This window comes from Petromyzon marinus, chromosome 35, assembly GCF_048934315.1.
Source record: "Petromyzon marinus isolate PM22_M1 ecotype Great Lakes invasive population chromosome 35, UKy_Petmar_22M1.pri1.0, whole genome shotgun sequence".
Classification (NCBI taxonomy): domain Eukaryota; kingdom Metazoa; phylum Chordata; class Hyperoartia; order Petromyzontiformes; family Petromyzontidae; genus Petromyzon; species Petromyzon marinus.
The window spans coordinates 261,314-496,285 of NC_133701.1; the positions used below are offsets into that span (position 1 = coordinate 261,314).

A 234,972-nucleotide genomic window follows, 5' to 3' on the forward strand; every position below is an offset into this window, starting at 1 on the left:
TACAGATCAATTCCTGCCACCCGAACACAAATAATGCAATTCCCGGACTATGCGGTTCAAACCTGGACAGGCGGCATCCCGATTCTCAGTCTAGGTCCGTTTGTAAACATGTTAACCAAAATACGTACGATTTCAATATATTACCACATTTCTAGTCTTTAGTAGTTACACTTAGCATCACGCCATCCCTCTACAAGTGTTTTTAAACATCCAAAATGCACACCCCGAAGACCGTGTGGCCGATGGAATGTGTAACAGTGATTTTGTTTATATGTGCAGGGACAGATAAGTGGAGGCGTATTGTATGCTCATTGTTACTACGGCGTTCTCCACAGCAACGCTGATAATTATAGATCCTGAAGCAGATTAGTGCTTTTTTTGTAAATGTGATTTGTAATTTTGATCCTTACCCGTGTATCAATAGATCAGTTTTAATGAGCGACTGTGTTGACTTGATGTGGTCTGGGACTGTTTTTGTTGTTTTTCTGCCCTTGCCCAAGCTTGCATTTAGTGTCGAAAAACCCGCAGGAATTTATGTACAATTTGTTCTTGTATATTTTTCGTGACTTGCTTACCTCGACTCTACTTTACACTGGTATAATATTTTGGATTGTTTGGTGTTGTAACATGCTTATCCGCCCCTACTGGACATTTGTAAAAAAAGAGTTTCGTAGCTCATGGGATTCCTCCAGGATAAATGTTCCGATTGATTACTTTCTGAAGATGAGGACACATCGCCCCCTGCTGATAGCATTGTGCAACAAATCTGCAATCAACGGATTAGTGTCAATGGACGTGCAGATATATATTTAGATATATTTGCTGGGCGTAGAAATTAATCCCCCACCCTGGCGGTTCAATTGTCGTGATTAAAGTTTTATATAAAATTATGGTGAGTGTAGCGGCCTCTAGTGGCTGCAGGAATCACGTGAACTTATTACATTTTGAAAGCCATTCATTACGACACACGCAATTCAGTTCGAATATTGCGTGATGAAGAAACCTACACTGCAATTGTATTTATGAATCGATGCATCATGAACTCCCTCAACGGAAACGTGTATTTTTTTACACATCCCATCAATCCCACAGCCTTCTGGGAGTGCATTTGAGGCGTATAAAATAATTGTACTTGTATGTGCAGGCAGAGGTATGCTCATATTTCGCTATTTTATTTTCCACAGAGACGCCGATAATGTGCGATTCTTTTATGTAGTTTTTGGTTGAATCAGAACCGATTATAACAAATATGGGCCTTGCTTATAAACATCTGGCAGTTCACAAGCATTGATTCAAGGAGGCCTGCTGATGAGACACAATGTCGAAACTGGTCAAGTTAAATTTAAGGCGTTCAAACTATTTCACATGGTTAAGGCATAGATATCCATTGCAGGAGGTAACGACATCGACACTGATACAAATAGCAATTCTTCTATACACGACCCGAGGCAGTATTGTTAGTGGAAGCGTTTAATTGACACATCGATTGTAATGTTGCACTCCTACGAAGAAACATGGCTCTGTTCAACATTACTTGGGTTTTCTCCGGATTTTAAGACGCTCCAAAACGTAAGATTCACCGCAAACTTTGTAAAAAAAATTCGAAGGTAAACGTAGAATAACGTGACACGGACAAGAGAATTACTCATTTGCACATGCGTAACACCAAGACTGTAACACTGATCTCTCCTACCTCAGCTGTGCTATGCACACCCAATGCCTTCGGTACAGCGAGCAGCTCGCAATCACGGCCGGATTATAACATTGCTGGAGCCATAATCTATGTTAAACTTAAGATGCCCCATTCAGGAATGGCTGTATATGTCATATCGGATTGAAAATAACCATTTGAGTATTTTTTCCCACATCTCCTTTACTTTTTAATAGATAATGTAATACAGTACATGAAACTTAAATTTGTTTCGTATTTAGAGGCCCCTCAATGCGATGCCCTAAGCTGTAGCTTACTTAGTAAAGACCTAAAGCCGGCCCTGCTCACAATCAAAAAGTTGCGAGTAAATTTCTGGTTGGGGGGTTGACTGAACCCATCATTCCTCCCTCGGGAGTCAATAAAATATATACCACGTTGTGGAAAAGTCAACAGTGCTTGTCCGATAGACAGGGTGATATCCAGCATAGACTCTACAGAGATGTGTATAGGCGATTGAGCAGCAATGCCCCGATGCCCAATTGAGCAGGAAACAACTTATCATTTTCTTACACATGATGCACAAATGCCGTCTCAACAGCAGCTGCCTCAGCACGGGCACCTCTATCGGTTACACGCGAGGCCCAGGGTAAAATAAAATATAAGCAGACCTCGTTATTGTCGCTCACATATAAATACATAGCAAGTAAAGTCCATAGGCCTTTTGGCTTTCCATGCCAATATCATCCTGCAGGATTTGCTTAAGCACGCAAACACGCAACCGGTTTTGACCTTCTAGGCCTCAGTCACAATAAATGTGATGAGACACTGAATGTGGAAGCCAGTCCTGAGTTTGCCTGTGTTAAACCAATATTGCTGAAATCATGCACCCCCAGAAGACCGTGTGGCTAATGGGATGTGTAAACGAATGTATGTTGTATGCACAGGAATTGTCTGTTTCGTTAATCTACGGAGCGTCTTGCTTTCTTTCACCCATCCACATCGGAGTGAGTGGGCGCGGGGTCTCCGTCTCTGTGCAGAAGCCGTCGCACTCCTCCTCGCCGCTGCTGTCCTCGTCGTTCCAGCTGGAGTCGTCCCCGTCCCCGGGCTCGCTGAACAGCTCTTCGTCCTGGGATCCGTCCAGCGCGTTGCTGATGCCCGCTTTGAGGAATCCCTTGACGATGACCTCGGACGAGATTTCGTCCCAGGCCTCCTTGACGAAGGCGCACACCTCGGGGACGCCGGCGCGCTTCACCTTCCCCGACGCGGTGACCGCCGGGTTCTCGCGCCTCATCCAGGCGGCCCACTTGTCCCTGACGCTCTCCTTGAAGGGCCCGTTGACGGCGATCTCCACCGGCTGGAGCACCCTGCCGAGACCTCCCGGTATGATGGCCACGCTCACGCGCTCTTCCTCCAGCCACTCTCTCACCGACTCGTGCACGTGGGCGCTGAACATGTCCATCACGAGCAGCGAGCGGCGCCGGAGCAGCCCACCACCGTTGGGGCGCCGCATCAGACACCGCGAGATCCACTCTTTCATGACCTGCTCGTCGCAGTATCCCTGCTGCTGGACCGTCACGGCCACCCCCCCGCACGGAGCGTCCTTGGGCACGGTCTTGCGCTTGAAGATGCACATGGGTTCGAGCTTGCGGCCATCCGCGCAGCAGGAGAGCATCACGCTGAAGCGCAGCTTCTCGCCGCCCGTGCCCACGGTGGACACGCTCTGCACGCCGAACGCGTCGACGGCCGCGTCGCCGCAGGGCATCTCCAGCCACACGGGCGTCTCGTCCATGCCGACGATGTCGGCGAGCGCGTAGTCCTCCTTCTTGCGCATCTTGTAGATGCGGCGGTGGAACTCGTAGATCTTCTCGTCGTAGGCGTCGGGCAGGCGCCGCGCCGTCGCGGCACCTGCCCGGCGCCCGACGGCGAGGCCCTTGCGGCGCATGAAGCGGTGCACCCAGGAGGGCCGCCCCGTGAACCCCACCAGGCCCTTCCTCTGCGCCAGCTCGCGGCCCTTGGCGGCGATGGCGCCCGTGGTGAGCGCCCCGCCGCCGGCTTTGTGGCCGGCCACCACCCACTCGAAGAGGGCGTTCTCCAGCTCGGGGAAGAAGGCCTTCCTGCCGGAGCCCAGCTTCTTTGCCGTCCGGGGAGTCGCCTTGAAGGAGCCCATGCGCTTCTGCTCACGCCAGCGGCGCACGTTCGCCTCGCTCACGGCGAAGTGGCGCGCGGCCGCCCTGTTCCCGTGGCCCTCGGCGAACTTGGCGACCTCCAGCTTGAAGCCCACGGCGTAGGCGCAGCGACTGGACGGGGACGGCGAAGCCATCGCGAGCCCACGCCAGCAGGGCCGACGCCTCCGAGTCGACCTTCTGCAGCAACTTTACACTTGGACGTCACTGGGGACGCGGAGGCGCGAGGGTTGGGAAGTACAAAGCGAATATACTGTAAACATTGTGCAGTTTGTCAAAACTTCTTTAATGCGTGCTGTTGGTTGCTCGCCGCTTGACGTTTCGGGCCTTTGGGTGCTCGTTTCGTTCAGCAGCGCGCCAGGCGCACACCACATCGAGTATCCCCCTGCCTCGCCGTCGCCGGCTCCAGCTCACCCCCGGGTAGGCGCCATGTTCCGAACCACGTACCGGATTATAAGACGCACCTCCCACTTTACTACACAGGAACACAAGTGCGTCTTATAATCCGGATAATACGGTAGCTGGGTGGGGGCGTGGTCACGGGACGTGAGAAGGAAAAAGGGGCGGGGCGGCTTGGAGGGGGCGGGGCGGCTTGGAGGGGGGCGGGGCGGATTGGAGGGGGCGGGGCGGATTGGAGGGGGCGGGGCGGATTGGAGGGGGCGGGGCGGATTGGAGGGGGCGGGGCGGATTGGAGGGGGCGGGGCGGATTGGAGGGGGCGGGGCGGATTGGAGGGGGCGGGGCGGATTGGAGGGGGCGGGGCGGCTTGCCCCTCGGCTCGCTTCCTGCTCGCGATCACGCGGAGGTGGTGGAGAGTGACCGAGCGGAATGAGAGAGGCGATGGTTGTTGTTGAGAGTGGATGAGATGGTTGTTGTTGAGAGTGGTTGAGATGGTTGTTGTTGAGAGTGGTTGCGATGGTTGTTGTTGAGAGTGGTTGCGGTGGCCGTGATGGTCAAGCTTTGGTGGTTGCGGTTCGTTGCTGAGAATTGTGCTTGATTGTTGCGGCGGTTTAGTGTGCGTTTGTGTATTGTGATCGATCGTTGTAGTAAGGGTGTTGTGGTTGGGTTTGGTAGTGGTCGAGTGTTGTGGCCGCGTGTGGCGGTGGATTGAGTGTTGCGGCCTGGTGGTGGTGGTAGTGGTGGTTAAGTGTGGTGGTGGTTGAGTGTGGTGGTGGTTGAGTGTGGTGGTGGTTGAGTGTGGTGGTGGTTGAGTGTGGTGGTGGTTGAGAAGATGGGGGACTCTGGTGAGCGAGCCCCGCTGCTCCACTACCGCCTGCTCAGCGTCGCGGAAGCCGCGCCGCCCCGCGCCGAGCCCAGCGGGAAGCTGAACACCTTCTTCGGGGTCGTGGTGCCCACGCTGCTGTCCATGTTCAGCGTGGTGCTCTACCTGCGCATCGGTGAGCGAGCCACTCACCCAGCCACTCACTCACTCAGCCACTCACCCAGTCACTCACTCCCGCAGTCACTCAGCCAGCCACTCAGCCAGCCACTCACCCAGCCACTCACTCACCCAGCTACTAATCCACCCCGCCACTCACTCATCCACACACTTACCCAGCCACTCACCCAGCCACTCACTCACCCAGCCACTCACCCAGCCACTCATTCACCCAGCTACTAATCCACCCCGCCACTCACTCATCCACACACCCAGCCACTCACCCAGCCACTCACTCACCCAGTCACTCACCCAGCCACTCACCCAGCCACTCACCCAGCCACTCACTCACCCAGCCACTCACTCACGCAGCCACTCAGCCAGCCACTCATCCAGTCACTCACTCACGCAGCCACTCACTCACCCAGCCACTCACTCACCCAGCTACTAATCCACCCCGCCACTCACTCATCCACACACTTACCCAGCCACTTTCTCGCCCACCCAGAATGACAAAAGCAAAACAAACACAACTAAGTAGAGCAATCGAGAACATAGAAATCAGCACAAAAACAAACATGACATGGGAAATCGAAAACATTGCACAAACAAATACATGTAAAATAATATTTTCCCTTTATAACGCAAGTTGGGCCTAGCAGACCACTTAGGCTGAGCATTAACTGATACAGGTTGATGAGACATTTTAGCTGTCATTAAAATAAAAATATGGACCGTTTTGGCGGAATGGAATTTCTCAGATGTTCATAGTGAGAGTCTTCGATGCACTGGAGATTGAGGGAGGCGCTGCGGGTGATTCCAGGTCGTTTGGAGGTGATGGATGATTTACTGAAGTACATTGAACAAAACTCTGGACCAGTTTCGACATTCAGTGTCTCATCAGCAGAGTCGGACTTGCTTAAACCAATGCTGGTGAACTGCCCGATGTTTATAGGAAATGACTCTCTTAAATGTGGTTCCAGAAGAGTGAGGAATTGCAAAGTGATGTACAGTCTGTGTTGTCCCTCCCCCGCACCTCCGGTTAGCTACGTACGGCGTTAAAGAAGTTTAAAATACACACATTACATGAGTTGTCAGCATGTGCGAAAATGCGTTCATTGCCTAGCAGCTGGTGAAATGATGGCATAATTACACGTGTTGTAGTGAGTAGTACTGAATGGAAGAGCCGTTTGTGCAGACAGGGAACAAAGGCGTCAATCAGAGGTGTACCCCGCATGCCGGGATAGTGACTAAGGCTGCGGAAGGGTTTTTGTTAAACACAGTTTTGTGTTTGCGTTTTTGAGACAACTGGCCAGGGATTGGGCAAGGACGTCGCCAACTCCACCCAGACAACCGGAGATCACTGGCCGAGATATTTATCGATCTATCGCATTTGCCGAGCACAGGCCCAAAGCCCCAAAACGTCAATCGGCCAGCCACAAACGGTACCATCAGAGTTGACACGTTTCTTGAATTTGATGAGGTCGTAAAAGCTGTGGGAAAGGTTCTATGGGAGGGAATTCCACAAGGTATCAGTGCGAGGGAATAAGCAGAAATAGAAGTGCAGAGAAGTTCAACATATATACTTGTGTGGAAGTGTAGCGTACATGTATACAAGTGATTGACCTGCAGTGTGAGTGAGTTGAGACCTGTAGAGTATGACGATATAACTCGCTGTGATTGTTAAGACTACAAATTTCTGTTTGAACCGAGTCTTCAACATGTTGTTTGGAGGAATCAACAAATCAGCTTCACGGAAACAGTAACCATGGTAGTAGCGAAAGAAGAGTGATAATGAAGCGATTGACTGCTGATGAGCGAGTGACTGGAGTGAATCAATGAGTGCTGGACTCCAATTCTGAACTCCAGAGTTCACTGATGCTCTGCTCATTCCTATGGAATGCGTTTTTTCAGTCATGTTCACAGTTGCCGAGCATCGATTCACTCTTGTAGAACTATTTTTGTTCGAGAATAAGGAACTGATTGAAAATAGAAACATAAATACCTTCAGACTACATAAGGCGATGCCTAAATTAAATAATACTGAGCAGCACCCGCCCCCCAACAAAAAAATAAATTTCCTCTCATCACGAGACCTGGGTGCGTGGTGTTTCCACGGGAAGTCCCCCGACCCTGCCCCCTGGCTTAAATTATTATGCCCTGACAGAGTGCGCAGAGATCCCATCTGCCCTGCCAAGTGGAAGCTCAGCTTGGCTCAGTCGCAGTTTCCGAATTTTCTGTAAATACGGAGTAAATGGTTTAATTAGCGCGGTCACCGCCATGAATAGAACTATTTATCCGGGAAAGCCCCGCCGAGTGTCAAAACTCTTTTTAAAGAACCTCCTCCGTTGAGATGTTGAACCGATTCCATGAACGAGTGTTTGGATGACGAGAGGAATCGGGAGAACCCGGAGAGATCCCACGCATGCAAGGGGGTGATACGCAAAGCTCTTTACAAAAACTATCTAAACAAATCCGTGTATTTCTATTGTAATCTTGAATAAAAGCTACAATAACTTTAGGGATTAATTATGGCTTGCCTAAATGACGCATCTTTTATGTTGCAAATGCTGTGGAAACACTTAAGAGTCCGCCTGTGCATTGTGAAGCTGATAAAGTTCAGCTCTTGTGGTGTTCAGTTAGGTTGTGATGTTAGTCAGCCGCAAAGGAGTTACCTGGCCTCAGCCTTGGCCGCTTAAATCTGCGTTAGAGATATACAGAATCATAATCTTTATGCTGGAGAAATCCGATGTCCAGTAGGAGTGGGTCAGAAAGTTCACCTGCAGGGTCACGTGAGCGCTGCAGGATGTGTGGGGGGCGCGTCACGTGTGTGGTCAGCTGACCGTTAGGAGGGTTCAGGGAAACGGGCCGCGCCGCAATCTGGCAGCCTCTCATGCAGCTCGGTTACATCACATGGCGTCATATGACCACCTGAGTTTTAGTTATAACCGGACAAACTGGTGCGCAGTCGTTTAGTAACCTTATATAATCCTCAACATTGTGGTTGAGACGGTGTTTTATGATGCGACAGCGTTTTGTGAAGGGGAAGTGCAGACGGTCACGCGTAATAAAGTCTGAAGCTTGTGTGCTGTGAAATGAAAAAGCCAATTAAACGTGACCTGCATCAGCCAGTGAGCTTTCTGAACGAATGTCCGATAACAGCGATTGTTTAAGCAGGCATGTCGGCAGCATTGGTTCAACACAAGAAAGCTCTGGACCAGTTATGACCTTAAGCGTCTCATCAGTAGTCGGCTTGCTTGAACAAAAGCTGGTGAATCGCTTGCGTTGAACCAATGCTGTCTGTTGAGGTTATACAGGTGATCTTTGCCTTAATTTATCTTTGTTGCACAGGGTTCGTGGTGGGCCAGGCCGGGCTGCTGGAGAGCCTGCTCATGTTCGTGGTTGCGTACGTCATCATTGGCCTCACCGTGCTGTCCGTCTGCGCCATCTCCACCAACGGCGCCGTGCAGGGTGGAGGCGTCTATTGTATCCTTGTGCCGTACGCCGACCGTTAATGGAACTGGTCACGCATCCCAACACAGAACCCCCTTTAAAAAGAGTCTTGGCACTCGGTGAGTCTTCCTCTGGGTAAATAATTAGCCCTTGCTCAACGGGCAGTCAGCAGACAATGGCGAGCTTGAACAAAGTCCTCTAATTTAACACGTAGGCTTTCGCGACCAATATTCATAATAAAGATCGCGTAAATATAGAAAATACTTGTTTGTAGGAAAGAGATCAGATTTGGACTGAGTGTGTGAGCGTGCGAGTCTGTAGTTAGCGCGGTTGTACTACGAACCTGGAAACAAAAGTTCGATTCCCGCTCACGGCCACCAACACCAGTGACGATAATTATCTACACCAGTCCTGGGCCTCCCCTAAATCGACACAGCTTCAAATGAGTACTTGGTGCGATATGTAAATATTTCCACTAGGGAGGCAAAGGTGGCCGGTCGTAGTGTTACCCACTGACTCCCTCGCGTGACCTGCAGGCCTTCATCGGAGCTCGCTAACACCACTTGCGCCAACAGTCTGTAAAGGCTAGGTGGGGGCTCTTTTACTGTGCGAGTGTGCGAAACCCTGTGTTGCTCACGAGCCTCGCCGCGTCTGTCAAATCTTTAAAGCAGATTCTCATTGCCAATGATAACTGCGCGGCCCTCACTTCCTGTATGGGTGAGCGGATGTCATTGTGAAATTAGTCCGTTTCGTGCTCGCTGGGGGCGTTGGCAGGAAGAGCACGGCCCGCATGGGTTACTGCCGCTACTGTATGACGGCGCCGCGTGCCCCCACGTCTCAGGGCTGTCACTGTCCTTTGTGGTTTGTGTCAGCTGCGCGCGTTGGGGGAGTGAATGTTCACATTGTGCCACGGCGGAGCGTGAACTGACAACATAAATTAAACTTTCAGACAGGATATCGAGTCATTTTAATATTTATTTTTTTACTCACACATAAAACTCGTTTGCAAAGTGTCCCCTATAAATCCCTCTATCCCCCTTACAAGGTTCAGAAATATAAGAAAGTTGCAAGACCCTTTAATCTCTCTGTCCATTACATTTCTGGAGAGCTTCTCGCTTCCTATTGAAATGAGAATTGGGACCAGGAAACGCATCACTAAGTGGTTAAGCATTGACCTCACTTCAACAGTTTTATCCATAATGCAATGTGCCAGCAATATTTTATAATTTTACTTTTAATACAAATGAGTTTAGTCCTACTACTTTGTGATTATTGACAGGTTTGTCTGTTACTCAATAGCTACTTAATGGTTACTATTCTTATACCAATTCAAAAACTGGTTGAACACGGTATGGATGAGAGGAAACAGTCAGTCTAGTACGCCGAGTCCTTAACATGGGTGGTGGTGGTGAGTGGGTGGGTGAGTGAGTTGGTGAGTGAGTTGATGAGATAGTGGGTGATTTAGTGAGCGAGTGGGTGAGCATGTTGTCATTCATTTTAATGGGGAGCGGTAGTATAGCGGTTAACGCGTTCCGCTACAAACCCAGCGAACCAAGTTCGATTCCTACTCAGGGCCACCAGTAATTATCCGAACCGGTTCTGGGCCTCCCCTAGGTCGATTCATCCTCAAATAAGTACCTGTGGCTATGTGTAAACATCACCACTGGGGAGACAAAGACGTGGTGCTTGTCACCCATCCCCTCGTATGCTGTTCCCGCTGTCATGAATGCTACTCGCTAACAGCACTTGCCAAAACAGTACTGAAGGCTATATGGGGCATGTTTTTCCGTCTCTTTGTCATTACCTGAAGTATGGTGGTGGAACACTGGAAGAAGACCAAGTTAGTCATCAACATGGGTGGAGGAATTGACGGAAGCAGCGCCCATGGTGGTCACAGAATAGTGATGAGAAATTGACAAAGTCACAAGGTCTTCTACAGTGGCACAAGACTCAGTGCCAAATGTACCAATCAGAGCTGCGACACTCACCCATTGTTGATGCTATCTGCCCCGCTTAGCACAATGCGAAGTTTGTTTTGGTAAAGGCATAGCAAAGTACAGTGTACCGCAATGTCACCATTTATCTGGCGTTCATGCAGCGTGGCTTGGCGATAGGTTGAACGGCTCCCAATCCGAAACTTGGGCTTGACGCATCATCCCACTGGGGTAGATAAAATAGGTACCACTGTTTGGGGAAAATCAGCAGTGGATGCCCTGTGGGAAGACCTGGCCCACGCCATAGAAATGAGGAATTCCCGCCATTGGCGCAGGGCGGTAAACAGGAGATGGGCACCACCTCAGTGCTCACTGGCGCAGTAAATCGCTTTTCAGAATCAGAAGTTTATTTCCCACTGAGTAAAGCCCATCGAGCTAAGAAGCTTCTTTTTCAAGGTCGACTTGGCCGGCAGACAACAAGCTTGTTTTGGTCCGACTCGGGTAATGACAATTGAACCAACGATTGCAGTTCAGGAGTGGAGTTGTATCTCATTTGTAACGCCTCGTTGGAATTGTCTCATATGTTTCTGTCTTGTTTCTGCAAGTTTGCTCCTTTAGACTAAATCTACCATCGGCACATAAGTTGTGTATCATTGCACTATGTAACACAATTTTTGTTCCTGGGTAATAAGTGTTATTTCCTAATTGCTTATGCCTAAAAAGTATAGAGAATGGCTATTATTCCCCACAAACTTTGCTGGTGTGACCAGGACAGTGATATTTTGAAATTTACCTATTTTCAATGAGAAAACGGGCGAATTTGTGTCTTTTCGTTCGCATAAAGTCAGAAAAAAACAACATGAATCAAAATTTACATGTATTTATACTAAAGTAATAAAAAAATGACTCCAAAAGATTTAGAAGTGAGTAGTTTTTCGAGATTTACGATTAGACTGTAAATCACTTTCACGAATCAGCCCCCCAATGTAGTCTCCCATCATGTTCTCATTATGTCCTTGGTAATGGCGTTCAAAGTCCACTATATCCTGGTGGAAGCGCTCACCTTGCTCCTCCGAGTACGCTCCCATGTTCTCCTTGAATTGATCAAGATGAGCATCAAGGATATGGACTTTGAGGGACATCCTACAGCTCATTGTGCCGTAGTTCTTCACCAGAGTCTCAACCAGCTCCACATAGTTTTCGACCTTGTGATTTCCCAGGAAGCCATGAACCACTGTGACAAAGCTGTTCCAAGCCGCTTTATCCTTACTAGTGAGCTTCTTGGGGAATTCATTGCACTCCAGGATATTCTTGACCTGTGGTCCGACGAAGACACCGGCTTTGACCTTTGCCTCAGACAGCTTAGGGATGAACTCTTGAAGGTTCTTTTGAAGGCTGCCGACTCCTTATCTACAGCTCTGACAAATTGTTTCATAAGGCCCAATTTGATGCGGTGAGACCAAGATCTCTGATCAAGTCGTTGAGTTCTTTTTGGTTGGGATAGTATGGGTTTCTCTTCTCAGCTCCACCTCTGAAATTGTCATCTGGATCTACAACGTCTTCCTCGCTCTCTGACTTGCTGCTCTCTTCTAAAGACGGCTGCTCTCTCTCCGGAGGAGTGGTTACGGGGAGCTCATGGCAGTGTGGCACCGGGACGATGGATGAAGGAAGGTCCGGATATGTGATAGCAGGTGCATTCTTGTCAGTCCGACATTTGGAAGGGTCCACGATGCAGAAGTAGCAGTTGCTTGAGTCCCGCCAAAAATCTTAAGATAGCGAACTTCATGGCTCTCTTTTCCCCTCTGTACCATCCTACAAAAATACATTTATTTCACCCATGACTAATTTGTAAGAGAAAATTGTAAACATTTTCAACTTAAAAAACTTTTACAATGAAACATTTTTTTACAAAATTTTTAACATAAAATTCCGAACAACAATTGTCCATCTTACCTTCCAGAGTTTTTTTGCATTGCTCGCAGGTGAGATGAGGTGCCCAGGGTTTGTCTTGTGGGGAATAATAGCCATTTTTTGTACTTTTGAGGCATAGGCAATTAGGAAATAACACTACCCAGGAAGAAAGAATACAAAAAAATTGTTACAGTGTTGTCATTCGCAATGAGTCGATTCGCGCTTGGGGGATTCGAGGCGCAGCGTCTTGCGCCGTAATCGCCATGGCGACCGCTGCGAGTGGTCCTTGACTCGGCTGCTGCTGCAACGTCATTGCAGTCATGATCAGCAGGGCACTGGGCCCGGAGTTTGGAGGCAGCATCGGGGTGATGTTCTTCCTGGCCAACGTGTGCTCCAGCGCCGTCTTCTTGCTCGGCCTCACTGAGGCCATCATGGACTCGTTTCGGAAAAGGCGTACGTGCTGCTTCTGCGTGTGAGCGCGTGTGTGTGTACGTAGGGCAGTGGCGCAGTGGTTAGCGCACTCTGCTACGAGCCTGGTGATTCGAGTTCGATTCCTGCTCATGACCAATAATGGTGGTGAATATCTTAACCGGTCCGCGGCCTCTCCTTAAGGTTTACTCGGCCTTTAATTAGTACCTCGTGCGATGTGTAAACATCAGCATTGGGGAGACAAAGGCATCCGGGCATGGTGCTGGCCACCCACCCCCTCGTGTGCCGTGCCACCCTTGATAGGTGCTCGCTAACAGCACTTTCCCAAACAATTTGTTTAGCCTGTACGGCGGATCTTTGTCTTTGCGTGTGCAGAAATGGGAAAAATCCTCTCGCAAACATGTTTGTAACGCTCGGTGACCGTGGTTTTGGTTGCGTTGGTGGCGGTGAGCAGCTGACTTCCCGCACGGCCTGCCGGACGCGTACATCTGGGTCGTGCTCTACGCCTCGTGCCTCCTGCTCATCTGCCTCGTCGTGGTGTTGGTCGGTGCCGACATCTATTCCAAAGCAGCGTTCATCATCTTCCTGTGCGTCATACTCGTGCTGCTCACCGTCTTCATCTCCTTCTTCGCCGTGCGGAACCGGCACATCGTCATCAAGCATGGCAACATCACCATGAACCTCAACTACAGCGGCCCCAGCCTCGGCACGCTCCACGACAACCTCAAGGGTGAGTGCCGGTTCGGTGGCGGCAGCCAAAGGTCCCCCGTGTGACCATGACAGGTGCTGTTAGGGCAAGTGTTGTCGAGGCCGTAATTGCACATGAGTGAGCGGCGAGGCCAGCACCACGCCGAGCCTCCTTTGTTTTGCCAGTCGTGATGCTTATACACTGCGCCGTATGCTCAGTTGAGGCCGAATCTACCTAGGGGGGAGGCCGAGGACCGGTTCAGATAGAGTATTTGTTGTTGACATTGCCCGTTAGCGGGAATGAACTCAGGTCGCCGGGTTCTGTTGCGCAGTGCACTAACCGTTTCGTCACCACCATCGCTCAACACCTCCACAACAATCATCACCATAACCACCGCCAGCACTACACAGCTACCGACTCTGTCACTCATGTTTGCGTCTAAGCATCGCCGCAGCAGAACTCTGCTTGTCGGTTGTGCCCGGTGTCCGTGACGCTGTATCCAACCATGGGTCTTACATCGCTCTCTCCGGGAAGTGGCAGCAAATACTGCACACTGAGACAGGTGCGAGGGCTGGGTGTGTGCCTGACACAAATCTGACAGTAACTTTTAACTCTGTTGTCTCTTTTCGTGTGTGAACAGAACATTACACTCAAGATTACACAACGGGTGTTACAATGACTTTTGCTTCCGTCTTTGCCATCATGTTCAACGGCTGCACGGGCATAATGGCTGGCTCCAACATGTCCGGTACGAATACGTGCACACACGCACACAGACACGCGCACCACACTCGTCACGAGCGCAACAGATGCAGGTCCTCCCTCCTGTTGAGGCTGACACGGCGCACGAGGTGGTCCTGTGAGCAGCATCAAGCTACCTTTGTCTCTCCAACTCAAATGATTACACATTACACACGGTACTAATTCGAGTGTCGCATAGTAACACTCGCCACTGATGTCAGCCATGGCCGAGAATCGAGCCCCTGACGTTTGTGCAGCTTGTGAACTACTGCCCCCTCCACTCCGAACACTCCCCATGACAAGATCCCCTGCATAACAGCTTTGCCATTGCTCCCCTCCCATGCTATACACACACACACGCGCACATTTACAGGTATCGTCATGGACACTAACGTGCGTGTTTGCCGGTACGTGTGTGTGCGTGCGTGTGTTTGTAGGGAAGTGGTAGTATAGCAGTTGGTGCATTGCTCTAAGAACCTGGTGACGCTCACGGCCAACACCAGTTACGAATATCTGAATTGGTCCTCAGCCTCCCCGAGGTCGACTCAGCCTCAAATGAGTACCTGGTGCGATGTGTAAACATCACCACTGGGGAGACAAAAGCGGCCGGGCGTGGTGTTGGCCACTCACCCCCCCGTGCCGGCGTTGATAAGTGCTCGTTAACAGCACTTGCCCCAACAGTCTGTTAATAGGCTATGCGGGGGATCTTTGTTGTGCGTGTGCCTGTGTGCGACCGTGCGTGTGCTAGGGGACCTAAAGGACCCGAGCTACGCAATCCCACGCGGCACCATCGCTGCCGTGGTGTTCACGTTCTGTGTGTACGTGCTGCTCTGCTTCATGGTCAGCTGCTCCTGCCCCAGGTGACCGCGCCACGCGCCCCATTACTCTGCACAGATGGGACGGGTCGCATGACACGATGCCGTCCACCAACAGTGTCCTCCGCATCTCCAGGGATAGTAATCAGAACGATTCAATTGGGTATCCCTCGATTTACGAACGTTCGGTTTACAAAATTTCTCATTCACGCAATTGACATTATGGACACTTTTCTATTAACAAAATAAAATTTTCACGTTAACAAAATGTCACGCAGTATGCGCCATGAGATCAAAGAAGAGCCACCCAGGAGGCTGCGTCATACACGACAGTGTCACGGTGTCCCTACAGTAGCAAAGTAACACCTCCACATCACCTTTTCAGTAATTCCAAAATGCAGATCTTTTGGCGGGTTCCCAGAAAAGGTTAATTATCTTTGTTTTACATGACTTATTAGTGAGTCGTTTTAATCATGTAAGTTTTTCATTATTATTTTTGTATTGTGAAAGTGATTATGGTGTATATTTTTAGGTTAGGAGTAGAATTGGAATGGCTGTCTGAAATACGTCTCATTTTTTCTTATTAAATCAATAGAAAAGCCATTCCGATTTACAAACTTCCATTCTATGCGTGTTTTTTGAAGAACGCCTCCCTTTCGTGAGTCGAGGGATACCTGGAATTATTTTTTGAGTCAGATCGTGAAAGTAAAATGTGTGTCGTACACCCTCCTCCACCCGATACAGCCAATCAGTAAAGTTCTCGCGTGATGAACAAACCTGCCGGATTGTCACTGCTTTAAGGGCTGCCTGCCAGACGCGAACCACGAACCTCTGCAACAAAGATCGTAGTTCTTCTGCGCTGGTCTGCTCGGTGTCGTTGTCGGTGGTATCAGTCGGTAACCTTCCACTGCCCGGCACAGACCTCTGCCGTTTGGTTCCGAGGACACGAGGGGTTCACACTTGCCGTGCTCGGAAGCAGCTGCTGTGTTGGGAATGAGAGCGATGAGATCGCAGGTCAAGCGAGCGAGTGAGTGGACGGTGTGGGCCCCGGTGTCTGCAGGGATTTGCTGCTGTACAACTACGTCTTCATGAGAGACATCAACGTGTGGGGCCCCTTCGTCACCATCGGCATTTACGCCGCGTCGCTCTCCGCCGCCATGAGCTGCCTCATCGGTGCCTCGCGAGTGCTGCACGCCGTCGCACTTGACGATATCTTCGGTGCGCCATTCCTCCTCACTCCTCCTGGCTCTACATGTGGGGTGGTTGTGGTGATGGTGGTAGTGTCTGTGGCGATAGTGGTGGTGGTGGTGATGATGAGGGTTGTGGTGATAATGCTTCTGGTAATGACGGTGTTTGTGGTGGTGGTGATGATGGTTGTGGTGGTGGAGTGACGCGGTTGTGCTGCGCTCTGCCCAGGCGTTCTGCTGAAGGTGGTGAAGCGGACGTCACGCTCTGGGAACCCCTGGGTGGCCGTGCTTGTCTCCTGGTTCCTCGTGCAGGTGCCGCGCACTCACTCACGTGCTCACTCGCCCACTTGCTCACGCTCTCAATCGCCCGCTCGCTTGCCCACTCACGCACCCACTCACCCATTCACCCGCTCACTCGCCCGCTCGCTCGCCCACTCACTCACTTGCCCACTCAGTCACGTGCTCACTCGCCCACTCGCTAACTTGCATATCTGAACCAGTCCTGACTTCCCTAGGTTAACTTAGCATTAAATGAATTACCGGCATTGTACGTAAACATCACCACTGGGAAGCTAAAGGCGGCCGAGTGTGTTTTGATAGCCACACCAACCCCCTTGTGCGCTATGCCGGCCTTCATAGGTACTCGCTCACAGCACTTGCCTCAACTACGTGTAGGCTAAACGGGGGACCTTTGTCTTTGTGTGAATCAGCTGGTGCTGTTTGCGGGGCAGCTGAACACCATCGCAGGCATCGTGACCGTATTCTTCCTGATCGCGTACGCCACCGTGGACCTCGCGTGCCTGGCCATGGAGTGGGCCTCCGCCCCCAACTTCAGGTATGAAATTCCTTACGCTGCACTCCGACACTCTGCACTCCCGCACTCTACACTCTGTCTGCACTCCGCGACGCTGTTGCTGCTGTCGCTCTGCTCACAGACCGACGTTCCAGTTCTTCTCATGGCACACCTGCCTGCTGGGCATGGTGGGCTGCCTCATCATGATGTTCATCATCAGCCCCATCTACGCGTCGGCCAGCATCGCCGTTATGCTGCTGCTGCTCGTCTTCATCCACTACCGTTCGCCCTCCAGCAGCTGGGGATACATCAGCCAGGCACTCATCTTCCACCAGGTACCGCCCCACTCCATACCACTCCACACCAGGACAGAAGGCTGCCTCATAGAGGCTGCTCCACGCTCATGCATGGGGTACTCCACACTCTCGCTCGGTGATTAAAGACTCGACATGCGTATGATGCTGGCTCTGCACGTGCCGCTGCGTGTGGCCATGTGTGCTTCACGACATCTGCCGTCATTTGTCCCTGCGCTCCACACAGGTTCGCAAGTACCTCCTGCTGCTCGACATCCGTAAAGACCACGTCAAGTTCTGGAGGCCACAGATCCTGCTCATGGTCGCCAATCCCCGCTCCAGCTGCCACCTCATCCACTTTGTCAACGATATCAAGAAAGGCGGCCTCTACATCCTGGGGCACGTGGAGGTCGGGGACCTGGGTGGGTGCCGTGGCCCCATGACCCCATTTCCCAGTGACCCATGTCCTCTTGACCCTGCGTCCCCATCAACCCTGGCGAGAACGCGCCATGGATTTAAGGGGCCATGGAAGATGGCCAAGAGAGAAAGAATAACGGAGTGGTAGTTGAGTAATGGAATGTGTCAGAGAGGATGTCCGTCTAGGAGATGGAGCGATGAAATCAGAGTGTGTCCAGGTTCTGGGTAGATTATTGCATTGCAGGATTGTGGGAGGTGAAGTTGACTTGGGGATGCCTTCATTGAGCAGTCGATTGACCATGGCTGATTGCCAAACTAAATAATTTGTGTTCAGTCCTGAGCAGTGATGAGCTTGTTATTTCTCGTGGTGGCGTTGTTCAGACTCGATCCCGTACGACCCCCTGGAGAGCCAGGTGAACTACTGGCTCAGCCTGGTGGACAAGCTGAACGTGAAGGCGTTCGTGGACATCACGCTGTCACCCACCGTGCGCCAGGGCGTGCAAAACCTGCTGCGCATCGCCGGCCTGGGTCCGCTGCCACGCTCGCATCGCCCGAAACGCTCACGCCGCTCACACTACCCGCATCGCTCACGCTCGCGCCGCTCACACTGCCCGCATCGCTCACGCTCTCGTCACCCATGCTCGCACTGCCAACACCCGCATTGCACTCGCGCTGCAATCGCTCACGCTGGCCGTGTGTGTGCGTGGCTGCTCCCTGCAGGGGGAATGAAACCCAACACGCTCTTCCTGGGCTTCTACGACGACTGCGTCCCCGACGACTACTTCCTGAGCGAGCCGGCATTTGCAGCACCGCACGGCCCAAGCTGCGAGCGCGACGACCCCGATCACTTTGGGGTGGACACCTCCTCGCTGCTGGTGCGATGCCAGCGCCTCTCAGCCTTGTCTAGACCACCACCTCTACAGAGCTGAACGTGTGGACATTTTGTTTAGGCAGCAGTTTTTCGGCAGCTCAATGCCAATGTTCAGGTTTGCTGCTCGCCACGACGAGAGGGCTTCAGGAGAGAGTTCTTGTAGTTTTGTTATTCCTTCGTTGAAGGGGCGCAGACTGCAGTGGTTTCCTATATGGGTCCATAGTTTAGGTTGCATGGCCACAATCGCATTACTGTGGCTTGTCTTTCGTGTAGCTATGTATCTTTGTGTGTCTGTATCTATGGATCTCTATGCATCTCTTTTTGTCTATGGATTTACTATATAATCTAAAGTTTGGGTTGCATGGACAGATTTGTACAATTGTGGCTTGTTTTTAATTTCCCACTCATGAATGAGATGTGTTCATTGGCCTGGTGATGTTCTGATTGTGGTTGATGGTTCCACCAGTGTCTTCTCAGCAGGGGTGGCTACACTTATGCCTGTTTTGTGTCACTTTCACAAAGCTACTACCATCATCTAGGCAAATTGGATGTCGTTAACTCGAATCCAGACATTGTCGAAAGAGCATACAGCAGGGAAACCGAGATGACTGTAGACTACTGGCTTTGTCCTCGTTAGGTCTCAGAATCCGAATATTTTATTTATTTATCCTGGAAAAATCCGATTAGCTATGAAGCTCTTTTTCACATTTCCAGTAGTAGCAGGTCAGCAAGTTACAACAACAAACAATACACAAAAAACGATTGGAGTGCAAAGTAGAGAAAAGGTAAGCAAGTCATTCGAAATAAATAAAAATAAATAAAGTATATGAGTGAAAATTGCATAGTATATACATTCCTGCCAATTTTTAAACACTAAAGATAAGTTGGGGCAAGGCTGCAAAACAACAAAAGAGTCGCAGATCACACCCAAGACAACACCACACAGTAGTAGTCAGTCCCTCATTACATATCGATACACGGTTAAGGATAAAAGTTACAAATCACATTTGCAAATTTGGTTGTAGCCACCACTAATCTGCTTCAGGATATTTTTTAAAGGAAGTTTTACGCTGTTAAAGGAGGAAACAAGTTTGTCCCAAAACGTTGGTACAGTACAGTCATCGATGTTCACTACTGGCTTGTACCCACGGGATTCTCTACATGGAGAGACGACTTACCTCTAGAGGGACCCGTCGTCAATTGCTGAAAACAACTAAACTCTGTCAAATCCAACATTCTATACACGACAAAAAAACGCATCCTAACAGGAAATTGTGTGCTCTCTGGAAACAAATAATTCTCTAAATATTAGATTGGATAAATAAAGGCATAGAGGTAAATGGTAAAGTCGCCTTTTGTACACGTTTGAGAGATGAGAGCTCCCTCAGAAATCCTCTTGGGCACTTTACGAGACATTGCCGTGTCATCAAGTTAAGCCACAGCCAACACGAAGTACTGCCTTGTGTTGGTTACGGCGATGTGACCAGTCTTATGTTGACTCTTCTGTTCAAGTGCAGGCTCGAGGCCTCTTCTCCTTTGCGTATGACTGACTCGTCTTTTTTCTTTAGAACATATTGATATCTATGCCTTGCGCATCCCCTGTCATGCGCACATCCCACTGTTTCGTGCAGCGTCTTGAGACGGTCACACTGATTGTGCCGCCCCCGTCGTAGGCTCACTTCCCTCCCGTGCACGCCCTGGAGTCACCGAAGGCGCTTTCGGTACGGGAGTACGTGGCCGTGGTGTCGGACGCCATCAAGATGAAGAAGAATGTCTGCCTCTCGCGCTACTTCCACGAGCTGGACATGGCGCTGGTGCGCGGCAAGCGCAGAGGGGCGCCCTCCGTCTCCATCGATGTGTGGCCCCTCAACCTGCTGCGGCCCGACTCGGCCTACTACGTGGACGTCTGCAGCCTCTTCCTGCTGCAGATGGCCTGCATCCTCAACATGGTGTCCTCGTGGCGCCACGCCAAGCTGCGTATCTTCCTGTGCGTCGAGTCGTCCCTGTCCGGAGGTGAGAGGCCGGGCGGTATCACCGACAATATAATAATAATACAGCAAGAGCTTTGTTATCCAGCATCCACGGGGAATGGAGGGTGCCGGTTTATGAAATACTGTATGCCGGTTATTTGAGAGTTAGACTTGTGGTTCACTAAATTTTCCAAGTAAATTGAACTTTTCAAGGAATAACCTAAGCCTACATTTTAACTGATATTTTACAGAGGTACGCGTGAGTCAGTTATAGAGTATTCTAAGTTGATTGTAGAGAAGCAGTGGGACAGTATACAGTAGTACAGTACTGTATGTACAGACTTCGCTAGCACCACCACTCGGCAGTGTCCTGAAGCTCCCGTAAACAACAGATCTATGCTAAGTGCATGGCAAGATGCCGGATGGCTGTCAGAATGTTTCTGGATACGTGAAGGAAGATTTGTATTGTCGTTAATGGGTGAAATCAAAGCTCAAAGCAAGGAAAGTTTTCCCACTCCTGCTCTTTGCTAATTTCCATCACTTATGACACATAGCATCAAAGTTATTTTGGGCCCTGCCCGTGCAACATGGCACCTTCTGTGTTATTTTCAATGCCAGTCATTCAGGTAAGCCTCACTGAGTCTCAAGACTCTTTAATTATAATAATAATAATAACAATGTAATAATCATAATATTGAATTTGTTACGTGCACTTTGCATTCTCAGAGGAACAGAAGGAATCAGAGGCTTGGGAATCCACAGACGAACAGGAAGGCAGCCAGAATTGGCACAAATAATTGCCCAAACTCTGTGGCCCTGTATTGGGATGTTTCCCTAACTCCATTAAGGAGTGTTGTAAATGTGAGAGGGAACCGGTGTACCTGGAGAAAACCCATGCTTGCGAGGTGGGTAACACTCAATCCCTATACCGATGGAAACATATGGAATTGAATCCACTTGCTGTACTGCCATCATACTCTGCCAAGCTGGGAGATGGCAACCTCGACACCGATGGTAGGGAGGCAGTTTCACGAACGTGTGGTGATCCACCAACCCTCACTGCCTCGACAGTCCTGGGTTCCAGGCCACGTGCAGCGTAGCCACTAGGGCCTGGCTGACGATTATTGGCAGTGCTGTTCATGTCCTTTCATTCCTGATGGCACTCTCCTCGTAAAAAATTCCACTGCACACGCCCCTGCTGCCCGTGCTGCGCAGGTCCCTTCTGCCAATGCCCTTTGTACGCCCTGATGCGCGTGTGCCTGCTGAGGCTGCTGTGCTGACTTGGCCGTGTTGTTGCTGCTGCCCAGGTGTGTGCGAGTCGAGCGACGAGGCGCGCTGGAGGAACAAGGAGGAAAAGCTGCGGGAGCTACTGTCCCAGCTGCGCATCAAGGCCTCCATCCACACCGTGCACTGGGATCAGGTGGTGGCGTTGCACTGGAGCCGCCAGCCGGGAGGGGGGGGCTCGTACGACCACCTGGATGACGACGACGTCGCGATGAGCGACATTGGAGGCCTCCATGGTGCCGACGGATTCCCAGCGAGGGAGCGAGAGGGCGCCGATCGGGTGAGGAAACGGCCTCTGAAGAGGGACGAGAGACTGGAAGAGGAAGAGGACGACGGTAGTGGCGGCGGTTCGAGTGAGGAGGATCATTCCAGGAGCTCGTTGAAGGCGACGCTTAACTGGATGGCGATGTCCGATGAGTATCTGCGCGCGGTGAACCGCCTGGTGCTGGGCCAGGAGCTCGTCGAGCAGACGGGCACAGCCGATGGGCGGCAGTGCGCCGTCCGTTTCCTCTACCTGCCCAGGCCGCCCGCTGACCCGGCCGGCTACGAGCGCTACCTGCACCAGCTCGAAACCATCACCGACGGGCTGGGGCCCACGCTGCTCATCCACGGCGTGTCGCAGGTCACCAGCCTCGACATGTAAGTTGTCGGGGCCCGCGGCGCCCGGGGTCTTGGCCATTTCGAGTCGCCAGGTCCGCCGTGGAACGGAGACTCGCGAGTCTCTCCATGAACGTCACACGTGAGATTGCGCGGACCCTAGCGTACGGGAGACCTGCGTGCCGGTGCCTGTGTGCCGGTGCCTGTGTGCCGGCAGCTCGATGCCTGGCATGCGATGTGGGCGTTAAGCACGGGCAGCGGGGCCTGAGTGGCAGGCACGCCTGGTTCACCTGTGGTTTTCTGTATGTGCCGTCTCCCCTGGTTTGTCTTTTAAATATATTTCTTTTGCGTCGCTCTGCATTGTATTGCTTGAGTCCGTTGATCACTAATAAGGGTGTAACTGACCACTAATAATCCCCCCTTTTGTTAAAATTGCGTTGTGATATGTAGCGTGCGGTCGCTAAAATATTAAATAAAGCGTTGGCTTTACGAATAGAGAACCCTCCTCCATTACGGCACCCCCTCCATAGTCAAGTTTACTTATCCTCAGCCTCTTTGAAATTGTATTTGCTTAAAAGTGCCGGGTGAAATCATAGCTGAAAGTGTCACAGTCCTCAAATAAACATTGGGCAGCCCTCAGCTCTACTAAAGTGTCACCCACGTGTCACTTGAGTGTCACCCACGTGTCACTTGAGTGTCACTTGAGTGTCACCCGCGTGTCACCCGCGTGTCACCCGCGTGTCACTAGTGTCACCCGCGTGTCACTTGAGTGTCACCCGCGTGTCACTAGTGTTATCCCCTAATTGCCACTACAGTGTCGCTCAAGTGTCGCCCGAGTGTCACTAGAGTGTCACCTGCCCTAAGCATCACTCATAAATTATCGATCCCAATTTTCCCGAGGACCAAATCTTCTTGAGTGGGTTGGATGGGGTTGAGCCTGGTTAGTTCATGAATGGCTGAACAGGGCTTGTCAGATGTTGTAGGCAATTGGTTGCGAGGTGGCCTCTTTTAATTTAATCAGTGAGGTTTGCGAGGAGCGCTGCGTGTGTTAATTTAGACCTTTGCTTTGCACACTAAATTAATATCACTTGTGTCTTTGTATCCATGCAATAGGAATGCTTTGACCTATGTAAGGAGCACGATGCACTTGATGATTTTTGTAAGGAACTGAAACCACTGGGTACTTTAGCAGAGAAACGAATTGGGAAGAGTGGGGGGCGGGGGTGGAGCAATGCCCCCTGTGCGTTGAATATTGTGGTGGCGCTGTGCTTGTGAGGTCGTGTAGTCCCTATGCCTTTGTTTAATATAACATGACCAGTGGTTTCCGTGTTTACATTGGCCTTCTGCCTAAAAAGTGCAAATTGTACTGTTGGTACTTCGTCAAGAATACTGCTGGTGGTGGTTTAGCTGGCAATGTGTGTCTAGCACAGCTTTGTGCCTTACCTGCAGAAGGACGAGGAGTGCGGTTTGAACACGGCTTGCTGTAAGGTGCCACATGGTGGCTGAAGAAATGTCAACGTGTGTGTGCCTCTCAGAGCATCTGCGTGTGTGTGTGTTAATCTTGTGCGGCGTTGTCGTCGAGTTTTAAAAATGATACTAAATGTCGCATTCCACCTAACGCTCGCTTCTAACAATGCAAAGTGCTTATAACAGTGGTGACAATGATACCTGCTTTGATATGTTTAAACATCCACTTAAATACATCACAACTTTATTATCGTTTTACAAGGTGCTACGTGAATAACTAAGAGCTCCGGCTTGGTGGTTTCAGGCTGTAAAACCACTCATGTCACCGGCACTGGTGCTGTGCAGGTGCTGTCCCCATAGCGCGGTGGGGATGATATCACAGAAAAACCCAAAATGACCAAAATGTCAAGCTGCCAGCAACAATGAGCACGATGAAAGTTACAATTGATATTAGTGAACACATTTTGTCAATCGTGCAAAGTTATTATTGTAAGAGCTTGGGGAAAAAAGATGAAAGAATTCCAAAATGGAGCAGGGTGAGGAAAGAAGCATTCATTGAAGTATTTGTGGCCTTGTGGTGGGTGGGTGAGTTGAGTTGTTGAACACAGCATAGATGAGATGAGAGAGTCAGTGTCTGGTTGACCAAGTCCTCAACTTGTGACACCATGTGTACAAAACGCAAAAGGGACCTTCACAGCAAGGGTCAGAGCAGTCCACGGACTACTGCTACGATCCGAGGAGAACGCCTCTATCCGTGAATTCTTATCAGCGGGAGAGACGTTGCTGTTTGTGTGGGAGGTGATGGCAGCCCTCGTCTCCGTGGACAAGTTCTTGTGCCGCACGCAGCGCACGCAACGAGTATCTGCACCGAGTGTGCCCTGCTATTTGTGATCAATTACAGATGCTCAACGTCACTCCTGATGGAATGGCCACATTTTTGATGCGTGCTTCAAAACTGTTAAGACAGAGCCTCATACGATCACAAGATGTATTGGAGGTAAATTGCTGAGAAATAAATGTTCAAACTTTATGTTAAAATTTTAGGAAAGATAAGACAGTTTATAGTGTCACAGTGTTTATGATTTAAGCTAAATGATTGTATATGTTAAGGTGGAATAATTTACATTTCTAAATTAAATGTATTACCTTCATTTGTGAATATTCAACGACATAAGATGCTGTAACTTGTAAAAATGTTAAACCAACATTAAAAAACGTACCTCTTTGTCCATGCTATGTAGGGTAATTTAGTGTGACGGTTCAAATTTTAATTTCTTCCTGTGGATTACCAAATGTTGATTGCTTTACGAATAAACAACACTGCGATCGTCACGGGCGAGATGCGTGGGTTCAGCAGCCGGAGGAGACACCACCACTGCATGTCCAGCAGCACTGAGCGGCTCTCTCCGTGTTTCCTGGAGGTATTGCTGACATTGAGCACGGCGTCCAGCCTCTGCATTCATAAACAATAGAGATGAGGGTGAGAGGTGACGAGTGTACGATCATGACCGGGCAGAAAGCCCACTTGTCCACGTAAAATAACATTGACATGGGCCTACATTCGTCCATTAGTCTATGGGTCTTCCAAACCAGTGTTTTCTTTTGTCCTGGAAAGCACTGTGTTGTAGCAAGCTGATGGACAACAAGGTAATTAATGCAAGTTATTTTATGATGAAATGGCCTTTGTTGCATATTAATTATCTTTGGTACTCCACCACCATTGGGTTTATGTACTCAACACCTGTGTTTGTTTTTAAATATGCTTTGTGGATGGGTAATGCTGGACCCGATTGCGCAAGTGGCTGCTTAGAACCTCTTCTGTTTTTGTACTGAAATGTGCTTGGTTGCTTGCTTTTACGCGGGTACTGGTGGTAGTTTCCTCTCTTTAAGACCTGGTTTTATCCAAGCTGACAAACGAGTATGCAAGGCCGTGTTTATACATTGGGAATACAATGTATTGGTTGTTAATGTGGCCTTGGTGTCTTTTATGTGTGAGTGGGGCAGTGTGAGTGAGATGAGTGGGGTGCTGTCTGTAAGTAAGTTGCTGTGTGAGTGGGTTCATGTGTGAGTGGGGTGAGTGGGGTGCTGTGTGAGTGAGGTGCTGTGTAAGTGGGGTGCTGTGTGAGGTGAGTGGGGTGCTGTGTGAGTGGGTTCATGTGTGAGTGGGGTGCTGTGTGAGTGAGGTGATGTGTGTGTGAGGTGAGTGAGGTGCTGTGTGTGTGAGGTGCTGTGTGTGTGAGGTGAGTGAGGTGCTGTGTGAGTAAGGTACTGTGTATGTGGGGTGCTGTGTGTGTGAGGTGAGTGAGGTGCTGTGTGTGTGAGGTGAGTGGGGTGCTGTGTGTGTGAGGTGCTGTGTGTGTGAGGTGAGTGAGGTGCTGTGTGAGTGAGGTGCTGTGTGATTGGGGTGCTGTGTAAGTGGGGTGTGTGCTGTGCGAGTGAGGTGAGTGGGGTCCTGTGGAATATTGGATGTGGGCTTATGAAGTATTGGTCACCTGCATCTCAATTTCATCAAACATGACGTTGACAGGGGCGGTGTGGGCGCAGAGAGGATGTGGAACACATACATTTGTGAACAAATGCAAATAGCAGTTGTTCATTGTTAAGGACAGTACGTTCAAGTTAATTTTGTTTAGCCAGGTGAAAACGCAAGAGACCACGATGAAGTCTAATTTTCAAAGTGAAACAAACGATGGAGTGGCAAGCAATTGAACGTGCCCCGCTGGTGAGCGTGCAGGTGCTATGTGGATCACGACATTGAAACGTGTATCCATTTACAGGAACAACTGTGCCTGGGTTTAACCAGACTGGATTGTGTGAGGAGCTCTCAGATCCTCCAAAGTTCTGGGCACAGTCCCATCAGTAAGTGCCTCCGGTAGTCGAGGCAACGCTGGGTCATGTAGCTCGCATGCCCAAGCAGCTTCTGTTTGGCCATTCATCTCCATCAACCCATGGCATCTGGGTCTGTCCCGTGACATCCTGCAGAGAGCATTCTGCACTTCATGTGGCCTCGAGATGCACCTCGCCTGGCACAAGCTCCGTGGTGACGTCACCACCACGTGGCGAATGGCGGCTATTGCGACATCGAGAGACGGTGAGCGATGGGGACGGCTTGGTGGAAGGACGCCATCTAGCAGTGGATAGATCGTGCGTGGCTGGTGCTCGGTGAAGGGGTTTATAGTTGAAGGTTAGTATGGGGGGAGGGGGTAGTGGGAGTCTCCGCCTAGCGGCTCCGAGCCCCCGGCGAGGCTAGGAGGCGGCAGTGAGCCCTGCAAGCAGCGAGTTGATGCCGTGAGGTCACGGGGTCACCGCGCCACGTGTTTACAGTGCGGCAGCGTGGGTGAGTGGGCACTGTACGCGGAAGTGCAGCAGCGGAGCGAACACTGTTGCTGTACTGCGCCTCGAGAGCTCGCCTCGTCACGGAAACGGGGAATTGTCACCACCGGCTCTTGAGCGCTGCTCTAGCGCTGCGCTACGCTCCGAACCTCAGCGACCCGAGTTTGATTCCCGCTTCACTTTCAACATCGATGACGAGAATCTGAACCGATTTTGGGCCTTTCCTAGGTCGACTCAGCCTTCAATGAGTACCTGGCGCGCCGGTGTGTAAACATCACCATTGGGGAGACAAAGGCGGCCGGGCGTGGTGTTGGTTACCCACCCCCTCGTGTACCGTGCCGCCCTTCAGAGGTGCTCGCTAACAGCACTTGCCCCAACAGCATGTTAGGGCTATAGTGTGATCTTTGTATGTCTCTGTGTAAACAGTACGTGTCCATGCGCGCGTGTGTCATTGTGCATGAGTACAGTACGTGTCTCAATGTGTGTGTGTCTCGCTGTGTGTGTGTCTCGCTGTGTGTGTGTCTCGCTGTGTTAAGGCTATATGGGGGATCTTTGTCTTTATCTTTGTGGCTCGCTGTGTGTGTCTCGCTGTGTGTGTCTGTGTGTTTGTCTCGCTGTGTGTCTCACTGTGTGTGTGTCTCACTGTGTGTGTCACTGTGTGTGTCTCACTGTGTGTGTGTGTCTCGCTGTGTGTGTGTCTCACTGTGTATGGAGAGCGATAGTGTAGCGGTTAGCGCCACGCTGCGCTATGAACCTGGCCACCCGAGTTCGATTCCCGCTCACGGCCAACACCAGTGACGATTATCTGAACCGGTCCCGGGCTTCCCTTAGGTCGACTCAGCCTCAAATGAGTACCTGGTGCGGTGTGTAAACATCGCCACTAGGGAGACAAAGGCGGTCGGGCGTGGTGCTGGCCACCCACCCCCTCGTTTATCATGTCGGCCTTCATAGGTGCTCGCTAACAGCACTTGCCCCTACAGTCTGTTACAGGCTATATGGGGGATCTTTGTCTCACTGTGTGTGTGTGTCTCACTGTGTGTGTGTGTCTCACTGTGTGTGTGTCTCACTGTGTGTGTGTCTCACTGTGTGTGTGTGTCTCACTGTGTGTGTGTATCTCACTGTGTGTATCTCACTGTGTGTGTGTGTCTCACTGTGTGTGTGTGTCTCACTGTGTGTGTGTGTCTCACTGTGTGTGTGTGTCTCACTGTGTGTGTGTGTCTCACTGTGTGTGTGTGTCTCACTGTGTGTGTGTGTCTCACTGTGTGTGTGTGTCTCACTGTGTGTGTGTGTCTCACTGTGTGTGTGTGTCTCACTGTGTGTGTGTGTCTCACTGTGTGTGTGTGTCTCACTGTGTGTGTGTGTCTCACTGTGTGTGTGTGTGTCTCACTGTGTGTGTGTGTGTCTCACTGTGTGTGTGTGTCTCACTGTGTGTGTGTCTCACTGTGTGTGTGTGTGTGTCTCACTGTGTGTGTGTGTGTGTGTCTCACTGTGTGTGTGTCTCACTGTGTGTATTTCACTGTGTGTCTCTCACTGTGTGTATCTCACTGTGTGAGACAGGGCGGCTTGACGATGTGGAGCTGTCGCGGTCTCTCGGCTGTGGCGCCGTGCCGGTGGTCGTGGTGGGGCCTGGCCCCTAGCCGGGTGGCACCGGCCCGGGGCGAGCGGGCGAGCACCACCACCACCGCCACCACCGCCACCACCACCGCCCGCACGGCGCGACTCCCTGGCCAGCCCGCCAGACGGGACAAGGCCCGCGCTGCCAAAGGTCACAACGCCGGGGCTCGTTCATTCATTTCGTGTCCATCGCAACAAGTTATTCCGCTGCTCGGTGCGGTTCCATGGGTGCGTGTGTTAGAATTGGGATTTTAGTGAGATTCATATTTCCTACAAAACGAATTGTTTGTAGTTATTTAGGCGGAGCTACTATTGTTTTCTACAATGCATAAAAATTGGGGAATGGGCTAAACAACCTGCTGACAATGGTCTACACCTCTATGAGTATGTGATAGGGTCTGTGAACGGCAGCATTGCTGTGGCTTCTGTACTGCCTGTCATGGATGCGGAAGGATTTTACTAAACGATACACTTTTTTCATTTTACCAGGTAAGGCGCACTGAGCAATACATCTCTTTTTCAGAAGCGATCTGGCCACAAAGGATAGCTAAACGAAGTAGCTTATGTGGCAGTTAATAGCAGCCAAATACACTAAACGCATGTTTTTAAATATTATGTAACTTTCTGGTAACATTCAGAACACTGAAAATGTATATCAGGATTGATCATTCCCGCATTAATATATGCCTATTTTTTGTACATTCTGTAATAATTTGCCGACACATGAGAGCAGTCTGCTGCCGTACTGCGCATTCACGACCCATGGAGAGGGGAGGTGCAGGGTGGGGGGGTGGATCGACCACTGAACGGCACGGATGGAGCAGAGTTCATCTGTCCTAGCTTGAGAACAGTCAGGTTCTCTCCTGTAATTCAAAAAATATTTAAGCACTGAACAATGTTGCAAATTTCACAGGCGTGCCTGCTGGTGAAGAGGTGGCAAGAGGGGAAGGCGGGAGCTCGGTGGGAAACAGTGGTGGCAATGGGGAGTGGAGCACCAAGGAGGAGCAGCCGCTGGGCGAGTTCGTTGCCAGCGTCGCTCAGGAGGCGGTCACACACGGCGCGATGCGGGGCCGGCCCTCAGCTGCTGTGGCCTCCGCCGTGGAGATGGCTGCACAGGGCCTCCTGGACCTGGGATTCTCACAGCATCAAGTCCGCTGTCTGGTGCGGAGCAGCCCTGCCGCGATGCTGCCCTCCGCACCACATGATCAAGCTGGCGCACCGGTGCGTGACTCTGGGCCGTGCTCCCTCGACATGCTCAGGCGCCCAATCCTTTACTGTGCATTGAACAAAAACGCTGCCTATTCCCCCAAGAAACATGAAGCCTCCAGACTCAACTGGGAGCATTGTAATGTTTTGCCACGTCCATCTATTAATGTTTGCCATGCGGAAGGGAACCGTAACACCCGGAGGAAACCAGTGCATATGAGGGGATAACAATCAGCACCGTCATCTTCTGGCCACCCCACAGCCCCACACCTACAAGACCTCGCAGGTCTTGCCGATCACTCGTCAAAGCACAAAGCAGGTCTTGCCGATCACTCGTCAAAGCACAAAGCAGGCCCAAGACTGCTTAGCTTAAAAAATTTGAAAAGATCGAGTGTATTCGAGAGGATTTGGCCATTAACTCTGATCACATAAGACAGTTGAGTGACTTCATCAGGGATTGTATCGACAAGAAATGCTTGTGTGTGACTTCATCGCCTTCAGGTGACGAGGATCTGCATTTGGTTAAATTTCGATTTAAAGCTTTCGTGACTGCAGGGATTCATCTTCATGGTTATTTCGGTAAAGTCACGTAGAAGGGAAATAATAAAATAATAAAAATTGAACAGAAAATTCTCATGACGTTTCGGCCACAACACAAGTAGCCTTCCTCAGGTGAAGAAACAGAACTGTCGGAAAGACAGAGCTCCAATGAACACTGCTAAGCTTGGCAGCGTATTTTAAGCTGGGTGGGAGGAGCAGAGCGCCTTGACAAAGGAGTTTACATATCAACAGAAGAATTTAACATTGAAGTAGCTTTGTTAATGTGAGAGATTAGCATGATAGTGTGAGGAATTAGCATGTAACTGGTCACGGAAGTAGCTATGTTAAAGTCAAGAGTTTACATATCAACAGAGGCATTTAGTATATTGATGCTAAAGAACTGTAACTACCCAACTATCATACAATAAACCGATGTGAAAGAACTAAGTATAAACGACATCAATATAATCAATGTACTCAATATATTCTCCAATAAGCTGAGCTATTAACATAAAGTAACTGGGTATACACTACACTATATAATGAATACCATATAGTAAACTGATAAAAAACTAAAATATAAACTACATCAATATTTTCAATAAACTCAATATACTCTCCAATCAGCTGAGCTACTAACAATAAGTCATTATACATTACAATTCTGTTGAAAAAAGTGGCGGTTTCTTTTTTCCTCAACGTTAGCACCACGGAAAGCAGCGAGCATTGTTCAGATGGACGAGTCCATCTATGCTCGGAACGGAGGAGGGGGGAGAGAGAGAAACAACCACGATGCGCTGCTCTGTCCTGTGCTGCGTTACAACTATGCTATAAACTAGACTACTACACATTACAATATTATACCTTCCAATCTAAACTACATTGTATAATATCGTATACACAGCCCAATATAATGCATTATATTGATATGCCTCCAACTAATCTTTTTTTCTACATTACAAGACTATACACCGTAATATACACTGCCATAGACAAACCCCACTATTGAATTATACAATGCGTTACTATGCAGCACCCTATACTTTAGACTATACAAATATTAGACTTTTAATATTACACTGTATTAGTCTACCAACCCTACTGTATACCACACTGCTGTATATTCACTATACAATTACGATACTATATATTGCCTTATGAATTATGTGAAACATTACACTGTTATACTATTTATTATTATACAATATGCTATAAACCATACCATTGACCTTCTTTGGTTCTTTCGGTAAAGTCACGTAGAATGAGAATAAAATAATAAATTGATAAAATAAAATAACACAATAATATTCTCACGACGTTTCAGGTGAAGGGGGCGAGACTGTCTGGTAGGACAAGCGGCCTGATGAAGGCCGCTTGTGTTGTGGCCGAAACGTCGTGAGAATATTATTGTGTTATTTTATTTTATCAATTTATTATTTTATTCTCATTCTACGTGACTTTACTGAAAGAACCAAAGAAGATGAATCATTGCAGTCACGAAAGCTTTAAATCGAAATTCATACCATTGACCGTCGTGTGAAAGGTACTATGAGGCAGTGCCAGAGAATGGACTGCGGTCTGAAAGTCACCGTAAAATACAATCAATCAAGAACCGAAATGGTTTATCATGTCTTTCCAATGATTACTAAGCCAGAATCCATCTTCTCGGTTGAAATTGTCTCTGTTTGTATATGTGGATGGCCACATGAACGAATCTCTCATGGTAGCCGGATGGCTTGCAGAGAACCTCCGTCTTGGAGAAGTCAATGTCATGTGAGCCCACTGAATTATATCAGTGATCTGCCACGGCTGAGGTGTTCGTCCTATCATGTTTCAAGTCTGCTTTATGTTTACGGATGCGGTCCGAGATATGTCGTTTGGTTTCTCCAATGTAACTGCTACCACTGAGGCAATTTAGTTTGTAGACGCCCGGGTATTGTATGTCTGGAACCACATCTTTTACAGATGGGACCAGATCACGGATTTTATGTACTGTGTTGAATCGGACCTGGATATTGTGTTTATTCAGGATTTTGGAGATTTCTTTTGTGACCCCCGCAATGTAGGGTAAGGTGATGGTTTTGAATAGCTCCTCAAGAGGATGCTTCTTCATGGTTGGAGTGATGGCTTTGCGGATTGTGTAGTCGGAGTAACCATTAGCCTTGAGAGCTTGGTGTACGTGCTTCAGTTCACTGGCAATGTGTTCCTGGTCAGAGATGCATTGGGCTCTATGGTATAGAGTCTTGATGAGGGAATTCTTCTGGGATGGATGGTGGTGGGAATCCGGTTTTAAGTAAGCATCCGTATGGGTAGCTTTCCTGTAAACAGAGTGGCTCATTGAACCATCAGGTCTCCTTTTAATTAGGACATCCAAAAAGGGTAGCTTGCCATCTTTTTCGACTTCCATGGTAAATCTGATGGCTGGGTGTATGGAATTGATGTGGTCGAGGAATTGGTCTAGAGCAGGCCGGCCATGTGGCCAGATGACAAAAGTGTCATCCATGTACCTCTTCCATAAAGTCGGGCTTAGAGTGGCAGCCTGAATGGCGTCAGTCTCAAATTTCTCCATGAAAACGTTGGCTACAACCGGAGATAGGGGGGAGCCCATTGGGGTGCCCTCAGTTTGTTTGTAGAAAGTTCCATTCCAGGTGAAGTATGTGTTGGTTAAGCAGTGTCTCACCAGGGGGGGTACATCAGTATGCAGTCCTTGATTAACCAAGTCTTCAATGATTGCGATGGTGTCAGGTACAGGAACTTTGGTGAATAAGGAAACCACATCAAAACTGACAAGCAGGTCGTCTGGGGACAGGGAAATACCCTTGATTGTCGATACCAAGTGAGTAAAGTTTAGTACCGCAGAGGTGGTTTTTCCAGTAAAAGCCCGCAGGATTTCAGACAAAAAACGAGCTAGTTTGTAGGTGGGGGATTTGATAGTAGAGACAATGGGACGAAGGGGTGTATCTTCTTTATGTATCTTTGGAAGGTCATATAATCTTGGAGGCCTGGCCGCAGAAGGTTTCAACGAGAACTGTTTGGTTTGATCAATTAATGCGGTTGAATCAGAAATGATTTTGTTGGTTTTAGTGACGAGGCTGTTGGTGGGGTCTCTTCTTATTTTTGTATAGCTGCCATCGTTGAGCAGTTCTTGAATTTTGTTATTATATTTTGTCCATGATGACAGTGGTATTGCCCTTGTCGGCTGAGAGGATGAAAATGTCATCCCTCTTTTTTAATTGAGATAATTCAAAACGCTCATCTTTGCTGATGTTGCTAGCTGGCATCTTAGCGTTTTTGAGGGTTGCAGCGATTTCAGATCTTGCTACGTCTGCAGTGATGTGACCCAGGCCCTTGAGAGCCACGTCGACATGGGCAATTATATCATTAACTGGTATGTGTCTAGATGTAACTGCAAAGTTTAGCCCTTTAGCTAAAACGGTTTTCAGACCATCAGAAATAGAAACTGTTACTGTGATTAATTACGACTTTGTTAACGTCTAGCTTTTCGGTGTGTGGGTCCGATTTCTTGTTGGAGAGGTGGTTGAATTTGGAAATCAAGTTGTCCTTACATTTGGTCGGCAAGGTGGCAGCTGAAGAGGCAGTCATATTGTCTACATGTTCCCAATCCGATGTGGACATTGTTGCCGTCAATGATAAGTGTGGTTGTTGAGCAAAACCAACAGTTTAATACTCTAGTGAATGTGTTGACCTCCATTAAGCAGCATTAACACACTGCACAAACGCACCTGTTTGGTTTTAACAATGATGAAGAAATGGGCCTTTACCAGCTCTGAGCAGCCTGTCTCCAGCTCCATTGTATCGAGATGAACTCCTGCTTGACTGGAGCAGTTTCGTAATAATTCCCGGGCTTGGGTTTTGCTGCGGGTGCTCGTTTGACGCTGCCGCTCGCTGCTCTGTTTGTGTCTCAGGCCGTGGTCTCGTCGCTGCGGGCACTGCTGGCACTGGGGCTCAGCCGGGCGACGTGCATGAGGGCCGTGACGCAGCAGCCTCAGCTCGCGCTTACGGACGCGCTCGTCATCCAGGGCAGGGGGCGGGCCCTGAGGCGGCATGGCCTCGGAGAAGGTAGTGGCATGGCACGCTGGCTTCACACGTTTCCATGGTACCAGCCTGGCTCTTGTCAACAGCTCCTCACTAGCAGTTATAGTTTTCGTTTAGCAGTAGAGCAGCTAAAGCAGCCAAGGTGGGTTTCTGCTGTATTTAATAACTTGTGGCAGTGTAAATTAATTTGTGCGGTCAGGCTGGGCTTGTGATGGTGATACCTACAAAATGGTGATTTTCAGGTGACACCATCACTGGATGCCATGTAATGTCGCGCGCGGGAAATTCTAACGCGGGAGAGTCACGCATGTGCTGTGTGCGCGTTTGTGCTCCAGGCTGGCTGGAGCATGCTGTCGCCTCCACCCCGGAGCTGCTTGCGCAGACTGAGCGAAGCATTTCTGAGCGCGTAAATATGCTGCGCTCCGACTGCCTCTTCAATGGCAAGCAGAGCCAGGAGATCGCTCGCACGACCCCGCGCGCCCTGCTGCACACGCCATACCACTTGCAGTTTACCTTCCAGGTATCGCCACACTTGCTACTGCACACGCCATACCACTTGCAGTTTACCTTCCAGGTATCGCCACACTTGCTACTGCACATGCCATACCACTTGCAGTTTACCTTCCAGGTATCGCCACACTTGCTACTGCACATGCCTTACCACTTGCAGTTTACCTTCCAGGTATCGCCACACTTGCTACTGCACATGCCTTACCACTTGCAGTTTACCTTCCAGGTATCGCCACACTTGCTACTGCACATGCCTTACCACTTGCAGTTTACCTTCCAGGTATCGCCACACTTGCTACTGCACACGCCATACCACTTGCAGTTTACCTTCCAGGTATCGCCACACTTGCTACTGCACATGCCTTACCACTTGCAGTTTACCTTCCAGGTATCGCCACACTTGCTACTGCACACGCCATACCACTTGCAGTTTACCTTCCAGGTATCGCCACACTTGCTACTGCACACGCCATACCACTTGCAGTTTACCTTCCAGGTATCGCCACACTTGCTACTGCACATGCCTTACCACTTGCAGTTTACCTTCCAGGTATCGCCACACTTGCTACTGCACATGCCATACCACTTGCAGTTTACCTTCCAGGTATCGCCACACTTGCTACTGCACATGCCATACCACTTGCAGTTTACCTTCCAGGTATCGCCACACTTGCTACTGCACATGCCATACCACTTGCAGTTTACCTTCCAGGTATCGCCACACTTGCTACTGCACATGCCTTACCACTTGCAGTTTACCTTCCAGGTATCGCCACACTTGCTACTGCACATGCCATACCACTTGCAGTTTACCTTCCAGGTATCGCCACACTTGCTACTGCACATGCCATACCACTTGCAGTTTACCTTCCAGGTATCGCCACACTTGCTACTGCACACGCCTTACCACTTGCAGTTTACCTTCCAGGTATCGCCACACTGGCTACTGCACATGCCTTACCACTTGCAGTTTACCTTCCAGGTATCGCCACACTTGCTACTGCACATGCCTTACCACTTGCAGTTTACCTTCCAGGTATCGCCACACTTGCTACTGCACACGCCATACCACTTGCAGTTTACCTTCCAGGTATCGCCACACTTGCTACTGCACAAGCCATACCACTTGCAGTTTACCTTCCAGGTATCGCCACACTTGCTACTGCACATGCCTTACCACTTGCAGTTTACCTTCCAGGTATCGCCACACTTGCTACTGCACATGCCATACCACTTGCAGTTTACCTTCCAGGTATCGCCACACTTGCTACTGCACATGCCATACCACTTGCAGTTTACCTTCCAGGTATCGCCACACTTGCTACTGCACACGCCTTACCACTTGCAGTTTACCTTCCAGGTATCGCCACACTTGCTACTGCACACGCCTTACCACTTGCAGTTTACCTTCCAGGTATCGCCACACTTGCTACTGCACATGCCTTACCACTTGCAGTTTACCTTCCAGGTATCGCCACACTTGCTACTGCACATGCCTTACCACTTGCAGTTTACCTTCCAGGTATCGCCACACTTGCTACTGCACACGCCATACCACTTGCAGTTTACCTTCCAGGTATCGCCACACTTGCTACTGCACATGCCATACCACTTGCAGTTTACCTTCCAGGTATCGCCACACTTGCTACTGCACATGCCTTACCACTTGCAGTTTACCTTCCAGGTATCGCCACACTTGCTACTGCACATGCCTTACCACTTGCAGTTTACCTTCCAGGTATCGCCACACTTGCTACTGCACATGCCTTACCACTTGCAGTTTACCTTCCAGGTATCGCCACACTTGCTACTGCACACGCCATACCACTTGCAGTTTACCTTCCAGGTATCGCCACACTTGCTACTGCACATGCCTTACCACTTGCAGTTTACCTTCCAGGTATCGCCACACTTGCTACTGCACACGCCATACCACTTGCAGTTTACCTTCCAGGTATCGCCACACTTGCTACTGCACACGCCATACCACTTGCAGTTTACCTTCCAGGTATCGCCACACTTGCTACTGCACATGCCTTACCACTTGCAGTTTACCTTCCAGGTATCGCCACACTTGCTACTGCACATGCCATACCACTTGCAGTTTACCTTCCAGGTATCGCCACACTTGCTACTGCACATGCCATACCACTTGCAGTTTACCTTCCAGGTATCGCCACACTTGCTACTGCACATGCCATACCACTTGCAGTTTACCTTCCAGGTATCGCCACACTTGCTACTGCACATGCCTTACCACTTGCAGTTTACCTTCCAGGTATCGCCACACTTGCTACTGCACATGCCATACCACTTGCAGTTTACCTTCCAGGTATCGCCACACTTGCTACTGCACATGCCATACCACTTGCAGTTTACCTTCCAGGTATCGCCACACTTGCTACTGCACACGCCTTACCACTTGCAGTTTACCTTCCAGGTATCGCCACACTGGCTACTGCACATGCCTTACCACTTGCAGTTTACCTTCCAGGTATCGCCACACTTGCTACTGCACATGCCTTACCACTTGCAGTTTACCTTCCAGGTATCGCCACACTTGCTACTGCACACGCCATACCACTTGCAGTTTACCTTCCAGGTATCGCCACACTTGCTACTGCACAAGCCATACCACTTGCAGTTTACCTTCCAGGTATCGCCACACTTGCTACTGCACATGCCTTACCACTTGCAGTTTACCTTCCAGGTATCGCCACACTTGCTACTGCACATGCCATACCACTTGCAGTTTACCTTCCAGGTATCGCCACACTTGCTACTGCACATGCCATACCACTTGCAGTTTACCTTCCAGGTATCGCCACACTTGCTACTGCACACGCCTTACCACTTGCAGTTTACCTTCCAGGTATCGCCACACTTGCTACTGCACACGCCTTACCACTTGCAGTTTACCTTCCAGGTATCGCCACACTTGCTACTGCACATGCCTTACCACTTGCAGTTTACCTTCCAGGTATCGCCACACTTGCTACTGCACATGCCTTACCACTTGCAGTTTACCTTCCAGGTATCGCCACACTTGCTACTGCACACGCCATACCACTTGCAGTTTACCTTCCAGGTATCGCCACACTTGCTACTGCACATGCCATACCACTTGCAGTTTACCTTCCAGGTATCGCCACACTTGCTACTGCACATGCCTTACCACTTGCAGTTTACCTTCCAGGTATCGCCACACTTGCTACTGCACATGCCATACCACTTGCAGTTTACCTTCCAGGTATCGCCACACTTGCTACTGCACATGCCATACCACTTGCAGTTTACCTTCCAGGTATCGCCACACTTGCTACTGCACACGCCTTACCACTTGCAGTTTACCTTCCAGGTATCGCCACACTTGCTACTGCACACGCCTTACCACTTGCAGTTTACCTTCCAGGTATCGCCACACTTGCTACTGCACATGCCATACCACTTGCAGTTTACCTTCCAGGTATCGCCACACTTGCTACTGCACATGCCTTACCACTTGCAGTTTACCTTCCAGGTATCGCCACACTTGCTACTGCACATGCCATACCACTTGCAGTTTACCTTCCAGGTATCGCCACACTTGCTACTGCACATGCCATACCACTTGCAGTTTACCTTCCAGGTATCGCCACACTTGCTACTGCACACGCCTTACCACTTGCAGTTTACCTTCCAGGTATCGCCACACTTGCTACTGCACACGCCTTACCACTTGCAGTTTACCTTCCAGGTATCGCCACACTTGCTACTGCACATGCCTTACCACTTGCAGTTTACCTTCCAGGTATCGCCACACTTGCTACTGCACATGCCTTACCACTTGCAGTTTACCTTCCAGGTATCGCCACACTTGCTACTGCACACGCCATACCACTTGCAGTTTACCTTCCAGGTATCGCCACACTTGCTACTGCACACGCCATACCACTTGCAGTTTACCTTCCAGGTATCGCCACACTTGCTACTGCACATGCCTTACCACTTGCAGTTTACCTTCCAGGTATCGCCACACTTGCTACTGCACATGCCATACCACTTGCAGTTTACCTTCCAGGTATCGCCACACTTGCTACTGCACATGCCATACCACTTGCAGTTTACCTTCCAGGTATCGCCACACTTGCTACTGCACACGCCTTACCACTTGCAGTTTACCTTCCAGGTATCGCCACACTTGCTACTGCACACGCCTTACCACTTGCAGTTTACCTTCCAGGTATCGCCACACTTGCTACTGCACATGCCATACCACTTGCAGTTTACCTTCCAGGTATCGCCACACTTGCTACTGCACATGCCATACCACTTGCAGTTTACCTTCCAGGTATCGCCACACTTGCTACTGCACACGCCTTACCACTTGCAGTTTACCTTCCAGGTATCGCCACACTTGCTACTGCACACGCCTTACCACTTGCAGTTTACCTTCCAGGTATCGCCACACTTGCTACTGCACATGCCTTACCACTTGCAGTTTACCTTCCAGGTATCGCCACACTTGCTACTGCACATGCCATACCACTTGCAGTTTACCTTCCAGGTATCGCCACACTTGCTACTGCACATGCCATACCACTTGCAGTTTACCTTCCAGGTATCGCCACACTTGCTACTGCACACGCCATACCACTTGCAGTTTACCTTCCAGGTATCGCCACACTTGCTACTGCACATGCCTTACCACTTGCAGTTTACCTTCCAGGTATCGCCACACTTGCTACTGCACATGCCTTACCACTTGCAGTTTACCTTCCAGGTATCGCCACACTTGCTACTGCACATGCCTTACCACTTGCAGTTTACCTTCCAGGTATCGCCACACTTGCTACTGCACATGCCTTACCACTCACAGTTTACCTTCCAGGTATCGCCACACTTGCTACTGCACATGCCTTACCACTTGCAGTTTACCTTCCAGGTATCGCCACACTTGCTACTGCACATGCCATACCACTTGCAGTTTACCTTCCAGGTATCGCCACACTTGCTACTGCACACGCCTTACCACTTGCAGTTTACCTTCCAGGTATCGCCACACTTGCTACTGCACACGCCTTACCACTTGCAGTTTACCTTCCAGGTATCGCCACACTTGCTACTGCACATGCCATACCACTTGCAGTTTACCTTCCAGGTATCGCCACACTTGCTACTGCACATGCCTTACCACTTGCAGTTTACCTTCCAGGTATCGCCACACTTGCTACTGCACACGCCTTACCACTTGCAGTTTACCTTCCAGGTATCGCCACACTTGCTACTGCACACGCCTTACCACTTGCAGTTTACCTTCCAGGTATCGCCACACTTGCTACTGCACATGCCATACCACTTGCAGTTTACCTTCCAGGTATCGCCACACTTGCTACTGCACATGCCTTACCACTTGCAGTTTACCTTCCAGGTATCGCCACACTTGCTACTGCACATGCCATACCACTTGCAGTTTACCTTCCAGGTATCGCCACACTTGCTACTGCACATGCCTTACCACTTGCAGTTTACCTTCCAGGTATCGCCACACTTGCTACTGCACATGCCTTACCACTTGCAGTTTACCTTCCAGGTATCGCCACACTTGCTACTGCACATGCCTTACCACTTGCAGTTTACCTTCCAGGTATCGCCACACTTGCTACTGCACATGCCTTACCACTTGCAGTTTACCTTCCAGGTATCGCCACACTTGCTACTGCACATGCCTTACCACTCACAGTTTACCTTCCAGGTATCGCCACACTTGCTACTGCACATGCCTTACCACTTGCAGTTTACCTTCCAGGTATCGCCACACTTGCTACTGCACATGCCTTACCACTTGCAGTTTACCTTCCAGGTATCGCCACACTTGCTACTGCACATGCCTTACCACTCACAGTTTACCTTCCAGGTATCGCCACACTTGCTACTGCACATGCCATACCACTTGCAGTTTACCTTCCAGGTATCGCCACACTTGCTACTGCACATGCCATACCACTTGCAGTTTACCTTCCAGGTATCGCCACACTTGCTACTGCACATGCCTTACCACTTGCAGTTTACCTTCCAGGTATCGCCACACTTGCTACTGCACATGCCATACCACTTGCAGTTTACCTTCCAGGTATCGCCACACTTGCTACTGCACTTGCCTTACCACTCACAGTTTACCTTCCAGGTATCGCCACACTTGCTACTGCACATGCCTTACCACTCACAGTTTACCTTCCAGGTATCGCCACACTTGCTACTGCACATGCCATACCACTTGCAGTTTACCTTCCAGGTATCGCCACACTTGCTACTGCACATGCCTTACCACTTGCAGTTTACCTTCCAGGTATCGCCACACTTGCTACTGCACACGCCATACCACTTGCAGTTTACCTTCCAGGTATCGCCACACTTGCTACTGCACATGCCATACCACTCACAGTTTACCTTCCAGGTATCGCCACACTTGCTACTGCACATGCCTTACCACTTGCAGTTTACCTTCCAGGTATCGCCACACTTGCTACTGCACATGCCATACCACTCACAGTTTACCTTCCAGGTATCGCCACACTTGCTACTGCACATGCCTTACCACTTGCAGTTTACCTTCCAGGTATCGCCACACTTGCTACTGCACACGCCTTACCACTCACAGTTTACCTTCCAGGTATCGCCACACTTGCTACTGCACATGCCTTACCACTTGCAGTTTACCTTCCAGGTATCGCCACACTTGCTACTGCACACGCCTTACCACTCACAGTTTACCTTCCAGGTATCGCCACACTTGCTACTGCACACGCCTTACCACTCACAGTTTACCTTCCAGGTATTGCCACACTTGCTACTGCACACGCCTTACCACTCACAGTTTACCTTCCAGGTATCGCCACACTTGCTACTGTACATGCCATACCACTCACAGTTTACCTTCCAGGTATCGCCACACTTGCTACTGCACATGCCATACCACTCACAGTTTACCTTCCAGGTATCGCCACACTTGCTACTGTACATGCCTTACCACTTGCAGTTTACCTTCCAGGTATCGCCACACTTGCTACTGCACATGCCTTACCACTCACAGTTTACCTTCCAGGTATCGCCACACTTGCTACTGTACATGCCTTACCACTCACAGTTTACCTTCCAGGTATCGCCACACTTGCTACTGCACATGCCTTACCACTCACAGTTTACCTTCCAGGTATCGCCACACTTGCTACTGCACACGCCTTACCACTTGCAGTTTACCTTCCAGGTATCGCCACACTTGCTACTGCACACGCCATACCACTCACAGTTTACCTTCCAGGTATCGCCACACTTGCTACTGCACATGCCTTACCACTCACAGTTTACCTTCCAGGTATCGCCACACTTGCTACTGTACATGCCTTACCACTCACAGTTTACCTTCCAGGTATCGCCACACTTGCTACTGTACACGCCTTACCACTCACAGTTTACCTTCCAGGTATCGCCACACTTGCTACTGCACACGCCATACCACTCGCAGTTTACCTTCCAGGTATCGCCACACTTGCTACTGCACACGCCATACCACTCACAGTTTACCGTCCAGGTATCGCCACACTTGCTACTGCACACGCCATACCACTCGCAGTTTACCTTCCAGGTATCGCCACACTTGCTACTGCACACGCCTTACCACTTGCAGTTTACCTTCCAGGTATCGCCACACTTGCTACTGCACACGCCTTACCACTTGCAGTTTACCTTCCAGGTATCGCCACACTTGCTACTGCACATGCCTTACCACTTGCAGTTTACCTTCCAGGTATCGCCACACTTGCTACTGCACACGCCATACCACTTGCAGTTTACCTTCCAGGTATCGCCACACTTGCTACTGCACATGCCTTACCACTTGCAGTTTACCTTCCAGGTATTGCCACACTTGCTACTGCACACGCCTTACCACTTGCAGTTTACCTTCCAGGTATCGCCACACTTGCTACTGCACATGCCTTACCACTCACAGTTTACCTTCCAGGTATCGCCACACTTGCTACTGCACACGCCATACCACTTGCAGTTTACCTTCCAGGTATCGCCACACTTGCTACTGCACATGCCTTACCACTTGCAGTTTACCTTCCAGGTATCGCCACACTTGCTACTGCACATGCCTTACCACTCACAGTTTACCTTCCAGGTATCGCCACACTTGCTACTGCACATGCCTTACCACTCACAGTTTACCTTCCAGGTATCGCCACACTTGCTACTGTACATGCCTTACCACTCACAGTTTACCTTCCAGGTATCGCCACACTTGCTACTGTACACGCCTTACCACTCACAGTTTACCTTCCAGGTATCGCCACACTTGCTACTGCACACGCCATACCACTCGCAGTTTACCTTCCAGGTATCGCCACACTTGCTACTGCACACGCCATACCACTCACAGTTTACCGTCCAGGTATCGCCACACTTGCTACTGCACATGCCTTACCACTTGCAGTTTACCTTCCAGGTATCGCCACACTTGCTACTGCACATGCCTTACCACTCACAGTTTACATTCCAGGTATCGCCACACTTGCTACTGCACATGCCTTACCACTCACAGTTTACCTTCCAGGTATCGCCACACTTGCTACTGTACATGCCTTACCACTCACAGTTTACCTTCCAGGTATCGCCACACTTGCTACTGTACACGCCTTACCACTCACAGTTTACCTTCCAGGTATCGCCACACTTGCTACTGCACACGCCATACCACTCGCAGTTTACCTTCCAGGTATCGCCACACTTGCTACTGCACATGCCTTACCACTTGCAGTTTACCTTCCAGGTATCGCCACACTTGCTACTGCACACGCCTTACCACTTGCAGTTTACCTTCCAGGTATCGCCACACTTGCTACTGCACATGCCTTACCACTCACAGTTTACCTTCCAGGTATCGCCACACTTGCTACTGCACACGCCATACCACTTGCAGTTTACCTTCCAGGTATCGCCACACTTGCTACTGCACATGCCTTACCACTTGCAGTTTACCTTCCAGGTATCGCCACACTTGCTACTGCACATGCCTTACCACTCACAGTTTACCTTCCAGGTATCGCCACACTTGCTACTGCACATGCCTTACCACTCACAGTTTACCTTCCAGGTATCGCCACACTTGCTACTGTACATGCCTTACCACTCACAGTAAAGTTGTACACTGCCAGAAGTCCGTGTGACTGATGGAACGAGAAAAAAATAGTTTACTTTAGTACATGCTGGGACAGCTATGTAAAGAAGCCATAGTGTCTGCAGGTTCATGACTGTAAGCGTAGAGTGGCCACAAAGCATCCTTATTCAGGCAATATTCAGGCAATGAACAAGACTGGATGCTAACGAGCGTCGTGTTGTCTTGCAGTACGCCTATTTCCGCATGGGCATGTCGCACGCCGAGATGGTAACCACGCGGATTTTTGGTGCGGATCAGCGCCGCGTCCGGACACGCCACCAGTTCCTGGAGCGGCGCGGCCTGTTCAGCGTGGAGCGGTCGGGCCCGCACGCGACGCCAGATCCTCGCGGTCCATCCCAGCCTGGACTCGGCTCGTCGCAGAATCCCAAAGCCGCGCATATCATCCGCCTCCCCGATGGCGTTTTCCTCACAAAGCTTGCCAACGGGGCTTCCAAAGAGGAACTGGAGGTGTTTAGCCGCCTGCTTGCCCGGGAAGAGTTGGACGAAGAGTCGCAGGAGGGAGAAGATTCTGAAAATGAGCTTGAGGTAGAGGAGGAGGTGGAGGAGGAGGCGATGGACAATTCCGGGTCGGACAGTGAAGAGGAGAGTGACAGAAGAACGAGAAGAAAACCATGATTTGACATGGAGCAAGAGGTGCAATGCTTTTTTTTTACTTAATAATGTTGATGATAAAAGCATCCCCATCATAGGAATGTGGAATGTCCACCACTGGCTCAGGGTTGTAAATAGAAGATGAGCACCGCCTCAATTCTCATTTGAGCAGGAAATCACTTAGATTTTGACTCGTACAAAAAATGATCATCTGAGTACACTTCCCAATCACAGCTCACATCAGTGGTCAGTGATAACCAGTCCTCATTTTATCAACCCACACTGTCCTGCACAGTGAAGTATGGTCAAACACTCCCTTCAACCAGCACAGTGTGGGGCAGTCTCCGATAAATCATTTTTACATTTTATAAATCACTTAGAACGCAGTTAAATGTTAAATTAATTGTTGATCACCACCATGAATCTCATTCAGCGGCGCGGTGCTGTTAGTGGAGTGTTTTTCTCACCGGAAGGTTCGTGAATTTGAATTCTGGTCGACACGTCCCGGTATGGGTAGGCCCCCACTGTGCAGCTCTAAATGCGTTCCCAAATAAAATCTATATGTGGCTGTACCTTGGTGGGTTTGAACAATATTAAAGGAACACCTAGGTTTATGTTTAATTATTATTTATGCTCTAAATCTATATTTTTTTGTCCCATCTGGTCAGCACATGAAAGTTGTATAGCCAAGTATTTTGCAGTGAGCTTCATAGGTTTGTCCTCTGTGGCAAAATCAGTTGCATACGACTGTATTTCTATCCCAATTCTTGCACTGTATGTAATGCCAGAATATTGTTTTACAGCAAAATAAAGACAATTGCAGTTGCACGATAAACTATATTACGACTCGTTTAACATACCACAGATGCCTGACTTATTGCATTGTTTTCATTCGGTGTCCTGAATAGTTTGGGAGTAAATCTCACCCAGGGTTGGTTGCAAGGTAACTCGGGGCATCTGCGCAAGGGCTTGGGTAGCGCACTGCAGGGCTGAGCCCCCGCAGTCCCGGGTGGGAACCCAGCCAACTCCAGGCGAGGACTCGGGCAGCACACTCCTCGGGTCAACTCCAGGTAGATTGTGAATGGTGAAGAGTGTGGTCAGTGGGGCTGAATGTGTTCATGCGTTCACGCGTTCACCCCGTGCTATAGTGAGGCGACTGGTGCCGCATCTCGCGCCCCGCGCTGCAATGCGCGTTCCGGGGCGCGGACACCGCGACTTCCACGGTGGGACTCGTGGCTTCTTCACACGTGGCCTTCACGTGGATCGCATGCAGGACACATGCATGACTCGCTGAGCTCACGCGGACTTCATGCGTGATACATCCTCGTGGCTCATGAATTGCATGACTTAACATGGCTCGCATGCATTGCCCTCTCGCGTGCACCACGAACATGGCACAGTGCATGTCTCGCTCGCTTCGCTCTTCGGCTGCCTGACGCTCTGTGCCGGAGGCTGCCTGGTGCTGCCGCTCCACACGAAGCTCCCTGGGTCTTCTCTGCCCCCGTGATTATAAATGCTGTCTCTTCTCTTAGCCCTGCAAAAGGCGGAACATCTGCACCGGCTTGGCTTGGCACAATCAGGCTGACAACTTTCGAGAGAAATCGCCCTATTTCCAACCAGGCTGGATTGGAGACGCGGGCTGATAGTATGGGATAGTGGGCAGCGGTAGTGGAGCGGTTAGCGCACTGCGCCACGAACCCCGAGTTCCATTCCCGCTCACAGTCAACCAGTTGCGGTCCCGAGCCTCCCCCAGATCAACTCCGCTTCAAATTAATGCCTGGTAACAACCGCTTGTGTTGCGATCGAAACGTCGTGATTTTTTTACTTTATTTCTAAACTACGTGACTTTACCGAAAGAACCAAAGAGTATGGATTCCTGCAGTCACGAAAGCTTCAAATTAACATATGAATATTCACGATGGAGACCATATTTTTACGTATCATTGTGTTCACAGTAACTGCCTTGCTTTCATATTGCATTGCACCTTGGGGATGTTCAGCTCCATGTTGGGCCCACATCACAGCTGACTTCTAATGTGCGTGCCATGTGCCTGCCATCTGCAGCCATGGGGGAGAGCCTAATTCAGAGAAATGGTCGCTTTATGAGCCGCGACGGGTCTCAGTGTCTCAAGCAGAATTCTACCAATCACCAGAGCTGGGCGGAGGTGGAGATTGAGGAAGACGGTGGGAATCTGAAACGGGTCCTCTCACCTTGCATCACAGTTCACGCGTCGCCTGCACATTCTGCACGATGTCATAAGAATATGTTCATGTTAATAAATACCGCTGCTCATATGACAATTATGTTCATACTATTTTTAAGTATTTTGCATTTGCACGTTTGCGAAGTAACGGGCAACATGAGGTAGCTATTGCTAAAATGTTGTTTGGATTGTTACAGGTTCATGTGGTACATGGATTGCTCTGTGTTGCTGTCTCATCAAACCTGAACTTGGGCATAAATTTAGTGGAGCATTCGTGATGATTGATTTTTGTAAATAAGTCAAAGTGATTTCCCGTTCAAGTGGTCATCGAGGCAGTGCTCATCTCCTTTTTACAACCCTGAGCCAGTGGTGGAAATTGCACATTCTTATAATGTGGCCGAGTCATATATATATCAGGACCATTGTTGTCATTCCACAAAGTGATACTAATTGTATTGATGCAGGAGGGACAATGGCAAAACAACCCCCTACCTCCTCGCGGTGCCGGACGGGCAACTCTGTCGTGGACAGTGCTGTGGGGGGAGTTCCAATTTTGATTGGCTCCTCCCCTCATGGCATATGTGTCCACCACAGGGGCTAAACGGGGGCTCTGGACGGGTGCGAGGGGCTGGTAACCCCTCCACCTTCAATTAATTACCACAAAACCACGAATTAAAGTGAAATATGTAACAACTAAGCTTGTGCCGGAGGCCCCGGGGGGCCAGGCGTCTATGACGTCTCCTGGCCAAACCCCAATTGGCGGAGCCAGGAGATTGAATACCTACCCTCGGGGCTACTCCAGAAACAACGAAAAGCCACTACGGGTGGCCACGTGGAATGTTCGAACGCTCACTGCAGAGGAGAGGCTGCCACTCCTCTGTCGGGAGCTGGACCGGTACCGCCTGGATCTATGCGGCATTCAGGAGGTCCGGTGGACCGGCTCTGGCTCCTGCCACCATGAGGGGTGGACAGTCCTCTACTCGGGGCAGCAGACTGCCAAACAACAGGGTGTGGGTCTTCTTTTGAACAAAAGAATGAAGGGGGCGTGGGAGCGTGGCGGTGAGGTGTGGGAAGCTGTAAGCCCCAGGCTACTTTGGGCTCGCCTTCCCATCAACCGGAGGCGAGGAATGGTGGTCGTGGTTACTTATGCCCCCACCGAAGATGAACATCCGTGGAGGGATGCAGGCAAAGCCGATGAGTCAGATGCCTTCTATGACCTCCTGTCACAGGTGCTGGCTAAAGTGGCCCCTCGGGATAGAGTCATCATGTTGGGTGACTTCAATGCCCGAGTTGGTCATGATACTGGCACCTGGTCTGGAGTGATTGGAGGGCATGGGCCAGATCAGCTCAATAACAACGGTAGGAGGCTGCTAGATTTTTGTGCAGCCCATGGGCTTGTAATTACCAACACGCTGTTCCGGCATCGGCGCATCCACACAACATCATGGATGCATGCCGGGTCCAAGCAAGAACATCTGCTGGACTACATAGTGACGGACCAGCGAATGCGAGCCCATGTCCTTGACACCAGGACCTACCGTGGAGCTGATCTGCCCTCTGACCATCGACTAGTCATCTGTAAGATGCGCCTGCCATTCTTCCACTCCGGTGGTGGGTGTACACCCAGGACCCCATTCCAACCTAAAGTGGCCTGGTCTCAGTTATCTGATGAAAGTTGCAAGCGAGAATTTCATCATCGCTTGCGGCTGGGATTGGCATCGTCCCCGACTCCTCCTGATGTCGAGGGTAAATGGGCGAGGTTTAGGACTGTGACTCATGCAGCTGCAATGGCTGCTTTGGGTACGCGGTCCAGACCTCCCCAGACACCCTGGATGACAGAGGAGTTGTTCAGGATGGTTGAGAAAAAGCGACAGGCCCACTGTCATCGGCTACAGAATCCCACGTCAGAGAATGAGGAGGCTTACCGCAGCCTTCGCTCGGAGGTTCGGAGAGCCGTGAGGCGCTGCAAGGATGGGTGGTGGTCGCGGGTTGCTGAGGAGATGGAGTCTGCCTCAGTGGCCCGTGATCACAAATCGCTATTTAACTCCATCAAAAAAGTAACCTGCAGCGCCACACCTATTACCATCATTAGGGGAAAAAACGGTGATCCAATTTCTGACCCCCAGGAACAGGTTCGCAGATTTGCTGAGCATTTCTGTGAGGTCCTGGGGGAGGGAAAATCCCACAGCCAGGAAAACATCGTGGCACAAAGTGAGGATGACCCTGCTGAGGCTGCGGTGCCTCAAATATTGGATGAAGTCACCCCCTGTGAGTGGCTGGCTGAGGTGCCATCTGCTGAGGAAGTATTGAAGGCGATCCGGAGTCTGAGACCAGGAAAGGCAGCGGGCAGAGATGATCTCCCAAGCGAAATGCTGAGGGAGGGTGGCGTTTGTGCACAGACTGCCCTATATGACATCATAACAACAGTCTGGACCACTGGACGGGTTCCGCAGGATTGGAAGGATGCCCTGGTGGTCCCCCTTTTTAAGAAGGGGGACCGCACAGACTGTAACAACTACAGGGGCATCTCACTCCTCAGTGTGCCGGGAAAGGTCCTGGCAAGGATTATTCAGCATCGCCTTGCCAGGCACGCTGAGGAGAGGCTTGCGGAGCCCCAATGCGGTTTCAGGAAAGGGCGGTCCTGCACAGATGCCATATTTTCTGTCCGTCTGCTACAGCAGAGGTGTAGGGAATTCCAACAAGACCTACATCTCTGCTTTATTGACCTGGTCAAGGCCTATGATACCATCAGTAGGCCTGGGCTCTGGGTCGTTCTTCGTGCTTTTGGAGTACCTGACCCTCTGCTCACGATCATTAAGGACCTTCATGATGGTGAGCGGGCCTGGGTAAAACTACGTGGCCGGGAGTCAGAGCCATTCCCTGTACACCTTGGGGTGCGACAGGGATGTCCTCTGGCTCCCACATTATTTAACATCTATTTTGACCACGTAGTTCGTGAAGCCTTCAATAGCTGTACCGGGGGAATCTCCATATGGTACAGATATAATGGGAGGCTAATCGATGCCCGGGTGCGGTCAAGGGATGGCTCCCTATTGCTCAACCACGTTATGTATGCTGATGACTTGGTAATAGCTGCTCAGTCAGAGGAGGAGTTGGAGACGCTGCTGCTGAGACTGGAGCGTGCCACTAAGAGGTGGGGCCTTACCATCAGCCCCACCAAAACTAAGCACCTGCCTGGGTATTTTGTACCATCGGACACTCCACCCCCACAACTCCCAATCGGTGATGGGGCAGTTGTGGAGAGAGTGGAGAGTTTCCCATACCTGGGCAGTGTGCTTATGACTGGCTCCAGTTTAACAGCAGAGGTCTCACTCCGAATCAGTCGAGCGGCAATATCTTTTCATCGGTTGCGTAACGCTGTGTGGAAGCTACCTGGTCTGTCGCTCCGCACTAAGCTTCAGGTCTTCTCGGCCACGGTCATTCCCTCCCTTCTCTACGCTTGCGAAACGTGGACCCCCCTAATGGAACATCTTCGCCGGTTAGAAACATTTAGGCTGACCTGCCTACGATCCATCCTGGGTTTAACCAGACTGGATTGTGTGAGGAGCTCACAAATCCTTGAAAGATCTGGGCAGGGTCCCATCGGTGAGCTCCTCCGGCAGGCAAGGCTGCGATGGCTGGGTCATGTAGCCCGCATGCCCAGCCACCGCATGCCGAAACAGCTTTTGTTTGGCCGGATTGAGGGGGCTAAGCGGGCGCGGCACGGGCTAGAGAAGAGATGGAGTGATGTGGTACAGGAGGACGTGGAGCTGAGTGGACTTGCCGATGACTGGTACCAGCGGTGTCAAGATCGGCCTCTGTGGAGGAGGCTCGTGAAGGATGCTACTGGGCAGTTGGAGGCAGTCGCCCTCCAACAACAACGGAGGGCGGAGGAGCGACGCTCACAACAGCGAGCGGAGCGCCGGGTGGCTAAAGCACAGCAGGTTGGCACAGTAGGGGGCACAGGTGGTGCATCAGCCAGTCATCTCAGTCAGTCGACCCGTGGCACCTGGGTCTGCCCCGTGACCTCCTGCCAGCGGGCGTTCGACACTTCACGTGGCCTCAGGGTGCACATAGCCTGGCACAAGCGTCGTGGTGACGTCACCGCCACTTAGTGGCGAATGGCGGTTGTTGTTGTTGATATACATAGAAAAATAAATAGTTTATTTGTACCAAGTGAGAACCCACTGAAACCAAAAAGTGTATTTTTCAGGCCAGGCTTGAGCCATGAAGCAGCCTTTATTAAAATTTGATTTCGTTATGACTGCATGCGTGGAAACGAGGGCGACTTAAGCAGCAACTGATTACGAAGTCGCATACCATGTCATCACCGAATAAACCTCGCCATCGATTCTGTGAGGGTTGTGTCTGCGCGTCGTCGAGACCATGTTAATTAAGAGTGTCTGTGTGTTTTAAAGAGCGTGTACAATTTGCCACTCGGCCACGACGGCCCATGTGTGCTCCGAATGCGAGAAGGGCTTCTTCTACTTCTCTGAGCTGAGCTGGCATCTGAACACGCACACGGGAGAGAGGCCCTATGCTTGTGATGACTGTGGAAAGGGATTTTCGCACAATTCAATCCTGCGGAAGCACCGCATGATTCGCAGCGGAGAGAGGCCGCATGAGTGTGACAAGTGTGGAAAAGCATTTTCTGACGCCTCGACGCAACGGAACCACCGCGCGATTCACACCGGGAAGAAACCGCACTCGTGCCTCGACTGTGGCAAGAGCTTCTCGCGGATGTCGCACTTGACCGCTCAGCGGAGGACGCACACGGCCGAGCGGCCCTACGTGTGTGAGGACTGTGGGAAGGGCTATTCCCAAATGTCCTCCATGAGAATGCATCGGATGATACACACAGGCGAGAGGCCCTATGTGTGCATGGTTTGCACGAAGGGCTTCCTGGACAATTCCACCCTGAGAAAGCACAACCTGACGCACACAGGAGAGAGGCCCTACTTGTGCAAGGATTGTGGGAAGAGGTTTCCCGACAACTCGACTCTGCGGAAGCACCTGATCATTCACACGGGAGAGCGACCGTACGGGTGCAGCGTCTGTGGCTGAGGGTTCTTGGACAATTCCAACCTCAGGAAACATCAGATGATTCACGCAGGAGGAAAACAACTCTCCAGGCCTAACTTAACTTGAAAGGCCCTACCAGAAACACTGGTGTCAAACCAGACGAGGAACTCAGCGTTGAGATGGCCGGTTACAGAGACGGACATTGGAGTGGTCTCCATGTGTCCATGACCAAGGGGAAGACTTAAGAGCAGAACTTAGAGGTCGCATGTTGACTGTGAGCAGCCACGAGCTCTGGCGAAGTTGGAATGGTTTGGCGAGGGCTTGAATGACTTTGGCCATGGTACCATCTTGAGCTTGATAGCTGTAGGGAAACATCGACGCAAATTTTCTTCTCAAGTAGAGGTTTAAGCCGGGTACATGGGACATCCTCCTCGCATCTCCGTGAAACACATTCCTGCGGAGGGAGCTGGTAGGAACGTTGGGTTGCTCGGTCAATGGCCAGGGTCAACAACGGCGGCACCACGTGGTGTATTCAGCAAATATGCCCGACTGTGAGGGCGGGCACAAGCCGGCGTGAGTAGGTTACACGTTGAGTTTTATAAGGGCACCACGGGGTGACCAGCCCCTCCCCACCCAGCCCCACCCAGCCCCTCCCCACCCTCCCCTCCCCACCCAGCCCCTCCCTCCCCACCCAGCCCCTCCCCACCACCCAGCCCCTCCCCACCCTCCCCTCCCCACCCTCCCCTCCCCACCCAGCCCCTCCCCACCCTCCCCTCCCCACCCTCCCCTCCACACCCAGCCCCTCCCAACCCTCCCCTCCCCACCCAGCCCCTCCCCACCCTCCCCTCCCCACCACCCAGCCCCTCCCCACCCTCCCCTCTCCACCCTCCCCTCCCCACCGAGCCCCACCCTCCCCACCCAGCCCCACCCTCCCCTCCCCACCCAGCCCCTCCCCACCCTCCCCACCCAGCACCTCCCCACCACCCTCCCCACCCTCCCCTCCCCACCCAGCCCCTCCCCTCTCCACCCAGGCCCTCCCCACCCTCCCATTTTTGGATGCACGACGGACAATAATCCCCTGTGGGCTGGTGGTGTAACCAGGAGGTTCCTGCCAGTATTATTTGGACAAATATACCCATGTCTCCATCGCCAACAGTGAAACGAATCGCCAAGCTGCTGTTTACTTCAAGGTTTCATCAGGATGTTAATCTGACATATAGACGAAATAATTACAGTTGTCTAAGTTGGGGGAATTTTTTTCATCTGATTTGAGCATCGTTTCATGAGTGTATTGGTTTAATAGATTTCAGCAGCAGCACTCGGATATGAACATGAGTAGACACTGGTGTTTTGCACGGTGAATTTCCATGCAATGAAGTGTCACGTGAACTGGTGATGGCCATGATGCTGTGGTAACTGTGATGAGTCATAAATACTTTCGCAACCCGTGGTAGTGTTTCTTGAGTCCTCTCCTCCCAACACCCAACACATTCACATTTCAAACGCAGCACCCTTGACGCTGAAGCGAATGCACGAAGCCAGTGGCGAAGTCTTCTTGATGTTCGAGAAGGCGAGTGGGGGGGCGGGGCTTGAGGAGGAGGGGCGGGGCTTGAGGAGGAGGGGCGGGGCTTGAGGAGGAGGGGCGGGGCTTAAGGAGGAGGGGCGGGGCTCGCATCGCGCAGGGGATGACGGGAGTCGCGGTCGCGTCTATGGAGACGGTGGCGAAGCGGGTGCGAGTGGTGAACGCAGCGGCTTTGACACTGACAGAGGGGTGTTTAGGGAGAGAGGGGATACATCAGGGATACACGGGGGAGAGAGGGGACACATCACGGTTATTCAGGGAGAGGAGGGATACATCATCGGTACGAAGTCATAGGAGCCAGGAGACGCGAGTAGTGACGCAGGTCATGGGTCAGAGGTGGTGGTGCCGCTGTGGTTCGGCGCAGTGCGCGGAGGAGTGAGGGGAGGGATGAGTGAGTGGAGGGATGAGTGAGTGGAGGGATGAGTGAGTGGAGGGTGGAGGAGTGGAGGGATGAGTGAGTGGAGGGATGAGTGAGTGGAGGGATGAGTGAGTGGTGGGATGAGTGGGTGGGGGATGGAGGAGTGGAGGGTGGAGGAGTGGAGTGATGAGTGAGTGGAGGAGTGGAGTGATGAGTGAGTGGAGGAGTGGAGGGATGAGTGAGTGGAGGAGTGGAGGGATGAGTGAGTGGTGGGTGGAGTGGAGGGATGAGTAAGTGGAGGGTGGAGGAGTGAAGGGTGGAGGGATGAGTGAGTGGAGGGTGGAGGAGTGGAGGGATGAGTGAGTGGAGGGAAGAGATGGTGGAGGGAATGGGTGGAGGAGTGCGTGGAGGGAAGAGTGGGTGGAGGAGTGCGTGGGTGGAGGAGTGTGTAGAGAAAAGAGTGAGGAGGAGGGATGAGTGGGTGGAGAGATGAGTGGGTGGAGGGAAGAGATGGTGGAGGGAATGGGTGAAGGAGTGCGTGGAGGGAATAGTGGTTGGAGGAGTGTGTGGAGAGAAGAGTGAGGGGGAGGGATAAGTGGGTGGAGAGATGAGTGGGTGGAGGGATGAGTGGGTAGAGGGAAGAGATGGTGGAGGGAATGGGTGAAGGAGTGCGTGGAGGGAAGAGTGAGGGGAGGGATGAGTGGGTGGAGGGGTGAGTGGGTGGAGGAGTGGAGGGATGAGTGGGTGGAGGGAAGAGTAGATGGAGGGAATACTGGTTGGAGGAGTGTGTGGAGAGAAGAGTGAGGGGGAGGGATGAGTGGGTGGAGAGATGAGTGAGTGGAGAGATGAGTGGGTGGAGGGATGAGTGGGTGGAGGGATGAGTGGGTGGAGGGAAGAGATGGTGGAGGGAATTGATGAAGGAGTGTGTGGAGGAAAGAGTGAGGGGAGGGATGAGTGGGTGGAGGAGTGGAGGGATGAGTGGGTGGAGGGAAGAGTAGATGGAGGGAATAGTGGGTGGAGGTGTGGAGGTATGAGTGGGTGGATGAGTGCGTGGAAGAGTGAGTGGGGGGATGAGTGGGTGGAGGGGTGGAGGGATGAGTGGGTAGAGAATGAGTGAGTGGAGGAGTGCACGGAGGGATGAAGTGAGTGGAGGGATGAGTGGTTGTCACGATGTCTCGTGTTCCCCCCTCTGCAGGGCTGCAGCACTGCGATCCCTGACAGCGCGCGCGTCATGGGGGACGCCCTGGCCTATGAGGCGGAGCTGAGCTCCATCATCAGAGAGGTGCACGCACGTGCGTGTCTGGTGCATGCCAATGGGGGTTTCGCCCGATTAATGTTCATTGCTCTCTCTTTGGAAGGTGGCTCTGTTGGGGGCTTGGGGCCAGGTAGGGTTGTCACTGGAGGGTGGAAGGTGCTCCACGCTTGGCGTGTGACCTCCGCGTTGCGTGGGTTGCAGTACCTGAACTTCATGGAGTACGAGGAGACGGTGAAGGCCCTGGATCGTGAGTGCAGCAGCAAGGGGAAGGCCGTGCCCAAGTCCGGTGGTGTCATGAAGGACTCGAACGTGCTGCTGGTGCAGGTAGCACCCTCCCCGGGTTAAATATTGGACGTCCAACGATGTGGCCACGGAAATTTAATGCAAATTGCAGACCAGTTCAGTTTAAATCTTAAACGTTTACGAACATTTACATAAAATCTCAATGTAACTCGCGTGTAAGGTTCACGGGCATCGTGTTCTCCAAGCGGGGCTTTCCGGGATGGGGTGCGCATTGGGTATACGCAAGCTCTCCCCACGCCATCCTGCGGAATCCCTCCCGCAGTAGAACTTAAGGAAGGATATTTGTTTATTTTATAGAGAGAAAGAGACGATCATAGGCAAATAGTTGAACTCGTGAAAATGCTCACAGCAGCGTGTGGCAAAAGCATCCCAGAGCCCAACCTGGAAAACCGCACTTGGACGACATTAAAACGGGCCAGCTTCTTCTACATAAGAGGGCAGCACAGCACAGTATGAATCTCCTTACATATGTTGATATACAAACTGCAGGAGCAGAGAAGTGAACGAGACATGTGCGCTGGGAAGGAGGTTGGCTCGGGAGGAAAAAAGAGATCTGTCTAGGAGGTGTAGATGCCGCGTACGGATGCAAAGTTTAGTCTCAAACGCATTATAAATGTAATGTACTGGTGGGGTTGAAATGTAACATTGTAATCTTGGATTGCATGAAATAACTAGATTTTCATGTGGATGCTATTGTGATCTGATGATCGCAATGGGGTTTAGGCATATACGGTGTTGCAGTTGTCTGTCGGGGAATTGCCTCGAGGCATTTTTTACGAGAAAGGCTTCATATAAATTGTGCTCGTCGATTGTCAATCAAACGCCAACGACTGCCGTGACGCTCGTGCGTGGTGCAGGGGGAGCTGCTGTCAGCGTTCGATCAGGGCGAGCGCACCGAATTCTTCGTGCTGTGGGGGGAGAACATCCCCGGGACACTGTGCGATTCAGACCCCACGGCCCAGAAGCTGGAGTTCTACCTGCAGATTCACTTTGCCATCTACCCCATCCAGCACGCCGTGGGAAAGCCGGTAACTATCCTTGGAGACTACACACACACAGCGGCCACCAAAAGAGAGTACAAGCAACAAGATAAGTAAGCAGACAATGCACCTCTTTCCCATAGCTGTTCTTTCATGTAAAGAAAATGACATATCTTATCAGCCACACACTGGGAATTCATGAAGACGCAAGATGGTAAGATATCTCAATGACTTGGGCTTCATCCAATAGTAGCAAGACAATGGCTGATGATGATATTAAAATAAACTTGAAGTTATCTGCAAAACGAAGCTTTATTTGGATGTTGCAGAAGTTTAAAGGACTCTTAGCATGGGTAGTTAACTTTGTGCTTTCGAGTGACTTCATGGTGACTCACCGCGGTGTGTGTGACGCTCACAGGACAGTGCAATGGTGGAAGCGAGCATGACGGAGTTTAAGACCTTCCTAGAGACGCGCGGCTCGGCCCTCAGCCAGACCACGGAGTTCCTGCCCTTCTATGCGCTGCCCTTTGTGCCCAAGCCTGCCGCTCACCCCTCCTTCCGCCAGCTCTTCTCGGTATGCGCTTCAGTCGGTCCTTTTCTCTCGGCCGGGGAGGGTGGGGAACCTATGGAAATTTGGCCCGTGACTTGAGTTCAGATGGCCCATGACCACACGAGGCCTACCACCTCCATACGCCCTGCGAATTATACTTATCCATCACTGTAAGCATCCTAGCCGCATGAAGAATCTTGCGTAATTGAGAATAATATATAATGTACTCACTGTTTTTTTCGGTAAAGTCACGTATGTAGAAATACAATAAAATTATATAAAAAAAAATCACGACGTTTTGACCGCAACACAAGCGATCTTCATCATGTGTAAAAAACAAATAGCGAGGGAGCACATAGGGTGACATCAACGCAACACATAGAGAGCGTTGAACTTACACGGAGGTAAATACAACAAGAAGATGAGAGACGAGAATTCAACAAACCTAAGAAAAAATTACGTGATGCAAAACCAGTCGGCCAACAACACAGTTAGACACTTGCCTGGTGGACCACGAATTTCAGAAGAGTGCTAAATTTCGTGTTCATCCTCTGGGTTGAGCACACCAGCATAGACAGAGTGAACAAATACGAGGTACAAGGTAGCAGAAATACATATACAGAGACACCAAGAGGCAAGAAGAGGAAAGACGGACAGAGAAGCAAGAAAAAGGGCCAGAGGGATGAACAGACAGAGGCTTAAATAAGTACCAGAGGTGGGGGGAGGGGCCGAAGAAAGCAAGGGGCGCAAGAGCGCGGGCGGAAACAGAGGGAAGTATAGAGACAAACACAAAACCACGGTAAACAAAAAACAAAAAACGAAGCACATTCAATAAATAACAAAAGACGAAGCACATTGAGGCACTTCGAAGAACAGACAACACAGGGCAATAAGTTTAGGACGGAATTGTAAAGGTAACTTCCCCGTAGAAGTGTGATAATAAAGAATTAAAGCTTTCGTGACTGCATAAATTACTCATTGTTTTTTTCGGTAAAGTCACGTATGTAGAAATACAATAAAATTATATTAAAATAAATCGCGACGTTTCGACCGCATTTAATTCTTTATCAATATATAATTAGTTACACGCACAGTTTTTGTTCACTCTTGACAGTTAATGCGAAGGAAACTACGGACAAGCAGGAAGGAAGCCAGAACCGGTGCCAACTATTGCCCAAGCTCTGTGGTCCTATAATGGGATGTTTTGCCAACTCCATTAATGAGTGTTTTATACATGTGGGAGGAAACTGGGGTATCCAAAGAAAGCTGACTCAGGATATAGGGTAATGCTAAATTCCTGAACAGGTGGAATACAGATTGAAATTAATCCACTTGCTGTGCTGCCATCATACCCTGGCGAGCCATTAAGAGAGGGTTACCTCGAAGCCCTCGGGTAGGAAGGGAGTTTCATGAACGTGTGATGATCCACCAGGCCCCGCTGCCTCCACAGTCCTGGGTTACAGGCCACGTGCGGCGTAGCCACCAGTGGGCTCCACGATTGGGACGTTTGTCCATTTGCATTGAGCAGTTGTTTTGCAGAACTCGTGGACCCCGGAGCTGAGGACGCAGCTCGAGAGGTTCCTGTCACTCACGCTGAAGGCGAACAGCTTTCCTCGCCTTCTCACGCTGTTTGTATCCTTCAGCTGTTACCGGTTCATAATTACTATGCTGGACTACCCAGGAACGCCTCAATAATCTTTTTCAGGAGGGTCCAACAAAGTTTTTGCTTTCGCGGACGACAATTGCTATGTGTAGGGTGACAGGGCAGCTCAGCGGTAATGCGTGTGCCTTACAGCAAGAGGAATCTAGATTTTATTTCTGAATTTGGGGCCTTTGTCTGTGGGCTTTGTTTATTTCCCCCACGTTCTGCACGGATTTTCTCCGGGTTCTCTGGTTTTCTCCCATTGCTAATTACTCAATGTAATTAGTATTGGCCAAACATATAATGCTGAAAACCTTCAAATTACTCAGTTGGGATCACACGGAAGCAACACCGACCACCTGTGAAAACGTGTCAGAACCCTCCTGAAAAAAGTGTTGAGTGAGGCTTTCATGGGTAAACAAGGACAATTCATAAAAAAGCAATCTCTCCTAATCGAGTAGTCTACAAGCAATCTTTCTAATTTGGCACATTTAGACCATGACACTGGCACAGATGACCTAGTCTGCATGAAATGGCATTGCTGGATCTTTAACGTCCACTGTGAAGCAGATGGCGCTTAGCATTTCATGGTGAATACGCATTGCAGGAAGAGGCAACATGCCAGAGTAGACAAAATCCACCACGGAGATGGTGCAATGAGATCGAATAACATACACGAGCTGGATGGATTGTGGCATTGCAGGACCGTGAGGGGTAATCTGGGGATGCCTTCATATAGCAGTGGATAGAACATGAATGATTTGATGATGGATGAGGGTTTTATGATCCTTTACAAGGTGGTAATGTACAGAAGGAAGGTGGCCACGCAAGTAGAGGTAAGTGCACATTTTTCAGTAAAAAAATGCTCATTGCTTAAATTAAATAAATAGTATGCTGCTGTTTTGATTTAAGAAATGTGTAGTTAGCAAGTAAATTGCACTTATATTTATATAGTTTCTGTAACATTCTCATTTGTGCTACACAGTTGGGCCAAAGGTTCTGAAGAATAATTTTCTTTTAATTAAAACATATTTCACTTGGACAATCAGTTCTAGTTACTGTGGCTGCGTGCTTGTGGCTGAGTGACTGTGGTTGTGTGCGCGGGGCGAACAGACTTGCATGAGCGTCTGCACGAGTGCGAGCGGCGTGCCGTGGATGCCGACCGGCGTGCCACGGGCTACACGCGGCGCTACAGCAAGCTGCAGGCCGACTACCACGGCCTCATCAGTGTGACTGCCGAGCTCGTCGACTCGCTCGAGGCCACCATTAGCGGGAAGATGGTGAGAGCGATGCCTACACGCAGTGATGTCTGATTCAATCCAGCTCCGGGGTGGTGCTTGCTTCCCATTTACAGCCCTGAGCCAGTGGTGGAAAGTCTGCATTCCTATGGCGGGTGCAAATCTTCTGCTGTTGACCTTCCCACATAGCGGTATCTATTTTATTGACCCTGCAGGGATGATGGGCTGAGTCAACCCCCAACCAGGATTTTAACTCACGGCCTTCTGATCGCGAGCTGCTCGCTCTACTCGCTGTCCTGCTGCACCACATGGCAATTCACTCTTTTATGTACCACCATTGGCTCAGGGCTGGAAACAAGGAGTTGAATGCCTCAATGTTTAATCGAGTAGGAAATCACTTGACTATTCAGTGTCAAGGTGTTGCTGATGGTGGCTGTGCTGTTTAATAGATGACTCGGCACAGTCCCTGCTTTTGTCTTGGCTGCTGTTGCCAGCAGATCACGGCGGAGTACCTGCAGAGCATCTGCACGCGCCTCTTCAGCAGCCAGCTGCGCCACAGTCTGGTGCACAGCGTGGACTTCACTCGCCCCGGCACGGTAACTCGCTACTCCGCACTCCCGGGCCTCACCACCCACACAGCACGAGCTGTGTGGGTGGTGAGGCACGAGCTGTGTCGCTCACTTAGCTGGGTCGGGGCTCATGAGCTGTGCCACTCTGGTATTCTACTTGGGTACGGATACTTGTTGGTACGATCTCCCTTTAATGTCACTGACAAGCAGATGCATCTATGTCCAGCATGGGTCTGTATATATTTTACAAAACAATCATTAGAATCATTGTGGAGAATATAGCAAAATAAATACAAATACAGTATGCCTCGTTCCAATATCTCTCCCTCTACATAAAAAAATATAGGATTTTGTGTGCATCCCATCAGCCACAGGGCCTTCTGGGGGTGCATTATGTAATCAGCATTGATTCAACACAAGCAGACTCTGGAGCAGTCTTCACATTCCCATTAGCAGAGTCAGTCTCACTTGAACACGAAATGTTGAAACCGGTCAAGTGTTCACGTGTGGTAAACCAATGCTGCTGAAAGTATCGCCCCCTATTGGAAAAACCCTGGCAGGACCTTCCTATAATCGTCTTTAGCAGGGGTCCCCAACCCCCGGGCTGTGGACCGGTACCGGGCTGTGGACCGGTACCGGGCTGTGGACCGGTACCGGGCTGTGGACCGGTACCGGGCTGTGGACCGGTACCGGGCTGTGGACCGGTACCGGGCTGTGGACCGGTACCGGGCTGTGGACCGGTACCGGGCTGTGGACCGGTACCGGGCTGTGGACCGGTACCGGGCTGTGGACCGGTACCGGGCTGTGGACCGGTACCGGGCTGTGGACCGGTACCGGGCTGTGGACCGGTACCGGTCCGTGGCCTGTTTGGAACCGGGCCGCACAGCAGGAGGTGAGCGGCGAGTCCGCGCGTGGCCTGCCCATTGTTTTATTGACCACTTCCGTTCGCGCCTCTTTCCCGCACTGCGCACTTGTCTCAGTCACAATGTTGGTAAGGCCACAAGCTAACCCCTAGTAGCCACAATGAGTAAAAAACAAACGTCGCTGGAGAGCTTCTTTGAAAAGGGGGAAAGACCAAATGATGAACACCCCCCCCCCCCCCCCGTCCGTGAAAAAATTGTCTTCCACAAAACCGGTCCCTGGTGCCAAAAAGGTTGGGGACCGCTGGTCTAGCGGGTTTTCTGGCTACACAGGTGTAATTATAATACTACTACTTAGGTGCTCCCGAGACTACGTTATATCTCATGTGCGTGTGCATCGTCGGTCATGGGGCAGGGAGTGCAGCAGTGTTCATGGCTGCAGTCGGATCCCTGCTCAGAGCACACGAGTGCCTTCTCAGACTTCATTCATTCTAGCATTTTCCTATTTAACTTCTGCCTGCTTTTTACAGGAGTAAAAAACATAATTTCTTATTCTCTCAAATTCTCTTTCAAGTACGACGACTATTGGTACGCAGAACAGGTAAGTATGCGTGATGGGGATGTCTGTGAGCATGTCTCAATGAGCACGCTCCCGTGTATGACCCTGCTTGTTCTTCCTTCTGCCTAATAACATTAACACCCTTTCCTTTCACTCATCCTTCTTTTCATGAGGTTTTGCTTTTTATAACATTGGGGCATGGGTTATTCATTGTTCATTACTTAAAACATTTGTACTACATATTATGAGTTAGCCACTTATTTTAATATAACCAACGTAACTGGTTCATGACGCATCTGTGCGCTAAGTTATTGTTCTAACAATAATTCAGATCTTCCCAACGCTCTAACCCACTGAGCCCCGAACTGAGCCCTGCACCTGCCTAACCAGCCTTCCGCAATGCTGCCCTGCCCAGCCTTTGCATGTCTCACCGTTGGTGGAAAACTGCCGATTGCAAAGCCAGGCCTGCATTCATAAGTTACACCTCTCACCGGAAAGAGAGTGGCATGGACCTAGGGAGCTGCCACGGTGTTTGTGTAATGGTGTGCACACTGCTGGACTTGCAATCCAGAGTTTCACGGGTTGATTCAATTTCCTGGCATAGCAGTTAAACTATGGTGTTAATGTCTTAAACCCCCCAACTGCCTCTCCATCCAGCAAAGTAAATATGTACACCACAGTATTTAGGTAGGTCGTGTGTGGTGAGGCTCATCTCTTCTAAGAAGTCTGGTTAGTGTAGAGGAGTAGCATTTAGCTTTATGTCAAACGAGGACCCCTATTTTACAGAGGGTCCTTACCTATAAGCATCTGGCAGGTAACCAGCATTGGTTTAAGCAAGCATGACTGCTGATGAAACACTGAATGTTTTAACTGGTTCAGAGTTTGCAGCTTGTATTAAACCAATGGCCGGCACGCTCACCACCGGACACGTTCACACACACTCGCCCATCGCATTCCCCTCCCGCGGTTCCCTCACAGCGGGTGGTATCAGTGCCGCAATGCGTATTTTAAATTCCCACTTACATCATCATATGCAGGAATAGGCCTTTGTGAGTCAGCATTCTAACCCATGCTCCTGAACGTGAACATTACAGACAGCTGCATTGTAAGAGTAACTATCCCCAAATCACTCTGGTGTCTAGGTATCCTGTACCAGACGCTGGAGCATAGTGGCCTCATGGTTAAATGGACTCCATCAAGAAATCAGCTCCTCATTCCCTTTGAAATATTTAATTCACAAGTTTTCAAATCAATCTTCAATCGCCACATTTGTGAGTTTACTTATTTGTGAAAGCCAGTTAATATTTCGATTTAAAGCTTTCGTGACTGCAATGATTCATCTTCTTTGGTTCTTTCGGTAAAGTCACGTAGAATGAGAATAAAATAATAAATTGATAAAATAAAATAACACAATAATATTCTCACGACGTTTCGGCCACAACACAAGCGGCCTTCATCAGGTGAAGGGGGGCGAGACTGTCTGGTAGGACAGCGCTGGAGTGAGAGAGCCACGTTCAGATCACGGCTTTTAAGCTGTGTGAGAGGAACAAAGAGCCTTGACACAGGAATTAGCATAAAATTTAGCATTGAAATGGCTGAATGATTAGCTTGTGACTGGTCACAGAAATAGCTATGTTAAAAGTTAAAGCATACACATCCGCAGAGGCACCCATTGTTAAAAGGAATTAGCATAGAATTTAGCATTGAAATAGCTAAGTTAAGGCATACACATCCGCAGAGGCACCCCTTGACAATGGGATTAGCATAGAATTTAGCATTGAAATGGCTGAGTGATTCGCTTGTAACTGCTACAGAAATAGCTACGTTGAAGTCAGAGCATACACATTCACCGAGGCACTTAGTACAAATCAAACAGGAGAATTTAGCATTGAAATAACTAGGCGAATTTAGCATTGAAATAACTGGGTGATTTGCTAGTGACTGGTCACAGAAATGACTACACATCTGAGCTATTCACAGTACTATATAGTGAACCAATAAAAACTAAAATATAAATTACCTTCATGTTATCAATAAACTCTATATTCTCCAATCAGCTAAGCCACCAACCATAAGTCGTTATATATCACAATGCTATATGGCGAAAAAATGGGTGGATTCTTACCCTCAAATTTCCGTACCACGGATAGCTATGGGCCCCGTTCAGACGGACGAGTTCGTCCATGGTCGGAACAGAGGAGGGGGAGAGAGACAGCTGCGAGGCCCTAGTATGCTCCATGTTGTAAACCATACCATTAACCGTGGTGTGAGAGGTATTAAGAGGCAATGCTGGCGAAAGAGCTGCGGTCTGAAGGACATCGTAAAATTACAATTAATTAAGAACAGAAATGATTTAACACATCTTTCCAGTGGTTACTAAGCCTGAATCCATCTTCTCGGTTGAAATTGTCTCTGTGCTTGTATATGTGAATGGCCTCATGAACGAATCTCTCATGGTAGCCGGTTGGTTTGCAAAGAACCTCCGTCTTGGAGAAGTCAATGTCATGTGAGCCCACTGAATTGTAACAGTGGTCTGCCACGGCAGAGGAGTTCGTCTTACCGTGTTTCAAGTCTGCTTTATGTTCGCGGATGCGGTCCGAGATATGTCTTTTGGTTTCTCCAATGTAGCTACTACCACAGAGGCACTTTAGTTTGTAAACGCCTGGGTACTGTATGTCTGGAAGAGCATCTTTTACAGATGGAACTAAATCACGGATTTTGTGTACTGTGTTGAATCGGACCTGGATCTTGTGTTTATTCAGGATTTTGGAGATCTTTTTAGTGACCCCTGCAATGTAGGGTAAGGTGATGGTTTTGAGTGGCTCCACAAGAGGATCCTTCTTCATGACTGGAGTGATGGCTTTGCGGATTGTGTAGTCGGAGTAGCCATTAGCCCTGAGAGCCTGGTGTACGTGCTTGAGTTCACTGGTAATGTGTTCCTGGTCGGAAATGCATTGGGCTCTATGGTATAGAGTCTTGATGAGGCAGTTCTTCTGGGATGGATGGTGGTGGGAATCCGGTTTCAAGTAAGCATCTGTATGGGTAGCTTTCCTGTAGACAGAGTGGCTCATTGAACCATCATGTCTCCTTTTAATTAAGACATCCAGAAAGGGTAGTTTGCCATCTTTTTCGACCTCCATGGTAAATCTGATGGCTGGGTGTATGGAATTGATGTGGTCGCGGAATTGGTCTAGAGCAGGCTGGCCATGTGGCCAGATGACAAAGGTGTCATCAACGTACCTCTTCCATAAGGTCGGGCGTAGAGTGGCAGTCTGGATGGCGTCAGTTTCAAATTTTTCCATGAATACGTTGGCTACAACCGGAGATAGGGGGGAGCCCATTGGGGTGCCCTCAGTTTGTTTGTAGAAAGTTCCATTCCAGGTGAAGTATGTGTTGGTTAAGCAATGTCTCACCAGGGGGGGTACATCAGTATGCAGTCCTTGATGAACCAGGTCTTCAATGATAGCGATGGTGTCAGGTACCGGGACTTTGGTGAACAAGGACACCACATCAAAACTGACAAGCAGGTCGTTTGGGGACAGGGAAATGTCTTTGATTGTCGATACCAGGTGAGTAGAATTTAGTACCGCAGAGGTGGTTTTTCCAGTGAAAGGTCGCAGTATATCAGCCAGAAAACGTGCCAGTTTGTAGGTGGGGGAGCTGATAGTAGAGACGATGGGACGAAGGGGTGTATCTTCTTTGTGTATCTTTGGAAGGCCATATAATCTTGGTGGTCTGGCAGCAGAGGGTTTCAACGAGAACTGTTTGATCTCATCAATTAATGCTGTTGAATCAGAGATAATTTTGTTCGTTTTGGTGACCAGGCTGTTGGTGGGATCTCTTTTTATTTTTGTATAGCTGCCATCGTTGAGTAGTTCTTGAATTTTGTTGTTATATTCTGTTTTGTCCATGATGACAGTGGCATTGCCTTTGTCAGCTGAGAGAACGACAATATCATCCCTCTTTTTTAATTGAGATAATTCAAAACGTTCGTCTTTGCTGATGTTGCTGGGTGGCAACTTAGCGTTTTTGAGGGTTGCAGCGATTTCAGATCTTGCTACGTCTGCAGAGATGTGACTCAAGCCCTTGAGTGCAACGTCAACATGGGCAATGATATCATTAACCGGTAAGTGTCTCGGTGTGACAGCAAAGTTAAGACCTTTAGCTAAAACGGATTTCAGACCATCAGAAATGGAACTGTTACTGCGATTAATTACGACTTTGTTGACGTCTATCTTTTCGGTGTGTGGATCCGATTTTTTGCTGGAGAGGTGATTGAATTTGGAAATCAAATTGTCCCTACATTTGTTCGACATAGTGGCAGCCGAAGAGGTAGTCATATTGTCTACATGTTCCCAATCCGATGTAGACATTGTTGCTGTCAATTTTAAGTGTGATTTGTAGAGTGTCTTGTCTAACTGATCGAGTTCGGTGCGTGTAAGTCTGATTTTTTCCGAGATAAGAGCGAAGCTAGTTCTAGCTAGAATTCGTTTTGCATTGAGAGAAGTTGCAACAGCAGAGGTTAGTGTAAATGCGGTTGGTATTACCTTAGAGTCGCGGCATCTCTTCAGAAAGGTGAGAGACTCGATTAGTTGAGCCTTCTTATCCCGAAGTCTGTTGAATGATCTTAAGGATGTGTGGAATCCCTCCCCGTAGAGGCGGTTAAATTTCGATTTAAAGCTTTCGTGACTGCAATGATTCATCTTCTTTGGTTCTTTCGGTAAAGTCACGTAGAATGAGAATAAAATAATAAATTGATAAAATAAAATAACACAATAATATTCTCACGACGTTTCGGCCACAACACAAGCGGCCTTCATCAGGTGAAGGGGGGCGAGACTGTCTGGTAGGACAGCGCTGGAGTGAGAGAGCCACGTTCAGATCACGGCTTTTAAGCTGTGTGAGAGGAACAAAGAGCCTTGACACAGGAATTAGCATAAAATTTAGCATTGAAATGGCTGAATGATTAGCTTGTGACTGGTCACAGAAATAGCTATGTTAAAAGTTAAAGCATACACATCCGCAGAGGCACCCATTGTTAAAAGGAATTAGCATAGAATTTAGCATTGAAATAGCTAAGTTAAGGCATACACATCCGCAGAGGCACCCCTTGACAATGGGATTAGCATAGAATTTAGCATTGAAATGGCTGAGTGATTCGCTTGTAACTGCTACAGAAATAGCTACGTTGAAGTCAGAGCATACACATTCACCGAGGCACTTAGTACAAATCAAACAGGAGAATTTAGCATTGAAATAACTAGGCGAATTTAGCATTGAAATAACTGGGTGATTTGCTAGTGACTGGTCACAGAAATGACTACACATCTGAGCTATTCACAGTACTATATAGTGAACCAATAAAAACTAAAATATAAATTACCTTCATGTTATCAATAAACTCTATATTCTCCAATCAGCTAAGCCACCAACCATAAGTCGTTATATATCACAATGCTATATGGCGAAAAAATGGGTGGATTCTTACCCTCAAATTTCCGTACCACGGATAGCTATGGGCCCCGTTCAGACGGACGAGTTCGTCCATGGTCGGAACAGAGGAGGGGGAGAGAGACAGCTGCGAGGCCCTAGTATGCTCCATGTTGTAAACCATACCATTAACCGTGGTGTGAGAGGTATTAAGAGGCAATGCTGGCGAAAGAGCTGCGGTCTGAAGGACATCGTAAAATTACAATTAATTAAGAACAGAAATGATTTAACACATCTTTCCAGTGGTTACTAAGCCTGAATCCATCTTCTCGGTTGAAATTGTCTCTGTGCTTGTATATGTGAATGGCCTCATGAACGAATCTCTCATGGTAGCCGGTTGGTTTGCAAAGAACCTCCGTCTTGGAGAAGTCAATGTCATGTGAGCCCACTGAATTGTAACAGTGGTCTGCCACGGCAGAGGAGTTCGTCTTACCGTGTTTCAAGTCTGCTTTATGTTCGCGGATGCGGTCCGAGATATGTCTTTTGGTTTCTCCAATGTAGCTACTACCACAGAGGCACTTTAGTTTGTAAACGCCTGGGTACTGTATGTCTGGAAGAGCATCTTTTACAGATGGAACTAAATCACGGATTTTGTGTACTGTGTTGAATCGGACCTGGATCTTGTGTTTATTCAGGATTTTGGAGATCTTTTTAGTGACCCCTGCAATGTAGGGTAAGGTGATGGTTTTGAGTGGCTCCACAAGAGGATCCTTCTTCATGACTGGAGTGATGGCTTTGCGGATTGTGTAGTCGGAGTAGCCATTAGCCCTGAGAGCCTGGTGTACGTGCTTGAGTTCACTGGTAATGTGTTCCTGGTCGGAAATGCATTGGGCTCTATGGTATAGAGTCTTGATGAGGCAGTTCTTCTGGGATGGATGGTGGTGGGAATCCGGTTTCAAGTAAGCATCTGTATGGGTAGCTTTCCTGTAGACAGAGTGGCTCATTGAACCATCATGTCTCCTTTTAATTAAGACATCCAGAAAGGGTAGTTTGCCATCTTTTTCGACCTCCATGGTAAATCTGATGGCTGGGTGTATGGAATTGATGTGGTCGCGGAATTGGTCTAGAGCAGGCTGGCCATGTGGCCAGATGACAAAGGTGTCATCAACGTACCTCTTCCATAAGGTCGGGCGTAGAGTGGCAGTCTGGATGGCGTCAGTTTCAAATTTTTCCAACCAAATGGAACCACAGATGATCTAATTTTGATCCTTACATGGCCTAACCCAAAATAAATAAATAAATCCGACATAATTAAATGGTTACTGTTGAGTGACTCATTTATTAGAAATCTGTGGGATTGCTCGAATCCTGGCGTGTTTTTGTTAATTCAATCTCTGCTCAATGTGCTTTCTCTATGTGTGTTCAGGCCTCCACAATCCTGAGAGCCTCTGTTGCCCCTATGTGAGTATTGTGCTCAATTCACAGGATACATCATCGTCAATATTGAACAGTTTTCGTACGTATTACATTGTTAAAAGATGTTTGCAATTTTTAGTTAACTTATGTTAATTAAATATTTACACAAATGCCTTTTTTTCTATAAATAAACATAATGTATTGGCTTTGTTAATACGGGACTCTTTTTCCAGTTTTATTTAAAGAGGTCGGGTCATTGTACTAATATATGTGCTAGGGCTGTTGTATGAGCAATGTTGTGTGATGGTGGTGTGGGAGTGTGGCGAGGAGCGGTAGTGTCGCAGTTAGTGCGCTGCACTACAAACCCAGCGACCCGAGATCGATCTGAACCGGTTCTGGGCTTCCCCTAGGTCGATTCAGCCTCAATTGAGTACCTGGTGCAGTGTTTAAACATCGCCACTGGGGAGACAAAAGCGACTGGGAATGGTGCTGGCCACCCACCCCCTCGTGTGCCGTGCCGCTCTTCACAGGTGCTCACTAGCAGCACTTGCCCCGAGAGTCTGTTAAGGCGGTGTGTCACGTTGAGCGACGTTGCCTTGCCCCTCTCACGCAGGCACCCCCGCGACATCCCTCTGCTGCCGTCGCTCGACTACGACAAGCTGAGGCACGATCTGCTCCACGGCACGGACCGCCTCAAGGCGCTGCTGCTGCAGGCTCTGCGCTGGGTCTGCCCCCACACTCACCCCGCAATCACGCCGGGTTCATGACGCGTTCACGTGTCGCTGCGTTGAGATGAAGTGCAGCGCGTGCATCGCCGGCTCTGGGGAGAGGAGGGGTTGTGATTTAAAGAAAGGAGAGAGATAAATATTTGTTTTGGAGTTAGGGTGGTTACCTTTTCTACTGTAGACCAAACTGGGACATATTTCTCAATCAGCCCGAGTCTTTCAAAACTCCAGTTTATTGTACTGTGATAAAATTAAATACAATATCGGAACCAGATCTCGGTACAAATTAATTACATCCACCCGAATACAGATGCCACATCCTGGGGACTCTCTGGGTCAATCCTCGGTCACACCCAGTAGGCGGAAACCCTTCAGGGCATTAAAGCTTGAAGGACGCTGCTTTGATTTTGCATTTCGGCTTAACGCTCATACACGAGGACAGTGGTGACGTTTGTGTACCAAAGAGTGTCATGTACGTTTCTTGCAGCGCTTGACAAAGTCCCAGCAGGGAGAGCAGAGGGACACGGTGCTGCAGGCCTTCATTGCCAACGACCTGCTGGGCTGTCACGCGCGCAGCCAGTACAACGTGAGTGAGAGCTGACAACTGGTAACACAGCAGTAGTAAGAGTAGTTCTCACGCTGCTTCCTGCCCACTCAGCGCCCTATGTTGTTCGTGTCTGTGTGAAACCAGGTTTAACAGTGTACCTTTGTGGGTTGTTCACAAACATGCATGCCATGTGACCACCACACTGCATGTACCGTGCTCTCAGTGTTGTCTTGACCACCAGCTCGACAGCTGAATGTGCGGCCGTGTTATGGTTTAGGTCACCAACTCGAGTAGAGTTGATTAATGTGGCCATCCCAACAGGCAGTAATGACACAGAGACAACTTTAGGCCGTTTATGTCTTCATTAGGACTCATCGGTATAGTATAGTCATCAAGTTGATGGCCTAAACAATAATATGGCCACACGTTGATTTAACAGGCTTGGTCTGGATTTATTTAACAGGCAGATGTGCTGGGTCTGCTGATGTCCAAGAGTGAGGTTGTGCGACAGTACATGGCCCGGCTCATCAATGCACTTGCATCTCTGGCTGACGGTAAGTGCAGGATGCAAATGAACATTGATTTATTTGAAGTGCCATGTGAAAAGGTACAGATGTGATTCTATTCACCACGCCATCCTGCTTTACCAATTCCTATGCTGTCTCAAAAATATCCAAAATGTGTAAATGAAAAAAAATGTTGGACTAATGGTGATGATGATGACAGTGGTTTGATGATGATTGGTGATGTTGGAGTGACGGTGGTGGTACGCTATTTTTGTCAATGTGTTGCAGGTCGCACTTACTTGTCGCAGAGTCCCGCGGTGCTGCGAGTGCTGCAGGAGAGCCTTCAAGCAGAAGACCGCGATTCACTGACTCGTGAAAATGTGTTGGGCGCACTTCAAAAGCTCAGTCTCAAGTAAGCCATTATTTCCCCAGTTTTATCCCGGTCGTGCTACTGGTGTCATGTTGTGAGACAAAGTGGAGGGATAGGTAAGGGACGGAGGCATTATTTTTTGTTGTCTGAAATCAGCCTCCTCTAATCAACTCTGTCCTTTGTTTTGGGCGTACCAGGCGGAGCCTGCAGACGGCCATGATCCAGGATGGGCTGGTGCTGTGGCTCATCTCTGAGCTCGGAGACACGGACGCCCTCTCTGATTATACGCTCGAGTACTCCGTGGCTCTGCTCATGAATCTGTGCCTGCGCTCAGCCGGTACGCTGCTGCTGCTGCACTCAGGCACCCTTCTAGCCCGGCACACAGGATATTCAAGTCGTACACGCGTCTGCTTGTACCTGTGCAGTTGTGACAACCCAGTTTAGACATGGGTGGCTGCCCAGATTCTAACCTCCTCTCTTTTGTCCTCTGCCCAATGGCAGCTCTGTGACTCAAACTCCCTGCATCTTGCTTGACCTTGAGCAACACTCGCCTTAATTTCTCTGTGAAGTTCACTTTACTTTAAATCGTCATGCAACATTTTAACCTTTCTGCAGAAACCAAATCTCCTGTCTTGAATGAGGTACAAAATGTGGTTTTACTATTAGTCTCATGGTGTGTTGCCCTGTATCGAGTTTCTCATCCCAGTGGTGACTGTCACACCCTTTGCCATGCGTTGTGGTGCTGCCCACCCTGCCACGTGCGCTCGCTGTCGGCAGGGAAGAGGAAGTGCGCGGAGGATGCGCGCAGTGTCTTCAAGGTGCTCACCGACCTCCTGGGCCATGAGAACCAGGAGGTGAGTCCCCCGAACACTCAGCACTCAGGCCTTGCTGCAGTCATTGTCTCAGAATATCCGTTGATAGAGATATTGTACGGCGCACTCGCTCTCCCAGCTCTCTACCTGATGCAGCTCAAAGCAGTTTGAGCAAAACCTCATTGTACGTTGATGTTACATTTATCCATGAAAGGTCTTAAATCAGAATCAGAATATTTATCCTGGAACAATCCGAATAGCTATGAAGCTCTTTTTCACAGAAGTCCAATAATGGCGGGTCAGCAAGTGTCAGCAACAAACAATACAGCAAGAAGATAAGAGTGCAAATTAGAGAAAAGGAAAGCAAGTCACAAATAAATAAGGCACCGGTGAGGAGCGATATTCATCAGAATTTGAGTAAACGTGACAATCTTGTCGGGTGGTGGAGAGTTAAAAACAAGAAATTTGGCATAAAACTACCACGTGGCATACCCTAAAAACAAACGTAGATGAATAGTATCTCTTATCGCCAACTGCTGGACATACTGCTTGAAAAGGGTTAATAGACAAGTCAGAAAGCTTGTCCAACTGGCACATCATAGTTATTTTTGTAAAAGACTAACACATCTGGAGATACGATTCATAATTGATGGGAGCGTTAAGCTACTTAATGATTTGACTAAATTTGTATTGAAAGACCTTACACCACTTGACACAGCCAAACAAATTAAATTGTCACGCAGTTAATGAGCGTTTAACAACGCTCCAATTGTTATTGTTTGCATCTCCCCTGGTGAGTTTAAGAACGATTCTCACAATCACATTTAGCAGTTGGCTATGACGAACTCATACTTAAGGGTCTTTCTCCACAAATTTGGTCAGATCAGTATGTGGCCTCACCCAATAAATCCATTACAAATTAGAAGCATTGGCTGTGAAAATGTGCATGTTAAATCTGGAGATACGATGCTACGAAATTTAATTCCAATTTAACGCAACCGCGTGCAGTTGTACTTAAAGCTTAGTGATTGCCAAGTAAGTTCTGTTCTTTTAACGTTGCTGGTTGAATTTGCTATGGGAATGGTGAGGCTGAGTGTGTGGTCATGGAATCGGGGGGTGTGTGTTCCAGATTCGTCCTTACGTGAACGGTGCCCTCTACAGCATCTTGGCCCTGTACTCTATACGCGAGGAAGCCAAGGCCATGGTAAGGAGCATCGTTGGTCAATAGGACGACTGAGCAAGGCCAGAGACATCACCCGTGCACATACAGAGGCCGAGGGCACAGTTTTGGTGGCTGGTAAAATAAGAAAATAGTTTCAGATAGAGTTGACACCTGTTCAGATGTGGCCTGCAGAGTCCGGGAATGGTATCTGTGTTCGTGTGGCAGGAATTAATTTGTACCCAGATCTGGTACCGGTATTGTGTTGAACTTTATCAGAGTAGATTGCAGTTTTGATTGTTCGAGTCTGACTGAGAAATATGTCCCAGATTAGTCTGCGGAAAAGGTGGCAACCCTAGTTAGAGAGGAAATGATTGGGCTGCTGTTGGTGTGGCAGTCACCTAACACGTACTCAACATAACAAAGTAGACAACACATGCATACGATTGCCAATATAGGTGGGAGAAGTGCTGGCTGGGTCAGTTTGTGTGTCTGAGTCTGTGTCAGTGTACGCTCCAAGCCAGTAGCTTCATATTCGATGCAGTATCCCCTGGTGTAGCGTGTCTGGCGTATGATGTATACCTCTCTGTGGACATGTTTATATCAGTGGTTGTCCATCAAGAGCTGTGTTGTGAATTACGCAGGATGCGTACGGTCGACGCTGCGTTATGGCTGTCTCCCTCAGGGCATGGAAGAGATCCTCAGCTGTTTCGTGAAGGAAGGCAACGTGGAGACAAACAGACAAATTGAGTTCATTATAAAGCAGCTCAACTCAGGTAAGCTCGCTCGAACACGAACACATGTTCTACCCATCTAGGAAACTGTTTTTTTAGATTTAGAACACACATGCGTTTTGTCATTCATTCTTAACACCACAATTGGCTGAGAAATTTTATATATGGACAACAGGAGTTGCCATTACTTGACAATAATGTTGCCAAATCTCGATTTAAAGCTTTCGTGACTGCAATGATTCATCTTCTTTGGTTCTTTCGGTAAAGTGACTTTACCGAAAGAACCAAAGAAGATTGCCAAATCTCGTCTATTTTTTGTTGATTTGCCAATATTTCTACCAAAAGGTCAATTCTCCAGGTGTGTGTGCTGTGGGGATGAGTGCGATGCTAGGATCTCTGCATGCTGCACAAGTCATGCTGCTGTGTGCGGCTGGGGAAGTGAGCCAAGCTGCCTCAAGGGCAGCGCAGCAGCAGTCGCAGCATATGTTGATGTGTTGCGCTTATCCTGCAGTGTTAATTTTCGCTTGCGACGTTTCGGATCCTGCTACAATCACAGCCTGCTGGACTTGTGACAAATCTCATGAGCATTTTCTGGACTTAGACCCCCAGTTAGTTCACAGCAAAGTGTGAGTTTCTGAAATGATACACTATAGTTGTGTCCTGTATTTTACACAGCTGAGTGTTTTTACAGATTCTCCGGATGAAGGAGTGGAGTCCGATGATGAAGAACAAGAGGAGGAGGATGAGGTGACCCTCTTGGCAACGCACCCTTCTGCCCTGCCACTCATGAGCCATTCCACTAGCTTTGCCACCTGTTTCGGAATTTCCACCTGTTTTCGAGTGGCAGGTATTGATTTGAAATCTGGTGATATTGTGCTTAACTCTTATCACAGTTTAATGTTTAATGTATAGTTCTCTTAGACCTAAGCGTAACTGAGGTCTAAGGGAACTGTGCAACGAACCTGGCGACCAGTTTTATTCCTGCTCCCGACCCACAGATACAAACATTTGAATAATTTGTGGGCCTCCACTAGGTCCACTTAGTCTTAAATTAGTACCTCGTGGGTTGTGAAGCATCAGCAATGGGGAGACAAAGATGGCTAGCTTGGTGTTGGCCGCACCACCCTCTTGTGCACCGCGCCGGCCTTTAAAGGTGCTGACAGCAACTGCCCCAACAGGCCGTGGAGACTACACGGGGGATTTTTGTCTTTGTGCCATGATGTCCAGGAGGAGCAGGATGGCATGGAGCTGGACTTGGACAAAGCGGAGGTGCTGAGGCCGCAGGCTGGAGAGCTCACCGGGGAGAAGCTGCTGAGTGCGGAGTACCTCGGGGTACGTGCTGTGCCATCTCTTCAATCGCTGCGTCCTGACCAAGCCCACTTTTCTTAAGTCAATACAAAGATGTCTCTAATTTGCATTGACACCCTCATCCATGCTTTCCTCTTTCTGTTTCAGTGTAATTCCCAGAATGCACCTCTCTGCTTCTCTACGAATGAATAAATGTTCACACACATTTAGTAACTTGTGTGTACAGATCATGACGAACACTCTACAGCATCGGCGCCGGAACCCGGCCATTGTGAGCCAGAGTATGAATGAGCCGCTCCAGAGACCCGTGACGCCCAGCACTCATCGCTCGGCACTCACCGTGTACGTACTCACCACGTGATACCCCCCTACTGCCATGCTGGCCATTATAGGTGCTCGCTAACAGTCCTTGCCTATTACAGTCTGTTAAGACTCTATGGGGGATATTTGTCTTTGTGTCATCAGGCCGGTTAATTTGTCGGAGGGTGGCGGTTCGGTAACCGCGCACTCTGACGTCAGCTCGCGCCCTCCCACCCGCTCGGGCAGCCGGCCCAGCTCTGCCTCTCCGGCCAGTAAGGCTCAAACTATGAATACATTCACACCTGGGTCACCTAACAAAGTGCGAATTTGAACCTTCCTGGTGGAATAACGCCAACGTTTTGGCTGGTGCTGTGTAACCTTGTGCCACACAGACACAGCTTTCATCAGGGGGTCCGCTAGGCTAAAAAGGGAAAATAACTACAGCTGGGCATTAGAATGATTGAGATGAGATCTGATATGCTGGGGCATGTAAGCAAGTGCCATATAAATCCTCATTCCTTAACCTTGCCTCAACCTCCCTGCCCAGTCTTGTCCTGTACAGTCTTGAAATGGAGTTGTAAAATGCTTCATATATTTTAATGACATTTTATATGAACTGGCCAGGTGGGTTTGTCGTAGAGCGACATGCTCTCAATGGAAAGGTTACTGGTTAAATTTCTGGTTGGGGGTTTGACTTGGCCCATCATCCCTTCGGCGTCGTATAATGAGTACCATTTTTGTGGGGAAGTAGTAGAGTTGTTGTCCTATGGATATACTTGCTGCCGCCATAGGAATGAGGAACTTTCACCACTGGCTCAGATACTGTAAACAGGCAATGAGCAGCTCTCATTTGAGCAGGAAATCTTCACCTTGACATGCTTCTTGTGTTTGGATGCAGTATATTGAGCCAGACTGCGCTCTTTTTTCCACACAGATGGAGGGGCAGAAGCATCTCCGCGCTCGCTGAGAGAGCCTCCTTCCCACACCGCTGACTCGGAGGTGCAGGTCGCATCAGGCAGGTGAGCTGTGCAGCCTCCTTCTTGCTAAGTGTTTGGTGCAGCTTGCTGGAACACATGCGTGTAATTACTTAGATGTATATTGAGAGCGAGGCGCTTGTCATCAGTCCTGAATTCTGTTTTCGTGTGCGCTATACCACGACCACCACCATGCACCGTACACTCATAGTCATCCTGCCCTCTGGTGGTGACGCAGTCTCAGAGCGTCAAGTGGGTAAACGTGGCTCGCGCTGGAGCCACTCATGCAGAACCGGCTGGGATGTGGAAGTTGAAAGAGACCCGATGAGAAATTTGGAGGCAGGGTTCGTGGATCATACAGAGATTGTGTGTGTGTAACACACTGGCAGTAGCAGTTCGGTACCTTATTGGGCTGTCCAGTAAGTAGGTTGGTAATATAACTAATGTCAGCAGTTCTTTCCGGGTGGTCTGGTTTCTTCCCATGTGCAATAATACGCAATGTCCCAATATTGCGAGCAGAAATGCTCCTGAAAGGGTCTTGAGGCTCGGGGAGGTTTTCTTGGGTAGGAGTTAAATAAATAAAACGTAACATCTTCATCTTGAATAGTCGTGAACAGAAATATTGTTTATTTATTTAACCAAATGCATGTGAAAAATGTACAATAGGTTGGTAATTTTTTGTGTTTATATTTTGAAAAATGTATGTTGTGTCATTTTCCACAGGGCCATTGTGGGGGGGGCCCTCTTTTGTATGAGGCCCCAGTTAAAATTCCCCAGTGATCGTATAGCACGTGGCAATGCCTTGTTCTCATTTACATGTTTAAGGACAATATTCCTCTACCGCGACACTGAAATTCATTGCTGTGTGAACGCCTCGTTGCCTGTGCCGCCGCGCCGGGCAGCGTGCGAGACGTGAAGGTGGCGTTCGGCAGCCGCCCGCGCATCCCTCGCACGCCTGAGTCGCCGGCCGCCCAGGCGCTCCGCCTCAAAACCCCACCCAGCCTCGCTCCGCGCTTCTCCCGGGCCGGACCCCAGCAGGGCCGGCCCAGCTCCGGCGGCAGCAGCAAGCACAGTGAGTGGAGGCGGCGAGCGCTCGGTCGGGCACGTGGCTCGTTGTGAATCTGGGCGGCCACTCACAGCAGGGTGGCGCGCAGTGGGAACGCTTGTCCCTCAGGAAGAAGGGCCTGGGTTTAATTCGTGACTCGTGCGCCTTGTGAAGTTTGTATGTTCTCCTCGTGTTCTGTATGGATTTCCTCGGGGTTCTCTGGTTTATTCCTTATCTAAAAAAATAACAATGAAGCTGGAATTGGCCAAACGTCCCATTGCTGAAAAATTACCTGGAAACTTAGTTGAGCTTTCAATTTGCAACTTTACCCCTTTCTGTGGAAACTTGCCAGGAACCCTCCTGAAAGGCTTGAAAGTAAACGAGTAATAAATATTGATTAAACTGGGTTCTGAAGTGTCGTGAGTGGTCAGCCTGGCAAACTGATTTATAAAAAATTAACATGAAATGGTATTTTCACTTAATTTGGCCAAATTTAGATTCTTAGAAATCAAAATATCTATTGGACTGCCACGCAACAGCATGCCTCTCGTACGACAACTTCTTGTGTGGCCGGGCCCGGCACTCTGCGTGTGCTCTCCGCACCAAGTGCCGTGTCACGTCCTTGTGCAGGAGTGGTGCGCTCAGTCTCTTGCTCACGTGTCATCTTCACTGGGATTTTGAAATGTTTCAATGTGTTTTATCGTTTATATGTTCCACAGGCAGCTGGTCATCCAATAAATAAGAAGGTTAAAAACAAGTCAAGACCTTGGGCATCTGTGTTCTTGCACCTAAACCTCCAGTTATTATTCCAGGGCTACCTCACCCAGCGCACTAACAGCAGACGCTTTTGTGGGTTTAACGCGTGGACTCTCCAAATTCGATACTTAACGCTCATGTTCCACACATTGAATCACGTGTGTAAGAATCAACCCTTTTCCTGTTCTGTAAATAGTGCGGTGTTACATTTTGCTTATTGGAGCAGACAAAACTGTATAACCGACAAACACGATTGTGCAATTGAGAATATATTCCTGAATTGAGTCGAGGCTCCGTTTTGTAACAGTTCATGGAATCTAAGGTGGGGGTGAATCATTACACCCCAACTTCTGTACACATCCTCCATGTAGAGACATCTCTAAATACCTGAGTATACCCTGTATGACACTAACAATGCAGTTACGATTCTCAATTGATTACCCCATGTAAATAATCTGGCCAAATTTGTCAAACCATTCACCACCTGACAGTCAAATTAAATTGCAACGTGTACTAGTGTCTTAATACGCCGATTGTTTTGACTCACCGGTGAGCTGAAGAATAATTCTCAACCAAATGTAGCGATTAGAGATGAGGTTTCAAGCATGTTCAGGATGGAATCCACCAAGTCAGAATAACCATACCACCGGACCTGGAATCTTAAATGTCGTGACATCACAGGAACAACCAATCAGATTTAAACTCGATGTTATTTACAGGTGTGTTGCTGTAATCAGAGGGAGGGAATGAAGTGTGTTTGAGCTCAACTAAACTGCTGCAAGAGAAGGAAGCTGCGACTTGGTCTGTCCTTTGCACCGTTTTGTGATTCCCAAGTGCTGTATTGTTATACGTTTGATATCGAATACATATTTATTTTTGGTTGCTTCAATAAAAGTTAACTCGATTACATTGAGAACTCTAATGTAGATAAGCAAGTTTATCGTTAATCCAATAGCTTACTGCAATGGGGACAGGCGATAGGGGAAGAGGTGGGGCCCGAGTGGGTGGGAGGTGAGCAGTGACCCAGGCATGGTCTCGCCAGCCACGCATCCTATCTTGACGTGGCCAAATTCTGTATTGGTTCCAACTTCCTCATGCATTGTGGTCAGCTTTGATCAATCCACTGCTAAATGAAGCATTCCCAAGCTATACTCATTGTTTTTTTCGGTAAAGTCACGTATGTAGAAAATTATATTAAAATAATAAATCACGACGTTTTGAACGCAACACAAGCGATCATCATCAGGTGTAAAACAAAGTGAGGGAGCACATAGGAAGACATCACGTACATAGCACATAGAAAACGTTAAACTGTACGGAGGCAAATACAACAAGAAGATGAGAGACGAGAACTCAACAAACTTAAGAAAAATAACGTGATGCAAAACCAGTCGGCCAACAACACAGTTACACACTGACCTGCTTAACCACGAATTTCAGAAGACTGCTAAATTTCGCGTTCATCCTCTGGGTTGAACAAACCAGCATACACAGAGTAGAGTGAACAGCTCGCAATTTGGTTTTCTGTATGAAGATAGATCCAAGTTTATTTTTGAACAATATATTTTCCAATGAAACACAAAACCTCATTTACACCCATTCAAGCCTTATTCGAGCATCCGCATACTTAAATTATGCACTTTAAAATACCCACCAACCAGTTTTATACATTTCAATTTTTTTTTACAATTTTACAAAACACGTGTTCGCAACCCAGTATTATGCTCAGTCATACAACAGAGGCTGCATGATTATAGCAATTCACCAGCAGCACTACACACCAGTGCTTCGCACAACCCCTGCTGACCCAGTGACTTACAGTTGGGATGGTCACATGGCAGAAGCCCTCTGCAAAGGATAAGAGCCCATGTGCCCAGGCCTGAGATGCACTAACGTGGTCACCACTAGTGGATCAGTGTGCTGTGGCCCATGGATCAACACGAGATGGTGGAGGTTTGTCTAAAGTTGCATCTCGCCTGTTTTACAAATTACTCGATAGTTTATTTTAGACTTGATTACATTGAGGCTTTTTAAATGTAAACAATATTCATCAAATTTGAAGCACTGATATAGATTGATAGCAATTGTCTTATGGAAACTTTATATTCGTAATGCAGCCGTGTGGCTCGGCATTAGAGCGGGCTCACGATCAAACGGTTTGGAGTTCAAATCCTGATTTGGGGGTTTTGGCCCATCATGCTGGGGTCAATCAAATAAAACCACTTAAGTCATCAGTGGTTGTAATATGCATGGACTCGCCCCCATCATAGGAAGGTGGAATGTATACCTTTGGCTCAGGGCTCTAAATTGGAGATGCATACTGTCCCAATGCTCATTTGAGTACGGAATCACTTTTACATTCATACAAGGCGTAGTCTGCCATGGGATGAGTAACGTTGAGCATGTGGTGTATGGTACTGCCGCATAAGATCACACAAGACCTCCCTTCTCAATTACACAAGCACTGAAACACAATTTAGATCAGACCCACGATTCAACACAACCCCTTTAAATGTAGCAAGGTTCAAAAGTAGCGTGTGTATAAAACTAATGTAAGGCACACTTCACAGGTCCTGCCCAGCCACACAAGACCCTCTTGTCCATCTCACCCACACAGGATGAGCATCAGTGGGTATCCATCAGCCCATAACGTCCACAACAGGCAGAGGGGCTGACAGGGGAATGCACCTTTAAACCACTGCCACTGTAAACAAATATTCCTGTTATGGCAATTCATGACAAAACCAGTGCACTGATCAGGATATTAAACTGTTGGAAAGATAATTCACAATGATTTCCATTGTTCATATATTAGCAGGCGTAAGTAGCATACGAGCCAGGGTGCCCAAACACTTAAATGAGCTCGGTTCACCAAAACTGAAGATATCCGAAACCTTTCCTGAGCAGGTGTTACTGACACGGGCAATCTGAACTTGCACTCTGGTTGTAACTTCCACTTTCACTACGTGGAGCATTAATATCGCACTCCAGACTCAGCGCCGCAAAGAATAGGAGTTCACCCCCCCCCCCCCCACCATGCTCACTGGGGTCAGCGCGGCGATGCGACCCCGGCTGCCCGCTGTGGCGTAATCTCCCCGAGGACCCCTCAGCGTCGCCTCGCGTCACCGCTCCCACAGCTCCCACAGCTCCAGCCGGCGGTCGCACAGCACGTGGTCACGGTTAACAGCTGGAGCGTTGCCCGCACACGGATATTAAAATTTTAGTTTTCACCAAACGCTGTGGGAAGACTCGGAAGCAAGTGCAATAAATGTGTAGAATCCAATCACCACTGGCTGGATGGAGGACACAGCTGGAAGCTGATTTACACTGCAATGTGCATTTACTGCATTAGTTCGGGGATGAGAAACACGTGTGACATGGGCCTCAAAACAAGATTAAGAAATTGCAAAAAAATATCTCCCAACCACCAAGTTCAAGGATGATAACGTATTCCTTCACAACACACCATGGGTTAAACACACGCACAGGAACAATGTCCAGTGGTCGAACTGTGCCGGTATTTTCCGGTAGGCCACACTTCTCACAATGCCCTGACGATGCTGGGAGAACACACATGCACACTATGTGTCAATCACACGTATGACCTAAACATGTTTGCACATACTGGTGCATTACCACGATTGTATAAAGCATCCGAAAATGTATATCACTGTGGCATAAACACGGGTACTGCGAACCCACTTCCGATAGACTGTATCCACTTCCTATCTCAACATTTATTCTTCTAGGCCCAAGTCCGTGGTCTCAACCCCCATCCCCATTGTTCATATCTTGTAATTTACTGTTTAATTATCGTTAACTCTGCCAGATCAACTCTGGCGGTAACAATGTGCCCATGTTCTTGCGATGTCACAGCTGTAACTTCCACTTGACACGGCTGTGGGACTCGTAGGCGCTTTTGGGTTTCGCTGAGAGCCACCAAGTTACTAAGCTGAGGTGCGGGGAGGAAGATCGCTATTGCACAAACGCACAGCCAGCTCCACAGCTGAAAAGCACCATTCTCCATCACACTGATCACGTGCAAGCAACACATTTTTTGGCTAAGCTGACTTAGGAGAGGCCCAGACTTGTACATCTTAGACACTAGGAGTCCACAAAAATTCGTCACTCTTGCATGGAAATTGGTGAACTGGCTTTGTAATGACAATTATTGTGAACTTTTCTTTTACAAGTTGTGCAAGTTCACACTTTGGATTTGGGGACGTCATCATAACACAATGGCATACTCTTGCTAAACTATGATCTCACATGGTCTTTAACATCGACTTTACAGCAGATACATTGCGCTTTGGTAATTCCCGGCATGGCTCGGTGTGCAGCTGTGGGAACGGAACATGTGGTCGGTGCGGACTGGGTCCTGGGCCTGGCCAAACGAGGCTCTCACTCTGCGTGTGTGCGTGCGTGCCAGTGCGTGTGTTTGTGGGGAGCGGTGTGCTCCAAACCCAGTGCGCTCCGAACCCGGCCTCAAACGAGTACCTGGTGCATTGTGTAAACATCGCCACTCGGGAGAAAAGGCTGATGGGTGTAGTGCTGGCCACCCTCCCCCTCGTGTGCCATGCTGGTCTGCATAGAGCTCACTATGTATATTTATTGAACTTCTTTCGCACCATATGGAGCCAACCGTGTTAATTGGAGGTGCAGAAGGACAACAAACTAAACACAAAAAGCAGTTCTAAAGAAATTAGTTTTCAATCAAGATTTGAAAGTGGATAGCTCCAGTGGCTTCCTAATATCGGAAGGAAGAGCGTTCCATACGGCCTCAGAAGCGCATCTGAAAGCGTGCGATGCGGTGACCGTCTTTGTTTGATGGCGAGCCAAAAGCCGCTACGAGGATGACCGGAGTCCACGTGATGGTTTTTGCTTCTTGACACGAACAACACTTGCCCCAAGAGTTTGTTAAAGGCTATATGGGGGATCTTTGTCTTTGTATGTCTGTAGAGGTGCATTAACTTATAGTATCGCTTATGATTGCACATACAAACACACAAGTACACAGGATGTATGCCAACACTTGGCATTGATAATATGTTGGGAATGGGATATTAAACACAATGAATGATTGGAAATAATTAAAATATAGTTTTACAGAACGATGCTCTGTTAAGATTTGGCTGTGAGATACTCCTGCTATTACAGTGGCGTGACATCTCAATGACCCCGGTCACCAAAAGTTTTGAACGCGAATCGTTTATAAATACACGCGCGCACACGCACGCACGCACACACAAATGTACACGACGAATACCAGCACCGCTCAGCCATCTACACTGCTTCACCACTTGATGGGCCGACGTCAGCAACACTGGCGCGCCACAGAATGATCAGCCGACGCGACGCGGCGGTCACCGATCACAAGGTCAGCTCTGGGCTGGGGACTGCGTGGCTCGGCAGGAGGAGACATCGGGCGCACGTCGCCACGTCACGATGGACCGTCCCGCGATGCCACGGCGCTGCCCCGTGCCCTGCCGCTGGGAGAGACGTTCGCCTCACCGAGGCCTTCCCGAACGCAAGGAGGAGGCAGTGGCGTCGTCAGATCTTCATGGGGACTGGCAGCGCCTTGGGCTCATACCCGTAGAGAAAGGTGGCCAGGATGACGAGCGTGGCTCCTACAAAAAACACGCTACAAAGACACACGCGCGTGGATACACACGGTCTCATTCCATTCCCAACTCAGAAGCCTTTCTGCGTGGAGTTTGTATACTCTCCCACAATTCTGCAGACAGTGACTGAGTGTGTGGAGTTTGTATGTTCTCCCCCTGTTCTTCATGAGTTTCCTCCGGGTTCTCTAGTTTCCTCCCACAGCTACAAAAACAGTGTAAATGGTACTGGCCAAACATCCCAATGTTAAAAAAATACCAACATATGACTCAATTGGGATGACACACAGCAACACTGATAAAGAGTCTAGAGACTCGGTGAGGCTTACCTGGGTCAACAAACATAAAACATAATTACACCACACGGGAATATATACACACACACATACACACAATAATATAAACTTACAAAAAACAAAGATCCACCGTATAGCCTTAACAGACTTTTGGAGCAAGTGCTGTTAGCACGCACCCATGAAGGCCCGGCAATGCGCACGAGGGGGTGAGTAGCCAGCACCACCCCTGGCCGCCTTTGTCTCCCTAGTGGTAATGTTTACACATTGCACCAGGTACTCATCTGAGGCTGAGTCTACCTAGGGGAGGCCCAGGACTGGTTAAGATAATCGTGACTGGTATTGGCCGCGAGTGGCAATCAAACTTGAGTCATCGGGATCATAGCACAATGTGCTAATGGCAACCCGACCGCTCTCCACTCACAATCACAGACAGACACATGCAGCACCCAGAGTGTACCGCGCACAAAGCCACAGAGATGGGCCTGCTCGCCGCTGTGACGGTGTCCCTGCCGAGTGGCTACGGGGCAGGAGACCCCCGTCTTTTGAACACCGCAGCCAGCATCAGCACCTGGTTGGAATGAAGTCCTGCAGCCACATGTAGGAGATGAAGGAGGACAGGATGATGGAGAAGGACGCGGCAAAGCCCTTCAGGATGTTGTCGGCGTACTTGATGACGGCCGCCACCACGAGCCCTCCCACGGCCTGGGAGCACATCGACACGGCGCTCGTTAGCACAGACCCAGCGGCGGCGATGATAATGATGATGGGTGAAACGCGAGCTGGTGCCAGCCCCTGCTATGGAGGGTGAACATTGTCCAAACTACAATGGATACTGCACTGCACAGGCAATCTGGAGTCTCCAGTAGGAGGGATGCTGCGCTGTCCACAAGGCAGCACAGTAGCAGCAGTTCTGTTTTCTGTAAAAACATTGCTGGTGACTTTATGAGTACAGAGACTCTGGATCACAATAGTCCATGAACATGTGCACATATTTTAGCTGCTGCTGTGCTGCTTTTCACAGGAAGCTGTTTACCAACCAATGTGACTTGGAACGCTGTCACATGGGAGTGAAGAAGACCAATGGAATGTCGTTCATATCCGATACAAAGTAAAATCCTCTAGTTAAAAACAGTTCCATCTTTATACCTTAACATTGTAAAATACAGGTTTGTTTCTGAATGGAATGTGGATCTAAAGTGTTGCTAGAGTATATGTATGCAACTGGTGCGTTGAAACGCGGAACTTGACACTGTCGACCCTGACCCTGGGCACACGGATCTGCGCACTCGCCGCCTCCTCCACCAAATGCTGATGCACGTGAAACACGCCGCCGTGCTTGCGCAGCAGCGCGAAGTGAGCAATAGGGCAAACACTCAGCATGAGGCCGGGCTCCAATCACTGAGCAAACTCCAGCCGGAAAATCTTGCAGTAGCCGGGGACGAGAGCCTCGGGCTAGAGACCCCAGCTGCCACGCAACCTTGTCAAGGGAGGAAACCTACCGGCTCAGCAAGTCTCTCTCTGCAGGTCGCCACGTGGCTCACGGGCTAAACCACCCAGAACACCGGGCCGGCACATTCACTCACACAATCGTCACGTTAGAGCTGCTCTGTCGCTTAATTATCATTGATGGAATTAGAGTCAAGTTGATTGAAGATCTAGCACTAACTAATACACTCCAGTCAAATCTTGACTTTTTTCCTGATGACGACCGCTTGTGTTGCGATCGAAATGTCGTAGTTTTTTGTTATTTTCTTTGAACCTATTTAAGTGACTTTACCGAAAGACCCAAAGAATATCACTCCAGTCACTTGCTCATTAGCAGTCAGTCACATTTGTATCACTATTTATATTGCTACTATACCATGGTTACCGTTGGTGTGAACTTAGCTCAGCGAATCCCCCACCAATGTTGAGGACTTAGTCTACCAGACAAATGGTTTTGTCTCATTCATACGGTGTTCAACCACCACCACCCTGCAGATTACAACAACTCACTCACCCAGTAGCCCACCTACTCACTTATTCACTCACCCAATCACCCAGCCACCCAATCACCCACTCACCACACTGCAGATCGCAACACTTTTCTTTCTGCTTCATCCCTCACACTGCTAGCTTCTGGAATTCCCTTCCATCTTTCTTCCCAAGCTCATATAATGACCTTGCTCAATTCAAGAAACGTGTTACACTCTTATCTAGAACTGTGATAGTGCTGGTTGTTACTGGGCAGTTGACGTGTTGGGCATTTGGGAATGCGCCCAGCAAATGTGTTTTTATAGCTGCATCAATCCGCAAGGATACGTTTGAATAGATCATTGGTAAGTCCTGCAAAGCAGTGCACCCCGCAAATTAGGGAACGTCCTTCACAAGGAGAGATCACAAAACTACTTTTGAGATTCCTTGAAGATATTGCAAACGTAGTTCTGTGATATCTCCTTCCACAGGGCTGATCTAACACTGGTGATGCCCTGCTCACGACGAGAGTTCTGAAAGCGTTCTTCATCTCGTGGCATGATGCCGATAGTAAAATTGTAATAAAACAGGAGACAGCCAAAAAGAATAGTATGTGAAGTGCGGGAGGGCGCAGACTTGCCTGCAGGATGACCACGACCCATGTGATGCTGTTGTATCCCTGCAGGAAGCCTTGCTGCCACACCTTGTCCCCATCATACACTATTACGCCAATCAGCCCAAACAGGGTCCCAAACAGCCCTGCACGACACATATAAGACACAAGCATGACGCACACAGAACACACATGACACACATGATACACATGCTACGTATGACACATACGAAACGTCGCTGCCTGCATTATTCTGCTGTTGTGCTGTTAAATATAACCATCGGTGCCAGCAGTGGCAGGGAGACGTGGCAGGGAGACGTGGCAGGGTGACGTGGCAGGGTGACGGTGCTCACCCAGCTGGATGTTGCGCACCCACACGGACTGGCGAGAGCCCTTGAGGATCTTCTCAAAGTAGACGCCAGCGAAGCCGCTGGAGACGCACGCGATGAGCACCGCGACGAGCCCCACGACCTGCGAACCCACGGAGAGCGACTGGCGGCCACTTGAAGCCGCATCGCTCGGCCACTGCAAAGAGAGAAACACTTCTCACTCTCATCTAGAGACAGCTCCTCGGTCGCCCACACAGACACCTCCTTGCCGTTATCTCCCACACTGAAGACAAAGACCCCGTGTGTGTAGCCAACGCAGGCTGTTGGGGTAAGTGCTGTTCGCGACCACCTATGAGTACCGGCACAACAAGTGAGGGGTGGTGCAGCAAGAACCATGTCCGGCCACCTTTTTCTCCCCAGTGCCGATGTTTACACACTGCATCAGGTATTAATTTAAGGCTGAGTCAACCAGGGAGAGGTCCAGGACCAGCTCAGATGTGTCACTGATGTTGGCCATGAGTTGGTCACCGGATTTGTAGTAGTGTGCTAACCGCTGTGCCATCCCACCACGCACCTCTCATCTGCCACACACCACATACAGTGAGGGAAAAAAGTATTTGATCCCCTGCTGATTTTGTACGTTTGCCCACTGACAAAGAAATGATCAGTCTATAATTTAATGGTAGGTTTATTTGAACAGTGAGAGACAGAATAACAACAAAAAAATCCAGAAAAACGCATGTCAAAAATGTTATGAATTGATTTGCATTTTAATGAGGGAAATAAGTATTTGACCCCTCTGCAAAACATGACTTAGTACTTGGTGGCAAAGCCCTTGTTGGCAATCACAGAGGTCAGACGTTTCTTGTAGTTGGCCACCAGGTTTGCACACATCTCAGGAGGGATTTTGTCCCACTCCTCTTTGCAGATCTTTTCCAAGTCATTAAGGTTTCGAGGCTGACGTTTGCCAACTCGAACCTTCAGCTCCCTCAACAGATTTTTCATGGGATTAAGGTCTGGAGACTGGCTAGGCCACTCCAGGACCTTAATGTGCTTCTTCTTGAGCCACTCCTTTGTTGCCTTGGCTGTGTCTTTTTGGTCATTGTCATGCTGGAATACCCATCCACGACCCATTTTCAATGCCCTGGCTCATGGAAGGAGGTTCTCACCCAAGATTTGACGGTACATGGCCCCGTCCATCGTCCCTTTGATGCGGTGGAGTTGTCCTGTCCCCTTAGCAGAAAAACACCCCCAAAGCATGTTTTCACCTCCATGTTTGACGGTGGGGATGGTGTTCTTGGGGTCATAGGCAGCATTCCTCCTCCTCCAAACACGGCGAGTTGAGTGGATGCCAAAGAGCTCCATTTTGGTCTGATCTGACCACAACACTTTCACCCAGTTGTCCTCTGAATCATTCAGATCTTCATTGGCAAACTTCAGACGGGCATGTATATGTGCTTTCTTGAGCAGGGGGACCCTTACGGGCGCTGCAGGATTTCAGTCCTTCACGGCGTAGTGTGTTACCAATTGTTTTCTTGGTGACTATGGTCCCAGCTGCCTTGAGATCATTGACAAGATCCTCCCGTGTAGTTCTGGGCTGATTCCTCACCATTCTCATGATCATTGCAACTCCACGAGGTGAGATCTTGCATGGAGCCCCAGGCCGAGAGAGATTGACAGTTTTTTTGTGTTTCTTCCATTTGCGAATAATCGCACCAACTGTTGTCACCTTCTCACCAAGCTGCTTGGCAATTATCTTGTAGCCCATTCCAGCCTTGTGTAGGTCTACAATCTTGTCCCTGACATCCTTGGAGAGCTCTTTGGTCTTGGCCATGGTGGAGAGTTTGGAATCTGATTGATTGCTTCTGTGGACATGTGTCTTTTATACAGGTAACAAGCTGAGATTAAGAGCACTCCCTTTAAGAGTGTGCTCCTAATCTCAGCTCGTTACCTGTATAAAAGACACCTGGGAGCCAGAAATCTTTCTGATTGAGAGGGGGTCAAATACTTATTTCCCTCATTAAAATGCAAATCAATTTATAACATTTTTGAAATGCGTTTTTCTGGATTTTGTTGTTGTTATTCTGTCTCTCACTGTTCAAATAAACCTACCATTAAAATTACAGACTGATCATTTCTTACTCTTTGGTTCTATTGGGTAAAGTCACGTAGGTGAAAATAAAATAACAAAAAATCACGACGTTTCGGCCACAACACAAGCGGCCTTCATCAGGTGAAGGGACGAGACTGTCTGGAGGACAGCGCTGGAGTGGAAGAAGCCACGCTTAGATCACGATCTTTAAGCTGTGTGAGAAGAAAAAGACCACGCGCCTTGACAAAGCAATTAACATATAATTTAGCATTGAAATGGCTCATTGAAATAGCTAAGTTAAAGTATACACATCCGCAGAGGTACCCCTTGACAAAGGAATTAGCGCTGAAGTGGAAGAAGCCACGCTTAGATCACGACCTTTAAGCTGTGTGAGAAGAAAAAGGCCAAGTGCCTTGACAAAGGAATTAGCATATAATTTAGCATTGAAATGGCTCATTGAAATAGCTAAGTTAAAGTATACACATCCGCAGAGGTACCCCTTGACAAAGGAATTAGCATCGAATTTAGCATTGAAATAGCTGAGTGATTAGCTTGTAACTGGTCACAGAAATAGCTATGTTAAAGTTAGAGCATATGCATTCACCGAGGCACCTAGTACTCATCAAACAGGATAATTTAGCGAAACACAACCACGCTCAGACATCGGACCTGTGTGCAAGCAAACAAGGTGTTCTGACAAAGAAATTAGCATAAAAATTAGCATTTGATTGGCAGATTTTAGGAAAGAGGTGGTGTACGTGCCGGTGGACTCGCAGTTTGGTGCGGGGGGGGGGAAAGGGGGGAGGGGGGAGTTTACCTATTGATGGTGTGAAAAGGGGGAATTTATACGAGCTGCAAAAGTTTGGGGTACCACTACTTGAAAAATATACTGTACCATTGAAATTAGTTTAATGTTTAGTTCGATTTAGAACATCTTTCCAATGGTTGCTTAATTTGAAACCATCCTCTCGGTTGAAATTGTGTCTGTGTTTGTAGATCTGAATTGTTTCATGAACAAATCTCTGATAAAAGCCCGTGGGTTTGCAAAGAACCTTGGTATCGGAGAAAATTATATCGTTATCCCCCACAGCGTTGTAACAGTGATCAGCCACGGCAGAAGAATTCGTTTTGCCGTGTTTAAAATCTGATTTGTGTTCCCGAATTCGGTCAGAGACATGTCGCTTTGTCTCACCGATGTAGCAATCACCGCAGGCACAACTCAATTTGTAAACCCCGGGGTACTGTAAATCAGGAATGACATCCTTCACTGATGCGATCAGATCACGCATTTTGTGTACTGTATTGAACCGGATCTGGATCTTGTGTTTGTTTAGAATTTTGGAAATCTTTTTAGTGACGCCTGCTATATATGGAAGTGTGATGGTTTTGACCGGAGTATCAAGTGGTTGTTTCTGTATGGAGGGAGAGACAGCCTGGCGGATGGTACGGTCAGAGTAACCATTCCTTTTGAAGGCCAGGTGTACATGTTTTAATTCACTGGTCAGGTGGTGTTGGTCTGAAATGCAATGAGCCCTATGGTATAAAGTTTTGATGAGAGAATTCTTTTGGGCTGGGTGGTGGTGGGAATCAGGTTTCAAGTAGGAATCTGTGTGGGTGGGTTTCCTGTAGACAGAATGCCCCAATGAGCCATCAGGTCTCCTCTCAAACAGAACATCTATTTTCACCTACGTGACTTTACCCAATAGAACCAAAGAGTATGGATCCTAGCAGTCACGAAAGCTTTAAATCTAGAATTGTTCATTTCTTTGTCAGTGGGCAAACGTACAAAAACAGCAGGAGATCAAATACTTTTTTCCCCTCACTGTACACACACGACCTTACTCAACATCAAACATGCAAGCTTTCAATGCAGTGTTTCTTCTTCAGTTTTTGTGGAATTGCCAGCGGTTCCATACAGATGAGCTCAATTGGCTGCTCAAGCAACATGCTGCGAGCGGTACCTGGACCAGCGCCACCCCCACCACGAGGATGAGCAGGGACAGCCACTTGTGGCCGCTCAGCTGCCGGTTGAGCATGAACACGGAGAAGAGCGCTGTGGTGAGGATCTTCAGCTGGTACGTCACCTGCTCGCCACGCGCAAGACAGTACTCACAAGACGTGCCAACATCCCACCACATGGCACGCGCAGCAGCACACCTCCACGCTAGTGTCACATGCTCAGTGGTAGTGTGTTCGTCACTTGTTGCAGAAGTTGGCGGTTCGAATCTGACGGGCCGCCCTGGTTATTACCGCGAGTGTATCAAACACCTTGCAGTCCACTTCACAGTGGAGATTAAAGATCCCCCGACGAAACGAGAAGCCCATTGTGTGCCGGGTGTCATGGCCCAAATTAGAAAAATTACACTGCAAATTACTAATTTGGGGTTACACGAAGTAACATTGCCCCCGAATGGCAAACTCTATCCATCTGTGAAACACAGCGCCTTCATGATGGCCCTGCGCTATAACAATGCCGCGAAAATCAAATCTACTAAATCATTCTATTAATATTACTATTCAATGAGCGCGGTTCACGCCGGCGTCACCATCCATCACCGTGCGAGCGCACTGAGCGCGAGACCGTGGGGACTGCGGGGGGGACTGCGGGGGGGACTGCGGGGGGGCCTGAGGAGCACCTGGTAGGTGGCGGCGTCCAGGTTGGAGAGCGCCACGTAGAGGAGGTTGTTCTGCAGTGTGTAGATGCCGGATGGCACGGCCAGCTTGAGCGTCTCCATGGGCTTCCCGATGATCTCCTCCCGCAGCACCAACAAGGCCGTGCGCCCGCTGCTGCCTACACAGCGCAGCTACGTGATGTCAGCACCGCAGTGCACGCACACCGTGTCTGTGCCGTGTATGTAGCGTACAGTGACCACTGTAACTAGAATCTGCACAAAATGTCCACACTAACTAGGCTTAAACATTCTTAGTTTCTAAGAACTGTTGTGATTTGTCAGATTAAGGGTGAAGCATGCCCGGGCTACAGCTCTGAATCTTGGAAATCACATTCAATAATGACTCTGGAAAAAAAACACAGGTTAGTTACACAACACATCAACAAAAGAAAAATGATGCCTACCATGTTCATCCACCCACAATTAACACAGATGCCACTTAGTGGAGATACAGCCCTGGCAGTTCCCATGATACACAAGCTCTGTTGGACAACACCGACTCATTCTGTTTGCAGCACTCATCTGGCGTCTGACACAAAGGGCTTCTCTCTACTGCTCTGCTCCCCACCCGCCCTGCTCCCGTTCTCCCAGCAGGGCCACTGCTGGCCTCGTCACCTGCAGCACGAGCGGCGATCTTAACGGCAGCAGCAGCCACTTGTTCTGGAGGCTCGGCTCAAGGTGACTCGCTCACCGGGAACGGGACTCGGAACATACGCCGCTCAGAATACGGCAGAATCTAAATCAGACGTCCGTGAACACGGGTGACGAGCCGAGCCAGCTGCCGGGCTTAGCGCAGCAGTCACTTCGGCGGTGACAAGGATGGCCGAGCGGGCGCCGCAAACGAGGACCCCACCGTGCTCGTAGCCGATGAGGAGGACGCAGGTGGCTATCTTGAGTAGCTCCGCGAGCACGACAGCCGTGGAGGCGAGGTAGCGCGGCCCGTCGAGCGGCAGCGTGCGCGAGTAGCGCATGATGAGCACCAGCCCCGTCGTCTGCAGCACCAGCACCCCCAGCGACAGGTGCTTCAGGCTCACCATTGCCTCCCCTCTTTCCGGCTGCTGGTACGGCGACACGGCACAGCGGCAATCAACCGTAAGCACGCAGACGACAACGGCAGCTGCCGTTCACCACGAGGTGGCTGTGATGTCACCGGAGTGCCAGGCTAGGTGCACTTTGAAGCAATTACGTGAAGTGTCAAAAGCTCTCTGGCAGAAAAAGGTCACGAGACATACCCACATGGTACTACTTGTCTGACTGATGACCGACAGATGCACCACCTGTGCTCTCCACTGTGCCAACTTTCTGCACTCTAGCCGCCCAATGCTAATAGAGACACACACACACAGCGGAGCTAGCCATATACATGCAGAAACACAACAATAATACTTCCTCTCTATAACCTAAATATAACTCACAACAACAATAAAAACACCACAAGGATTGGTGCTGAAGCACTTTTTTCCCACTTTATTTCAAAGTGAACGTTGGATGTATGTTGAACTTCTTTCGCACCGTATGTAGACGTGGCGGTGCGTGTGTGTGAACAGATTTAACTTCATTGGCAGTGGGTAAAGTTGACAACAGTTTTTGCACTACGACTCAGAAGGTTGAGGTTGGAGGAGGAAGCGTTTAGGAGTGGGGATAGAGACAGATTCAAGGAGTCGAAGAACAGGTTTATCAAGGGGGTGAGAGAGGCTAAACGACTGTACTCAGAGACTAAAACACAAGTTCTCTGCTAACGACTCTGCTTCTGTCTGGAGAGGGCTCAGACAGATCACCAACTACAAGCCCAGAGCCCCCCACACCACTAACGACTCCCGCCTGGCTAATGACCTGAACGAGTTCTCCTGCAGATTTAAAAGACAACTGGACTGTCCTGAACTACCCCTTCCCACCCAAGAGGCCCCATCCCCCGCCCATACTACAGAGATGACTCTCTCCGTTAAGGAGGGAGAAGTTAATAGACTTTTCAAGAGGCAGAACCCACGCAAAGCAGCCGGGCCAGACTCTGTCTCTCCAGCCACCCTCAGGCACTGTGCTGACCAGCTGTCTCCGGTGTTCATCAACATCTTTAACACCTCCCTGGAGACATGCCATGTACCAGGCTGTCTCAAGTCCTCCACCATCATCCCTGTGCCCAAAAAGCTAAGGCCAACATGACTAAATGATTATAGACCGGTCGCCCTTACCTCTGTGGTAATTAAGTCTTTTGAGCGCCTGGTTCTGGCACACCTCAAAGCCATCACAGACCCTCTCCTGGAACCCCTTCAGTTTGCCTACAGAGCCAACAGGTCTGTGGACGACGCAGTTAACATGGCCCTCCACTTCACCCTACAGCATCTGGACTCCCCAGCATCCTATGCCAGGATCCTGTTTGTGGACTTCAGCTCTGCCTTCAACTCCATCATCCCTGCCCTGCTTCAGGACAAGCTCTTCCAGCTGAACGTGCCCGACTCCACCAGCAGGTGGATCACAGACTTCCTGTCTGACAGGAAGCAGTGCGTTAAGCTGGGAACACAAGTCTCTCACTCCAGGTCCATCAGCACCGGAACTCCTCAGGGCTGCGTCCTTTCCCCACTGCTCTTCTCCCTGTACACCAACAGCTGCACCTCCAATCATCTGTCCGTCAAACTCTTGAAGTTTGCGGATGACACCACCGTCATTGGGCTGATCTCTGGTGAGGATGAGTCTGACTATAGGTGGGAAGCTGACAACCTGGTGACCTGGTCTAGCCAGAACAACTTAGAGCTAAATGCTCTAATGACAGTTGAGATGGTTGTGGACTTCAGGAAGAATACAGCCCCACTCACCCCCATCACCCTGTGCGACTCCTCAGTCAAAACTGTAGAGTGCTTTCGCTTCCTGGGCACAATTTTCTCCCGGGACCTCAAGTGGGAACTGAACATCAACTCCCTCATCAAGAGAGCTCAACAGAGGATGTACTTCCTACGGCAGCTGAAGAAATTCAACCTGCTAAAGACAATGATGGTGCACTTCTATACAGCAATCATTGAATCCATCCTCACCTCCTCCATAACCGTCTGGTACGCTGCTGCCACTGCCAAGGACAAGAGCAAACTGCAGCGTATCATCCACACTGCTGAGGTGATTGCCTGCAATCTACCAACCCTCGAGGACCTGCACACCTCGAGGACCATGAGGCGAGCGAGGAAGATTGTGGCCGATTCCTCCCACCCTGGACACTCTCTGTTCCAGCTACTCCCGTCCGGCAGAAGGCTGCGATCCATCAGGACCAAAACCTCAAGCCACAAAAACAGTTTCTTCCCATCTGCTGCTGGCCTCTTCAACAAGGGCTTACACTTTAACATTTTATCTACAAAATGACACCTTGCCATATTTACACTGTTACCCTATTTGTATTTTTTGTATTTTTAGATTGTATCTTATAGCTACTTTATATTAAATATTTATTCAAAATTTTACATACTTTAGCCCCTTAGGGATAGACTTTGTACCTTTAGTATAGTTTAGACTTGTATACCACTTATTTTAGATTTAAGTTTACTATATGTTGAATATATGCACCTTCCTGCCAAAGTAAATTCCTTGTCTGTGCGAACTTTCATGGCGAATAAAACCCCTTTCTTGAACATAACAGTAATACAGCTAAATTTGAATTACTTTATTGATTCTGCACAAACAACTTTATTGTCTGCAGCACCACTTTTAGCATTACATGACTAAATTCCATAACTTTATTTAAACAGTGTAGTGTTAGAAACTTTGGCACCACACAGTCACTTCCAACATTATCGTCTTTTCTGTATGATGCACCTTTTCCCCAGCGTCCATTTTATATTTGTTAACGCTACATTTACGCCCTTGTTCACGCTTTCCCAAGATGTAGCTTTACCAGAATTTTTTTTGTTAGGGTCATAGAACCCCCATGACGGACACAGACCAGTTAAGCCTTCATCCAGCAGTGGATTGAAAAAATGAGTGTGGAGGGCGAATCGTCGGATATTCAGATAACACCCAATACCATACAGAATAAGCTATGTACTGTAAACAGACAAAACGAAAGAGAATTTTGAACAAGGGCCTTCCTCAAGGCTTGGTACAAGCACCGTCATTATTTAACATAATATATGTGATCTGCCATGTACATGATCTGGCAGTACATATACGTAGATGACATAGCCCTTGCTGCACAGGGCATAAACATCTAGAACATTGCCAATACTCTTAAACGCTGATCTTAATAGCATATTTCATATATCACATGAAACACATCACATCACCGCATCACATTCCATACATCACATTTTACACCACATTAGCGCCTAACCTTCAAGCTCCAAATAAAACAGATTTGTGATAAGACAAATTCAAGAACCGCCCTGCGACAGAAACTTTCAGGAGCAACTTGGGGCGCTTCGGCGGTTAAACTGCGACCTGTCGCCCTCTCATCGATGATCTGCTCAGTGGCAGAGTCCCCTCCTCCACTCCAGCCTGGGCCCGGAGCTCCGACACAAAGCTACCAGTTGCAACATTCGATAACACGATGGGCATCCTGACCAGAACACGGCCACCGACACCAATCACCAGGCTCCCTGTTCTAGTGACCATGCTGCCACCAAATATCCATAGACACGCAAACTGCAAGGGAGTTTACCGTATTTTCCCGCATATAGCCCGCATACGCATATAACCCGCAGACACCCTGCAAACAATAGCGTTTTGTGTAAAACAAATTTCAGATAGCACGCACCTCCATATACCCCGCAGGGTCATGTTTTTCTTGTAAAAAGTGGTATACCCCGCGGGTTATATGCGGGAAAATACGGTACACGTTTTTTTGCCAACAGTAATCGACCCATCCACCACGACTTAAACAATGTACCTTACCACTGACTTAAGTCCTGATTCCCCTTCTGGGAACACGCTGTCACCATCATAGAATACCACCCAGATCCAGAAGAACGCTGCTAGCAAACAGCGGAACATCTCGGGCGTCCAGAACAAATTCCTCATTCGAGACCCAAACATCACATCTGCTGGCTTTGACATTCTTCGAAGACACTGGTGTAACCAACGACCGCATCAAAACATCAACAGACCGATGCACACATCTAATGTAGAAATAAAGACAAGCCAGAGAAGTGCAACTGTAGTCATGCAACTCAAACTACGGACCATACAGTAAACCACCATAGTTAGCAATCCTTCAATGAAGGATTGACAAAACTACACAAACTCTATCCTTAGGCCCTCTCATCGTGGCCAGCAGAACTCGATATTGCCATTTTGCTCGTGAACATATTGCCATGCTCAAGGATTGGATCGCTATGCATCTTTCACAGCTTAAGAGCATCCATTGATGTATGTCAGACTCATAACAATGGCTGACTTGACAGTTTAACTGCTATGGTTCATTTTTTTAAAATAATTTTATAACAATGGTTGACTTGACAGTTGAATTACAATGATTGACATTTATATTTAACAGAAAGGGCACCCACAAGGACAGATAATGTGCCGATGTAAATGACTGGACGTTAAGGAAGCGGTTCCATCTCACCAGTTTAGACTAAGGAATGCGCCCAGAGGTTACCAGAGTTTTTCTGCCTTCGTAAAAATGTCCCTTCTACAGTAACTTGGTCTCCTTAAAGCAGGAGAAAAAGTGCAAATCGTTTCCACAAAATCTGCAAGCGTTCCGTCAAGTTCTCGCCTTGCGTGCTGCCGTAAACACCTCGATGTTACTGTAGCTTCCTAAAACACATTTATTTGGCAAAACTATTAATGAGTTTTAAAACGTAAAAAATGAACGACACTTATGAAAATCTTTATCAGAATGTGTATTCAGACTGGGGGAATCCGGTGAGCTATGAAGCTCTTTTTCACAGACGTCCAAATGAAAAACGTGAACCGAAAACCCGGTTAGTGTAAATACCTGTTTTTAGAATATAATTCTGTTTAACACACATTTCATGGTTAGTGGGCGATCAATGAAGCGTTTATAACACGGCAGTAAAAGAGGTGCTGTACTCCCGTCTATGATGAAATGACTTTTAGTTCATAAACCACGCGCGGCGCGGAGACTACCTCAAGATTGAACGTCGCTCGCGATGGGCGAGCTCAGCGCGAGCGACTTTCAATCTTGAAATTCTGGTTTTGGGATTTTTTTTCAGCCACAGTATTTCAATGGCAGTCTGTGGACCACACGAATGTGAACGCTGCTACTTTTTTCACGAGTTGACGTCAGTTCACACTTCCTCAATCGACACGTTGGGATTTTGTCGCTGTAGCTTTGGAGTTAGTAACTAAAACGCTTTCTATTGTACCCGAACGCATAATCACACGCAGTGAAACCACAACACATCACCATTATGTTCGCTGCGGTGACACAATTCACACCCATAAAACTCGAGCCGAAGAAGCGGATCGACACATTACCTCCTTGGCATTGCTGCTGTCCTCACCCTTTTCCGACTTTTGTTCCCCCATGGGGCTGAGCGCACGAGTGCGAGGCGACAGAATCACGCACGGATCGGTGACCTCCTCTGCGCAGCCCCCCCAAGCCTCGCGCTCTGCACCCGCCACGGGCTCGACCCGCGCGTCATTTCACGGCCAAGGCGACGTCCCTCCTCCCCCCCCCCCCCACGAACTCGAGGCACGGTCACCTGCGTCAGGCGCTCTTTGTCACCGGGCAGACAAAGCGAAGCAGGCCACGACCCAAACTCCACGCAGCAGCTATCAGATTTCCTTTCTGTAAGCAACACATTAGTTCAGCAGTTTTTTTTCTTCTTGCTGTGGTTTGTCCCACCTGATGACGACCGCTTGTGTTGCGATCGAAACGTCGTCAACTATTATTATTTTTCTTCTTCTACCTACGTGGCTTTACCGAAAGAACCAAAGATAATGGATTGCTGCAGTCGCGAAAGCTTCAAATCAAGACCGCCCTAAGTTGTTTGATTCTTCAAAGGAATCGCGGCCTCTAATTGTGTACGTGAAAGGGGTTGCGCAGAGAAACGAAGTTTCAACGACACTGCACAGCGGTGTAAGGCAGCGGATCAGATGCGGAGGCCCCTTGTGTTGCTTCTCACATTTTAAAGTAACACCGTCACCAACACAGCGGAATTGCTGAATATTTTTACTTTGCAATACAAATTTAATAACACTGAACAAATGAAAACCTCGAAAGCAATCTCCATCCTAGTATAAGAAGTGTTACAGTATTGAAGAATGTGTTTGAAACGGCACAAATTAGCACCATGTACAAAACCATTCTTGGTGACTTCTCATTTCGAACTTTGCTGTGGCTTCGTGAAAGCAGAAGTTAATGTGGCACACTCTTCAGCGTCCATGGCAGCTACCCAGCAACCATCTCTTTCAGCTTAATGAAGGAATAGTGACCCTACAACCTAACATTGATTCCTGAAAGATGATTCAGAATTGATCCCAATCAGCAGCTCCCTGCCACATGTTATACGTACAGACCCCAGCCCTTCAGCTCCCAATGGCTGTCCCATCAGCAGCTGTGCCATTCACGAAAATTGTAAAAAAAAATGTAACTATGAGCTTCAGTAGAGTTCAATTTGTTCACAGCAGTTGTACTAATACCATTATTACAGAGTTAAAAATAATTCAACCCAAAGAATAGGCTCAGTAGAAATACAATGTAGCAGCTAATGAGAGCTCGGGGTTTGGCTCGCATGGCTGGGTGGGACTCTCGTGGTTTTGATTCACAGTTCCCGTGCTGTGTCTGAGGTGCACAATGGACAGTCTCGCACAGCTGTTCACCGCCTTGCTCAGACTACTGACATCTCTGTCGCCTTGTGTCAATTACGTTTAGGAGGGTGCACAGTACGGATGTGGTCCCGAGTCTCGGATCAATCTGCTAAATATTTAATGATTTAAAAAATACTTAAAACTTTCGTGACTGCAGGAATTCATGTTCTTGGTTCTTTCGGTCTCTTTCAGCTTAATGAAGGAAAAGTGACCCTACAACCTAACATTGATTCGTGAAAGATGATTCAGAATTGATCCCGATCAGCAGCTCCCTGCCACATGTTATGGGTACAGACCCCAGATAGAAAAGAAAATAACAGATAATAAAATAAAACAATACATTGAAAATAAAAAAAAACCCACTTTTAATTTTACATTTTTCAAAATATTTATTTCATTTTATGATGTTATTTTTATTTTATTTTATATCTACGTGACTGTACCGAAAGAACCAAGAATATGAGAAAAAATGGTTTCAGATTGATCCAAAATTTGTCACATGGCCCATCACTTTTGTTAACTTGAATTATTAAAAACTATCCGAAAACCTTAAAACATGAACTTGTCCTTTAAAAAAAAAAAATCTGAAAATAATAATCCGAAATGCATCCCAAGTATATTGATAAAATAACTTCCGAAGTAGTAATGATAAGAATCCAATAGATGTGAATGAGCAGAATTTTTCCTTAAGCTCACGAAACCTATTCACCCACAATTGAAATGGCTGGCGATGATCTCTCTGTGACAGCCCAAGGCAAGAACTTCCACCACATTAAGAAACCTATCAACTCGCTACGATAAATACAAACTACGAGCCAACCTTATTAAGATGCTGCCATAAACTGTGCAAGAGTACCTCTGCTACATACCCTAGTATAGCCTCTACCTGCTATACTGTATACAGTACTGTACTCTAAAGCTGTGATATAGACTCTACGATAGTCCCTCTGCTATACAACGTAGTGTAGACTGTCCTATAGACTGTAGTGTAGACTGTAGCGTAAACTGTCCTATAGACTGTAGTGTAGACTGTAGTGTAGACTGTAGTGTAGACTGTAGAGCAGATTGTAGCGTAGACTGTAGTGTAGACTGTAGTGTAGACTGTCCTATAGACTGTAGTGTAGACTGTAGTGTAGACTGTAGAGTAGATTGTAGTGTAGACTGTAGTGTAGACTGTCCTATAGACTATAGTGTAGACTGTAGTGTAGACTGTCCTATAGACTGCAGTGTAGACTGTAGTGTAGACTGTCCTATAGACTGTAGTATAGACTGTAGTTTAGACTGTAGAGTAGACTGTAGTGTAGACTGTAGAGTAGACTGTAGAGTAGATTGTAGTGTAGACTGTAGTGTAGACTGTAGTATAGACTGTAGTATAGACTGTAGAGTAGATTGTAGTGTAGACTGTAGTATAGACTGTAGAGTAGATTGTAGTGTAGACTGTAGTATAGACTGTAGAGTAGATTGTAGTGTATACTGTAGTATAGACTGTAGTGTAGACTGTAGTGTAGACTGTAGAGTAGATTGTAGTGTAGACTGTAGAGTAGATTGTAGTGTAGACTGTAGTGTAGACTGTAGTATAGACTGTAGTGTAGACTGTAGAGTAGATTGTAGCGTAGACTGTAGTGTAGACTGTAGTATAGACTGTAGTGTAGACTGTAGAGTAGATTGTAGTGTAGACTGTAGTATAGACTGTAGTGTAGACTGTAGAGTAGATTGTAGCGTAGACTGTAGTGTAGACTGTAGTATAGACTGTAGTGTAGACTGTAGAGTAGATTGTAGTGTAGACTGTAGTATAGACTGTAGTGTAGACTGTAGAGTAGATTGTAGCGTAGACTGTAGTGTAGACTGTAGTATAGACTGTAGTGTAGACTGTAGAGTAGATTGTAGTGTAGACTGTAGTGTAGACTGTAGTGTAGACTGTAGAGTAGATTGTAGAGTAGATTGTAGCGTAGACTGTAGTGTAGACTGTAGTATAGACTGTAGTGTAGACTGTAGAGTAGATTGTAGTGTAGACTGTAGTATAGACTGTAGTGTAGACTGTAGACTGTAGTGTAGACTGTAGACTTTAGTGTAGACTGTAATGTAGACTGTAGAGTAGACTGTAGTGTAGACTGTAGTATAGACTGTAGTGTAGACTGTAGAGTAGATTGTAGTGTAGACTGTAGTATAGACTGTAGTGTAGACTGTAGTGTAGACTGTAGTGTAGACTGTAGTGTAGACTGTAGAGTAGATTGTAGTGTAGACTGTAGTGTAGACTGTAGTATAGACTGTAGAGTAGATTGTAGCGTAGACTGTAGTGTAGACTGTAGTATAGACTGTAGTGTAGACTGTAGAGTAGATTGTAGTGTAGACTGTAGTATAGACTGTAGTGTAGACTGTAGTGTAGACTGTAGACTGTAATGTAGACTGTAGAGTAGATTGTAGTGTAGACTGTAGTGTAGACTGTAGTGTAGACTGTAGAGTAGATTGTAGTGTAGACTGTAGTATAGACTGTAGTATAGACTGTAGTGTAGACTGTAGTGTAGGCTGTAGAGTAGATTGCAGTGTAGACTGTAGTGTAGACTGTAGAGTAGATTGTAGTGTAGACTGTAGTATAGACTGTAGAGTAGATTGTAGTGTAGACTGTAGTATAGACTGTAGTGTAGACTGTAGTGTAGACTGTAGACTGTAGAGTAGATTGTAGTGTAGACTGTAGTATAGACTGTAGTGTAGACTGTAGACTGTAGTGTAGACTGTAGTGTAGACTGTAGACTGTAGTGTAGACTGTAGAGTAGATTGTAGTGTAGACTGTAGTATAGACTGTAGTGTAGACTGTAGTGTAGACTGTAGAGTAGATTGTAGTGTAGACTGTAGACTGTAGTGTAGACTGTAGTATAGACTGTAGTGTAGACTGTAGAGTAGATTGTAGATTGTAGTATATACTGTAGTATAGACTGTAGTGTAGACTGTAGTGTAGACTGTAGACTGTAGTGTAGACTGTAGTGTAGACTGTAGACTGTAGTGTAGACTGTAGTGTAGACTGTAGACTGTAGTGTAGACTGTAGAGTAGATTGTAGTGTAGACTGTAGTATAGACTGTAGTATAGACTGTAGTGTAGACTGTAGAGTAGATTGTAGTGTAGACTGTAGTGTAGACTGTAGTATAGACTGTAGTGTAGACTGTAGAGTAGATTGTAGATTGTAGTATATACTGTAGTATAGACTGTAGTGTAGACTGTAGTGTAGACTGTAGAGTAGATTGTAGTGTAGACTGTAGTGTAGACTGTAGTGTAGACTGTAGAGTAGATTGTAGTGTAGACTGTAGTATAGACTGTAGAGTAGATTGTAGTGTAGACTGTAGTATAGACTGTAGTATAGACTGTAGTGTAGACTGTAGATTGTAGTGTAGACTGTAGTGTAGACTGTAGTGTAGACTGTAGAGTAGATTGTAGTGTAGACTGTAGTATAGACTGTAGAGTAGATTGTAGTGTAGATTGTAGTATAGACTGTAGTATAGACTGTAGTGTAGACTGTAGATTGTAGTGTAGACTGTAGTGTAGACTGTAGAGTAGACGGTAGTGTAGACTGTAGAGTAGGTTGTAGTGTAGATTGTAGTATATACTGTAGTATAGACTGTAGTGTAGACTGTAGTGTAGACTGTAGAGTAGATTGTAGTGTAGACTGTAGTATAGACTGTAGAGTAGATTGTAGTGTAGACTGTAGTATAGACTGTAGTATAGACTGTAGTGTAGACTGTAGATTGTAGTGTAGACTGTAGTGTAGACTGTAGAGTAGACTGTAGTGTAGACTGTAGAGTAGATTGTAGTGTAGACTGTAGTGTAGACTGTAGTGTAGATTGTAGTGTAGACTGTAGTATAGACTGTAGTGTAGACTGTAGTGTAGACTGTAGATTGTAGTATAGACTGTAGAGTAGATTGTAGTATAGACTGTAGAGTAGACTGTAGTGTAGACTGTAGTATAGACTGTAGTGTAGACTGTATAGTAGATTGTAGTATAGACTGTAGTATAGACTGTAGTGTAGACTGTAGTGTAGACTGTAGAGTAGATTGTAGTGTAGACTGTAGTATAGACTGTAGAGTAGATTGTAGTGTATACTGTAGTATAGACTGTAGTGTAGATTGTAGTGTAGATTGTAGTGTAGATTGTAGTGTAGACTGTAGAGTAGACTGTAGACCGTCGCCCTCACCTCTATGGTTGCTGTGGACCCAGGTCGGCTCTTGCCACTGAATGGGGAGCCCTGCGGGTCCGTGCGCTCGCGTCCGGGTGTTTTGGTACCGGGTTCTTTAGTTCCATGCTCAGCTTGCGTGGATTGGCTGCCTTGCGTCACGTGACTGCGTGCACGTGACATACCCACCGGCTACGAGCAGAAAACCTCAAGGCCTCTCGTCAGCTACTGGTTACATTTCATACAGCACATAAGCATATTACATCTCATGTAGCACATTACATCTCATACAGCACATAAGCAGTTTGCGTCTCATGTAGCAGATTACATCTCATACAGCACATAAGCAGTTTGCGTCTCATGTAGCAGATTACATCTCATACAGCACATAAGCACATTACATCTCACGTAGCACATTACATCTCATACAGCACATAAGCATATTACATCTCATGTAGCACATTACATCTCATGTAGCACATTACATCTCATACAGCACATAAGCACATGACATCTCATACAGCACATGAACACATTACATCTCATACAGCACATAAGCACATTACATATCATACAGCACATGAGCACATTACATCTCATACATCACTTTAGCACATTACATCTTATACACACAATGAGCACATTACATGTCATAAGATCACAGCACGTTACATGTCATACATACAATCAGCACATATTTCATGTCAAAATAGCACATCACATTTCGTATTTCACATTAAACATCGCATTACCGCATCGCATTCCATACATCACATTTAAAAAAATAGATTTGTGAGAAGACAAATTAAAGAACCGCCCTGCGACAGAAACTTGCAGGAGCGACTTGGGGCGCTTCGGCGGTTAAACTGCGACCTGCCGACCTCTCATCGACGATCTACTCAGTGGCAGAGGCCCCTACTCCACTCCAGCCTGGGCCCGGAGCTACGACACAAAGCTACCAGTTGCAACATTCGATAACACGATGGACATCCTGACCAGAACACGGACACCGACACCAATCACCAGGCTCCCTGTTCTAGTGACCATGCTGCCACCAAATATCCATAGACACGCAAACTGCAAGGGAGTTTACACGTTGTCTTGCCAACGACAACCAGCCACCCATCCAAAATGTTCCTCACCGCTGACTCAAGCCCCGATCCCCCGTTTCGGATCACCCTGTCACCCAGATCCATCAAGAACAACGCTGACGTCCAGAACAAACGCCTCATTTGTGACCCAAACATCGCACCTGCTGGCTTTGACATTCCTTGAAGACACTGGTGTGTCCATCAACCGCATCAAAACATCAACACGCTGATGCGCACATCTTCTTCATGTGTGGGGAATTAAAGCCACAGTAAAGCGATTGTGCTCATGCAACCCAAACTATGGGCCATATCATAAACCCACAGATACATATACTGTTTAGATCTCTATACATTTTTACTTAAAACTTTTGTGACTGCAGGAATTCATATTCTATGGTTCTTTCGGTAAAGTCACGTAACTTTACTGAAAGAACCATTGAATATAGATCTATATACATAGAGATACATGCAACCTAAACTATAGGCCACATTGTAAACCATTGTAGCCTGCGTTCATTCAATGGAGGAACATCAAAACGACACGAGCTCTTCTTCTTTGGTTCTTTCGGTAAAGTCACGTAGAATGAGAATAAAATAATAAATTGAAAAAATAAAATAACACAATAATATTCTCACGACGTTTCGGCCACAACACAAGCGGCCTTCATCGAGCTCTCTGCTATATCACTCTCGTGGTGTCTAGCAGACATTGGGATTTCGCTCCTGAACATATTGCCATCATACGCACTACTAGAATAGAACCTGATTGAACAGAATAGTTCCCTTGAGTGTGGATTGTGCTCGCAAGTTTACTTGCACTCCAGTCTCAGGGCGTCCCATTTCAAATAAATCCATGACCGGGGAACGAGACGTATCTCTGTTGATGGCCCTGGGCTATCGCCCGAAACTTGTCAGGAGGCAGTCTCGATGAGGGATATATGTGGGTAACACTATCATCATCTTTATGTCCATCTCATTGTCATCAACTAAACAGACTATGCCTCCTATCCAAATCTGTCCCAAAAAAAGTGTGCGTGGTCTATGTATGGGACCACTTTTTGCCGGTATCAAAATGATGAAACAATAATAGGCTTTTTAACACGTAGGCTTTCGCGATCAATCTTATTCATAATAAAGGTTTTTTTGGTATTCTTAGCTCTTTCGGTAAAGTCACGTTGAAGGGAAACAATAAAATAATAAAATATATATATAAAACAATAATTCTCATGACGTTTCGACCATAACGCAAATGGTCATCATCAGGTGTGAAAACCAACGGCAATAAACATTTGAAAGAAGTGGCGGTTCGCATTTATTTATTTTTCTAAGCGGTGGATGTATTTATTTATTTATATTAAAACCCGTTTTTATAAATAAATACGAACACCGTTTAGAAATAAATAAATGCGAACCGCCACTTCTTTCAAATGTTTCTTGCCGTTGGTTTTCACACCTGATGATGACCGTTTGTGTTATGGTCGAAACGTCGTGAGAATTATTGTTTTATATATATATTTTATTATTCATAATAAAGGTTTTTGGGTTAGATCGCGTTTATTTATAAATGTGTCGTAACCCTCCACCACCCGACACGGCCAATCAGCAAAAAAAGTGTCACGTTGACAAAAGACAAATAATTCACTACTTCAGCCCACCGGTGTGTTGAAGAGTTAATCCACATTTACAGTTTGAGTACGACGTTTCGCTGGTAAATACATCCAGCATCATCGGGAAATTCGCCAGAATGGTAAAGCCCTCGCTTGCTCCCGGTTTTATTTAGAGCAGCAGGGTGACGTCATCACTTAACTCATATCAGGTGCAGTGATTAGAGGCGGAGGGGGGGGGTATTGTAATTATATAATCGATTAGTAATCAGTCATTGGTTATGATTAGTAATGAGTTGTAGATTAGTAATTCTTTAAATCAAAATGTAATGTGTATTATTTAATAATACGCTTCCAGGCCGCACTAAGCCGGTAGCTGTCAGAGCGATTAAAGTTATTCTTGTTCCTCTCAATTTCAATGGATTCTCTAATTAGTCTTTGCCAGTAATAATTAGTTTTACACACCACTGCAACATTGTCAAAATCAATTGAGTGTCCTTGTTGACAAGCATGTTCAGCCACTGCCGACAGTTGTGTTTGAGATAATTTAATATTTCTCTGATGTTCTTTTAGTCTTACGCTGATGTTACGTCCCGTCTGCCCAATGTAGCAGCTGCCACATGAACAATTAATCCGATATACACCTTCTGTTGATAGTTTAGGTAATGCGTCTTTAGTGCAAGATACTAATTTTTGAATTTTGTGTACTGTATCAAATCTTACTGTAATGTTTTGCTTTTGCAAAACAGGGGCTAATTTGTCAGTTACTCCTGAGATATATGGAATTTTTATTGTTTTAACAATCTGGTCGCTTTCAGCAGTATTGCTTTGCGATCGTGATTTGGCATTCAGTGCTCTGTTAATTTGAGCATTATTGTAGCCATTCTGTCATAGTGCGTCTTTAACGTGTTTAATCTCTCTCACTAGACTCTCACCATCTGACACTGTTTTAGCCCGATGTATGAGCGTCTTGATAAGAGAGGATTTCTGAGCTGGATGATGATGTGATTCTGCATTCAGATAGGCATCAGTGTGCGTTTGCTTTCTGTAAACGCTGTGTGTTATTTTACCGTTTAGGCCATGTCCAAGCAAAATATCTAGGAATGGGAGTGTGTTATTCACCTCCATTTCCATGGTGAACTGGATGGCCGGGTTTTGTGCATTGAGATGATTTAGAAAATCATTAAGTGTATCTTTACCATGTGGCCAGACAAACAAAGTGTCATCCACATACCTAAACCAAAAGGATGGTTTTAATGTGCTCGAGGCAAGTGCTCTTATTTCAAAGTTTTCCATGTACAAATTTGCTATAGCAGGGGATAAAGGAGAACCCATTGCTGCTCCTTCCTTTTGTTTAAAGAAATCCCCTCTCCATAAGAAGTGTTATTTAAACAATGGCCAGCAAGTTTCGGAATATTTTTTGGTAAACCGGTATTCTTTACTAGTGTATCAAGTAATTTAAGCGATTCGTCCACTGGAACCTTAGTGAATAGAGAAATCACATCAAAACTTACAGAATATCATCAGGAGTAAGTTTAATATCTTTAATCACATTCACAAGATGTTCTGAATTTTTTATGAATGAAGATGTCTTACCGATGTAGGGCTGTATTTGTTTGGTTATATATTTTGCTAATTGATATGTGGCAGAGCCAATTGTACTGACTATGGGTCGTAATGGGATGCTGATTTAAAGATATTCCGAACCTTGCTGGCCATTGTTTAAATAACACTTACTTCTTATGGAGAGGGAATTTCTTTAAACAAAAGGAAGGAGCAGCAATGGGTTCTCCTTTATCCCCTGCTATAGCAGATTTGTACATGGAAAACGTTGAAATAAGAGCACTTGCCTCGAGCACATTAAAACCATCCTTTTGGTTTAGGTATGTGGATGACACTTTGGTTGTCTGGCCACATGGTAAAGATACACTTAATGATTTTCTAAATCATCTCAATGCACAAAACCCGGCCATCCAGTTCACCATGGAAATAGAGGTGAACAACACACTCCCATTCCTAGATATTTTGCTTGGACATGGCCTAAACGGTAAAATAACACATAGCGTTTACAGAAAGCAAACGCACACTGATGCCTATCTGAATGCAGAATCACATCATCATCCAGCTCAGAAATCCTCTCTTATCAAGACGCTCATACATCGGGCTAAAACAGTGTCAGATGGTGAGACTCTAGTGAGAGATATTAAACACGTTAAAGACGCACTACGACAGAATGGCTACAATAATGCTCAAATTAACAGAGCACTGAATGCCAAATCACGATCGCAAAGCAATACTGCTGAAAGCGACCAGATTGTTAAAACAATAAAAATTTCATATATCTCAGGAGTAACTGACAAATTAGCCCGTGTTTTGCAAAAGCAAAACATTACAGTAAGATTTGGTACAGTACACAAAATTTAAAAATTAGTATCTTGCACTAAAGATGCATTACCTAAACTATCAACAGAAGGTGTATATCGGATTAATTGTTCATGTGGCAGCTGCTACATTGGGCAGACGGGACGTAACATCAGCGTAAGACTAAAAGAACATCAGAGAAATATTAAATTATCTCAAACACAACTGTCGGCAGTGGCAGAACATGCTTGTCAACAAGGACACTCAATTGATTTTGACAATGTTGCAGTGGTGTGTAAAACTAATTATTACTGGCAAAGACTAATTAGAGAATCCATTGAAATTGAGAGGAACAAGAATAACTTTAATCGCTCTGACAGCTACCGGCTTAGTGCGGCCTGGAAGCGTATTATTAAATAATACACATTACATTTTGATTTAAAGAATTACTAATCTACAACTCATTACTAATCATAACCAATGACTGATTACTAATCGATTATATAATTACAATACCCCCCTCCGCCTCTAATCACTGCACCTGATATGAGTTAAGTGATGACATCACCCTGCTGCTCTATATAAAACCGGGAGCAAGCGAGGGCTTTACCATTCTGGCGAATTGCCTGATGATGCTGGATGTATTTACCAGCGAAACGTCGTACTCAAACTGTAAATGTGGATTAACTCTTCAACACACCGGTGGGCTGAAGTAGTGAATTATTTGTCTTTTGTCAACGTGACACCTTTTTTTGCTGATTGGCCGTGTCGGGTGGTGGAGGGTTACGACACATTTATAAATAAACGCGATCTAACCCAAAAACCTTTATTATGAATAATATTGGTCGCGAAAGCCTACGTGTTAAACTGATATATTTTATTATTTTATTGTTTCCCTTCAACGTGACTTTACCGAAAGAGCTAAGAATATGAATTACTGCAGTCACGAAAGCTTTAAATCAAAATTTAAAGGTTTTTGGGTTAGATCGCGTTATTTATAAATGTGTAGCAACCCTCCACCACCCGACACGGCCAACCAGTAAAAAATGTGTCACGTTGTTACTGGCCAAGACAAATGAGAGAATCCATTGAAATTGAGAGAAATACAAATAACTTTAATCGCTCTGACAGCTACAGGCTGAAAGCAGTGCACTACGAAAGCCCTCTTATTATACCTTACACATTTTCTTTGAAAGCGTGATAGTGAATACTGCACAAGAGCATACATAACATTTTAACAATTGCACAATCTCACAATTTCTTTGTTTTTCCAAAGAAAGAATAAACATTTAAGTATCCCTTGTCTCAACATGCCAGACAATTGTACGACAGGCATATGTCAACATGAAAACAGTTATAGCCATAAGTCTCGTTTTTTTTCCGTGCTACGCGACACTAAGCCTGGCCACCTCCATTCAGACGTGACGGATGTTGACAACGACCACTCCATTGCACATTCTGGGTCACACACACACTTCACTCGAGTGTTGCATTTAATAAGAAATGAATAAATATAACTTCTGGAACAGGTAATGTCTTCGGTTATTAAACGCTGTTATGAATGTGACGTCTCGAGTCGATTTTAAACGTTCTCACACTCACACCCAGAGATGCGCACGTGTCTTCTTGACGCCCTCTGTTCGACCCATAAACCCTGGAACGGCTCTGCTTCAAACCTCACGGAATTTTATCGTCCGCGTAAAAACGTCACTAGCTATTCAAACAAAGCTGTCTACATGAAGTAAATGTCTCCCCCATCACCAGTCAATGATTAATCTCCCTTCTCAAATAACGAGTGGATCGTAGTAGAGAAATGTGTTGCGTGGGTGGTGGAGACGCCATGTCAGTGAGGGCTCTGCCACAGACACTGAATGTTGAAACTCGTCCAACAGTTTTGCTTGTGTTGAGCAAATTCCGCTGGAATTGTGCACTCCCAGAAGGCCATATAAGTTGATGGGATGTATAAAAAGGACACCGTTGTTTTGGTTATGGAGGGACTGAGATGTGAAGGAGTTTCATTGTCTGCGTATTTATTTTGATGACAATTTTCGACGGTTCGCAGAGTACCTTGTAACATTCCAAAAATGTGCATTTCTGGTTCCACTTCAAGTGTGTAACCTCATGGAGACGGAATGATCCCAATTCTCCCTCTGTTCCACGAGCATCAACGTTGTTCTGCGCAGTATATCAATGAGCAGCAAACTGATGCCAGGAGCCAATCACATGGACAAGGAGAGAACAAAATCAGGTATGTTTCCATGACTGATTTTGTGACTTCGACTGAATGATTGCAAGAGCTGCTTTTTCACTGTTGTGAAACGTAAGCTCCAATGTTTCAATAGCACCCTGAGCGTCTGCTGTACTATCCTTGTAGTTTAAAGTTAATGATATGTTGCATATATTGAACATTACAAATGTGTTCGTTCCATGGACAATTTGTACGATGGTTCTTTCGCTCCGAGATGGTGAATGAAGTCTGCGGAGGATTCAGTGGTTGTGATGAACAGCTCTGCGATGTGTTTGTGGGCTGCATCGCGTGATGTTTGGCACGATGTCCGACGTTTCGCTCCAGATGCTGGCAGTTTCTTCAGGAACCGTTGTTACACTGTCGTATTGCTTTCAGCACGTGGAGTGAAGCGTCGGGCATCATTCCGAGCGACACGTGGTACAACCCACAAACGCTTCCGATGGTTGTAAAATAAATCCATTGTTTTCGACTGTTGCTGGAAATGTGCGGAAGAGGCATTTCAGTTCAAAGTCACTAAAGTAAGAATTCTCAAGAGGCCAGATGGCAGTCCTAAGTCGTGGCATTTTATCAGAATATTTGCCAAATGTATTAAACGATTAGTATAAACATTATACGGGAATCTGCAGGTTCACATTTAAAGATTTTGCTCTGTGTGTTAAAGGGGATTACGTGAGCACGCTCAAGGTGGCTTTGTTTGAGGCAGCTTGCAGTGGTGCCGATTGTGGTTGGGGTTTGTTACAACAGGCACAGTGATCCCTCAACACGTCATCGCCCGAGGATGATGCAAGTCACAACACTGGATCAACATAATATTGTGGCATGGGTTCAGGCGGATCGCTTTTTAGCTCATCCAAGCTCAATTGGAATTTAATGGGTGACAGCGAGTACATACACCCGATTCCCTGGTGCAACCTTCAAGCATTTAACATCGAGAATGTATGTATGTTGAACTTCTTTCGCACCATACGTAGCCACCGTGCTAATCGGAGGTTCCGAGTCAATAGCACACAACAGCATCGTCTACCAGTGGAATATTGATTATGGTGCTGGCTTTGGGTGTCTGTTAATGTGTATCCAATTGTTTAAAACAATCATTGAGCAAAAAATGACTCGGCACACCAGGCTGATATCATGCCACGTTCCCGCCACAACTTTAAAGCGTGCTGGTCCAGTTCACAAACCAGGCCCGTGGGCTCAGCCCAGATTCCCATGGCAACCCTACCGGGGCCACCCGAGGACCGGGTGGGCCACCCGAGGACCGGGTGGGCCACCCGAGGACCGGGTGGGCCACCCGAGGACCGGGTGGGCCACCCGAGGACCGGGTGGGCCACCCGAGGACCGGGTGGGCCACCCGAGGACCGGGTGGGCCACCCGAGGACCGGGTGGGCCACCCGAGGACCGGGTGGGCCACCCGAGGACCGGGTGGGCCACCCGAGGACCGGGTGGGCCACCCGAGGACCGGGTGGGCCACCCAGCTCATCTGTAGTGGGCCTCGTGGCGCGCCTGACTCAGGACGCTGCACGCGCCAAGCCGAGCTGACGTCACACGGCCGTGACGTCACACGGCCGTGTGACGTCACACGGGCCAACGTGGCAGAGACGCGCACGGTCAACTTCACGGTCATGCTTTTGTTTAAAAAGAACATTCGTAATTTTTTTTTTAAATGTTTGCTTGGGAGGGCAAACACTAACTCAAGCATGCATTACATCCTGCTTAAGAAAACTACGGTCACTTGCCTGTGGCCGAAGTGGGCAGAGCGAGTTGCGGGCTGCTCGGTCCGCGTTGCGGGCTGCTCGGTCCGCGTTGCGAGCAGGGAGCAGCCGTGCCCACGTGACCCTCGCAAAGGGCTCTGTCGCCTAATTATGAACGGATTAATTAACTATAGAATCATGAAACACAGCCAAATTTGACACATAAATCCCATTCTCTAAATGTTGTGAGAGAAGTGGGAGATGCACACAACCCAACAGTCGGCCCTGCGAGGAAACCGCGACAAATGGACGTTGTTTGGTTTTAAGGTAACGTTGTTGATTTAACTTTATTTACAGCTGCATTACAAACGCTTCTAGGTTATGTCACGGGTCTACAGAGGAGAGCCCTGCACGTGACGTCAGATATGGGGCCGCTTGTTGCTTCCGGCTGCCTTCTTGCTTGGCTGTGGTTCCCCGTGCCTCTGAATCATTGTCCGTCTCTAAACGACAACTGTGCGCGTTATACCTTCTACTCTCATCACAGGAGACTCCTGTTATTCTAGCGACAAGCCTCGCACAACATTTGACAAGACGGAGACATCTGTTCATCCCGCCACGTGAAATGCAATGTTTATTACATCACCGTATAGACTTTCTGGACCGATATTTCCCAACAGGATTTAATTGAACCCCGGCCTGCTTTTTACCTTTTGTATCTCATGAGCAGTCAGGCTTCAAAAACAAATATTGTATTGCTGCGGTTGTACATAACATTGATGGTTGCGTTGAACAGGGCCCTGCCATGCAGATGGCTCCGGCAACCCAGGTTTCAATTCGTCCCACAACAGCGTATGACGAAGTCTTTATCCATTCTGTTATCAACGGGCAAGTCAATACAATGAAAAATCTACACGTCGCCAAATGGCGCTACATGTTATTAAATATTACATATATTACACAAAAGCAACAAAACATTTTGTCACCCAAAAAAAACAACACCCACATTTTTTTCCTGAAAAAATAAAATGTTTGATATGCTTTTAAAGGACTGAACCACTTGCAGATTGTCGGCCGACAGATCGACTGTCGGCTCTTGTATTTATGTCCAACCCACGGTTATATCCTTTTGCTTGTCCTCCCTCAATAAGCACCAGACACCTCACCGCATCTGCCATCGGGTTTCTCCAATTCTACCGCAAACATCATTATTGAATAATTTTGCCTTTCCCTTTTATCCTTGTGTAATGTTTATTGGTGTGCACTGCAAAGCCCTTTGAACACTTGCGTTTTTATTGCGAAATACATTTAAATCCTCGCCCGGATTAACATTGCCTTATAACAGGAAGTGTATTTTGGGCACTGGCCAGAACACTCAATGTATTTATACTTCTCTGCTGCTGAAAGGCAGTGCCGAGGACAAACATGACGCGTGCTTGTGTTTATTTACGGTTGTCAAATGTAGCTCCTTAATAATTAATTCAACTTTGGTCACAGCTGGACATCGTAGGCGTGGCAACGCTACTGAATGATAAGCAGCAGCAGCGTGTGATCGGAGTGGGTGGTGGTAATGGAGATGACGTCCACGGGTGATTGTGGCAACATCAGCGCCACCTGCCTGCACACCTCTGCATAATCTGGGCAGATGCCACGGTGAGCTGCTTGACAAGAGGACTTACAGATTGCACCAATTACTGGGCCATCATCCTCGTGAGGTCTCAGTAGTTTAGCGAGGATTACATTCCACCACTCCGTCTTGATTGGAATACCATGGTGAGAGTGGATCTCCACCCTGGAATCAGGCAGGGATGGTTGGCCTGCACAAACACGGGTTTCTCTCCTTATTGCCACCGGTGGAGGGAACTGCAGGACCTGCACTTGCGTTGGGTTGCCCTGGTACCATCCAACACACTGCCAATTGAAGTAGGCCGTGCATAATGCGACCACATCACAAGGCGCCGTACACAACTAGGAGATGTGTCCACAGAGAGGTTGCATAGCAGGGTTTAAAGTCACTTTTACAGCAGGGAATGACAGCTATACTTCTACAGGCTAGAGAGAGAACTGAAGCGATGTTACGGTAGCAGTGTGAATGAAGGCGCGTCACAGATAAGAGTGCCAGTCACAGGCAGAAGAGGGAAGTCGTCGCCCTCAACTAGAATGGGAGGACGGTCTCAGCAGTGTGCAGTCACGATGGAGGCAATTCCAGACAGCAGGAGCAGCGGCAGCAGAGCAAGAGCGGCCTCCCATTGGACAAAGGTTTAACAGAGGCCCTTGATTTCTACAGTGGAGATCACGATACCAATATTCACATCCCCGGATTTGGAATCTCTCCGTGAGTGCGGGTTTCCTATCCCAAATGCTGTGATTTAAAACCTCCCCTGCTGCTGGGCAGGCCTGTGTACAGCGATGAGAACCAGGAACCTTCACCCATTGGACCATGTACCACAAGAAGACATCTGGTTTGAATCTCTGATATCTGTGCTTTTCATACCTCTAAATGAAAGACGGAATGCTGCAGAAACAAAGCACGTTTGCAAATCCTTGAATTACGCCCAATTTCTGTAGATGCACATAGACGCACGATTATGAGTCAGCGGAGTAATCCCCACCAGCCACCACACCCCATCAGTGCCCCAGGACAATGCCCGTCGAAGAGAATCACTTTTTGTGTATACATTTGGAAAAATCTTAACTTTTCATAGAAATTCATTTTTTCACCCCAGTTTCTAAAAGCACAGTTCGTACAAGACAAGAGTTGTGTGGCGTTTTAAAATCCTTTGCATGAGACAATGCGTTACAACGCTCCTCTGTGACAGGGTGGCTGCTCCAATACCCATCTCTACCCAGCCGGAGCAACGGCTTCTAAAGACAGCGGTGGCAAGGCCGGTTAAAAATGCAGAAGCATCTTTGAGACATTTTCACTTTAATGCGAGAGTAACTTCATCGTCACACTGGGGGCAGAGATTATTCATCCAGTAATACAGTCCTCTATGGCACCATTTCCACAATCCCCCAAGACAAGCCCATGGGGGCATTACACCCGTGAAACCCTTTACATTATTTTGTTACTTAGCCCTCCAGGCTCAAGAGACGAGTGTGCATTGGGGGGCCGGTATCTATGCATTCACGAGCTCGTCCTGACGGCAAGAAGCACTGTGACGCACGAGCAGATGTGCGATCTGGGCGACGCTTTTCACGCTGCGGGGGGTGTCGGGTCATCGATTCACCGACACGCGTCCATTCTTACGCACGTGTACGGGATGGGTTTACACAACCCCTGCAGCCGCGAGAGGTCGCGACATTCAGCGTAATGTTACCAAGAGAATCGAGTGGTGACAGTGAGTGGGATCACTGGACCCCTATAGTACCGGCGGCGCCATGCACGGCCAGCATCTCGGCCTCACCGGCACGGGGCCCTGGGGCCTCCGTGGCCAAATCAGTGCAGCAGGTGGGGACACAGCACGCCCTGTTGCAGTTTGTACCTTCCCATTTATCACAAAACATCTGTAAATGTCGCGTATCCCACCGTGTTTTTTTGAGAATTCAAATATTACCACGCAGAAAAGTGTGGGTGCCATCATCCTGTGCATTTATTTTGCCTACATCTTTCCCTGTGCTTCTCCACTGGAAGACAGGTGACCGAGTTATTTACAGTGATGAGAGCGTGGGGTAGTCTGTGGTTTGTTGTTATGACGAGGGTATGTCGTATTTAGTCATGATGGTGAGTGGACGTTCTGCTCCGTCTGCCTTTGGCAGCGTTGGTGGGTGCCGTGCGGTGTCTCCTGGGTGGTGGCGGCCTGGGTTTGGCTTCTCCTCGTCGTCTCAGTCCAGGCTGCCCTGGTGGTTCGCAAAGATCCCGGCTTCCCAGCGCAGCGCCATCGCACTCTTTCGTGGACTCCTCCTGCCACCGGGAGAGTCCTGCACGTACAAAGAGACATCACCACCACCACCACGGTTCAATGCCACCTTCGCTCAATGAGAGGTCGATGATTCTTCTCTGGAGCTGGCCTTGCTGCATGAAACTCCCTGTGCCCGGCCTCTGCACTGTTGGGATATTCCACTCCGAGTCTCCTGTGCCTAAGCTTAACCATTGCCTCTTGTCAAGAAGCATCTTCAAAAACCACCATCATGACAGCACAGAGCTGTTTGAGCATGGCTTAGCGATTGATAATGAAGGATTAATTACCAGAGAGCAGTGATGGTGTAACAGAGTGTGGTGCACTCACCTGTGCAGAGTCGGATTTGCTGCCTGGGCTTGGATCTCTGTGTTGAGCCGGATGTTGATTGTCCTGGCCATTGGTTATCGCCTTGGACTCTGATAACAACACAAACGCATCGTTAATGGCGCCTTGCCATAGCGGACGTCTACACGATCGAGCCAATACCTTGCGGCTTCCCCTTCAAACCTCATCTCACTCTACCGCGCATCGACGCCTGCTTCCAGGAGACCTCTCTAGGTGTCTCATTTATGAGCGATCAGCACAGAGGACGGGTGGATTCGCTACCACTGCTGGAATACTCCTGTCCGAAGAAGCGTGGATGCCAGAATGAAACGATGTATGGATAATCAGCATTTTCCATTATGAGGATGAGGGCGGAGGCTGGATGAGGGGAGGTTCACTGTGGATCGTAACTGGGCTTCAAGGTTGAACGTCGCGCGGCTGCGAGGCCGACGCCACGTGGAGAGGCACCCACCGGCTGCGTGCGAGTTGGGAGAGGCCGGAGATGCGGGGAACGTGGGGGTGGCCCCCACCGTGGCTCGTCGTGCGTGATCCCCGGCGGCCGGGTTGAGGGGCGAGCCTCCCTGCGGCAAGCTTCCCGGTTTGCCGGCCGTGCCGTACACGCCCTGGCGCTGCCGCCGGAGCTCGTCGTCGCGGCGGTGCGCCTCCCGGATCTCTCTCTCGACGAGCGACAGCGTGTCGTTTGCCCGGCGCGGGGATGGGCCGAACGGGGAGGGCCCCCCTCCAGGAGGGGACGTGGGTGGCTCTGGGGGCGTGGGCATCGCGGGCTCCTTATCCCAGACTCCGATCCGAGACTCCAAGATGATCACGTTCCCCGTGTCCCATTCTGCTAAGGGAACCGTAAACTTACTCTTTGTTTTTTTCAGTAAAGTCACGTAGGTAAAAGAATATAATAAATAATACTTATATAATAATAAAAGAGCTAAATTGTTTTATTATTTTATTTTTATTTTACCTACGTGACTTTACCGAAAAAACCAAAGAGTATGAATCCTTGTAGTCACGAAAGCTTCAAATCTAGAATCGTAAACTTGTCGATTCATGGGCGATTATTTGGTTAGGCCATGTAATTGTGTTATCCTTCACCACCCAACACAGTGAAACAAATATTGTAGGTACGGCAGCTGCACATCAAGCGATTCCTCACGACACAGAATGGATTTCATCAGGCACATTTAAATAAAGTTTCTTCTAAAATGCCCTTGCAAAAGGGGGCCAGAGACAGCTCGAATGTAAATACGCGCGCTTCTCACCGAGGCTGCGGGCGGCACGGTGCGGAGTGGAGGTGAGCGGGGCCCCCGTGCGGCCCTGTGGCTGCAGGAGATTGTGCTCCACGATCACCACGTTCTCCGAGGCCGGCTCCAGGAGAAGCCGCTCCCGGCTCGACTGCCTCACGGGATCTGCAGCCACAAAAACAAATATCCCCCGTATAGCCTTCACAGATTGTTGTGGAAAGTGCTGTTAGCGAATGGCGCCTATGAAGGCCGCGATGGCACACGAGGGGGTGGTGTGGCCGGCACAACGAGAGAGTAGGGGGGGGGGCAATCACTGCACCCTGTTTGTAATGAGGGTGCGTGCCTGGGTGGTGGCGCATAGAGCAGGCGTACGCGGCGGTCATTTATGTTGCTCGGTTTGAACCATTGGTGTACATTTCATCTTTCTGTGCTGGGGAAGGACCATTCTATCCTTAAGACAACTATTGTTTAGTTCTCAAGAGAGATAAAACCGCATATTTTAGAAGCTCCAAAGGAATGGTGAGTTGACAACTGAAACCATAACTTTTTTTCTCCCCTAATGGACATAATGGTGGGTGGTTACGAAATTTGGGATTTGTACAAAACCGATTTCAAATTCCCCTCCGTGCTCCGTGCTGGTCCCTCCACGGACGGACACGGACTGCCTGCGGAACGCACCCGCGCACCGCCAGAGGGCGCCGTGTGGCTGAGCCACCGCCAGAGGGCGCCCTGTGGCTGAGCCACCGCTAGAGGGCGCCCTGTGGCCGGGCCACCGCTAGAGGGCGCCCTGTGGCTGAGCCACCGCTAGAGGGCGCCCTGTGGCTGAGCCACCGCTAGAGGGCGCCCTGTGGCTGAGCCACCGCTAGACCGCTAGAGGGCGCCCTGTGGCTGAGCCACCGCTAGACCGCTAGAGGGCGCCCTGTGGCTGAGCCACCGATAGAGGGCGCCCTGTGGCTGAGCCACCGCTAGAGAGCGCCCTGTGGCTGGGCCACCGCTAGAGGGCGCCCTGTGGCTGGGCCACCGCTAGAGGGCGCCCTGTGGCTGGGCCACCGCTAGAGGGCGCCCTGTGGCTGGGCCACCGCTAGAGGGCGCCAGGGACGCACCGGCTACGCTCCAAGTCAACGCCGTTCACAACACGCCCCGGGCCGGATGGCGATTCACCCCTTTGGTGCGCGTTAATTAATACACCTCCGCAAAACAATTCAATAATAGCTGTTATACGTGTGACAATTCGTTATAATCTGAACATTCGCTTGGATGAGAGCGGTGCCCGTACTATCCGCACCTCTGGACGGATTAGTCACTCGGATGCGACTCGACAAAGAGCCGCCCTTCCCAATATCCGAGCCTTCGAATGCATAGCAGCAGAGACGTCATCGTCGCGGCGACTGCAGCCTTTGTAAGCATGCTTTAACCAGGCAGCTAAAAGTATTAACTTGTGTGGATAAACAACAACAGATAAGAGGATCTGCTCACAATCCCCCACATCGAATCCGATGTCCACTGTCTTTCTGGCTGCATCTCTGTCGAGAACGCCAAGGTTTGGCCTGCAAATCTTTCCCTGCGTTAATTCCCAGTCTCCGAGCATATTTAAAGGTCCCGGGCTATTTAATGCAAGGCTGAGCGAGCATCTATAGATATTTCAAGAACGTGAGCTTTAAGACAGGCCTTAGGATTGGTGCTATTATAATTGGTTGGTACAGATCATCATCAGCTCTGATCTATCTGCTGTTGGACAGAGCCTAAACCATCTCTTGTGGTCATGCGATGCAGTGGTTCATCTCGCGCCACACGCGAGAGCAGGTCTCATCGCCCCGTGTTCGCGGAGAACGTCCGCTCAGGTGGCTCCCCTCCTTCATTTGCCACTGCCATTGGTGTGGACTGGCGGCCACAATCCCCCTTCCCGCGACGGGTCCTCCGCTCCAAACGGTGCCTCTAACCTGCACAGGTTCCCTCCCATCCACGTGTTACTCTTGCTGTCATTCCAAGCATGCATTTTGTTCACGCTTTCTTATGCCCTTTCCAGCTTTTAATTGATTATGTTTGCCAATGTCACGGCAGGTCGTGACGAGTAAACGCGGTCTCATTCAGGGAGCACCGACACCGCGCTGGAGCGGATGGCACCAGGGGCGGCTGTTCACGACGTGTCCGGCTGTGTTTGTGAACGAGTGCGGTGGCGAGAGACCTGGGTTGGTGCTGGGCTGGCAAGCTTTGGGGGTGGTGGGGCTGAGGGGTGGCTCAGGCTGCTCGAAGATCTTCTTCAGCAGGCCGAGCTCCTGCGCGGCGCCACGGTCGTACTGGCCGCGCACGTGGCCGGCCCTCACCAGCACCTCCTCGCGCTGCGTCTCCAGCCGGATGTCTCTCTGTGCCCCAAGCGAAACCGCCGGCGCGTCACGATACGCGTGGCCCAGCCGTGCGCCCGACGGGTTGATCACACAAATTTTGACCTCCGATTGGCACGCCTCCGATAAGCAAGGTTGGCCATGTGCGGAAGACATTCAACATACGTACAAAAACTCTGCGTGATGCGAATTTGGGCGTCGGAATAGCATGGACCGACTTGTGAGCTTCAACGAGCCACCACCACCATACACTGCCCGGCTGAGGTACCACTGTATTTGGTTTGGGGTTGAACTAACAAGCGTGGCTCTGCTGAAGAGATAATGAATGTCAAATCTGGTCCAGAAATTGCTAATGTTGAATTGTTTGATGCACTCGTGGAAGGCTGTGTGGCTGACGGAATGTGTACTTTTATATTTTATTTGGGAAAGACAAATATGGAAAGGAGGCAAATTCTCTGCTCAGTTATTGTATTTTGTTTGTATTCACTGAAGCTGTGGTGTCTCTTCGTCTCGTTTTACAACCAGTGTGCATTTGCATAATTCCCCCTTCACGCGTTTGTTCCCATTGTAGTTGTGCCTTCGAATGCTGAGGGGTCGCATATCAGCGCAAGGGGTGACGTGAGTCAGCACAACCTTGAGCCGTGTTTACGCCTAATCCCTTCACATCTCACACACACAACAATTCCTGTCCACATCCTCAACACACAGAGCCTAGACATGTCCCACTCGGGAACCTCTTGAGGTGGCAAGTCCAAAACAATTACAACATTGAGAGATGTTACTACTCGGTCTTCAGGGCCACCTGCCTCTGACCAACTCACCCGGAATGCACCCAATCCCATCAGATCTCAGGACGAGTGAATTAGCATCCACAAACAGTCCAGCCTCAACAGCTTCCTCGTCTCCTCCTCTATCACCATGCCCATCACTCCAAATGCGTTGCACAGCACTGACACGTATTTCCCAGCATTCCTCTCTCCCTGTCCATGCAACCTAAACTATAAATCGCAGAGCAAACCACTGCAGTCTGCGCTCCTTCAACGGCGGAGGAACAGCAAAACTACACGTCTCTCCTGAAGCCCTCTCGTGGCCAGCAGACCTCCACTTGGCACTCAGCTCCTGAACACGTTGCTCTGCCATCATGCGCAAAAATAAAATAAAAAAGAACCTCACTTCACCTTAGCAGAGTACATGTCCTCGTTCCCCCATAAACTATTGAAACCCACGTTTCGCCCTTCCTGTGAAGCCACAGCATCTCAAGATGCTGTGGCATCCAGACACTGAGATGCAGTGGCATTCATGCCGCCATCATCGAGACCGTGGCATCGAGACGCCGGCATCGAGACGCCGTCCAAATTCATCGTTGGGAGTTCTCATTCAGTGCTCCACAGTCTCACACGTAACGGTGCTGTTGCATCCACAATACCGCGGTTGGCACTTCCAATCGTCTGGTCAAATCCCCGCAGATCTACGCCAAGTCGTCATTGTGGATTGGTTGGCCCCGCAGATTACAGGATTGAGGTAATCCGCTTTGGTGTAATTGGTGTTCTATGGAACAGCAGGTTGTTTTTTCAGAGATGGGCATTATATTATTAGTCACGCCTGCACATGTTACAGTTGAAAAACAAGTCGCTCTAGGACATTGTATCTAGTTTAAGAACATTTAGATGGAATCTAACTCGTAAATTTGGTTGTGAAAATTGTTCTGCAACTTACCAGTGGCTGAAAGAATAACAATTGGCGTTGGACGCTTGTACGCCCGACCACTGCAAAGGTTTGGCTGTGTTGGATGGTGGAGGGCCTTATGAAACATATTGGGCCAGATTATTACGAGGCCGAAACCAAAAATCAATTCCCAATCATAATATTCCCCACGAAAAACCTACGCATTACATTAATGTTACGAAGAAGTATACAAAAGAGGCGTACATACATACATCTGCTGCTCCGCCAAACGAAACCTCCCATGGCTCGGGTAGGGAGCGGCGAGCGGGTGTGGCGAGCGCGGTAGCGCGAGGCGGGAGGACAACGCCGGCAGCGTCTTGATCTCCACCAGCTCGACGCAGCTGCCAGGGCCACACGCGATGCCCGCCATCCCGCGCCGGCGCCGCAGGCTCTCCTCCCGCCGCAGCGACTGCTGGATCTCGCGCTCGATGGGCGTCTCGGGGGACGTGCAGTCCATCCGCGGCCCGCGCGGACTCCGCGGGGAGCCGGGAGACGCGGCGCTGTCGCCCGTGCTAGCGCCGCCGCCGTCCGGCCCCAGGTCTACCGAGCCTCCGTCCGCCAGCGTCGCGTCGTCCGGCGAGTCCGGGAACCGGTAACCCGAGTCTCCGTCGTCGTCGTCCCCGTCGTCGCTGCGAGAGAGCGAGGATTTCCCGTCGCACCTAGGCGAGCCGCTCTGCCCGTTCCAACCGGGAGGCGGCCCGCCACCGCCGCCGGCATCGTGGTCTCCAGCCGTGCGCCTGGGGGAGAGGGGAGTGGCTGCCCGGTGCTCCGTTTGGCTCGCCTGGCGCTCCATGAGCAGCCACTGGCGCCGCGTGGCAGCGAAGGCGAGGCCGGCGCTCTCTCCGTCCGTGTCGTGGCCTTCGCCCGGCAGCCCGTTGGGCGTGGTGGTCGGCTCAGGGTCCCGTGGCTTGGCGGCGCTCGCCGCGCTTCTGTAGCGGAGCATCAGGCGTTGCTCCACCGTCGCCTCGGGCTCGCTGCTGGAATTGGCGGCTTCTATCTCGACCGCATGCAACTTTGTTGCTTGTAAATGTTCGATCTCCTGCTCTTCCAACGTGCTCAACACTCGCTTCTGCTTTTCCTGCTTCAGCAGCACGTCATCTTTGGGAATCTTGATATGAAGGTTGGTTTTCTAAAAACAACAACTCAAGTTACAGCATCATCTAAGCGCATGGTGATGGAACAGCCGACTATCGAGACAGACTCCGTCACTCACCCAGGCAGACTCACGTGCATGTTTGGCCATTGGGATGTTTGCTTTAACGAAGATAGAGCAGACAATACATCTCCTTCCCATATCTGTCCCTCCACATAAGAAATAAAGTATAGTTTACACATTCCATCAGCCACACGGCTCTGGGAATGCATAAAATCTGCAGCATTGGTTCCTAAAATACTTTATTTTATATGTGAGGAGACGGGTGTGTTAAGCAGACGTATTTTCTGCTCATGCCCTGCTGCAGTGTGTGAAGTAGGTTCCTGTGGATGGAGTTACGCGGCGTCGTCTGTGCACATTGTGCAGTGCTGGGCGGTATGCGGTCCGACCTGCTCGTTGCAGAGCCTCTGTGATCCCTCATACGCAGGCATCATTGTCTACCCTTAAACAAAGATATGAGCAGTGGTGTAGTGGTCAGCGCACCGAGCTATGAACCTGACGACCAGAATTAATCCCCAGCCAAGGAAAACATCGGTGGCGGGCGCCATCGGTTACCGGTGCTGAGAATCTCCTTCACCAACCAACACGAACCAGTGTGGTGAAGTATGATGACACATCCCCAAGATCAACACGGATGTACAAAGGGATGTGATGATTATTTTGTGCACGAGTCACGTGAGAGGTGTGCTGAATGCGGTTGGGGAGCTGTGCACGGCAGCGCTGCATGTGCTGTTCGAACATTTTAAAAGGTGGCCTTCAAATACAAACACTGAACATCCTTCACATTGGGTATGCAGGGATCCGCTCCCAAGTAACTCAATGACTGAGATTAGGGGTCACGATTAGTTTAAAACAATAACTGTTTAATCTAAATTTTCTCGTGTGTACAGCCCCGCTCTGTTAGCTCGAACAGCACAAAGGAAACGTGAGCGCAGCGCATGCGCGTACTTTGTATCACGTGAACATAATTGATTCTCGAACACGTGGTCTGATGCATGCAACGCGAGCGTAATAATTGTCTATAATCGACGAATCGCTACTTGTCCACTGTACCACACGCTGAAAATAAATTAAATCCCATTTCACTCATTCACACGCGCCATATTGCTATTACATACTTTTTGTTCGAAGGCAAAATAATAACTAAGCACCTGTTGCTCTCTTCTCACCAACTACCGGAGCGCGAGTTTCCAGTCGGCTCCACGTCAGGACACTGCAGTGCAGGATCAGTGCTGGATCAGCCACAGACCAGGGGTGAGCCCCCACAAAGCCTGCAACCTCCTCACTGCAGCATCTCCACCATCGACCAGCAACTCGCTCCGAATGCTCCGCGAGGGTAGTTGGATCTCAGACGCTAAGCAGGCTTGTAGTCTGGCCGGTTGGTATGATCCATCCTGGGTTTAACCAGGCTGGATTGTGTGATGAGCTCACAAATCCTTGAAAGATCTGGACAAAGTCCCATTGGTGACCTCCTACGGCAGGTAAGTCTGCGTTGGCTGGGTCATGTAGCCCGCATGCCCAGCCACCGCATGCCTAAACACCTTTTGTTCCTCCGGATCGAGGGGGCTAAATGGGCGCGGCACAGGCTAGAGAAGAGATGGAGTGATGTGAAACAGGAGGAAGTGGAGCTGAGTGGACTTGCCGATGACTGGTACCAGCGGTGTCAAGATCGGCGTCTGTGGAGGAGGCTCGTGAAGGATGCTACTGGCCAGTGGGAGGCAGTCGCCCTCCAACAACAACGGAGGGCGGAAGAGCGATGCTCACAACAACGAGCGGAGCGCCGGATGGCTAAAGCACAGCAAGTTAGCACGGTAGAGGGCACAGGTGGTGCATCAGCCAGTCATCTCAGTCAGTCGACCCGTGCCACCTGGGTCTGCCTCGTGACCTCCTGCCAGCGGGCGTTTGACACTTCACGTGGCCTCAAGGTGCACATAGCCTGCCACAAGCGTCGTGGTGACGTCAATGCCACTTAGTGGCGAATGGCGGTTGTTGTTCTTGAGTCTATGTATGTATGTGTGAGTCGATATGTGTGTATAAGTGTACGTGTGTGTGTCAGTCGATTTGTGTGTGTAACTGCTTGTGTGTCTCTAAAGTCCATGTCTGTGTGTGCGAGTCCATATGTGTTTGTCTGCGTGTAAGTCGATGGGTTTCTATGTGTGTGGGTCGATGTCTGCATGTAAGTCCATGTGTGTGTCTGCCTTTTTCGCCCGGGCAACGCCGGGTACTTACCGCTAGTACCCAATAAAGGTGTTGTTTATGACATGTAGTGCACAGCAATTAAAAATTAACTCATTACAAGAATTTTGGTTCTCATTTTCAAAGTTACTATATATTCAAATTGGACATATGGACTGGTTTGGATAGTAGAATTGTGCTTTTGCTGTCTTGTGAAGGGATGAAAACATTTTCATTTACAACCCTCCCAGACAGCAGTAGCACCACCCTTAGTCAGAACGGCTCAAGAATATGAGGGTGACAGGACTACATCTGAAGTCACCGACTAAATATCTTTATCTCCACACTTAGGCTGCACCTTTCCAAATCCCTGCACAGAGTGCACTGACAGTAGATTAAAACAACAATTGTATTTCTCGGTTCTGGAATAAGTCAAACTAAGTGAACAAAGATAAATCAACGATCTTTCTGTTATTAATTTTGGTGTGGCCGCTCTGAGCCCAACAACTCGCCGCTCTGTGAGCCGCCACAGCCACCTGCAGTAGCCAGGGCCAGTTTATGGAGTGGCGGCTGCTGCTGCTCCGCATGCGGAAAATGTGCAAAAGTAAATGCGAGCAGCTTCCAATCGCGAAACTTAAACCAGTAGCGCACGGGGAGAGGCGAGCTCCACCATGCAAGCGAGTGCGAGGCAGGTAACTCACACCTCACCCGGCCCACGGCTCAGGGGTTCCCGGAGTGAGAACCAGGGAAGGATTACAGAATAAACCAGTTTATCGGGTGGAGGGAGATTATCACTTTACATCGCTCCAGTTACAACCCCGGTCGCCGCTCACAACGCAAGGGGCACAGTGCATGGGGCACACGACATCCTGGAGCGGACGATCCTGGACTTTTCGGCTCGCCTGGTTAGTACTTGGATGGGTGAGCGCCAGGGTTTGCCAGGTGTTGGAGGCGGTGGTGCCGGGTGTCTCCCACTCGTGTGGAGCGACACGCGCTGGGTTTTCTCCGGTTTCTCCGGTATCCTCCTCCTCCCACACGATCGCCAAAGTCTCGTGAGAGAAATTGGCCGAACTTCCAAATGCAGGACTCTCCCGAAAAGAGTCTTTTGACTCCGTGAGCTCTCCTGGGTTAATGATTGCCACGATTATTTTTTATGCCACTCAAATCACAACAGCGAGAATACATTGAGATCACTTCTTACGTCACACGGGGATGCTGTAAAACGTGTCGTGTTCTCCGTAGTTTACAATGTTGAAGTTATCTCTTGGAACATTGTTTTTCCACCACGAAACGATAAAACATAATACCCTGCTGTGCAAACTACAAAGTGTAGCGTTATCAGGTGATCAGCAATGCAGCGAACAGAGTTGCGAGCTAAGACTGTGTGGAGTGCAAACTCAGCACATCACTTGTCCAGGATTGAAAAATGAGCCCACGCTTGTGGGAATTCAACAGTGGTTGGATAGTCTGACTTAGACACATCATGGCTACGATGGGCTGTGGTCAAATATAACAACGCGAGTGACAGCCAAGGAATGGGACATGTCCAAGAGCACGTCCACCCACAGAGATGGAGCGATGAAATCAGCGCGTGTGCAGGTGGCTGGGTACATTTCTGCATCGCAAAATCGTGGGAGATGGCGGTGGCCTTCATCCACCAGCAGTGGATCGACCATGACTGCTGCTGCCGCGAGTGATGAAATGGATAACGTTGTCGAGGCAGCGTGGGAGGCAGCTTCACGCACGAGCGGCGTCCCCAGGGCTCACAATGGCTCCCCTCCTCACCTGATCCCCATCGGCGAAACCAAATAAGTGCAGAGCTGCCCCCGACAGCGAGAGCGGTTATGAGCCACACACCCCACTCACTCACCACTCACTCCATACTCACCACTCACTCACCACTCACTCCACACACCCCACTCACTCACCACTCACTTCACACACCCCACTCACTCACCACTCACTCACCACTCACTTCACACACCCCACTCACTCACCACTCACTCCATACTCACCACTCACTCACCCCACTCACTCATCACTCACTCCACACACCCCACTCACTTACCACTCACTTCACACACCTCACTCACTCACCACTCACTCAATACTCACCACTCACTCACCACTCACTCCACACACCCCACTCACTCCACACACCCCACTCACTCCACACACCCCACTCACTCACCACTCACTCCACACACCCCACTCACTCACCACTCACTCAACACACCCCACTCACTCACCACTCACTCCATACTCACCACTCACTCACCACTCACTCACCACTCACTCACCACTCACTCCACACACCCCACTCACTCACCACTCACTCAACACACCCCACTCACTCACCACTCACTCCACACACCCCACTCACTCACCACTCACTCCACACACCCCACTCACCACTCACTCCACACACCCCACTCACCACTCACCCCACTCACTCACCACTCACTCCATACTCACCACTCACTCACCACTCACTCCACACACCCCACTCACTCACCACTCACCCCACTCACTCACCACTCACCCCACTCACTCACCACTCACTCCATACTCACCACTCACTCACCACTCACTCCATACTCACCACTTACTCACCACTCACTCCACACACCCCACTCACTCACCACTCACCACATACTCACCACTCACTCACCCCACTCACCACTCACTCCACAAACCCCACTCACTCACCACTCACTCCATACTCACCACTCACTCATCACTCACCACTCACTCCACACTCACCACTCACTCACCACTCACTCCATACTCACCACTCACTCACCACTCACTCCATACTCACCACTCACTCACCACTCACGCCATACTCACCACTCACTCCAAACTCACCACTCACTTCACACACCCCCATACTCACCACTCACTCCACACAACCACTCACTCACCACTCACTCCACATACCCCACTCACTCACCACTCACTCCATACTCACCACTCACTTCACACACCCCATACTCATCACTCACTCACCACTCACCACTCACTCCACACACCCCACTCACTCACCACTCACTCCATACTCACCACTCACTCCACAAACCCCACGCACTCACCACTCACTCCATACTCACCACTCACTCCATACTCACCACTTACTCACCACTCACTCCACACACCCCACTCACTCCACACTCACTCCACACACCCCACTTACTCACCACTCACTCCATACTCACCACTCACTTCACACACCCCATTCACTCCACACACCCCACTCACTCACTCCACACTCACCCTACACACCCCACTCACTCCACACACCCCACTCACTCCACACACCCCACTCACTCCACACACCCCACTCACTCACTCCACACTCACTCCACATACCTCACTCACTCACTCACCACTTACTCCATATACTCACCACTCACTCACTCCACACACCCCACTCACTCACTCCACACACTCCACTCACTCACTCCACACTCACTCCACACACCCCACTCACTCCACACTCACTCTACATACCCCACTCACTCCACACTCACTCCACATACCCCACTCACTCCACACTCACTCCACATACCCCACTCACTCCACACTCACTCCATATACTCACCACTCACTCCACACTCACCACTCCACGCCCACTCACTCCACACTCACTCCATACACCCCACTCACTCCACATACCCCACTCACTCACGCCACACTCACTCCATATACTCACCACTCACTCACGCCACACTTATGTCACCATACTCACCACTCCACGCCCCCTCACTCGCCCTGCATGCGGATCGCAGCCCCGCAGGTTGTGAAACACGCCGAGTGTGCGTGCCGAGTGTGCGTGCCGAGTGTGCGTGCAACTGCGTTGGCAAGAGCGGTGGAGCAGTGGTGACCCCACTGCGCTACCGGCGACCCAGGTTCAATACCCACTGACGACCAATAACAGTGGAGAATATCGAAACCTGTCCTCGGTCTCCCCAAAGTCAACTCAGCCTTAAACATTAACAGCTGATTTGGTGAGTAATCATCAGCACTGGGGAGAGACAAAGGCGGCTGAGCGTGGCCATGCCCCCCCCCACTCCCTCGTGTGCAGGGCTGACCTTAAAAAGTGCTCCTAAACAGCACTTGTCCCAACAGTCTGTGAACGGATTTTCGGGGGAGCTTTGTCTTTGTTGGCAATTTACTCTACCGCTGTAGTTTGTGAGCTCGGCGGACCTGCTCTCAAGTACAACAGAAACGCAACGAACATGAACTCTGCAGCTACAGCGACGACTGCCAACTGGTCAAAACTAAACTATATTTTTAATTTGACCAGGTAAGGCCCACTGAGCTATTTAGCTCTTTTTTCAAATGATAGCTCAACGAAGTGGCTTATCATGTGTACATTTGCAGCAGCCAAATACGATAATCAAATGTGATGGGAAAACCTGGGGCCAAAATAGAAATCCACGCGACCACGGGGAGAGATGTGAAAACTCCAAATAAACAGCAGCAGGCGTCAGGGTCGGGATCAAACACGCGGTGGTCTCCTGTATACCGGCGATGTAGTTAACATCTCGCCACTTTGGCGCCCCGAACTCTTCCGTTCTCTACCTTGTCACCCTGTCCGATCTTAGAAGAATACATGAAAGCTCTGCTACATTGGGATGTTTGGCCAAAACCAATTACCTTTATTTTAGCTCTGGGAAGAAACTATAGAACCTGGAGAAAATCCATGCAGAACATAGGGAGAACGTACCAAGCTCACTCTGTAAAACAGAGAACATACAAACGCCTCGACACACTTTTGGGGCAAGTGCTGTTAGCGAGCACCTATGAAGGCCGCCAAAGCACTCAAGGGGTTTGGTGGCCAGCACCACGCCCGGCCGCCTTTGTCCCCGAGTCACGATGTTTACACAGTACCGGGTACTAAGTTAAGGCTGAGTCGACCTACGGGAGGCCCAGGGCCGGTTCAGATATTGGTCAATGATGTTGATCGTGAGCGGAAGTTCAAACTACGCTAACCAGAGCACCACCGCTCCCCACACCTATGAATATGCCATAATCGGTTTAATTGAATAGGGAATAACAACAACAAACACCGCTCTTCCATGCCAGGTGCATTGACGCCACGTTACGTGTCGACTGCCCGCTGGCAGGTCAGGGAACAGACCAAGGCGCCACAGGTTGACCGAGATGAATGGCAGACGCACCAACCGTGCTCCCCAGGGTTAGCGGCCCGGCGCTCCGCTCGTTTGTGAACGCCGCTCCTCTGCCCTCCGCTCGTCCTGTAAGGCGACGACTGCCTTCAACTCGCAAGCAGCGTCCTTTACGAACCTCCTCCACACAGGACGATTTTGACACTGCTGGTACCGGTCATCGGCAAGTCCACCGAGCTCCACATCCTTCGGTACCACATGAGCGCACCTCTTATTTAGCCCGTGCCGCGCAGGGGACGCAAACTCTCACACACACACACAGCCATCGCCACTTAACAATCAGGGCATGGCGAACCCGATTGTTTGTGACTGTACCCGCTACCGCCAGGGCGGGCCTTTTGTTCTCTGCGTGCATACGGATTGTTACAAAATCTCTTGCCAACCATCACCGCATCATCATTATAGAAGTATACATAATTATTACAGTACAGTATTGGGATATACACTCTAAAACAGCAACAGCAACCGCTTTTGATCAATAGAACTGAGCGATCGGATTAACCAGGTGAGTTACTTTGTTTAACCAGGTGAGTTACTTTGTTTAACCACGTTAGTTACTTTGTTTAACTAGGTGAGCTCCGAATGCTCTCTTATCTGGTTAAACAATCAAACTAAAACTTAATGCTCGCAATTATTCCACTTGTTGGCCACAGGAAACCACACGAAGTAATAAACCAACAACAGCAGCGCCACCTGAGGTCAGGGCCACTCGACGACGAGCCACAACAAGAACAACTTCCAAAGCACGTCAGCTGTTACACCACGCAACTCGCCCTGTGTGAAGCACGCACAGGAGACACCACGTAGCTGGAACGGCGGGGTCCGTCCGTACCTCGGGTGAAGCCTGCTGTGGGTGCAGTGCCCGGTCCCCCGTGCTCTCAGCGTCAGCGTGGCTCTGGCTCTGTGACTCAGCCGCGCCGTGCATGAGGAGTCGCCACGCTCCTCCTCCTCCTCCTGCTGCTCCCTCCACGTCGCTGTGGCCAATGGAGCGTGGCGGGCAGCAGCCAGCGCCACTCCCCGTGTGCGACCGGTGCTGCCATCATCCACTCCGATTCAACACTCAAAGCGATTCCCTGCTTACCTCCCATTTACTGCACCTGCAGAGCCAGTGATGGGAAATTCCACATGCATGTGGCGGGGACGAGTATATCCAGATGGCAACTGGCCGTTGGCTTCACCGCAAAGCAGTACTAGTTTTATCGACCCTGGAAGGTTAATGCGCAGCGTTAACCCTCAACCAGGACTTAAACTAGATTCCATCTATCACTCGGCCTTAAGATTTGCATTGAACTGCCCATATAGGACTCACCATTGTGATCTCTACATTGGGTCAAACTTAACATCTCTTAATGTTCGACGGCTTGTGCACCAGATCTAATTTATTCAAGATGTACTTACAAAAAAATCCGCAGACTACCTGCTGGATCTCCTCTCTGTTTCAAAGAACAAATTTGACCTCAGGTCTTCGCTCATTTACCAGCTTCACATTCCTTATTGCCATACAAAAACCGGAGGAAGGGCCTTTGCTATTGATGCCCCCAGGGTCTGGAATGCTATTGCCAATAAACTGCAACTTGAATCACGACCTATGAGATCTTCACTCAGAACTGCTCTAGAGGAGTTGTACACCCCTAGCTGCCACTGCTATTCAGTGGCCTAAAATATGGCTCTAGGGTTTGGTGTTACATGTTATTTATATAGTTTATTGTAAAAAATTCGGTCACAGTCCCTATGATCACTGTTACATTGCATTTATGGCTTTTATTTTGGTGATTTCGAAAACGTTTTTGTGGTTTGGCCATGTTTTTGTTTATTGTAGTACGGAGTTAGACTGATGGCCTTAATCTTAGTTGTATTGTGGTTGTTGTTGTTTGAGTTGCATCCCACTGGGATTTTTGAAGACAGCGTTGGTGTACGGTGCTATTTCAGAAATATTTTGATGTTTTTTTTCCTGGATTTTCTGTTTGCACAGTCACATAATCACTTTAAGATGTTTTCTTGTTCATGTTTTTGTTTTTTGTTTGTTGCGGTTGCACCCGATTCAAGAGCCGAATGGCTCACAGGGCTATACCAAATGAATGGAACTAAAAATGAACTAACTCACAACCTTCCACTCGCGAGTCTCTCGCTGTCCCGCTGAGCCAGCTGCCAGCTTGGCTGAACACCTCTGAGCTTCTCTCGGCTCGCGTGAACGGCCCCTCTGAACTGCTACCAGGTCTGCGCTTTTGTCCCCCAATGTATAACACCGAATACGATCGAACACTCACCGTATTAATAATACTTAGTAATGTACAGCCCTGTGTTAATCCACTGCTGGATGAGGGCCTCCCCACGCCGGTCAGTCAAGGTCGGTGCGAGTCGCTGAAGGTTCAGATCGTACTCGCCACTGATGCTAGCCGTCCCTGGGACTCCAACTCCAGTTACGGGTCGAGTATGTGAACCACACCAAACTTGTATCCAAAGTAGTGAGATAATGAATAACATTGTATCTCAACAATTATGAAAAAGGACCCGTGGCGTACCTACGAGAGAACATTAATTGGAATTGAAACAACTTCAGATGAGAGGGAGTTCATGTAATGTTTTACTATCGCATGTAAAATTGTATAAAAATTGAAAATGGGCAAGTCGATGGGCATGTATGCATTTGTGTATCCAGGTGAGAGCTCACTAGAGCCATGCCCTTCTGTGTCAAGGGAAACCTGAGATGCAAAGGGAAATGTTGGCGCAGGTGACACAACACTAGCGAAATGTCAAATACCATAGATAGCCTCTTACAATGGATGAAATAGCAGTAAAAATGTTTTCCAATAGAAAGTATGAACACATGTCAGTAAATATGAACAAAATATAGCCTAGATAGGCTGGAATTAAATGTTCAACAGCATTGAGATTCAGATTGTCCAAGCAGTGAATCCATGTAAGAAAATCACTCTGCTGATGAAACATTGTTTGCTAAAACTGGCCCAAAGTTTTCTTGTTTTGAACCAATGCTGCTGATGTGGCTAATGGTTTGTGTAAAAAATACTGTATTTGTATATTTTTTCCTGATTTGAAGCTTTCGTGACTGCAGGAATCCATACTCTTTGGTTCTTTCGGTAAAATCACGTAGTAGAAAAATAAAATAAAAAATATATGACGACGTTTCGATCGCAACACAAGCGGTCGTCCTCAGGAAGAAAAAAAGAATCCAGCAGTGGAACCCCTGAACCAGGAAGAACACAGCGAGAGAGAGAGCTGTTACAACAACTGCTGGATCAAGAAGAACACAGCGAGAGAGAGCTGTTACAACAACTGCTGGATCAAGAAGAACACAGCGAGAGAGCTGTTACAACAACTGCTGGATCAGTAAGAACACAGCGAGAGAGAGAGCTGTTACAACAACTGCTGGATCAAGAAGAACACAGCGAGAGAGCTGCTACAACAACTGCGGGATCAAGAAGAACACAGCGAGAGAGCTGTTACAACAACTGCTGGATCAGGAAGAACACAGCGAGAGAGCTGCTACAACAACTGCTGGATCAAGAAGAACACAGCGAGAGAGAGAGAGAGCTGTTACAACAACTGCTGGATCAAGAAGAACACAGCGAGAGAGCTGTTACAACAACTGCTAGATCAAGAAGAACACAGCGAGAGAGCTGCTACAACTGCCGGATCAAGAAGAACACAGCAAGAGAGCTGTTACAACAACTGCTGGATCAGGAAGAACACAGCGAGAGAGCTGTTACAACAACTGCTGGATCAAGAAGAACACAGCGAGAGAGCTGCTACAACAACTGCTGGATCAAGAAGAACACAGCGAGAGAGAACTGTTACAACAACTGCTGGATCAAGAAGAACACAGCGAGAGAGCTGTTACAACAACTGCTGGATCAAGAAGAACACAGCGAGGGAGCTGTTACAACAACTGCTGGATCAAGAAGAACACAGCGAGAGAGCTGTTACAACAACTTCTGGATCAAGAAGAACACAGCAAGAGAGCTGTTACAACAACTGCTGGATCAAGAAGAACACAGCGAGAGAGCTGTTACAACAACTGCTGGATCAGTAAGAACACAGCGAGAGAGAGAGAGCTGTTACAACAACTGCTGGATCAAGAAGAACACAGCGAGAGAGCTGTTACAACAACTGCTGGATCAGGAAGAACACAGCGAGAGAGCTGTTACAACAACTGCTGGATCAAGAAGAACACAGCGAGGGAGCTGTCACAACAACTGCTGAACCAGGAAGAACACAGCGAGAGAGCTGCTACAACAACTGCTGGATCAAGAAGAACACAGCGAGAGAGCTGCTACAACAACTGCGGGATCAAGAAGAACACAGCGAGAGAGCTGTTACAACAACTGCTGGATCAGGAAGAACACAGCGAGAGAGCTGCTACAACAACTGCTGGATCAAGAAGAACACAGCGAGAGAGAGAGAGAGCTGTTACAACAACTGCTGGATCAAGAAGAACACAGCGAGAGAGCTGTTACAACAACTGCTAGATCAAGAAGAACACAGCGAGAGAGCTGCTACAACTGCCGGATCAAGAAGAACACAGCAAGAGAGCTGTTACAACAACTGCTGGATCAGGAAGAACACAGCGAGAGAGCTGTTACAACAACTGCTGGATCAAGAAGAACACAGCGAGAGAGCTGCTACAACAACTGCTGGATCAAGAAGAACACAGCGAGAGAGAACTGTTACAACAACTGCTGGATCAAGAAGAACACAGCGAGAGAGCTGTTACAACAACTGCTGGATCAAGAAGAACACAGCGAGGGAGCTGTTACAACAACTGCTGGATCAAGAAGAACACAGCGAGAGAGCTGTTACAACAACTTCTGGATCAAGAAGAACACAGCAAGAGAGCTGTTACAACAACTGCTGGATCAAGAAGAACACAGCGAGAGAGCTGTTACAACAACTGCTGGATCAGTAAGAACACAGCGAGAGAGAGAGAGCTGTTACAACAACTGCTGGATCAAGAAGAACACAGCGAGAGAGCTGTTACAACAACTGCTGGATCAGGAAGAACACAGCGAGAGAGCTGTTACAACAACTGCTGGATCAAGAAGAACACAGCGAGGGAGCTGTCACAACAACTGCTGAACCAGGAAGAACACAGCGAGAGAGCTGCTACAACAACTGCTGGATCAAGAAGAACACAGCGAGAGAGCTGTTACAACAACTGCTGGATCAAGAAGAACACAGCGAGAGAGCTGTTACAACAACTGATGGATCAAGTAGAACACAGCGAGAGAGCTGTTACAGCAACTGCTGGATCAAGAAGAACACAGCGAGAGAGCTGCTACAACTGCTGTATCAAGAAGAACACAGCGAGAGAGCTGTTACAACAACTGCTGGATCAGGAAGAACACAGCGAGAGAGCTGTTACAACAACTGCTGGATCAAGAAGAACACAGCGAGAGAGCTGTCGCAACAACTGCTGGATCAGGAAGAACACACCGAGAGAGCTGTTACAACAACTGCTGGATCAAGAAGAACACAGCGAGGGAGCTGTTACAACAACTGCTGGATCAAGAAGAACACAGCGAGAGAGCTGTTACAACAACTTCTGGATCAAGAAGAACACAGCGAGAGAGCTGTTACAACAACTGCTGGATCAGGAAGAACACAGCGAGGGAGCTGTCACAACAACTGCTGAACCAGGAAGAACACAGCGAGAGAGCTGCTACAACAACTGCTGGATCAAGAAGAACACAGCGAGAGAGCTGTTACAACAACTGCTGGATCAAGAAGAACACAGCGAGAGAGCTGTTACAACAACTGCTGGATCAAGTAGAACACAGCGAGAGAGCTGTTACAACAACTGCTGGATCAAGAAGAACACAGCGAGAGAGCTGCTACAACTGCTGGATCAAGAAGAACACAGCGAGACAGCTGTTACAACAACTGCTGGATCAGGAAGAACACAGCGAGAGAGCTGTTACAACAACTGCTGGATCAGGAAGAACACAGCGAGAGAGCTGTTACAACAACTGCTGGATCAAGAAGAACACAGCAAGAGAGCTGTTACAACAACTGCTGGATCAAGAAGAACACAGCGAGAGAGCTGTTACAACAACTGCTGGATCAAGAAGAACACAGCGAGAGAGCTGTTACAACAACTGCTGAACCAGGAAGAACACATCAAGAGAGCTGTTACAACAACTGCTGGATTAAGAAGAACACAGCGAGAGAGCTGTCACAACAACTGCTGAATCAAGAAGAACACAGCGAGAGAGCTGTTACAACTGCTGGATCAAGAAGGACACAGCGAGAGAGCTGTTACAACAACAAGAGGTTATATATGTGGCGAAGGGCAGGCAGGCGGGGTCCGAGCTGGAATGGAATTCCATCTCCGCACGCAAGCACGTCAGTGTGCTCATGGGGGAGATTAGCGAGAGAGATAGGGAGAGAGATTAGTATGAAATGAGCTTCCGTCGCTGCATAAGAGTACCGTCCCCGCATATGCGCACAGCAGCAGTGTTAATGGGAGATTAGCACTATGTTGATGGGAGATATTAGGCAGAGAGATTAGCAAGTTAATGTCATGTCTATATATAACACAAGCTGCTGCGGCGCTGCCAACTGCGCTGTGAGAGGCAAGCGCGTCCACGCAAGAGAATCACCGCAACGGTGGTCGCGCCAGTGAGACACACAGCCCATGTACGTCGTGATATATTAACTTTTTATGTTATTTTTCGCCATACATGACTTTACCGAAAGAACCAAAGAGTATGTATGTATATGTTTTATGTGGAGGGAGTAATGTGATTATTTATCCAGCTGGTCAAACGTCGCTAAACGTATGAGAGACATCAAGTTGTCCCAGATCCCCGACGCTTCGCGGTACGCATCGCGATTCCTATGGCTGAGCTCGGACCTCTGCGTGGCTCCACAGCGGCGCAAGGTAATCCCAGTGAAGAAAGAGGGGCAACTCCAGGCTGCCATTCACTCTGCGGCTCCCGCAGTCCTCCGTTCCTCGACCTCTGGGCTTTATTACAGCGAGTGTCAGTCACACAACATCCACATGCACTAGAGCCGAGCAAACTCGGACATTTCTTAGTCAATCTGGGTCTATCAAAACTATGCAGTATTCTGTGATAAAGTTCAACACAACACCACCAGATCTCAGTACAAATTAAGTCCTGGCGCCCGAACACAGATATGCCATATTCCCAGACTGTCAGGACCAAACCCGGACAGGTGACAACCTTAACAGAGACACAGCCCAACACTCGTCCACAGCCATGCGTGAATCAATGCAGCCCAACACTCCTCCACAGCCATGCGTGAATCAGTGCAGCCCAACACTCCTCCACAGCCATGCGTGAATCAGTGCAGCCCAACACTCCTCCACAGCCATGCGTGAATCAATGCAGTCGGTGTCAGTCACAAAACAGTCACACAATATATTTGCATTTACAAAACAACCGTGTGTGAGTTTCTGTATACACCGAACTTGGGATGCACCGTCTTCCTTTGCTTCGCGTGGGCAACGCGGCACCTGCGAGAAATGTGGGCACAGCCAGGTATTTACTAAACTTGGCTACTGCTATTGGCTCCAGAAATGCCACAGAGTAAGGTTGTGAATACAACCCAGGCCCACGTGGATTGGAGCGCATCGGCATTCAAATAACTGCTGTATTGAAACTCATTTTATCCGTGGGGATGTAGGGACGCTATTGGTTGATTATAATCTTCCACATCATCTTTATCATCATCATCGCTTTGCCCAATAACTAACGCCAAAAAGTAAAAAAAAACGAGAAATGAGGGGCCGCTAGTGTGTGTGCATGTCTCTCATGAAATTTCCCACTTCCACATACGCACTCACCCGCTCTTGAACACACACAAAGATCCCCAGTATAGTCATAACAGACTGTTGGGGCAAGTGCTGTTAGCCGGCACGGCACACGTGGGGGTTGGTGGCCAGCACCACGCCCGGCCGCCTTTGTCTCCCTAGTGGCGATGTTTACACACTGCACCATGTACTCATTTGAGGCTGAGTCGACCTAGGGCAGGCCCAGGACCAGTTCAGATAATCGTCAATGGTGTTGGCCGTGAGCGGGAATCGAACCCGGGTCGCCAGGTTCATAGCGCAGCGCACACACGCACGCTCACACACGCACATACACGCCTCCCTAGGTCGATTTACAGACGACATGGGCAAGTTCTGTTGAGAGAGGAGCGATGCACAAGCGGGTGTGGGTATGGCCAACACCACACCTGGTGCATTTGTCTCCCCAGTGCTGATGTTCACACCCCATACCAGACACCAGGTGCACATTTAAGGCTGGATCGACCTTGCAGGGATTCAAAACTGGTTAGGATGTCGCTGAACACTGATGTTAGCCGTGTCTGGGAACACACATTTACCACAACAGCCTAACCCTGACCCTTCTCAAGTCTCGCACACACGCCCCTCACCCTCTGACCCTGCAACCGATTGCTTTGTAAAAGCTGTGCATTTGAGACGCGTGCGTGCGATTTGTCGCCATTATCCCCTTCTAAGGTTGCCGCATTTTCGACTTAGACCAAACCCGGTCATTGTTTCTCAACCAGGCCTAGGTCTATCAACACTGTTCTGTATACTGTGAGAACGTATAAACCAATCCCTGCCAAGTGAACACTATTGCCAATTCCGGTGCAGGTTGGCAACTCTCCTCTCATACAGAGGGGTCAAATACTTATTTCCCTCATTAAAATGCAAATCAATTTATAACATTTTTGACATGCGTTTTTCTGGATTTTTTTGTTGTTATTCTGTCTCTCACTATTCAAATAAACCTTCCATTAAAATTATAGACTGATCATTTCTTTGTCAGTGGGCAAACGTACAAAATCAGCAGGGGATCAAATACATTTTTCCCTCACTGTACATTCTAATGTATTTGCATTTATACGATGCTTAGTAAACGCCTCGGCAAATGTGAAGCAGATGGCGGGTAGTATTTATTGGTGCATACAGCTGCGCAGTATTAACCAGGGCGCCCTACTGGGCTCGAACTGCAGCCTCAACTGGGAGCGGCGAACGCCACCGCCACGCCGGTCACGCCGAGAACGCCGCAAACGACTCGCGCGTGTGCTGCTACAGCCGTGGCCGCGTGGGTCCTCACGGCTTTACTATGGACACCAACATTCCCAGCCATCCCGCATTACAACTGTACATGCACGACAGGCACCACCGCCACCACCGCACGTGTCCGCAGTGTACAGGGGTGCGATCCGCGGGGTATCGACTGCATTCCCGCTGACAATTCCGATGCGTCATTTTCGCACCACGCCAACGGGCTCGATGCGATTGTATGCTGCCTAGAGTTGTCACCTTGTCCGGGTTTTAATTGGCAGCAGTGTCCTGGTGGCAGGAATTGATGTGGGCCGAGATGACGATGACGCCTGTTACGCAGGAGAGGCTCCGTCTCGAGACTCGTTTTGTCAGCAGGGTCCTGCCACGTTTTCGTGGTAGGGGCGATGTGTAAGCCCAATTGAGGACATTGAATGCCATTTTACAGTTCGTTACCTCGGGTGCCGTTCTGACCTTAATAGGTGCTCGCTAACAACACTTGCTCCAACAGTCTGTTGAGGCTATAAGGGGGATCTTTGTCTTTGCGCTGGGCATCGGCCTCCGTGGGCATCACAACCACGTTTGGGTAAATGAATGAGCTAGACACGTGGTACTTGCACGTACGTCTGGAGAGGGGGGTTGCCTAATATTGTAACCGTTGCTCAATCCCCACTGTCATCTCCACCCTCAATGCCAACTGACCACCTCTGAGAACCTGTCTATCAATCTTCCAACATTTACAAAACAAACACTCCACTCATTGCAAAACCCAACCCTCCTCTTTCAGCTTCCTCTATCAAAACGAATACCACTGCTCCCCTCTCTCATCGTTGGGGAGACCAACACCCACACCAGCCAAATGTTATTTAATGCCTCCATTCAACTTCTTCTTTAACATCACCAATCTCTCACTTCACTGTGGCTTTTTTATATTCCCCGTCAACTTTACTTTGCCACCTGCAATACCACAAGTACACGTGATAACAGATTGCAGGATTATATTACTGCCACGATTTGTATACACCATTGTAGATTTCACACCACATTTTCAAACTTCCAAAGTAGAATTGTTCCCTACATCACTGCGTTCTACCGCTCATGGTCACTTTTACAAATTAGAATCCCATTGTGGTATTGTGCATTAATAATTTATTTACAGGGGTTTGCGAGGTATTCATATAAAGTAATGTAATGCCATCTTAGACGAAAATACATAATCCAAAGATTGTACTGTATTTTATGACAATAATTACTATTTTAATTTTATGTGGCGCTTTTCGTGCAATTTTATCTCAAGAAAGTGTAACTCGTAGAGTTCGCACGGAGGCGCTGGAAACTACAGTCAAGCAGGAAGGCAGCCAGACCTGGCGCCAATGCTTATCCAAGCTCTGTGGTCCTATATTGAGATGTTTGGTCAACTCCATTTATAAGTGTCTATACGTGGAACAATTACTTATTTACTTCCTTGGGAGATCTTTTGCCCCACGTAAACTGGACATCTGTGAAAAATATCTTCATAGCTCATCGGATTCCTCCAGTATAAATAAATATTCTGATTCTGAATTGGTCAAGCTTAAATCACTAACTGCCACCAATACAAAAAGCGGAATTCATGCTCGAACCTGAGAAGCCCGATGGAGAATTCCGCTTCTCGTTCCCACACCACAGTGCCGTAACAAATACTGAGAAACATCGGCCGTGGGTGCTTTCACAAGCCACAGCTGTGGCTCATGTCGAGTAAGTCAAACACAACTCTAGCGCGGTCATTCAATTCTCTTTTAAATGTGCATTCACACAAACAATAGGAAAACCAACAGATGGGCGGAATAAAGGCAGCGGTGTGCACAAGGTAAGCCTGTACAGATGACGACGAAGCCCTGGAAAATGCACCGTGCTGATACTGAGATCTTTCACAAACAATCTCATATACTGCCAACAGCACTGTAGCTCCATCTATCCATATGACAATAACACACCACACACAACACGCGCCGCCATGCCACGACACACAGTACATTACACGCCTATGACCAAATCACCGGGATCCTTCAGAGATCTGTCTGATCTCATCAGGTGCTGGAGCCTGGAGAGTGCTGGGATGGGTGGTCACCATAATGGTGTCATTACTTGGTGCGGGCGACTACTGCATGGAAAGCAGAGCACAAACATTTATGCTTGCATTGAACAGTACTATGCTACAACAATCACTAACGCGCACTGACCAGCACGGTGAAGCAAAGTTAAACAACTCCTCGCGACCCGAACTGTGTGGGGAGGCCCCCGTTCAGCAGTGGATTGGCACAAGGGCCATACACGCGCAAATATGACAATGGCACGTGATGTTTACCGGTAGAACCGTGGCAGGGTCTGTGTGCTGGAAATTCAATATGAATGCGAGCCAGCCGACAGGTCCCACTGCCTGTACTAACGGCGCGTGGATGAATAATTCAGCACGGGACACGCACTCGTGCACGCACCGGCCACACGAACTCACCTCAAAATGCTCACCGTCCATGTCGGGCTTCACGTAAATTCACTCAACGCAATCAAGGGTGTAAATGTCCGAATGCCGGAGACCGTGCCGCGAAAAGCTCAACACGAGCGGGGAAAGCGCCGCTCCTCTCACAAATGTCATGGCATTCTCGCAAAGCGCCCAGTGGGCTGCGACAGGTGGCCAGACAACAAGATGAGCTCATCACCTGGCAAATCCCTTCGTCTTTTACCAAAATTAGAGTGCTAATCCCAAACATATCAAAACCAATTGCTTTAATCTCCCTCTTGCTGATTAGAGCCTGGAGGTCAGGTGACCTCAGTGCCAGGACTTGGCATGTTGCTGGCCTCCGTCAAAGCCACCCTGAGTGGTTGTGTCCGTCTGGCCAGTTGTGTTAATCGCCGACTGTTACAGACAAATAACTAACTCGGATTCCTCCAGGATAAATACGTAAAGATTGTGATTTTGAACATTACTGCCTTGTATATCAGAGGCAGATTTAGAAACTTCACGAGGTGGGGTCGGTCCCGAAATCTGAAACTTCGTAAATAGGGCCCTACATGAGTCTAAAATAACATTGAATGTGCTTTCACTGCATGGAAATATCAACAACATTGCAATTTTCGGGATTCAAGGCCGGGTGGTAGGGGGTTTAACCCCTCGCCACCCCTTGGATCTACCACTGCTGCATGTCTACAAAAAACATGACAAAGATGTTTACTATGCAGACAACACAATGGCTATTCTAATACTGTAATCACCAGCTTGTCTTTTTAAAACACATCCTTAAATAACTAATTTAAAAAAATGTACCCAAAGGCTTTAGACAACGCTCAACAATCGTTGTCGGGTTTCAGATCCCACGTTTCTCCGTTGTAAGTGAACAATGCGCGGGACAGCGGTCGGTTTGTTAACACGGAGGGCACAAAAGACGACAGTGGCACTGTAATCCACACCTGGATGTCCCTGTGGACAGCAGAGCTGTTTTGTCAGCAGGTACACATTCACACCCGAGTACACAGGAATGTGTTGACACCGATGCTGGGGGCATGTCCAGCCACAGTCTAAGTACACACTGCAGGGTATTAAAGGCCATTAAGCCAGTCACGAGGGTGTAATGAGTATTGGTCAAATATAGATTGTTAAGCCGAAAATTAGTGCATTAAATCGCGTGTAAGAATCAATGTTTTTAGATTCGTGTATTTCAAATAATGGATTCATCCCACCACTAGTGGCCGTCATATTTAGCAGTAATGTTAAAGAATGTAATCGTGATCTCTGAATCATACAAATCGACAGAACCGCCCGAAGAGTGCAACGTTACACCCGCGCCGGTGACCGCGGCTACAGAGATGAAGCTCAAAGTGCTCGCCACGGATGGACAGTGTCACGTGTCAGCCTGTGGCCACAGGGGCAGCGCGAGCAGAGCGCCATTCAGCAGAGGGGGCAGCTGCGGACGAGCCGATACCGCAGCGCGCGCGCCTGCCCACAACAACGACGAAGGCCACCGCCGCTCGCCACGATGCGGTGGTGACATCACCACGGTGCTTGTGCCAGGCTGGGTGCAGCTTGAGGAGGCTCGTGAAGGACGCTGCTACTGGGTAATTGGGAGGCAGTCGCCCTCCAGCAACAACGGAGGGCAAGAGGAGCGACGCTCATAACAACGAGCGGAGCGCCGGGCGGATAAATCACAGCGAGTTGGCACAGTAGGGGTCACCGGTGGTGTATCTGCCAGTAATCTCAGTCAGTCGACCCATGGCACCTGGGTCTGCCCCGTGACCTCCTGCCAGCTGGCGATCGACACTTCACGTGGCCTCAACGTGCACACCAGTGACGTGCGGTGAGGTCAATGGCTGGGGAGGCACTGGCTAGTGTCAGAGCCAGATTCACACACGGATGGGGGCGTGGCCTCACGGAGGGGGCATGGCCTCACGCAGGGGGCGTGGCCTCAGTGAGGCAGATGTGATAGCTGCCTCCCCTGGTGCTTTTTCATTGCAGTTTCATGACGAGACCAGCGAGCCAAAATATCTTTATACACATACGTGAAATAAGTTACCTGGAGTATGGAAGGCGAGGACATGAAATGTAGGGGTCTACAAACATTACATTGGTGACACACAGAGAGATAGTAACAGGCACGCGCTTATTGCCCGCGCTCCATCCAGTTACTGAGGGGTTGCGCAATCAGAGGGGAGGCTGAGCTCGTCGCTGCCTCACCTCTCGTCCCTTCCTGTATTTGTAGCGGATCTCCGCAAATTTGGCGATTTTGACTCTAAAAATGATTGGAATCGTACAGAAATTACATTTATAACACAGATCAGTGGAAAAATCTTAATATATGTTTTTACTTCTCGTAACAGATATTTTCATTGGAGTGTGATAGGTGAGGCTCTGCCTCCCCTGCCGCCCTTGACCGCACGTCCCTGGTGCACATGGCCTGGCACAGGCGCCGAGGTGACGTTCCGCCACTTAGTGGCGAATGGCGGCTGTTGTTGTTGCACCATGAGGCCACATAAAGTGTCGAATGCTCGTAGGCCTCGGCAAGGTAAGGTAAAAACAACGAGCCTACCTTTACCCTACCTTTTATCTTACCACAATACAATCACTCTACCCTACCTTTTACCCTTTAGCAGGTAAGGTAAAAAGCAACGAGTCTACCTTTACCCTACCTTTTACCCTTACCCCATACAAATTACCCAATTACAGGGTAATCACTGTGGTACTCCACATGAAAACGGTTTATAACGGTTAATGCTTGGTAGAGCTCTTTATTAATATAGAATACTCTCAATGATTCCAATGTCACACGCTTGTTGTCGTATCCTCAACTATTGTAACTCAATTATAACCCACTTCCCAATGTCGCATCGACTGCAAACTTGGTATACTTATGTCATACTGATGACAATACTATATTCTAGCATAAAAAAAATTAAAAAATATTTTTAAACATAATTTTTTATGTTATGTTTCGGTTTGGGTCTAATGGTCCACGCTCAACTGACGTTGGCTGTATCACCACTGCCCCTTACGTCATGGCGAGCTTCGGGGACACTTCCTGGAGTCGTTGAGCTCTGCCATTACTAGTACGGTACATTTCATAAAAGCGTGTTTTACATTTAAAAAAAAAATACTTAGTAAATGGAGGCCACGGACGTCAAATGGAGGCCCTGAATCACGAGAATTGATTCTCTGGGTAGAAAGTGAATCGTTCCACCTCCACTGTGGGAGAGTGCCTGGAGGTCACCCTCTCCTCGTACGCATCGTTTGGCTTGCTGTGCTTGACCGGGATACTTTCCTCGTCTCCACACAGATGTTCATTGTCTCTTATCAACCAAGTTCAGTGCAGACCTCTCTTTGTGCGAACAGAGACGTCATCTTTCAACACATCTTGGATAGAACGGAACAGGGAACGATGGTGGTGTTTAACCTTCGCTCTCACATGTAAATCAATTCATTTTTACGTTGCCAGCAGAAGGCAGTGCATTAAAATCCACAGTTGTGTACTACGCTCCAGCTTCCGTGTTCAAGCCTTCACCAAGTCGAACTGACCAGTGAGGTGAAGTATGGCCAAATAACCCAGCAGCAAATAGACACAATGGACTGTACAGTCACGTGTGATTTTACCAATAACGAGAGCTCACATCAAACATTGCACTGGCACGGCAAAACATTCCCGCAAAATTTAGCACAACCCTTCTGTCACGTCACAACACTGAAATAACATTCCTCCCCATCTCACCACCACCTCACGCTATTCGCCGTGCATAAAGAAACACGTGACAGGTCACTCTCGCAAATGAGGCTCATCCTGGCCTCCTGAGTTCTCACCCAGTAACCCCCCCTCCAAAAAAAAACAAATAACACAACTTGAAATTAAACAAAATAAACTTGACCAAGAGTGTAAACGAGTCAGTTACACTTGTTGGCCTGGTATAACTATTCGGAGAAAATGTAAATAACAGTGCTTATATGTAGCCAAATGGCTCTGTGTGTTCCTCCGCATGCGGCACAGTGTGAATCTCTAATTAATTTTGTGGCCTTGGAGACAAATCCGAGGCTGCCAAGAGCGGTGCCCGCGGGCCAGGACTATTCTGGAAAACCGCGAGAATGAGGGCCCACGATGGATGTCTATTCATCCCAGCGCTGCCATATACCCGGGTTTGACCCAGAGAGTCCGGAAATTGGCATCTATATTCATCTATATTCATGTGACAGGAACTGATTTGTGCCCAGACCTGGTACCAGTATTGTGTTGAACTTTCCGACTAGATACTGCACAATTTGTATTGGCTGACTGAGGAATACCGATGGGATTGGTCTAAAATGGAACAGATGACAACCTAAATATATCCGGCTGAACGATTTAATGTGAAACCTGAAGGTTGTGATTTGATTCAAGAATTAGTTTTAACACCGTGGTGAATGGAGCAGCCGCCTCTAATGCCCGCAAGGCTCACGTGAAGCCATTTAAGTCAGCGCCACCGTCATGTGTGATGGGACGCGGGACCAGTGGCGCAGCACGGTTGGCATGGGTCCCTGTGTATGCAGCACGGTTGGCATGGGTCCCTGTGTATGCATGAAATGGACCCTCCTGTCCAATGTCTTCTCTTAGCCCAGCACTTGGGCCCCTGTGGCCCCTGCAGTCCCTCTGGCCGCGATGCAATTGCATCGCCTGTACACGTGAGACATCTTACTCCACAGCCTCCTCTCTTTTGCTGCCCTCTCTGTCCTCTAGACGCTCGCGTGTGTCCACTGTGTGAGTGATGTAAGGAGAATAATTCCCAATCTAAAGACACGAGATGCGGCGCACGCATCGTGTAGCTTACGGATCATTATTAATCGACGAATCGGTGCATTGCTATCCACCTCTACTGTATATGCATGGCTCAAAGGTTATGAATCATAAAATGTTGAACATATACACACCAAACACAGATGGAGGCTAATAGCGCCTGTGTGTTTGGCTTTGAAACCATAGCCATGCAAGTTCCGACTTGTTGGTTGTCACCAGCCTGGTGCAGCTCGACTGGCTACACGCTAGGAGTTACACTGACGGACCATTGGGCTAGCAGACAAGGTATGGTCTATGGTCCAACTTAGTGAGGTCTTTCTCCAGAAGCAGATCCAGAAACTTAGGAAAGGCGTGGGCCCGAGATGTGAAGCTATTTAAATAGGGCCATACTTTAATACAACAAAACAATATATTGTCTCTCAGAAATATCAAAACACTACCTTCTTTGCCTGTCCTAGGACGGAAGCTGTAATATTTACGAAAAAACTGAGCAGAGTATCATTGTATGTTGTGTCAATTTAATGGCAGTGAATCTTGCACAAAAGTATGTCAACTTCACTGCAGTTCACTGTAGCACTGCATTAATGGCAGTGAATCTGGCACAAAACAAAGTCATCAAACACTTCACTGCAGTTCACTGTAGCACTGTATATAACTGATCTTCAATTTGTTCTAATTCACTGCTCTGATACTTTATTCTCTTCTGCTTTCGGTCGCTGAGGTTGAAATTAATTGGAAATCGATACAATATCTGGAAAATAATCGAGAAATGTCTATTTTAGCATAATGTAGAAGCATAAATTAGATTGACCTCTTGTCTCAAGTCATGAAGAAATAAATAAAGACACCAAATAGACTTTTTTGCTGCGTAGAATTATTGTTTAGATTCGCTTTCAATAAAGAAACGTTTAAAGCGAATTTTCGATTTTTTTAAATTTCCGCTTGACCTTCTGCGTGAGTGTAAAAATCTACACGCTCATGAATATTAATGATGGAGGGTGCGGCATGTGGAGTGACGTCACGTGCGGGACACACAGACATTATTGGCTCATAAATATAAAAACATACCAATGTTCGAGGTCTACCCCCCCCCCCCTTCTCTTCTTGAATCCATCACTGTGTTTCGCCTCGCGTTTCTGCGTCAAATCTCGACTTAGAACTCTCGTGACTGCAGGAATTCATCTTCTTTGGGTCTTTCGATAAAGTCACGTAGATATGTTCAAAGAAAAATAACAACAAACTACGACGTTTCGATCGCAACACAAGCGTTTGTCATCAGGAAGACTCTTCCTGATGATCAGGAAGAGTCTTCTTGATGAAGGAAGACTGGTCTGCGTCAATTAACATCGAGTTGAGCTTCGACATTCGCTCCATCTGACCTGGCTGAAGAGGGACCGCTGCTTGCAAGGATATGGGGTTTCATCTTTTGGGCGCAAGGATGAGCGAGGGGATTTATGAGTGCCTCGTGCGTGAGGGGGTGCTTAGGGAATAGGTGTGGCATGCAACAAGGATAATACTACTACTACTCATTGTTTACACAGTAGAGCCTCGCGGAGTCTCAAGACTCTCCTTCAGCAGGGTGCAGCACTGGGATATATGGACAATGCAATGCATGAGTGGTTGGCACTGGAGAAGCCCATGTATCGAGGAGGTGACGCTCCTGCCCGCACCTTGCAACCCCGTGTCTGCAACACGTGGCCAGCTTGTATGGCGGCGATTTCCCATCTCATGATTCACCCCACAACCTCCACGGTGATTACATTATCTCAAATTCCATTATCACAAAGTTGGAATAGTAATTTGATACATCATTTTTGTCTCATCATATCGTTTTGCTATGTGTCGTTTGTAGTTTTGTTCGCACCATGACCCCCAATGTAACAGTGGCCATGTCATGTTCATGAATAACAATTGATTCTCACACGCGCGATAACTCGCATTACATCGACATATATATAAATTATTATTACTTGTGTCTCTGGTGCTTGTACTGTGTGAAAGTCACGTGTAAAAGCATTTGCTAAATAAATAAATTAACAAGCGCAATTCGATGGATGTAACGCAATGGAAGAATGTATTTTTAATGATTAATCAATGGATCCTTGCATGTCGACTGCACAGTGCTCAAGGCACCTGAGGTTGCCCAGTGTAGGTAGCTGTGCACGGCGGGTTCTGCAGGCCGACCCGCTGGGTTCAGCGGAAGGGGGGGCCGAGCCAACCCCCAAACAATTCCTTGTTGGTGGTTGGCTCGGCCTATCATTCCCTTGGGGTCGATGAAAATCAATACCACTTTGGGAGGAAGTCAACAGTCATGAGCACCAATGGATAGACTCGCTGTCGCAAGAGGAATGTGGAATTTCCACCACTGAATCAAGGCTGTAAAACAGGAGATGAGCACCAATGCTTCAATGTTCATTTGAGCAGGACACGATTTTGACTATCCCAGCAGCTTAACCCTAACCTAAAACCTATTCCGTATCCTGGAGTAATTGGTGAAAATTTCCACTGTGCACATGGGCCCCATAGATGTGCACAAACATGGCTCTCATCTTCAGCAACAGGGAACACCCCACTCCCAAACACAAGGCATAGATACGGATTAGAAACAGCATTCGCAATAACCTCGTACGGAACTTCACTTGCGAACTGGATTGAGATATGCCATAAAAATGCAGTTGCTATGCAGGCCTCTGTGCTTGGTGATGCACAAACACAAAGGTAACCACGAGGAGGTCTCCTCTTGCCTGGCTGCGTGAGGCCACCGCATGTGGCCACTCATTGTGCTGCACATTGCGGCGTGGCCAATGGGCCGTGCGGGCCCGTCACTTGATACGTAAACGCACAATTCCCGGCTCTTGCCAACCAAGGACTCTACATTAATTTCACTTGGACACATTTTTATAATTACGTCCTTACCATGTGCTATGGTAATCATAATGGTGGTATCATCGTAACAGGGCGATTATTTGTGAATTAATGTACGAATTAAATATATAAATTTTTTTAAACCCGCATGGAATGTGCTTATGATGCTAGCGACCACATGTTGGGAAAAGGCACTAGTTGTATTATTAGTACTGTACACGACAATCCCCAACATTTAACAATGATGTAATGTTTCTCATTTCGCCGAGTCGCTCACGTCAACCACAGGGATCAAACCGTTGCCTGCAGTGCGGAGTTCGTGAGCGGGCATTGCGTGCGTTGCAGCACTGTACTGATTGTTTTGGCAAGTTGGTTGGTGAGGTCATTATTTCACTTGTGAGTTTGTGGTGAGTTGGATTGTGAATTGGTGAGTTTGATAATTTTGTAAGTTTGCCGGCGAGTTGTTGAGCTTGATGATACGTTGGTGAGTTTGCTGGTGAGTTTGCTGGTAATTTTGAGTTGATGGTGAGTTTGCTCGTGACTTGGCGAGTATGCTGGTGAGTCGGTGTGACGATTGCGCTGTATTTTCATACCGTGTTTGGTCATCTCTGAGCCTCTGAGTGTGCCGAGTTGGCCGCTTCCTCGGCTGCTCCAGGTGAGTGACGAACTCACGGCGAGGTATCTCCAGGGAGCTGTCTCATCAACTCAGTCACCACCACCACCACGAGTGATTGTAATGGGCACGGCCCTACTGCATGCACCTCCATTGAAACACTGGAACAGCCGTGTGCTGTAGTCACCCAATAGTGGCCGCGCAGTGTGCCGTGTTCCAGCCATCAGTGCCCAAGTGCCCGTGCCCGGGGTCGTTGGCCCGGCAACGATTTGTATGAAATACAGTGTAGTGCCATTGACATGGTAAACATTGCACACGCCGATTGTAAACGTGATGATGCTGGCGACTGTGAATTATTCACCACGCTACACGGTCAGCACTATTACAGGTTTTAATTTGAATGAAAAATGCATGGTATTAATCTTGCATTGAGTGCCTTGCACTGTGAGTGCGTTGAGAAAACCTCCGACCCAAGTGGTTGAAGGGCGACACGAGGTACGACAGATAGAGCTTGGGACTAGACGAGGTTTGTCAAAATCAGTTTTGGTAGAGATGTCTAGCAACAAACACAACACTTTTTACCATTAATTCCATATTGCAAACAAAAAAGTTTGGCTGGCTGGGGTCCAAAGGACGCGCGCTCGTTTAGCAGGGAAAGGAATGGAGCTGCTGCGGCATTGCCACGGGTCGCACGCTGCAATGCAAAAGTCGCCAGTGCGATTGCAGCTCCAGGCAGAATTCACACACACGGCCGTCATTCTCCCGAAACGAGGCGGAGTAAGGGGAATGAACTCCGCGTCGATCTTGAGTTTCAGAGCCCGTGAGTGCGTGTTTGTGGCGTGTGTGAAGCTGGGCCACACAGCACACTGAGCCGGCCTCCACAGACCTGGACTACAGGCGGGGTGCGGCACTCGCCATGCTCACTCCGCCTGCCTCGCTTGCCAAACGCCTGGCGACCACAGCGCCGCTCGCTCACCTGTGTTGTGTGCCCACATACTGTACTTGGCTTTGGAATGTGAGCGCCGGTGAATTTATTGATTTTGCATATTGTGTGAAATCTGACTCCTTTGTCTCCAGCCTACTGAAGACAACGCAACATTTCAATGATCACAGTGGTTACTAAAGCACCTGCATGTTCATTAGGGGGTAAAATTAACCAATTAACCGATTACATGATTGATTATTTAAGCTCATGCTACACAAATGTTATCGCGTGTGAGAATCTATATTTTTGGATTCATGAATGCATTTGTGGAGCCACAACCGCGGAGCGACTCCGCAAGCACCGCGATTGTCCACTCGCCCCCACCCCGAGCACACGCACATACTCAGCACTTGCACCCACGTCGTGTCCTGGCGGGGGGTGGCCTGGCACTTCGGGTTTTAATCCGAAGGGCCCCTAGAAGGAAAGTCCCACGGTTTCCCAGTGCCAGGAAATTGGCCGGCCCTCGCAGGGCAGGTGACATTGCGATGCCCCTAAAATTGGTTTGAAATTGTATGGGCGCAGAAAGACAAGGTTCCCTGGGCCAACCGCAATGAGTTACGACATTGGGGGGGGGGGGGGGGGACAGAGGGTGGAATACTGAGCAAGAAAAGCGCAGCGCCCGTCCAGACAATGGGCAACGAGGGACGATGGGTGGCTGCTGCGGACTCCAGCAAGGACGCGCTAACAGGGGGGGGGGGGTAGCCACAGGTAGGCGCACGATTGCCCGCGCGGTGCAATGCCACTCTGGGCCTTTGAAGTTTAGAGAATAAAACGAGTAACCCAGGACGATTTTAGGTCTCTTGTCTTCAATTTCCGGGCCGCCAAGACCCACTCCCTGCCGTCCTGCCTCCTCGGGCCGCTCGCAGCATCCGTGTTTTGAGCGATTGGGTTCGTAGGCGGAGTTAGGCTAGGATCTTCTCGCAAAATATTCCCCCCCAGGTAGTATGTGCGTAGTTAATAAACTTTAGTACAGAGTATCGGTGCAGTGTGATTTATGTGCGTGTGTGGAACCTCGACGTGGTGTTGGTAAGATACATGCACAGGTATCTGTGCAGGTACCTGCACAGATACCTGCACGGATACATGCACAGGTACCTGTGCAGGTATCTGTGCTTAGGATGCGCAGCAAGACTGGCACAGCGAGTGTTTAACGGCCGACAAAAGCAACTGAGCAATATTGGACAGAGATTAACTTTAAAAATAATAAATAGGTATAAGAGGCAGGAGCAGTGTCTGTGTTGGTGTACGGGTCAGTGCTAGACTTGAACTAAACTAAAAAATGAACGTCTCTACTTTAGGTGTAGCCGTATGCAGAGGAGTCTGCGGGTGTATGCAGATGAACCTTAAAAAGTGTCGTGGTAGGACTGAGTGCGTCAACTTGGAAGTTTTGAATCAAGTTGTCTTGTATACAGGGGGCGTTTGCGATGGGCAGGGAAGGATACCGAACGGACGAGGAGTGTGACGGTGGGCTACTCCCGTCAGAGCAGACACCGCAGGTTGAGTGTCGACTCTGCAGCGGTTACAGGATCTGGCAGAACAAAATGAAGTGATTTTGAGATGCAGTGGCATCTACAGCATCATTGATCGTGATGATATCTGCGATTTGTCGAGAGCAAGATGAGATGCAACTGTGATTAAATCAGCTCACGCGCAGGCGCTGGAGGTGGATTGTTACCGCACAGGAGCACGTGAGCTGGCGATGGCTTGTTGGGGAAACATTCAGCCAGCAGTAGATTGACCATGGCTGAGTATGATGATGACGATGTATGAGAAGTGAAATTTGCAGGACCCACGCGAAGCACTTTTAAGCAATGCCACGCATGAGTGGACTGCCATCGTGTGGTGAGACCGCGTAAGGGGTGGGTTCGGGTTCCAGTGTTCAAACCGGAGAGGGGCATGGATCATCATTCCACATTCTCATGGCCGGGGCTGTTCTGTCTCCATTGGGCGACTATTTTTATATCCACACAGAGAAGGAATTTCACTTTTGTATTCACTTCGTAGACCCTGGAGGGATTGCGGGCCAAGTCAACCCCGAACCAAGATCTCAACCACTGCAGTGATTCAAGGAAGTGAGAGGGACGCTGATGAAGGAGGGGGAGGAGGAATGGGTGCGGGAGATGCTCAACTCTCGTTTCCCGGGAGCTCGGCCTCTCACTCCGCTTCCCCGCTCTCTCACCCACCATCTCGCTCTCCGTGGTGGCACCTGTTCGCTTAAAATATTACATTTGTATTGAGGTGGGCGCATGGCTCAGCGGTCAGAGCGCTAAGCTGACATTGCAAATCAGATTCGGAGTTTGAATCTGGGTTTCAGCTAGCTGCCCGTGATTAAACCAGACTCCTTAAGGATAACCACCTGGTGGGCTCACACGAGTCACCAATGACTGCACGAGATTATATTTAATTATTTTTCACTTTGTTCGGCTAGAATTAAAGTTCTAAGAATTAAAGGAAAAATTATTTTGCAATGCAACGAACGTCTATGCGGGTGCAGTTACCCATAGTGTGTGAATAAACACAGTTTCACTTGAAGGGATTTCAGATGAGGTTCTGTGTTATCTGCTTCCACAGGCCATTTCCGAAATGGGGCGATGCGCTTGTTTGGCAAGAGTTCCGATTGGATACTTGGCCCTATCAACAGCACAACAAACATTGGGGAAAAGACAAACAATTGAAAGTGTTTTCTTTTCACTCGGATTTCTTATTTTTGTGGTTAGTTTGTTGTCCTTTCCCCGCAACTCCGATTAGCACCTTTGGCTACGTACGGCGCGAAAGAAGTTAAACATACATACACATTCAGGTTAACGCTGCTTTTAAGAGCCACCATGAATAGTTGAGTGTTCCCATGCACTTCACATGCCACACACACTGCACCAGACCACTTCAACTGGCCAGCACTACATCACTGCCAGCATTACATCATTGCCAAGAAATGCCGAGGGGTTCCGCTCACATCGAACAATGCACATGGGGCACGGGGCACAGTGCGAGTGGGGCTGCAGCACACATTGTGCAGTTTTCATGCGAACAGTTCATGAACAAAATACATGCGGTTACAATCGAAAGTTACAGTTTCTGCTGAAATTAAGTGTGTACTTAATGGCATTAACCTTTGGCAAAAATTCACAAAAAATGTCTTAATGTGTCTACTTTTCACAGAGACATTGGGGTTGGCAAACTGTTGTAAATGGGTATAGGACGAGTTCTGCTCTATTTTGTACAGAGCTTGCATAGCAGTATTTGTAACTTGCACAGATGTGAGAAGATGGTTGATGGATTCTGTGGGCGCAATTTGCGATGCCCAGCATCTGGCCCAGGCGCTGCACCTGCGTGGATTGCCGGGCCTCGTCCCACCGCGGGGTCCTCCTGCAGCAGGCGAGAGGCTCTCGGAGGAAGCCGCGCGAGGGAGCCACTGAGGCGCACCACGAGCCCTGCCAGATGCCCTCTTGTTTGACTTTGCGTAAAGTCCGTGGCATTGCTGGCGTGTAGCTAGAACAACGGACTCTTATCGCTCTCTTCAATTACATGAACACTTTGCCTTCTACCAATTTTATTGCAACAGCCAACAGAACGAGATATTATAGAACTGTTTCTGAGATCGCTTGAAGTGACCTCTTATCTACACGATGGGTAGAATGTTCCCACATACCTTGCTATGGAGATAAGTTCACGATGTGACAGTTCATTTATTATTTTTAAATTCTCAGAGCTGAAATTTGTTGCAATTATATTTAAATTCTCAGTTGGACGCTTTCCAATTTAAGTGACAACCCAAATGTAAGTTGATGTTCTTTTCACGCACAACGTGACCTCCGGTAAGTAGGTGGTTGCATCTCAGCAGCCATGGCTGCACAATCTAACTTGGGACACGGCCTTCAAAGCAATCCAACTCCATTCGTGACACAAGCATGTAAATAAAACATGGCCCAAGGGTAAATAATGAATGTGTACATAAAACTCTTACAAGGTGCAGCCCTGCAATTGCTTGCTCACGCCACTGCTGGCTGAAGGGCTTACTCTAGAGGGAATGCTAGAAGGCATTTGGTCTACTCTTCCACACTCACTGGACGTGTTGGAAGAGGCGAGTGTTGTATAAGATGTGGTCTGAGTGGGATCCCTTTTGGTTGATGAAGACATCTTAGGCAACTGCCATTTCTCGAGATGCAAACACTGCGTGGAACATTTCAACCGCGAATTATTGCAAAATTAAAGCGTTGCAACTGCACATTTTATCCGCAAATTTTATTATGGTTTTGAAAATTTTGCAGAAAAATTGCCATTTGTACAATTTTTTTACGCTCGATTAAAAATGAGTATAACGCATCACTTTTACCCTGTGCACTTGTGAGTATATTTCTTGCAAACGAGACACATTGTCTTCATTGTCTCTTGCCTGCTCATTCAGGACAATACCTTGTCCTCTTTGTTGTAATGCAGAGTATATGTATCCACGTGTACTGCAGTCGACTCGAGCCACCGTGCGATTGTGTAGAGGAGGATCGTGACGGACCACGCACGCGCGGCGCTTGCACGAGCGTGCGGCGTGCCGCCGAGGCTCCCCGCGGGGCGGCGCGCGTGGGGGCCACAGAGCTGCGATGTTCGTCCCAAGTCGAACGGGCGTGGCGGTGAGGTCGCACGGCAGCCTCGTGGCTGTGGGGATTGTGAACGTGGATTGTGAACGTGGAGTACCCCCCCCCCCCCCCCCCCCCGGTGCGGTATCACCAAGCCACTGCTGCAAACGAGACGATCCTGGTCTCTCGAGTTCTCAGATGGTGAAAACAAAATACACTTGTGGTCGGGCGTTTTTTAAATGTCAAATTGAGTATTGAGATGCTGTGCTTGTTATTTGGCACGCGAGTCAACGCATTCCACTGCGCATTGGGGATACCGACAGTGCAGTCGTGGATCTGGGGGGAGTGGGGGGGGGGTGATTGGGCAATTGTCCCCCCCCCCCCTCCTTGTGACCCACACCATTAGGACTGTACTCGATTGATATTTAATGGAGAACACAGTGAATATATATTTACGTTATCGATGTAGAGTCCTATTTAAAAAGCTTTGCAGTTCAGGACCTCCCTTGGGAAGTTTGTAGATCCGTCTCTTCCATAGTGTAAAATCCGACACTTGGAGGAGGATATGCACAGAAAACTGGGCCGGCAACGCCTAATTACTGAATTCCATCAATGAAACAAACTCGCGTGCGAGGATATGTGCAAGCGTTGCCTGCGAGAGAATGTGCGGACGACGGATGCCTGCGAGTTCACGTTTATCGTACGAATTTAGAAAATCAAGATCTAAAAACCATGAACCCCTCTTTAATCACAATGTTTCGTATTATAAGATCCTGTACATAATACACATTTTCATATAAAAAGATTACACGCTGAAAAATGAAAGATTTTCTTTGGCATGGAGGCACCAAGTCCGAGATGATGCTGAGTGAATGTGATTGGTGCAATGGCTGTCGAGCAGGAGCGATGATCCACAACGGCCATCGACGCTGAAGTGAGAATTCACGGATCATCGCTGAAGTGAGAATTCACAACTCGCACGCACGTCCCACCGGGATCTCGAACGGAGCGGACCAGCCAACCTGAATGACTTACAGTAAAACTTATGGCACTTATGAGCATCATCCCTTGAATGCTATTGGCTAGACTTTAACAATACAATGCAGCTAATATGTCAAAGTAAAATATGGACATTTCCAGCTGATACATTTTTCTTCTTTTCAGGCACGCTTACAGCATCTAATACGACAAACATTTTCTTGGGTAAAACACCGCGTTTGGCTGCTGTTCTTTAACTCTACAGACAAAGCTGAATAATGAGAGCAATTCACATGATGGTGCAGCATCGACAGGCACACGGCTTCTTGGTGGCCCTGGGGGGTGGCTCCACCGGGCCCGTCGTGGGGTCCGCCGTGAGTGGCGTCGCCGCGGTCGCGTCGTCGGCGTCGTCGTCGTCGCCCCCGATCACCACCAGCTCGGCCGTGCCGGCGCCTTCGTAGCCCAGCGCCTTCTTGGTCTCCTCTTCGTCCTCCACCTGCTCGTAGCCCATGAACACCATGGTGACGGGCCTCTCGGGATTGATGTCCCCGCCCGCGATCGACGTCCCCCCCGTGCCCTCGTCGTCGCCCGCCGGCTTCGGGGCCCGGTCGTCGGCGGCGTCACCGTGAACGGCGTTCGGCTGCAGGTAGACTCGGGACAGTCCGTCTTTCGTCTCGATGCCCATCACGGCTTCTTTAGCCAGGGGAGGGGACTTGGCCTGAGGGCTTGCCGAGCTCGCGGCCGGACCCGGAGACTCCGCGGTCGGCGCCGGGGCGTCGTCGTCCGCGTTGTTCGTCGTCGCTTTCGGCTCCGGGCTGGGAGAAGCCGCCGGCACGTCCACGGGACTGGCCCGTGACACCAGCGCGTCCACCTCCTCCGAGGACATGGGCTCCACACCGTTGGTCAGCGGCTGCCCGTTGTGGCCGATGGCGTAAACCACCTTGGAGCCGTCGTCGTAAACCTTGACGCCGTGGGACTGCGCGTCCTCGGGGCTCATCGGCGTGCTGGACACCACCCGCGTCTCTCCCGTCTTGGAGTCCTTCTCCACGCTGATGGCCATCGCGTACACGGCTGCGGGGCACACAAACAACACAAAGAGCGTGCGGTTCGTGTCTAATAAGAGAAACATTGCGCTGTGGGAAACACTACTTTCAAATTGCAGATACACTGCAGATTAATAAAATGTTCTCCACAAATCTGGCTGTTGCCTGATGAAGCTAGTTGTAATTACTGGCGAAACGTCGTACTCAGATTGTTAATGTTGTGGCTTAGCTCTCCAACACAGCGGTGTGCTGTACTAGTGACGAATTGGCACGTTCTGTTTACGTGACAACCCTTACTAGTTGGTTGTGTCGGGTGGTGGCGGGTTTAACGACACATTTATATGTGTACGCGATCTAACCCAAAAAACCTGTTATGGAGGCTTTCCAATGTTTACTTCTGAGAAATCCACTGAAATATACACAAGCAGCTGCTGTGAAGTGAGGGAGGAGAGGGAGAGGGATAGAGGGGGGCCGTACCGGCCCTCTCGCCGTGCTCGCTGGGGCCGTCGCCGTGGGCGCCACGCAGGGTGAACCCCGGGGGGAGGTCGGGGATCTCCGTGATGATGTACTGCACCCCTCCTGCAGAGCCACGTGGAGCCACCCAGAGCCACGCAACATGATTTTACAACCTTGCTGGTGAATGTGGGAAGCATAGGCTGAACACAGCACAACAATCGATTTTGCTTTGCTGCCGTCTGCTGACAATGTATTTCCTACAACGCCTGTTATAATGCAAGGTGGTCGCCCATCCAAGCACTAACCAGGCTCACCCCTGTTCAACTTTAAAGTTCTCATAAGATCGGGCGCATTCCGGTGGACTTGGCCGTAGGTTAGTTCTCAATGCTTTGGGCATCGTGCATGAATCTGTGATTTAATCAATTTCACACAAGTACTTGCAGTTAGCAGTGCCCAGTGTCTAGTGTTTACAGATGTCCTTCATGGGTGAGATGAGGACGCATGGAACAGGATATGATAGTGCCGATGTTAGCGAGTAACAAATCGAAAAAGAATTGTTTTTGCCCATCAACCTAACATGCTGTGACTGTAAACTGCACGTGTTCTGTGCAGTCAAAATGAAAACATTGTTGCAGCTGGCATGACGCAGCGCTGCATAATGTACCTTACCTCCTATAAACTGCTGCTGCAAGCCTGTTCAATATTTATGCAACGGGATTAATAAGCAGACAGTACTCCTCTTTCCCATATCTGCTAGCCTTTCTTGATCCAATGCTGGTTAACTGCCAAATTATGCCCGAGTCTGCTTATGAGACACTGAATGTTGGAACCGGTCCAAAATTTACTTGCGTTGAACCAAATAATTATGCACCTCCAGATGGCAGTGTGTGTAAGCTGATCGAATGCGTGTAAAATACTTTTTTTTAATGTGGAGGGACAAATATGGATGAGATTACCAGTGGCATGTCATGGAACACTGAAATGGTGTCAAAATCAGAATATGACAAGGGTCTCACCGTCATCATCAGGGAGCATGGTCTCTACATCCTGAGAATGGCACAACACAGAGCGTGAGCTTCATCGCAAACTGCATTCCAGGTTAAACAGCAAATGTGTGTCTGTGCAGTACAAATTATAATCACATATGTGAACTCTAAGCCATTAATGGTCTGTCACAACGTCTTGAGTCGCAAAGGCAAGAACCGTGACGGAGCTGCTACAACTACACGCCTGAGCACAATGATCACAGACCATCGGTTTTTACCACCAATCGCCTCATCTGCAATTGTATTACCCGAGTCATTTGTGTCTCGGAAAGAGACAATGAGGGGCATCAGCAGTACCAAAGGGAGGGGGGTAGGGGGGGTGCTCAGAGGGCCTCTCATACACCACTGCTTGGCAGATTTCGGTTGGGGGTGGTGAATGAGAGTCTCAGTAGGTGGGAGCCTCATTGCTTTCTGTATTTTTAACACGTAGGCATTTGCCACCAATATTCTGATTCAAAGTAGATTTTTCAAGATCAGATCGCGCAAGTGAAATGTGTTGTACACCCTCCTCCATCCGACGCGACCAATTAATAAAGTTGTCATATGATGAAGAAATGCGCTGCTTCAGTAGCACTACCGGCGTGTGGAAGAGCGATCTCACAACATTTAACTATTGGGTACGGACGGTCTGCGTATAGTTAGAACGAGCATCATCAGGCAGTTGTCAGAATTAATAATCGATTTTGCATCTGAGTAAAACGTATGCGTGTTGTGCTGTATACTGAGTGTACAGTCAGTTGGCGTCGACCCCGCAAGTGTGTACAGGGCACCTGCTGGACGCCATCTGCGGGGGGCTCCTCGGGGTGCAGTTTCTGCAGCACGGCCTTTTCTCGCAGCAGCAGCTCCCGCTCCGCACATTCCATGCGTCTCACTTCCTCTTCCAGCCTGCGCACCGCAAGCGCCACAACACGGGGGCTGGCGTTTTATGCTGATGGCAGAGAGTCGACCCCAGCATCGCGATCAGCCATCATGATCGAGCAACGTGCATGCACTATAAAGTGTGCTTATTGTTAATAAGATGATGATGAATAATAATGGGCAGTGCATTGAAGGAGCCACTGCAATGATGGAGAACAAGACGGTTCTCTTTTGAGGATACAGACAATGACAGGGTCCTTGGAACAACGACGTCTCATTACCCTACACCCACGCACCACGGCCTCACCTGCGCACGTTCTCATAGAGCCGCTCCGTCAGGGCCTCATCCTCCATCACGCGCTTCTCCGCCATGTCTGTCTGGGACGGTGTCCTCTTGAGCTGCCCTCCCAGCAGCCACTGCTCCCGCATCGACTTGGTCTGCTCGCACGCGGATAGGGCGCCATGACAACCGCAGGGCACCACGACGACGGGCCATGACAACAGGGTGGTGTACCACAAATACACATCGCGTGAATAATTGTGGCTCGTAATATTTCAGTTAGCAGGGGTGTAACGACGTGTGGATTAATCGATGAATGTTATTAAACTCACGAAGCACCGTGTATTTAATCACGAGTGTAGAAATTCACTGCGCACAATTGGTGTATCTTGTAGTGAATGAGTTGTCGTGAATGAATTCTCGTGAATCCTGGCAGGTATGTGTGGCAGCTACTTTAACTACGTCAAAAAAAAGAAATGACTTGAATCTAAATCAAGCCAATCTTGAATACATTTGGTATTCGCGCCATCATCCTTACAGTGCAAGGTTTGCATGAGCATGCTGCGTTTCGCACAGTTTGCAGCCGTTTAGCAGTAGAGGCGATGGTGCTGTGTGCTTCCCAATTGCGTATATTGTGGGTAGACTTCTAAATTTGTTCGATTTGGATGACGACTCCGACACACAATGGCCTATTCTTTTAGAATGATGTTGCCGGAACTTTAAACGACCACTGTGAGGCGAACAGCGGTGGAGCATTTTTATGGTTCATAGCCGGCAGTATTGGCTCAGGAGATGAAAAGAGAAAATCACTGTGACGTGACCAGAACCAGTCTCCGGGGGAGGCTGTTATTGATGCCACTGTGCAGCCGACGGGAGCCGCCCTCCATAAACACGGTGCAGCAGCAGCAGCGGCGGTGGTGGTGGTAGCGGCGGCAGCAGCGGCGAATATTTCAGGAAAGTAAACAATGAGGAAGCCTCGTGTACACATCGCAAACTCCGACCACGGCGAGCTTTCTCTGGGCCCTCTGAGTTTCCTCCCACATTCCAAGTTGGCCAAACATCCCAGCGCAAGACCTTCCAGAAGAAGGGCCCGAGACTCAGAGAGGCTTTCTTGGGAAAAGGGGCATTTTTACTATTATTATTATTACGTGCAAGCCAACAAAATGTGGTGGCCTTTTCTGAGAATCTTTGTCACGGCGCGCAGCCTTAGACACGTCAAGCCTGGCAACGACTTCATGGTGACATCATCACTGCTGCTCGTCATGAAAGGCAGCAATTGTCCGTGTGAAAGTTCCCGGCGCTTATCCTTAGACAAACACAACTCGTCACGTGCCCTGCTGCGGAGCGCGCTACCTTCAGGTGGTGCAGCTTCAGCTTCTCGTCTTCGAGCTCCTGTTTCTTGTTCTCCATGTTGGTCTGCGCTTTCCTTCGTTCCTACACCCAGCGCACGCCGACACACGATGGAGGAATGTCATATCAGGTCAGAAATAAGACGAGCAACGGGCATGTCCCCCTGTAGGAGCCATGGCAAGGAGTACAGTGCTACGGGGGAGCGCTGCAGAGTACTTTGGGAAAGGCTGGCTGATTTTTCAACCACACTGCGTGAGTAAAATGTGTGTTGTACACCCTCCTCCACCCGACAGCCAATTAATAATGCCACGTGATAAATGTGCTAATTTAAAGGCAAACAATGCTGCAATGGGTTAGTTAATTAAATAATGCATTAAACTCACTATCCAGTCATTGAATGCACATGCAATAATGTGATCTTTGCAGCCACTAAAGGCGCCATGTCCAACACAATGTTAAAAACGACATTACATCATGACCACCGAATCATAAGACGTCATCACATTGAAAGGGAGTGACTGGTTATAAACCTCCTAGAAAATATACAATTTCCTGATTGGAGCCGGAACCCAAGCGGAAACGTGCAGGCTGCTGGAGACGCTGAGAGGTCTGAGAGGTTGGTTACGGGGCCTAGCCGGGAGGTTGGGTGGCCTGGGCCGGAGGGCGCGAGGGCGAGAAACGTGCAGGAGAGTGGCGGCACCATGAGAGAGGCAAGGGGACGTGGAAGAGACCAACACTTGCCAGGCATTGTAATGATGCCTCGATTCACCAACCAAAAACATTCAGCATTACACTCATGTATGGAATTATGTGTGTGAGAACAGATTATTTATAATGCATGCAAATTGTATGCTAATTAATGCTACTGGAACGTTATACGTGAAATTAAAGTACAAAGGAGAAACTAAAACCGAGATACACGTAACAAACGAGACAGCTTCACGGTCCAGAGAGACTCTGCGAATGTGACGACAACACAAACAAGAGAGTGAAATGTTTATTGGAATGGAGCACAATCCCCGAGTGGTGACGATTTACGGAGTCTCTGAGCAGGTAAATCGCCGCTACGCGCGGTGCCGCACGCCACACACAGCACAGCCTCAACCTTTAGGACGCTACGTAAATTATTAATGATAATAATAATCATGATAATCAGTCACACACCATTTGCCGGTCGTGCTAATGTGCTCCGCCGGCCTCATTAAAACACTCTGCACTGGCAAGAATAACGACTCCACTGATCAGTGGGGCACTGTGAAATGGTTTGAATTAACAATCAGCGTTTGGCACCGTGTCCTTGCCTCATTCACACTCGACCAGAAGTGCAGCGAGACGTCAATGTAGCAGCGGGCTGACTGCGACGAGAAGGCGGCCAACGAATAGTCCAATGCTGGCACTCCTCTTATCCGCGCTCCGATCATCTACAACCCCTCTGGGTCAATCCACGAGCTGCTGCTACCACCTCTCGTTATCTGGCGATGCTTTGGTTAACAATGCTACGGTAACTTTGAAATAAAATTTTCAACCACAGCGGTAACGTGCCTCTTATCCCCAACCACATCGTAGGTGAGAGGCGTTCACAACGACTTTTTCTTCATTTTCCCAAGCCAAAGCGTCAACAAAATCTTTTGGCCCAAGCCAGACTTGAGACGGGCATTTTAGGGGTGTAACGATGCAACTGTTCATCAATCAGTATCGATTGTGAAGCTCAACAATACGCGCATCGAGCAAGGCTGGCGAGATGTGCGTTCCACTCGCACCTCGGATGCAATAAACGAGAGATGAGTGTCACCTCAATGCTCATTTGAGTATGAGATCACTTTGAGTGTTATTACCATCAATATCTGCATCCTCCGCTGGCGAAGATCCACGTCCGCCATTCTCCCAGGCCAAGGCTTCGGGCTGCTCGCAGAAGTTGCTTTTTGTCTCACCAGGAGAAACGCTCGGCCTCGCCGATATCGTGCCGTGCTCTAGACGATCATCCACAGCCCGTCCCGCCGCCCCAAGTCCTCAGACAAAGAGTCCAAGGATTATGTCGATGGTTGAGCAATCCACGTTGACCGCCAATGCGCAGTCTTTACTCCTGCAACAACAAAGCACGATGTGTTTTAGTTCCAAAACAACACCAATTATTTACGGAGGGGAGCATCGCTGGGTCTCAGGCCCAATGCCATTAAGGAGAGGTTGGCTTTATTTGTAAGGAACCCAGAGAACGCGGAAAAAACCCACAGTGACGCTCAACACCGCCACCTCCTGCTTGTGAGAGGCGGCGGCGGCGACTTTTGTGCGGAGCCACGAACATCTCCATCAACCATATGGGACGTTAAAGGTCATTGCTTCCTCACGTTATATTCTGTCCTCCCATCGCATAACCAGGAGAGGTCCATGCATTTGATTCCACAGAGAGAAAGAGAGAAGCATGTGGAACATGGAATGAACGCAGATATGAGAGACATCACCGACTCGGACATGTGAATGGGCTTGGGCAGGACACATCGGTAGAGAGGATGATGATGGCTGACAGACTCGTGATAGAATGGGAGCCAAAGGAGGGGAAGTGTCCAAGAGGATGACCACAACAGACGATGAAGCAAGGAGATCAGTTCATGAGCAGGAGTTGGACGGATGGTGATGGAAGGTGTCGGCTTGAGGAGGTCTTCATCCAGCAGTGGATAGACAATGGCTGATAGTATTTGTGACGACGTGACCTGAACCATACCCAGGACCTGTGACGCATCAGACAATGCACTCGCCTACCTGGACACCGCGCTGCTCTGCATATTTACGCATGTCACTGTGGTCACACAGAACACACGGGATGTGTAGATACGGGCTGAGATTACTCATGCTGCGAGTGGTCGTTCCACATTCTGTTGCAGTGATGCTCAACATTTGAGAACATGCCATCTCATGTTGTTGTAAAACACTCTCCTGGGTCTTGACTCCGAGGCATTTGGTGGTACAGAGCCGATGGACGCAGGTGGCGGCGGCGACGACTGATGTTGTTTTCACGCAAGGGGCTCTGCATGTTTCTCTTTAAAGCCATTTCCACGGCGCAGAAATGTTCAACATATCCGTAAAAAATTAACTTGCTGTTGTAAAAGGCCCTTTCTACGCTAAGCCACCCAGGATTACCAATGGGGGTGACATTCCCAATGTCTTATTGGGTCATTCCGAGAGCAGAGCCAGGCACCGCTGAGAACCTGAGTTCCAATCCAGACAGCTGCCTGTGGTTGAACGTGGTCCTCAAGTGAGCCCCGCCACCAATGACCGCATTGTAATCACATGATAAATAAGTTGGATTTCCACTTAATATGGATACGTTCCAGCTGACTATATAAATATTACTTGGTGAAACTGCATTGACAGTGGGACACAAGCACACAAAACCCTTCAATGACAAATTTGCGAACATGTAGAGTAAAAAAAATGGCTTGATTGTCATCCAACGAATATCACTCTCTGTGGCAGACGCGACATGATGGGACGTTGGAAGTAGCTCTGTGATACCCGCTTCCATGGGCCATTCACAGGCACCAAGAGCTGCGCTGCACCTCCTGATGTGACGTTGACAGCGGATCCTGGAGAGAACTTGAGAAAAAAGCAATAAACATTCCCACCACTCCCGGGCTCATCCTATTATCTGTAGATACACGTAGGTCACATGTTAAATTGATGTGCAGACATTATAATTGTATTCAAACCAATTTGGTGGGGTGGATAATAATATGAAAGAGAGCCTAAATGTTTATCAGATGGTAGTTGTAAAACCATACGTTTTGTGGTCTGCGATGCTCAAACAGTGCAAAAACCCATCCCAAAAAAACGTATGAATGTAGCATTTTGGGATTTTCATTCCAAAAAGTCAAATCTCAACGTGCCTGCGAATGGCCCCCGGCGTCCGTGCGTGTGCATTACGCACACAGGGCCAGCCACGGACTATCGCTAAGAGTACACTCCGACGTGGCGGGCGACAACGAACGCAGTCCGTTTTCCGTGGGAAATATGCCATATCTCACCTCTTCGCACGAGACAATTTCCTGGACGTTTGTACGAGCTTCCTGCAGGAGGTTGCAAACATTCTGCGTATCCTGGAGACGCGGCGCGTGCGATCTCGGAGGAAGAGAGCTCCTTACGGGGAGCGTTCGGAGTTATCCCACCGCCCTCCTCGCCACAGCACGCGGCTTCAATCGTCGTGATATCGTTATTACCGGAATGCTCGCTTGCCAAGGGCAGCCTCACGGAGTCTCAAAACTCTTTTTTCAGGAGGATCGTACCAAGTTTACGCAGTCGTGGATAACATTGCTACGTGTAATTACGAAGGAGTAAATATGCAGGTACATTTTTATTCATTGGGATGTTTGGTCAAGACCGGTTGCATTGCATGTGTTTTTAGCTATGGGAGGAGACTGAAGAGTGGAGGACCGCTGAAAATGAAAACAAAAGAGACCAGTATCGTTTTTGTTTGACAAAAGCTCCAGTGATACTGAGACCATGAACTGGTTTACATGCGAGACGTATCCATGTCTGTTTACATACTCGTGCAACAATGCCCCACACAGAGTCATCCAAGTAGACACCAGGTCAGGGAAGTAGAACTCCATCCACCCACAGTCTCATTCTCCGCAGGTCGGGTGGCCAGCAGTGGAGATTAAGTGGCGAATGACCCCGTTCACCACTGCTCATTGAGCCGCCATGTTCATCAAACGCCATTTTTAATCATATACCCGCAACTGCGTTAGCACACTCTGCCAGGCCCTAATGCAATCCTATGTACGCATAATGCTCATCTGCTATGGAGCACGTGGGTTGGTGCGGGTTATGAACTTCTTTACACCGGGTGCTCTGGCCGGCGCATGGCTCGGTCAGGGTCGTGCGAGGCCCCGGGCGGCCCTGGTGGATACGCACCGAGTTGGCTTCCATCGGCGGCTCGTCGTTCCCACGGGAAGAACCTCCCTCCATCTGCCCGCCGGCCGATTTTCGAGTATTTCACAACATCTCTCGGAGCCATACCCCAGTTCACATTCAACGCCCGTGGCCCAGATGTTGGTCAGGAAGGCACTTAAATAAAATACGTTTCCCTCGCCCCTACGTGGGGCTCCTGCGGGCCTTTTGGGCCATGCTGCGATGCAGCAAGATTGACAAATATTCACAACGTTTTGAAGCAATTGCAGTCAATTCGTGTGTGGTTTGTGTCTCCGCGTCTCTATCCGGGCACACAAACAGCACGCTCTGCCACGCCTCCCACGTGGCTCTACCCCTGGGCGTGGAGGTCACAGAGCTGTTGTAAAAAAGCTTCTGTTAACATTTTTTACATGGCCAGTGGATATATTAGGTTTTATTAATCTGGGCAGGGCACAGGTACCCTTTTCCTTCCTGAGGGCCACACGGGACTGTCCAATATCTTTGTTGGGCCACACGTGATCACCCACAACTCAGTCACTTCTGTCACTGAAAGATGGCCTTGCAGCGACAACAACTCAACACGTTCGTCAATAACACTGCCTTAAAAGGAAATATTTATTTACGATTGTTTGGAGTTTTTGTGATTCATGTTTGTGCACCATTGCCAACGCGGTATCACCACGTAAATTATTTAACCTTGCAAATGACAGAAGTGACGAGCGAGCACACTTAGATTAGAAACAAGGTAAAACATATTCCTCTCAAGCACTCGATTAGTGGGGTCAAGAGGCTTGCAGTGATTATATCGCTTATGAGACGTTAAGCAGTGGTAGGCCTCGCATGCCTTCAGGTCATACAAAATGAAGTAGTGGGTCGCGTTCGGCCTGTGGGCCACAGATGTGTTTCACCACCACTGAATGTGATGGCACAGCCCTGAAATCGCCTGCTCACACGCCACTGTTGGCGGAAATGGCGTCCACCATGAGCGAACCCAAAAGGATATATGGCCTACTCTTCCACACTGACCACAGGTTTTGGAAGAGGTGGGTGCACCCATTACCCCAACGCATGCGACCTGCTGATTGACTCACAATAGTGAACCCATGTACACCGCTGGGTGGATGGAGGAGGGGGCGGTTTAAGAAACTTTCCCTGTTATTACAACTGCCGTGCCGGGAGTTGTAATCGAGCCGCTGACCTAGGGTTTGTAAGTCCAGCGTGCTCACCATTACTGTGGCTAGCTCCCTTATCTGGGCCAAGTCCGTTGATGTAATTTTCCATACGCGTAGCGCTCGCACGGCCAAGCTGTCAAACGTGGGACGTCCCCGCGTGCGCGTCTCGCTTCCACGCTGACCCCGTGACATCACGGCGGTTTCTAGGGTCAGCCCAGATCGAAGTGTGCGGCCCCAGGGGCCCGTATTGGTTGGGCTGGGTCGTCGTGGGAATGTGTCTGTCTGGTACCAGCACCGGAGCCAGCACCGGAGCCAGCACCGGAGCCAGCACCGGAGCCAGCACCGGAGCCAGCACCGGAGCCAGCACCGGAGCCAGCACCGGAGCCAGCACCGATTCCATCGTCGTGGAAACGAGACATTAAGTTCGGCAGTCAGTCGGCTTTCAACTCGGAGCCCAGAATGTGGCTCCTCCGCCATCACGGCGCCGCGTGGCTCTCAAGGTGCGGGAGCGGACGACCCCACGCTGAACGGCGCTGCGTGAACACTGCGCCCGTTGCACAACGCTGCGCATTTGGAAATTACGGCCGAGGGGCCCCACCACTGGGAATATAAAATAGCGAGAGGGACGCACGGGAATCCAGCTGCGCAAACAATGGAACAGGAAATCCCACCCAGCGCTGTCCCTCAGCCTTCCTATGCAATGCAGCCATTCAAAAGACGGATTTCCTGTCCACTGCAACTGCAGCTTCGGCGTTCAATATATTCGTGAATCTTTCGGGCTCAGTGATTGTGCCAAGAGACAATAACATCATTGTCGTTTCGTTCAGATCAAAGCCGCACTCGTTATTGCTGAGGGGCTGTTGTTTAGTAAAGTGCAAGGTAAACAATATTTTTCTCAGGACTATTCTGCTCAATATTTTATTTTTTTAAATACCACAGAAAGAAATAACAATGCTTAAAATGACAGAAATTTAACTTTTGCCTCGGTACTCCACGTTGAATAACGCAAACGTGCTGCGAGGTCGTCCGTAAGAGGGGAACGCAGTGGGCTGAGCCACCCCCTCCTGCTGACGGTGTAGCTCCTCTTATACATTCTTATCACTTACCACGTAGCTTTTCTGCATTGTATTCCGACTTCCTCCGTTCTGACCTGAAGATGCTTGGCAGTTTCAAGCAAACGTCCTAACCTATTGCATCATTTGGCTCTGAGAATTGTTCTGCATCTCACCGCTGAGTGATCTGAAACTAAAATAATTGGGATGTTAAACACTCATACATGCGACAATTTAATGTGGGTAGAAGGTCTTTAAAACACTTATTCAGCCAAATCATTGCGGGGTCCAACCCCAAAATCAATTATGAATTAATTATGGATCATACATTCTGATAGTCAAGCCCAAACATGTTGGTACAGCCTTTGCTCCCACACAGGGAGGGGGTGAGAAATTGAGAAAGAGCAGACCACATCGTTACTCATTCAGTTTAAACATTTGTTTACACTTTGCTTGACATTGACTTGTGCCGTGGCCTCTGCCAGAGTTTGTCAAGACATGGGGCCACGCCACTTCTCTCTCGCTTCCCGTAGCTCCCTTTCGCTAAGCTGCTGCGGTGCCGAGGAAGCTATTCGTGACTTTACGGCATTGATGAGCTTATTTTGTGTTCGGCATAGGGGATTCTAATAAGACAAGCGCTTAAAGCACGATTCCTCCGGGTCACGCCGCCGTCACTACGAACGTCAACGCCGTTGGTTTTCCCCGTCACCTCGCGGCGCACTTTGCTTCGCATGCGTGGGTTGCGTCGGGGCGCGCACACGGTGGCTGAACAACTCCCCGGTGGGGTCCGGCTGCTCGGAGTTCTTCCCTTCACCCCGGACCTGCCCCGAGGGATCATATTCTTCATGACGAACAAAGTGTCTTACAATGACTATTGAGGAAGCGTGGAACAACCACAAAAATAAACTCCTCGTGCACTGCTGTGGAGGCTCACGCGTAATATATACACAGACACAACGTCCGTTTGTCCGTGTAAAAATAACATAATTGTTTATCCCATCAACCTGAGTGAGGACGCTTAGCCAATGTTGAATGTTTTGTGCTGAACGGATGGCCCTTTATGATATTTGGTAAACAGATATTTTTTCAACAGGAGCGACCCTGCTGATGAGACTCTGAGAGCCAAAGCCAATAAAACAATTGTATGGGGAAGGGTCGTAGGTTGATGAAGCGATAGATTTTTGTCTTTATATGTTAACAAGATATATAGGAATGGAAGGATAATTTGCACCAATGTGTTGATGTTACAGGAGTATAAAACAATATGTGCAAGTCATTAATCTATCATTCCTTAATGTATTTTCCAGCTGTTCCTGACGACGCAGACAAAAGTAAAAAAAAAACAAATATGCATTTGATACCCCGTGACACTTGTAACGTTTCGTTCGCACCGAAAAAACAAAACATCACCTGCTAATCTTTAGAACGCAGCATTGGAACAACCGTCCATATGCAACATCTCAAATTTGGCTTATTTTCCAGACAACGGATTTGTTAAAAATCTACTGCACTGGGTGGGTCGTGTGCAGGGTGGGTCGAGGCCAATTCCGAGCTTGGCCGTGGAGTAGTCTCCACGAGCCCAGCGACCCGTGGGATGTTGGAGGAGGAGGCTGCATTTGTATTGCATGGCATCCGAGGGTACTGGTGGAGGGTGGAATGCTATGAGGTGCGGCGATGGCATGGATGGCTTTGGCTTGATGACATCTTAATCTTGAGTGCTCCAGGTCATACAATTTGGAAATTCTACAATGGATAATGCGATGTGTTTTTGTCATCGCTTTATTTTTCATGGTGGTCCAAACGACTACCGACTACCGTAAGGAACCCTCTTTCACTCCAGCGCTGTCCTCCAGACAGTCTCGTCCCTTCACCTGATGAAGGCCGCTTGTGTTGTGGCCGAAACGTCGTGAGAATATTATTGTGTTATTTTATTTTCTTTTATCAATTTATTATTTTATTCTCATTCTATGTGACTTTACCGAAAGAACCAAAGAAGATGGACCCTCTGGCACTTCTGAAATACACAGCCACAATAGACATTAATGAAACGCAGCACTACAAATAATAGGTTTGTGTTGGTCCACATCTGGTGTTGATTAAAAATTCTGAGCAGGATGGAGCATTGCCTCAGATTCATCAAGAAGCAGCAGGCCCTTGAAACGTAACTTAAAGAATTCAAAAACCATCAATATTTATCCAAGGATCGTTTTTGAACACACTTTATGTACAGTACGTTTCATATTCTTGGTTCTTTCGGTAAAGTCACGTAGAAGGGAAACCGAAAGAACCAAGAATATGAATCCCTGCAGTCACGAAAGCTTTAAATCAACATACAGTACGTTTCTTGAGTTATGGCTAATTTGCAATGTGTATTGTTTGCTTTAACAATATCTCACGGTGTTCATCAGCCACTGCATTAATTACGGCAGCCAAGAGTGAGATGGAAGCTGGCAGCTGGGTACTGTAAGAAATCACTTGTAAAGCCTCAACATCAGACTGCAGGCAAATTTCCGAATGGTGCTGGTAAGAGGCAGGCGAATGCTGCTCCCTGTTATTTTGGCTTACGCAGAGTTTCATTCCCCGAATGTAAGAGACTCAGAATACACAAATTAATCAATGTAATTCCCCATACACATAAACTGGCAAAATGCCACTTCAATCATTTAGAGAACCTCCGTTTCTTAATCACTGGGGTTGCAAATCACTTTATATTATTGAAATGAAATCCGTGAAAGTGATTTGCTGCTCAATTGAGCACTGAAGGCGGTGCTCATCTGCCATTGGCATTGCTGAGCCAATGGTAGAAATGTCCAAATTGCTCTGGTGTGGGTGAGTCCATGCGTTGGGCAACCACTGCTGCCTTTCCCACAAGGTAATGCTCAATGTTTCAACCCGAGAGAGTATGTCAAGAGCCACGTTTTATCTGAACGGGAAATTTAACAACATATCTTTTTTACAGAGAAGTGCAGCTCTGAAATGGCACTCGCCGCTCTGTGCGTGACGCACAGGCTAACCGTCTTCTTGTTTTACGACCATCAGCACAAATATCCGTTGTGACCTTGGGCAAGTAGCGGAGAAATGGTTGAGAGTCAAAATTGCGAAACGCTGCGAGCTCTGCCACAAAATTGTTTACGTCCCAACAACATTGACATAATTGTGAACATTCCACAAGCAGGTTTTTATTTAACCACTTATTTTCAGCCCGATCTGCACCGCAAATGCTCCCTCACCAGTTGCACTCGTGTTGGATTCGCGCCGTGTTATTCCAAACACCTTCCTCCTTCTAAAAATAGTGAAATAAGAAAATATAATTCTAAAATCTGGGCGAAAAATGTCGTTAAGTTTTCATAACATTCGTGATTTTTTTATGAAAAAATATTAATTAGAGTAAAGTAAAGTAGGTGGTCTTATCTTCGTTTCCTCTTCACAGAGACTGTTCTTTGTAAACAGCTAAGACAATGACTGCACACACATAAGGGCCTCAATATTCATATCAGGTCAGACCAGGCCTAAAACAAATGTTGACTGCATTGTAACCCATAACCTACGCAAAGTGGGTTGCGTTTACATTATACACTGTACTTGGCCATGCTCTGCCGAAACATTTTGCAGGAAAGTGAAAACAAATCTGTTTTCTGAATACGCACTCGGTGCCTCCATCGCTGTGTAACAGCAGACGACGAAGATAGCAGTCGGATCTAACGAGGACAAAGCGGTTTTAATTAAAGTCACCCTCAGCTGGCGCGAGGGAGACAGTGGCAGGGTAATTTGTGTGTGGTGGGGACGCGGTGGCCGGGGCAGGGTTGAGATTAAAAGCACACAGGAAGAGGCGCGCATTGTCATTAAAGATATTTTCTTTTCATTAGAGTCCACGAAAGAATAATAGTAAGGTACAACAGGCACACGTTAGAAGTGTACTTCTCGGCACGACGGGGTTGAGAACTGCGGATATTTAGTTGAAAAATATGGCAATCCACTCTGCACCACGCATTATATCACCAAGCTGACAACATTGCTGGGTTCGATTCCCCACTCGGGTGCCTTCCTGTGTGGAGTTTGTATTCTCTCCCCCAATACTGCAAGGGTTTCAAGCGGGTTCTCCGGTTTCCCCCCATATCCAAACAAAACATGCAATGTGACTGGTGTTTGGGCCCAACATCTCAACAAAAGCTTACCCGCAAATTACTCATTTGGCGAGTATGCGGTCAGCACGGGAGGTCAGGCTGTGGTGCACACACCTATCACTCCTCACCACAGCCTGCCTTCCGTGCTCACCGCATTCCTCACCTTCCTTCACAAGGAGGTCTTCACGCACACCACACCTGGCTCAAGAAGTGCCGTGATGCCATGAGAGTTTGGAGCGCGGGGATCAAACTGCGTCTCCATTACATTAAACCGGCACCGCGAATCTAAACAGAAGCCTTTGCAATGCAACTGATGTCAACGTTCGCACGGTGGCTATACATACGTGGGCGTACAAAACAAGTATTTATATCCACATGTGGTTCATTCTTTTCCAAGACGTTCGTAAATGTGACTATATAAACTCATGATATTAAGAAATACAAATACCAACCGATTAATGATTAATTATTCACTTAATTATTATTTAGAGAGGTAAACGACCGCTTGTGTTGCGATCGAAACGTCGTGATATTTTTAGTCACTTTCCTTTTATTATTCATTTTTCTATCTACGTGACTTTACCGAAAGAACCAAAGAATACAAAGAATATAATAATGCCAGGAGAGGTAAATAATAACAATGAAGACGAATGACTTGCGTCTCATAAGGAAAATGTATCCTTTGGTTCTTTCGGTAAAGTCACGTAGGTGGAAACATAAAATAAAACAAATAATAATAATAATTTATTCGTCTTCCAAACGAACCTCTCCCACTCGCGCGCGGGTTATCGCTGAGTTGCATTGAATGGATGTGAACGACACGTTTTAAGTCACAATAAACTGGTGAGCACGTGACATAATCCATCCACTCACAGGCGGTGTGATCAGCGCGAGAGCCGAGCATTGCCAGCAGCTGATGATGCCGAGTGTGATGATGCCGAGTGTGATGATGCCGAGTGTGATGATGCCGAGTGTGATGATGCCGAGTGTGATGATGCCGAGTGTGATGATGCCGAGTGTGATGATGCCGAGTGTGATGATGCCGAGTGTGATCATGCCGAGTGTGATGTCTTTCGTACGAAATTGCCAAGATCCTGCTTTGAGTTTTTCAACATTCCTCCTCATCCTCCTCATCCTCCTCCTCCTCATCCTCCTCCTCCTCATCCTCCTCCTCCTCATCCTCCTCCTCCTCATCCTCCTCCTCCTCATCCTCCTCCTCCTCATCCTCCTCCTCATCCTCCTCCTCCTCATCATCCTCCTCCTCATCATCCTCCTCCTCATCATCATCCTCCTCATCATCATCCTCCTCATCATCATCCTCCTCATCATCCTCCTCCTCATCATCCCCCTCCTCATCATCATCCTCCTCATCATCCTCCTCCTCATCATCCTCCTCCTCATCATCCTCCTCCTCATCATCCTCCTCCTCATCATCCTCCTCCTCATCATCCTCCTCCTCATCATCATCCTCCTCATCATCCTCCTCCTCATCATCATCCTCATCATCATCATCATCCTCCTCATCATCATCATCCTCCTCCTCCTCCTCCTCCTCATCCTCCTCATCCTCCTCATCCTCCTCATCCTCCTCATCCTCATCCTCCTCTTCATCCTCTAGCTGAAAAACCGAATCAGTTGGCATGTGGCCATGATATCACAATTTGATTTGATTGGCTCTGTCAAGTTGTGGAGGGTTATGGATACAATAAAACAAACTGCCATCGTACTTTAAGAAACAAACAACTCATGAAACTGGGCGCTCGTGTAAGGCCAAGGGGCTGTCCATATATGACGTCACGCGATATTGGACGATTTTTGCCCCCCCCGTCGTCACACGGCGTCACAAATATGACGTCACAAAGCTCTGCCCCCCAAAAAGAAAACATGCTTCAAATCGCTTTAAACTATTGTCATTGTAGTGTGTATTTAATGTGGCGCTGCACTCTGTTGTAGGAGAAAACATGTATTTAAAAGTTTATTTAATTAAGTAGAACGTGTTGTCTATATTTATTTAAAGTTGCGCATTTTGATGTGACGTCACATTTTTCAACCCCCCCCCCCTTGTCACCATCGTCACAAATGGTGCGTGACGTCATTTATGGACGGCCCCCAATGCGTGTGTTCGGGGCACGTTAATCACAGCACACGACACCGGCAGCGGCCCTTAGGGAGAAACTCATCTGTTTTGAACAACTAATTTGTATGAAAACATGGCATTTTATAAGTGATTCGCATTGTTACTCGCATTCTTCAGAGACGCAACGACAGCCCAGCGGCAGCTGAACACGGCACGAGCGTGCATGAGCATTGCCTCCCTGCGCTTCGCTCGCAGACAGCATGTGACAAACGCTATTTTCATCAAGAGACCTTCAACTCGCGGAGTCGTGACGCGGTAATAGATCTCACGTCGCGATCACTGAGCGGTGGCTACGCAGGTGTCTGCCTGCAATCCGGCACTGTGGCGGCAGCGAGGGTTGGTGCATCACCGCACGAATGTTGTTGTGAAACCCTTGGGCGCCGAGGAGGTGCCGTGCCCTGGTGGTTTAGCGAAGGGTGGACTCGCACCATATGTCCCTTCTGTAGGGGGAACTAACCCCTCGCACGCGTGAGCTCTCTCCGGGTGCTCATGAATTTAGCTGACACCTTAATACAAATATATGTAGAGGACTGCAGAGCTTGGGCACATGTTGGCGCCAGCTCACCATCTGGCTGCTGCCAAGCTTGTATGTGGTTTCTCGGCATTTGTGAGAAGCAATTTGCATGAACAGCGCTTAATATAAACATTAAACATGATGCAGTTGGGCCCTGGGGCGAGCATCATGATGGGCCAGCTGCGTCGTTGACCTGGTTGCCGATACACGGCCTCTATGCCATTCGATTATCTTTGTTTCTTGCCTAAAAAAGTAGATTTTAGGCCTCAAACTATTTATCCCCCTCAAGATTCAAAGAAGGTCCACAATTCAAGGTTGTTATTCGAATCAAAGGACGATTCGTGACCCCGTTAGCTTGTATGCAAATGGAAAAACAATCACTCCAGCTGCCCCCCCCCCCCCCCAACTTGAACCGACGCTACATCAAGTACCTCGAGCGCGTCAGCCGTGCTTATCAGGCTTGGACATGCGGGTAGATGCCAGCGAGGACACGGTTGCATTCAAGTGCATTTAAACATTATTTACACTTCCTTTAACTCACAACACCGTGACTCGAGTCATCTTTGCGAACGAGACTCATATCCGGGTCTTGTGAGTTCACGCCTCGTTACACAAAATCAACTTGACATTTGAACCACGTCACACGCAAAAGTTGAGTCCGTCCAATCTCAATAACCATGGAAGCAGATGCGGTTATACCTCACGATGCACAAATGGACAAACTCTCCGGTCAGTATGCAAAGACTGCGGTCAGCACCCAGAACAGACACCATGCACCATAGAACCACTCACAACTCCTGACGCAATCACCTGGCTAGACCACCTCAATGTAACATCGTCGTCGTTGCTGCTCCGCATTACCGTGACCCACACAGCGACCACAGAGAGACGCTCCTACCCCTGTGAGTGATGCAGAGTGAACCAGTGACCACCACCACCACCACCCCTCGCCCTCGCCGCGTGACGCGGAGAGCCCCTGGGGCCAGCGTGGCCGTCCGCTGCCCCCCGTCTCAGTGGCGTGCGGCTGGGAGCCGTCACGTCCCCCCACCGTGACGCCTGCTGATTTGCCACAACATCGGTACTGATTTATTACCCCCCCCCCCCCCCCCGAGGGATGATAGACTCACACCCAGTCAAGCCTGGGATTGAAACTCACGCCTTTGCGACTGACGTTCGGGGTGTCGGAGCACATTTGACATTTGTGGCCAAGACCGTCACTGGCTGGGCTTTCAATTTGCCGATGATTCCGGTACGGCCAGCGTGTGTGAACCCTGCACTGTAACAGTTGTTGGTAAATTGGCAGGATGTTTAAAGAATGTGTATGTCCTTCCAAAAAATGTATCCCACTCACAAACAGGAAACTAATGTGGACTTCCTTTATACGTTGTGGAAATGAATGAATTTAGGAGGCAGTGGATGAGTTTTAAGTTTAAGCTACACGTTGACGGACTCCATCCGATCGCAGTTATAATGAGGACGCTACAGCACAGACTGCACACATTTACTCACAGCACACGGCAGCACCAGCAGCAGTGGCCACGAAACACAATCGCGTTTTGTAGAGGAGTTATTTACTCAACTCATTGGCATGAAAACAGGGAAAACGTGTTAGGATAAGCAGTTATTTATCTTACGTAAACCCGCTGTATGACATCAATGTTGAACAGCTACATAGTACGGAGGACCACAAATAAGGGCGAATCCGGTGTAATGTTAGTACGTTTATTTATAAGTACACGAGTTAAAAACTCCGCATTCAGCCCTAGCGCTATCAATACCCTCGGCGTGGGGAGTTGTTCGTGAGTCGTCTCGAAGGGGTTTCGTCTGCTGGAGAAAGATTCTAGCCTGGAGGAAATCCTCAGGGAGATCCTGAATGATGGACTGTTGTTATAATTTGTTGATAAACAGAGAAACGTGGTTCCGCACGTCATCATGCAGGGTGTTTTACCACTGCGGCTCAGCCGTGAGTCGGACTCGCATGGACCCAGGATCGCGTCTCTAGAAGTGGAAGAAGACTCAACAGCAGACTCGCGAGCCGTCCACTGCTATCAGTGGCGATGAGCCAAAGCTGGACGTGAGTCTTCCACTGATCGCTCACGAAGCGCTTCATCCACGACGTGGCTCCCTCAAGAGCTTCCCCCGCTCACATGGCTCACATCGCGCACACACACCGCTCATCGTCTGTAAACACTCCTCTGTAAACACCGCTAACAGCCCTGCATCAGGGGACACCGGTTGAACATTAATCAGTTTTCTTCGCCACTGCATCGCGACGCGTCTGGTTTAGGCTGCACCCTGTTCCGTGTGCCAGCATACCGCACGGGCTGGTCCGGGCGAGGGAGAGAGGCACGGCGACAGCCACTGCCGCTGAGCTCGGCTCACAGATGTGTGCTGTGCGCAGCGAGCCATGCCAAGATAGAGCTGCGAGTGTCGATTTCCCACCGAGCGTACCTTGCTGCGTGGATCCTCTCGGTCGGCTGTCGCGGGGTCCCCTGGCTTCCACTCCCTCCGCACAGCGGCAGCCTTCCCGGTGCACCGAGCGGCGTGGAGCTGCTGGAGGCGGCGCTCCGCGAGGCTCTCTCGGGGCAGCACAGGCGGCGTGGGGTGCGCGGGGTGCGCGGGGTGCGTGGTGCTGGGGCTCCCTGCCTCGCCTGCTGCGGGGACTGAGTGCGTGAGTGCGCGCTGCCGTGGAGTGGGTGGGGTTGTTGAGATTTTTTTTCTCCAGGGGGAGGTAGTGATGTAGGGGGTGGGCTGGTTCGCTGGGTGAGTGGTGGGTGGGGGGCGATGTTAGAATTGAGTCAAGTGGCTGATAGTGGTGTGGGTGGGAGAGGGAGCTGTGGGGGATGGATGGATGGGGAGGGGTGTTTCGCAATGGCTTGATTAGCGCTACACAAGTCCAGAACACTTCCCACTACAAAAACAATGTAGGTTCCATTACCTCACTGGCTGCCCCACTGTAAGAGCGGCCCTTGAGGCCTCCCGCTCGCCCTGCTGCCGCTGCCATCCCCTGAAGCCGCTTCAGAGACATCATCCATCTGCAGGCCTCGTCACCGTGCCGCGCGTTAGCCCCGGGGGCTCGTAGCACGCAAATGTGGAAGTGATTTTGAGAATGAATGCATCAACAGCAGTGTTGTGCATATCGCACCGTAGCCTAAACATACCAACGTACACAACCATCACATGCGAACCCTGTTCAGAGTAATCCGATTGATACTTTGTCGGTTGAACTTCTTTCGCACCGTACGTAACCAACCGTTCTCATCCTAGGTGCGGGATTCCTTTTTCGGATTCCTATTAATACAATGCCCACATGATAATCCTTGTCTATCCTTGGCTGTTTAACATATCAGTGCAATCAATATGTATCGGACGTGCCAATATCGGCCTCAATAAAGTAGGCACCAGTGCACATTAACCATCAGCAGCAGCCATGATCAATCCACTGCTGGACGAAGGCTTCCTCGAGTAGCCGGCACCACCACCACCACCACCCGCGATGCGACAATCCACCCAGCACCCTGCACGTGAACTGGTATGATCGCTCCATCTCCTGGGTGGGCGACCTCGGTCAAGTTCTATTCCTTGGCTGCCACTCCGTTATTAGTCTTGACCGTAATAGTAGTGCAATACACAAATATATCTGATGATTCTGTAACTTTATTTAATTTTACATTTTTTAAGTAGTTTATTCGAGCCAACTTTAGTGACGGAATATATACTTCATGGGATATTATTCATAATAATGGAATATTGTTGTGTGTGTGTGTGCACTGTGTTCGATGTCATCTGCAAAGCGGACGTAATATCTGGCCTGATTCGCTTCAACGTTACGCTTCTCTGGACGCGATTGCTTTTGTCATCTTGGTGACTGGGGTTGGCCACGAGCGAATGACGCCATCCCTGTCTCTGGAGTTCTCCACCTGGCGACACAAACTCGATACCTGAGCTCGTGCGCGCCTCCCGACTCGCCCGGCGGCCCTGCCTTGCCCAGCGAGGCCACGTGCGTGGAGGAGGCAGCGTCAGCGGAGATCTTCCCCAGGGAGCACAACAAGCACGGCCTTGGGCCGCGTTGCAACCGTCCCGAGTGGAGTTCCCTCTGGGTTCGTGGAGAATGCCCTGTTGAGATCTCACACGCGCCTGTAACTGAATCCAGTGGAAGATTTGGAAGGGCGTGGGGGGGGGGGTTGAGGAGGGGGTGATGTCCCCCTGGAGACCCCACAAAAATGTTTTTATTCATACTTTCCAGATAAAATGTTTCATGAGTTTTTTTCATGTAGGATCATACTTTCCAGATAAAATATGTTTAATGTTTTCTTTTATAATGTACTTTAAAAACCCTGACATTTCGGGACCGCCCAATCCCCTTGGGAAGAAGATTCTAGATCCGCCTCTGACCCAGTCAGACAAAAACATCTGGTTCTTCCAACTGGTCTCTCTTCATACGACACGTGATGTGTTTCTGGGGTTTTACTGGCATCTACGCCTACAGTGAGGGAAAAAAAGTATTTGATCCCCTGCTGATTTTGTACGTTTGCCCACTAAAAAAGAAATGATGAGTCTATAATTTTAATGGTAGGTTTATTTGAACAGTGAGAGACAGAATAACAACAAAAAAATCCAGAAAAACGCATGTCAAAAATTTTATAAATTGATTTGCATTTTATTGAGGGAAATAAGTATTTGACCCCCTCTCAGTCAGAAAGATTTCTGGCTCCCAGGTGTCTTTTATACAGGTAACGAGCTGAGATTAGGAGCACACTCTTAAAGGGAGTGCTCCTAATCTCAGCTTGTTACCTGTATAAAAGACACCTGTCCACAGAAGCAATCAATCAGATTCCAAACTCTCCACCATGGCCAAGACCAAAGAGCTCTCCAAGGATGTCAGGGACAAGATTATAGACCTACACAAGGCTGGAATGGGCTACAAGACCATTGCCAAGCAGCTTGGTGAGAAGGTGACAACAGTTGGTGCGATTATTTGCAAATGGAAGAAATACAAAAGAACTGTCAATCTCCCTCGGCCTGGGGCTCCAAGCAAGATCTCACCTCGTGGAGTTGCAATTATCATGAGAACGGTGAGGAATCAGCCCAGAACTACACGGTAGGATCTTGTCAATGATCTCAAGGCAGCTGGGACCATAGTCACCAAGAAAACAATTGGTAACACACTACGCCGTGAAGGACTGAAATCCTGCAGCGCCCGCAAGGTCCCCCTGCTCAAGAAAGCACATATACATGCCCGTCTGAAGTTTGCCAATGCACATCTGAATGATTCAGAGGACAACTGGGTGAAAGTGTTGTGGTCAGATGAGACCAAAATGGAGCTCTTTGGCATTAACTCAACTCGCCGTGTTTGGAGGAGGAGGAATGATGCCTATGACCCCAAGAACACCATCCCCACCGTCAAACATGGAGGTGGAAACATTATGCTTTGGGGGTGTTTTTATGCTAAGGGGACAGGATAACTTCACCGCATCAAAGGGACGATGGACGGGGCCATGTACCGTCAAATCTTGGGTGAGAACCTCCTTACCTCAGCCAGGGCATTGAAAATGGGTCGTGGATGGGTATTCCAGCATGACAATGACCAAAAACACACGGCCAAGGAAACAAAGGAGTGGCTCAAGAAGAAGCACATGAAGGTCCTGGAGTGGCCTAGCCAGTCTCCAGACCTTAATCCCATAGAAAATCTGTGAAGGGAGCTGAGGGTTCGAGTTGCCAAACGTCAGCCTCGAAACCTTAATGACTTGGAGAAGATCTGCAAAGAGGAGTGGGACAAAATCCCTCCTGAGATGTGTGCAAACCTGGTGGCCAACTACAAGAAACGTCTGACCTCTGTCATTGCCAACAAGGGTTTTGCCACCAAGTACTAAGTCATGTTTTGCAGAGGGGTCAAATACTTATTTCCCTCATTAAAATGCAAATCAATTCATAACATTTTTGACATGCGTTTTTCTGGATTTTTTTGTTGTTATTCTGTCTCTCACTGTTCAAATAAACCTACCATTAAAAGTATAGACTGATCATTTCTTGGTCAGTGGGCAAACGTACAAAATCAGCAGGGGATCAAATACTTTTTTTCCTCACTGTACATCTTAGCTAGTGATGTTATTGTCTTCTTCTAATTATGCTAGAGATAATCCCGACAGCACATTCTGTGTGATGTCTTCTCATTTGCTGGAGTTTAGCTGCTGAGCATGTAAATGCACCAGCACTGGGGTGGTCTAGAGTCATAACGTTCTCCACTGTGGATCGAATCCAGCAAGATGTCTCAGTGAGCCCAGGTCTACCAGAACTGTGCATTATACTCTAATAAAATCTAACACAATGCTAGTACCAGATCTCAGTACAAAACTCTTGTTGCCACTCGAACACAGACACCAATTCTCAGACTGTCCGGGCCAAACCTGTACTGGTGGCAATCCGAGTTGAGCCGCTCAGTAAGATTGCAACGATGGATAAACGAATATTGATTATTTTGCTCCCGATACATCAATTGACGTGTGTAAGAGACGATATGTTTCGATTCGTATATGGTGTACGTAAAGGTTTCACGTGATCCCTGCAACCACTGGTGGCCACTACATTTCCTCCAGTGATACACAAATCATAATTATTGACTTGAATCGCCAGGGGACGGAGGGATGGGGGTTGTGTGGCCACACTTGCAGCCATACAGCAGGTGGCTTCACTTTGCCAGTGTGAGGCAACTCAACTCCAGGTCAAGCTCATCTGGCACAACGCCTACTCGCGCTTTCCTTATCAAGGGAACCCCACTCAGTCTCACGATTATTTTGCAGGAGGGACCTGCATTGCGATGTTTGGCCAATTCCATGAATAACTTTTTGGCATCGAGTAAGTGAGTGTAAACCATGGTACCTTGAGAATACCCATGCATCCGAAGGGCATACCACAACAAACTTCTGCACAGATTAATTAAATCCGTTGCTATCCTGCCATGTCCTGGCCACCTGGCAGCCTGATGGCCCAGTCTTTCCCAAGCCAGCACGAGGAGTAACTTTACTGTGTTGTCTCTGTGCCTTACGGTGCGGGAAGGGCATTTTGTGCAGGGGACATGACGCACAGTGACTTGCCTTCACATTTATCGTTTGCGTGAAACTATAGGCGTGAATGTCTGAGAGCATTCGCATCGACTGTCAAAAATGTGGAATCACGAGGTGCATCGCTTTCAGGAAGTTGCTCCTGAGTGATATTTTCACGTCCTCTAAACAGCATGAACTCGCCAATTAGCGCTCCCCTTCCCTATACCGGCGACTGAACCAACACCACGCATCAATTTGTGCGTGGTATGAAGTGCAACTGAATCAGCCTCATCAAGCGTGCACTCTCCCTAACACACATCATGTTTGTGCACATGACATGATGACCCCTTGACTTTTGCCAGTGTCCCTGCCACACGTGTTTGTTCTCTTATCCACCTCTCTAGCGCCTCTACTCCCCTCCTCCCCCAATTCCTCCTCTGCCACTTCATTCATCACCCGCTCATTCTTTACATATTCCACATTGGTGGCCATTTTCCCAGTGCTGAAGATGGCTCCACTCTTGGTTATGTAATCCACCCTGCAGCATTCCTGCTGCCCGTGTGCTGCTCACTGTAACTCAACTAGTGACGTTTGGAAGCTTAACTCGTTTCTCGTTTACTTTCTTCATTTACTCCCTGACTTTAATTTATATCGGATAGAACATAACTTTTTTCATGGTCGGATTGTACGCAAAATTAAAGTATTAAGGGTGCATTGATGTCATTGATTAATAAATCTTGATTTGAATAAATAGCAATAGATTATAAACGCACGTGATGAATTTGTGCGTGACAATTATCTTTATCATTAGACCTCCTTTGCCAGTACCAAAATGTAATAATAGGGTTTTCCCCTTTTTTCAGGCAACAAAACTGAAACCTTTTTACAAGGATTCATGTCTGCATTAACCACAATACCTGCAGTCAAAATGCAAACAAAAACCATACTATGATAATATATGCATTATGAGACCTCATTTGCCACTAACAAGATATAGTAATAGTTTTTTACCCATTTATCTGGCACAAAAACTGACACCTTTATACAAGGGATCATGTTTGCAATAACCACAACACAAGTAGTCAAAATGCAAACAAAAAAGACAACTCTGATAATGATATGCACTGTCCTTGAATTTGATTGGTCCACACCCGAGACGGCTTTTCTTAGAGCCTAATCTCCACTGATGTTGGACCAGATGACACCAAAAGGCGTACAACTAAAAAACAGCGCACTATCAGAGTATTGAGAGCTCGGGGTAAGCCTTTACATTATGAGACCTCCTTTGCCAGTAACAAGATATAGAAATAGGTTTTTACCCTTTTAGCTGGCACAAAAACTGACACCTTTATACAAGGGATCATGTTTGCAATAACCACAACACAAGCAGTCAAAAATGCAAACAAAAAGAAACAACTCTGATAATGATATGCACTGTCCTTGAGTTTGATTGGTCCACATCCCAGATGGCTTTTATTAGAGCCTAGTCTCCACTGGTGTTGGGCCAGATGACACCATAAGGCGTACAACTCAAAAACAGCGCACTATCAGAGTATTGAGAGCTCGGGGTAAGCCTTGTCAGTTTTTGTGCCAGATAAAAGGGTAAAAACCTATTCCTATATCTTGTTACTGGCAAATGAGGTCTCATAATATAAGTGCTTACCCCGAGCTCGCAATACTCTGATAGTGCGCTGTTTTTGAGTTGTACGCCTTTTGGCGTCTTCTGGTCCAACACCAGTGGAGACTGGGCTCTAAGAAAAGCCGTCTCGGGTGTGGACCAGTCAAAATCAAGGACAGTGCATATTATCAGAGTTGTTTTTTTGTTTGCATTTTGACTACTTGTGTTGTGGTTATTGCAAATATAAAAGGGTAAAAACCTATTACTACTAATATATGCATTGTCCTTGAAACTGATTGGTCCACACCAAGGGACGGCTTTTTGACGTCAGCTGGTCGAGCACCAATTGGGTCGAGGCTCAAAAGAAAGCCGTCCCTTGGTGTGGACCAATCAGTTTCAAGGACAATGCATATATTATCATAGTATGTTTTTTGTTTGCATTTTGACTGCAGGTATTGTGGTTAATGCAGACATGAATCCTTGTAAAAAGGTTTCAGTTTTGTTGCCAGAAAAAAGGGGAAAATCCCTATTATTACAATTATCTTTATTTCATGCAATGAGGTCTCGTGACCCAGATGACCACTACAATGCCCCGCACTGCGAACAGGGATCGTGACATTTCACTGAATCGCAAATGGGGCAAAGTGTTACGGGCCTAGTAATTTTAAAGATATGCTTCTGTATCTGTCAACAGTGTTGGGGAGAAACGAATTACAATTAGTGGTACGGTACTGGAATCTGACTACCACATCTCACATGACTTCACTTTGTGTTTAGGCAGATTACAATTACTTGGTTTGTAATAGTGTATTACATATGTATTACTTTAATTATTAAATGCATAATTATTTTTTAAAATATGTCACTAGTTCATGTGGGGACAGGGATGGCTGTCTTGAGTCATAGCGAGTGCGGGGCTGTTATTCTGAAGGTAAAATGTAATGAATATACGCAAATAATTAATCAGATTACAGTACTGCACGATGAAACTATCCATTACAGTATTGTGTTATGGTCCAGTACTTTTGAAAAGGAGCTGTGCGTGAGTATTGGTACACGCGCACAGTCCCAGCACGCCGGCGCTGACCTTGGAGCGAGCGAGTGTCCTCTGACACCTTGGAGCGAGCGGGTGTCCTCTGACACGTCTTGCGGCACGTCACAACGCGTGCCACGCGCAGGGCAGGCTCGGCAGCGCGCGCGCGCCGCTACTCACTCGCCACGCGCACCAAAGCCGCCACCTCCAGCAGCAGTGGCACGCAGCGCAGCGCGCGCCACTCTCTCGACTCGCAAGCGCACCCGGGACTCCTCCTCTCCGCGTCTCCACAGCAGATGGCACTCATGGTCAGCCACTCGCAGGGGATGGCTCCCTCCGTCGGTCTTTGAGGCCGAGTAAATCATTGTATGAATACCGTCAGATTTTATTAATACCGTCAGATTTGATTAATACCGTCAGATTTGTATTAAATACCGTCAGATTTTATTTTGAGGGTCCTTCTGAAATGTTCAACCATCTACCCCTCGGTCTGAATCCGGTCTAAATGCTCAATCGTGTACAGTGAGGGAAAAAAGTATTTGATCCCATGCTAATTTTGTACGTTTGCCCACTGACAAAGAAATGATCAGTCTATAATTTTAATGGTAGGTTTATTTGAACAGTGAGAGACAGAATAACAACAACAAAAAATCCAGAAAAACGCATGTCAAAAATGTTATAAATTCATTTGCATTTTAACGAGGGAAATAAGTATTTGACCCCTCTGCAAAACATGACTTAGTACTTGGTGGCAAAACCCTTGTTGGCAATGACAGAGGTCAGACGTTTCTTGTAGTTGGCCACCAGGTTTGCACACATCTCAGGAGGGATTTTGTCCCACTCCTCTTTGCAGATCTTCTCCAAGTCATTAAGGTTTCGAGGCTGACGTTTGGCAACTCGAACCTTCAGCTCCCTCCACAGATTTTCTATGGGATTAAGGTCTGGAGACTGGCTAGGCCACTCCAGGACCTTCATGTGCTTCTTCTTGAGCCACTCCTTTGTTGCCTTGGCCGTGTGTTTTGGGTTATTGTCATGTTGGAATACCCATCCACGACCCATTTTCAATGCCCTGGCTGAGGGAAGGAGGTTCTTACCCAAGATTTGACGGTACATGGCCCCGTCCATCGTCCCTTTGATGCGGTGAAGTTGTCCTGTCCCCTTAGCAGAAAAACACCCCCAAAGCATAATGTTTCCACCTCCATGTTTGACGTTGGGGATGGCGTTCTTGGGGTCATAGGCAGCATTCCTCCTCCTTCAAACACTGCGAGTTGAGTTGATGCCAAAGAGCTCCATTTTGGTCTCATCTGACCACAACACTTTCACCCAGTTGTTCTCTGAATCATTCAGATGTTCATTGGGAAACTTCAGACGGGAATGTATATGTGCTTTTTTGAGCAGGGGGACCTTGCGGGCGCTGCAGGATTTCAGTCCTTCACGGCGTAGTGTGTTACCAATTGTTTTCTTGGTGACTATGGTCCCAGCTGCCTTGAGATCATTGACAAGATCCTCCCGTGTAGTTCTGGGCTGATTCCTCACTGTTCTCATGATCATTGCAACTCCACGCAGTGAGATCTTGCATGGAGCCCCAGGCCGAGGGAGATTGACAGTTATTTTTGTTTCTTCCATTTGCGAATAATCGCACCAACTGTTGTCACCTTCTCACCAAGCTGCTTGGCAATGGTCTTGTAGCCCATTCCAGCCATGTGTAGGTCTACAAGCTTGTCCCTGACATCCTTGGAGAGCTCTTTGGTCTTGGCCATGGTGGAGAGTTTGGAATCTGATTGATTGTTTCTGTGGACAGGTGTCTTTTATACAGGTACCAGGCTGAGATTAGGAGCACACTCTCGTTAAGAGTGTGCTCCTAATCTTTCTGATTGAGAGGGGGCCAAATACTTATTTCCCTCATTAAAATGCAAATGAATTTATAACATTTTTGACATGCGTTTTTCTGGATTTTGTTGTTGTCATTCTGTCTCTCACTGTTCAAATAAACCTACCATTAAAATTATAGACTGATAATTTCTTTGTCAATGGGCAAACGTACAAAATCAGCAGGAGATCAAATACTTTTTTCCCTCACTGTATGTACTGTACGTTGAACTTCTTTCGCACTGTACGCAACCAACCGTGCTAATCGGAGGTGTCGAGGAAGAACAACAAACTAAACTCAGAAAGCAAGTGGCTAAAACCGCCTTTATCCACCACTACATGCCAAAAACTGGCTTGACGGCTCAGCCGGGGAGATGGGAATCTCAGCCTCAGTCTGGGGTTTAATCTTCTAATGTTTACAGTATCCCGGTTGCCGAGTATTCACATTGGCATTCGAGGCATTTGTTTCTGTAATTTCGAGTTTCCACTGAAAATTCGAGCGAAACTGGCATCTCTGGAATGTATAAAATTTGTATAAAACAACAGTTGAAGCCAAAGTATTTTAAACGATGTTGGTTGTGTGCTTAGGTCAAGCACTCGACTTCACATCGACTCGCGCTGAGCGGCGCTGGCGTATGCGAGTTTTGTAGAAAGGCTCATTGAGCCCAACAATGCCCTCTTATTGAGGAGTGAAGGTCGCGCGGAGCAGTGTGGGGCGCTGGCCGGGTTCTATCACATGCTCGCAACAAGCACGCACGCTGTGAAGCGACTGCTGGGGTCTTCTCGAAGGAACGTTCGGTGGCGTGCGGGGAGTGCCCTTCTGTGCTCTTGTGTGAGGGAATTCCTGTCAGAAGTGTAAGAAAGATGATTGAGAATGCATTCTCGTTCTGGGTATAGTTTTCTTAAGTTTGTCAAATTCAAAGTGTGGTGCGTCAGCGCTCGCCCCACACTCCCTCCCGTCAGTGTCCTCCTATCTCAGGCGTGAGTGGGGCAGCCCTCATCTACTACAGTGGGACTCACCCAGCGGTGGGAATTCCACATTCCGCATCGAGGGGCCCAGACTTTCCATAAGGAAACCCCATTAACAAATTAGTGCAGTATATGTATGAGTGTAATTCGACCCTCTGGATATCTTTACGATTTTAAGAAATAACTTTAATGGCCACGAATTAAGGTGCGTTTGATATGCTATGAATGTCACCATTGTTTAAAATTGTTCTCTTCGCAGCTGCAAAAACACTGAGCACATGATCGCTACAGAGGCACCACTGCTGCATTACAAACATGAAGGGAAACACTGTTAACAACAACACATAGCGCCTAAATGCAGCAGCCTCTTAAGACTCTTTACAGGAGGGCCTGAGGTAGAGAGAAAAATGAAACGAGGAGAGTGCGAGAGAGACGGTAACGCCGTGGCACGGGCCAAGAAGCCCGGGTCCATGGGGGTCATTGATGCTACTGGGTCCCGGGCCCCACAAAGCCTCCAGGGCCTCCAAGGCCTCAAGGGTAGCCCATGAGGGATAGAAGGTGGTGGGTGTGGAGAATATAAGTAACAAATAATTAGACAATCAGCCTCCGCACGCTACAGACTCTCCACACATTTTGTTTACCCAACCTATCAGCCGCACGATATTCCGGGAGTGCATAATTTCATCAGTATTTGTTTAATATAAGCACACTCTGAACCGGTTTCGACATTCAGCGACCCGTCCAGTAAAAAAGAACCCAGCCGAAAACACGCGACTGTGAACGTGAATCAGACCCCACGTCTTCATCCGAGCTGGGTGCCGCACTCGTGTCAGCGATTGGCCCAGAACACCTGGCCACAGAGTGCCGCCCCGTGTGTTACGAGCCCAAGGCTGGGAACACGGAGCACTCGGCGTGTTGTTGTAAGGGCTCAGCAGCCCTCGTCTCGCGGGCGCGGAGCTCCTGCGGGGCGAGGTGACGGCGCTGCCAGAGCAGCTGTTGCTTCTCATTCTCCGCGTGCCAGTGCGCAGTGGGGCCCCTGCAGCCCTCTGCACGTCCCCCCTGCACCACTCACTCGCCGCTCACTCCCAGCCGTGTAACGATCCGGCCCGGCGGCTCGGCGGAAGAGCGAGCGGCCCCAATCAGAAGGTTGCGAGTTCACATCCTGGTTGGGGGTTGACTTAGCCCATCATCCCTCCAGGGGTCGATTAAACAGTATCCAATGATTGGGGAAGTAAATAGTGTTGTCGTATGGAAAATACTCGCCCGTCGAATAGGAATGAGGAATTTTCACCACTGGCTCAGGGATGATGCAAATAGGAGATGAGCACCGCATAAACGCCCAATTGAGCAGGACATCACTTTGAACGATTCTCTGCACCCATCAGGTGCAGAGATCAGAGGCGTAGGGGGGGTCACGGGGATGACGTCGACCTGCTGCTTTATTTAAGGCCGGAAGCAGGTGGATCGCTTCACTATTCCGGCAAATCGCCCGATGCTGCTGGCTGATGTAATCACCAGCGAAACGTCGCGGTACTCACATTGTAAATGTTGTGCATTTACTCTCCAACACACCGGTGGGCTGAAGTAGTCACCACTTGGCGCGTTGTGTACGTGACACACCTTACTGGCTGTGTCGGGTGGTGGAGGGTTACGACACATTTATACTTACGCGATCTAACCCAAAAACATTTATTATGAATAGTATTGATTGCGAAAGCATACGTGTTAAACAAACAGATTTAGAAAATAGGAACACTTTCCATAAGTTTACCCAGCACTCTCAACTGCTCATTATGCACAAGCCATATAAACTCATCCATAGGGCCTATACACTTTTTTTACTTGGAAATTAATTGAAGTTTTACTCGTAATGTCATTCAGAAAAATTAGCTTGACTGTTTTTACTTTCGTTTAACAGCGCCGGCTGCATGTGTGTGAGTGTTGTGAACTCTGCTGTGGCCCAGCGGATCTGTGAATGATCGCCAGCGACTGTTCCGAGCGACTCCTTGTTCCCTTGCACGAGGCGGTCACGCTGGTGGTCCCCACGCTGCACGGCGCTGAATTAAAATGCAAGCCCATTGTTGCCCTTTGCATCAGAGCACCGGCCATCACCTCCCATTACCCACAACTCAGTTGCTGCTATTTTTAGATGCATTACGTTGATCTGGCATGACAGTGCTCCTCGGCATCATCTTGGGCAGCCTTCTTCGGCTCGTAAGCTTTGACAAGAGTCACATGGCAATGCCTCTTGCTCACCCCGACTGGATCGACGCGCCCACGCGACACGGCGACATGGTGCCAGCGAGTCACCGGCAGCAGGCGCGCCTCGACACCGACTCGCACTTGTGCCGAGTGCCTGAGAGGTTGCGTTCGTGAACACGCCAATGTCTTATGTTTTATTTAGCTTGAGCCCCTATCAACACCTTAATTCACAAACTTATGTAGGCACGGGTTAAAAAAGAAGCTCACAACTTTGACCCCAAAACCAATTGTGGGGGATTAAGTTGGAACATTTTTCCAATTTCAGCTTCGCAGCCCCTTGCGCCAAATGTGTGGTAGTATTTTAAGGGGGGTGTGGGTGTAAGTTTAGTGGGCCCAAAAGTTCCAATGACGACACCAGGCCCTGCCCATCACCTCCCGCCCGGTGCCACACGTGGGAAGAGAGGTGAGACTCTTTTCCCAAATAATTTCGAGTTTGATTGCTGGAATAATGAATCAGACAGCCAAAATCTAAAGTGCTTTGTGGGTTTCATCGCAGATCGCAGGGATCTGCCTGAGAATGAATGATTTGTGTTTACCACACGTGTCCTTTTTGAGCGACGCTGCTGCTGCCAGAGGAAGGCTGTGTCAGCAGCACATGCACCAACAGAGGCTAATTTTAAATTGCAGAATGCCAGGGGTGGCAAATGCCAACCATCTGGGTTATCAGGGAGTGCCACTCGGAGGAGATAGCCCAAGATCAGTTTTTAAATTCCACCCCGTTTAAGTGGGAATTTGGACCCTTTGACTCAACAGTCGCCTCCTTGTCATTGTTCTATCGCTGCTACCGTGGTTACTGCTCCCGTGAATTTCACTCGTTGATTCCTCCACCCATGTTGAGGACTCGGACAACCAGACGCTCTCTGTTTCGTCTCATCCACCACGCTCTGCCCACCGCACTGCAGGTCACAACATTTCTCTCTCTCTGCTTCTTCCCTCAAACTTCACTTTGCGATTCCCTCCCATCGTTGCTCTCCCCCCACACGGTCTTACAGTAATAACCTGGCTCAATCACGTTCACTGTTGTTGCTGGCCGCTTCATGCTTTGGGCCTGTGCTCAGTAGCTGCATGAAAACAAAAACCAAGAGCATTCAACTCAAGCCGTCAGCCGATGCTGTCCGCGTTAACGGTGAATTCGTTGGATATTAGTGTAGAGGCACATTTTGTTTGAAATAGTTTCAAGGCACTGGTGGAAAAAGTTGGCGGCATGTGTTTGTTGGGAGTTTCTCCCTTGCTCCCGGTCACGCTGACCAAAGCAGTGGCTCACTTACGATTTCACACGTATCAGTGGCATAGGTTATGACAGGTCGCATACAGTTCAGCAATTTGAAAAATAAAACTAAGAATGCAAGTGGGCTGAAAGGTCTGGTTACGTGCTCGTGTGTGCCATGAGACTAGGTGGGACACTGCGCGAGTTATGTAAAAATGCGTGGACTTCACGCCCTACTCTACGCGGTATAAATGGGTCGTACAAACATATCGGCAACACGATCCTAACATCCTAATTCGAGGCACATTAAATAACCCAATCGTTATGTACTGACCATATACACCGCATATAAGTCTGACTTGAACGCTGATCGGTGATTTGGTGGCATGTCCGATTTTATCGTATTACTGCGGGTTCGCTGTTTGTGCAGAGGCTCGTGGTTCAAATCGAGCGGGCCGCCCTGCTTAACGGTGCAATGCGAATTAACCCATTAAACACTATGCGCCGTCTGCTTCACTCACTGTGGGCGTTAAAGATCCCGTAACGTCACTGGAAACGAGTAGGACAAAGTATTCCGGCGTCATGATCCAAATTTGCCAAATAAAAATTATGCACAGTTCTCTTTTGGATCACACACAGCAGCAGCAATCATCGCCCCCTGCTGGCAGACTCATGCCCACTCGCAGGTCACGTGCTGAGTCACTTTGTTCCGCACAGGGACAGCCGCTACTAGCGGTGCCCTTTCAAATATGTTGATGTAAGTCGCTTATGGCGTGTAAAGCTTGATCTGACACGCCCTGGCGTAAAGGAGGGCGGCACTGTCAAGAACACATGAGTATCATTGATAATTATTAATGTAGAGCCTGCATAGAGACACGTCTGTGATCCAGCACGTTGGAGGCACGGAGGGGCTGGAGGAACGCACAGATGCTACCTTCACGTGCGTGCAGCTCGGGTTGGTGACCCGCAGACGGCAACTGAGCCCGGCCCGGCTCGTGCGGGGTCTAAAGAGCTGTTGTTGACTCGGGCCACGTGGCTGCGCAGCGGTCGAGCCAGCGGCTCACAATCAGTTGGTTGGCGAAATAAAATTCCGTTTGAGGGTTATTGGTGGAGAGTTGGTCCCGTGTAGACTCCTATTGGTGGAGAGTTGGTCCTGTGTAGACTCCTATTGGTGGAGAGTTGGTCCCGTGTAGACCCCTATTGGTGGAGAGTTGGTCCAGAGTAAACCCCTATTGGTGGAGAGTTGGTCCCGTGTAGACCCCTGTTGGTGGAGAGTTGGTCCCATGTAGACCCCTGTTGGTGGAGAGTTGGTCCCGTGTAGACCCCTGTTGGTGGAGAGTTGGTTCCGTGTAGACCCCTGTTGGTGGAGAGTTGGTCCCATGTAGACCCCTAATTGGTGGAGAGTTGGTCCCGTGTAGACCCCTAATTGGTGGAGAGTTGGTCCCGTGTAGACCCCTAATTGGTGGAGAGTTTGTCCCGTGTAGACCCCTGTTGGTGGAGAGTTGGTTCCGTGTAGACCCCTAATTGGTGGAGAGTTGGTCCCATGTAGACCCCTGTTGGTGGAGAGTTGGTCCCATGTAGACCCCTAATTGGTGGTGGAGAATTGGTCCCGTGTAGACACCTGTTGGTGGAGAGTTGGTCCCGTGTAGACCCCTGTTGGTGGAGAGTTGGTCCCGTGTAGACCCCTGTTGGTGGAGAGTTGGTCCCGTGTTGACCCCTGTTGGTGGAGAGTTGGTCCCGTGTAGACCCCTAATTGGTGGAGAATTGGTCCCGTGTAGAGCCCTATTGGTGGAGAGTTGGTCCCATGTAGACCCCTGTTGGTGGAGAGTTGGTCCCGTGTGGACCCCTATTGGTGGAGAATTGGTCCCGTGTAGACCCCTGTTGGTCGAGAGTTGGTTCCGTGTAGACCCCTATTGGTGGAGAGTTGGTCCCATGTAGACCCCTGTTGGTGGAGAGTTGGTCCCGTGTAGACCCCTAATTGGTGGAGAGTTGGTCCCATATAGACCCCTGTTGGTGGAGAGTTGGTCCCGTGTAGACCCCTGTTGGTGGAGAGTTGGTCCCGTGTAGACCCCTGTTGGTGGAGAGTTGGTCCCGTGTAGACCCCTAATTGGTGGAGAATTGGTCCCGTGTAGACCCCTATTTGTGGAGAGTTGGTCCCGTGTAGACCCCTGTTGGTGGAGAGTTGGTCCCGTGTAGACCCCTAATTGGTGGAGAATTGGTCCCGTGTAGACCCCTATTGGTGGAGAGTTGGTCCCGTGTAGACCCCTGTTGGTGGAGAGTTGGTCCCGTGTAGACCCCTATTGGTGGCTGTTCGGTACTGCAGCTGTGGGGGGCTCCACGGGAGTCCTGAAGTGCGCGCCACCACAAGGCAACAATCGCGCTGTGGTTCACCGCTTGATCTCCAGGAAGGGAACAATACAGTATTGACAAGAAGCGGCTTCACATGACACTGGGTGATGTCTCGTGTGTTATCTCGAGGACACGTTGTGACATAGCTATGGGACCTTTTTGCCGGTATAAAAAATGATGAAATATAATGATAGGTTTTATCTTTTCTGGCAATAAAACAGGTGTTAAGATGTTCAAGCAGCAAATAGATACATTTTGCTTAGGCATCAAGTCTACATTAACCACATAATTGTGCCAAAATATGCTAACAAACATGCTCTGGTAATATATGCATTGTCTTAGAAACTGCTTGATCCGAGCTATAAGTGCCCTGATACTTGTGTCTTTGCACTGTTCGTCTTTTGGTGTTCTCTGGTATAACACTGGTGAGACAAGGCCATAAAGAAGGCTGTCTCTGGTGTAGGCCAATCCGTTTCAAACACAATCCATACATTATCACAGAATGTTTGTTTGCGTGTTTTGCAACACGTGTGGTTAATGTTAAAACTTGATGCCCAGCAAAAGGTATTTATTTGGTGTTTGAACATCTTAACACCCGTTTTATTGTCAGCTAGGGTAAAACCTATTAGTGTTTCACGTAGTGACATGACTACACCATGGGAATAATGTCATCTGAAAATTTAACAATAAGACCTCTGGAATTGTCCATGAAATCCAAAATGTTCGAATTCCGGATCGGCGTTCCTCGTACGTGCACGGCACGTGGACGCTGCCCGCATCTCCATGACTCAGATAAGCTTTGTTTTCCTGTTACCTTGTTGTGGATATCGATTGTGAAGTTGTTGGGAAAACGGGGCGATGCTGCGGGATATTGTGTCATGGCGATCGTTGATGTTGATCTGCGGTCGCGTTGAGCTGTCGCCGTGGTTTTGGATCGTTGTGCTGTTGACTTGTGGGCTTGTAGTGGGAATCTTGCATCCTGGAGGTGTGCGTGGTTGAGACCGAGTCAAAGTACTCGGTCTATCACAGGGGTTGACTCCATCATCCCTTTGGAGGTCGATAAAATAGGTAAGACGCGCAGAAGTTCGGAAAGAAACAAGTATGGCCTAATTTGTCAAATTTATTTTTGGATGCAACTTTTAGTTATCACCGACAACACATTTATAATCGTTTTATTCAAATGTCATCGGGACAGCAAAATACAATTGTAAAAACAACACCGCAGCAATTTACAAGAAGATTCACTAAGGCTTGAAAATGGCTGCAGATCTCAAGACGGACAGTTACACAATATACTGTATACGCAAAACGGCAACATGCGGCAAAGATAACCATGGCGATCAACGTGACGGTTAAAAGTTACTTTTCATACGTCAATAAATTTCACAAAGATTTAATTCACAGTTAATAGTTACTAATATGCAGACCAAGATATGCAAAAGAGTATCCCTACAACATTATACAAACAGTACCGTTACCTGAAAGGACACACACACACGGCTAGTCCAACAATAATTTATATAAAACAAATAGAACTGCTTTAAAATAAAACATTGTGCTATCATTCACAGAACCAACGGCTGCCGTCCCATTCTAACCGACCATTGATAATAAAAGCAACGTTAGGAGCCGAGTGGTCGGGAACCCCAACCAAGCCGAGCACAGCCATCACCACCGCACGCGTCACGAGGACAGGCAGCCGCTCGTCGGATGGGTCGACACCCAATGCAGATGAAATGAAAAATATCTCCGGTATAAAATGATTATCGACCGTCACCACCACGTTGTGCACTTTACACAGTCCTTAGTTAATCAAACTCTCCTGTCGTTACGACACACCTCCCCGTGAAGCTGATTTGCATAACTTAGAACATGTTTAAAATAAAGTCGTCACAATGGTGTCACAGGAAAACTCTCATGTGTTATACCCTTATTATCCGCGACTCCTATTATCCGCTAGATACATTGGGCCGGTGAATGTCCGCTAAATTGTCCCACGGCTAAGTGGAGTAAATTTGTGGATAACCCCACGGGATAAGATCCGTGATTTCGGCCCGCATCATTATTGCAGATAAGAGGAACGCTCCTGGAGTTGTTAGAACACTTGCCACTTGAGTTTTCAAGGTTTTGTCAAAAATGCCACTATTGTCTTGTATTTCTTTATGACTTTACCAAAGCGACAGGACTTCTTTACATGACAAAAAATGTGATGTTAAAGATCTTATGATCTTCCAGGAGCCACATTTTAAAGTAACCCGGAACTTGCTGAACAAAAATGACAGCAATTTGTTTAAATTGTATAAATCACTCAGGTTTGAAATGTAAGTAGTATAGCTTCTTATGAGTAGCCAAGTGAGAATGTTACTAAATAAGTTACGTGCAGTTTTCAACACAAGATACCGAGTGCTTGTATGTTAACTCCAAACTGAGCGGCCTGGTCCCTCTGCACAAGCCTCTGGCTTAGTTAAGGCGAAGTCCCTGCCATGACAACAACACAGAATGAGTCCAGACACCAGGGCCCCCCACTCACCAGGGCCCCCCGATCACCAGGGCCCCCCGATCACCAGGGCACCCCGATCACCAGGACCCCCACTCACCAGGGCCCTCACTCACCAGGGCCCCCACTCACCAGGGCCCCCACTCACCAGGGCCCCCACTCACCAGGGCCCCCCGCTCACCAGGGCCCCCACTCACCAGGGCCCCCACTCACCAGGGCCCCAACTCACCAGGGCCCCCACTCACCAGGGCCCCCCACTCATCAGGGCCCCCACTCACCAGGGCCCCCCACTCACCAGGGCCCCCCACTCACCAAGGCCCCCACTCACCAAGGCCCCCGCTCACCAGGGCCCCCGCTCACCAGTGCCGTGGATGTTCTCTGGTAGAAACGGCCGCTACTTTTCAAACCGTTTCTGCCGTCCACTGAAAACCCCGTTGGGAAACCACAATGTGCAGCATGGTGACATCCGAGGGGTGGAATGGCTGTGAACTTTTCGTGACAAAGTCTCGTCACGTACAATCATTCTTATGTACAAGAGGCAGATCTAAATTAAGTTATTTTAAAGAGAGGATTATGGTGATTTCGGAGATTACGTAGTTAATCGCAGACAGTGCAGATTAGATGAGACGTGAACAAGGGGAGGGAATCGGGGAAGACGGCCAAAGGGAAGGATTTGTAGCGGTGAGGAAAGAGGCTGCAGAAGAGGCGGCGGCTGTGTAGCGGAGAGCGTGGCGAGCAGAGAGAGTGGTGAGCGGAGAGGATCCAGTGGAGATTATGACTTAAGGGACGTGCAAAGGGGCAAACCCACGCAGGATCGTGACGATACTCAGGACAGTTTGTTAGAGGGGTTGAAGTTGAATGACTTAAGGAATGTGAAGGCATGCGTGTTGTGGCTCTCTGTTGGGTTTAAGCGAGAAGCTTAGAAGCAACATTATCGACGTCTGAAACTTAAATGTGAGGATTTTATGAGGCCATAACTAACGCAAATGTAGAGGTTATGAATGCGTACAGTAATGAGTTGAGGTAGCGACGAATGTAGGGAATGTCATGAACGTGGAGGGAGATCTTCAGCGTCTCGTGATTCCCGTGATCAAGGTTCACAGCACAGTCTGGAGGTTTGAATCGCAGAGGACAAAGTGAGAGCCTCTCTCTCTTCCTCCAGTGGGGACTCGGCAGAAGGACTGGCGAGCAAGTCAAAGGTCATGGCGGTTTCCCACGGGGTGGTGTCGCACTGCTGGAAGGTTGTCACCTGTCGGGGTTTGATTGGGCAAGTGTTTGACTTGGACAGTAGGGAAATTGGCATCTGTGTTCGGGTGGCAGGAATTGATTTGTACTAAGATCTCTACCGGTATTGTGTCCAATTGAACTTCAGTAGACTGCACAGCTTCTATAGACCGAGGCTCACTGAGAAAAGTCCCAGTTTGGCCTCGTGGGAGAGGTGAAAACCCTGAAATTGGGCTGAGTCAACTACGAAGGGGGACGCGAACTCCGCTCGGCGCTGTGACTGCAAGGCAGGCCACACTCCACTCAGCGTGCAGCGCCACACTCCGCTTACTCCCTGCACTGGCATGGCATCACCATGCTATCTGCGATTATTCACACGTTTCACACCTCTTATCCACCACTGCTGGGCTACTTCCTCTCATCTGTGGGCAATTGTGGAGAGTCATTCACGCGTCTCGCGGGAAGATCAGCGACTCGATTTGTGTGCGGAAGGAAGAGCGGAAAATGTGATGGCAGGTCGGAGGCGTTTTTTCCGCGTTTGGGGAATCCACTGCTCTGAGACGCGAGCTGAGAGCAGCCCGAGAGGAAGGGTAGAGAAGACGGCAGAGATGCCGGCTGGCGTGCGAGGAATGGCCACGGATGTTGAAGCCACAGGCGAATGTTCCGCATGGGGAAATAGCAAAATATCATCGTGACCCGGACGTCTTTGAAGCAACCTGCACGGTAGGCGTCGGAGTGCATTGCCGTGCCCAGGGCATCGCGAGATGTGAAACGCGATTCATCCCCGCGATTGCATAAATAATAATAATTTTCTTTAAATTGCCAACACGTCAGCTGTCGACACAACACACCGTTACCCAATGAGTGAATTGTAAAATGTCAGTCGACTTTGTACTGTGCATGCGGTATTAATCACAGGGCTAAACCAGTGCCTACCAATCATGTCTCACGAACCTCCCTTTTAATTGAATGTCAACAATATTAGATTTGATATCTATATGGCTGATGTACTTTTGAACTGGAGGAATTGCGGCTTTTTATACAGTACGTTCATGCGTGTGGTAAAAATACTTTTACAAGCAGATAAATGCATATTTATATGCGAATGAGGTGTTATCTTAAATCATATATTAATGCCTGCATAATCTTGAAATCTGTGAAATTATAAGTGCCATACAGTGTATTTAAGAAGAGAGATGATAGACACTGCACAAACACTGCACAAACGTCATTTCCTGAAAAATGTGCAATTGTAAGTAAACAAATGTGAAGTAAATGTACATTTACAGTGAGTTTTTGAAATCGGTTAACTGCAGAGGCAAAGATTCATGATAAGCCACGTGTACAGTACACTAAATAATCATTAGCACCGCTGTGGAGCATGTAACAAAATAGAATTTCTGCAGGACGCAGATTTGCGTCGAACTCGAGGCTCCGTTTCGAACGGGCCCCTTGCTGACGACGATCGGGCAGCTGCCCAGCGTTGGTGCAAGCCTCACTGCCGATGAGACACTGAGTGTCGAAACCAATCCAGAGTTGTGTTGCGTGGAAGCTGAGCACTTGCAGAAGGTCGTGCGGCTGATGGGATGTGTGAAGCAGGCAAATCGCCTGCCTCTTCATGTGAGCACAGCACAGCCCCCGAGAAGTACAGCAAAGTAATGTGGGAAAGAGCAGAATGTTCAAGTTGCTAAGAATACTAAAGATAATTTAACCTTATTATAATGTAAGCATATTATATTATATATAATGTAAACATTATATATAATGTAAACATTATATTATAATGTAAACATAAACTTTGCTCTTATTCACCAATGGGTTTGAAGGATAGTAGCAAGTGTTGTCTTGTTAAGCTATGCCTTTAAAACTGAAAACTACTTACCTGCAGTACCTCTATTTAAATACACTATCGAAAAAAATATTTACACCCCTCTGCCAATCATCGTGTTTCTCAGTGTGGATTTGTGAACACACTTTGTAAACAGTACATAACATAGTACGCGTTTTAAATGCGCTGTTCATATTGTAACAGGCGTTTATACCAATGTTACTCTCCAGAGTAGTGGGTCGCCGCTCCTCTTATCCGCATTGATACGAGCGGTATGTGGGGACTATGGCTTAACCCGCAAACAAAAACCTATCTGCACAGCTACATACGGACAAGATAAGTATTAGCAAACAGGAGGAATTAACGGTGCAACGCATCTCACCTGTTAAATATCTGCAGGTAATAGGATTGTCATCGATTGATCCTGGCTGCAGACATTGGTAGGTTATAAATAATAATAAAGATAAGATGGCAGTTTCACTGTATTATGCATACCGTTATGACATATTAAGGACTTAAGTCGTGTAGGCAGTTTGAGCTGCTTTGGATAAGACTTGTTATGATCCTGCCCTACCCGAGCATGGAGTGCGTTTGCTTGATGATGATGCGTTCGCTTGTTCAGCTCTTGTGCACGACAACAGAACGATCAGCGCCAGGTAGGTCGCGGCGTTGATATACGCGGTGGGACGGAGTCGCCACAAATCAATAAACTTATTATGATTTTGACTTCCGTTTATTCGGGACCCCGGGGTCCCGCCACAAGGTTTGCTTGGGTACAGGGGCGCAGCTATCGGGGGGCATGCGACGCTTTGGGGTCCAGTCGGCCATAAGGGGGCCCCTAATCAAGTAAAACAAATGTTAAGAAAAAAAGAATGTATCATTAAAAATTATCTGCTGTCTACCATGGACCAAGCCCGATGATTGACGCATTCGGTTATCCCATCAATAGAGCCGCGTAACGTTGCGCGATCCACCTCCTAACAGGAAATCTTAGAGCGATTGGCCGGCACGGGGAACTCAATTGCGAGTATTGTAGCCTTGAATGTGTTATTAATACCGTCAATAGGAGACTGACTATACTTATGCGATCTAACCCAAAAACTTTTACTATGAATGATATTGGTCGCGAAAGCCTATGTGTTAAACTGATCATAGAAAAAGTTATAGCCGACGTGTTAAAATATCCGCAGCTAATTCAGTAAAAAGTGAGTCGGGAGAGAGGATGGGGGCCCACAGTCGGATCTTGCACAGCCGCCCCCCCCCAGCCGCCCCCCGTTGCAATCGGTCGTTGCGCCCCCTGCTTGGGTATAAAGTGGAGTGGATCGCAGTGATGTACAAGGTTGAGATCGATCACAAGTGGATCCTAGTGATACACAAGGTTGAGATCGATCAGAAGTGGATCCTAGTGATGTACAAGGTTGAGATCGATCACAAGTGGATCCTAGTGATGCACAAGGTTGAGATCGATCACAAGTGGATCGCAGTGATGTACAAGGTTGAGATCGATCAGAAGTGGATCGCAGTGATGCACAGGGTTGAGATCGATTAGAAGTGGATCCTAGTGATGTACAAGGTTGAGATCGATCACAAGTGGATCCCAGTGATGCACAAGGTTGAGATCGATCAGAAGTGGATCGCAGTGATGTACAAGGTTGAGATCGATCACAAGTGGATCCTAGTGATGTACAAGTTTGAGATCGATCAGAAGTGGATCCTAGTGATGTACAAGGTTGAGATCGATCAGAAGTGGATCGCAGTGATGTACAAGGTTGAGATCGATCAGAAGTGGTTCCTAGTGAAGCACAAGGTTGAGATCGATCAGAAGTGGATCCTAGTGATGCACAAGGTTGAGATCGATCAGAAGTGGATCGCAGTGATGTACAAGGTTGAGATCGATCAGAAGTGGATCGCAGTGATGTACAAGGTTGAGATCGATCAGAAGTGGATCATAGTGATACACAAGGTTGAGATCGATAAGAAGTGGATCCTAGTGATACACAAGGTTGAGATCGATCACAAGTGGATCCTAGTGAAGCATAATGTTGAGATCGATCAGAAGTGGATCCTAGTGATGCACAAGGTTGAGATCGATCACAAGTGGATCCTAGTCATGCACAAGGTTGAGATCGATCACAAGTGGATCCTAGTGATGTACAAGGTTGAGATCGATCACAAGTGGATCCTAGTGAAACACAAGGTTGTGATCGATCACAAGTGGATCCTAGTGATGTACAAGGTTGAGATCGATCACAAGTGGATCGCAGTGATGCACAAGGTTGAGATCGATCAGAAGTGGATCCTAGTGATGTACAAGGTTGAGATCGATCACAAGTGGATCGCAGTGATGCACAAGGTTGAGATCGATCACAAGTGGATCGCAGTGATGTACAAGGTTGAGATCGATCACAAGTGGATCGCAGTGATGCACAAGGTTGAGATCGATCACAAGTGGATCCTAGTGATGTACAAGGTTGAGATCGATCACAAGTGGATCGCAGTGATGCACAAGGTTGAGATCGATCACAAGTGGATCCTAGTGATGTACAAGGTTGAGATCGATCACAAGTGGATCCTAGTGATACACAAGGTTGAGATCAATCACAAGTGGATCCTAGTGAAGCACAAGGTTGATATCGATCACAAGTGGATCCTAGTGAAGCACAAGGTTGAGATCGATCACAAGTGGATCCTAGTGATGCACAAGGTTGAGATCGATCACAAGTGGATCGCAGTGATGCACAAGGTTGAGATCGATCACAAGTGGATCGCAGTGATGCACAAGGTTGAGATCGATCACAAGTGGATCGCAGTGATGCACAAGGTTGAGATCGATCACAAGTGGATCGCAGTGATGCACAAGGTTGAGATCGATCAGAAGTGGATCGCAGTGATGCACAAGGTTGAGATCGATCACAAGTGGATCGCAGTGATGCACAAGGTTGAGATCGATCACAAGTGGATCGCAGTGATGCACAAGGTTGAGATCGATCACAAGTGGATCGCAGTGATGCACAAGGTTGAGATCGATCAGAAGTGGATCGCAGTGATGCACAAGGTTGAGATCGATCACAAGTGGATCGCAGTGATGCACAAGGTTGAGATCGATCACAAGTGGATCGCAGTGATGCACAAGGTTGATATCGATCACAAGTGGATCCTAGTGATGCACAAGGTTGAGATCGATCACAAGTGGATCCTAGTGAAGCACAAGGTTGATATCGATCACAAGTGGATCCTAGTGAAGCACAAGGTTGATATCGATCACAAGTGGATCCTAGTGATGTACAAGGTTGAGATCGATCACAAGTGGATCGCAGTGATGCACAAGGTTGAGATCGATCACAAGTGGATCCTAGTGATGCACAAGGTTGAGATCGATCACAAGTGGATCCTAGTGATGCACAAGGTTGAGATCGATCACAAGTGGATCGCAGTGATGCACAAGGTTGAGATCGATCACAAGTGGATCCTAGTGATGCACAAGGTTGAGATCGATCACAAGTGGATCCTAGTGATGCACAAGGTTGAGATCGATCACAAGTGGATCGCAGTGATGCACACGGTTGAGAGAGGTCTCGACGTGTTGTCCCTAATCTAGCACAGACGCCATTCTCGACAGGAGTCCATCCAAAACGACGGGATAGAATTATGAGTTGTGGATTCTGTGAAGAGTCTTGCTTATGGCTTTTACATTTGTGCTGTTGAGGTCTTGCAACTCGCCCTGCACATTGAACTGTCAATTGTTCAGAAACAATAATCAGTGGGTGATGACAAATCACTCGTGATGTGTAAAGCGCTGCGTTCGTGTGGGACACGAGGCACCCCCCTCAACAGCTTCACGACATGAAACATCTTCCTCCCGGATTGGAGGCATGGTTTAAACACGAGGCCTTTTCATCTGCAAGAGAACATCGCTTTCTGTTAACGTGTATTCCTTAATAACTGCCAACGTCTTGAAAATGTAGCTGTCGTTTAGAAGTTATATATATGTTCGCATCTTCAAGGTAAAATCATCAAAAATATAGAGATAGGATGCAGAGGACTTGCGCATTAAGCACCGCGTGTGTAATCACGTAATAAAATACCCCCATCGATTACCGCCGCCTGGCTTGCTCCGTCACACGTGAGTGCACACAGCCCAATACAAATAATCTTCACTGAAACTAAGCTCAACCACTCACTGTTAAATGGCCTGACTATAACAACTTTCTTTCTGATCAGTATGACACAGGGCCGCTGGGAGTTTCTACCTCTACTCCATCCCTTCATCACCAGTCTCACCCACCATTCCTTCATCACCAGTCTCACCCACCATTCCTTCATCACCAGTCTCACCCACCGTCCCTTCATCACCAGTCTCACCCACCATTCCTTCACCACCAGTCTCACCCACCATCCCTTCATCACCAGTCTCACCCACCATCCCTTCATCACCAGTCTCACCCACCATTCCTTCATCACCAGTCTCACCCACCGTCCCTTCATCACCAGTCTCACCCACCATTCCTTCACTACCAGTCTCACCCACCATCCATTCACTATCAGTCTCACCCACCATCCCTTCACAACCAGTCTCACCCACCGTCCCTTCATCACCAGTCTCACCCACCATCCCTTCACTACCAGTCTCACCCACCATCCCTTCACCACCAGTCTCACCCACCGTCCCTTCATCACCAGTCTCACCCACCATCCCTTCACTACCAGTCTCACCCACCATCCTTCATCACCAGTCTCACCCACAATGGGCCCTGCCCAGACCCACTCACCTGCTGCTATTACAATGATTGTTGTATTATCCTCTCAGTCACCACTGTTTGTGTGGTCTAAGAGTTAACGGTCGGCGGAGCGCCTGCCCGTACACGGCTGGGCGTCCTGTGGGTGAGAGAAGATTTGCAGAAGCGATGGAGCTGAGATTTTAAGTTGAAATCTGGGCAGCCGCCTCTGATTAAACTGGGACGTCAAATGTCATGCATTAATGTCCCTAGTCACCAATCACTGCAGAAACAAAAGGCTCACATTAAAGTTGCTTCTACACTCAATTTGGCTAAATTGCATCTCGAAGAATGATACATATTGGGTTGGTGGTGATGCATTGTGGATGTAAGAGCAGTGGGGCAGGGTTACGGCCGATTGGGTCTGGCGTTGTCAGACCGAGCTGGCTGCCATAACTGTCCATCTCATCCTACATTGCCAACAGACTTGTCTTTTGAAATGGTTATGTGGAGTTTAAACTAAGCAGTAAGTCTTATACATGCCATATTACAAATATCACACATTCCACTTGGTTGAAAACCAAAGTACCAATACTGCACATGGTATACTGCGAGGCAGTGTTATATCACGGTGCCAAATGGTAACTTTCAATCTGTGAAGTCGATTTCATAATAATTTCTGGGCCATGCACTACATATTTAAGTGGCTTCGAGTGACTTATTTTGTTGATAATCTGCTGCTATTTGCAATATCCCACAAGTAGCCGCCGTGTTCGAGACAAACACGCGTCCACCAAACAGGTCCACAGACCGCGTTGGCTGTGCCGCACACGCACAAAAAACACTCGCAACAATCATCGTTAACACTGTGCTATCGCAGCCTGACGTTTCAGATAATGGCCCTTCTTCAGTGGGAGAGGGCGGGGAGAGTGTGACTGTCTGATCGATGGAGATTACGCGTTATACTCTGGGGGCCTGAGAATATTTGAAATGATAACTGGTGAACAGTGTTGAATTGACAAGGAGTGAAGCCTCTTGAAGATAGACTCGAGGAAGCCAGAGAGGCTGCCGGACAAAACCATCACGAAAATGACCTCAACAAGTTCGATGAGAACACTCGAGGCTCAGGTGGCAATTCAGCTGTGGGGACCTCGTTCCCAGAACAATTCGAGACTCTCAGTGGCTTCATTCTTTCGGTCCCATCTTAAAACAGATTTGTTTTCACCTGTATATCCCCTGCGTAGGTGGAGTATGTTTTTAAGTTTTATTCCGCTATACCTGTTCAGGGTTGTTAAGGGTTGAGCTGTGTATGTGGAGTGCTGCGAGGCCCCGGGTGTGAATGGCCTCGCGAGTAATCTAGTTTCACTTTAGTTAGCAATCTACAAAACTGCAAAGCATGAAACAGCAGAGAGAGAGAGAGCCATGGGGCTACTCCGAGTTTCTTTAAGAGAGTAACTCTTTGTTTCTTCTGTGACGACTCTAACATGTAGAGTGCGCTCCCATATACTGCACACAGATCCCTGATGCTCCGTATTCAGAGCTGATATGGCTGTAGGTGCCATGTACAAGTGGACAATGCTATTGGCTATTGTACAAGAATCGGTGATTGGCTCCACATCCATTGACATTGTCACACTGGTGCCATGACTCGACAGCAAGTTCTACAAACGGAAACTAACTTGAACTGTTTTAAGAAGGGGAGTTTGTGGATACTTTATGTCGATGATTGCAAAAGGTGTTATGCATTTCCCCCACGAGGTCACAGTAACTGGCCCCCAATGGCTACACAACCAGCTCAGTGTGTGGCCATTTACACAGTACGCGGTGCTTTAGAGGGCCCTGTGTTTTTCGCACATGTTGTAGAGGTCAGAAGAAAGTGTTTAAATTCTGCTTCCACATTCGATTTTGATCGTGCGACTGCACGATCATTTACAAGCGGACTACATTAACAAAACAATGGTCGGTTAAAATGAGAGCCTCTTTTAACCGCAATGTGCGGATGTTACTGAGTCCGTTTAATCACAACGTGCTGACCCAGTTCTAACGCCACGTGTGATTTCGGGGACGGTGGAGCGTGATGACCAGCTGGGAGACCGCGGCCCCAACACGCAACAGCCAACAAGTTCGTGGCCATCCCCAGAAAACTCATCTCGTCACTTTTTGTCGATTTCATTCCTCGGCGGGATGTGAGTTTGGCTGTACGTTTACCGACGGACAGCCGTGCTCACAGCGGTCGGTGACCACACAACACGAAGCGTGCCCGGTGTCCCTACGACGCGGCCATCGGGAGGCAAGTGGGACGGTGAGGATTTCTCCCAGTTGAACAATCGCATCAGCATTCTCTTCTCACATTACCTTCAGATTCAACAATTATCTTCACAAATAACAAATCATATCCAGACTGTCAATCCCCTGTTGGATGAAGGCTTCCCCGCACCTTGCTGCTCATGGTTCTTTTTTACTTCACCAGCGCTTCCGCACCTCGGAGCAGGTAAGCGAAGCGGAACACTCGCGTAGACCATTCCTTAACAACCCCCACGGAGTGTGCTTTATAGTGAAACACGTTAACTGTATATATAAAACATATAAATGGCAAGGTTAAAAAATATCCCGTTCAGCCTCATGAGTGCCCGAACCTGTGCTTCTCATTAGAGTTGTGCTGTACAAATCTCACGGGACCATCCACAGTGCAGCTGTAAAGCCATCACCACATCTGAGAATGATTATATTTTATAGTTAGTAGGGAGAGTGAGTTGAAGTTAAAAATGGTTTCACAAATGTGACTAATGGAAGGCCTGTACTAGGATTATCAACACACCTTAAATCCTAAAACATGTTCCACGTGCTCACGAGTTCCTGGTGAATGCCTCCTCTCTCGTCTCAAGAGACTACTCGAGTTGGTCCGGCCTTCTACATTTCTCAGAATCCACTCTGCATCTCTGACCATCAACACTGCATTCATGTCTAAGGGCGGTTAAATGTTATTTTTCAACCACACGTTGATGTTATGGAATGGAGTTTCGTCACAAGCAATGTTAGGGTTGGTGTGATGACTGGCACACGCCTTCTATTCGACTTACGCTGCTCCTGATAACCACTGCGGGCTCCAAATGTAGATCAGTCTTTGTAGCCCCTGGAAGAAGACGTTCCTTTGTAGAATACATTCCGCGTGTTCTCCAGGTTGTTGGATCGCTCTGGCACGAGGATGGTCGAAGGCTTCCTGCGCAGAGTAGAGTCACGGCTGGAGGGAAGGGACAGAGGCTCCGGCGGCGCCAGTTCACTCAGCTCGCCGAGGGCCACCTTGGTTCCCAGCATAGGTCCCGCGTTCACACCGGAAGGGCTGCAGTAGGGCACCTCGTCCAGATCCGAGTTGCTGTGGGAATGCGGAGTGGGCATTCGTTCCTCGTCGCCGGGCTCCATGTGACGACCAAGATCATTCAGCTCGTACGATTCAGGGTCCTGCGGGGAAGGCTTCCATTTCCAGGAGCTTGTGACGCCGTCATTCGCAGAAACGTGAACGAGCGACCGGGCCCGGTCCCCCCCATCACCAGCGGCAGACGTGGACGCCAAAGGCGCCGCCGCCGCTCCGACTGGAAGTTGCTCGGGCAGATTCTTGTAGCGCACTGGCCCCCCCGCGCAGCCCACAGGAGCGGGGTCCGCTGCCTGCTTGGCCTTGGCCTGTAGGAGGCCCTGCTGCTTGGACATGTTGATGACCTGGATGAGACGAGGTTGGCCGCTTTGCGTGCCGCGCTTTGCGCCGCCCTTCTCTGCCATCATCAGCCACTTGGCCCGGGCCGAGCTGCCCTTGGGGGAGGTGTGGGGGCTTACCGGCGTCTCTTCAGGGATGTGCACCAGCTGCTGCTGCTGCTGCTGCTGGGCCAAAGCGGCCGCCGCCGCGGGACCCCCACCGCTGGCCTGCACGTTGAGGTACACGCCGGTCTTGGGTGCCACGTCCGCAACCCCCATTGTCAGGCACGGGTGCTCAGAGGAAGTCCGCACGTCGAACGCCCTCTGCGCCTCCGCCGCGCAGTCCTCCTGCCGCTGCTGCCTCGTCGGCACTTTGGAACCCTCCGCCTTCGGCCTCCAGGGGTCGACCTTCTGCTTGGCCCGGCCGGGGTCGGTGGCGGCGTGCACCACGACGTGACGCCGCGCGACGTCCTCGACGCCGGCCGCCGCGGGCGGCTGGGCGCTGGCCCTGGGAAGCGTGTTGCTGAAGGTCACCATGCTCTCCTTGCCCATGGGGTGGCGCGTGGGCAGGATCTCCATGTCCTCGCTGCTGCCGCTCGCGCGGTGGTTGAGCGCCCGCACGGAGGCGTTCTCGCTGTGGCTGCGGCTCAGCGTGACGTCCGGCTGTCGACGGGCGGCCTCCGAGTCACTGCCCAAGCCATTCATGCCCGAATCCTGGCGATGCAGGCTCATCTTGCGGCCTAGCTTTGACGAGACGTTGCGGTTTTGTGCTTCCTTCAGCCGCGCCTGGTAATGTAGTTTCCTCTCCTTCATTTCAAAGTTATCCACCGCATGATATCCCTGGAAAAAAACAACGCAATACAAGCAACTATAACACCGAATTTTGTTGCAACGCCGTTCTTAAGTGATTCAATGATTACAATGAGTGATAAAGTCCAGGCAGGTTGCTCAGCAGTAGAGCGAGTGGCTCATAATCAGAAGGTTTCGAGTTCAAATCCTGTTGGAGTCGATAAAATATCCACCACTTCGTGGGAGAAATCATCATTGGTTGTGCCAGGGACGAGCTCTCCTGCTTTAGGAATGTGGAGGACGGAGGAGGGAGGAGGAATGAGTCAGGAGGAGGAGGAGGGAGCGTGGGCGACGCACCAGGTACCAGGCGATGGCGGTGCCCAGCAGGAAGCCGGCGTAGACGTCGCCGGGGTGACTCTTGTGCTGCACGACGCGCGTGAGGCCGCACACGCCGGCGCTCAGCTCGAATGCGAACACGAGCAGCGGCTTGAGCAGCTTGCTGGAGTTGCTCACCACCGAGTTGAAGTAGATCTGCCGTGGAGCACGTAGCGGACACCGCGATGCGTTCGTACCAAACGTTTACGCTCGCGTCACGCATACCCAACGGCGGGGGAGCACGCAAACTCCGAGAGACAAAGGTCCCCCGTGTAGCCTTAAGAGACCGTTGGGGCAAGCGCAGTCAGCGAGCACCTGTGAAGCCCGGCATGGCACACGAGGGGGTGGGGTGCCAGCGCCACGCCCGGCCGCCTTCGTCTCCCCAATTCCGATGTGTACACACTGCACGTGGTACTCGTTCGAGGCGGAGTCAACCTCGTGAAAGCCCTGGTTTACATATTAGCTGTTACTGTCATTGGTCATGAGCGGGAATTGAACCTCAGGTGGCTGGGTTCATACCGCAGCGCACTAAACCGTTACACGACAAACGCCACACGGTGCAGAATAAGGGGAGAACATATAAACTCATAACAGAAAGGCACCCAAGTCAGGAAATTAACCCAGCTCCTGGGATTAATTCCCTAACCCAGCTAGCTGATGCAGTGGCTACCAAACGTACAGATCTCCACATGAACGGAATTGCATTGTAGAAAAAATCAGCGTGAAAAGAATTCAGCAATAGGGCTTGGTCAAGAAGAAGGTGGACTGTGAAATTGAACCGCAATAATATTGTTCTTCTAATAATTACAACAGATTCGCTTTGTGGCCATTTAGAGATGTTGCCTATGATTTCCTACCTCCATTTTTATAACAAGAAAAATTATATAAAAATTTCCGCAAGTAATCTGAAAATATATTTTAAATTCCAGGAGCGAGGTGAGGAAAGGAACTTACAGAAATGTAGATGGCGGCAAAGGCAGCGATGGTCGCGTGCTCCGATGGGAACGTCTTCCTGTGAACGACACATTCCGGGTTGGCCGTTAACAACGCGGGGTGAGGCAATCACTCCTGGAAACATCACGAACGATCGCCTGGCATTGAACATTCGTCACCCTCCGGCGTGCGGATATCGCCCCATCACTCACCAACGAAAACTCACACTCTGAGCATGCTCCGCAGCATGGATTATTTTCCCATTACTATCTGGGAATCTGTGTCTTCGTGTGGCTGATGCTGATGTAGAGCAACAACTGTACTCTGAGGTGGTTGAGCGGTGTAAATGGGTACCCGACAGTCGATCCACAGGTGGTGTGTGGTGGGGTAAAGTGTGGGTACTCCCACTTCTTCCAAGGCGTCTGCTCAGTGTGCAAGAGTCAAATAAGATACCCTGTCTAGAGCTTTCTCTCGAGTAGGCCCTTCTGCTAGCGGTGGCATTAATCGAGCCATTTCAGGGCTGCACTTTACTTATGCACAGCGTAAGTGGCACTCCGTTTGCGGTTGATCTCTCCAGGGTTCTGCACGATCCCCAAGACACGAGGATCAGTTTCACAGAAGTCGTGAAGCAGTCGTATGGACGGCTGGACGGGTTAAACACAGCGCAGCTGCCCGATGTTTGTTCGGGTCGTTTGACACGATTTCCATGACGTTTCTCCCTTTTGGCTGCCAACGCATGGGGCGCAACACCTTCAGCTGAAAAAGCTCCCAGCACACGTTGGCGTGCGGCACGACCCGCAGACGCGAGGGAGGGTCACTCGCTGGCGCGTCGTGGTGCGGCGTGGTGTGGCGTGGTGCGGCGTGGTGCGGCATGATGCGTCTGGTGCGGCGTGGTGCGGCGTGGTGTGGCGTGGTGCGTCTGGTGTGGCGTGGTGCGGCGTGGTGCGGCGTGGTGCGTCTGGTGCGGCGTGGTGCGGCGTGGTGCGGCGTGGTGCGTCTGGTGCGGCGTGGTGCGGCGTGGTGCGGCGTGGTGCGTCTGGCGCGGCATGGTGCGTCTGGTGCGGCGTGGTGCGTCTGGTGCGTCGTGGTGCGGCACGCGGGGGCGTGGACGTCACCTGCCGGCGCTGATGGCGTTGGCGTCCTGGCCCGTGCAGATGTCCTGCATGACGTAGGGGCTCTCGTCGCAGCTCGTGTTGAGCAGCGTGTAGTTGGGCTTGCACACCGTGAGGAAGTACGGCGCGTGGAACCCCGTGGACAGCTGCAGGATGTCGGCCACGAGCAGCGCCGCGCACAGCCCGAACACGTGCACTCCTGCCCGCCGGGGCCACACACAGAATCATCGCACGGGAGCAGGGCGAGGAGTCATCGGTCATTCTTGGGTTAGGTCACGTGGAACGATCCGGCCAAATTATTGTCGGGTAACCCTCCACCATCCGACAAGAGCCACACAAATTCAATCGTCACGCACGTGAGCGTTTATCAAAGCGCACATTCTTACTGTCTCAGCTCGCTGCTAAGTTGAAGAATAATTCTCAAAATAAAAATGTTGCGATAGATAAGCTGTTTCACTTTAAACATCTTTCGGTCATAAAATCAGCAGGGTGAGATGGAGCTACTGTATTGATGAATGGAATAGGCCTAATGCAACCTTAATGGCTGTCAGCCGAGAATATCTTAATGTAGTGAGCAATTCAAGAGGCTTCAAATTAACTTTTTTACCGCTATGAATGAGATGTGGCTCTTTGTTCGTGTTGGGATTAGGGTCTCGTTAGGTCTTCTGTTTTATATTGGCAAAGGCGCAGCCCTGCAATATTTCGCTTGCGCCACTGCTGGCGGAAGGGTCTCCACTGTAGCAGCTCTGGTGAACCGCTCCGGAGGGTAATGGGCCTACTCTTTCACGCCTCGTTAGAACTAAGGTGCACTGGTTCATAGTGAGGTCCACACTGAAACAACGCCGCACGGGCACTTCGTGCCACTGCCGTACCCACGAAGCGGACGGCACGGCGCAGGTACGAGCTGAAGTTGCAGCCGATGACGGCTCCACTGGCGTCGGCCGACGAACCTTGCCGCCTGCACAGGCAGCAGAAGACAATCCCCTCTCCAATCATGATCTGTAAACCACAGGGGAAGCAGAGGATCGTTTCCACAGCTGCTCTCGAGTCGGTAGGCCCCATTTACAGAGAACCTGAGCCATGTTTCGTGGATGCACTGTCCAAGTTCTGCCTATTCTCATCAGGATAAGTACCACCGCACGGAACCTGCCTATCGACCGACCCTGGATCAAACCCATTTATACCGCACAGTGGACGAAGGGTGGCCGATTTAAGAAATGTGGCCATCGATTCAACCGCCGCGCCAGGAGATTGAACCAGTGACCTCTGGATTGCGAGTCCGGTGTGCTGTCCGTCACGCCGCTACTTCGGTGGCAGCATCTCGCTACAACCGCGCAGACGCGGCAGAAGATAATGAGAACTGTGCTGACGCGGTTCTCCAATGGGCAGTTCCACGTGGGTGCAGCTGGGTGCAAGCGACGTGCATTTGCATTTTAACCCAGGCACCTCATTTGCATTGGCACATGCGCTGGCATGCTTACCGTGTGCATAAACCCACGCCAAAACTGCACAGTGCACATCTGTGCTGCAAGCTCGTACAGGCCAAGTGCAGACAGATTGCAAACAAGCACTAAACTTCGTCCAACCAGGAATGGTTGCTGTATATGTTTTGCAATACTTGAAACGTACTAAGAAACCATTCGTCCACCCCTGCATCCGCCCAAGCGATTTGATGAATTGTCTCAACCTGGGGGTTGCGTTGCAAGGCTCAATTCCTTTTGTCTCGTCTTTATGGTCACATCGATTCCGTTTCTCATTTTTGTGCAATTTGTACAGTTTTATCCACCCCATTAACTTCAATACCCTCATTAGCATCCAATCTGCATTTACTATTCATCACGATCCGTTCACGATGTGACCGTGATGATGAATGAAATATTGCTATTTTACTAATTCTATTTTCTATTCACCAGGAAATAAGGCCCACTAAGCTATATAGCTCTTGTTCAGAAGCTACCTGGCAACAAATGATAGTGTCTTATCGTGTGGATATTTATATCACAATTACTCTAAACGCATGTTTATAAATGTGGGGGGAAAAACCGGAGGATCCGGAGAAACATCCACGTGACCACGGGGAGAGAGAGACACGCAAACTCCAAATACTCGGGAGTCAGGGTTGGGATCGAACATCTCGCTCCCGTGGCACCCCTAATAAACGTGTGCAATGCTCCTATTGTAGCACAGGCGCGGGGGGCGCGCTCACGGTGGCTGAGGGCACGGCGAAGGCGAGGCTGAAGAGCATGAGCAGCGGCACCGTCTCCCGCGCCGGCTCCACGTAGGGCAGGCTGAGGCCGCGCTCGTGGCACTGGAAGCCGACGTGCGCCGGCACGAACACGTTGGTCAGCTCCAGGAAGTAGAGCGACACTACGGCTGCGGCGATGATCGGCACCTTTGGGAGACAACGGCAAACGTTGAGGCTGTCAGGGGTGGTAGTAATAATAATAGTAATGAAGACGACGATGGTTTTTTGTTTTTGACAGAGATCCTTTTCCACTGGGGCGTTTTTCACGTGACAAGCGACTTACATCACATCTCATCTCAACCATGGGAAAGGGCACCCATGGCACGAGGTGACTCAGCATCTGGCCTGCAAGCGGGGATTGTGAGCGAGGATTGTGAGCGATGGTTCCTGCTGCTGTGTGTGTAATCCCAGTTGAGTAAATTGCAGTGATATTTGTCGACTTTGGCAAATTTGGACAAAGACGCGAACACATAATCCCGACTAGTTGTGAAGCAGGCGGAAGCATAGTCTATTGTTAATGCACCCACAGCAGTATTAACCAGGGCAGCCTGCCGGATTTAAACCACGAACCTCTGCAACGAGCGGCGAACGCGCTACCACTGGTCCACCGCGAGTGACACTTGGTCAGAGAGGTGGACCTCCTTATAATCGTTTGGCACAGAGTGAATGCATCGAACCGAATGTTACGAGATGGTCATTCCTCACTACCCTTCGTCGACTGTGTTTTTATGACCGCGAGTAAGGCATCTCAGGGTGACTTCATGTGTTGATGCTGTACTATACCCACCACTAAACCCGGACACGTTTCTCAGCCAGCCCAGGTTGATTAAAACCATGCAGTCCTCTGCGGTAAAAATTCGAATGCAATAAAACCACCAGCTCACGGGAGAAATCAATTCCTGCCACTCCAGCACAGATGCCAATTCCTGGACGGTCCGAATTAAAGGTGGCAACCCTACGCTGTATGAAGTGAAAACAGAGACTGTGTTTGTAAAAGCAAAATAACCGAATTAAATCGTCACAATTTATTGAAACATCTGCAGGATACCACACGTGGGCTCGGCAAAGCGAACCAAGGCTGTTAAACGCGTGGTTACTCGTCTGGGTTTCAAAATGAAATGGCTGTCTTTACAAAATCAATAACTGGGTGAGGATGCGGTTTTACTTGATGGTGTAAAATTGAATTGGTGTAGATTTTAACCTCTGTTGGTGTGTGTACAATCCTCGGTCGATGTACAGTGCGTAGCCGTGGCTGTAATTTCGCACTCCGAAACGAGACCAAGGTCATCACTATGCGGCCGCATGGCACAGCGTGAACGAAGACCAACCAGTTAGAGCGCAGTATAAGATGATTGTTATTATAGTTAACTCAATTGGCGCTACTTTCTCTAATGCATGCTTCAGACACACAGTCATTGACAAACAAATACATGGAACATGACCTGCAAAGTTTGGAAAGAAGCACGGAGGAGAGACGCATGCCGGAAACGGGAAGAGTGACGAGTGGATCGGGGAATGTGCGCAGGTTCATGGCGGCGGCATCGTTCAATTGTTGCGAACAGTTGAAGTCCGCGTGGTCTTTCAAGCGTTGGGAAGAGAACAGCCGTGCCGGGCCGTACCAAGAGCGATCCTGGCACGGCCCTGCTCTGATGTCTAATGGTCGCGAAAATGCAGCCATTCAGGGGGATGCATTGGGGATGCTTTGCAGGGCCCGTGTTGAATTATGCGGGAATCCAATGTCCCGAGAAAGAGCCATGCACACAAGGAAATCACTGACAACCTCAAAAGTCAGAAACCTACCTTCTGCACTGCATCTTACAGGCACCTCATGGCTCCGCTGGTGGTGATAGTCATCGTCGACAATGACTATCTCAATGTGATCCACTAACCCCTGCACGTCCAAGTCACTGAGTTACAGGCGCGCACATCAAACCCAGCTCATACTTCATAGAGGCCATGAATGCTCAGTGTGGCAGAAAGCCATTGGCAGAGGCACGATGTGGGACGTGTTTATTGCTGTGGGAAGGTCCAGGGCCATAAATTCGGTTCGCTGGATTTTTTAACGCTTTGTTCTCTGTAACCCCATTTTCATTGCATGAACAGACATGATGTTAAAGTCCCATTTTTGAGAAACTCATTAAGTCATCGGCCGAGTTTCCACATTCATTACAGTAACCCATGGGATGCAACACACCTCGCTCGACACGGGGCAACCGCGTTTCACAAATCACAAGACCAAACCCACGAGCGCCACGGGTGATCACCGTGCAGTACATGCGTGTGCAGTACATGCGTGTGCCACCACGACCACCACCGGCTCACACGCCCGCCTTGCAGAGCTGTGCTCCACATCACGTCCTTTATCCAGACCAGCGCCTTGCTCGGCAATGTGAATATTCTGTGTTCATGTGTTCATGATGTTTCGAAACAGCACGCATTGAGCAAAACTATTTTAAATCCGATTCACCCCACGCCCCCAACACCGACTCCATGAGCTGTCATAAATTAGGGACGCGATTCCAGTCAAGAATCAACTTCTTTGTCTCGCTGTGTTCCATCTCATTTGTACAATTTAGTTTGCTCTATTGGCCTCAACATAGAAATGAGCGTTAAAATGACATAAACAAAAACGTGTTTTACATACACGGGTCAACGCTTTGTATTGTGGGCATTGAGTATCGAAGGTGAGCAATGAACCGATGCAATTCTCTGGTTTCCTGCTGGCTTTGCCTGTAAACGCATCAATAGCCAATCGCATTGCTGTTGTACAAATGGGTCCGTTGCCTTGCTGTAATTTAGAAACACAGTGAGAGTAAACCCCGACGTAAGTTGAACTGTGTGCGCAATGCTGACGACTGTGGGAATCTACTGTAGCAGTGCTTCACAAACACTGCGAGCGGTGGCGCTGCAGTTGAATGCGATTTCTAAGGAGGTGACATCAATCAATGTTCACAACTGCTCTTGACAGCCGATACAAACCCTGCCGCGCGCTTTCAAAGGCGATGACATCCGAGGAGTACGGACGGAATTGACGTGGCCGCCATGCGTGCCAGCTCCATCACGCGGCGGCACTGCCCCGAGAAGTGACTGCAGAGGGGGGGGGGCGGGGCGAGTGGCCCTCGGCGGCGAAGACCACGCGAGGACACGGAGCCGGCACCGTCGCTGGGGTCGTGGGGTCAAATCTGGGCAGCCGCCCGTGACGAGTCCTCGTTCTCAAGGGCAATGAGTTGATGGTCGCCTCATGCAAAGGCGGAAAATCAAAGGCTGTCTCTCTCCAGCGTGCGACCACGGATATCATAAATCACGTCACCTCGTACTGACCCAAACGTGCACGTGAAGGCCGTGGGTGGGTGGATGGGTGGCATTAGGTGGGTGGGTTGTTCCATGGAAGCCGTACGCAAGGAAAGTGGATTGTCACCAAGGAATGTACAAAAACAACTACAATTAAATTAGACGTGTAACTAAATGTTACATCTGTTCTTGAAGGTAAGAGTTGTTGCAGTAATAGTGCAAAGGACACAGCATGACACAATCTAGATTACATGACACAACCCTTGACAACAGTGGGTGGTTTGAGTGCCATGCCAGGGTGCACCCCCTGTTGTGGATCGGAGGCCACAAAAGCGACTGCTGCCATCCTCTAGGCCTGGGCCCCCCCCTCATATCTGGACCTCTCAAGAGATTTCCGTGCATGCACCAAAAACAGTTTTCAAAATTTAAACAGTTCTGGAAGCACCGTAAACTGTCACTGTGCAAGCCGTGAGCAGCGATAGTCTCCTCCCCACTGCCTGGTGAACTTTAATCAATCGCTAAGTGCCGGCTCATTTCCAACTGCCTGGAAACTGGCAACGACGATTCCCAGCCTACGTAAATGGAGACAAATTGTCAACTTCAAACTATCGACCGCTTCTGGTGCTGTCTGTCTTCTTGCAGAGTTGTGTAAATGTAAATGACCAACAAATGGAATTCTACACTCAGTGTCTACAAGGCTCTCAAGCTTTCTTGCCACATTAATGCAGCCCCATTGAGGGGAAGGGTGTGGGGCGTGCTCAGACACACCAGAGGAGTCCTAATACCACCTGACATGATGCAATGCCTGACCTTCCTGTTGATGACATAATCAGTAAACTATCTCACAGGTTGTAAATGAGATTACCATCTTATTGTAATTATTATCTTAGATATGGTTAGACAGTTAAACTGAATGTCGAGATCAACTGCACCAAAACTGGCAAAGTCCTCATTGAATGAAAATATTCCATCAAGTCTGGTATCCTGCACATTATGGCAATAGTTATCACATCTGGGAATATTTGTGGCAGTAAGAATACAAGCGGACAATTATAGAGCTTGACTTCTTCAAGCGGTGTTTGATTACAAATCTAAAGTCAAGTCGTGTTAAACTGACATTGCAATGTTGTGTTGTGAGATCACACGCGCCTGAAATTGGAATGTGTTGTCATGAATTATCCGCTTCACCGGCTTTATTTAATGAGCACAGATAATCTGTTTTCCAAATGCGGGCAAAACAACGGCAATGATAGGGAGGCCACCCAACCCAGCGGTGGCTGTGGCGCTGCGCCAGACTCACAGCCACGATGCCTTCAGTTGACATTCCGATTGAGGGTTCCCCCTGGCCATCATCATAATTGATTTAACCAAGTCTAACTACTTATGAGACACTGAAATGTCAAAACTGGTCCACAGTTTGATTGTATTCCTGATCAAATAATGCACACAGAATTCCGTGTGGCTGGTGGGAGGGACAGATGTGAAGGCTGTGTACTGTCTGCTTGTTTATTTTGTGAAGTTGCAAGGGATTGCCTGTGGGTTTAGCTCACTGCGGTGGTGAGCCGTTGGCTTGGCGTTCACCTTGTAAGCATTTACACCCAGCCAGTGCCATTATTACTGATGAGGGGAGAGGCACTGAACAGAATAAGAAAGTTCACAGTAATGGACAGAGGAAAGCTGATCAAGAATCAATGGAAATCCGTCTAAAGTGTTTAAAGTTGTAATTGGGGTAAATTAGTATTCTGCATCGCAGTAGTGATTGGCATAAAGTGGAGGCGACGAGATGGTTAACGGGAGTCAAAGTAAAACAGACTTCTAGCTACTGACTGTGGCTTTAAAAAATCAGTGTTTTTTTACTCAAATTAACACTGAGGAAGTTTTCATCTCCTGTTGCAGCCCTGAGCCAGTGGTGGCAATTCTTCATTCTTATGGCAGGGGTGAGTTTATCCATAGGACAGCCATTGTTGACTTCCCACCAAGTGATTATTATTTTAAATACCCCAGAGGGATAATGGGTTGAGTCAACCCTTAACCAGGATTTGAACTCGCAAAATTATGATTGTGAGATGCTCCACTCTGCTGCTGAGCCATCTGGATGAATTCCCTGTGGCTTTATGGCTATGTCAATAAAAACACGCAACAGATTCATTATTAATACCGCCACGTGACAGAAGAAATTATAATCGACTGATGTTAAAGGCACTCGCCTTTTGTCAGAGCAGAAGGCAACACTGGTACTCTGAGAACAGTGTGAAGATTTTAATAACCAAATAGCCACTTTTAATTGACATATTAACCGTTTTCTGTCAGACATTGTGTAGCAAATCTTTTAACATCAAAATTGTAAACTCTTCTAACCTAAATGATCGATTATATATTATTCAAATGAGATGTAACTCCTTTCAAAATGCTAAATATCAAGGCCACATGAACATATGTTTAATTTAGGACAACAAGTTCACAGCAGTGATATATGCCACGGCAGACATGGGTTCTGTCTTGAAGCAGGGCAAGGAGCGCCGCCGCTCGAGAGATAAGATTAAACATCGAAGTATATCCCCCCTGGGAGATGCAACGGTCAGCACACTGGACGTGCAACGCATAGGCCACCGATTCCATCTCCTGCCGTGGCAGTTGAACTCGTTACGCGAGGTGGCGCCACGGTGGCAAATCTCTCACCTCCACGAAGTAGAAGCAGGGCAGCGAGAGGTCGTTCTCCCTGCCCGGGCGGCCCCTGCTCTTGTCCTTTGCGGCCATCGCTGCCGCGCTCTTTGGCAGCTGGCGCGGGAGCCGACGGGATCTCCGGTTGCCTCCTACCCTCGGCGTGCGCTCCTCCACATCGACTCTTTTTCGCAAATGTTCACGCGATCGACACCCCAGCCGGACCGCGTGCACCCGTGCGGTTCGTCGAATTCAGGACGCCATTGACAAGTTCAGGTCACCTGCAAAGCAAAAATGGAACGATGGTAATGTGCATGCAAAGCACGTTCCGTGCACATCGCCAAAACACACGCGACCGGGAGTATTTTAATGGTGTGCTTCAGGTGGAATGGAATGATATTTCAAAGTGTATTTTTGTTCTAGTTTCTCTGCATGGATTCACAATTACTGTGAAGAATGGGAACACCTGAAAGGCACGCATCTATATATTTTAATCAGTAACAAAAATATCTTCCATTCTTATCGCGATCATGCAATCAGCATCGCGCCACGAAACAAATAATGAATTCACGTCTCTCCTACAGCATTGCGACCCTTCACGTTCGAAAACGAACCACGGAAGCGGATATCCCAGAGCTACCTCTGAGATCCCTTCAAGTCATCTCTGGTCCACACACCGAAGGGGCAGTATTGTTCCCAACTGCTGTGCCACTGAGAGTAATTTTCGTCACACGCCAGGCACACTGATATTTTACATTCTCAGAGCTGTAATGTAGCCAATTAGGGTTAGGGTTTGCCAATTAAGTGCAGAACCAAATTGAACGTCGTAGTTTTATTGGACTCATCGCAGTGATTGGTGACCAGGCTGAGACCATCGACTAAGTCACACATTGCTGCCCATATTAAACCCTGGATGTCAGCAGTGCAAACTCAGCGCTCTGACCTCTCAGCCAACCAGCCACCTCCAAAGCAGCCCGATCCTAGAAACGTAAAAGTGGCCGACGTTGCCCGTCATCGCCCGTGGCCAGGCGTCATCACTCGGCGTGGCGGTTTCATCACCTCGTGTTTCTCGTGCATGTCCACAGAGAACACAAGGTAACCACGGAAATGTGTGCTCTGCAGAATCACAGCGCTAAGGGTTAACTGCAGCTCCTAAAGCCCCCAGGCGTTATGTTTACGGACAGATATCGCCTGTGATAAACACGTGTCTCTCAGACATTGGTGGGTATCTCGTCTCATCTCCACACCGAGTCACAGCGCTGAACAACGCGTCAGGTCAACTTCGACGTTTCCACGACGATTATAAACCAGAGCCGAGCTGGGCCATTCCAGCAACATCTGGGACGACCCTGGCTGAGAAGTGAATTCACAACAACTGAGAGGAGCAGCCCTGCACGGTTCACGTCTCGTCTCATCGCTTCAAGGGCCGTGCAGCTTCCCGAGCCTCAGCCCCTGTCCTCCCCAGCTGAAGGAGAGGAGACGTGGGGAGTAAGCTCCTATGCCCACGTGTATTTTTAAACCATCGCGAATGAAAGCGATTCAAGTTTAATTTGTCGGGGCCCTCACGGTGCGAGCGGACGCAGCCTGCGGGCCCCACAGCCAGCCCGTCGGGACGGCGAGGAGAGGGTGGCTCCGTTTCTTCACCTCGCATGCACCCAGGGCTTCTTCAGTCCTCACGAGATCTATTCTGGAACGCTGCCAGGCTGACTTGGAGTAGTAGACAGGGATGATGGGCATCAGGCACGACGACCAAAGTGCAAAATACTGCACTGCATATCCATAATGCGCCCATAATGGATAGTGACCAAATTAATACGCAAACACTATGCCTTCCCAAATATCTCTCTGCAGAAAATCAATAATAATTGCACATCCTATTAGCCGCACAGCCTTCCAGGAGTGCGTCATTTCATCCGCATTTGTTCAATACAAGCAGAGGCACGAGCCGTTACGACATCCATCCACTCCCTCGTCAGCAGAGGGAGGTGGTGAAGGCTCTGATGGACCCATTCCCTAACTCCATCACGACGAGGAGGAGTGCAGCTGTTTGTTCAACACCCTCACGGAGGACATCAGTATCCAGCCACACACACAGTCGCCGTGGCGGGTCACGCTTTCCTGAAAGCTCTTCTCGTGAACACGATGAACACTGGACCTCTGACTTGGCTGTTAAAACTATGGTATTGTACAAGTTTTCCAATTCAAACACAGCACTAAATTCCAACCTCAGTGGCATATCTACAGACTTCTAAATAGTTGCATTCAGGTACTTTTCCAAACAGGATAAGGACACTTGGTACAGTATTAGTAACTGCACTGTCGTCGACTTAAAAATCATACGTTTACAAGTAACTCTAGGGAGCTAATGGGATTTGCCTGTATCACATTACGAGCCATCGTCTAACCCTCGATCATTACAACAGCCACATCTCACATTACACGACCAACGTCCTCAATTCATACCGTCTGCTATGGCACATGCATCGTCGGAAACTTGTACACCGACAAAGGAAGGTGGAACAAAAGCCGAGCAGTGTGCAAAGAAGCATGCAGAGACGCGTGCTTGGAATTACGCGGAGAGACGGAAAGCGGAACGTGTGGATGAGAGAGCATTCGAGTTACAGACGCCCTGCTGAAAGTTATAAAACCAAAGTGGTCGTGGGCAGGAGACGTCGCGAGGAGGGATGATGGGGCCCACGGTTCGAGCGGGGAGACAGAGTGGCAGTCCAAGGAGCGCGCAGCCTGCAGGATCACCCCCGTGGAGATGGAGCAACGAGATCGACTCGCGGGCGGGAGAGCGACGGATTGTTGCATCGCGCGACCATGAGGAGGGTGTGGCGATGCTTTGCACTTTTAGATCGAGATGTAATACTCAATTCTTGAGTTGTTTTTTTTTGTGGTGAGTTTGTTGTCCTTCGCCCGCACCTCGGGTTAGCACGGTTGGCTACGTATGATGCGGAATTATTTCAACATACATCGAGAGGTTTTCAACCTTGCACATAATCACAATGGAAATCCTACACAAATCTGCTGACAATAGAATCCCACTACCTCGCTAGGCATGTGCTTCCCAGTTCATCACCCCTTCAGGGTCGATAAAATTGAGTATAGTACCACTATGGATAGACTTGCCTCCAGCATAGTAACGTGGAATTACCATCACCGACTTAGGGCTGTAAAGAGGGAAAGAGCACATGTATCGACTCATCGATTAATATCAATCCGCAAATCTCAGGACACATGCATCAGCGTTTTCATGTTTTATTTCAACTTAAATGCAAATGACGCGCCGTTGCATTGAGGCCGGTGGGAGGGTAACCAAATGGTTACGAGACAGAAGACTGAGAAACGGTGCAAAGGAAACAGCAAAAATGAGACGATGCAAAGGAGCCACGGCCCTGAATGGCGAATATTTACCGAATCATCGTGGTTGTGATTGTCACGGCTCCAGTGAATCTCTAGCTGCTGCTGCTGTGCTTGAAGCAGAGCTATGAATATCTCCGTGGTCTCCATCATCATTCTCCGACTCAAGAACACCGTTACCATGGGAACCCAACATTGACCCTGTCCTGTACCGAGGCAAACGCCTTGCTGCCAGCGTCAGCAGCAGGCAGTGCTTCACGACTGCCCTGCAGGCTTTCCTTCAACATATGTATTCACTTTTACGTAACATTTCAGAACGGCTTTGTTAAAATCATGATCAAGATCATGCTAAACGTCACTGCTTTACACACGTCATTTTTTGTGAAATAAAAAAAATATATCCAGACGGAGGCTTTGTCACGCGTGTTTTTCTTGCAATTTAGGCGCGATCTGTCGCTGTACCTTTTAAAAAAATGTCCTTAAGAATCCTGTTTTAAACCAGCCATCCTCGAGGCGACACGGCGCCGATCTAAACGAGTTAATTTAACCACGAAATGAAATAATCGCCACCTCAGCAGTGGCTGGGTGGGTGAGGGGTTGCGAGCTTCACAGCTGGGCGCGCGTACCCTGGGGGCAGGCGACGGGGGGGGGAGGCTATGGGGGGGTGGGGGAGGGGTCGAAATGATGGCGATGTCTGAACATTGTCAATTCACTGCTGTGGGTCGTTGGCCATGCTTCATCGTGCTGGGCAACACTGGTCGCGGATTGTGGGGAATCTGGATTTGTGGGTGCATAGAAGTTCAGTGCAACAACGGATGCTGCCGCAGCCCTATGGCAACCTGTGGGTGCATGCATGGTGGTCACCCATCCAAGCACAATCCAGGCGCAGTCCTGCTTAGCTTCCCAGATCAGACGGTATTAGGTACATTCCGAGCGGTTTGGTCACAGGCTATTCACATAAATATTGTATAATTAATGTCATGTTATTAATACTGCACCGTATAAAACTGAAAATTTAACATTGCTGACATGCGCAACATGCAGCGTGAGCGAAAAGCTATCTTCAGCACGAAGATAAAAAAAACAAGAGGAATCTTAGCAAGCTTCGAAAGTCGAGATGAGACATCTCTCCCCCATCCCCTGCTTGCTATCTCACTGACTTGAGCCACCACGGTGAACCCGGTCCGAACCCAGTCGGCCGTGCGCGTCGCGAGACCTGGGAGAGAGTTGCGATGAGCAGCGCGGAACGCGGCCACTGGAAATCTTCCCAGGGTGCATGCAGGACCGCTGCCTTATTGGGACTGCATCCAAGTATGTAACAATCAAATTGGCTGGAGATATCTGATTGGTCCGATCAGTAGTATCACGAGACCATGAGAAGTTCATCAAATCATGCGCTATCACGCAATTTAACCGCGTGGATTAAGAAAAGTAAAAGTCAATTTTTTGTATTTATGTGATTGTCTGACCGTTTGAAAATAAAACGCATAAAGTGTGAATAATTCGTCTGCGAAGAGCACAATTCGTGGCGTGCGCGAGAAGAATCAATTTGAATCGATGACTCGACGCATCGTTACGTGCCTAACGAGCAGACGCCGGTCACTTCAGGGTGAGGGCTCGGGGCCCTTGGGGCTCCGGCAACAATCACTGCCACCACCTCGCTCCCTCTCTCCCTCCTCACCCCCTCCCCCACGTGGAGCCCAATTACTGTACTGTACTACCAACTGCACCGCGCCCCAGGCCCTCAATGCATTTTGCTGCGTTTCCACTACCACTGGAAGCCAGACCCGGGCCGTGCTTGGCCACTGCATGAAGAGCCCAGCGCGGCTCATTTCTTGTCCCAATGCTTTGAGAGCCACGCAGCTCCGTGGACTAAACGCCTCGTAAAGACGTTTTATTGCAACAAGGTGCAACACGTGCTTAAACAAGTTGATTGTGTATTTAGCGAATATAAAGTCCCTAAGCTAAGTAACACGGTGCCGTTACTTCGTTGGCAGCGGTGCGCAAACAAAAATAAACTCAAGACATTCGTTAATAACACTGTGGCCTGAAAATGAAAACGAAATGATCGGTCACGTTTCAGGAAATGGCCCTTCTTCATAGTACATAAAAACGAACTCATCAAAGACACAAATGTAAACAGTGGTCACTTGTCACAATATCACCAGGAAAACAAACCAGACAGTGAATCATAATAGAATAAGTTGTGTTCAATAACTGATTAACACAATTGTAAATTAATGTACTTTATTTCACCGTGCAGGAATCCATGATTCCAGTTTATTCTTGTAAGGGAGATCTCAGTCGCCAGAGCACAATTCAGCAGTTGCCACCCAGACGCTCTGGGCACGGCTGCGTCCACCGCAGCATGGCTGACGTCACAGCCCCCCGTGCAATGACGCAGGCGACGGTGCAAGTCCAACTCCCACACGCTGCTCAGCAGGGTACAGCCAGGTGAGTTCCTTATTGAAATGCACCGCGTAAGCGGAGGAGAATCAATTTCTCCGACGTATCTTTTTACGGCGGTAGTGCCCAGTGACTATTGCCAAGAGTGTAGGGGAGTTAAATAATGAATACGACTATCGTGAATCAGCGTTTTATGATCCCTAAGACGGGTATTATAATTCAACGTCTCTCGCGCGAGGGTTTAGACACCGGGCATCTGACAAGAGACAAGAATAATGCGAACCCGGCCGAGACTCCGAGGAGTCGGGGCATGGCCTTGCCGCAAGAACCCTCGTGAGAAGAGTTGCTACACTAATGCCACTCTCCTTGGGCTATGGAAAAACAATAGCTATTCAAATAAGTACGAAATGTTTCCCTGTAATGTAAAACCCCACTCAATAAATATTTTCAGTACATAAACCAGGGAGGATCGTAAATTTCCAGCAGACCTCCTTATATTTATGCCGTCGAGTTTTAACGCTCGGCGGCCACTTATAGCGCGGTCACGTGAGCGTAGTGCGGGGAAGAGTCCCCGCCAATTTTGTGGGCTCAGTCCCACATTCGGGTTTGTGACACGGGCCACTGGGAACTCGGCTTCAATCAGACATGTCAGCACTCACCGAAAAGTTGTGATACGAAAGTAGAAAGTAATGGTGTCACTTTTATCAGTGGCACTGGCAACATGAAATAATTGTATTGAACACATTTCGAAACAACGAATTTAACTCGGCCACTTTCAGACATCAACCCGCGAGAGAGTGTCCACTGATCCACGCGCTGTGCGCACGGACACGGACAGCGAGAACGCGAGCCGCTTTTGTCGCGAGACCTTTTTTTCGTGAAGGGAACTTTGTTGATATTTAGACAGAACCTGATGTGGCCATTTTAATGAATCATGGAAAAAAATAATGGGGAAAAAATATATTTATTTCTCGTAACTTCTCCATCACCATGCCAACCTAGCTACCACGACTGTCTACGGTCTCATAATCCCGCACCACCAATCTCAAGATGATCCACAGTGCCACTGTCGGACTCTTCACCCACACCCAGAAATGAGACCACATGTCCCCAATACTCCGATCCATCCGCCGGCTCCATATCTCATTCCAGATCAACGAGAAGACTGGCATTGTTTTATTCAAGATCCTCCATGGAAAAGCCTCTCCTACCTCTGCTCTCTTATCTCACGTTACTCCCTTGCATGCACTCTCATACCTCTACCCTCTCATCTCACTCTCCTCCCCGTGCTCACCCCTCGACCAATCTGACTTCTTCCAATAGATGCCCCAAGTCAACCTTGGCTGAGTGTGATGACCTCATAGTCTGAAACTTCCTCCCCCCAGCGCTCCGTGCCGTTGACTCCCTGCCGCTGTTTAAGTCCAGGTTCGAGACATGATCCCTTCTCTGTCTATGACTGTCACTTCTCTTTTAGATAATACACAAAACGTGTACACCGTACAGTAGATACGCAGTCTGTATTTCTCCGCGATAAACACGCAGCACCGTTTGGAGCAGCGTCTTTGCAGCGAGGTCACAATTAGGGGTGCACGTGGCTCCGTCCGGCACAGGCGAGAGAGTGGAAGCGCCCTCTCGCCTGTGCCGAACGAGAGAGTGGCCTGTGCGATGCTAATGTGTGGTCGAGGACATCCACTGTCGGAGTGTCCGAGTCCCCTCGGTACCCATGCGTGTGTGCCCACTCAGATCGCCAAGGCAACGGGCAGTCAGGGCATCAGACACACATCACACACACACACATCACGCACATCAAACACGCACGGCACATCGTACAGGCGGACAATAATTACCACCACCACCACCACTACACGCGCGACGGCAGCTGCCCAGAAAAAAATAAAAACATTAACTAACCTCCAATTTGCATCCCGCCAATTACTGTAACGAGCCTAATGCAGAGAGAGCACGCGTACACACCACGGTGGAAGCTGCAATGGTTGTCGTGGATATGGTGGTGGTGGTTGTGATGGATGCAGTGATTGTGGTGGTGATTGTTGGTGATTGTGGGTGGTGGTGCTGCTACGGGAATACGAAGGAGGAGCGATGCCCTCACGCGCAGCCACCACTCCACGAGGCTCGTCTCGTTCCTCCGCCTCGCTTTGGAGCTTCCTTCGCTTGCTCCACTCGTCTGCTTGTAACGTCGTCGCATCAGCATCACATTTGCATAAAATGTACATGAATAGACGGAAACTTCGACTGCACACACGAATAAGATGCATGTGTCACAAGTCTTATGGATGAACGGGAAACGATTAATCGAAACATCGCATGCCCCCTTCACGTGCCTGGAGGGTGGCAATGGCAGCACTGGCAGTCCGCACGTGGATTGTAGTCAGAGGCATAGCCACGATCATCGCGACATGCGGATGTTAAGGCCACACAACAATGCAATGCGTGCAGAATGGATGAGCGATGTCGCGAATTAATGAATTAATTAAGCAATGTATTAATGAAGAAATGAAGAGAATAGCAGCGATTCCTATCCGATACCAGGGTAACTGGTGGACCCAGCAAGGGATGCATGGCTGGATGAATGGGGATGACGGGGTGTGTGAGATGGAGAGGGTGTCTGGGTGGAGGAATGGCTGGCTGAATGAATGAGGGTTTTGTTTGGATGATGAGAGTGGCTGGGTGAAGGAATGTATGGAGAATGAATGAATGATGGTGGACGGAGAGGGTGGCGAAACGAATGAATAAATTATAGGTTGTGGAGGATGGAGATGGTGTCTAGATCAAGGAATACATTTATTGTTTGAAGGAATATATGGCTGTGTGAAGAGATGGCAGGATGTGTGGGAGGTAGAGGGGGGTGCCTGAATGAAGGAATACATGAATGACGGTATGTGTGTCTGTGTGGAGAGGCAAGCTGATGAAGGAATGAATAATGTGTGTGGGGGAGGGGTGAAGGAATGGCTGACGACGTCCCTGTCGTGACGATTCCGCGGTCTCTGCAACACGTACGCGAGAGGGGCGCTCACCTCCTCGGAGACGCTGGATGGAGGAGGCTGCCGGGCGCAGTGGCGGAAGAAGCTGCAATGGCCACAGAGGGACGAGACTCGGCACGCGGCCAAGGGGTTCTCTCCTCCTCTCCGCCCTGCACGGGGGGACACGCCGCTCGGGTTGACGGACGGCGCGGGGAGTGCTGCGCCGTCTCCTCCTCGCGTGTAGCAGCCGCGCGGAGCCGTTCGCTCTGCGCCCCTCGTTTATTATTCACGAGGTGTCGCGACGGGGGCGGTGCTCACGGCCAGCTACTACACCACCACCCCCCACCCAACGCCAATCACAATACCACCACCAGCAACAACAAACCCACAACCAGCCACAACAATACCACCACCAGAACCAACAATACCACCACCAGCAACAATATCACCAACAAAACCACGGCCAATAATACCACCACCAATAACAAAGACAAACACACGTGTACACACCACGAATATCACAGCATACCACGTGTACAAACACACCACAAATTACAAACCCAGCAATCGCCTGCCCTGACTGCACTGGGTTGTGGGCAGGATAGGGCATTGCCGCACAATCCACTGTTGCGCTGCACTTCTATGCTGCTCCCAGTCAAAATCTACCCGCACTTACCAGCGTGGTGAAGTATGGTCATAATCCCCACGGTCTGCAAGGCGTGCGGAGGTCCATCCATGTACCAGTGGCAACCAGCACCACAAACACCAGCGCCTCCCCTGAGCTTGCCACCTGTTCGGGGTTTGCCCGGACGGTCCGGGAATTGAGATCTGTGTCAGCGTGGCAGGAATTGATTTGTACCGAGATGTGGTGATTTTATTGCGTTAAACTGGAAAAGGTAGCAACAATAACCACTCACCAAAGATCCCCCGTACAGCCTTAACAGACCGTTTGGGCAAGTGCTGTAAGCGAGCACCTTTGATGGCCGGAACGGCACACGATAATTACACATCGTACCAGATACTCATTTTAAGCCTGGGACGAGGAAGCCCAAGACCGGGGCAAGCATTCGCCACGTATTGGTGGTGAGCAGGAATTGAACTCGGATTGCCGGCTTCGTGACGCAGCGCGCTAATCACTGCGCCACCGCTCCCCCGACAACCAGCAGCCACAAAGGCGACGATGACTGTTGGTGGGAGTGCGCCCCCGCCTGGCTCACCCAGCGAGCTGGCCATGGTGGGCCCGTGACTTCCTCCACCTCGAGTCTCCTCTCTGCACTCACCACCACCAGCAACCACCTCGCTCCGTCGCCACGGAGAGCCGAGGGCACCACCCTGTCGGTCAGCAGGCGCGCGCGGTGCGGCGATGTCGTGACCGCTGCTGCCATTGCCCAGGCAGAGGCGATATCTGCTGTCGCGATGCAACTGCGTGTGTTCCATTCTCTCAGCGTTCATATTCTGTACGTACGATTGGCTATTGTCGGCTCAATTAGCAACGTTTAAACGCATGTCACTATTGTTGGTTCAAATAAGACAAGTGTTGGCCAAGCAACATCAACTCAACCAATAACAGATATGGTTATATTTGGTACTCAAATTTGACCGAAAATTATATACATATGGTAACTTCAGCATGTGCAATGGTAAGCATCACAAGTAGACTGGACGCGATTGAGCTCTGGCTCGGTTGCTATGACCTGGCTTCTTTCTCAGTCCGGATTAGTCCCAGGCTCATCAAGTTGGTAATGAACACGTGCTCACCATCCACACAGTGACCGTGACAACTGCGATTCTTCAAAATCAGGCTGGTGTTTGAAAACGTACAAAGGCCCCCCTTTATGCATGGCCAGGTTTATTGTGGGCCAGAGCCATAGCGCCCTGGAGACACAACGGAGACATTCCAGGTGACAAAGGCCAGCATAGTCGTGATGTCATATGTCACCACAAATTACGCCTCTTTCACAAAGACGTCTTTACAATCACTCTCAACTCATTCTATACTCCTTTAAAAAAACACATGGCAGTTTTCTCCCCATGTTATCTCGATTGTGCTGTTGCATCATGTCACGAAAATAAATATCCATTGTGAAATCGTGCAGAAGAGTGCAACCCTTCGTGTTAACGAACATGGCAGAGTGAATCAGAGTTACCTCGTGTCCACTTAAGTGCCTAAGTCAACAGTGTAGATGGCTGCACTCTCCCACAAGCTCTGGCAAGTGAGAGTAATATTGGGCGTATGGCAGTCAAATCAATATTTAAATTACCAGAGTTGGAATGTAGTAAAAATCATGTGCAAAACTAAAACTTACGTGATAATGTTAATGGTATCAGCCCGACAGTCATTGGTAACCAGGCTGTGTGAACACATCAATTGCATGTATGTTTACAATTATTGCATAAAAATATAAACACATTTCACGTCTTCTCATTCAGTCTGAAATAATATTGTTCATCATGAACTGATTATTTTAAAATACAAATTCAGGTGAGGCGTAGTGGCCCTGGGCTAGGCCTGCCTCAACTGGGTTCCCTGCCTGCCTCTTCACACCTCCCGGAGCAAGGGGACCAGGGCCAGGCTCTGCTCGGCCCAGGTCACTCTTCACCACAATCGCCATCACCAGCCATGATCTATCCAATCTGGATGAGGACCAATACCTTCTCCCTGTTTGTCTTTGTTGCGCCATCAATGTCTCCCTCTTTCTGCATCTCTCTGTGTGATTTTGTCATCTACGTTTTTCTCTTGCCACTGCTGCACGTCGATTAACATACTTAATTTACGTGTCCCTATTTCTGTCTCGCGATGTCACTCCGAGTGTTCACCCCCTCCATGCTGCCGTGTATACCTGTTCGTTGCACTCTCAATGTCGTTGTAAATGTCTGTATGTTTAAAATATGTCATGGCAAGTAATATGTATTCACATAAAATTTTCTTTTGAATATATTTGAGCACAAATGTTTGTTGGAAAGCATTTCAGAAGCCATGCATATGCATGATATTCTTTTTCTTGAATTATACATCTCTTATGTGCACTCTGATATTGTTTTCAATGTGTAGTGACATAAATAGTCACTTTGGTGTTTAGCGCCAGCTACTGTCACAAGAGTGGAACTGAGCGTCTTGAGCCTCTCTCTGGCATCAGAGTAGGTAGGACATGCAAGCGGGCCCTAGGGGACATGGTTCTGGTGGCGGTCAGAGAAAGGGCAAGAAAGGACGTGACACTCTGGGTGAAATAAAGTACATTAATTTACAATTGTGTTAATCAGTTATTGAACACAACTTATTCTAATAATAGGGTTTTTCCCCTTTTTTCTGGCAACAAAACTGAAACCTTTTTACAAGGATTCATGTCTGCATTAACCACAATACCTGCAGTAAAAATTCAAACAAAAAACATACTATGATAATATATGTATTGTCCTTGAAACTGATTGGTCCACACCAAGGGACGGCTTTCTTATCATAGTATGTTTTTTGTTTGCATTTTGACTGCAGGTATTGTGGTTAATGCAGAGATGAATCCTTGTAAAAAGGTTTCAGTTTTGTTGCCATAAAAAAGGGGAAAAACCCTATTATTACATTTTGGTACTGGCAAAGGAGGTCTAATGATGTACAACTTATTATCTTATGATTCACTGTCTGGAGGGCACGTGACCGGGACAGGGTAGCGAGGGGGCCCAAAAAGTGGCTCGAGGGACACGTGGTGCTCAGTCGAGAACCTTCTGGTAAGAGCCAGAAAGGGGCGTGGCCGAAGGCGGAGCGAGGCCACGTTCGGGAGCATAAAAGGGAAGTCCCGAGAGCGATCGCGGCTGTCTGCTGGAATGGAACTCTCGGGGCTCCGTCTCTTCGGTCTTCGGTCGTTACGCTCGGCATCGTGGATCAGGCAGTGTGTTGCTGACCTGACCCCTTTATGTAGTTACCCTGTTGGGGTCCAGTTATCTAGTGTACGTTTTTGTAGTTATCCTGTTGAGGTGTTGTAATAAACGTGTTGCATCCACGTTCAAGTGTGAGCCTCCGTGGAACTCACTACAAATGCATGCATCATTTCATATCTGACTCGACGGCTGGGTAAGGGACTTGCGCACAACTAGGCATGCAGTGCAGTCGTGGATGGGCAATTATACAACAATTATGAACGGTACAGGGGCTGCCCTGCAATTGCTTGCTCACGCCACTACTGGCGGCAGGGCCTCCACTAGAGGACGCGATAGTGAGCTCCACTATGTATTTTATATGGCCCTTTTAGGCTGACCAGATGGGTTGCAAGAGGTCGGGGTACCCGCACTTTACCCCATCACACACGGCCTACCGATCAACTATAGTGCACCCGCTTATATTGCCTGGCTTCACAGAGGCGGAATGGGTTTAAGAAACTTGGCCATTGTTTAATCTGGTTGAAATTCCACATTAATCTGGTCGTGGCAATTAGATCCATAGGACAACCACTGCTGAGTTCTGTACAAAGTGGTACTCGTTTTATCAACCCAAGAGGGATGATGTGCTGAGTCAACTCCCCAACCAAGATTTGAGCTCGCAACCTTGCGATCGCGAGTCGCTCGCTCTGCGGCCGAGTCGCGTGACCGGGTCTGGTAGACTCTATCAGGCTGCGTCTATCACAATAGTTGTACTGAGCACGCAAGCTCTGTTTAAACGATGCTTAATAATTTTCCTGGGCAGCGAGCGCATCCATCAAACTCCGCCCATCTCCCCAGCGACCCCATCTACACCCCATTTAGAATGATCTGAATGCACGTGACAGGGAGGCTGCCCCTCGCGGGATACACCGAGCCTCTCTGTCCACGCAGATCCCGGGCAACCGCAAGCCCCGTGTGGTGCCCGCACATAACCCCAGGGCTCTTGTAAACGGAGTGCTGCTGGCCACAGTACAACACTCCAATTAATGGTCAATTCTGGCGCAGTTGGACAACTGATAAAAAAAATCACAGTGGCCAAAGGAGGTTCACAAGATGTGTGTGATCCACCAACCCTGGCTAGCCTCCACAGCGCTGACAGGCGTGCGGCGCCAACCGCCACTCGGCTTTAATAGATAAAATCGACTGCCGGTCGCGATTCACGAACGGATTCATGTTGTGGCTACAATAGTGACGTGATCCCATCACATATGGAATATATCAATGAATAAGCATTGATTCTGACATGTGAGATGTGATGTACGCATTGTGAGTCTATGACCAAATTACTGTGCACCGTCTCATCATATCTCGAAGGTAAAGCAGGGTTGAAGCTGGATTGAGCTTGGATGGGCGATCTCCAAGCGTAAAGAATGTGTTGAAGGTTGCCGAGAGGCTACGCAGTGGGCAGCAGAGGAATGTGTTCTTGTACTGTACTATGATCCCACGCCTATGGTCCCCAATTTCACTCACCCGCATTTACCCTCCGTGCTGTGTGAAATATGATCAAATAACACCCGTGAACCGCACTGCGTGGGGAGGTCCTCGTCCAGTAGTGGATTGACAAACGGGCCGTACGTGTTCACTGTGTGCTTAAGAATGGAAATTAATGCATTAACTGATGTAATGTTTCACCTCCACAGCCCAAAAGCCGGCAGGCAGAACAGCAGCAGCCAGTCAATACAACATTTGCAGAAGCAGCTGTAGATACATGATCAGCAATGGCAGATAAACCACCACTATCACCAGCTGCCGTAGCAGTCAACAGCAGAAGTATGCCACCAACCAAGACAAGCACCACTGGATACTTGGTGAAGTTAAGTGGATTTTGTTTAACTCACAGTCTCAAATGCAAGGTGGCCCGGGCAGTGAACAGTAAATATGGGTGTGCAGGTAATATCACAGCAGACTATTACTATGTAGAAGTCAAATCACAAACATTTGGATACAAACTAGCTTTTAAGCACATCAAATTTGATTCATTCTGGGGTCAAAATAATGTATTTTCTATTTTTGAGTGCAAATAAAAGTGTGTGCATTCAAGGACTAGTTTTTAATTTATATAAAAATAATTTTTAGTATTAATATTTGCTTTCAATACTTTGACGATTTCTATCTCCCAAAATGTTTTAATCAAATACATGAAATAGGCTAAATATGTAAAGTATGTATTCGCTTTGAAAACATACTTATTACTTTTCTGTAAATTTGAGGTTTCCTTATCCAGATCGAGCAATAGTATCAAAACTGTTTCAAAGCATTTTAAAAGGATTACTCTCCTTCACGAAAGTTGATCAATTATCTTAGTCGATTAATCTCATCAAGTGCCTTTTTGCTGCATACCGATTATAAAGACGATGTAAAAACACGAAGATTCGCTGAATCAGCGGGACCTGAACCGTTTTTTAATGAAATCTTGAATTGTCACGCGATACGAGTCT

The 234,972-nt window shown here is 48.8% G+C and overlaps 8 protein-coding genes and 1 pseudogene across 27 annotated transcripts; 5 read left to right on the top strand and 4 right to left on the bottom strand.

Moving 5' to 3' along the window:
- Window positions 1–4,581: 4,581 nt before the first annotated feature.
- SLC12A9 (solute carrier family 12 member 9) lies at window positions 4,582–26,028 on the top strand. Of its 3 annotated transcripts, XM_032965854.2 has the most exons (15): window positions 4,582–5,229; window positions 8,562–8,696; window positions 12,827–12,961; window positions 13,392–13,667; window positions 14,266–14,373; window positions 15,115–15,226; window positions 16,242–16,399; window positions 16,598–16,680; window positions 17,079–17,203; window positions 17,304–17,496; window positions 17,702–17,876; window positions 18,253–18,399; window positions 18,592–18,746; window positions 20,416–20,755; window positions 22,020–26,028. In XM_032965854.2, exons 1-15 carry the CDS (start codon window positions 5,064–5,066, stop codon window positions 22,637–22,639), a joined length of 2,928 nt encoding a protein of 975 aa, XP_032821745.1. In that variant the 5' UTR covers window positions 4,582–5,063; the 3' UTR covers window positions 22,640–26,028. The 3 variants fall into 3 exon arrangements, with proteins under 3 accessions (XP_032821745.1, XP_032821746.2, XP_032821747.1); XM_032965855.2 differs by lacking the exons at window positions 4,582–5,229; window positions 8,562–8,696; window positions 12,827–12,961 and adding an exon at window positions 8,700–8,782; XM_032965856.2 differs by lacking the exons at window positions 4,582–5,229; window positions 8,562–8,696; window positions 12,827–12,961 and adding an exon at window positions 8,706–12,288.
- A 930-nt stretch (window positions 26,029–26,958) lies between these two features.
- Window positions 26,959–45,965, top strand: LOC116948779 (transcription termination factor 4, mitochondrial-like). 6 transcript variants are annotated; one of them, XM_076071774.1, is made up of 6 exons: window positions 26,959–27,151; window positions 28,951–29,158; window positions 29,921–30,228; window positions 34,680–34,833; window positions 35,145–35,329; window positions 44,708–45,965. In XM_076071774.1, the coding sequence occupies exons 1-6, from the start codon at window positions 26,966–26,968 to the stop codon at window positions 45,152–45,154; spliced, it is 1,488 nt and encodes a 495-aa protein (XP_075927889.1). In that variant the 5' UTR covers window positions 26,959–26,965; the 3' UTR covers window positions 45,155–45,965. The 6 variants fall into 6 exon arrangements, with proteins under 6 accessions (XP_075927889.1, XP_075927893.1, XP_075927892.1 ...); XM_076071778.1 differs by lacking the exon at window positions 26,959–27,151 and adding an exon at window positions 27,225–27,244; XM_076071777.1 differs by lacking the exon at window positions 26,959–27,151 and adding an exon at window positions 27,281–27,397.
- A 1,231-nt stretch (window positions 45,966–47,196) lies between these two features.
- LOC116948753 (uncharacterized) lies at window positions 47,197–53,029 on the top strand (annotated as a pseudogene).
- A 973-nt stretch (window positions 53,030–54,002) lies between these two features.
- ARMC9 (armadillo repeat containing 9) lies at window positions 54,003–79,238 on the top strand. Of its 4 annotated transcripts, none has more exons than XM_032965860.2 (26): window positions 54,003–54,086; window positions 55,492–55,588; window positions 55,753–55,875; window positions 56,712–56,882; window positions 57,253–57,408; window positions 58,924–59,016; window positions 59,838–59,862; window positions 60,140–60,306; window positions 60,762–60,860; window positions 62,268–62,294; window positions 69,109–69,143; window positions 69,712–69,823; window positions 70,311–70,409; window positions 70,834–70,924; window positions 71,165–71,288; window positions 71,444–71,583; window positions 72,024–72,100; window positions 73,188–73,262; window positions 73,903–73,993; window positions 74,643–74,698; window positions 75,179–75,283; window positions 75,486–75,601; window positions 75,725–75,831; window positions 76,494–76,578; window positions 77,436–77,605; window positions 78,298–79,238. In XM_032965860.2, the coding sequence occupies exons 3-26, from the start codon at window positions 55,765–55,767 to the stop codon at window positions 78,318–78,320; spliced, it is 2,355 nt and encodes a 784-aa protein (XP_032821751.1). In that variant the 5' UTR covers window positions 54,003–54,086; window positions 55,492–55,588; window positions 55,753–55,764; the 3' UTR covers window positions 78,321–79,238. The 4 variants fall into 4 exon arrangements, with proteins under 4 accessions (XP_032821751.1, XP_032821749.1, XP_032821750.1 ...); XM_032965858.2 differs by having other exon boundaries at window positions 54,009–54,086; window positions 55,492–55,578; XM_032965859.2 differs by lacking the exon at window positions 62,268–62,294 and having other exon boundaries at window positions 54,009–54,086; window positions 55,492–55,578.
- Window positions 79,239–79,849: 611 nt separating this feature from the next.
- Window positions 79,850–104,982, bottom strand: SLC35A3 (solute carrier family 35 member A3). 4 transcript variants are annotated; one of them, XM_076071780.1, is made up of 8 exons: window positions 103,845–104,982; window positions 92,761–92,962; window positions 91,872–92,026; window positions 91,197–91,319; window positions 87,168–87,339; window positions 86,842–86,960; window positions 84,817–84,950; window positions 79,850–83,975 (listed from the first exon to the last, which is right to left on the bottom strand). In XM_076071780.1, the coding sequence occupies exons 1-8, from the start codon at window positions 104,004–104,006 to the stop codon at window positions 83,885–83,887; spliced, it is 1,158 nt and encodes a 385-aa protein (XP_075927895.1). In that variant the 5' UTR covers window positions 104,007–104,982; the 3' UTR covers window positions 79,850–83,884. The 4 variants fall into 4 exon arrangements, with proteins under 4 accessions (XP_075927895.1, XP_032821756.1, XP_075927897.1 ...); XM_032965865.2 differs by having other exon boundaries at window positions 92,761–92,965; window positions 103,845–104,979; XM_076071782.1 differs by lacking the exon at window positions 103,845–104,982 and adding an exon at window positions 98,325–98,492.
- An 8,440-nt stretch (window positions 104,983–113,422) lies between these two features.
- Window positions 113,423–150,915, bottom strand: LOC116948784 (uncharacterized). Of its 6 annotated transcripts, none has more exons than XM_032965871.2 (7): window positions 150,678–150,915; window positions 122,570–123,490; window positions 120,480–120,657; window positions 118,313–118,459; window positions 117,514–117,888; window positions 117,045–117,133; window positions 113,423–116,736 (listed from the first exon to the last, which is right to left on the bottom strand). In XM_032965871.2, exons 2-7 carry the CDS (start codon window positions 123,302–123,304, stop codon window positions 116,641–116,643), a joined length of 1,620 nt encoding a protein of 539 aa, XP_032821762.2. In that variant the 5' UTR covers window positions 123,305–123,490; window positions 150,678–150,915; the 3' UTR covers window positions 113,423–116,640. The 6 variants fall into 6 exon arrangements, with proteins under 6 accessions (XP_032821762.2, XP_032821761.2, XP_075927898.1 ...); XM_032965870.2 differs by lacking the exon at window positions 150,678–150,915 and adding an exon at window positions 142,428–142,592; XM_076071783.1 differs by lacking the exon at window positions 150,678–150,915 and adding an exon at window positions 131,711–131,918 and having other exon boundaries at window positions 117,514–117,804.
- A 4,994-nt stretch (window positions 150,916–155,909) lies between these two features.
- Window positions 155,910–178,896, bottom strand: LOC116948786 (paralemmin-1). The gene is made up of 8 exons (XM_032965874.2): window positions 178,620–178,896; window positions 164,100–164,347; window positions 162,268–162,348; window positions 160,942–161,072; window positions 160,547–160,661; window positions 159,747–159,777; window positions 158,752–158,853; window positions 155,910–158,302 (listed from the first exon to the last, which is right to left on the bottom strand). The coding sequence occupies exons 2-8, from the start codon at window positions 164,142–164,144 to the stop codon at window positions 157,521–157,523; spliced, it is 1,287 nt and encodes a 428-aa protein (XP_032821765.1). The 5' UTR covers window positions 164,145–164,347; window positions 178,620–178,896; the 3' UTR covers window positions 155,910–157,520.
- A 22,735-nt stretch (window positions 178,897–201,631) lies between these two features.
- Window positions 201,632–203,665, top strand: LOC142929787 (uncharacterized). Its single transcript, XM_076071745.1, has 5 exons — window positions 201,632–201,991; window positions 202,187–202,342; window positions 202,382–202,498; window positions 202,538–202,615; window positions 202,772–203,665. Exons 1-5 carry the CDS (start codon window positions 201,632–201,634, stop codon window positions 203,663–203,665), a joined length of 1,605 nt encoding a protein of 534 aa, XP_075927860.1.
- Window positions 203,666–205,093: 1,428 nt separating this feature from the next.
- On the bottom strand, window positions 205,094–230,005 carry PLPPR4 (phospholipid phosphatase related 4). Of its 2 annotated transcripts, XM_032965875.2 has the most exons (9): window positions 229,302–230,005; window positions 228,680–228,795; window positions 219,894–220,156; window positions 213,885–214,070; window positions 212,551–212,677; window positions 211,682–211,877; window positions 210,588–210,645; window positions 209,616–209,789; window positions 205,094–209,309 (listed from the first exon to the last, which is right to left on the bottom strand). In XM_032965875.2, exons 3-9 carry the CDS (start codon window positions 219,969–219,971, stop codon window positions 207,900–207,902), a joined length of 2,229 nt encoding a protein of 742 aa, XP_032821766.2. In that variant the 5' UTR covers window positions 219,972–220,156; window positions 228,680–228,795; window positions 229,302–230,005; the 3' UTR covers window positions 205,094–207,899. The 2 variants fall into 2 exon arrangements, with proteins under 2 accessions (XP_032821766.2, XP_032821767.2); XM_032965876.2 differs by lacking the exon at window positions 229,302–230,005 and having other exon boundaries at window positions 228,663–228,957.
- Window positions 230,006–234,972: the final 4,967 nt, after the last annotated feature.

Excerpts from the sequence above, each read along its gene's own strand:
- LOC116948784 (XM_032965868.2), bottom strand. The coding sequence starts at position 131,803 with ATGCACGGCGCGGCTGAGTCACAGAGCCAGAGCCACGCTGACGCTGAG. Across the intron at positions 120,658-122,569 it reads TGGCGGAGCAGCAGATGTAT|AGAGACATCCGGCTGGAGAC; the intron begins GTATGTACGCCT and ends CTTGGGGCACAG. Across the intron at positions 117,889-118,312 it reads CCGTGCCGCCCGCAGCCTCG|CAGAATGGGACACGGGGAAC; the intron begins GTGAGAAGCGCG and ends CGGTTCCCTTAG.
- SLC35A3 (XM_032965865.2), bottom strand. The coding sequence starts at position 104,006 with ATGTCACGTGCACGCAGTCACGTGACGCAAGGCAGCCAATCCACGCAA. Across the intron at positions 91,320-91,871 it reads TGGACGCCGCCACCTACCAG|GTGACGTACCAGCTGAAGAT; the intron begins GTGCTCCTCAGG and ends CGTGGCGAGCAG. Across the intron at positions 86,961-87,167 it reads GGTGCGCAACATCCAGCTGG|GGCTGTTTGGGACCCTGTTT; the intron begins GTGAGCACCGTC and ends TGTGTCGTGCAG.
- PLPPR4 (XM_032965875.2), bottom strand. The coding sequence starts at position 219,971 with ATGGCCGCAAAGGACAAGAGCAGGGGCCGCCCGGGCAGGGAGAACGAC. Across the intron at positions 212,678-213,884 it reads TCGCCGTGCCCTCAGCCACC|ATCATGATTGGAGAGGGGAT; the intron begins GTGAGCGCGCCC and ends TGTGGTTTACAG. Across the intron at positions 209,790-210,587 it reads TTGCCGCCATCTACATTTCT|ATCTACTTCAACTCGGTGGT; the intron begins GTAAGTTCCTTT and ends GCTCCACGGCAG.
- ARMC9 (XM_032965858.2), top strand. The coding sequence starts at position 54,042 with ATGACGGGAGTCGCGGTCGCGTCTATGGAGACGGTGGCGAAGCGG. Across the intron at positions 55,579-55,752 it reads TGAGCTCCATCATCAGAGAG|TACCTGAACTTCATGGAGTA; the intron begins GTGCACGCACGT and ends CGTGGGTTGCAG. Across the intron at positions 55,876-56,711 it reads CGAACGTGCTGCTGGTGCAG|GGGGAGCTGCTGTCAGCGTT; the intron begins GTAGCACCCTCC and ends TGCGTGGTGCAG.
- LOC116948786 (XM_032965874.2), bottom strand. The coding sequence starts at position 164,144 with ATGGCGGACGTGGATCTTCGCCAGCGGAGGATGCAGATATTGATG. Across the intron at positions 160,662-160,941 it reads CTCTATGAGAACGTGCGCAG|GCTGGAAGAGGAAGTGAGAC; the intron begins GTGAGGCCGTGG and ends TGCGGTGCGCAG. Across the intron at positions 158,303-158,751 it reads CGAGCACGGCGAGAGGGCCG|CCGTGTACGCGATGGCCATC; the intron begins GTACGGCCCCCC and ends TGTGCCCCGCAG.
- SLC12A9 (XM_032965854.2), top strand. The coding sequence starts at position 5,064 with ATGGGGGACTCTGGTGAGCGAGCCCCGCTGCTCCACTACCGCCTGCTC. Across the intron at positions 13,668-14,265 it reads GCTCCACGACAACCTCAAGG|AACATTACACTCAAGATTAC; the intron begins GTGAGTGCCGGT and ends GTGTGTGAACAG. Across the intron at positions 18,400-18,591 it reads GCTGCGCATCGCCGGCCTGG|GGGGAATGAAACCCAACACG; the intron begins GTCCGCTGCCAC and ends TGCTCCCTGCAG.
- LOC116948779 (XM_076071774.1), top strand. The coding sequence starts at position 26,966 with ATGCCCAAGCAGCTTCTGTTTGGCCATTCATCTCCATCAACCCATGGC. Across the intron at positions 29,159-29,920 it reads CAAGGCCCGCGCTGCCAAAG|GCGTGCCTGCTGGTGAAGAG; the intron begins GTCACAACGCCG and ends CAAATTTCACAG. Across the intron at positions 30,229-34,679 it reads ATGATCAAGCTGGCGCACCG|GCCGTGGTCTCGTCGCTGCG; the intron begins GTGCGTGACTCT and ends TTTGTGTCTCAG.
- LOC142929787 (XM_076071745.1), top strand. The coding sequence starts at position 201,632 with ATGTACAAGGTTGAGATCGATCACAAGTGGATCCCAGTGATGCACAAG. Across the intron at positions 202,499-202,537 it reads GGATCGCAGTGATGCACAAG|GTTGAGATCGATCACAAGTG; the intron begins GTTGAGATCGAT and ends GTGATGTACAAG. Across the intron at positions 202,616-202,771 it reads GGATCCTAGTGATGTACAAG|GTTGAGATCGATCACAAGTG; the intron begins GTTGAGATCGAT and ends GTGATGCACAAG.